This window comes from Trichomycterus rosablanca, chromosome 2 (genome assembly GCF_030014385.1).
Source record: "Trichomycterus rosablanca isolate fTriRos1 chromosome 2, fTriRos1.hap1, whole genome shotgun sequence".
NCBI classification, from domain to species: Eukaryota; Metazoa; Chordata; class Actinopteri; order Siluriformes; family Trichomycteridae; genus Trichomycterus; species Trichomycterus rosablanca.
The window spans coordinates 17912968-18128256 of record NC_085989.1 but is presented as its reverse complement, the minus strand read 5'-3'; the positions used below and the strand labels follow the sequence as shown (position 1 = coordinate 18128256).

General features: G+C 39.5%; 7 protein-coding genes across 9 annotated transcripts; 4 read left to right on the top strand and 3 right to left on the bottom strand.

Annotated features, from left to right (window-relative positions):
• The first annotated feature begins 6664 nt into the window (after positions 1–6664).
• On the top strand, positions 6665–26528 carry mgrn1b (mahogunin, ring finger 1b). 2 transcript variants are annotated; one of them, XM_062990311.1, is made up of 16 exons: positions 6665–6774; positions 10580–10698; positions 10797–10885; positions 11427–11573; positions 12441–12558; positions 14531–14597; positions 14722–14765; positions 14844–14891; positions 15019–15087; positions 16469–16628; positions 16759–16868; positions 18727–18938; positions 19688–19799; positions 19885–19930; positions 23498–23584; positions 26327–26528. In XM_062990311.1, exons 1-16 carry the CDS (start codon positions 6687–6689, stop codon positions 26425–26427), a joined length of 1617 nt encoding a protein of 538 aa, XP_062846381.1. In that variant the 5' UTR covers positions 6665–6686; the 3' UTR covers positions 26428–26528. The 2 variants fall into 2 exon arrangements, with proteins under 2 accessions (XP_062846381.1, XP_062846382.1); XM_062990312.1 differs by lacking the exon at positions 6665–6774 and adding an exon at positions 8890–8996.
• A 15337-nt stretch (positions 26529–41865) lies between these two features.
• aanat2 (arylalkylamine N-acetyltransferase 2) lies at positions 41866–46286 on the top strand. The gene is made up of 3 exons (XM_062985815.1): positions 41866–42034; positions 43737–43891; positions 45981–46286. The coding sequence occupies exons 1-3, from the start codon at positions 41866–41868 to the stop codon at positions 46284–46286; spliced, it is 630 nt and encodes a 209-aa protein (XP_062841885.1).
• A 2564-nt stretch (positions 46287–48850) lies between these two features.
• Positions 48851–143020, bottom strand: rhbdf1a (rhomboid 5 homolog 1a (Drosophila)). Its single transcript, XM_062990310.1, has 18 exons — positions 142831–143020; positions 79806–79950; positions 78592–78731; positions 67931–68144; positions 65915–66121; positions 64745–64867; positions 64511–64662; positions 63597–63848; positions 61452–61563; positions 61285–61359; positions 60957–61118; positions 60286–60383; positions 60129–60192; positions 58375–58469; positions 58174–58249; positions 53092–53192; positions 51427–51580; positions 48851–49347 (listed from the first exon to the last, which is right to left on the bottom strand). Exons 2-18 carry the CDS (start codon positions 79920–79922, stop codon positions 48928–48930), a joined length of 2562 nt encoding a protein of 853 aa, XP_062846380.1. The 5' UTR covers positions 79923–79950; positions 142831–143020; the 3' UTR covers positions 48851–48927.
• A 22871-nt stretch (positions 143021–165891) lies between these two features.
• Positions 165892–177893, top strand: mpg (N-methylpurine DNA glycosylase). Its single transcript, XM_062990309.1, has 3 exons — positions 165892–166160; positions 173014–173218; positions 176152–177893. Exons 1-3 carry the CDS (start codon positions 165897–165899, stop codon positions 176523–176525), a joined length of 843 nt encoding a protein of 280 aa, XP_062846379.1. The 5' UTR covers positions 165892–165896; the 3' UTR covers positions 176526–177893.
• A 1865-nt stretch (positions 177894–179758) lies between these two features.
• LOC134306269 (GATOR1 complex protein NPRL3-like) lies at positions 179759–203598 on the bottom strand. 2 transcript variants are annotated; one of them, XM_062990307.1, is made up of 14 exons: positions 203173–203598; positions 201410–201479; positions 197999–198037; positions 197199–197331; positions 195494–195568; positions 192904–193057; positions 190956–191037; positions 188599–188736; positions 186780–186936; positions 183851–183957; positions 183176–183305; positions 182648–182837; positions 181060–181252; positions 179759–180053 (listed from the first exon to the last, which is right to left on the bottom strand). In XM_062990307.1, exons 1-14 carry the CDS (start codon positions 203360–203362, stop codon positions 179882–179884), a joined length of 1830 nt encoding a protein of 609 aa, XP_062846377.1. In that variant the 5' UTR covers positions 203363–203598; the 3' UTR covers positions 179759–179881. The 2 variants fall into 2 exon arrangements, with proteins under 2 accessions (XP_062846377.1, XP_062846378.1); XM_062990308.1 differs by lacking the exon at positions 197999–198037 and having other exon boundaries at positions 203173–203597.
• A 7642-nt stretch (positions 203599–211240) lies between these two features.
• On the bottom strand, positions 211241–212043 carry LOC134331007 (hemoglobin subunit alpha-like). Its single transcript, XM_063012312.1, has 3 exons — positions 211895–212043; positions 211568–211775; positions 211241–211469 (listed from the first exon to the last, which is right to left on the bottom strand). The coding sequence occupies exons 1-3, from the start codon at positions 211987–211989 to the stop codon at positions 211341–211343; spliced, it is 432 nt and encodes a 143-aa protein (XP_062868382.1). The 5' UTR covers positions 211990–212043; the 3' UTR covers positions 211241–211340.
• Positions 212044–213064: 1021 nt separating this feature from the next.
• LOC134330965 (hemoglobin subunit beta-like) lies at positions 213065–213896 on the top strand. The gene is made up of 3 exons (XM_063012285.1): positions 213065–213221; positions 213308–213530; positions 213661–213896. Exons 1-3 carry the CDS (start codon positions 213130–213132, stop codon positions 213790–213792), a joined length of 447 nt encoding a protein of 148 aa, XP_062868355.1. The 5' UTR covers positions 213065–213129; the 3' UTR covers positions 213793–213896.
• Positions 213897–215289: the final 1393 nt, after the last annotated feature.

The window sequence follows — 215289 nt, the reverse complement described above, 5'->3', positions numbered from 1 at the left end:
AGAATACCAATATTTTTTTAGTTTAACACAGGGGTCCTCAAACTTTTTAACTTAAGGGCCGGATTACTGTTCTTCAGTGTTTTGGGGGGCCGGACCGCAGATGAAATAGTAAACACACCCCAAAAAAGCTATTTACTATGTATACTGGATGTATTGTCTGCTGTGTATAACTGTAGTATAATTTTACTTCATAATGATAATGCAGACATTTTATTTATTTTAATCATTTCCATTATCCCAACTCATACAGTGTTTCCCCAAAAATCAGTGTGAACTGTGAGTCTGCTTTTGCCTGACGAGACAGTCAGCATCAGGTTCCATATTTGTTACTGCCAGTCATAATAGGTAATAAGTGTTGATGAGTGAGTCTGAATCTAGTTGGAGATTTAAGGTGTTTAAACTTCGATAAAGTCTGCTCACAGGTACAGTGGTACTTCGGTATACGTCCTTAGTCCGTTCCAGATCCTTGGATTCATACCAAACAGGACGTATACCAAACGAATTCTTCCCATTAGAAATAAAGGGAAAATGATTAATCCGTTCCCATGAAAAAAAATCCTATTGTTATTGACATATTATACGTTGATGGGGTTGTATAAGATAATGTATAAAACGGATAGTTCCGGTCCTAAAATCTGATTGGCTGAGCTACGTTCAAAGCCGTTGTAAAATCCCCGATATAAGCGCACCTGTGACCACCTCACATCATTCCATATTAATACGCCACTGAAAAGAAAAAGTACAAACTTGGTTGAACACTATTTCAAGTCATGTACTATACATGGAAATGTCCAGATTAATATAAACAATAATCTTAATCATTAAGCGGGTGTTTCATCCAAGAAATAATGTAATAGTTTGCGAATGTTATGTTCGCCCTCATGTTGCTTAGCAACACGGCACACCGTTAACGCTCGTAGCTTTGTCTCGCGAGAGGTAAACAAGGGTCGCGCGCGGTGTCATGACTCATTTTGACCCGTACAAGTTCTAGCACGCGAGTTGTATTCCAAACAAAGGTCGTATACCAAGCAACATCGTTCGCGTCCAAACAGGACAATAATTCCTGAATCTGCCTGTAGTTAAGAGCATTAGTTTTAATGAAATTAACACAGGACACGACGATTTTCATAATGAAATTCCATTTAACTGCTTTGCCTCTCGCAGAACCCACCATGCTTGGAGCGCCACCCGTTGGATCGCTGCCGTATAATCTACGGAGACTCCACGTGGCCAATTTTTGTTTCCTCTGTTATTTTTTTCCGCTATAATACTGTGAGTTTAAAGATGAACAGTGGCCAGACAACATGTATTGCTGCTGTGGTTAAAGGGGCCGGTCAAATGAAAGCATCGGGCCGTAGTTTGATGACCCCTGGTTTAAGTAAGTAAGTAAGTAAAGTAAGTAAATTTTATTTATAAAGCACTCTTAAAACAACTTACGTTGACCAAAGTGCTGTACATCGAATAAGCATACATAACACAACAATATATTAAAAAAGTAAGAACCAAATAAAAAATACAGAGTAAGAGACAAAATAAAACAAATACAAATAGACTAAACAATTATAATTACCACGGCTCCTCACTGTTCAAATGCCAGCTTATAAAGGTATGTTTTTAGGAGTGATTTAAAAACAGCGGCCGAAGGTGCTTGTCGAATATTAGGAGGTAGAGTGTTCCATAGCCTCGGAGCATAAACTGCAAATGCACGATCACCTTTTAGCTTCAAACGAGCCCTAGGAACAGTCAACAAATTCTGAGTGGCTGATCTTAAAGATCGCTGTGCGGTTGCGGGAGAAAGCATACCACTGAGATAAGCCGGGGCTTGACCATTAAGCAAATAAAAGCACTTTAAAATGAATCCTGTGCTGAACAGGCAGCCAATGTAGTGAGGCAAGGACTGGTGTAATATGGTTTCTTTTCTTGGTATTAGTCAGTAACCTTGCTGCTGCATTCTGGACTACCTGCAAGCGCCGCAACAGAGACTGACTAATCCCAATATACAGAGAATTACAGTAGTCAATTCTTGCAAAAATGAATGCATGAATAACTTTTTCCAGGTCAGAATAGCAGAGAAAAGGCTTAATCTTCGCAATATTTCTGAGCTGGAAGAAGCTATTCCTTACCACAGAGTTGATTTGTTTATCAAATCGGAGGTCAGAGTCAAAGATAACACCAAGATTTCTCACAGATGTTTTGACACATGTAGACAAGTGACCAAGGTTATTGGAGACACTATTGATGTGATGAGGACCCCCAAAAACGATAACCTCTGACTTGCTTTCATTCAGCTGAAGAAAATTGTCAGCCATCCACCTCTTTATGTCCTCAAGACAACTGCTAAGAGATGTTAACGAGCCATTGTCATTCGGTCTAATGGGAAGATAAAGCTGTATGTCATCAGCATACAGGTGAAAGCTGACATTGTGCTTCCTAATTATTTGACCCAATGGCAGCATATAGAGAGAAAAAAGGAGGGGCCCTAGTATGGACCCTTGTGGAACACCACAAGAGACATCAGCAGAAGAAGAGAAATAGCTGCTAATATTCACTGAAAAGGTTCTATTCTTAAAATAAGATATGAACCAATTCAGGGCCTCTCCCTGTAACCCCACCCACTTTTCCAGGCGACCAACAAGTATGTCATGGTCAACAGTATCAAAAGCAGAACTAAGGTCCAATAAAATGAGGATGGCACAATTTCCCTCATCAACAGTAAGTAGCAAGTCATTTGTCACCTTCAGAAGAGCAGATTCAGTGCTGTGCATAGACTTAAAGCCAGATTGAAAAATCTCAAAAATACCATCTCTACTCAAAAATGGTAAAAGCTGAGAATATACAACCTTTTCCAGCAATTTAGCCAAGAATGGTAATTTAGAAATCGGCCTATAGTTACTAACCACTGTAGCATCAAGATTATGCTTTTTGAGCAGAGGTGTAACTACAGCATGTTTAAAGCATGCTGGAACAGTACCAGTGGCAAGGGAAGTATTAATGATATCCAGGACAAAAGGTCCTAATATATCAAATGTCTCCCTAACTATCTGTGGGGGCATCACATCAAGTGGGGAGGTTGTTGGCTTTGTTTTCAGCACCAAATCTGTTAATTCGGAGATTGAAACAGCCTCAAACTTTTCAAACATACCTGGGCACGGCGGTGGAAGTGGAGAATCTATACCCAAGTAAGTAATGCCAGACCTAATTGTTTCAGTTTTTTCCACAAAAAAGTTTAAAAACTCTTCACATACTCTAGAAGAAGGAACATTTCCAACTTCGGGTGATGATTTAAGTAAAGAATTTATTGTACTGAACAGTACTTTAGGTCTGTTATAATTTTTGGCAATTATGCTTGAAAAGTATGCCTCTCTAGCAGACTTAACAGCTAGCTGATAGTCTTCCAGGCAACCTTTAAAAATATCCAAACTTACTTGCAATCTGTCCTTTCTCCATTTCCGTTCCGCTCTTCTACAAGCCTGTCTAATTTCCTGTGTGGATGCATTTAACCAGGGCCCTAGCACCCTAGCACCCTAGCACCGGCCCTGATCCAAATATCACTTGTCTTCCGTCCACTCATCCTCTGTAAATAAATCCTTCTTTCTTAATTCTCTTGACACCTCACACTTCTCTTGTCAGTGACAAGTTGACACTTTTTACAAAGTTAAATCTTAATCATGGGGGAGAGGGGGGTGGACTCACCTACCAGTCAGAGAGGTATATTAATGGATCAAGGGTTCAAGGGGGATGGTCTACAACAAATTGCCATGGTAACTTCACCCATTCAGGCAGCCACAGTGGCACCAAAACAAACACTCAATAAATTACCATGGAGGTTATGATACTCCTTAAGTGGTACATTACTAAAGTAGCCTGTAAGCATTTGCATTTTAATAATAATATAACTATATTTTGTCGTTGTTTTGCTTACAAAAATATGCTGCATTACTAATCTATACCTCTACTACTGATAATAATAATAATAATAATAGCATGTGCATGAAATCAGCCACATAACGAACATCAGTGTGTTTAACTGCTTGTTTATTGGAATATTTAACTTATTCATGGACTGGAGTAAAGTCGGTTCAGCCAAATCATGCTCACTCGTTTTGTAACTCAGCAGCAGCCGGTCAGAGACTCATAGGATCCGGGTTAATTGAGATTTCGGACTCGTGATTCCTGATTCAGTACAAAGATTCGAATCATTAACCCGGGTGATTCAGGAACCGCCCAGCTCTAAAACACATCTCTGTAGGGGTGTCCAAACTTTTTACATTTAATAGAACAATAATTAATTAATAATTTCTCAAAGCCACGAATTTTAGAGCAATAAGACAACTGGGTAAACAAATGCATTTCATGCACTTAATGTGTCAGCATGAAACTCGCTATATCAGGCTGCACACGGAGCAGATGAGAGTTCATATGTCCTAATTAGATTTCGTCCATGGAAAGACCACTATTTAGAGAACACTGTAAAGAATTGTGTGCGAATTGAGACGCAGCCATCTAGTGTGCGGCTAATCCAATACACTGATCTGCCATAACATTAAAACCACCTCCTTGTTTCTACACTCACCATCCATTTTATCAGCTCCACTTACCATATAAAAGCACTTTGTAGTTCTACAATTACTGACTGTAGTCCATCTGTTTCTCTGCATGTTTTTATTGCCTGCTTTCACCTTGTTCTTCAATGGTCAGGACCCCCACAGGACCACTACAGAGCAGGTATTATTTAGGTGGTGGATGATTCTCAGCACTGCAGTGACACTGACATGGTGGTGGTGTGTTAGTGTGTGTTGTGCTGTTATGAGTGGATCAGACACAGCAACGCTGCTGGAGTTTTTAAATACCGTGTCCACTCACTGTCCACTCTGTTAGACACTCCTACCTAGTTGGTCCACCTTGTAGATGTAAAGTCAGAGCCGATCTATTGCTGCTGTTTGAGTTGGTCATCGACCTTCGTCAGTGGTCACAGGACGCTGCCCACAGGGCACTGTTGATTGGATATTTTTGGTTGGTGGACTATTCTCAGTCTAGCAGTGGTAGTGAGGTGTTTAAAAACTCTATCGGCATTGCTGATCACCCAAATAATACCTACTCTGTAGTGGTCCTGGGAGAGTCCTGACCATTGAAGAACAGCATTAAAGGGGGCTAACAAAGCATGCAGAGAAACAGATGGACTGATATAACACTCCTTTTTTTGGGAAACTTCACCACCAAAAATTGGGTAATACCACACCCACATTTCAAATTTTAATATGTTTTAAAGTGAGACATATTATTACAATTACTGAAATGATAAAACAATGATTTCTTTAAGCGTTGGTCTTCAAAAACCACATATTCCATGGGCGGTTTGGAGTCTCCCCACAAACAGACTGAAGAGGGCGCCAGACTGTTACAAGACATCATTAACCATACACCCACTCATTCACACGCGCATACACCGATCAGCCATAACATTAAAACCACCTCTTTGTTTCTACACTCACTGTCCATTTTATCAGCTCCACTTACCATATAGGAGCACTATGTAGCTCTACAATTACTGACTGTAGTCCATCTGTTTCTCTACATGCTTTGTTAGCCCCCTTTCATGCTGTTCTTCAATGGTCAGGACCACTACAGAGCAGGTATTATTTGGGTGGTGGATCATTCTCAGCACTGCAGTGACACTGACATGGTGGTGGTGTGTTAGTGTGTGTTGTGCTGGTATGAGTGGACAAGACATGCAATGCTGATGGAGTTTGTAAACACCTCACTGTCACTGCTGGACTGAGAATAAAGCACCAACCAAAAAAGATGACCAACTCAAACAGCAGCAATAGATGAGCGATTGCCTCTGACTTTACATCTACAAGGTGGACCAACTAGGTAGGAGTGTGTAATAGAGTGGACGGTGAGTGGACACGGTATTTAAAAACTCCAGCAGCGCTGCTGTGTCTGATCCACTCATACCAGCACAACACACACTAACACACCACCACCATGTCATTGTCACTGCAGCGCTGAGAATGATCCATCACCTAAATAATACCTGCTCTGTAGTGGTCCTGACCATTGAAGAACAGGGTAAAAGCAGGGTAAATAATGATGTAGAGAAACAGATAAAGTGCTTCTTTATGGTAAGTGGAGCTGCTCGGTGTATGTGGTGGATGGCACTAGCGTCAGCAGCATCTGAATACCCGATTGGCTAAAAATTCGGATCGTCACTGTGGGAAAGCCAATCAGATTCTATCTTCCAGCTAAAACTCTTACTTCCTGGTGTGTTGTTATAGTGGTGTGTATATTTTTGTTGGTACAGAGTTGTAAGCCACCGGCGTCGTTACTGAGTAAAGCGCCTTTTATTTACTTTATTGTTAATTTAGAGGATTTTAAAACATGTTTAGTAAATAGTATGTAGCGAAATATAAATTACTATCGCGTATAGCTAGCTAGCTAGTTATTGTATTAGCTAACTAGCTGTTAATGCTTAGTTAGCTTACCTTGTTAGCTAGCAGCAGTCGGTTTGTGGAAAGAATTTGATAGTGAGGATATCTGTGTAAAGTGTTACTGAACTGCAGCTCATGTTTAAATCATTAAATATTTATCACGTTCAGCATTAGAAGAACAACATTATCATCAGCCACCGTTAGCTAGCAGCTGATTATAAGATCCGTGTGTGTGAAAAGCTCAGTTAGTGAATCATGGGTTCAGTACTCGGCAGGAGGATTGCTGGCGTGGAGGACATTGATATTCAGGCCAATTCAGCCTACAGATTTCCACCAAAGTCTGGTAAGTTTCTGTGTTGTTTAACATCAGCTAGTTACCAATCAAGCTACTGTACTGTTAAAGTCAAACACATACAGGGGTTGGACAAAATAACTGAAACACCTAGTTTTAGACCACAATAATTTATTAGTATGGTGTAGGGCCTCCTTTTGCGGCCAATACAGCGTCAATTCGTCTTGGAAATGACATATACAAGTCCTGCACAGTGGTCAGAGGGATTTTAGGCCATTCTTCTTGCAGGATAGTGGCCAGGTCACTACGTGATGCTGGTGGAGGAAAACGTTTCCTGACTCGCTTCTCCAAAACACCCCAAAGTGGCTCAATAATATTTAGATCTGGTGACTGTGCAGGCCATGGGAGATGTTCAACTTCACTTTCATGTTCATCAAACCAATCTTTCACCAGTCTTGCTGTGTGTATTGGTGCATTGTCATCCTGATACACGGCACCGCCATTGGATGCACATGGTCCTCCAGAATGGTTCGGTAGTCCTTGGCAGTGACGCGCCCATCTAGCACAAGTATTGGGCCAAGGGAATGCCATGATATGGCAGCCCAAACCATCACTGATCCACCCCCATGCTTCACTCTGGGCATGCAACAGTCTGGGTGGTACGCTTCTTTGGGGCTTCTCCACACCGTAACTCTCCCGGATGTGGGGAAAACAGTAAAGGTGGACTCATCAGAGAACAATACATGTTTCACATTGTCCACAGCCCAAGATTTGCGCTCCTTGCACCATTGAAACCGACGTTTGGCATTGGCACGAGTGACCAAAGGTTTGGCTATAGCAGCCCGGCCGTGTATATCGACCCTGTGGAGCTCCCGACGGACAGTTCTGGTGGAAACAGGAGAGTTGAGGTGCACATTTAATTCTGCCATGATTTTATGTTTTTTTGGATACAATCCGGGTTAGCACCCGAACATCCCTTTCAGACAGCTTCCTCTTGCGTCCACAGTTAATCCTGTTGGATGTGGTTTGTCCTTCTTGGTGGTATGCTGACATTACCCTGGATACCGTGGCTCTTGATACATCACAAAGACTTGCTGTCTTGGTCACAGATGCGCCAGCAAGACGTGCACCAACAATTTGTCCTCTTTTGAACTCTGGTATGTCACCCATAATGTTGTGTGCATTGCAATATTTTGAGCAAAACTGTGCTCTTACCCTGCTAATTGAACCTTCACACTCTGCTCTTACTGGTGCAATGTGCAATTAATGAAGATTGGCCACCAGACTGGTCCAATTTAGCCATGAAACCTCCCACACTAAAATGACAGGTGTTTCAGTTATTTTGTCCAACCCCTGTACATATATACACTATATTGCCAAAAGTATTCACTCACCCATCCAAATCATTGAATTCAGGTGTTCCAATCACTTCCATGGCCACAGGTGTATAAAACCAAGCACCTAGGCATGCAGACTGCTTCTACACACATTAGTGAAAGGATGGGTCGCTCTCAGGAGCTCAGTGAATTCCAGCTTGGTACCGTGATAGGATGCCACCTGTGCAACAAGTCCAGTCGTGAAATTTCCTCTATACTTAATATTCCACAGTCAACTGTCAGTGATATTATAGTGGAAGCGATTGGGAACGACATAAAGTGGTAGGGCCACGTAAAATGACAGAGCGGGGTCACCAACTTAATGCAGAGTCAATCGCTACAGACCTCCAAACTTCATGAGGCCTTCAGATTAGCTCAAGAACAGTGTGTAGAGAGCTGCAGGAGTTTTTCAGGAGTTGGGCTCGGCCCCTTAGTTCCAGTGAAAGTCTTTTAGTCTATGGACTTTTTGTATTTGTTTTGTATTGTAATCAAGTTATTTTTATGCCTTATTTAACATTAACAATTAGTCTAGTTAATTGTAATTTGTGCATTTTTTCATAAGCTGACATTTATTAACATGATATGACAGAGCGGGGTCAGCGGATGCTAAGGCACATGGTGCGCAGAGGTCACCAACTTTCAATCACGACAGACCTCCAAACTTCATGTGGCCTTCAGATTAGCTGAAGAACAGTGTGTAGAGAGCTTCATGGAATGGGTTTCCATGGCCGAGCAGCTGCATCCAAATCTTACATCACCAAGCGTAATGCAAAGCGTCGGATGCAGTGGTGTAAAGCACGCCGCGACTGGACTAGAGCAGTGGAGACGTGTTCTCTGGAGTGACGAATCATGCTTATCCGATAGACGAGTCTGGGTTTGGCGGTTGCCAGGAGAACGGTACTTGTCTGACTGTTTTGTGCCAAGTGTAAAGTTTGGTGGAGGGGGTATTATGGTGTGGGGTTGTTTTTCAGGAGTTGGGCTCCAGTGAAAGGAACCAAGTCTTTTAGTCTATGGACTTTTTGTATTTGTTTTGTATTGTATTCATGTTATTTTTATGCCTTATTTAACATTAACAATTAGTCTAGTTAATTGTAATTCGTGCATTTTTTCATAAGCTGACATTTATTAACGTGATTATGCAGATATGCATGGCTGTATGTACATAACTGCATTACTATTGGGAATATGTTGTAGTATGTTGTGTGTTGTCAACTGAGAACTAGTCACAATGTGACCCTATGCACCCTAAATAAATTGCCCAGCCATTGAATGTTATCACACACTCATCCATTTACTTACCTACACCTATGAGCAATTTTAAACAGCCAAATTACACTATATTACAAAAATTAGCAGACGCCTTTATCCAAAGCAACTTGCATTACAGTTTTACAGTGTACAATTTGAGCAGTTGAGGGTTAAGGGCCTTGAACCAGTGAGCTTGTGATAACTAGTCCAGTACCCTAACCACTAGGCTACAGCTCGCCTAGTTACCTTTATATAATTGATGTATTACACATTTTTTTTATAATTGTGGTGGCTGAAACAAACAAATTAAATAATTAGACATGGTGTCCCAATACTTTTGTTCATGTAGTGTACCTTCTGCGAACCATTCAAATGTGGGGCTAGCATTACGAACTACTTTCAGGTGGTTAATGAGGGTGCGATTTGAACCATGGCTACACCACCATGCCACCCAAAACCCAATTACTTGTATGATAGGGTGGGAAGCACTGTCGCATCACAGCAAGAAGGTCCTGGGTTCGATCCCCAGGTGAAGTGGCCTTTGTTGGGTCCTTTCTGTGTGAAGTTTGCATATTCTCCCTGTGTCAGCATGGGTTTCTTCTGGTAGCTCTGGTTTCCTCCTACAGTCCAAAGACATGCAAGTGAAGTGAATTGGACAATAGGGATGCAACGATCCACCACAAGACAGTTCATGACCGATTCAAACATTCCACAATTCAAATCCATTTGACATGTAAAATAAATCGATATTCACTTTAAACAGCAGAGGGCACTGGCGCTACACACCTCACCTGGTTGACGTCACTGGCGCTATACGCCTGGTTGCCAAGTTCAGGGTTTTTCAGCCAAATTGTGAACCCAGTATCGTGAATCGCATTGCATCGTGGGTAGAGTGTACCGTTACATCCCTACTGGAGATAAAAATTGTCCATGACTGTGTTTGACATTTAACTTGTGAACTGATGAATCTTGTGTAACGAGTAACTATTGATTCTGGCATGAATGTAACCACAGTTTAAAACATGATGTTAAATTCTAATAAATAAATAAACTTGTATGATAAGTAACTAAAAAAATTAAATAAATATACATAAAATGTGTTTTTTGCATAATATTTGGGTTTTATAGGATCCCCGCTTTCATAAAGGTACCTTTGTAAAGCTATTAATTTTAGAGTTAGTTTATCTATGCCATCAGCACTGTTTAAATCTCTCCCCTCTCTTTTCTCAAAGGGAGCTATTTTGCCAGTCACTTCTTCATGGGTGGAGAGAAATTTGACACCCCTCATCCTGAAGGTTATTTGTTCGGAGAGAACATGGACCTCAATTTCTTAGGGAACCGCCCAGTGCAGGTACTGAAGGGCTATCAGTTTGAAGCAACAAAACACACCATGATATTATGTTGTCTCCTGTGTCATTTTGTGACCTGTGATGTAATGTCTATGTCTAGTTTCCCTATGTGACTCCAGCACCACACGAGCCAGTAAAGACTCTAAGAAGCCTCGTCAACATTAGAAAGGACTCTTTGCGGCTTGTCAGGTACAGGGTGGTTCCTGAATGTGTTGATATTATTCTAATACTGTTGTTTCTACTCAACTATAATTTTTTTTGTCTTGTAATATAAGGACATGAGTCAATGACTTGTGGTCAGTTGTTCAACCTAATAATCAACAATAAACACATGGTATGTTAGTCATTGAAGAGAGACAATGAATTCTACAATGTTTTGCTGTCTGCATTTTCAAGAGATCCTGAAGTTGATATTGTTTAATGTCAGAGTGTCAGAGTTCTCGCTTGTGCTTTTGGCCAATTATTACTACAGATGAATGCATTTTTTTGTCCTGCAAGTCCACTGTTATAGCCAGCTGGTGGTTACTAGTTTGGTTGATGTCGAATTTTGAGTTCTCCATGCTTTCACAAGTCTTCCATTTTTACCCCTATTTTACAAATATAAACAAGAAATAATACAAAAGAACTAAACATAACAGAATCATATGTATAAAGTGGTGTAAAACAAAAAAAAAAATGTGTTCCATTATGTGCTCCTACTTATTAATTAATAGCTGTTTACAATTTCTAGGTACAAAGATGATGATGATTCACCCACTGAGGAAGGAGCGAAAACTAAGGCTCTATATGGAGTGGAATTCACTTTTGACTCAGATGCTCGTGTAGCCATCACTATTTACTGCCAGGCCTTTGAAGAGTTTTCCAACGGAATGGCAATGTAAGAACAACTTTATATTGTTAGGAAAAAAATAAATCACTTAGCACTATGTGTTGTATATTTATTGTTGCTCTAAAGGGGGGCATTTTGTCATCAGATTTCGCTTATGTTAGAAAGTACAGTAACAGTCGGCTTAGTTGTAAAGTTATGGGACAGTGGTAGTCTAGTGGGTAGAGCTTTGGGCTATCAATTGAAAGGTTGAGAGTTCGAATCCCAGCTATGCTATGCAGCCACTGTTGGGCCCTTGAGCAAGCCCCTTAAGCCCTGTCTGCTTCAGGGTGCTGTGCAATGGCTGACCCTGCGCTCTGACCCCAGCGTCCAAAAACAAGCTGGGATACGCGAAGAAAGAAATTCGTTGTGCTGTACACATGTATATGTATATATGACAAATAAAGGCATTCTGTTTGATATTCCTTTTTCGGTTAGTCATTACAGTTCACTAAGCCTATATTCCCAGTATATTGAGAAAATCTGCACTAAGCAGTGTTGTTGTTATAAAACATGGTGTTTTTTTCCTGACTGTCTGATAAAATAATGTTTATTAGTCTGTGAATAACTGAGGAAGATCCAAAACCCTTAGCAACTGTAAGTTTCCATGGACACATGGCAAGTTTTAATAGATACCTAGATGGGGTTCTGTGCCATCATGAGTCTTACATGTTCTCATTTTCTCTACTGTTTTTTTTTATTCAGTTGCTGTTTAGAACCTTAATCCTGTCATAAACATATGATTAATAAGTCATTCAGGTGCTCTTAAGCGCATGGTTTGGTGGTGGAAGAAAATGATGCTGTACGTGTTTATATGAATTTCTGTCTGTAATTTATTTTGAGATTGCTAAACCTTTTTTCTCACATTTCTCTCTCAAGTTACAACCCCAAGAGTTCTGTGCTGGTGTCTGAAACGGTCCACTACAAGCGAGGAGTGAGCCAGCAGTTCTCCCTGCCTTCCTTCAAGATAAATTTTTCTGAATGGAAGGAGGAAGATGTGAGTACTGCTTCAGCAGCTTGATGATGTAACACTTCCAGACAGACCAGTGTTAGATTTTAAGTTGGTGCACATCATTGAGCCTGGCTCCTGCAAGGCTAAAATGAAAATAATCCGCTAACAAACAAGTAAAATGTTCATTAGATCGCTTGCCTGCCTAGTAAGTAAATGCTCCAGTAAGCAGTGCTTTCTTTAGTTGCCTAGGAGCATAATCCCCCCCCCCCCCCCCCCCCCATTCATCTTAAGTTGTCATTTTTTTTATCACTGCTTTATCCTGGTTGGGAAAGTAGTGGGTCTGGTTTCCCTAGAATCACTGAGCACAATGCAATGTTAAACTGTTGACATCTCGGGGCCTCTGATCCCCCCACTACAAAACATGTCTGTATGTAGACACTTGACCGGCCAATAACACAGCTGGGAATTCGAAGTCTTGGATCCCAGCAGTAGTGTGCTAAGAGTAATTTACTGCTGTGCCACCCAAACACCCAAAATCATAATTAAGTAGAATATAAATCCTACCTAACTCAAATATTTAACCAGCTTGCTGAGTGCATTTAATGGCTTGGGAATGAAAATCAAACTGTTGATACAATATTAAGCTGCATAACCTATCAAGAAATGAAACTTCTTGTCCATTTCAATGTCCATTTAAGAAGTAAAATCACAGTTTTTAGAGGTCAAACAATTTACTACAATCACACCAGAAAACACAACAGAATAAAAATTAACTGCTTATAGGAACCAAATGAAATTTACACAGTGAACAAAAGAGCAGTAAAAGCATACACAGGGTGCAGTGTGGGAAGTTTTTACCTTATTTAACTTTATATTGGGTTACTGTGAGCTTGTGTGGTGTAATGATAAGAGCCACTCTGCTGGTAAAAGTAGTGTCTGAGTTTTGGGGGTTCGAATCCCAGGCTAAAGGTGCATGGCATAACATAAACCTAGCCATTATAGGGACAGTGCACTCTTAGTGCAGGTCCCAAGCCTGGATAAATAAGAGGTTTTGTCAGAAAGAAAATCCCGTTTAAAAACTGCCAAATTAAATATTTGGTCCACATGATCCACAAAAATTCAGTAATTAGAAGTGGTGTCCCAATACTTTTAAACATATAGTGAATGTTAGTATGTATGCCTGATAAAGATATAAAATGTAAGATTGGACTGAGCAATTACTGCTTGGGAGTCATAGTTAAAAAACATGTAATAATATTTGCTGTACAAGTGTACTGTACACCGATCAGCCATAACATAAATCCACCTCCTTGTTTCTACACTCACTGTCCATTTTATCAGCTCCACTTACCATATAGAAGCACTTTGTAGTTCTATAATTACTGTCTAGTCCATCTATTTCTCTACATACCTTTTTAAGCCTGATTTCACCCTGTTCTTCAATGGTCAGGACCCCCACAGGACCACCACAGAGCAGGTATTATTTAGGTGGTGGATCATTCTCAGCACTGCAGTGACACTGACATGGTGGTGGTGTGTCAGAGTGTGTTGGTATGAGTGGATCAGACACAGCAGCGCTGCTGGAGTTTTTAAACACCTCACCGTCACTGCTGGACTGAGAATAGCCCACCAACCAAAAATATCCAGCCAACAGCGCCCCGTGGGCAGCGTCCTGTGACCACTGATGAAGGTCCAGCGCTGAGAATGATCCATCACCTAAATAATACCTACTCTGTAGTGGTCCTGACCATTGAAGAACAGCATGAAAGGGGGTAACAAAGTATGCAGAGAAACAGCTGGATTACAGTCAGTACTTGTAGAACTACAAAGTGCTTCTATATGGTAAGTGGCGCTGATAAAATGGACAGTGAGTGTAGAAACAAGGAGGTGGATTTATGTTATGGCTGATCGGTGTATACTATATAGACACTAAATAGACATTATAGTAACAGATGGCATAATAATTATTTTATATATACGTTACTAATGTGTGTTTGCCTTTGCAATGCTATTTTAGCTAAACTTTGATTTGGACAGAGGTGTTTTCCCTATGGTCATCCAGGCTGTAGTGGATGAAGGAGATGGTGAGTACCTGTTTAATATTTAATGCTAATTCTTTATCTATACGTAGATTTTTTTTTGCTAGAAATATTTCTAATGTTTGATCTTCTCTCACCCTGAATATTAATCAAAATCATTTTTTTATAGATTGCTTGGGTCATGCCCATGTCCTGCTGGCTACATTTGAAAGGGTATGTAAATCTAAACAAAGCTTTATGATTTTGAATGTTACGTTGAATGAATTAATTTCCATTGTCTCTGTTTTACAGCATGTTGATGGCAGTTTCTCTGTTAAGCCCTTGAAGCAAAAGCAAATTGTGAGTAATGTTTTTCCTCCAAAGAATCGTAAATTCATTAATATTTTAGTGATAAGATTATGTTTCATCAGTAACCATTATAAAGTTTTAATTGGTTTTGACACCTGATATTGTTGCTTGGTTGTAGGTGGATCGGGTTAGTTACCTGCTTCAGGAGATCTATGGCATTGAAAACAAAAACAACCAAGAGACCAAGGTAAACGTCCATGAGTTTTGAGTGTCCATGAACAAGTTCATGAGTTAAATTAACTCAAAAAAGCATAAATTAGTGTTGTGTTTTGTAATGCTCAAGAAATCATTTAAATAGCCTCGAATCTGATCTAATTCTTACTTTCATTAAACATACCACTGGTTCCCGAAGATTCAAATCCCGTGCTGAAGGCGCATGGCATTATGTAAACCTAGCTATTACGGGGACACATATTTGTCGACCCTTAGTGCTGGCCCCAGGCTTAAAAAAATAGAAGGATTGCATCAAGAAGTATATCCTGCTTAAAACTGTGTCAAATCTAATATGCAGACAATGATCTGAACTGACGACCCCTTAATACATTCGCTTTCATTAAAAGTACCAGGATCGGCCGCTCAGGTGGCGCAGCAGTAAAATACGCTAGCACACCAGAGCTGGGATTTCGAATACATCGTATCGAATCTCAGCTCTGCCATCCGGCTGGGCTGGCCGGCTATACGAACAATGTTTGGCTGTTGTTCATCCAAGGAGGGAGCCGGATAGGGAGCTCATAAATGATGCAATTACGACCTCTGCTGGCTGATTGATGGCGTCTGCACAGAGTAGAGGAATAATGCTGATCAGGGTGCGTCTCTCAGTGCACAAGGCTGATCGCATATGAACTCGCCTCGCGCAGGTGAAAGGATGCAGTCGGCTACTGCTGACGTGTCGGAGGGGGCGTGTGTCAGTTTGTGCTTCTCAGGGGGAGAAATTGCATAAAAAAAGTGCCAGGACCTATAAATGTTTATTAATATGCTATATGGAAATGCCAGTGAGAGCTCATGCCATCTCATAAAAGATTGGGGGGGTCTTCCATATTAATGTCCTTTGTTTTGTAATGCAATGTTCAACAAGCTCATGGTCGGGTGTGCACTTACTTTTGGCGATACAGTGTTAGTGGTGAAAAGTGACTTCAGCACTGTAATGACCAATTTGACACGAAGAACCACTCAAGGGTGGGGTGGGTCCGGTTCCACCCTGGTTTTGAAGACAATGGGCACAAGCAGTAGCACCCTGGACAGGGTGCCAAATTATCACAGGGTTTCGGCCATCTCCCTCAACGCCCACATCCCCCCAGACATTATGTCTGTGTAGACAGCCAGCCGGCCGATAGCACCGCTAAGCTTTGAACCCTGATCTCAGTGGTTGTGGGCTAGCATAATAGACCTTTGTTATTCATTTGTTCAGGGGCACATCAGGTTTTCTACTAAGCTATACATATGCAGGCAGTGACATTTTTCATGAATTATTTGCCTTTTATTATTCCATATGACCTGACAACACATGTTCAAACAGAATCGACTCTAAATCTTACAGCTTCTACTTTTGTCTGATTTTTACCCTCCAGCCATCTGACGACGAGAACAGTGACAACAGTAACGAGTGCGTGGTGTGTCTGTCAGATCTGCGTGACACGCTCATCCTGCCCTGTAGACACCTGTGTCTGTGTAACTCGTGTGCAGACACGCTGCGCTACCAGGCTAACAACTGCCCCATCTGCAGACTGCGTATGTACAAGCTACATCGTTGTGTTCTGCTCATGCTCAGTATAAGCATTTGCTTAATAAAACTAAACGGTCATTCTAGTTGTTCTGTGAGACTGTACATTGATATGTGTGTCTGTGTGTTTGTGTATAGCTTTTCGTGCCCTGCTGCAGATCAGAGCAGTGAGGAAGAAGCCAGGCACTCTTTCCCCGGTCTCCTTCAGCCCTGTGCTGGCTCAGAGTATGGACCATGATGAGCACTCGGTAGTTCCCTTACTCTAATACACTGTACCTCTACTCTATCTATATACGCAGCTAGTATAAACAGCACTTACCCCAACTTCATATGTGTAGAAACACAGCTTGCACAGGAACAATATCATCATACCTCTGTGAAGCAGCTTACCAAAATAAAACAAATGAACGAAACAATGTGTTTATCAGCACCATTGCACAGTGGTCACTAAGACCATTTCATTTAAGATAAACATTTACCCGGCTGGGCTGAGTGGCCACATGAACAACGATTGGCCTGTTGTTCAGATAGGGGTGGGATATTAAAAAGCCGGATAGGGACGCTGTCATAACTAATGCAATTACGACCTCTGCTGGCCGATTGATGCCGCCTGCACAGAGATGGGAAAAGAGTGCTCTCTGTACATAGTGCTGATCCGCATTGCACTCGTCAAAGTGTAGGTGACAAAATGCGTACGGCTGCTCCCCACGTGTCGGAGGGGGCGTGGGTTAGCTTTGTTGTCCTCAATCAGAGCGGGGATCGGCATTGGTGGAGGGGAAGCATGACGCAATCGGGCAGTTGGATGTGCTCCTACTTAGAAAGTTCTCCTACTTAGAAAGATGAGAGAGGTCTGTAATTTTCATCATAGGTACACTTCAACTATGAGAGACAAAATGAGAAAAAAAATCCAGGAAATCACATTGTAGGATTTTTAAAGAATTTATTTGTAAATTATGGTGGAAAATAAGTATTTGGTCACCCACAAACAAGCAAGATTTCTGGCTCTCACAGACCTGTAACTTCTTCTTTAAGAAGCTCTTCTGTCCTCCACTCGTTACCTGTATTAATGGCACCTGTTTGACCTCGTTATCTGTATAAAAGACACCTGTCCACAGCCTCAAACAGTCAGACTCCAAACTCAACCATGGCCAAGACCAAAGAGCTGTCGAAGGACACCAGGAAGAAAATTGTAGACCTGCACCAGGCTGGGAAGAGTGAATCTACAATAGGCAAGCAGGTTGGTGTGAATAAATCAACTATGGGAGCAATTGTAAGAAAATGGAAGACATACAAGACCATTGATAATCTCCCTCGATCTGGGGCCCCACGCAAGATCTCATCCCGTGGGGTCAAAATGATCATGAGAACGGTGAGCAAAAATCCCAGAACTACACGGAGGGACCTGATGAATGACCTGCAGAGAGCTGGGACCAAAGTAACAAAGGCTACCATCAGTAACACACTACGCCGAGAGGGACTCAAATCCTGCAGTGCCAGGCGTGTCCCCCTGCTTAAGCCAGTACATGTCCAGGCCCGTCTGAAGTTTGCCAGAGAGCATATGGATGATCCAGAAGAGGATTGGGAGAGTATCATGTGGTCAGATGAAACCAAAATGGCTCTTTTTGGTAAGAACTCAACTCGTCGTGTTTGGAGGAAGAAGAATGCTGAGTTGCATCCCAAGAACACCATACCTACTGGGAAGCATGGGGGTGGAAACATCATGCTTTGGGGCTGTTTTTCTGCAAAGGGGACAGGACGACTGATCCGTGTTAAGGGAAGAATGAACGGGGCCATGTATCGTGAGATTTTAAGCCAAAACTTCCTTCCATCAGTGAGAGCATTGAAGATGGAACGTGGCTGGGTCTTCCAGCATGACAATGATCCCAAACACACCGCTCGGGCAACGAAGGAGTGGCTCCGTAAAAAGCATTTCAAGGTCCTGGAGTGGCCTAGCCAGTCTCCAGACCTCAACCCCATAGAAAATTTGTGGAGGGAGTTGAAAGTGAAATTTGTGTGGCTAACTACTGTCAGTACACAGAATGCATGAGGTATTTGCAGGTCTATGTGTGTTGCCTTGTTCAGTTTTTCTCCCTCTTTGTTCCACAGAGCTCTGACTCAGTTCCCCCTGGCTTTGAGCCCATTTCTCTTTTGGAGGCTCTTAATGGTCTGACCGTGTCTCCCGGTGTCCCATCAGCCCCTCTGTATGATGAGATCAACTTTTCAGGCAGTCTAAGTGGGGACAGCAGGCAGCTAAGCTCTCCTGAGCACTCGGGAGAAAGCGTCCTGCAAAAGAGCAAAGTCAACAAGTCACCCGACAGGTACAAAGCAGCTTGTGTGTTCTTCAGAATGCTAACGATTCTGGTAAACGCGTATTGCAATAAGTATCTGGTATTTTGATAGAAGGAGCACTGGCATGCATACATTCTGTATATTTGATGAATACCAAGAGATATCTGCTAGAGTTTAGCCTGAACTCTCCTCCTTAATGTCAAGAGGAGTCGTCAGTCTGTGTTTTGACATACCACTCTAAAAATATCAAAATTCAATGTTGGAATTAAAATTTAGGACAGCTCTTTGGAGACAAAAAGGACAAAAGTCGAGAGTCGAGATGGTGCTGAAATTGTGCAGCAGTGTAATGCACTAATCCAATGCTGAGCTCTCAAGCTCAGGATTTCAGTGCTGTTGACCTGGCTAGACGTCCAACATGCACAACTGGCTTTGCCTAAGGAAGGGATGAAAGTTGATGAGGTTCCTCATTGCTGCTGCAAATGTAACCTCTGTTAGTTGGTCTAGGCTCTGCCCAAGGGGTGGATGGTTTACAAAAGGGCATAGTGTGACTCTCTGTTAGCCCCCACCTCTGGCAGGTGAAAAGAAGCAACCAATTCTGTGCAAAGCCTTAATGACAAGCATTTTTTAGGAGGTCTGTTTGTATACCAGTCTTTAATTGATGTTGGGATGCTTTGTATGGTTGCAGTATATAACTGTATCAATGTCATAAGTCTTCAAAGGCATGCGTGATCTGCATGTGTGAGCTGTTTCTCCAAGCTGTTGTCTAATCTCTCCACAGCACGCTGCGGTCACCTTCATCGCCCATTCAGGAGGAGGACGAGGAAAAGCTGTCAGAGATGTCTGATGCTCAGGCTCACACCCTGCTGTCCAGCAGCCCAGCTCCTACCGAGGTCAGCCTCTGTGTCCACACGATGCCTTTCATTCTGGTTTATGATTTCCCACATGCACTCACTGAGTTGTATGCTTTCATTGTAGGGCACTGCAGCAGATGATGCTCCGGACTCTCTGTCCCCTGAAGATGGTTAGTAAAGCCTTTATGGAATTCAATATTTTACTAACCATTTTATTTTGGTCTGGTCCTAGAAACACTAAGAGAGTAAAGAATACACCCTGGACAGGGCACCAATTCACTGTAGGCCAACACACACTTACAGTTAGGACACCCCATGAAAACCTTTGTCATCACGGGACCTACAGGTAGCTCTTGCCACAGTTGATCACAAGGTACATGCATCTACCATCTACCACCACAAGTTTGATTTTCATGGGAGGTGTGTAAGGAGGAAATCCTTGCTGTCAAAAAAAAAAAAAACATCAGGGCAGGACTAAAGTTTACTATAGAACACCTAGACAAAGACCAGGACTTCTGGAACAATGTGCTTTGGACAGTAACAGAAGACATATTTGGTGCAAACCAAACACAGCATTTGAGCACAAGAACCTCATACCAACTGTAAAACATGGAGGTGGAAATGTCATAGTTTGGGGCTGCTTTGCAGCAGCAGGGCCTGGCAAGCTCTCCATCATAGAATCCACAATTTATTCTTCACTGTATCAGAGTGTGCTTGAGGAAAATGTAAGACCACCTGTCCAAAAACTAAAGCGGAAGTGGAGGTTGACCAAGCGGCATGACAACGACCCAAAACATTCCAGTAAATCCACCAAGGAATGGCTCAAAATAAAGACATAAAGAGTTCTGGAATGGCCAAGTCAAAGCCCGGATCTTAATCCTATTAAGATGCTGTGGGGTGATTTGAAATGGGCTGTGCATGCAACAAACCCCTCAAACGTCACACAGCTGAAGAAATTCTGCATGGAGTGGGAAAAACATTCTCCCAGTCGAGGTCAGAGACTGGTAGATGGTTATAGGAAACGGGGGAAATACCAGTTATTAGGGCATAGGGAGTCCTAACTTTTTCCTCACAATAAATTTCCATTTTTGTTCATTACAACTTCATTCACTACATTTTACAATTTGAGTTTATAAGTAATTTTTTCAGTTTTGTTTACAGGGTGTCCGCGGATCCTTAAAAAGTCTTCAATTCGTTTATCTTAAAAAAGGCCTTAATTTGTCTTAAAAAGTCTTAAATTCATCTGCCACTGGTCTTAAAAATGCCACAGAGTGTAAATATAATTTAGGTTTTATTTTCGCGGATTGTATCTCGTAATTTCCAGATTTCGTATGCAAATTGTTTAATTGTTTAAACGGCGGACTGAACTAAGCGGAACCAACGGCAGTCTTAATGGTTCCGAGTGGCGCTAATTTGAGGTAACCTTACGCTCATTACTTGCTAAACACCACTGCTGGCATGGGGAAGTGTACATTTAATAACAGGGTTCGTACGGGTGCTTGAAATCCTTGAATTTTCATGTCGTATTTTCCAGGTTTGAAAAGTGCTGGAATTTTGGGTAAAGTGCTTGAAAATGCTTGAAATCGTAACAGTATTTCTTTCACTACAAATAGCTATCTGACCGAATAGTTCGTTTATTAGAGAATTAAAAAAGTCGCAGAGCCTGAAATGAAAACTGCTCCGCCTGCACCTTGCTTGCGCCTGTGTTTAAGAGTGATGCGAATTCCGGCTCTTTTTGGTGAGCCATTTGGCTCAGCTCACCGAGAAGAGTCGGCTCTTTCTGCTCCAAAACGGCTCTTCAATTTGACCACTTCTGCCTGTGGAGTGCCTGCCATGCCGCGGAGATCACCACCCTAACATTCTGCCTTGTTTTAAGTTATAAAAGGAAATAAAGAAAGTAACGGCCCTTGGATGGGAGTCTGCTCCCATTGTTCACGTAAAATATAGTTGGCTCAAGGAGCTTGTTCGCGACAGACAGCTAGTGTGTGTGACTGCGATCTGCCAGTCTGTTTTCATGTGTGACCCGTCCCCCGAAGAGACAGTGGTGATGGGTCGTTCGCGAACGATTCGATTCTATTGAACGGCTCTTTAAAATGAACGAAATGAACCGAGTCGCGCCTCTGGGAGCCGCTATGTGTATTTTTTAGTTTTGCGCAGTTCTTATCGACTGTAATCCACCCATTCAGCTTCACAACAGTAGAGGGAATCAATCAGTCATAATGAGAGTCATAATAAAGAGTGAGCGAGAGACACGCACACACACACACACACACACACACACAGAGAGAGAGAGAGAGAGAGAGAGAGAGAGAGCCGTAACAGAGCTACAGATAGAACATGCAAAAAATAAGCAGTGCTCTTAGTATAATGACAAATAATTAAGAAATAAACTTGTTTAATTATGCTAACATGTAACAGGACAGATTATTCCCGAGCGGAGAAATCGAGTGAAGTCAGAGAACGTGTTTTTAAAAATGCAAACTTATGTTTGCAATTTAAATGCCCTAAATGCTGCAATTTAATTATTTTTGTGTTTCTAATTGGATTTTTTAAGCTTGAAATGTAAGCCCAGTTTGGCTACAAGTTATACAGCAGAGCGTTCGAGACTTTTATGCAGTCGCCTCAGCACTTGGCGACCCCGCTCTGTAACTTTACGTGGTCTACCACTTCGGGGCCCAAGTTGCTGTCGTTCCCAATCCCACTTTGTTATACCACTGACAGCTGACTGTGGAATATTTAGTAGTGAGGAAATGTCATGACTGGACTTGTTGCACAGGTGGCATCCTATCACGGTACCGCGCTGGAATTCACCGAGCTCCTGAGAGCGACCCATTCTTTCACAAATGTTTGTAAAAGCAGTCTGCATGCCCAGGTGCTTGGAGTGAATACTTTTGGCAATGTAGTGTATGTATTTGAAAAATTAGAGAAAATAGAGACCCCGTTTTCAGTGTACAGACGGTTCTGGTTTATACAAAATATAAGTATAAATGGTTTTGGTTTATACAAAACTGTTCATTTCAGTTTAAATAATTAAATATTGGTTAAACAGAAAATACAGCACTCGCATGCTTACAATAAAGCCTGTAAACATAATGTTGGTGTGCTTTTTGCTGCTTTGTTACTGCGACTGTGGGCTTAATTTTTGTCTCAGAGTGGTATTAAAAAGTCTTAAGTCTTAAATTTAATTTCCCAATACCTGCAGATACCCTGTGTTTAGTTATATAAGCTCCATCTCTCAATACTGTTCAAATGAAGCTCAAATGTTCATATGTTTAAATATGTTAAAAAAGACAAAGGTTCTCATGGGATGTCCTAACTTTTTCACATGACATCTAAGGACCATTTAGAAGTAGACACTTTACCTGCAGCATTATCTCACAGACAGTGTAAACAGTTTGGAATAGTTATGGACTTGAATGTGTACTGTATTGTACTGTAGGGGACTGTAATAGAGAAGCAGGCTATAAGGATCTGTAATATTTAGAACTTGCACATTGGAATCGGATTAACAATGCGAAAAATGGGATTGGAGCATCCCCTACAAATTACAACACACACATTGTAGCTTCAGCTCGAACTCGCTTCTTGCTGTACTAAATAATATGTACTTTTCACTATCAATAAAGTATCCATCTGTCTATTCATCTTGCATCACTTGGTGATGCTATAAAGGTATGCCATCATGCCAAGTAGTGATAACTAATCAAATGGGTGTTGTGGTGTGTGTGTCTATCCAGAAGACAGATTAAACTCTGAGAGTGAGATGGTGCCTGACTGTAGCAGTGAGCGCAGCAGCCTGACCAAAGCTGACAGTGAGCCGCCTGGTAAGTAGCTTCAAAGCTTTAAAAAGACATAATCAATGCTTTCTACCTGATGCTTTATATTGTAGTATCGCCGTCTCTGTGCTTGGTGTTTTTAGCAGCTACTCTAAATCTGAATCTCCTGCTTTTAGAAGATATCCTTTATTTGTCATATATACATATACAGATGTACAGTACAATGAAATTCTTTCTTCGCATATCCCAGCTGGTGTTGGAAGCTGGGGTCAGAGCGCAGGGTCAGCCAACTTACGGCGCCCCTGGAGCAGACAGGGTTAAGGGCCTTGCTCAAGGACCCAACAGTGGCTACATAGCAGAGCCTGGATTTGAACCGCCAATCTTCCGGTTGATAGCCCAAAGCCCTACCCACTAGGCTTTAGTCAGCCTTGCAACCAAACTTGTGTGCTGTCTTCTCTCTTTTACCACTTCTGTTTGCTTATTGTTTCCTTCCCCTCTTGGTCTTGCTCTGGGCAGCTCTAGGTCCTGATTCCTGCTCTATTGGTATGGAAGAGTAAATCTGGTATGTCGGCTGCTCTTTCTCTTGCTTGCTTTCTGTTCAGACGTTTTAAATGGGTGCGGGAAGGTCTGCAAAAGTAAATGAAAATGAATTTAGTTCACTTTGATAAACAGGTGCCTAAAGAGTAATGGCTCATACATCTTGGTTAATTAAGAAAAAATTTAGCACTTTTGTGTCGCAATGTGTCTTTACAGACCGACCGACAGGTGGCAGGCTTTGGCTGGTCAGGGGTTCCTGACTGGCTCCAGCAGTACCACTGTGTTAATTCCAACGTGCTGCCTAAAGGCATGCTTGTTTGAGACACATCCAAAATACGCAGTGTTTTTTCAGATGAGACAAAGTGGCATTTCAGACTCCGTGTTGTGGCTTTATTGTAGTGGTTAATTTTACAGTGATTGTTTTGGGGAGGCAAGCCTTTGACCCAAATGTAAATAAGCAAGACTAATATACCGATCAGCCATGACATTAAAACCACCCCCTTGTTTCTACACTTGCTGTCCATTTTATCAGCTCCACTTTGTAGTTCTACAATTACTGACTGTAGTCCATTTGTTTCTCTGCATTCTTTGTTAGCCCCCTTTCATGCTGTTCTTCAGTGACACTGACATGGTGGTGGTGTGTTAGTGTGTGTTGTGCTGGTATGAGTGGATAAGATACAGCAATGCTGCTGGAGTTTTACACACCTTACTGTCACTGCTGGACTGAGAATAGTCCACCAACCAAAAATATCCAGCCAACAGCACCCCATGGGCAGCGTCCTGTGATCACTGATGAAGGTCTAGAAGATGAGCAACTCAAACAGCAGCAATAGATGTGCGATCGTCTCTGACTTTACATCTACAAGGTGGACCAACTAGGTAGGAGTGTCTAATAGAGTGGACAGTGAGTGGACATGGTATTCAAAAACTCCAGCGCTGCTGTGTCTGATCCACTCATACCAGCACAACACACACTAACACACCACCACCATGTCATTGTCACTGCAGTGCTGAGAATCATCCACCACCTAAATAATAGCTGTTCTGTGGGGGTCCTGACTATTGAAGAACAGGGTGAAAGCAGCTTAAAAAGGTATGTAGAGAATTAGATGGACTACAGTCAGTAATTGTAGAACTACAAAGTGCTTCTATATGGTAAGTGGAGCTGATAAAATGGACAGTGAGTGTAGAAACAAGGAGGTGGTTTTAATGTTATGGCTGATCGGTACATGTCCATATATACAAATTAACAGTAGCAGAAAAATGCTATTTTGCTTAGGATATTTAGACATATCCTTTCAGGATTTGGAGTGTATACAGTTTGCCTGAAGAGTGTGGATAGCTTTTTCCCTTTTCTCTCTAGTCAAATTCACTTACCCAGTTGTATCTCTACTGCTGCAGACCTCTATTATGACTGAGAAGGGCCTAATACACACCACCTCCCATGTGTGTGTGTGTGTGTGTAGTGTAACCAACTGCTTTTTTTCACCTGAATGAGACAGGTTCACACAGAGAGTAGTATCATGTATGCACACTGATCCTGCAGGCGACTTTTTTTTAGCCATCAGAGGCCGCAATTGCAGCAGCAATGGGAAAACCCTAGCCAATCATGTCAGTGTAAGCGCTTGGCTGACTGATAGCAGAGCTAAGATTTGAATCCGAATGCTTGAGATCTCAGCAGTGGTGTGCGAGTGCCCGGTAAAATTTTGTTTATGCATTTTCTCCCTTTTTTCAGCGCGTCCAATTGCCCGATTGCGTCACGCTTCCTCTCCACCAAAGCAGATCCCCGCTCTGATCGAGGAGAACAAAGCTAACCCACGCCCCCTCCGACACATGGGCAGCAGCCGTATGCATTTTGTCACCTACGCTTTGACGAGTGCAATGCGGATCAGCACTGTGTATGGAGGGACACACCCTGACAGCACTCTTTTCCCGTTTCTGTGCAGGCGCCATCAGTCAGCCAGCAGAGGTCGCAATTGCATCAGTTTTGAGAGAGTCCCTATCTGGTTTTTTTAATATCCCACCCCTATCTGAACAACAGGCCAATCGTTGTTCATGTGTTCTCGATACGATGTATTTGAGATCCCAGCTCTGGTGTTCAGCAAGTGTTTTTACCGCTGCACCACCTGAGCGGGTGTAAAATTCTATTTTTAATCTGTTTTCATTCTCAGGCTAGGTATATCAGTTGGGTTTTGTGTCTACATGTTTGTTTATGTATTAATGAAATATCTATTTGCCCCCTTTGCCTCGCAGGTTTATCAGACTCAACGGAGAGTCTGATCACTCGGAGCACAAACTGCTCTAGTCAGCCTCTTCTGTCTCCCACGAGCACATTGCACATGGAGGATGAATAACCGGACCATAAACCCTCTTCGTTGCAAAACCTCCTTTTATGATTCGTCCTTCCCAGCAGCCCTATTCACCCAGCCTGGTTATTAACATCATTTCCATCTCCTATCCAAGGTGTAGTGGCTTTTAATGGTGAATAATGGTTGTGTAGTTCTGTCCTTTTGCTTTCTCTCTCCCGGACTGTATTTTATAAGTCCATATTTATGTAGAAATGTCGTTACATGTATTATAGTGTAAAAGGCTGTAGGCTAGGCTTAATATAGTAGCTTCAAGATTGCAGCAGGACAAATGGTCAACTAGAAGTATTACTTAGTTACGATGAAACACTAACTTTAACCTTGTGTGGTTCAAGTTTAAAGCACACGTCCTTAATCAACATTTCTTAATATTAGTCTTCATATTAATCAGAGCAGTGTTGATATAAATAGAGCGCTAAGATACTTATTTATGGAAAATCTACAGCTACACTAGAATTCTAGAATTTAATAGGACTAAAATTTTCTAGCAAGAGAACTGGACCTTCTTTTTGCTGTGTATTTGTACCACACACCACACAGATAGTTGCTTTCATATCCGTTATATGACCAAATCTACTGCTTCCTGTACATTTGCACCTCCTGCACACATTTCACAGAAATAAGCTTTCGGATTTTTTGATAGGTTGGTCAGTTATGAAGTTTTGGCTGATGATTAATTGTTATGAGTTTTTAATTACATTTAATATGTTTTTTTTTCCTCCCCTAATCTAGTCGTGTCCTATTACCCTGACTGCGTCCTCTATACTGATTCGACCCTTCACTGCTGACTGAGGATGCCTCTCAACTGACATACGCCCCCTCCGGCACGTACAGTCGGTACAGACTGCGTTATTCGCCTGCACGAGTCGAGTTCATACACTTGACGGGCACTGTGTATGGAGGGCCACACCCCCATCAGCATTATTCCTCAGCCCTGTGCAGGCGCCATCAGTCAGCCAGCAGGGGCCGCAGTCGCACCAGTTATGAGGACCTATGATCCGACTTTCTTACCCTCTAACCCTGAACAACGGCCAATCGTTGTTCATGCAGCCGCCAAGCCTAGTCAGAAAGGCAGAGCTGAGATTCGATACGATGTATTCGAAACCCCAACTCTGGTGCGCTAGCGTACTTTTACCGCTGTGCCACCTGAGTGGCGACTTTAATATGTTTAATAATTTGTTGTTTTTGCTTATTTGTCACACTAATTGTTTACTCTAAATTTACATAACACAAGGAGAACTAAACACAGTTTAAATGATCATTTACTCTATTACAGAAAAAATTGAATCCACTACCAACTAGCCTTGTGTGGGGGGAAAATGTTAATGCTACCTTACTTACATTACATTTTCGGCATTTAGCAGACGCAAAACTTGGCTTGAACCGGCAACCTTCTGATTACTAGTCCAGTACCTTAACCACTGAGCTGTCACTGCTCACTGCTTACTTACTCAACCAATTGATAGTTTAAACCTAACAGACCTAGATACACCAAGGCTGGATTACTTGCAACCCTGTCAAGTCTGAAATGCGTCAATAGAACATTTACAGCAATGTCAAACGGGCTGAAGGTCTCCACAAGCAACACAATATCCAAAGATCTAGGGTTGCAGTAAACCACAGTGACATTCATTTTTGGACAAACAGAAAAAGTGGTCGACATCTTGGCAGAAGACCTTGACCTACCAAAAATTCCTCCAAGAGCACAACAATGACTTCTCTATGAAGTCACATAAACCCCAAACGCACATTATGCAAACCAAGACAAACATCTGACACATCAATTCCTTAACATATGGGTTGGACTGGGTACTGATGGATGGAAAGTAGAAGTCTTGTTACATCTGGCATAGAGTAAACACAGCATTCTCGAATTTCCCCCATGGGGATCAATAAAGGAATCTTATCTTATTTCGTCATCTTGGAGGAGGTCTGGTCTGTGAGCTAAATTTAAAGTGCAATCGATGTATACATCAAGAAACACAAGAGCAAGTCCACCTCCGAATGGCTTTAAATAAAGAAAATAAAGGTTTTGAAATGGCTTTGGCTTTTTGGGAATTTTAAATAGGCAGTTTATACTCGAAACTGTCCAAAGTATGGCCGCTCAGGTTGCACAGCGGTAAAACACACTAGCACACCAGAGCTGACATTTCAAACTCATCGGTTCGAAACTCAGCTCTGGGGGCAGCACGGTGGCTAAGTGGGTAGCATTGTCGCCTCACAGCAAGAGGTTCGATCCCCAGGTGGGGTGGTCTGGGTCCTTTCTGTGTGGAGTGTGCATGTTCTCCCTGTGTCTGCGTGGGTTTCCTCCCACAGTCCAAAGACATGCAAGTGAGGTGAATTGGAGACACTAAATTGTCCATGACTGTGTTCAATATAACCTTGTGTGAACTGAACCTTGTGTAATGAGTAACTACCGTTCCTGTCATGAATGTAACCAAAGTGTAAAACATGACGTTAAAATCCTAATAAACAAACAAACAAACAAACAAACTCAGCTCTGGCATCTGGCTGGGCTTGGTGGCTATATGAACAACGATTGGGTCGTTGTTCATACAGGGTGGGTAAGTCGGAACGGGGACCTCATAACTGATGCAATTACGACCTCTGCTGGCTGATTGATGGCGCCTGCACAGAGTTGAGGAATAATGTGAAACAGGGTGTGGCTCTCTGTACACAAAGCTGATTCACATATAAACACGCCTCGTGCAGGTGAAAAGATGCAGTCGGATACTGCACGTGTGTCAGAGGGGGCGTGTTTCAGTCTCGCTCACTTTAATCAGAAGTGGGGATCTGCATCAGTAGAGAGGAAGCATAATGGGGAGGAAGATTGGGGAAAAAATCAATAAAAACTGTCCAAAGCACTCAGATTCAAGCTGTTCTGCCAAGACAACTGCTCTTTATTTTCTCCTCACTCATGTTAAACACTGATCTCCAGTTATCAGAAGTGCTCAGTTAAACCTGCTTACTAGACAGTGATTTTTTCTCACGAGGTTGTAGGTTGCATAACATTTTTTCTGTGAAAGATTTACTGTGACATATAAAACTATATGGCCACTTCAGATTTTTTCTGTTTTTTAAAGTCACTGTATATTCATAATGTAGTTATAACAGTAGTGTAATAAATGCCATACAAAAAAAAATATTGTATGTATGTAAGTGGAAATAGTTCATAGAATGATATCTTTTACTGAGAATAATGATGAAGCCATGATGTTGAAGTAATGTCTATAAAGGAACTAATAGAAAATGAACATCGTTTACCAGTTTTATATATGTTTTTTTATAAACGTATTAATCCATTATTGCTGTCCAATTTACAACCCCAAATCAGAAAAAGTTGGGACAGTATGGAAAATGCAAATAATAAAAAAAAACACAGAGTTTCTTACATTTACTTTTTTTACATTGCAGACAGGATGAACCTGAGATATTTCATGTTTTATCTGCTCAACTTCATTTCATGTATTAATAAACATCCATTCCTGCATTTCAGGCCTGCAACACATTCCAAAAAAAGTTGGGACAGTAAAGCATTTACCACTTTGTAATGTTGCCATTTCTTTTCACCACACTTAAAAGATGTTTTGGCACCGAGGAGACCAAGTGATTTAGTGTTTCAGCTTTTATTTTGTCCCATTCTTCCTGCAAACACGTCTTAAGATGTGCAACAGTACGGGGTCGTCGTTATCACATTTTTCGTTTCAGAATTCACTATTGGGGACAGGTCAGGACTGCAGGCAGGCCAGTCCAGTACCCGTACCCTCTTCTTTCTCAGCCATGCCTTTGTAATGTGTGCAGCATGTGGTTTAGCATTGTCTTGTTGAAGAATGCATGGACGTCCCTGGAAAAGATGACGTCTTGAAGGCAGCACATGTTGCTCTAAGATCTCAATGTACTTTTCTGCATTAATGCTGCATCACAGAAGTGTAAATGACCTTTGCCAAGGGCACTGACACATCCCCATACCATGACAGACCCTGGCTTTTGGACTTGTTGCTGATAAGTCTGGATGGTCCTTTTGGTCTTTGGTCTGAAGCACACGGCGTCCATTTTTTTTCCAAAAAAGGAAATGCTGGAATGCTGATTCATCTGACCACAATACACGTTTCTACTGTGTGATGGTCCATCCTAGATGCCTCAGAGCCCAGAGAAGTCGACACCGCTTCTGGACATGGTTAACATAAGGCATTTTTTTTGCACAGTAAAGTTTTAAGTGGCATTTGTGCATGTAACTCTGTATTGTAGTGCTTGACAAAGGTTTGCCAAAGTAATCCCTCACCCATGTAGTTATATCAGCTATTGTTGAGTGGCGGTTCTTGATGCAGTGCTATCTGAGGGATCGAAGATCACGGGCGTTCAGCTTAAGCTTACGCCCTTGACCTTCCCGATTCTTTGAATCCTTTAATGTTATTATGCAATGTAGAGGGAGAAATATGCAAATACCTTCCAATCTTTCTTTGAGCTACATTGTTTTTAAACATTTTAATAATTTTCTCACACATTTTTTGATAAACTGGAGATCTTCTGATCAAAGACTCAGCCTTTCCTGGATGCTGCTAATGTACCAAACCATGATTACAATCACCTGTTGACATCACCTGTTCAGAATCACATCATTATTTTGTTTTTCACCTCATTACTAGCCCTAAATTGCCTCCGTCCCAACTTTTTTTGGAATGTGTTGCAGGCCTGAAATGTAGGAATGGAGGTATATTAACAAATTAAATAAAGTTGAGTAGAAAAAACATGAAATATCTCAGGTTCATCCTGCCTGCAATCAAATAAAAGTCAAAGCAAATGTAAGGAGCACTGCATTTTTATTTTATTTGCATTTTCCATACTGTCCCAACTTTTTCTGATTTGGGGTTGTAATTACATTTTAAATTATTATAATTAGTGGCAGGCCTTAACAACATGAGAAGTGTGTATAGTCATGCCGTTAACAGACCTTGTTTTATTATGTTTTTTCCTTGTGTTTACTTGGTTGGAGTAATGTTAGTAGGTAGAGGCATGGTGTAACATATCTTTAATCATACACAACATTTGCAGCATATTGTTCTTTATTTCACAAGAGACAGCACAACTAGATTTTTCTAATCTACCACAAAGTACCATGATTTGCCAGTGATATATGAATGTACACTGCATGGTCAAAAGTAAGTGGACACCCCTCCTAATTTTTGAGTTCTGCTTTAGTTACATGATTTGCAATCAGTTATATGAAATAGATTACACAATTCCAAGCTCATGGCAACAGTTTGGGAAAGGCCTTTTTCTTGCTTTATCATGACCATCCTCCAGTGTACACAAGCAAGGTCTGTAACGTCATGGTTTGACGTGTTTGGTGTGGAGGAACTCGCACCAAGTCCCTACCTCAGCCCCACTGGACACCTTCGGAATGAATTGGAGCATGGAAGTCAGGACATCTTGTGCAGTATTAATGCCTGACTAAATTAGCACAAATTCCCACAGATAGCTGACGTTTCTCTAAAATAAGGTTTTTGCATAAATTTATATACAGATACCAGGTGTCCACATACTATTGACCATATAGTTTATCATTATGCATAGGGCTCCATGTGCCTTTAAACAAGTGTTGCTACTTAATTATGCTTTGAGCTGTTCTGTTCTTGTGATTGAAGAACATGTTTTCAGGCTATTAGCATATGACCGTGCACTAAAAAGCTTCATACTGGTGTTATTACTTGTATTGTATAATTCAAAGCAAGTATTCTACAGTGATATACCAGTGATCTTAATTGAACAGCCATCATGTTGGATAATCATGCTAGTGTTTAATTTGGTGTGTGTGTGTAACGTGTGTGTTTAAGACTGCACCGTATGCATTATTATTATATTTATATTATAATAATTAGTGATTGCTGTGTAAATGCTTTTAAAAGTTTAGTAATATTTATTATGCAATGTTGATTTGTGGCTTCATACAAATGATCAGGCTGTTCTCTGCATGACGTGTAGATAACGATAATCTACATCATAATGTGTCTCAGCTCTGGAAAAAATGCTTCTGTACCCCTCAGATAATGTGCCATTTCAACCTGATGATCCACTGTGCCTTCTTTGTAATCCTATCAGCCTGGTATCCAGGATGCTAACATTGGGTCAGCTATGGTTCTTAAGCTCAACATTAACAATGTTATGTGCAAGAGTGTAGTGTACTGATGCATGTGAATACCAATAAAATTCACTCTTCAATATTTAACATTGTGTTTGTGTTTATATTTTACGTGTGTATACAGTGATCAGCCATAACATTAAAAACCATCTCCTTGTTTCTACACTCACTGTCCATGTTATCAGCTCCACTTACCATATAGAAGCACTTTGTAGTTCTACAATTACTGACTGTAGTCCATCTGTTTCCCTGCTTGCTTTTTTAGCCTGCTGTTCTTTAATGGTCAGCCCCCTTAAAGGACCCTCACGGAGTAGGTATTATTTAGGTGGTGGATCATTCTCAGCACTGCAGTGACACTGACGTGGTGGTGTGTTAGTGTGCATTGTTGCGTTGTGTGTTGTTTTTAAATACCGTGTCCACTCTATTAGACACTCCTACCTAGTTGGTCCACCTTGTAGATGTAAAGTCAGAGATGATCGCTCATCTATTGCTGCTGTTTGAGTTTGTCATCTTCTAGACCTTCATCAGTGGTCACAGGACGCTGCCCATGGGCCGCTGTTGTTGTCACATGTGTAACTTGCACATCTGTGAAAGCGCCATTAATGCTAAACAATATCCACGCATCTTAAAGCAACATATGCTGCTTCTGGACAACATTTTTTCAGGCACACATGCCAATTTCAACATCAACAACATGGCTGCAAGGGCAAGTGGTGGCACGGTGGTTAGCCTCACAGCAAGATGGTCCTGGGTTCAATTCCCAGGTGGAGCGGTCTGGGTCCTTTCTGTGTGGAGTTACATGTTTTCCTGGTGTCTGTGTGGCTTTTTTTCCGGGAGCTTCAGTTTTCTCCCACATTTCAAAGACAGACATGCAATCAAGTGATGAATCTTGTGTAACCAGTAGTATATACAGTAGTGTTCAAAATAATAGCAGTCCAAACACCATTAACCTGATAAATCACTGTTTTTAGTACAAATGCTATTTCTACATAGCAAATAATTGACTTGAAAGTGTAGTAGAGTAATGAAAACAAAACAAACCCAACAATTAGGACATGCATCCCACTCATTCTGAGTAATCGAAGCATTGATTGAAAGGGGGTTGTTCAAAATAATAGCAGTGAGGAGTTCAATTGGTGAAGTCATTCATTCTGCAGAAGAACGGGTGTCAGTTTTGGCCCTTATTTAATGTAGGAGGGTGGCAAATGTTGCACAGGTTGGTCATAGCACATTTCCTTTTGAAATACTGGGGAAAATGAGTTGTTCCAGACATTGTTCTGATGAACAGCGTACTTTGATTAAAAAGTTGATTGTAGAGAGAAAAAACATACAGAGAAGTGCAGCAAATTATAGCCTGCTCAGCTAAAATGATCTCAAATGCCTTGAAGTGACAACCAAAACCTGAAAGATACGGAAGGAAGCGTGGAACTACTGTTCAAATGGATCGAAGATTAGCCAAAATAGCAAATACTCAGTCAATGATCACCTCCAGAAAGATCAAGGAACATCTAAATTTACCAGTGAGTACAGAAGATGATTAAATGAAGCCAATTTACCAGCAAGAACTCCTTGCAAAGTCCCGTTGTTAAGAAAAAGACGTGTCCTGAATGGGTTAACATTTGCCAAGGAACACATTAACTGGTCCAAAGAGAAATGGCTGAACATTTTGTGGACTGGTGAAAGCAAAATTGTTCTATTTGGGTCTAGTGGCCGTAGACAGTATGTCAGACGACCCCCAAGCACTGAATTCAAGCCAAAGTTCACTGTGAAGACAGTAAAGCACGGTGGTACAAAACTATGATATGGGATGTTTATCATACCATGGTGTTACGTCTATTTATCACATACGAGGGATCATGGATCAGTTTAAATATATCAGAATACTTGAGCAGATCATGTTGCCCTATGTCGAAGAAGAAATGTCCTTAAAATGGGTGTTTCAACATGACAATGACCCAAAACATCTTGGTTACAGACAAACAAGATTGAGGTAATAGAGTGACCAGCTCAATCCCCTGACTTCAGTCCCAGAGAGAACTTGTGGGCTGACGTCTGAAACGTGTTTTTTTGAGGCAAAACCCAAAATTGCAGAAGAACTGTGGAATGTAGTGTAATCATCCTGGACTGGAATACCTGTTCAGAGGTGCCAGAAGTTGATCGACTCCATGCAACACAGATCTCGGAAACAATTGTTCTGCCACTAAATATTAGTTCAGTAATTTAAAGTAAAGTGAAACCTCAAACATTTTTTCATGTTATAGATACATTTTTTGAGTTTTTAAAGATAAATGCTGGCACTGCTATTATTTTGAACAGCCTAATATTAATTTTTCTTAACTTTCTGTAAAGGATTAACACAAACTGACTAAATTTTGTTAATGTTTTGATTTAGAATTGAAAGTGTAGTATTTTCAGTGCATTTGCATTTATGGAAATAAAAGTTATTATAATGATTTTGTGCTTTATTCGCTTTTTTAAAATCCCTGCTATTTTTTTGAACACCACTGTACAGTGGTGTTAAAAAAAATAGCAGTCCAACACCATTAACCTGATAAATTACTGTTTTTAGTAGAAGGGATATTTCTACATAGCAAATAATTTACTTAAAAGTGTAGTAGAGTAATGAAAACAAAACAAACCCAACAATTAGGACATGCATGTTGCTCATTCTGAGTTATTGAAGCATTGATTGAAAGGGGGTTGTTCAAAATAATAGCAGTGAGGAGTTCAAATGGTGAAGTCATTCATTCTGCAGAAGAACGGGTGTCAATTTTGGCCCTTATTTAAGGTAGGAGGGTGGCAAATGTTGCAGATGTTGGTCATAGCGCATTTTCTTCTGAAATACTGGGTAAAATGAGTTGTTCCAGACATTGTTCTGATGAACAGCGTACTTTGATTAAAAAGTTGATTGTAGAGGGAAAAACATACAGAGAAGTGCAGCAAATGATAGGCTGCTCAGCTAAAATGATCTCAAATGCCTTGAAGTGACAACCAAAACCTGAAAGATACGGAAGGAAGCGTGGAACTACTGTTCGAATGGATTAAAGAATAGCCAAAATGGCAAATACTCAGCCAATGATCACCTCCAGAAAGATTACGGAACATCTGAAGTTACCAGTAAGTACAGAAGATGATTAAGTGAAGCCAATTTACCAGCAAGAACTCCTTGTAAAGTTTCGTTGTTAAGAAAAAGACCCGTCCTGAAAGGGTTCAAATAACACATTGACTGGCCCAATGAGAAATGGCTCAACATTTTGTGGACTGGTGAAAGCAAAATTGTTCTATTTTGGTCTAGCCATTGTGAACCTTTCTCTTAGTTCGGGCATTGTACCAACCTGTTTTAAAGTGGCAAGTGTACAGCCTCTTTTGAAGAAACCAGGCCTTGACCCAAATGATTGTGCTAGCTTTAGACCCATTTCAAAACTTCCTTTTCTATCAAAAATCTTGGAGAAGGTTGTGTCTGATCAACTTCTGCACGCACTGGAAGAAAATAATGTGTTTGAAAAATTTCAGTCTGGTTTTCGAAAAAAGCACAGCACAGAAACTGCACTGGTGAGAATCTTAAATGATATTTTAATGCACTCAGATTCAGGGGAAATAACAGTGTTGGTTTTACTTGATCTTAGTGCAGCCTTTGATACAGTAGATCATGATATCCTAATAAACAGGCTCAGTGAATGGGTTGGCATATCAGGATCAGCACTGGATTGGTTTCGGTCATTTTTATCCAATAGGAAATTTTCTGTTTCCATTGGAGATAAGATGTCCTTGAAGGCTGATTTTACCTGTGGGGTACCTCAGGGTTCTATTCTTGGCCCTGTTTTATTCTTATTATATATGCTCCCCCTGGGTAATTTAATTAGACGTTTTAATATTTCTTTTCATTTTTATGCAGACGATATGCAACTGTACCTCTCTGTTAAACGAAATGAATTCAGTGGATTAGGCAATCTAACTGAGTGCATTGCAGCTATCAAGAATTGGATGAATTATAATTTTCTTAAATTAAATGAGGACAAAACCGAAGTTCTAGTTGTTGGTCTAGACAACATACCCAGAGATTTGGAGATGGCCCTTGGTTCTCTCGGTTCAAGAATTAACACTTCCCCAAGAAATTTGGGTGTTGTGTTTGATTCTCACTTGCAATTTTCTGGCCATATAAATAAGCTTGTTCAGTCTTGCTTCCTTCAGCTAAGAAATATTGCAAAGCTTAGACAGGTTTTGTCTTTTCAAGACTTGGAGAAAATCATCCATGCTTTTATTTCATCTCGACTGGATTACTGCAATGCTTTGTATACTTGCCTCAGTCAAGGAGCTGTGTCAAGACTCCAGATGGTTCAGAATGCAGCTGCTCGGCTTTTAACAAAAACTAGACGTAGAGACCACATCAGTCCAGTGCTGGCCTCACTTCATTGGTTGCCAGTAAAATTTAGGATAGATTTTAAAATTTTAGTTCTTACCTTTAAGGCTCTACATGGGGAAGCACCTGATTATATTTGTGAATTGCTGGTTCCTCACAAAAGTTGTAGGTCTTTGAGGTCATCTAATAAAGAGCTTCTGGTTGTGCCCCGTACCAAACAGAGGCGGAAAGGGGACTGTGCTTTTTCTGTCCAGGCTCCTAAATTATGGAATAGTCTCCCACTCGATATCAGACTCTCTGAGTCTACATTAACCTTCAAGAAATGTCTTAAGACACATTTTTATTCATTAGCATTTCAGAGTAGTGATCTTAAGCAATGGGGCTGACGTTCTTTGGTAAAGTGTATGTGTATGTTTGTGTATGTATATGTGTGTATATATATGTATGTATGTGTAGTTAAAGTGCATTTAAAATTTTTATTTGTGCTATTGTATTAATGTTTTTATGTCACTGTGTAGCTTTTATGATTATTAATTTTTGTGTTTTTATTGTATTATACTTGACCGCATTGTAAAGCACTTTGTGGCTTGGTCCTAGAAAAGCGCTATATAAATAAACTTTACTTACTTACTTACTTACTAGTGGCCGTAGGCAGTATGTCAGACGACCCTCGAGCACTGAATTCAAGCCAAAGTTCACTGTGAAGACAATAAAGCATGGTGGTGCAAAATGATATTTGGATGTTTTTCGTACCATGGTGTTACGCCTATTTATCACATACGAGGGATCATGGATCAGTTTAAATATATCAGAATACTTGAGCAGATCATGTTGCCCTATGTTGAAGAAGAAATGTCCTTAAAATGGGTGTTTCAACATGACAATGACCCAAAACATCTTGGTTACAGACAAACAAGATTGAGGTAATAGAGTGACCAGCCCAATCCCCTGACCTCAATCCCATAGAGAACTTGTGGGCTGACGTCTGAAACGTGTTTTTTTTAGGCAAAACCCAAAATTGCAGAAGAACTGTGGAATGTAGTGTAATCATCCTGGACTGGAATACCTGTTCAGAGGTGCCAGAAGTTGGTCGACTCCATGCAACACAGATCTCGGAAACAATTGTTCTGCCACTAAATATTAGTTCAGTAATTTAAAGTAAAGTGAAACCTCAAACATTTTTTCATGTTATAGATACATTTTTAAAAGAATGTTTTTTAAAGAAAAATGCTGGCACTGCTATTTTTTTGAACAGCCTAATATTCATTTTTCTTAACTCTCTGTAAAGGATGAACACAAACTGGCTACATTTTGTTATTGTTTTGATTTAGAATTGAAAGTGTAGTATTTTCAGTGCACTTGCATTTATGGAAATAAAAGTTATTATAATGATTTTGTGCTTTACTCACTTTTTTTAAATCACTGCTACTTTTTTGAACACTACTGTACATAAAGGGCAAGTCTTTAGTTGCACAACTGTAGCGTACTTTTCTGGTCATAGTTTGCAAGTTGAAATTTTGACTTCATCTTCAACACTTCATCTGCTCAAAAGTATGTGATCACTATTGTGAGAGTCATCCCTTGATGTTTTTCAATACGAGGCAGATTTGTCCTGTTGTTGTGTATGCATATTGACACCTTACATTGTCTCGCTGAAAAAACCATGGACTTTCTGGGATAAGACTTCACCTCGATGTCAAGGGTACCTTTACGTATGGAACCCATGCCATTGATTCACTCATAACAATGATAACAGTCTGGATGTTTTTTTTTTGTCTTTGAAACTTGGACCAATCTAATGACAGCAGTTTCCATGGTCTTTCAGTTCATCTGAGATGTGCACAGGCCTAGAGAACTTGGCAGGGTTTCTGCATAGAAGCGATGTTTGTCATGACCCTCGCTGTTACCAGGTCACTTGCTTATTGTATATTGTTTGAGAAAAAAAAAATTTAGCTTAAATATTTATAAACTTATAAACAATTCACCACCTCCAGCTCCCTCTCCTGTCTATGCCACCACCTCTTAGCCATATTGTGTAAACTTTCACTTTCATCACCTTAACTCTCTTGTAAATGAACTTTTCTGCTGCCCTCCTTCTCATTTACAAACTGTCACACCGTCCTCATACATATCTTGCTCCACCCTCACATACTTCCCAGCCACTTCCAATTTCCTTATACACACAGTGCAACTCCTTCTGGCCATCCCTACACGTCTTCATCAACATTCCCAAAGCAAACATTACATCTGTGGTGTACTTTGCTGGCATCAACCCATATTGCTGCTCATATGTCCTTACCTCTTCCTTCAACCTAACTTCCACTACTCTTTCCTAGATCTTCATGCAGGCTGATCAACATTAGTTACTGCAGCTCTGCACATCAACCTTATTCTTAAAAAAATCAAAACCATTACACATCTCCTCCACTCCTTATGCTTCTACTGATATGTCTTCTGGCCTTTCTGCCTTTCCACTCTTCATTCTATTTATAGCTGCCCTCACTTCCTCCTTGCTAATCCGAGGCACTACCTGGCTCACTATCTCTATACTCTTTCCACCTTCTCAGCAACTCTCCTCATTTGTCAGCACATTCCCATCTGCATTCTTTATCCATTCTAACCTGCTGTATATCCATCCCAACTTTGTTCCTCTGCCTGACCAATCACCTTTTCATCTTCTTTAAAGTCCAGCTTTTTATACAGCTTGGCATACGCCCTTTCCTTAGCCTTCGCCACTTCTCTTTTACTTCTGTTTACTCTCTTCATCTCTCTAGAGATCCCAGTTCTTTTTTACGAACCTCTTCCTTCTTAAACTCCTTTGTTCCTTCACACAACTCACTTGTGGGATATATGTACTAATGACTTTCAACAGCACTCCATTAATTTCAAGCTTCACACTCATCACCCTGAAAGTAACTCCATCCTTGTGCACTGAACCACTTCAACCTTTGATGGGTCTGGTTTTAGACCATCTGCTGTTATGAAATGTCCCACTTATAATACTGACAGTTGATAAATGTGACACCTGCTGAAGTTAAGCTTCAGATTGTAGCTTCTGGCTTGCTCAACCACATAACTGAGTATTTTGTCATGCTGCTCCACTGTGAGTGCAGCTATAAGAATACCGTCCATAATTCCTATAGCTCTGACTTTTGCACTCAGGATAGTGGAGGCTACTTCTTGTACGGTGTGCATGGGATAAAGCTACATCTTGATGGTTTTTGCTTTTCTTTCCAATTTTCCTCCCAATCTAGTCTAATCCAATTACCTGAATGCATTATGTTTCTTCTCTACTGATGTTTATCTCCACCCTGGTTGAGGAGAGCCGAGGTTGACACCTGTCCCTCCAACACGTGCACAGTAGCCAACTGCATTTTGTCATCTGCAAGGCGAGTTCATATATGGATCAGCTTTGTTTACGGAGATCCACACCCTGATCAATGCATTATCAACAGCCAATCGTTGTTTGTGTAGGTGCCCAGCCTGATGATTTTATTTAAGTCCTATGGGTCAATGCAAATCCTGATGTTGCCATTGTGCAGAACTGTCTCCATGGAACTGATCCATTCTGTATGCTGATCCACTTTAGTAATGTAGTTGCCTTCTACCATCTCATGTAGGTTTTGTACTTTTTGTTTTAAGCGCTGCAGGCTGGTGGCGGATGCAATAAACCACTTTTTTTTGCATCTGAATAAATTTTAATTGTGTACTTGGCAGTGTTCCAATATTATTGCTTTTTTTATCAGCTCCACTTACCATATAGAAGTTCTTTGTAGTTCTACAATTACTGACTGTAGTCCATCTATTTCTCTGCATGCTTTGTTAGCCCCCTTTCATGCTGTTCTTCAGTGGTCAGGACTCTCCCAGGACCACTACAGAGTAGGTATTATTTGGGTGGTGGATTATTCTCAGCACTGCAGTGACACTGACATGGTGGTGGTGTGTTAGTTTGTGTTGTGCTGGAATGAGTGGATAAGACACAGCAGCGCTGCTGGAATTTTTAAACACCTCACTGTCACTTCTGGACTGAGAATAGTCCACCAACCAAAAATATATCCAGCCAACAGCACCCCATGGGCAGCGTCAAACAGCAGCAATAGATGAGCGATCGTCTCTGACTTTACATCTACAAGGTGGACCAACTAAGTAGAAGTGTCTAATAGAGTGGACAGTAAGTGGACACAGTATTTAAAAATTCCAGCAGTGCTGCTGTGTCTGATCCACTCGCACCAGCACAACACACACTAACACACCTCCACCATATCAGTGTCACTGCAGTGCTGAGAATGATCCATTACCTAAATTAAATCTGCTCTGTTGTGGTCCTGGGAGAGTCCTGACCATTGAAGAACAGGGTGAAAGCAGGCTAAAAATGTATGTAGAGAAACAGATGGACTTCAGTCAGTAATTGTAGAACTACAAAGTGCTCCTATATGGTGGAGTTGATAAAATGGACAGTGAGTGTAGAAACAAGGAGGTGGTTTTATTGTGGCTTTCATTACTAAGACCCAAGAAGAGCTTTTCCAGTCACGAGGCAAAGTTCATTTGGCTGAGAATCCACTGTTTTGGGGTTTAGCATTAGCACAGGCTGTGCAGCAATATACGCAGCAGGGGATACAGCTTGCCTGACACCTGTAAAGTCTAAGCCTCACGAGCAGTCACATATATCTTCTTCTTATTAGAGGACATCATTTTATGAGATTAACAGAAAAGGGCATGCTGAGAGGAGGACAGGGTGGTGTTAGAGAGAGACATGGGAGGTACTAGAGAAGAGGTAAGTAAATGTGAGAGCACACAGATAGAGGGATTGAGGTGAATGCAGGTAGGTGAATTACTGAGGCAGAGAGCTGAGACAGAAGAAGAGCAGGCAGGTGAAGGGTTGATCAGAAGTAATAATAATATAGTGGTATAGAAGGTGTATATAATAATGATGACCCAGCCGGTGAGCTCCTCTCCATTTCTAAAAGCCTTTTACCTAAAGATGCCACTGAGCGTGTCTCATCCTCTTCGCCAGCGTCGCCACACACTTCCTGCCAGTGAGTTTCGCAACCTCACACCACAGGATGCCATCAGTGTGTTTGAGATTGAGAGAGAAGGTAAGATTCATTCATTACAGAGGGACAATTTAAACATCAGACTGTACTGTGCATAATAAGATAACTTATGTTTGTATGTTTTTATGCTTGCTTATTAATCTACTTGCTAAAATAATTATAATTCTTACTTACTGTATCTCTGTTTTACATTCACATAAACAAACAATTCTTTAAATACTTCATTTAAACTCAATTAAAAACTACTGGAACTGTTTGAAAATGTTGAATAAATTTTTGTGTTCTTTGAGAGTTCATTCAAACCTACTGGTTTATGTGTCACCTCTTATTTATTGCATATTTACCCTACTTAATTATTTTAGATCATTAAACAAAACATATTATGCAAACAAATTTTGTAATTGTCCAACTCATAATGTTACTTAGTAGTGTGTATGGCCCCCTAGTGCCTGTATATACTCCCAGTAACGTCTGGGCATACTCCTGATGAGATGGCTGGGATGTCCTCTCAGACCTGGATCAGTGAGCTCCTGTGGTGCGGCTTGGCAGCGTCGGATGCACTGATACATAAAGTCCCAGAGGTTCTCAATTGGATTCAGGTACGGGGAATGTGAGGGCCAGTCAATGGCATCAATGCCTTTATTGTCCAGGAACTGCCTACACACTCTGGCCGGGCATTGTTCTGCACCAGGAGGAACCCAGGGCTCACTGCACCAGCGTAAGGTCTGATAATGACTCTGAGGATTTCATCTCGGTACCTACAGCATTCAGGGTACCGTTGGCTATCACGTGGAGGTTTGTGCGACCCTCCAAGGATATACCTCCCCAAACCATCAGTGACCCACCACCAAACCGATCATGCTGGATGATGTTGCATGTTGTTGCATGTTGTTTAATAGCCTCAAATTATTCATTGTGACGAATATGCAATAACAGACTATATGGCCAAAACTATGTGGACGCCCTTCTTATTATTCTATAATAATAGCATGTTTGTCTATGTACAGTTTATTTCTTACTTTATAAAGTCAGCAAACTCTAAAGACGCTTGGTTACATTAGCAATTGGTTAGACAAATGTCCAAGATGTCGAAGTCTAAAGCAGCTAAAAACACTACTTGTATAGCTAAGTTTGGAAAACTCCCAACCGATTTTGTGGACGCAGAGGCGGGGATGTCAAAACACGGACAGGTTTTTACGTTTCTGTTAAGGTAAACTGTGCTGGTAATTGTAGCTTCCACTTATTCTATCATTCAGTGTATAAGTGTTATTTAATGACTTTCATGAAATATGGCACTTTTCTTTTTAAAAAATAAGGTTCGAGAAATTAAGCACATTTTCCCATGGATTTAGTAGGGCCCTACTATAGCTGCACAATGTACTGACCATAATGTTGGAATGTTGGTTGAATGCTTTTCATCCAACATCATTGCCTGATCTGACACAGGTTTTTTTTAATAAATGGGCATAACACTCCAGAGAAATGTTATAACAACTTCATAATAACAGTTAATAATAGTAAAAATTATAATAATAATTAGATGTCCGAGATTAGTATAGTGTAGTTGATCCTCAATAACTTTAGCCCAATAACTAAGTCTTTGACACTTAAGACCAGATGTTTTATTTTTAAAAGATGAATCCACTTGGCTCATCAGACAATCAGTTACTGCTTGTTTAAGCATTTGAAATCAAGAGCATCTTCAATACAGAATTTCCCTATTTATGTTGTGTTCCTGTTTCAGCTTTCATCTCAGTGTCCGGAGAGTGTCCACTTACTCTGGATGAGGTGCTGAGCTTCATAAGCCAGTGTCCTGAGCTCTCTATGGGCTGGTTTGAGGAAGGACAACTGATGGCCTTTATCATTGGATCTGGGTGGGACAAGGAAAGACTGGCACAGGTGAAGAACATACTCATACACACACACCAGTAAACAGCAACGTTATCTCAAGTTCTGTATGTCAGTGGTTCAACTGATCATTTAAGTCATTTAACTGATACATTTAGATTAAAAGCTCACATATTAAAAAAGAAAACTTATGTGAATTGATTTTCATCTAAATCAGTGGCTGAGTATGTGATAACCTTTAGATCCCAGATTAAAACTTACCTCATATTCATTCATAACTTACAACTCATTTCTAACTTTTAAATATGCATAAAATACCTTAGACTTTGGAAAACCTGTATCAAGTCTATTGCAATTAAAAACAGGTGTCTGATATTAAGCAGTATGACCTGATTTATTAATGCCATTTTAATTAATCTTAAATGTGTTGAATAAAGTTAGAGTTTCTAAGGGTTGGGGTTCTGTGTGGGCCAATCAAGCTTGTCTACAATGTAAATGTAATCAACTGTTTGTTTATGGAACTCGCTTTGGAAAACTGTCATGCTAAAACCAGAATTACAAACTGTTACCTTAAAATTCCCTTTAAAGAACTAAGGGTGTGTTCGAAAACCTAGTGAGCTGCCTTGCTGTCTTACTGTCTACATAGGCAGCTGCCTAAGTAGAGAGGATTCTAATAGGTCATCGACTCATAAGGCAAGTTATTCAAACGCACTACTTAGACAGCAATAACATCAGGTTTCGCTTACTAAAGCTAACACAGTTAGCATCATGCCATTCAAACCAATGGGATGAGGTGGCACAACGCGCTAGCATGTCAAATAACATCTCCCTCTGTGTACCGAAAACGGTTAAACTGTCCCTGACAAGCCCAAACTTGCAAATAAATACACTTATACATGTTTATACAAATTAAAAATCAATGATAATTTATTTACGTTTGAAAATAAGTTCGTTCTTTGCTTCACATCGTCCGCCATGTTTTTATTTTTCTGTGAGAAAAGTGCCGCACTGAATGCTGGGATTGCCTTCGCCGCTAAGGCAGCTCACTCGTTCTTGAGTCAAAATAGCGTTGAAATTTTAAGATGCCTTACTAGTGAGGATATTAAGGCATCTAGGATTTCGAACAGCCTACTTCTCGGGATCGCCGAGCGTAGGATGATGTTATATGTTGTCTATGTAGAGAGCACACTAGGTTTTCGAACACATCCTAAGAGACCTATTTCAATCCACCAAAACCAGCATATGATCATTATTCCAAGCATTACAGTTAGCATTATTCATTTGGGCACATAGTATTTATTTGGTAGATAATAGAATAAAATGCCTTTATTTGTCATATATACATATACAGGTGTACAGTACAACATAATTCTTTCTTCACATATCCCAGCTTGTTTGGAAGCTGGGGTCAGATATTGTATGGCGCCCCTGGAGCAGAGAGGGATAAGAGCCTTGCTCAAGGGCCCAACAGTGGCTGCATGGCAGAGCTGGGATTCGAACTCTCAACCTTTCAATTGATAGTCCAAAGCTCTACCCACTAGGCTACCACTGTCTCAATGAAACATGACTCGTTAATTCTAAGAACATGTTTCCACTGTTCTAGAGTCTACTAGCTGTTGTGCTTTACTACAGCACTTGTTTATCATTGGCTTGTCAGAGTTTGGTAGTGAATGTTGCAAACACGAATTTAAACAAGTTTGTGCACCTCAGCAGTCCGCCGTTCTGTTCTGTGAGCGTGCATAGCTTAGAAGTTTGCAACGGAGCTGTTGCTGCTACAAAAACAGCACTTAAAGCTGGTCAGGCAGGTCTAGCAGGGCATTTTACAAACTGAAAGTCTGTACAGCATGACCATTTCTACTACCAATTTTTGTCAATGGAGGCATAATTTTTTTTGGTTGCTTCAATAGTTATGGCAAAATTATCCCAATCTACAAGTTATAATGGATGTCTACATTGGCCACAAAGTGTGCATTAATTTCCAGTATGCCACATACATTTTTATTTATTAAGTATCAGAGATATTGAAACGTAAACCACCATAATTGCAAAGTTATTCATTTATAAATGTTTTACAAATTTGTCTAGTATTTGTAAGCTTTGTAATTGACTTTAGCTCTGTTGAATTGTTCTGTCTGAACAGGACGCTCTGACGCTGCATGTGCCTGACACTTCGACTGTGCACATCCATGTGCTTTCTGTACATCAGCACTGCCGTCAGCAGGGGAAAGGCTCCATTCTTCTGTGGCGTTACCTGCAGTACCTCTGCTGCTTACCACGTTTGCGCCGAACCCTGCTTGTGTGTGAGAAGTTCCTGGTGCCCTTCTATGAAAAGGCTGGCTTCAAAGACAAAGGGCCCTCAGCTATCTCAGTGGGATCTCTCCGCTTTAGAGAGATGGAGTATACGCTTGGAGGGCTGGCCTATGCACGACGCAAGAGCAACTTCTAAGTATGGTATTTTTTAATGGACTTGTAATGGACTTCATGCTCAGATTCTGGGCAAGAAAAGGATCCGCTACGAAAACATCTTTGGATTACCAACAACCAGATGAACACTGTTTAAACTGGGTTGAAAGACTGAGATTATATTAATCTGTACTAAGTATTATGTCTGCCACAAAGCAAAATACATCAAGGTTAGATATTCAAATTTAGAATCTGTATGAAATGTAAATATACTGTTTTTAAGAATTCTGAGAGTGCATGGCATGTAAACATTTGAATAAAGCACATTAAATGTAATAGTGTCCAAGTCAACAAGGCAACTACTGAACTGAGTGATGACCATTTTGCAAACACATTAAACACACTAGCATATATCCAGCACTAACAGTTTCAACAAAATTATATATGTTTAAAAATGTAGATTATGTAAAAAAAAAAAAAAGTCAAATAAAATGCTAAATTGAAAGTATGATGCTTCCATGTGGACGACTTTTTATTGCAGACATATTCAGACTACAATATTAATATATTTATAAACTTGGGATTGGGTTTGTCAGGTTCACTTCTGAAGGCCAAAGTGTTCTGCAATGTTTTCAACATTCCCTGCACCAATATAGCTGATTCAGCTGATTTAAGGCTGGATAATCAGCAGGGAATTTCTAGGAGTGAGGTTGAAAAATGTAATACAGACAAATGTAGGCACTTCTGTGTTAGACAATTGGGCAGTGACTGTTAAGAAACCTACATATGAGTGTTTTCTTAAAATTCTAGTACTGTACAGTGTAAATTTTCTATTTATTTGTTTATTTGTGGAACTTACCATATTGGGAAAATAATATTAAATGTTCCCAATTGTTTGCACATGCCACATTTTATGTTTAATTCCCACAAGACATGTTAGATTCAGCAAATAAACAATAATTATCCATTAAAATGAGCAAAAGTTTATTTAGAGCATGGTGTCCAACCTTCTATAAAAGGCCGAGAAGCTACAGGGTTTAAACTAATATTACCCCTCAGGGTAAAATACGCTAACACACCAGAGCTGGGATTTCTAATACATCGTATCGAATCTCAGCTCTGCCATCCGGCTGTGCTGGGCGGCCACATGAACAACGTTTGGCTGTTGTTCATCCAGGCAGGGAGCCGGATAGGGACCTCATCTCTTCTGGCTGATTAATGGTGTCTGCACAGAGTAGAGGAATAATGCTGATCAAGGAGTGGCTCTCCGTGCACAAGACTGATTGGCATGAGAACTTGGCATGGGGAAAAAGGGAGAAAATGCATTTAAAAAAAAATCCATGCATATTTCAATGACAATGCAAACGCAAATTCTACTTGGATTATACAACTGCATGTCTGCATGATTAGAGCGCAAGTGCAAGGTATGTCTGCCTTCAGTCCAGACCTGTTTATTTGTGTATTTTTATATATATTTTATGCATTTTTCTCCCATTTTCTCCCATATTAGCGTAGTCAATTTGTCTTCCGCTGCTGTTTTTTGCAGTTGAGGTGGATATATTGCTGCTCACGCCTCCTCCGACCAGAACCCTTTTCCACTCATGCACTCTGCACAGGTGCCTCTATCCGCCAATCAGGGTCCTTACACAGCGTTTGAAGACTTTGCCCACATATTCAGGTCATCTCGCCCTGCAGGCACTGACAATTATGCCCGCCAGATGGCACCCAGCTGACTGGTTGCAACGCCGAGTTTTGAGGAGTTCAGAATCTCAGCACTGGTGTGTTAGTGGAATATCCCGCTGTGCCACCTGGGCACCTATTTTTTTTATATAAAATTAAATACAAATTAAAAACAAAAAGCACATTATAAATTGGTGTCCTTTAACTGGCACATAATTTAATTAGTGTCCTTAGTCCCTAAATAATTTGTACTTTATTAGATGGAACACACTGTTTTTTGATTTTCACACACTTTTTTGTTTTTCATTTGCATTCTGTATGACTTTTCTAACTACACTGGAATTGCATTTTTTTTTAGATCAAAAACAATGTGATGCCACTTAATCCTTGTCAATAAGAAACAGACAAACAACCATTTGAAGTGCAGATTTTTAATGCTGTATTTTGTAACAAGTGATTGAATGGGTAGCTAAAACACTACCCTTACTATTTTATCATTACTCCATTTGAAGCAGTACACAAATAAAAGAATAACTTTTGAGTGCTTGACAAGTAACCAAAATATGGCAGCATTTACCAAGGCACCAATGGTACAGATTGTTTTCTTCTATGTCCCTGGAATTCTAAAGTTATCTGAACAATGGTAAAACCTGCCTGAATTTGTGGCATGCTAAAATATGAAAAGTATAAAATGATATGCTTTTTTATTTTCCGTTTGTTGTACCAGTGCTTACTCTCCCACAGCATCCACAGAAACTATACTATACGTAAGAGATAAATTGGGGCAGACGATAGACAAAATAAAACTCTTTGGGGTAAACATAAAAAAAGACTAGGTTCATCATATCAGTCAAACCTGGTGTTCCAACTTACAGTGACGACATAACACAGGCATCATATAAATTCTCAAAGAAACAGCATCCGGGGAACAAGACATCGTTGTTTAGAGCTAATTAATATCCCTTCTGTCCTTCAAAACACTGTTCCACCTTCCTGTAGCTCCATCAGTGGAGATGGGCGTTCAGGTCGTACTTCTCACAAAACTTGTCCGTAAGGGGAATGCAGGTGAGCAGCTCACACCACTCACACTTGATGGGGTAAACATAGAAGAGCACCACAAAGCCAGAGAAGATGCCTAGGAAGAGTGTGAGTGAGACGAGGATCTGACAGCGTTTGCGATACATGTCCATGCGGCCGAAGCTTATATATGGCAGGAAGGCAAATGAAAGGAAGAAGCCTGACACAAAGCCGCAGATGTGGGCAAAGTTGTCAATCCAGGGCAGTAGCCCAAATGCAAAGAGGAACAAGACCACACACAGCAGCTTAGCAAATGCCCGCCATGGCTGAGCCAGGATCTGCCAGCTCTGAAAGAGCTCCACAAACAGGCATGCCAGGATGCCAAACTGAGAGCCAGCAGGACCCACCTGGGCAGAGAGAGAGAGAGACTGGGTCAGTACAATGACATAAAAGACTTAAGAAACATCCAACAAGACATGTAGTGTACCTATAAATGTAAACAAAAAATATGCATTTAATAGCATAAGCAAAAATACAAAATTAATAGTAAAAATACTGCCTATATTAAAATCTATATATTTAAAAACTCCATAAGACAAACTGCAATACTTGTTATTCGAAGTGCACCTGGATAAATTATAGTAGATGCTGCTCATGGTTGTGAAGTAGCAATCAAAGTAAAGGTAAATGTGTCAGGGCAAAAATAATTAACACTTCAGTCAGAAAAGCTACACAGCAAACACCTTAAACATCTCTGTTTCAACCGTTTCAATGATCCACAAGTAGAAAATTCCTAAAACCACAAATCATCACATCATGCACCCACACTAATGATAATGTAGGTGAGAGAAAAGCAAGCAGCTACTTAAGGGAGTTCTGTGACAACATGATAGATCAGGTAGACATACACTGATCAGCCATAACATTAAAACCACCTCCTTGTTTCTACACTCACTGTCCATTTTATCAGCTCCACTTACCATATAGAAGCACTTTGTAGTTCTACAATTACTGACTGTAGTCCATCTGTTTCTCTACATACTGTTTTAGCCTGCTTTCACCCTGTTCTTCAAGGGTCAGAACCCCTACAGGACCACCACAGAGCAGGTATTATTTAGGTGGTGGATCATTCTCAGCACTGCAGTGACACTGACATTGTGGTGGTGTGTTAGGGTGTGTTGTGCTGGTATGAGTGGATCAGACAGAGCAGCGCTGCTGGAGGTTTTAAACAACGTGTCCACTCACTGTCCACTCTATTAGACACTCCTACCTAGTTGGTCCACCTTGTAGATGTAAAGTCAGAGATGATTGCTGCTGTTTGAGTTGGTCATCTTCTAGACCTTCATCAGTGGTGCCCACGGGGCGCTGTTGGCTGGATATATTTTTGGTTGGTGGACTATTCTCAGTCCAGCAGTGACAGTGAGGTGTTTAAAAACTCCATCAGCGCTGCTGTGTCTGATCCACTCATACCAGCACAACACACACTAACACACCACCACCATGTCAGTGTCACTACAGTGCTGAGAATGATCCACCACCCAAATAATACCTACTCTGTAGTGGTCCTGGGAGTCCTGACCATTGAAGAACGACACAAAGGCAGGCTAACAAAGCATGCAGAGAAATAGATGGACTACAGTCAGTAATTGTAGAGCTACAAAGTGCTTCTATATGGTAAGTGGAGCTGATAAAATGGACAGTGAGTGTAGAAACAAGGAGGTGGTTTTAATGTTATGGCTGATCGGTATACAGTATATACAGTATATTATATTTTATATATATATTATATATATAGTATTTATACCCCTGACCATCAGCTTGTTGGACATCCCATTTCAAGTTCAAATGGTATTAAAATGAAGTGACTCCATGTGATCTTTTCAGCTATAACAACAGCCACAATTCTAAGAAGGTTTCTCACAACACTTTTAAGTCTGAGGGAATTATATACCTTGATGTGTGCACAAGGGGCACAGTCATGCTGAAACAGGACAATGGTCTTACCTAAACTGTTGCTGCAAAGTTGGAAGCATATAATTTTCATTATTTTATTCATTTTTTTACACCTGTTACCAATTGTTGTGGCTGAAAACACATGAATTCAATCATTAGAAGGGGGATTCAATACTTGTGTCCATATAGTGTATTTGTAGGATCCCAGTGATGTAATTGTAGGTACACATGGTTGAGTACATATTTCCCTTCACTGATCATCTCTCTAAATGCGGTGTAAAGCTGCACTAACACTAGAAACTTGTCGATCACATTGGTTTGCAAAATGTGCATGGTCAAGCTGAGAATTCTAGGACCAAACTTAGTACCTTTCCACATATTTGTTAGAGACTGTGATAGAATATCTCTAGCCAAACATACTGCACCAAGTCAAGAAACCAGTGTGATGTGCCTGCATAAACTGACCAAACACATGGCAGGGCATACTGTAATATGGTCAAAGCCTGAAAGAAAATATTGCTTATTGTGGGTACCTCTGCTCTGTAGGGCAGGAAGATGGCACTGGCTAGGTTCCCCGTGATGCCACTCAGGATGTATATAATGGAGATGCGCAGCCAGCCAGCCAGCTTCTCCAGATCTCTCAAGATTGTCATCTGAAATAGCACTGAAACCAGGCAGTGCAGAATCCTGTGTATACACAAAAGGAAAAACAAGACAAATGAATTAAAATTATTGTTACAAAAAACGTTGGGTAAGTTTGTTGTGTTTGTGTGGACTCTTTAATGCATACTTTTCCTTTTTATAAGAATTATAAGTGAAATAAATAGCATTATAATGAAATCATGTCTTATTATAAATGAAATGAGTAAAATGTTTATTGTTCTTGATTTTGACTCATCTATTATAGTAGGATTTAAAACCAAATAGTAGCATTTTCAGTAAAGTCACTATATTAAACATTCATACTAAACATCGCAACACAGGAGCACACCAACAGTCCGAGACAGCTTTGTAAGAAACGTGTCTGGCCCCGGCACGTGCGTCTGGCCCCGGCACGTGCAGGACAAGTTAATCTACAGTATAAAGCATGCTTAGGGAAAGAAAACATCCAAGGCTGAGGGCTCTGACCCAGCAGGTGAGCACTTTCTTTAATTACTGACCAGACTTAGAACAGCACAGCTCTTCAAAACAGTAGAGTAAGCAGTTTCTCAAAACAGATTAGCTCCCATGTGTCAGCCTTTTCGATATCACGGTCCATCACTGCCTAACACAAATCCCTAATGACAGAGTGAGATTTGACTGAAAAACACAATGTGTATACCCTCATGTTATTACATTTGGAAAAAAAGAAGGCAGCAACAATTTTTCAAGAATAAAGTGAGAGAGAGCCACCCCTATGTGTACTTTCACTGCTTAAGTCTGTGCCTATACCAGAAAACAGTGGTCACTATAGCAGCAGCGATATGGGAATCAAATCCCTCAGACAAGAGCCAATTGTGCTTGTTGAGCGCAGGTGGCAGCACTATGTAAAAAAAACTTGATAGCTCATATTCCTGCTGTAGTGGGCAAGCATATCAGGCTGCATTCACATGATATGCTTTGCTGTGACCGTGCCATTATTTCCTAAGGAGTGAGGACGTGCCACTCACCTTCAATAACCGCCAATGAGACTTACTGTTTTCATGACACAGTCAAAAGCAAAGCATATTAATTACAGTAGCGTGTCATTTTTTATAAGCACTGCTGTCTGAAAATTAAAAATCACAGGCTTAAAGTACAGTATTAGCTCTTGCCCTTAGATTTTTTTTAATCTTTCAATCTAGCTCTGGCCTGCAAATGGGGAAATCCCCAAATTCCTTGCTTGTTTTTTCGCAAAGTGAACCTTGACCCATAATGTATGCAAACCACTAAGCCTTTTGTTAATGCCCTTTTATACCCAATTCTGATAGCATAATCTGTTTTATAATTGGATTTCACAACTATTTTGGTATGTGTTGCAGCCATCAATCCAGAAATTGATGTATAATTATAAAAGTCAATAAAGCTGAGACAACAAGCTAATATAAACATTTAGTTTATATTAGTTTCCAACCTTATGGACATTTTCAAAATTGGGTTTGTAAATGCCCCTTATAAGTTTTACATTTTACAGTTTTGCATGGTTTGTATATAGTCTACTAAACAGTAGGAAAACTCACCCAGCATGTAAAAAGAGAGAGAGCCATAGCCGGTAGAACTGGTCAGGTTTCTCTGGATTCAGAAATGGTAGAAGGCCACACACATCATCCATACAGTGTACCTGGTGTAGAAAACAGAGAGCAAGAGAGAAAGAAATTGTAATAAAAAATGCTTTTCATGGCAGTTAATGCCACCAAAGGGTAACCTAAGGTCATGGTGGAACATGGTGGTAAATTTTTTGACTGGTTACACAGTAGCTAGATTAATAGTCTCAAATTCTGCGACTTGGCTCAATTGAAGGGCTTATTTTTAGATTTCTACCAGTCAATTAAAAGATAAAAGCATATACTTATTGACTGTTTTTATGGCTCAACACAGTTTGCACTGGTATTATTAATTTTATTGTCCTTTATATAGTTATTATAAAATTTCATGAGGAAAGTCAGCTGTGTGGAACACTACAAAGCCCATTTTTTATGTCAGTAAATCCATGTAATAACAGTCTAAATAACACATATGTCATGTCCAGCTCAATGTGCCCTCTCAGACAAAAAGGGGATTTACCTAAACCCAGACAAGATTAGCATTGCAACCTTGACAGGAATAACTCAGAGACTGAGTAGCATAACTGTTCTCATTAGTCTAATAGTGTGGGGTGCAATGAGGACAGGAGACAAGGATTCAGATCACTTGGGGGGGAGGGGTGTGTGTGCGGGGGTAATGAGTCTAGTACTGGCTAGTGTCATTTTCTATGGTCTGCTATGACTGATGTCAATACCAGCTTCAGGTCCTCAACATAAACATGTCATTCAAAATGTGATTAGGTTTTTAATTACAAGAATTGGACACATCACTTACACCGATTAGGCATAACATTATGACCACCTCCTTGTTTCTACACACATTGTCAATTTTATCAGCTCCACTTACCATATACAGTGGGGGAAATAAGTATTTGATCCCCTGCTGATTTTGTAAGTTTACCCCCTTACAAAGACTTGAACAGTCTATAATTTTTATGGAAGGTTTATTTTAACAGAGAGAGACAGAATATCAACAAAAAATCCAGAAAAAAAACATTAAATAAAAGTTATAAATTAATTTGTATTTAATTAAGGGAAATAAGTATTTGATCCCCTACCAACCAGCAAGAATTCTGACCCCCACAGACCGTTTATGTGCCCATGAGGCACACATATTAGTCCTGTCACCGTGTAAAAGACTCCTGTCACAGAATCAGTTTCTTCCGTTCAAATCTCTCGACCACCATGGGCAAGACCAAAGAGCTATCAAAGGATGTCAGGTTCAAGATTGTAGACCTGCACAAGGCTGGAATGGGCTACAAGACCATCAGCAAGAAGCTTGGTGAGAAAGAGACCACTGTTGGTGCGATAATTCGAAAATGGAAGAAATACAAGATCACAGTCAATCACCCTCACTCTGGAGCTCCATGCAAGATCTCACCTGGTGGGGTAAGAATGATTCTGAGAAAGGTGAGGTCAGTCCAGAATTACACGGGAAGAGCTTGTCAATGATCTCAAGGGAGTCAGAATTGTGGGGGTCAGAATTCTTGCTGGTTGGTAGGGGATCAAATACTTATTTCCATTAATTAAATACAAATTAATTTATAACTTTTATTGAATGTTTTTTTTCTGGATTTTTGTTGATATTCTGTCTCTCTCTGTTAAAATAAACCTTCCATAAAAATTATAGACTGTTCAAGTCTTTGTAAGGGGGTAAACTTACAAAATCAGCAGGGGATCAAATACTTATTTCCCCCACTGTAGAAGCACTTTACTGACTGTAGTCCATCTATTTCTCTACAAACTTTTTTAGCCTGCTTTCACCCTGTTCTTCAATGGTCAGGACCCCCAGCTCTGTCTGATCCACTCATATCAGCACAACACACACTAACACACCACCACCATGTCAGTGTCACTGCAGTGCTGAGAATGATACACCACCTAAATAATACCTGCTCTGTGGTGGTCCTGGCATTGAAGAACAGGGTGAAAGCAGGCTAAACAGGTATGTAGAGAAACAGATGAACTACAGTCAGTAATTGTAGAACTACAAAGTGCTCTCATATGGTAAGTGGAGCTGATAAAATGGACAGTGAGTGTAGAAACAAGGAGGTGGTTTTAATGATGTGGCTGATCAATATATACAGTGTATCACAAAAGTGAGTACACCCCTCACATTTCTGCAAATATTTTATTATATCTTTTCATGGGACAACACTATAGAAATAAAACTTGGATATAACTAAGAGTAGTCAGTGTACAACTTGTATAGCAGTGTAAATTTACTGTCTTCTGAAAATAACTCAACACACAGCCATTAATGTCTAAATGGCTGGCAACATAAGTGAGTACACCCCACAGTGAACATGTCCAAATTGTGCCCAAAGTGTCAATATTTTGTGTGACTAGGGTTGGGCGGTATGACGATATTACCGTATACCGCGGTATTAAAAAATGGTGACGGTATTCAAAAATGGTGACGGTATTTTTTAAGTGTGAAGCGCCGAATTTCTGCTTCAGGTTTACCTTGAAAACTGAGACTTTAGGACATGCGCGCATCCACAGTGAGGGAGGGGTGGGAGGGGTAGGCGGTTGGAGCTCACTGATTGGCTGTGGGGTGCTCACACAGAGAGACGAGTGAAGAGCCACACTGGCTAGCATTAGCTGTGAGCTAACAAGCAGAAACGGAATAACGGCTCGTCTTTAAATTTTTCAAAATCAACATTTTTTATCAGTTCAACCGGAAATGAACACAAGCGCGTGCATGCGCGGACATGTGCTCGATTTACACTGAAGATATATTTAGTAAATAAGTACAAGTGTTGAGAAAAAGGAGCAAACAGTAATAATAACGTTACGCCCAATCCGCTGTTCTGACTCTTGTCTGCCATAGATTTTCCTGCCTATGTAAGAACTATTTTTTCCTAAATAAAAGCGCTATGTTAAGAAAAAAGAACGTCTCACCTGTCGTGTAATGTGAATTATAAAATATATTGTCTGGCCCTTTAAGAAAGTTAAGCGCACTATAGGGCGTAGGGAGCGAGTGTGTAGGGAATAGATCGGATTTGTACCGTTTCCGTGCTCGAGTTGTTTTGCACTGAGCTTGTGTGACATTTAAAGTAGCGTTCTCGTTAACCACTCAAATATTTGGACTTTGAATTATTTTAACTTTACTTTACATCACCGTCATCGCAACATGAACATTTACATTCATATTTTTTGTTACGGTATAGAACTTAATTCTGGATTACAGGCATAACTAATCGTACACGTTCATACACTTTTAAAAAATATCTGTAACTATAAACTAAGCAGTTACCTTTTGAAATATATTGCAGTGTGTAGCCTGCTGTTATTCTGTTTTGTGTGGGCAGAGAGAGATTACAATGCCAAAATGTTATGTGTTAATGTTTGTGTTAAAGTGTAATTGATACACATGCATTTATACTTATGTGTATTTATTATAGATCAGATAAGATAAGCAATGTTTGACGTTCAGATTGTTAAATCTTTTTATAATAAAACATTGAAATATTGTAATTACACTCAAGTGTGTACACTGTACAGTTTGTCCGCGACACAACCCCCCCCAATCCCCCCCCCCCAATCCCCCCCCCCCGCCGCGGTAATACCGTATACCGCGGTATTTCCTGAAGACGGTATGAAGGTATGAAAATCGGCAATATCGCCCAACCCTATGTGTGACCACCATTATTATCCAGCACTGCCTTAACCCTCCTGGGCATGGAATTCACCAGAGCTGCACAGGTTGCTACTGGAATCCTCTTCCACTCCTCCATGATGACATCACGGAGCTGGTGGATGTTAGACACCTTGAACTCCTCCACCTTCCACTTGAGGATGCGCCACAGGTGCTCAATTGGGTTTAGTCCATCACCTTTACCTTCAGCTTCCTCAGCAAGGCTGTTGTCATCTTGGAGGTTGTGTTTGGGGTCGTTATCCTGTTGGAAAACTGCCATGAGGCCCAGTTTTCGAAGGGAGGGGATCATGCTCTGTTTCAGAATGTCACAGTAAATGTTGGAATTCATGTTTCCCTCAATGAACTGCAGCTCCCCAGTGCCAGCAACACTCATGCAGCCCAAGACCATGATGCTACCACCACCATGCTTGACTGTAGGCAAGATACAGTTGTCTTGGTACTTCTCACCAGGGCGCCGCCACACATGCTGGACACCATCTGAGCCAAACAAGTTTATCTTGGTCTCGTCAGACCACAGGGCATTCCAGTAATCCATGTTCTTGGACTGCTTGTCTTCAGCAAACTGTTTGCGGGCTTTCTTGTGCATCAGCTTCCTTCTGGGATGACGACCATGCAGACCGAGTTGATGCAGTGTGCGGCGTATGGTCTGAGCACTGACAGGCTGACCTCCCACGTCTTCAACCTCTGCAGCAATGCTGGCAGCACTCATGTGTCTATTTTTTAAAGCCAACCTCTGAATATGACGCCGAACACGTGGACTCAACTTCTTTGGTCGACCCTGGCGAAGCCTGTTCCGAGTGGAACCTGTCCTGGAAAACCGCTGTATGACCTTGGCCACCATGCTGTAGCTCAGTTTCAGGGTGTTAGCAATCTTCTTATAGCCCAGGCCATCTTTGTGGAGAGCAACAATTCTATTTCTCACATCCTCAGAGAGTTTTTTGCCATGAGGTGCCATGTTGAATATCCAGTGGCCAGTATGAGAGAATTGTACCCAAAACACCAAATTTAACAGCCCTGCTCCCCATTTACACCTGGGACCTTGACACATGACTCCAGGGAGGGACAACGAAACATTTGGGCACAATTTGGACATGTTCACTGTGGGGTGTACTCACTTATGTTGCCAGCTATTTAGACATTAATGGCTGTGTGTTGAGTTATTTTCAGAAGACAGTAAATCTACACTGCTATACAAGCTGTACACTGACTACTCTAAGTTATATCCAAGTTTCATGTCTATAGTGTTGTCCCATGAAAAGATATAATGAAATATTTGCAGAAATGTGAGGGGTGTACTCACTTTTGTGATACACTGTATATATATATTAGTACTGTTTAATAAATTGCTTGTTGCTTACTTGAGAACAAAGTGTTGCTTCCTCATGGAAATAACCCTTCATAAAATCACAGTACTCTCTCGATGTGATCTCACACCTGCACCAGAGAAACAGAATAGAAGAACATAACAATAAAACTACACCTTACTTTTATTTTTTGTGTGTTAAGGCCACTCAGTGATAAGAGTGCATTCATGTTTGTATTTGTGTGAGGGCACCCACCTTCCTTTAGTTCCAATACAGCAAGGTCGGCCAGTGATTGTACAGTCGATATGAGGCAGGTTAGTGTGATTTCCCGTGTTATACCTAGTGCAGATCTACAACAAACATCACAGAGCTTTACATTCAACTGACACAAAAGTACTTTAGAGCTACAACAATCTGGCCCATAACAAAACAACTCCTAAGATAGGGGTTTTTACCCCACCCCAAAAAAAATAAAAAGAGTGAAGATAATGATGTTTTCATTTCAAGTTCTTTACATCATTACATTTTGTTTTGTCTATTTTTTTTATTTAATATCTACATGTGACTTGCATCTTTTATTGTTTTTGTTTAGAAAAGAGACCTTGCTTAGAGAATATACACCAACCAGGCATAACACTATGAGCACTGACAGGTGAAGTGAATAACACTGATTATCTCTTCATCACGGCACCTGTTAGTGGGTGGGATATATTAGGCAGCAAGTGAACATTTTATCCTCAAAGTTGATGTGTTAAAAGCAGGAAAAATGGACAAGCGTAAGGATTTGAGCCAGTTTGACAAGGGCCAAATTGTGATGGCTAGACGACTGGGTCAGAGCATCTCCAAAACTGCAGCTCCTGTGGGGTGTTCCCGGTCTGCAGTGGTCAGTATCTATCAAAAGTGGTCCAAGGAAGGAAAAGTGGTAAACCGGCGACAGGGTCATGGGCGGCCAAGGCTTATTGATGCACGTAGGGAGTGAAGGCTGGCCCGTGTGGTCCGATCCAACAGACGAGCTACTGTAGCTCAAATTGCTGAAGAAGTTAATGCTGGTTCTGATAGAAAGGTGTCAGAATACACAGTGCATCACAGTTTGTTGTGTATGGGGCTGCATGTGCGTCGCTTACCTGGGGAACACATGGCACCAGGACGCACTATGGGAAGAAAGCAAGCCAGCGGAGGCAGTGTGATGCTTTGGTTATGTTCTGATGGGAAACATTGGGTCCTGCCATCCATGTGGATGTTACTTTGACATGTACCACCTACCTAAGCATTGTTGCAGACCATGTACACCCTTTTATGGAAACGGTATTCCCTGATGGCTGTGGCCTCTTTCAGCAGGATAATGCGCCCTGCCACAAAGCAAAAATGCTTCAGGAATGGTTTGAGGAGCACAACAACGGGTTTGAGGTGTTGACTTGGCCTACAGATTCCCCAGATTTCATCTGTGGGATGTGCTGGACAAACAAGTCCAATCCATGGAGGCCCCACCTCAATGCAGTCATCATGTTATGCCTGATCGGTGTATGTTAATGCACACATTGCACATAAAAGCCAGAAGGCTTGTTTTTATAGCTTTAATATTAATTTCCGAGCTGTAAGTTAATATTAGAGCTATAAGTCTTTCTTCGAGGTGCCATGATGGATTGGCGTCTTGTAAATAGTGTGTTACTGCATTGCGGGCAGTAAAACTGGATTATCCACGACCCTGATTAGGATATAAAGCTCATGACAATTCATATGTTAGACATGGCTATATTGGCCCAACTCATTGTGCAATATTTGTCACATGTCACTTTACTATTTAATAAATTAATTACTATTAAGTCCAACTTTATACTGATACTATATTATACAATACTATAACCATACTTGCATAGTCATTACAGTTATCAGTTATCCATTATAAGTTCTAGTTTTTCTGTTTGCTTTTGTTTGTACTGTATTGTTAATTCTTTAATCTACATTAAAAACCCTACATGTCTGTACATCAGCTCTATTGTAACACTTACCGGCCATTTAGTGATGTCATCAGGCCATTCATGAGGTGCTACAGAGGCTGGCTCTAGACAGGTCCTGCACAAAGCCCAGAACACACCTTTAGTACATCAAAACCACAAAGGTACATTACAGAGTGGTAATCCTTTTTAGGAATGACGCATAGTTTACCTGGGATCCTGATGGCAGACGGATCCATACTGACGAGGTCTGCCATTCAGCTGTGGTGGGTCTTGCTGTGGCCACTTCACCCACTCAGCCAGTGTACTCTACAGAAGAAAGAATGAAGAAAACGTAGGCTTAAATCACCAAATAGCTAATTAGAATCCATGAACAGTCTTTAGGTGCTGCTTATGACCTCTGCATATACGTCTTAGCTAGGTTTAGATGGGTGGCCTGACCTAGACAACAGTGCCCAAGGTTCATATTGTCGCCCTTCTTAATAGACTAAATGTAGCTGTGAGGTAACTTTAGTGTTTAGATCCTTCTTTACATCTGGGCTTATGCTTGTTTGACATCATCTTCATTAGTCCTATGGACAGTCTTTACTATACATGTAGACCTAAGACAGAGATGTGTTTCTTTTAAGTATGATGAAAAGGAATGGCAACATTACAAAGTGGTAAATGCTTTACTGTCCCAACTTTTTTTGGAATGTGTTGCAGGCCTGAAATGCAGGAATGGATGTTTATTAATAAATGAAATGAAGTTGACCAGACAAAACATGAAATATTTCAGGTTCTATATAAAGCTATAAGGAATAAATCATTTTCAGGACAGCGTATATCCAATTTATTTATAATGCAATCCCTAGGAGTTCATTGAAAGAAGCAAGAGCTCACTGAGCACTCCTCCTCAGATGTTTGCAGACACCCTGAGCGGTCGTTTCGCACACAGCAGGCTGAGTTGCGTTCAGTGTCACGCTTTTTCTGGATCTGCTTGTGAACCTCCTGGTCCTGCCGCATACAGGGTGAGAATTTGGCTCCAAGATGAATCAGTGCCTCCTGGTGGTGCAACAGTACACAGGAGTAAAGTCAAAATCATAAAACAACCAGACTTCAATTACTACACATACTAAAATTATATAATTATGAATGTTTTTGGAATTGGCTATAAGTATTTAAAATGCTTTATGATTAACGCTCGCCTGTGAATCGAGGAATAACATACCGAACTTGGTCCAATCCAGAAATTCTCCTGCTGCACAAACTTCACATTCTCATAGACACCTTTATTTCTTAGAACCTTAACAAAGACATTAAAACAATGTCAAATTGTGAACACTAATGCCATGATTTTAGCTGCAAATTAAAACGTTCTTACATAACTGCACTCACAGAATCAACGGTCTCATGCTGAGAAAATCCCACGGGTGCTATTCCATAAATACACACAGCCAAGATGGTGATGAGGAGGTGGACAAATGTGATCCAGTAGGTAAAGAACGGCCTGTGAAAAAATATATTTGCAGATATGTAAATCTTATATTTGGCCTAATATGTACCTGCCTATAAACTACAGTATGTACATACCCAGTTACAAAAGAGTTGGGACACTATGGAAAATACTAATGAAAACAGAAAGTAGTAATTTGTGAAATTTAAGTATTTAAATTATAACAGCCCAAAGACAAAATATTTAATGTTTTACCCAATCAACTTTTCAGATTTGTGTAAATATAAACTACCTCCTAATTCGATTCCTTTAAAAATCACCATATTCCCACATTAACTTTGAACTTATTAAAATTGACTGATGCCAGATACGCAAAATGTTCATAATGAATGACAGGTTGTTTTTGACAAGCTAAACAGACTTGGGGTTTAAAACTGAATTAAGCTGGGGTAACTCCATTTTGTTGCTTTGTACTCGTACTGAAGTTAAATCTATCTTTCTGTAAAGGCGGATCATTTTTCACCCTTAGAACACAGGAGGTATAGAGAAGGTTAGGACTACACAATGTGTAACAAATGGCTCAGATGTTTACAAGCAGGGCTGAGTTGAAATTTGCCACTTTGTGAAAAGCTATGTGAGCAAATAGTCCAATAGGGCATTTAAGCACAACTGCTTTGGAAATTTCCTATCTACTGTACAGTTCATGACATTATTAAAATACATGCATTACTGTGAATAAAGAGCAAATCCAAAACAATATTGAATGTCTGCAACCTTTGATGCTTTAAAAGATTACAATATACGCACTGATGCACCCCTATACCATGACAAATGTTGGCTTTCGCACCTTTTACTGATAACAGTCTGGATGATCCTTTTCATTTTAGGCAATAAGACAAAAAGCTGAACCATGGACCACAACTAACCAAAGCACACATCTGAGATGAGCTCTGGCACAGAGAACTTGTGGCATTTCTGAATAAAATGAATGTACTTTTTTTATGTAACAGAGTTTCATGTTGCACTGATTCAGTGGTGGACTGCGTTAAGTGACAATGATTTTCTGAAGTACTCCTGAGACCATGTGACTATATTTATAACAGTAGCATAATGGTTTCACATGCAATGCCATCTGAGAGCTCAAAGGTCACACACATTCAACAGTTGTTGACCATTTAACAGACAAAATTGGCCGTTTAAAATCTGCCGGTAGGGTAAAAGACCGGACTAATGTGGGTGGGGTCTTCGACTCTGTGTAAGGACCTTGGCTAGAAGCCCGAGGCACCCGTACAGGAAGTGAAGGAGCGTGGAGATCAGTGCATGGCTCTCCGTGAATTAATATTGGCCTCATGTGCAAATTCACCAAACGTGTGGGTAAATAAGTCAGTGTACTGCGCACACGTCAGAGGGAGTGTGAGGCAGACGAATATAAATTCCAAACTTATACTATTTCAATAAATATGTCGTACATTTTTATTATTTTGGTCCGGCATCCCCAGAATCACTGGATGCAATGCAACAGCATATCCCTGACTCAATGCCAATCCATTGCACATCCTCAGACATCACCTCCTTAGACATTAATCATGTCTGTATGTAGATGCCTGACCGGCTAATAGCAGCACTGGGGATTTAAACCCTGGATCTCAACAGTAGTGGGCTAGCATAGTCTACAGCTGCACTACCTAACTGCCTTGAAGTAAATATTAAATAATAAAATTGGTACACTTCATGCTCAATGTGTGATCAGATGATTTATTTTCCAAGCTACAGCTTCCAGCATGTGGTTATAATTTAGGGAGAGTGCAATCTGAGCGCACATGTTAATTGTAAACCTGCTTTACTAGCAGATGTGACCAGACTCATATAGTACCATATGAATAGTCTAATGACATCCGCTGCATAGTGCGCAGAGTAAAACTTGTTTCATGATGTTCTGCAAAATTCAACAGAAAATGCCAGATTCTGTGGAAAATTCTCTGATCATAAAATCATAACATCACCACCAAATCACAGAACGAGGAGAGCAAACAAATCATAGATCAATAAAATGTTTTTTATGCTAAAGACCTGAAGAAATATCTTACCGATAAACATCCATGTCCTCTATCTGCCTCTTTACATAGCTGTCGATGCGTTTGCGGTATGTCCGATTGGTCAGTTTGCCCACCATGCCGAGTCCATAAGGCCTTTTCTCACGTGCAAACAGCTTTTTAACAGGCACAGCAATTCTCTGCCCTCGCCGCTGCCCGCTTACACTGACCACTTCCTGTTTTAGCCTGACTTTGGGTGGCGCAGGAGTTCCCTCTTTGGTTTTTCTCCAGCCTCTTTCTAGAGGTCTATCACAACAGACATACAGAATCACAATTACAAGTGTCAAAAGTGTCCATTTGTTAACAAGTATTCTAAAATGTATCAATGCTGTCTATTTGAAGAATCCGCAGCACAAGGTATAATGGTAGAAGCATTTTGTCTCTGTTTTTTGTAGTTTGATGTGTTAGAAGCAGGAAAAATGGGCAAGCGTAAGGATTTGGGTGAGTTTGACAAGAGCCAAATTGTGATGGCTAGACGACTGGGTCAGAGCATCTTCAAAACTGCAGTGGTCAGTATCTATCAAAAGTGGTCCAAGGAAGGAACAGTGGTAAACCGGCGACAAGGTCATGGGCGGCCAAGGCTCATTGATGCACGTGGGGAGCGAAGGCTGGCCCGTGTGGCCCGATCCAACAGATGAGCTACTGTAGCTCAAATTGCTGAAGAAGTTAATGCTGGTTCTGATAGAAAGATGTCAGAATACACAGTGCATCACAGTTTGTTGCGTATGGGGCAGCAAAAGAGGAACCAACACAATATTAGGAAGGTGGTCATAATGTTATGCCTGATCGATGCATAAAAGAAGGCCATGGAAAGTTTTTACTTCACTAAGAATAATAATGTTGATAAGGAGTGTTTAGGTTGTAATTTACATCAGATTGATAGTTTATGTGCTAAATCAGTGACTCACAGCATCAGATGACTCCTCTCCAGTTCGCTCTTGTCCAGCGCACTGCCCGTCAGCTCTGATTCATCCAGCTGCTTGCTCTCCACATCCTTGGTGGTGGAGTCAGGAGACTCGAACACCTCATCGTGGAACGTAGACATCTCCTCATGCACGTCCTGAGCATGGTTACAGATAGTGATTTTATTAGCATGACACAGAACAACAGACGGGTTTAGGATTTAAGAATCGTTAGCTTACTCTGGCAAAGAAGGATGTGTCCAGCTCATCGGGGAAGTCCACCACATCCTCCTCAATAAAACTGGCTGGGGTGAAACTGCGTCTGTGAGCCTGCCGCAGGGTGCTTTCTCTGAACGATCGTCCCTGCAAAAACATGACTGCGTATTCAGTGCTGCAAATTGTTAAGAATTAAGTGCACGGTTGTAGAGTTAATCCACATGTTCTGTTTGGGGTCCCTGAGACCCCAAAGTCTTTTTAACAAAATATACTTAGTCTTTTTTTAATCAGCCTGATACTTCATTACTGTTCCTAATTTTATGAAAACTGAGGATTAACAATATTTTTATATTGTTGTTGTGATCAAAACACCCCCTAATTTATACACTTCTGTTTGGGGTCTCAGATACTCCAGCTAGAATACATGGTTAAAGGCAAAACATTTTATATGTTCTTAGTTTCTGTCTTAGTTTCATAGATTATGTGACTCTGGATTGCCCCTATTTAAGGCCCTACTTAATTCACGACCGTGAAAGTCGTGTCAGGGACCGTGAAATGAGCTGTTGCCCGTGAAATATGCAATTTGTTTTAAAATTCAAAATTTAAGGTTTGTGTTTAGCGATGGGTGGCATGGTGGCTCGGTGGGTAGCACTGTCGCCTCACAGCAAGAAGGTCCTGGGTTCAATCTTTCTGTGTGGAGTTTGTATGTTCTGCTGGCTGGGCATTTACACAGACAGGATTGGCTATGTCTGAGAGGGGTTGTGGTTAAATCCCTTAAATGTATTGATGCCCTGTTTCTGCCTTGCAACCAGTTTTTTTTCCGATGGAGCCTCATCTGCCATGATGACAATGAAATTAATAAAATGATATGTCACCCAAATTATTTTACAGCATATAAATGGTCTAGTGACATCTGTTGGTAAAGTAGTCTTCAAAATGATACAATAAATTTAACTGCACTTTAACTGTAATATATGTATATAATCTCTATCTTGCACTTCTGGTTAGATGCTACTGTATTTCATTGGCTTTGTACTTGTTTACTCTGCACAATGACAATAAAGTTGAATCTAATCTAATCTAATCTAATCTAAAATATGTAGTAGTCTGCTGTTGCAGTAGATTCTGTCTTAATTTGGTGATTCTGGATTCATGGAAAAGAAACCTCACTAATTCACAAAGTACGTGGATTACCTTGACAAGTGCTGCTGCTGCCCTGAAGCTCATCTTGGCTACAGATTCACGCTTGCGTCTGCGCGGTACCCGGTTGAGACCAGATCTAGAGCTGGTGAAGGAACAGAGGGAGGCAGCACCAGGTGTGATGGGTGTATGGGGTACGCTGTAGCCGTCCACCTCTTCGACCATGCGGAAGGCCCGGCCACGCGCCAGTGGGTCCACGATCTGAGCAGAACACAACCAAGGTTTGCATGAAGTGAATTCTGTGTATGATGACATGAAACAGGTGCATGGATCCAATGTCCAACAGTGGTCATTGAGAGAGGGACAATCATTATGTAGAAATCACATTGATCTACACACATTTACACTGCTTTACACATAAATGGCATATATATATACAGTGTATCACAAAAGTGAGTACACCCCTCACATTTCTGCAAATATTTCATTATATCTTTTCATGGGACAACACTATAGACATGAAACTTGGATATAACTTAGAGTAGTCAGTGTACAGCTTGTATAGCAGTGTAGATTTACTGTCTTCTGAAAATAACTCAACACACAGCCATTAATGTCTAAATAGCTGGCAACATAAGTGAGTACACCCCACAGTGAACATGTCCAAATTGTGCCCAAATGTGTCGTTGTCCCTCCCTGGTGTCATGTGTCAAGGTCCCAGGTGTAAATGGGGAGCAGGGCTGTTAAATTTGGTGTTTTGGGTACAATTCTCTCATACTGGCCACTGGATATTCAACATGGCACCTCATGGCAAAGAACTCTCTGAGGATGTGAGAAATAGAATTGTTGCTCTCCACAAAGATGGCCTGGGCTATAAGAAGATTGCTAACACCCTGAAACTGAGCTACAGCATGGTGGCCAAGGTCATACAGCGGTTTTCCAGGACAGGTTCCACTCGGAACAGGCTTCGCCAGGGTCGACCAAAGAAGTTGAGTCCACGTGTTCGGCGTCATATCCAGAGGTTGGCTTTAAAAAATAGACACATGAGTGCTGCCAGCATTGCTGCAGAGGTTGAAGACGTGGGAGGTCAGCCTGTCAGTGCTCAGACCATACGCCGCACACTGCATCAACTCGGTCTGCATGGTCGTCATCCCAGAAGGAAGCTGACGCACAAGAAAGCCCGCAAACAGTTTGCTGAGGACAAGCAGTCCAAGAACATGGATTACTGGAATGCCCTGTGGTCTGACGAGACCAAGATAAACTTGTTTGGCTCAGATGGTGTCCAGCATGTGTGGCGGCGCCCTGGTGAGAAGTACCAAGACAACTGTATCTTGCCTACAGTCAAGCATGGTGGTGGTAGCATCATGGTCTTGGGCTGCATGAGTGTTGCTGGCACTGGGGAGCTGCAGTTCATTGAGGGAAACATGAATTCCAACATGTACTGTGACATTCTGAAACAGAGCATGATCCCCTCCCTTCGAAAACTGGGCCTCATGGCAGTTTTCCAACAGGATAACGACCCCAAACACAACCTCCAAGATGACAACAGCCTTGCTGAGGAAGCTGAAGGTAAAGGTGATGGACTAAACCCAATTGAGCACCTGTGGCGCATCCTCAAGTGGAAGGTGGAGGAGTTCAAGGTGTCTAACATCCACCAGCTCCGTGATGTCATCATGGAGGAGTGGAAGAGGATTCCAGTAGCAACCTGTGCAGCTCTGGTGAATTCCATGCCCAGGAGGGTTAAGGCAGTGCTGGATAATAATGGTGGTCACACAAAATATTGACACTTTGGGCACAATTTGGACATGTTCACTGTGGGGTGTACTCACTTATGTTGCCAGCCATTTAGACATTAATGGCTGTGTGTTGAGTTATTTTCAGAAGACAGTAAATCTACACTGCTATACAAGCTGTACACTGACTACTCTAAGTTATAACCAAGTTTTATTTCTATAGTGTTGTCCCATGAAAAGATATAATAAAATATTTGCAGAAATGTGAGGGGTGTACTCACTTTTGTGATACACTGTATATATATATATATATATATATATATATAGAAGGATATACCTTTGGTATGCCATGCTGAGATGAGGGTACGTATAGCGGTGGTGGTGTCTCTGTACTGGTCAAAGAAATGTTGTCCTGGCTGGGGAGCTCCATCTCCCGGATTACCTGAGGCTTCAGCTTGCCATAGCGCAGGCTGCAGTGACGTAGGCTCTTCCTCTGCCATTTCTGTGTAGCGTCACCATCCTTACTAACCCCAAACCAGTCTGCTGTGCCCCTAAAAGCAAACAAGCCAGTATGCTAAATCTCAGCTGACTGATGAGGAGTCAGCAGTTACTCACACGAGTTCATCGTCCTACTGTGTTCCAGGACTTTTTTGCTGGTCAATTTGAGCTTTGTGCTGCAGAAAGTAAAAGCCTGGCAGAGGTGGAGAACAATGAAAGTGTTCCCACAGTGCAGCTTTGAGAGAAAGTCTGGAAAATTCAGTGAACCAATGAAGGCATATTCCAAGAAGAGAAAAATAAAACAGTGTTGAAGAGCATCAGGTGCTTTGAAGGGAAAAGGGACTTGCCCAGACATGCCTCTGGACACAGAAGTCCCATTCCACTAGTGGGAACTGTTCAGATACAGGCACTTATGGACACAGACACACGCTTAAAGTTCGATGTTTCCGCTTCTTGCCAGTGCTGCTTGGCTGTATGCCCCGGTTTGACAAACATGTGATGCATTTATGACTCATTTTTCCCCCTGTGATATCAACACACACATACACTGATCAGCCATAACATTAAAACCACCTCCTTGTTCCTGCACTCACTGTCCATTTTATCAGCTCCACTTACCATATAGAAGCACTTTGTAGTTCTATGTACAATTACTGACTGTAGTCCATCTGTTTCTCTGCATACTTTTTTTAACCTGCTTTCACCCTGTTCTTCAATGGTCAGGACCCCCACCGGACCACCACAGAGTAGATATTATTTTGGTGATGGATCATTCTCAGCACTGCAGTGACAATGACATGGTGGTGGTGTGTTAGTATGAGTGGATCAGACACAGCAGCATTGCTGGAGTTTTTAAATACCATGTCCACTCACCGTCCACTCTATTAGACACTCCTACCTAGTTGGTCCACCTTGTAGATGTAAAGTCAGAGACGATCGCTCATCTATTGCTGCTGTTTGAGTTGGTCATCTTCTAGACCTTCATCAGTGGTCACAGGACGCTGCCCACAGGGCGCTGTTGGCTGGATATTTTTGGTTGGTGGAGTATTCTCAGTCCAGCAGTGACAGTGAGGTGTTTAAAAACTCCAGCAGCGCTGCTGTGTCTGATCCGCTCATACCAGCACAACACACACTAACACACCACCACCATGTCAGTGTCACTGCAGTGCTGAGAATGATCCACCACCCAAATAGTACCTGCTCTGTGGTGGTCCTGTGGGGGTCTTGACCATTGAAGAACACCATAAGAGCAGGCTAACAAAGCATGCAGAGAAACAGATGGACTACAGTCAGTAATTGTAGAACTACAAAGTGCTTCTATATGGTAAGTGGAGCTGATAAAATGGACAGTGAGTGTAGAAACAAGGAGGTGGTTTTAATGTTATGGCTGATCAGTGTATGTGTTGCTGATACACTATTTGGCAAAAGGTTTGTAGTCACCTGATCATGAGATTGTAGGATATAACCTCGCTAAAAGGCTTTGAGAAGACTTTCCAGAAAATTGTGGAATGTTTTTTTAAGAATGTGTGCTGGCTCACAATCAACATTCCAATTCTTCCCAAAGATGTTTAATAAATCTGAGATAAGGGCTATGTGCATGCCACTGGAGTTTCATCACTCCAAACTTGAGAAATCATGTATTAATAAACATAATGGCCATGTACTGTACTATATGTACTGTATAATTCACCTCTGACTTTCTCAGCTGATTCGTTAAGAAATAAATAAGTAACATCCCAGAAATAAACAGCCCACTTCTTAAAAGTCTCTAAGTAATAAAATACTACACTGCTTCAATCACACTGGAGTAAATTGATTGCTGTGGAGTGTTTTGTCAAGGAAACAGTAAATCCACTAAACAATATAGACAGTAAGTCCATTAAAACAAAGCAATAAAAGTCCCCTCCTAAGCCACTACACTAAAAGGGATATTTTAGCAATGTTAAAATCAGAAACAGTTAGGACAGCATGGAAAATGCAAAATTAAAAAATTAATACTTTGTTTTATTGTTTTGCAGATAGTATGAACCCAAGGTATTTTACATTTTGTCAGGTCAGCTTCAGTTCATTTGTTAATATACTGTACAACCATTCCTTCATTTCAGGCCTGCAACACATTCCAAAAAAGTTGGGACAGAGGCAATTTAGGGCTAGTAATAAGGTTAAAAAACTAAATAATGAATTATCTTGGCTTCATACTGTCTGTAATAAAATGAATGTCAAAGTAAATGTAAGAAACTCTGTGTTTTCCTCTGTGCATTTTCCATTTCATCCCAACGTTTTCAGATTTGGGATTGTATATTGAGTATGATCATGATTTTCAGCTAAGCCCATTAACTTGTCATTAGACTGAGAGACCTACAAGCCACAGTGTCTCACACCCACTGTGAAATTTGGATTTCAGCTGTTTGTACGAAATCAATCAAACACAATCAATTCAAATAGCTCAACACAACTAATATAACAAGTGGTTTCTTCAAATTCAACATTAATTGCCACTTTACATGACTGCAGAATCCCTCATAAGAGCGCACATTTGCAAATCAGGTGTTGTTTTAAGCACACATGATACAATTAATCATGATCTTTATTAGTTGCATCAGATGTGCTTGAGATGCATGAAATGCCTGGACTGGCTTGGGGTTTGTTGAATATGAGGTTTGATTGCCTGTTAGAAACGGGTCAAGAGAGCTGTCCAGATGTTAAGAGATAAATAACTGACTTGCACAAATAAGGAAACGATACAAGATGCTAGCAAAGACATTGAATACAACTGGAAGAACCATTCACAAGTTAAGGGAACACTGGCTACACTACCTGGATGTGGCAGAAAGAGGAAGCTATCACCACTTGCCACCAGAGGCAGGTGGTCAAAAATCTTGGTGGATTTGGTGGCAGCAGGCACTGAGGTTTCATTTAGCACAATAATGCGCATACTAAACATTGAATGTCTCTATGGCCGAACTCCAAGACTTCTACTGACCCGAATTTTTCATATACACGAGGGATCTTCAAAAAGTTTCAGCACTTTTATATTTTGGTTAGAAGTGGTGAGGGCGGGAGGAGTAGTAATTGGTTGTGTCTGAGAGACTGAGAGAGAACTTATAGTCCGGATTTAGTGCCAACTGATTTCCACCTTTTTTGGACCGTTCAAAGAAGATTTAAGGGGAAGAAGATTTTTATGTGATGATGATATGGAAGCAGCAGTGCATCTAGTGGCTATGCGCTCAACCAAAAACATTTTTTGCTGATGGCATTAAAAAGTTGGTACCACCAGAGGGTGACTGTAGAAAAGTGATGTAATTTGTTCTTAAAATTTCTAATAGAGTATAAAAAAGTGCAGAAACTTTTTGAATAAAACTAGTATAATGAAATTAGGAGACTACTGCAAATTCACTACAATTCACCTACTGGCTCTGCTTAAATTATGAACTATGAAGAAAACTGTGAATACAAAGGTTTATTTGTTACCATGAGTAAAGGCATCCGAGTGTGGCAGTAACATTGAATTGTTGGCATTCCTGCTTCTCCCCACAGCCTTGGCACAGGAGTGGTACACTGACACAGTCATCACGAGCAGCTATAAATATCTCAGCATTCAGAAGAACACCTGGAGCCACGCAGAAGATTATTTATTTCTTATATAAACCCTATTCATTCTGCAGTTTACTGTTTCATATTTGAAAAAATCAACAAAGCCAGCCAGTCTGGGCATGAGATTAACAGCTGGAAAAACAATGAACATCAACAAAACAAAGTATTTTAAGTTTAGTTATGAGCATGTGATATTACATGTAATTAATTGTGACTGCAAGGCAACATGAACTTTTTCAGATGTCCAATGCAGCTGAAGCATCCTGACTAAACTCATCAATATTCTCACAACCAGAGCTCCATAATAAGTAACTAATACAAGCCTGAGGTTTGGAATTATTCCAGGCATGTTAACTACTGTTCGGAGAAATGAGCGTGAATTGTCATGTTGTACAATCCCATAAAACACTGATTGAGCTCCATTCAGGCATGCACAGTAAATCCAACACTACATAATAACAACAGGAGCTGGTTAAGACAAAGTAAAGTCGTGTGTTTGTTACAACAATCTGGGCAGTTCATACATTTTCACGTTTGTGTATCTGTTGCAAGACAAAAATAGGTCTACTGGTAAGTAAATCTTAAGAACACATCTTGAAAAGCTGCCCTGCTTCACACAAAAGCAGAGTGGTGATTCCACCACACTCACCAATTTACACACTCTATCCTTCATAATTTTGGGAGGCAACTGAAAAATCTTAAATAGATTTTAAATAAATCTTTAAACAAATCTATATATAGGTGTCTATATAAATAAAGCCCCCAATTAATCATGGTTCATTTTGGCACAATTCATTTTTAAAACTACCATCAGAGAATACCTCTATGCCAACAGAGTACTTTTGCCAGTAAATTTGTCACTTTTCTTTTATTGAATCAGACAAATTATACGTCACATTAAAGGTGAAAATAAATCTAAAATTATCCATCTTATTTTTTTATACATTCCAAGACCCTAGCATTGTAACAAGGGTGTGTAGACTTTTTATATCCACTGTATGTATAGTTTATAAAAATATGCAATGTTATTTAAATAAACAAATACAGAATATATGATGTACAATGTACATTTTAGAGTTATTTCTATGATATACCATATAATGTTTTGTCATAAATCTACAATATAGTATAAAATATGCATTATATAATAATATCCTCGTGCTAGGATAACAACAACAACAACCATAATAATAATAAAAACAATGATGATGTTTTGATGTTATTAGCAGGTCAGCTTTGATACAGTGTTCTAATATGGTTCAAAATGATGGTACTACACCAAATTCAATACTGTCAAGAGTAAGAATCTGATAAATGGCACTGTAAGGCTAAAAAAACATGCAAACTGTTCTGTCTAGCATTAAAACCTAACTATAAAATAGTTTAACTAACTATAATATAGACTCCAACATAGACTCCAGTTTATAATAGTAAAAATTTATAAATAAGGAACTGTAGAGAAGTCTCTCATTTGTGTTGTATACGCTATTTTAGTATAAGCAACACTGCTGTCTAGTGGACATGCACACCTTACACAAATGAACAGTGAATAGGTCCACACACCCCTGTTAAAATGCCAAGATAGTCTCATTTTTTTTTAAATGCAATAAAAAAAGGAATATGTATTTTGCCTTTATTTAACTGTGTAAAGTACAAAGAAAAGATGTTTAAGGAGTTTAATGACCAACTTGATTGTATTTTGATGACTGGAAGACACTCAAAAAATGAAGAATATTCAAGTTACACTGTTTTGAAACATCCCACAATAAACAGTTGAATTTGTAACAGGTTACATTGGCTCACCACTTTGTGCCAAATTTTATGAGAGGATTGTCAATCAGTTAAAAAACATTTATCAGTACAAGAAATCTTAGTCCATGTAGGGCAATGCCGGAAACCACAGTTCTGAGTGTGACCTACCAGTCCTCAGACAGTGCTGCATGAGCAACTGTCATGCTACTGTGATACATATGGCTACTAGGGATGTAACGATGCACCACAAGACAGTTAAAAATCGAGTAACATGTGTAACGATTCAAATCGATTTACATGTATAATGAATCGATATTCACTTTAAACAGCAGAGGGCACTGGCGCTATTCAACTCGCCTGGTTGACGTTGCTACAGGGTTGCCAGGTTCGGAAATTTCCAGCCAAATCTATTTATGTGAGGATATGTTCTTTATTTGAATTTTCTATTTTTCCCACTTTCCCCCCATATTTTTCTCCCCTAATCTAGTCGTGTCCAATTACCCTGATTATGTCCTCTATACTGATTCGACCCTTCACCGCTGTACAGTCAGTACAGACTGCATTTTTCACCTGCACGAGTCGAGTTCATACACTGACGGGCACTGTGTACGGAGGGCCACACCCCCATCAGCATTATTCCTCAGCCCTGTGCAGGCGCCATCAGTCAGCCAACAGGGGCCGCAGTTGCACCAGTTATGAGGACCTATGGTCCAACCCTATGAACAACAGCCAATCGTTGTTCATGCAGCCGCCCAACCCAGTCGGAAAGGCAGAGCTGAGATTCGATACGATGTATTCGGAACCCCAACTGTGGTAAGCTAGCGTACTTTTACCGCTGCGCCACCTGAGCGGCCACTTTCTTTAATTGTATAATTTTATTTTATTTATTTAATGTGGGATTTGTTTTAAAAATACACAAAAAGGGGAATATGCAGCATTCTTTTGCATAATTTGTACCTACCTCAAAAATAAAAGGGCATTTATTATTTAGCTAAATAAAACATAAGCACAAATACAGTATTTTATTTTATTTTATTTTTTAAAAGAGAAATAATAAAAGGAAACTTTGTCAAAATGTGTCTTAAATTTCATTTTGTTTAAAAAAATCGGGAAAAATCGTATCGTGAACCCAGTATCGTGAATTGCATCGCCTCGTGGGTAGAGTGTATTGTTATATCCTTAATGGCTACATGTGCTCGGTAGCAATTTGGAAAACCATTGTCACCTAACACGGTCAACCGCTGCATCAAAAAAATTTAACCTGAAAAAGAAAGCCAAACATCAAATCTATGAAAAAACTCCAGCGAGATCTTTGGGCCTGAGCTCATCTCAGATTGATAGGAAGACAGTCATGGTATGGGTTGCATTCATGACCATGGCATGCGTGGCTTGCATATTTGCGAAGGTACCATTGATGCAGAGGCAAATATTGAGATTTTATAAAGACATATTCTTCCATCAAGGCAACGTATTTTCCTGTGAAGTGCATGGTGATTTCAGCGAGACAATGCCAGGCCTCATTTTGCCCATGCTACAATAGTGTGGCTTAGTAGACACAAAGCGTATGTTTCTGAAGGGGTTTATTTTTTACAAATACAATTGAGTTGGTCCGAAAAACACACAATTCTTTGTACTATTGTCCCAACTTTTCTTTAGGAATGAGATTTGTACTAGCAAGTGTAGTATTTGTGTATTACATGCATGAACATGTTCACAAACATAGGGTGAAGTCAATCCAAAGGAAGAGAAATAAATACCCCTCGGGTATGCTTGTGTACCTGATCAGGGTTCTGGAGAGGGACTGGTGTCTCCTGAAACTACGGCGTGCGGCCCGTTGACCCTTAATGGGCACTGTGTTAATCCGCTCAAAGTGGACCCTCCTGCTGCTGCTCACAGGACGCAGGGGGAGAAACGAAGTACCAGGCAAAGGAGACGGAGGCAGGGAGGAAGGGCAGAGACAAAAAGAGAAGAAGGAAAGGAGTGTGAGAACAGCTGGAAAAGAGCAAAAGAGCCAGATTTATTAGCAGTGAGGAAGAGTTAGCAGTTCCAGGGTGAGAAGGTCTGGTTATTATTAATATAGGGAAAGGGAAGAAGAATAGAAAACTCACACACATGACCATATCCACAAAATACCCTCACATGCACATACACCCAAATATGGGATCCTGAGGGACGAAAAAGGAAGCAATACCCTTTATAACAGGATTAGAAGTTCAATCATCATTTGTGGCCAGGATTCCAACAGAGCATAATTAGGAGGTATTATTATCTCTTCTATTGATGAAATGAGCTACATATAAACAGCTTAACAGGCTGTTAATTAAGGTCTGAGAGCTCAATCAGAATAAAAAACGTTCATGCATATTTCTCAACTGGATTAAAGTAATCTGATTAAGGCAAATCAATCCATTCTGAAAGAAATGTTATCTGATTAAACAAGGTTAACAACTAATTAATAAATATGTTAAATGACAGCTTGTGCACAGCCTGTGTAGGTACAAGCCGGTTTTGAAGATGCCCTGATCTTCCCGGGCAGACCACCTGCTATCATTTCCCTTCCCTTTCTCAGACCTGTAGCTATAATCTGATAGGAGAAATGCAGTTACAGCTGTAAGACAGTGTTTGTGAATTACCTTTTAACTTTTGCAATTACCTGTATCTGTTTATTGGGGGGGGCAGCACGGTGGCTCGGTGGGTAGCACTGTCACCTTAGAGCAAGAAGGTCATGGGTTCGATCCCCAGACGGGGCGGTCCGGGTCTGTTCTGTGCGGAGTTTGCATGTTCTCCTCGTGTCTGCGTGGGTTTCCTCCGGGAGCTCCGGTTTCCTCTCACAGTCCAAAAACATGCAGTCATGTTAATTGGAGACACTAAATTGCGCTATAGGTGAATGGGTGTGTGTGTGTATGTGTATGTGTGTCTGCGGACTGATGCCCTCTCCAGGGTGTTACTGTGTGCCTTGCGAAGTTGCGCCCATTGAAAAGCTGGGATAGGCTCCAACACCCCCCCCCCCCCCCCCCCCCCCCCCCACACACACACACACACACACACTAACTAAATAAGCGGTTAAGAAAGTGAGTGAGAGACTGTTTATGTGGTGGGTTTGCAGAGTTACAGAATCATGCCCTTCTGCAACAGAGGGGGCATAGAAGCAGGGAGGGTTGTTTTGGTCCTTCAGGATTCTTCCTACCTGACAGTTACCAGCACCTCGATGAGTAATAATTCAACTCCAGATGGAAACATTTCTATTTATTATGTTTTTTTTTTTCTCAAACATTTACCAGCTCCTCTGTTGGCAACCTGCTTTCTCCTGGAACTGTACTTTATTTGTGTGTTTTGAATTGTCCCATATTTTTTAAATGTCTTCATTAATTTACAATTATTGCAGCCTAGCAGCCCAAACCATTATGCTTCCTCCATCATGCTTTACAGTTATGCATTTCTGTCAAAACAATTTAAAAAATACTTAAAAACGCCGCTCAGGTGATGCAGCTGTAAAACATGCTAGCACACCAGAGCTGGGATTTTGAATACATCGTATCGAATCTCAGCTCTGACATCCGGCTTGACTGGGCGGCTACATAAACAACGATTGGATGTTGTTCAGGGTGGGATGAGCCAGACAAGGGTTCCTCATAACTGGTGCAATTACGACCTCTGTTGACTGATTGATGGTGCCTGCGCAGAGTTGGGGAATAATGCTGATCGGGGTGTGTCTCTCCGTGCACAAGGCTGATGCGCATATGAACTCGCCTCGTGCAGGTGAAAAGAGGCACACGTGTTGGAGGGGGTGTGTGTCAGTTGTGAAGCTCCTCAGTCAGCAGTGGAGGGTTGTATCGGTAGAGGCGAAGTGCAACGCAATCAGGGTAATTAGATACAACTAGATTAGGGGAGAAAATTGGTGGTAAAATGGGTAAAAACAAGCTTAATCAAGATGTTAATGTGTTCAACAAAGACAATTTATGAATGAAGAAATCCAAGTAATTCTAAAGGATTAACAAACTTTTTTGCAACTATAGTCTGAAGGAACTGGCAGTAACTAGACTGGGAGGAAATGAAGTAAAAAGCATATTCATGCACACACCTCCAGTAAGTCCCCCCCCACTCCCACACATAAACAAACACTAAAAACAAACAGCGCTGCACATAACCCATAAAAATAACTACACATCCTCAATGGAAAACTTGTTGTGTAATTTTGCATTTGCATTTTAAGTATAATTAAAATGATGCCAAGACGTGCAAAATCTGATCATGTCCACGATGAGCCATCGCATGCACATGCCCATTTCAAAACAACACTATCCTTAAAAACCTAGCAACAAGGATTCATAACCCAGGCTGCATCATCATACAGTAATATGCTTGTTAAAGAGAGCGGAGACAGAACAGGATCAACACTGGAACACATCATGCTATTAAATCAGATTAACAGAACACTGCTTATTAAACTCTTTCCATTCAGTTCTCAAGTATTCAATCACTTTTTTTTATTATACTTTCTGTAAAATTATTTATTTTAAAATGACACACACTTTTTAGGAAGCTTTGTCACTTTCTCCATATTGATGCATAAAAATTTCATTTAATTATTTATTCATTGTCTGTTTTACCACCGGGCGGCACGTCGGCTCGGTGGGTAGCACTGTCGCCTCACAGCAAGAAGGTCCTGGGTTCGATCCCCAGGCGAGGCAGTCAGGGTCCTTTCTGTGCGGAGTTTGCATGTTCTCCCCATGTCTGCGTGGGTTTCCTCCGAGAGCTCCGGTTTTCTCCCACAGTCCAAAAACATGCAGTCTGGAGACACTGAATTGCCCTATAGGTGAATGTGTGTGTGTGTGTGTGTGTATGTGTGTCTGCCCTGCGATGGACTGGCACCCCGTCCAGGGTTTTACTGTGTGCCTTGCGCCCATTGAAAAGTTGGGATAGCCTCCAGCACCCAACCCCCCCCCGCGTTGTCGCAGGCGCTCTGGGCAGCTTGCCATATTGTGACAACCAGTTTCCATTTCTGTGCCATCCCTTTTCTAGCCAATATATATACTTGCACACATTAAGTATTATTGTTAAGAATTAAGTATTTTATTATGGATGAAGTATTAAGACCTTATAGTATCAAGAATATTAAATAAACATGGCACAGGTGGAAATGCTAACTCTTACCTCTTGATGGTCTGTGTAATGGAGGTCTGGTGCTGCAGTGCCAGTCGTCGATGGTCAAAAATGTCCCTTTGCGGGGATGCAAGATGTGAGGGTTCAACAGGCATGCTCACACTGCGGAGGAACCCTTGCCTTTTCATTGGCTGTGAAAGCAATTATAACAGAAGAAAACAGTATTGTTTGTTACAAATCACTTTTAACACTTATAAAGTGTTTACTAAATCATTTTGATATGTTTATAACAAACTGACACATTAGTTTGCTCCATATGGGCAATTTATATCTGCTCAAAGTTTGACACTAACAATAGAGATCATCTCTGGGACTACTGAAAATGATCATAATGGTTGTTTTTGGATTTACAGTGGTGAATCATTTGCAGTGGAGAAGTCATTGTTTACCTGTTCTAAGACAGGATTACAAACATTATAAATATCAGGGGAAGGGTGTTGAGGATGAATCGTCCAGACAGGAGGAGGGGAGAAAAAGCAGGTTTATGGATGTGGCAAGAGAGGACATACAGGTGGCTGGGATGACAGAGGACGGTGTTTAGTATAGGGCACAAAGGAAATGAATAATCCAATGTGGTGACCCCTAACAGTTCAAGAGCGGCTTTATTGTCATTTCAGCTATATACAAGTAAGTAAGTAAGTAAGTAAGTAAGTAAGTAAAGTAATATACATATACAAGTACATATTGAAATTAAACAGCGTTCCTCCAGGACCAGGGTGCAACACAGAACAAAAAGTGCAGAACAGTACAATATACACAGTGCAGATAAAAGTAAAACAGTACAACAAATACAAAAAGGCCTACAATAAATAAAAAATACATTTTCTAATCTAAAAAGTAATTAAGGTAGACAAGACTAGAGACAAGGAACAGCCAAAAGAAGTAGAAGAAGATCACAAGCTTGTTGGACATCCCATTCCAAAACCATATAGGTATTAATTTAAAATGACCCATCCACACTTTATAAATATAACAACCTGTACTTACTAACAAGGCTTTTGCAAGATTTTTGAGTGTGTCTGTGTAAATTTGTGCCCATTCAGTCAAAAGAGCATTCGTAAAGTCTAACACTGATGTTGCCCTTACTGACAAGTGACATTTCAATTTCAAAAAGCAAAATAGAGAAGAGTAAAAGGATGATAATAAAGAAAAAGAGAGAGAGAGAGAGAGATGGACAGAGAACTAAAAAAGGGACAAGTTCATGCCTGGACAAAGGTGGGTGGTTCATCTAGAGACATCTGGGCAGAAGGAATGGTCAGTTTGAGCCATGGTGGCTTCTTTCTCTGCAGGCTGCTAGTGCGGTCTCGCCTGGGCTCAGCCATGCTGCCTGCCTCTCGACAGGCCTGCCAGCTATAAAATAAATGGAGCAGAGAAAGAAAACACAAACAGAGAAGAACATGAGTAGCATATTCGAAGGCTACATCTCAGTTTCATTACTGACCTGCAAACCAGATTAAGTGCTTAAATAAAAAGTTTTGCTTTTTCACATGATGTAATCTAAAAAACTATTTAAATTCCAAAACAATTCCTTTAAAAAAGCCAGAGAAAACGAGACCAATTACATATTTATAACTGTATTAAGCAGGGCTGTATCCTAGTTTATCATATCAATTGCTAGATTGTGCTGTTACAAGGAATCTTGGGAGTTACATTCTCATTGCATAATACATTCACAGTGGCATTACTGTTCCAGTTTTTCCCTCTACATTTACTCACTCACTCGCTCACTCACTTTCTTAGCCGCTTATCCAATTAGGGTCTACAGGGCAATTCAGTGTCTCCAATTAACCTCACTGCATATTTTTGGACTGTGGAAGGAAACCTGAGCTCCCGGAGGAAACCCACGCAGACACGGGGACAACATGCACTGAAAGGACCTTATTGGTGTGAAGCGACAGTGCTACCCACAGAGCCACCGTGCCTCCCTCTACATTCATTTTGACTGTTTTTGGACAGTGGGAGGAAACTGGAGCTCCCAGAGGAAACCCAAGCAGACACGGGGAGAACATGCAAACTCTGCACTGAAAGGACCTGGACCGCCCATCTGGGGATCGAATACAGGACTTTCTTGCTGTGAGGCGACAGTGTTACCCACCGAGCCACCCTCTACATTAATTTTGTGGGGGGAAAAAACTACTGCAGTGTCTTTTGCTGTTTTTACACTTTTTCTGCTATTAAAATGTTCCAAACTTGACAGGTTTTTACTGATTCTTGAATATTGGTAGCAGTTAAATTAATAAAAAAAATTATACATCTGCATACATAAGGCAAAAAAGTATTTCTATTTGTCTCAGACTATTAGTGTTAGTAGTCCATTGTATTCAATATATCTAACATTAATTGAAGTCAGTGTAGTTATGTTGCCAAGTCATATCCAGCTGCGTGCATGGTGGCTCAGTGGGTAGCACAGTCGCCTCACAGCAAAAAGTTCCTGGGTTCGATCCCCAGGTGGGTCGGTCCGGGTCCTTTCTGTGTAAAGTTCGCATGTTCTCCACGTGTCTGTGTGGGTTTCCTCCGGGAGCTCCGGTTTCCTCCCACAGTCCAAAGACATGCAAGTGAGGTGAATTGGAGATACAAAATTGTCCATGACTGTGTTTGGTATTAAACTTGTGAACTGATGAATCTTATGGTACGAATTACTACCGTTTCTGTCACGAATGAACCCAAAGTGTGTAAAACATGATGTTAAAATCCTAATAAATAAATAAAATAAATAAATTAATTAATTAACATATCCAGCAGGCTTAGCTAGGTAAGGAGAGGCCAAATATGATTTTCTTAATTACACGCTAGCCCACAGCTGTGCTAAAATGTGAAAGGAAATGTTTACTGTAAGATAAAAGCTTATCTTTTACAACCATTCTAAGGTGTGAATGCATTTTAGAAGAGTAATCCCACCACGCACTGTCATTTTACAAATGGGGCACCTAGCCTCATAAAGTATATATATTTTTTAAGCTGGGTTAAGTGAACAACCGTTTTACAATCTGTTCCACTCCACAAGATGGCACTCTAAAATCACAGCACCATGAAATGCATTGCTAAGCTGTTCCTCATTATTAAAGAAACTACTTAAATTTATATTAAGACCAGACCACAAATGTTTTCATTTAAATGTATAATAGGTAATAAACATTTGTTCTGTGGGAGTGGGGAGTAAAGTCTCCTGTCATCAGATGAAACCAGATGAAAGCTGTGCTTTTTCCTCTGGTTTAGCAGCTGACTGTGGGTGACCACCATACTGCAACATGCTGTGCTGCCATCAAACGATACTGCCACTACATCTTTCTTACTCAGTCAGTTGTCATTACATCTACTAGAGCTTGTAACTGCATCATGTAAGCCTATTTGCTTGTCGGAGCTGCTGCCTACACATATACCAAATTATTCCTCCTGCGGAAAGCCCAGAATGTTCAAAAGAACTGGGTGTAAAGAAAAGCTGCAATAGGATTCAGATTCAATTTCACACATAAAAAAAAATAATAATAAAAAAAAATAAAAAAAAATTAACACATTCAAATCCATCTGTTTTCATCAGTTGCTGTTTTGCCAAAATCCTTTGGAATTTCTCCAGTACATTTATATTACTGTATCTGAATTCAATCATTCTTAATGTAGTTTACATACACACCAATTCATGTACAGTAGACCCTTGACTTGCAAATTTAATTGGTTCCGAAGGGCTGTTCTTGAGTCAAAATGTTCGTTAGTTAAACCTATTTTTCCCATAAGAAATAATGTACATAGAATTAATCTGTGCCAGACCTCCCAAACCACCCCCTTACCTAACCTCTCTAATGTCTTAAATGATCTTTTTTGTTATAAATACAACTATATTTTTCCTTAAATCTTAAATTATAGAATAGACATTATTGTAATAAACAATAATAAACAACAATACACAGTAGTAGTACTGTACTGTACATAAATACATATCACATTTCAGTACAGTACGTGTGCTGTACCATACACCATAATACATTTCCTTCTTTTTATAAAATGTATCTACCAGAAACAACAACTCTCACATTTCTCCATTATTTCCTTCTTTATTTCAATAGTGTTGTATTTTGTAGGTGTAATTGCATGAAAGAAAGAATACTTTACTCAGCGATTTCCTTCTTTTCTCTCACTCACTGTCCCCTCTGTCTGATACACAGTGACAGCTACTGGAAGGAGTAATTATACAACAACAAATGTAATAGATTCATTTTCTCAAGACTACGCTCCCTCTGCACCTTCTTTGAGGCCATTTTAATATTGAATTTTACAAAATATAAAGAAAACACAGAAAAAACACTGTCCGCTGTCCGAATGTTCGCTCACTGTATATACGTGTATATATAGAGAGAGGCGGTTGGAGTCAACTTGTTCATGACGTCACGTGTTTTGCGAATTTCAGTTCGTAAAGTTAAAAAAGATCGTTCGTAACCCGAAATGTTTGTATGGTAAACCGTTCGTAACCCAAGGGTTGTGTTAATTAGTCTTAAAACAAAACCTTTGTGACTAGCCCCTAGCATTTGGTCATAAAAAAATGTAAGAATACATCCATGTTCGAAAGTCTTTTCTCCCAATTTAGCGTAGTCAATCTGTCTTCCGCTGCTGGGGATCCCTGATTGCAGTCGAGGTGGGTATATTGCTGTATATTGCTGGGTATATCCATGCATTTCGCACAGGCGCCTCTCTATCTGGTTTAAAGACCCCACCCACATAGTCTGGTCATCCCGCCCTGGCAAAGACGTGACTGCTGCCAATTATGCCTGATAGATGGCACACAGCCGACCAGTGGCAACACCGAGTTTTGAATGGAGGAGTTCAACACAACAAGTTCTTAACTTGTGTTCTTTCTTGTGTATATCAAGGTATGTTTTTTTTATTATTAATTTTTTGTATGACTGGGATTTTATATAGGTATTTGGCTTATTCTTTTTTCAATAGTACATAGAATATAAAGCATTTTCATTTCATCATGTATATAAATGGAGGTTTTGAGAACTATATAGCTTTGCAGAATGTAAGCAATTTTATTGTGCAAACTCTCTGGCCGAGTAGCCACGGTCCTTTCTGTGTGAAGTTTGCATGTACTCCTTGTGTCTACACGGGTTTCATCTGAGTGCTCCGGTGAAGGGTAGATGTGTAGAATGGTAAAACCATGGTAAAACTGAATTAATAAATGAATTAATGAATGAAGTAATTAATGAAAATGAACAGGAATAGGTGAACAGAAGAAGCAAGCTTTGGAAAAACACATCAAAGGCAAACAACCTCTGTTCTGTTTTCATCCAGTGTAGATAGATCTGCACTCAGTCAAAGCTGAGAGTCAGCACTGAGCCACAAGATCTTTCGTATAAGCTGTCCTCTCCGGGAGTGTACCACATCTGGTTTAGGTTACATTAAACACAACATGACTTTAACACAACACAGGACTCTTATTTAGCACTATTAATATGAGAGAGGTCACAAGCAATGAAAATCACAAAACCCTAAATCCCACAATGCACTGACTAATCTTAGTTACAAACAAAAATAAATCCCGAGAATAAAATCATGAGAAAAGCTGGACTTAATAACTGGAAACAAGTCTGTGGGTGGGCAAAAAAGCTTTACATGCTAAATTAAAGTTAAAATAAAGGATAAGCCCAGACGTATATGGACACCAGACCACTGTTAGATTCCATTCCAAAACCATAGACATTATTATGTAGCCACAACTTCTTCTGAAAAGGAGATTTTAAAGTATGTCCATGGAAACTTGTGACTTAAGGTCAGTCAAACTATGTATTTTTGGCCCTTTATTTGTGTAGTGTCACAGTCATACTGAAACAGAAATGACCCTTCCCCAAACTGCTGTCTTCTTGTCCTATGCTGTATGTTTATTATTATAAACTGTGGCCAAAAATGTGACCTGTCATTCCTATAAACAAAATAAAATAAATACTGTATATTAAAGCAAACTGGCAATAAGCCTGAGCCCAGAAGATGATAAACGTACTGGAGTAAAAATGTTTTTAATTAGTTTTCTCTTTATTTATGAATTTTCTCCCAATTTAGCATAGCCAATTAGTCTTCCACAGCTGGGGATTGCATTCGATTAGGGTATATTTGCCTGCTCCACACCCCTTCCGATGCGTGTGTACACTCGTGCTTTGGTGGATTTGCACATGAGGCTGATCAACTTCTGAACAGGCGCATCGGTCTGCTAACCAGTATCCTTACACAGTGTTTTTTGAAGACCCCACCCACTTAGTCCAGCTTTTTCCCACACAGCAGACTGCCAATTGTGCCCGCTAGATGGTGCCCAGCCAATCGGTAGCAGAGCCCAAATTCGTACCGGGGGGTTTTATACTCTCAGCACTGGTGTGCTAGCGGAATATCCCGCTGCACCACCTGGGCGCCAAGAACGATTTCATTTCGAAAGAGAATGTATAATTCCCGACAGGGTTCATCACAAAGCCGAAACTCAGTAAACTCCCTTTATAAGTGAATGTAACTATTTTAGCAACATGTACTGCCTACACCGATCAGCCATAACATTAAAACCACCTCCTGTCCATTTTATCAGCTCCACTTACCATATAGAAGCACTTTGTAGTTCTACAATTACAATTAAAAAATCCACCTTGTAGATGTAAAGTCAGAGACGATCGCTCATCTATTGCTGCTGTTTGAGTTGGTCATCTTCTAGACCTTCATCAGTGGTCACAGGACGCTGCCCACGGGGTGCTGTTGGCTGGATATATTTTTGGTTGGTGGACTATTCTCAGTCCAGCAGTGACAGTGAGGTGTTTAAAAACTCCAGCAGCGCTGCTGTGTTTGATCTACTCATACCAGCACAACACACACTAACACACCACCACCATGTCAGTGTCACTGCAGTGCTGAGAATGATCCACTACCTAAATAATACCTACTCTGTAGTGGTCCTGTGGGGGTACTGACCATTAAAGAACAGCATGAAAGGGGGCTAACAAAGCATGCAGAGAAACAGATGGACTACAGTCAGTAATTGTAGAACTACAAAGGGCTTCTATATGGTAAGTGGAGCTGATAAAATGGACAGTCATCTGTGTACATTGTTTCGCACATACAGTCATACAATCAGTGTGGCACTTTTATAGGATGCCACCTTCCAACAAGTCAGTTTGTCAAATATCTGCCTGCTGTGCTTTTATTGTGAATTTTAAGAATCTAGAGGCAACAGAGGGTCACTCGAGCATACAGAATGTTTGCTTCTAAATTGTCTGCAAACTTTTTGTCACATCATGTATTGGTTCTAAAAAAGACATAAACCCCAGTACTCGAAGTGCAAAATATTAAACTGAAAAATGAAGAGCAGAGCATTGTGTTGAAAACTGTGGTCAACAGTTCAAGCCATGAGAATCTGCTGGTTCAGCAGACAAGAATGCAGACTGATAATATCGTTGGCCTTGCTGTGATGACTGTGTAGGATTACTGAGGCAGCCATGAACAAAGCATAAAAAGACTGTAGGGAAAAGGCTTTCCAGTATCAGACAAGCTGTTTTAACCAAATGGATACCAGCCTCTTCCAGAATATTTTTATTGCCAGCTCTAACCTAGTAGCATGGCTGTGTGTAAGGGTGGTGGTGCGCTTGTTAAATGTTAAGAACAAGAGACATGAGAGCTGCTCAGGTGGCGCAGCGGTAAGGTACGGTAGCGGACCAGAGTTGGGGTTTCAAATACATCGTATCGAATCTCAGCTCTGCCTTTCTGACTAGGCTGGGTGGCAGCATGAACAACTATTGGCTGTTGTTCAGGGTTAGAGGGTAAGAAAGTAGGATCATAGGTCCTCATAACTGGTGCGACTGCGGCCCCTGCTGGCTGACTGATGCCGCCTGCACAGGGCTGAGGAATAATGCTGATGGGGGTGTGGCCCTCCGTACACAGTGCAGGTGAAAAATGCATCTGTACTGACTGTGCGTACATGTCAGTTGAGAGGCGTCCTCAGTCAGCGGTGAAGGGTCGAATCAGTATAGAGGACGCAATCAGGGTAATTGGACACGACTAGACTGGTGGATAAAGAGGGGAAAAAAGAGGGGAAAAAATATAAATAATAAAAAAAAGAACAAGAGACATGGTTATTACTTGGCTGTTTTGAATTAAAACAGACCGCTTGCACCGTTTGTCCACATCAGCCCTTCCCCATTACTCTAATCACGTTCCTCATTAAATTAAGGAAGGGGGATATTGCATGATTTTCCTGAGGCACAGCTTGCCGAGTAGAGATAGCAGTCTGAGATCTGAACATTGCCTTGTGGGAAGGAGGCCTTCCACAGCTGTGTCATTTGATTCCTGTCCCTACAGCAGGGGCTTCGCTTTCCCTGTTAATATTCTATCACTACGCATGCCATCTTACCTGGACTGATTTATAACCCAGCTATGGGGTTAGTTAAGTGTGGTCTCGTAGACTTGATCATGCAATGAGAATACACGTATTGGAAAAGTATTAGCAAACGTTGTAGATGAATGCTGACGAAAGCAAGTGCAAATTATTTCCAGTGGAGTCCTAAGTTACACTTCAAGAAACACTCAAGCAACCAATTTCGTTTTACAACCCCTAATCAGAAATAAAATAAAAATGCACTGTTCCTTACATTTACTTTGACTTTTTTATTCGATTGCAGACAGGATGAACCTGAGATATTTCATGTTTTATCTGCTCAACTTCATTTCATTTATTAATATACATCCATTCCTGCATTTCAGACCTGCACCACATTCCAAAAAAAGTTGGGACAGTAAATAATTTACCACTTTGTAATGTCGCCATTCCTTTTCACCACACTTAAAACATGTTTTGGCACCGAGGAGACCAAGTGATTTAGTGTTTCAACTTTTGTTTTGTCCCATTCTTCCTGCAAACACATCTTAAGATGTGCAACAGTACGGGGTCATCGTCACATTTTTCGTTTCAAAATTCTCCACACATTCTCTATTGGGGACAGGTCAGGACTGCAGACAGGCCAGTCCAGTACCCGTACCCTCTTCTTCCACAGCCATGCCTTTGTAATGTGTGCAGTATGTGGTTTTGCATTGTCTTGTTGAAAAATACATGGACGTCCCTGGAAAAGATGACGTCTTGAAGGCAGCATTTGTTGCTCTAAGATCTCAATGTACTTTTCTGCATTAATGCTGCCATCACAGAAGTGTAAATGACATTTGCCAAGAACACTGACACAACCCCATACCATGACAGACCCTGGCTTTTGGACTTGTTGCTGATAACAGTCTGGATGGTCCTTTTCATCTTTGGTCCGGAGCACACGGCGTCCATTTTTATCCAAAAAAAGACCTGGAATGCTGATTCATCTGACCACAATACACGTTTCCACTGTGTGATGGTCCATCCTAAATGCCTCCGAGCCCAGAGAAGTCGACGCCACTTCTGGACATGGTTAACATAAGGCTTCTTTTTTGCACAGTAAAGTTTTAAGTGGCATTTGTGCATGCAACTCTGTATTGTAGTGCTTGACAAAGGTTTGCCAAAGTAATTCCCCACCCATGTGGTTATATCAGCTATTGTTGAGTGGTGGTTCTTGATGCAGTGCCGTCTGAGGGATCGAAGATAACAGACGTTCAGCTTAAGCTTGTGCCCTTGGCCTTTACGCACTGAAATTCCTTCAGATTCCTTGAATGGTTTAATGATATTATGCACTGTAGAGGGAGAAATATGCTAATTCCATTCGATCTTTCTTTGAGGTAAATTGTTTTTAAACATTTCAAGAATTTTCTCACACATTTGTTTACAAAATGGAGAAAAAACATGAAATATCTCGGGTTCAAACTGTCTGCAATCAAATAAAAGTCAAAGTAAATGTAAGGAACACTGCATTATTATTTTATTTGTATTTTCCATACTGTCCCAACATTTTCTGATTTGGGGTTGTATTTGCTGCTAATTTTTCAGTGTTGTCTTTACTTTGGCTGTCTTTGGTAACCAACAGAGGCCTTACACAGCAACCAGTAATTGATGGCTCAGTTTTACATTAGAACAACCAGAGATGTCTTGTAGTACTGTCATGAAGTCTGGTTGAACTTTTTTAGCTAGGTGTGATGCATATTTTTACTGACATTTTAGCACATGCAACACCTAAGTAACAATTGGTAAATGTTAAGCCATTAAAACTTACATCCCTGGTAATAACAGGCTTGTTGGCGCCCAAGTCTACCTGACGTATTTTTTGGCAGTATCCCAAACCACAACTTACTATATAACATTATGTAATTCTAATAAATACTTTTCAAAATATTAGTCTGTGGTTTGGGTTGCAGCCTGTTTTAATCACCAGTGTTAGCATGACATCAGATTTAAGAACAGAGTGGACTGAGCTTGTTTTCACCACACCCTAAAGCGGCTTTTGCTCACACTAATCCCACCTGTATATTGTCATTACAATAATCACATCTAGTTCCAGAAAACTGGTAATATGTGATGTATCAGTCTAGCTGTTAGAAGTTACTACAACAACCCGCTGCAGCAGATCTATCCCAACAGCATCCAGTTAGACAAATACTGCTGCTGGTTGTTCTGGTGAGGACTCACACTGTCTAAGAGACCAATACTAAAAAGCCTGTTGCATTTTTTTCTTTCTGGGCAGCTGGTGTATCCCAAAGCAAGGCAGCTGGATACAACAGCTCAAGACAGTTAAAGCATAAATCATTCATCTTTGCAGTTAAAGTAGTGTTTTTCAAAGTTGTAGAATCCATCGTACTCAAATGTCAGGGGCACTATGCTGAGTCCGGAAGAGGATATCCTTGAATAGCACAGATAGCCTTGTAAAAGAATAGGAAGAATGATTTATATGCATGATACACATGCATAGTGTCTGGTTTGTTCTTACTTTGAAGGTTTTTACTTGAGATTTATGCTTGCACACAAAAAAACAGAGCCTGTTAAGTACCAGACCTAGAGGTACAGTATAATAGCTTGGAAAGGTCACTGGTACAGGTACATTGTAATAAATATAATAGATGTTCTTTAGAAATCAAAGATGAAAGTCAAGCACACAAAAAAGCTTAGTGTTGTCGAAATTTCCCCACAGAAATCAAAAAATACTCTGGATGTCTGTCTGTCTGTCTATCTATCTATATTTTTAATTTATCAGGTCAAGTAAAATTTATTTATATAGCACTTTTTACAGTGAACATTGTTTTAAAGCAACTTCCAGGACCAACAGACAAAAAACCCCTATTGAGCAAGCCGAGGGCAACAGTGGCAGGGAAAAACTCCCTTAAAATTATAGAAAGAAACCCTGAGAGGAACCAGACTCAGCAGGGACCCATCCTCTTTGGGTGGCCTTTAAATAAATAGGATATACACAAATCACACAAACACAAAATTAAATTGAACTGAAAGTTGTAACTAGCAAAAAATTATTGGAGTTCCTCATTGTTCAGTCCAGTCTGTGATAAAGTTCGTTGTAAATTCTGAACATTTTTGGTGCAAACACGCCAGGTTCCCATCCTATCTAGTAGGAGCAGCCTTGTTGGCACTGCAGTCTTGACTTGGAGTATTTAACCTCAAGAGGGTAAACGGGTTTCCATCATAAATGTAGTTACATTTATGTTCATTCCCTTTTTGGGGTGGCATGGTGGCTCAGTGGGTAGCACTGTCGCCTCACAGCAAGAAGGTCCTGGGTTTGATCCCCAGTGGCAGTGGTCCGGGTTCTTTCTGTGTGGAGTTTGCATGTTCCCCCCCTGTGTCTGTGTGGGTTTCCTCCAGTAGCTCCAATTTCCTCCCACAGTCCAAAGACATGCAAGTGAGGTGAATTGAAGATACAAAATTGTCCATGACTCTTTTAGACATTAAACTTGTGACCTGATAAATCTTGAGTAACTACATGTTCTGTCATGAATGTAACCAAAGTGTGAAAACATGAAAACATTTTAACTTAAGAACAGCCCTTTGGAACCAATTAAATTCGTAAGTCAAGGGTCCACTGTATATACATATGCAGTGGTAGCTTAGTGGTAAAGGTACCTGTCTAGTAACCAGAAGGTTGCCAGTTCAAGCCCCACAAGTACCAAGTTGCCGCTGTTTGCATATGTGCTTGATTTTACCTTAGCTCTGCGCTGTTTTACCAGCAGATTCATATTGATGTATAATAGATTTCTAGTTCAATAGATTCTTTGTTTAATTTTTAAATTTGATATCTGAAGCTCTGCTGTTAGTTAAAATATTGATTGCTGGCGGTTGGAAATTAATTTAAATGACCTTTTAACTGACAGCATTTTTCCACCAGTGACTTTTTACTGGGTTTTGGTTAATCAGTTAATCATTAACATCTCTAAACCAACCGTTTGTAGGGACATTTCAGCTATCATAAAATCTGGCAGAAACCAACATGTCCACACCCAAAAAATTTTAATGCAGAAAGATAGTTCAAATATAAGAACATAATTATAATTATGACTTAATTCAGCCAGACTGTAGGTACAGGATCTTCCTGATTCAACTGACATTTACAGGTCAGCAGGTTTAGAAAACAGCACAGGCAGCCTGGTAAGCCATAAACACAGATAACACACTGCTAAATGGGTATCAGTCATGACTGAGTGCCTATGCTGGGAAAACAGCTTTGGCAGGTGAGGCCAGCAGTAGTAAGCTGAATAACCTTTGTGTAGTGCCTCTGCACGGCTTGTTTGAAAAGACTAAGGAAGATCTGTTTAACTCTCCCCATTGTGCACGTTTCAGCGAGCCTTGTGTTTCCTTCTCTTATCTTACTGCAGTGAAGATAGACGCTCCCCACTGAGTGTGCTTAATGGAAACTTCCTGTCAGGCATTTTCCATCTTTTAGTATTTATTTATAGCACTTCTACAAGGGTGTGACATTTTTCTTGACACAGTGTAACTAAAATGGCAAACATAAGTCCAATAAGTAAAATATGTCATTATTAAATCACCATTAGGGCCAAAGAGCCTTGTATTTTATCTACCCATTATTTTGGTAGTGTATTAAACAAGATGTACTCAAACAGATTTGTGTTGGCTCTTCCTTTAATTATCACTCATCTGTACGCATATGTGGGGTGGAGGAACACACCCTGGACAGTATGTCATTTGATTGCAGTCTGGGACAATGTATAGTAGTCACTTCACCTACCAGCATGTTTTTGAGGTATGGGAGCAATGCCATTCCGAATTTCAATTTCAAATGACACAAACTACCTGGAGGTAAGGACTGGAGCTTGTTTCTTAGAGCTGTGTAAACCAACACATCCATCTGCAGATATTAACTAGCATTATGTAAATGAATCATGGAACCTCAGCTTGGCCATTGGTAGCCAAGCTATGTGTTTTTATTTTATGTCCAGTTTAATACATCAATGTCCAATTACAGTATGTCATTGTTCAATCACCATTAGGGCCAAATAGCCTGTATTTTATCTACCCATTATTTTTGGTAGTGTAATAAGATTAGTCATCGTAGGTAATGTTGGTACCACATAGCTCCAGTCACCCAGGTTCCATCTCTTCCTCCACTTTCTGCGTAACATATGCTATACCCCACCCATAGTAATTGCTGTGAGTGTGTAGTGCACTGTTGGAAAGACAGTGTTTCAGTGTTTTGTGGAAATGTGTGTGCTAAAAAAGTGTGTAAGATGTGTAAGTCATGTGACCCTGTGCGAGGTTAGTGCATTACTAAGGCTGACAGACCTTGCAGACAAATCCACAGGAGACAAGGGGGAGGGAGTGAGTTCTGGAGTCTAGCAACAGAGGGACAAGCTGCCTTATCAGGCTGTGTGTGTGTGTGTGTGTGTGTATTGTGCTGGACATTTCCTTCCTAAGCACTGCACATCCTGCTGGTGTCTTCACTACTCATTTTACTATGATTATTTTTCCCACAGTCTTATTCACTGATTGCACCATACTTTCCAGGGCTCACCAACCACCAGTGTACATCAGTGGTACTGTTTTGGGTGCTAAAGTAGCACAACCATCTAATATTCTAGTCCACCATCTACTAGACCAAGTTCGAGTCACTGGTCTGGCCAAGCGCTCAAAACACAAAGGTCTTGTGGACCCTACGGCATCAAATGTCTTCTATTGTATTAATTTCTTTTTCATGCTTTACCACTTTCCTGGCTCCCCCGGAATCACTGAGCACAATGCATTAACACACCATGGACAGGACGGTAATCAATCGCGAGACCTCCCACCTCCTCAGACATAGCCGATCATGTCCGTATGTAGATGGTCGACTGGACAATAACACAGTTGGTGTGTTAAACACTAAATCCCAGCGATAGTGGGCTAGTGTAATTTACAGGTGCACCAACTAAGCACCCTTTAGTATTAATACTTAAAAAAAGAAAAATTAGAAGACTAGCCCCAGATAGACTTTTATCAATGCAGATTGTTTTGCTAATTACTATACACCGATCAGCCATAACATTAAAACCACCTCCTTGTTTTTATCAGCTCCACTTACCATATAGAAGCACTTTGTAGTTCTACAGTTACTGACTGTAGTCCATCTGTTTCTCTACATACTGTTTTGGCCTGCTTTCACCCTGTTCTTCAATGGTCAGGACCCCCACAGGACCACCACAGAGCAGGTATTATTTAGGTGGTGGATAATACTCAGCACTGCACTGACACTGACATGGTGGTGGTGTGTTAGTGTGTGTTGCGCTGCTGGAGTTTTTAAACACCTCACTGTCACTGCTGGACTGAGAATAGTCCACCAACAAAAAATATCCAGCCAACAGCGCCCTGTGGGCAGCGTCCTGTGACCACTGATGAAGGTCTAGAAGATGACCAACTCAAACAGCAGCAATAGATAAGTGATCATCTCTGACTTTACATCTACAAGATGAAACAACTAGGTACGAGTGTCTACTAGAGTGGACAGTGAGTGGAAAACTCCAGCAGTGCTACTGTGTCTTATCCACTCATACCAGCACAACACACACTAACACACCACCACCATGTCATTGCCACTGCAGTGCTGAGAATGATCCACCACCTAAATAATACCTGCCCTGTGGTGGTCCTGTCGGGGTCCTGACCATTGAAGAACAGGGTGAAAGCAGGTTAAAAAAGCATGTAGATAAATAGATGGACTACAGTCAGTAATTGTAAAACTACAAAGTGCTTCTATAAGATAAGTGGAGCTACTGTGGAGTAGAAACAAGGAGGTGATCATAATGTTATGTCTGATCGGTGTAGGTAGAGGATGGTGGTGGAGGCAGGAGTGGCATCACTGGGGTATGTTACATTTTTGTGATTTGTTAAACAATGGTTGCAGGATGAGTCAATTTCTAAACGATCCAATCTGACATTAAAAAACATACATGTGTACCCAATTACCACAGCAGAACCTATGATCAAGTCTCTAGTGGGTGGATGTCATGAGTCTGGAGAAGCTCATATAACTGCCTGTGTTTACTTAGCTCTGCAGCTTGTCTTGGCACTGCCACTGCTTTTACAGGGCAAAGTAAACGTTTAAAAAAGTGGGTACTCTCAGACTTGAAAGTGTGCAAACATGTTTAAGTGATCTGCAAACCAGATAGTTAAACTGAGAGCTGCGGAGCGCAGGGTTTCCCACTATCTGTGACAATAGCATGCATTTATAAACACTTCAGGGAACTGAAGCATGATGGGCTGGCCAGCTGAATTCTGGCCTGATTTCATTCCCATTTTACTTCTATTGTGACAGTATCTCAATAGCAATAGAAGGTCATTTATAATAATGATGTATAACTGGTGACAATAATACTATTTAACCGTTCGGTTATAAAAACATTATGTCACAATCCTTTTATGAGCATACCTGGGCATTGTACGGCCCCAGGCCATATCCGGCCCTTTGGCTGTCCCCAACCGGCCAGCATGAGGTCAGTGGTAATTACAACCCCAAATCAAAAAAAGTTGGGACAGTATGTAAAATGCAAATAAAATAAAGCACAGTGTTACTTACATTTACTTTGACGTTTATTTGATTGCAGACAGAATGAACCTGAGATATTTCGTGTTTTACCTGCTCAACTTCAATTCATTTATTAATAAACCTTCATTCCTGCATTTCAGGCCTGCAACACATTCCAAAAAAAGTTGGGACAAGGGCAATTTAGGGCTAGTAATTAGGTGAAAACCCTAAATAATGATGTGATTCCAAACAGATGATGTCAACAGGTGATTGTAATCATGGTTTGGTACAAAAGCAGCATCCAGGAAAGGCATTGATGAGCAAAGATGATCAGAGGATCTCCAGTTTGTCAACAAATGCATGAGAAAATTAATCAAATGTTTAAAAACAATGTACCTCAAAGGAAGATTGGAAGGGATTTGCATATTTCTCCCTCTACAGTGCATAATATCATTAAATGTTTCAAGGAATCAGGAGGAATTTTAGTGCTTAAAGGCCAAGGGTGCAAGCTTAAGCTGAAAGCTCGGGACCTTCAATCCCTCAGACGGCACTGCATCAAGAACCGCCACTCAACAATAGCTGATATAACCACATGGGTGAGGGATTACTTTGGCAAACCTTTGTCAAGCACTACAATACGGAGTTACATGCACAAATGCCACTTAAAACTTTACTGTGCAAAAAGGAAGCCTTTTGTTAACCATGTCCAGAAGTGGCGTCAACTTCTCTGGGCTCGGAGGCATCTAGGATGGACCATCACACAGTGGAAACGTGTATTGTGGTCAGATGAATCAGCATTCCAGGTCTTTTTAAAAAAGAAAATGGACACTGTGTGCTCAGGACCAAAGATGAAAAGGACCATCCAGACTGTTATCTGCAACAAGTCCAAAAGCCAGGGTCTGTCATGGTATGGGGCTGTGTCAGTGCCCTTTGGTAAAGGTCATTTACACTTCTGTACATTGAGATCTTAGAGCAACATATGCTGCCTTCAAGATGTCATCTTTTCCAAGGACGTCCATGCATTTTTCAACAAGACAATGCAAAACCACATGCTGCACACATTACAAATGCATGGCTGCGGAAAAAGAGGGTACGGGTACTGGACTGGTCTGCCTGCAGTTCTGACCCAGTACTGTTGCACATCTTAAGACGTGTTTGCAGGAAGAATGGGACAAAATAAAAGCTAAAACACTAAATCACTTGGTCTCCTCGGTGCCAAAACGTCTTTTAAGTGTGGTGAAAAGGAATGGCAACATTACAAAGTGGTAAATGCTTTACTGTCCCAACTTTTTTGAAGTTGACCAGACAAAACATGAAATATCTCAGGTTCATGATGTCTGTAATGAAATACAAGTCAAAGTAAATGTAAGAAACTCTGTGTTTTTTTTATTAATTGCATTTCCCATGCTTTCCAACTTTTTTTCTGATTTGTGGTTGTATATAATGCCATCCTTTATCCAGCTGCTTGACTGATGCAGTGTTCCAAATCACATACAGTATATAAAGTAGTAAGTCAGCATAGTAAAAACACTATTTACTTTTTATACACTCAGTATTGTTCCATATGGTGTTACCTGTTAGAATGCAGTGGTGTACATGTGCATGTGTGCAAATCTAATTTTAAAAATGAGATTACCTGCACTAAAAAATTATTACTGGAATAAAATCCAGTTGGCTTAAGTGATTTATCAAAATGCGGGAACATCTGATATCATATAACTGTAGAAATATGATCATGATCAGATTATTGAAGTGCATGTAACCACACTACCTACTCTCATTAACATTAGGAACTATTCCCCCGGTGCAATGTCACGCGTGCACATGCTGTTACTAAGAAACGTACACTGTTCCACATTTACACATACATTATGCACATTCACGCATACACACATGTACACACACAGAGAAGAATACATATATGTTTGCATGCACACACAGACTTCTTTTAATTGTATTTGACCTGTTGCTGTATTAATAAAATCTTAATTGCTAAAGTGTCCTGTTTCTTCACTAAGATATTCAAAAAAAAACGTTCCAAAGTTCCTCAGTGGTTCCACATTTAATGAAATAGATGTAATTGTAACATTTCCGTCGGGGGTAAATGAACAGGAATCAGGAATGAAATGCTATAGGCTTTTGTACATTATTTATCTGACTTCACAATGAAATTGTGCATATTAACTGTAAGCTATAAGAACAATGCTGACCACAATGCTAGTTAAAATTAAAAATTGACCTAATACCATTTATTACATTAGCAGAACATTCAAATCATTAGTTAAACAACAAACCCCCTATCTGTAAAAAGATTAACTGAGGTAATGTTATATATACAGTGTATCACAAAAGTGAGTACACCCCTCACATTTCTGCAGATATTTAAGTATATCTTTTCATGGGACAACACTGACAAAATGACACTTTGACACAATGAAAAGTAGTCTGTGTGCAGCTTATATAACAGTGTAAATTTATTCTTCCCTCAAAATAACTCAATATACAGCCATTAATGTCTAAACCACCGGCAACAAAAGTGAGTACACCCCTTAGTGAAAGTTCCTGAAGTGTCAATATTTTGTGTGGCCACCATTATTTCCCAGAACTGCCTTAACTCTCCTGAGCATGGAGTTTACCAGAGCTTCACAGGTTGCCACTGGAATGCTTTTTCACTCCTCCATGACGACATCACGGAGCTGGCGGATATTCGAGACTTTGCACTCCTCCACCTTCCGCTTGAGGATGCCCCAAAGATGTTCTATTGGGTTTAGGTCTGGAGACATGCTTGGCCAGTCCATCACCTTTACCCTCAGCCTCTTCAATAAAGCAGTGGTCGTCTTAGAGGTGTGTTTGGGGTCATTATCATGCTGGAACACTGCCCTGCGACCCAGTTTCCGGAGGCAGGGGATCATGCTCTGCTTCAGTATTTCACAGTACATATTGGAGTTCATGTGTCCCTCAATGAAATGTAACTCCCCAACACCTGCTGCACTCATGCAGCCCCAGACCATGGCATTCCCACCACCATGCTTGACTGTAGGCATGACACACTTATCTTTGTACTCCTCACCTGATTGCCGCCACACATGCTTGAGACCATCTGAACCAAACAAATTAATCTTGGTCTCATCAGACCATAGGACATGGTTCCAGTAATCCATGTCCTTTGTTGACATGTCTTCAGCAAACTGTTTGCGGGCTTTCTTGTGTAGAGACTTCAGAAGAGGCTTCCTTCTGGGGTGACAGCCATGCAGACCAATTTGATGTAGTGTGCGGCGTATGGTCTGAGCACTGACAGGCTGACCCCCCACCTTTTCAATCTCTGCAGCAATGCTGACAGCACTCCTGCGCCTATCTTTCAAAGACAGCAGTTGGATGTGACGCTGAGCACGTGCACTCGGCTTCTTTGGACGACCAACGCGAGGTCTGTTCTGAGTGGACCCTGCTCTTTTAAAACGCTGGATGATCTTGGCCACTGTGCTGCAGCTCAGTTTCAGGGTGTTGGCAATCTTCTTGTAGCCTTGGCCATCTTCATGTAGCGCAACAATTCGTCTTTTAAGATCCTCAGAGAGTTCTTTGCCATGAGGTGCCATGTTGGAACTTTCAGTGACCAGTATGAGAGAGTGTGAGAGCTGTACTACTAAATTGAACACACCTGCTCCCTATGCACACCTGAGACCTAGTAACACTAACGAGTCACATGACATTTTTGAGGGAAAATGACAAGCAGTGCTCATTTAGGGGTGTAGTCTCTTAGGGGTGTACTTACTTTTGTTGCCGGTGGTTTAGACATTAATGGCTGTATATTGAGTTATTTTGAGGGAAGAATACATTTACACTGTTATATAAGCTGCACACAGACTACTTTTCATTGTGTCAAAGTGTCATTTTGTCAGTGTTGTCCCATGAAAAGATATTCTTAAATATCTGCAGAAATGTGAGGGGTGTACTCACTTTTGTGATACACTGTATATATGTATATATACACAGTGGGGGAAATAAGTATTTGATCCCCTGCTGATTTTGTAAGTTTACCCCCTTACAAAGACTTGAACAGTCTATAATTTTTATGGAAGGTTTATTTAAACAGAGAGAGACAGAATATCAACAAAAAATCCAGAAAAAAAAACATTAAATAAAAGTTATAAATTAATTTGTATTTAATTAAGGGAAATAAGTATTTGATCCCCTACCAACCAGAAAGAATTCTGACCCCCACAGACTGGTTATGTGCCCATGAGGCACACAAATTAGTCCTGTCCCTGTATAAAAGACTCCTGTCACAGAATCAGTTTCTTCCGGTCAAATCTCTCGACCACCATGGGCAAGACCAAAGAGCTATCAAAGGACGTCAGGGACAAGATTGTAGACCTGCACAAGGCTGGAATGGGCTACAAGAGCATCAGCAAGAAGCTTGGTGAGAAAGAGACCACTGTTGGTGCGATCATTCAAAAATGGAAGAAATACAAGATCACAGTCAATCACCTTCATTCTGGAGCTCCATGCAAGATCTCACCTGGTGGGGTAAGAATGATTCTGAGAAAGGTGAGGTCAGTCCAGAATTACACGGGAAGAGCTTGTCAATGATCTCAAGGGAGCTGGGAGCAGAGAAATGCTGGATATGACCCCAAGAACACCATCCCCACCGGGTATTTCTTTGCCTCCAAACACGGCGAGTGGAGTTGATGCCAAAGAGCTCAATTTTGGTCTCATCTGACCACATCACATTCTCCCAAGCTTTCTCTGAATCATTCAGGTGTTCATTGGCAAACTTCAGACGGGCCTGTACATGAGCCTTCTTGAGCAAAAGGACTTTGCGGGCACTGCAGGATCTCAATCCATTAAGGCGAAGTGTGTTACTAATGGTTTTCTTGGTGACTGTGCTCCCAGCTCCCTTGAGATCATTGACAAGCTCCTCCCGTGTAATTCTGGACTGACCTCACCTTTCTCAGAATCATTCTTACCCCACCAGGTGAGATCTTGCATGGAGCTCCAGAGTGAGGGTGATTGACTGTGATCTTGTATTTCTTCCATTTTCGAATTATCGCACCAACAGTGGTCTCTTTCTCACCAAGCTTCTTGCTGATGGTCTTGTAGCCCATTCCAGCCTTGTGCAGGTCTACAATCTTGTCCCTGACGTCCTTTGATAGCTCTTTGGTCTTGCCCATGGTGGTCGAGAGATTTGAACGGAAGAAACTGATTCTGTGACAGGAGTCTTTTATACAGGGACAGGACTAATTTGTGTGCCTCATGGGCACATAACCGGTCTGTGGGGGTCAGAATTCTTGCTGGTTGGTAGGGGATCAAATACTTATTTTCCTTATTTCCCTTAATCAGTCTGTATCTAATTCTTGAAATGATAAAGTATTGCAAAGGAATATCTTTGAAATTCTTCCTCATAATGTTAAGGTTGCTATATTTTGGTTTTTCACTTGTCAGGGAAAATTAAGAGAGAAAAAAGCTTATTATTATCATGCGTGTGATATATATCATTTACGTGATCTGCGTATCACGTTACCACTGTGTGTTGTAAGTCACTGAGCTGATATGTGTATCAGGTGACCAGCGGGTAACGGCATGTTATGTTTAAGTGTGATGCTCCAAGTTGTGGATTAAGCAATAAAGACAACTCGTTCTCCACATAACTAGTGTCATTTGTATTTCGTGGTTAAGTACAAAACATAACAATGCGGGTCTTCGTGATGTAATGGCACTCACTGCCTGTATAGGTAAATTTTTCCTGTATAGAATTTGCGTTAACGGCACTATTTTTTTTAATCGCGTTAAATTGAGATCGCGTTAATGCGTTATTATCGCGTTAACTTCGACAGCCCTAATATATATATGTATAAACACAGCTCCGGTTTTGCTTCAGTACATGCTTGTGTCACACAGACTCATTTTAACAACAATTCCTTTTGTTTTGTAGAGTATTCAGTTGGTGACTGTATGCAGACAACAAGCAGCAACTTGCTTAGCAACAGTAGTGCATGGAAAAGGAAAACAGATTAAGTAATGCCCAAATTTCTGTGTGGAGTTTGCATGATCTGCAGCCAAAGACATGCAGCCAGGTTAATTAGAGAAACTACAATTGCCCTGAACTGGTGTGTGTGTGTGTGTGTGTGTGTGTGTGTGTATTGGCCATGTGATGGACTGGCAATCTGTACGGGGTGTTTCCTACATTTTGCCCAATGAATTGGACCCACTGTGACCCTGAATAGGATAAAGCAGTGGTAAAACAGACAATGAATGAATGACTGAATGAATGAATGAATGATACAACAATAATAATAATACGATTGTGTGGTCATATGTAGGGCTGGGCAGTATATCAAAAATATCGATATATTCGACTAGTCAGAATTTATCAGAACTACAATTTTTTAAGATAACTTGGAAACAAAATAAGTTAAAATACGGGCAGTGGCCTGCCATTGTACGTTAAGTTTACATTATATCGTATCGTATATCGCCACTTCTCAAAAGCATATCGAGATATGGGTTTTTTAGTCATATCGCCCAGTCCTAGTCATATAGACTATAAAAGCATTGTAGATAACATAGTTGCATGTCTTAGAAGGCATTCGTCAATTACCTACCCCCCCCAGGCAAGTACATACACAATGCCCTGGTGAAAGCAGTTACTTCAATCCCTTTAGCCTCAACCTTCCACCCACTGTGGTTTACTGCCTGGCTTTTCCTGCCCAGCTTCTGCTTAATGTCCTTTAGCTGTTTTCAATATTATGTAGACTCCCAGCACTCACCACTCAGGTCTTCAAATAGGAACATGTATATTTAACCACCATTCTGGAGCCCTTAAGCTGAAGTTCCAGGCATAGCTTCCTTGCATAATTTTCTCTCAGCACTTTACGGCAGCTCCACCTTTCAATACTTCAGATTGATGTCATGAACCTCTTGGAATTATTGTCACAGTTCCAGAGAGAGAATTAACTGAAATATGTTCTTTTTCCATACAGGATGTAAAAAAATCTAGAATAATATATAAGAAAGTTGTTGAATGTTCTCAAGAATGAATTATCAAATTAATGAATAATTTAACTCTGTTGATGAATAATTCACGATGCATTCACAGACTGCAGGCACAAAGCCTTTTCTTAACAGTAGGCCAGGTCAGACAAGTAAGTACATTTGAATTGGCACTTCAACTGGTTATTTGAGCTAATTAAATAGGTTATTCAAACAAAATTATTATACTATCAGTACCATCAGTAATTACTAGTTAAAATAAGCATTCATTGTAGATAATTATTTATTAAGCTGATGCTCTTCATTCTATGACCAAAATGCTGCACATTTTGTGGACTTTTGCTGATGGAAACATTAATTACAGAATTATTTTCATATATTGGAGGCTGCTTGCAACATTAGACAGCAATTATCCAGTCTTCTTCAACTATGGCCATGTAATGTACCCATGTCATGGCTGTATGCTCCTTGTTATGGATATAAAATGATCCACTTTAAACCAGTGCTGCTCTCTAACAATCTAAAAGTCACTCATTTGTTTGACTGCACTCATTAGACTGTGCCTCAAGCATTACAATGATGAATTCTAGAAAGCTCTGTTCTGTATCCGTTTTGTAATGGCTAAATCAAGCTGAAATTAAGCACTTGCAATAGCCTTCCCTACTAAGACTGTGTACTGTAAATTTCTGCCATCCATACCACAAAAACAAAGAAAATTTGCCAGGTAGAGTATTTTAAAATCCAACCCCAGTTGTGCCAAGAGCTTTCTAATTGATATCAAAAGTGTCTAATCAAAATAAAAAGCTAAGGGACATACAATTAGGGACATAACATAACCAAATAGGAAACCTTGCAGTAGCAAAACTTGACTATTAAACCTTGACCCTCTAGATGTACCCCCCACCCCCCAACACCACTACCATCTGACTAGTCTGCTGTGTATGAAACAAAAATGTTACTGTGTAAAAAAACGAAATGCAACAAGCAGGCGCCCAGGTGGAGCAGCGGGATATCGCGCTAGCACACCAGCGCCGAGATTCTGAACACCTCGGCGTTGCCACCGGTTGGCTGGGTGCCATCTAGCGAGCATAATTAGCAGTGCCTGCAGCAGACACGGTTCTGCTAGGACGGGATGATCGGACTATGTGGGTGGGGTCTTCAAATACTGAGTAAGGACCCTGATTGGCAGATAAAGAGGCACCTGTGCAGAATGCATGGGTGAAAAAGTCTTCCTCAAAGGGCTGCGCACGGGTCGGAGGAGGCGTGAGCAACAATATACCCACCTCCACTGCAATCAGGGATCTCCTAGCAGTGGAAGACGAATTGACTATGCTAAATTGGAAGAAAATGGGAGAAAATGCATAAATAAAAAAGAAAAAGGAAATGCAACAAGCAAACAGCATGAAGAGGGTTAATACATCAACCTAACAGCTCATTTCTAAGCTAAATAGAGAAGCTCCGTGTGCTTTTCAGAGGAATATGGCGACAACAGGCCGGGGGTTAAACCCGCATAACAGTCACACCCTAAATTTCATAATAAGCCTTTACATCATGACAGCGCACACACAGCCAACCAGCCATTAGTGACAGGCAAATTAGCATCAGATACATAACTGGTAATTCTGCATTAAGGCTATTTTACCAAATAAACCTTTTGATTACACAGTGTCAGCAGCAGGCAGAATAAAATCAGCTGACACAGCAGGCAAAACTTACCTTAAATAAAATTGGTGACAAAGCCCACCTATTTAGAGGGAAAATATGATTAGTAGATTTTTCTGTCATTTGACATTGGTCTTTCATTGAATTACTATTGCTTGGCCCTATAAAGGTACATTTATAGACGGACCAACAATCAGCAGAGGTAACAAAATTTTAATGGGCTTTTTCAATTCATCCTCTCATATTCCAACACACATTGAATAAGCAGGTATGAAGGATTTACTTGCTTAGATCTGTATTTGATTAAATGCTTATTGTTAAATCATGAGTAGATAAAATAAAATCAGAACTGCTCGCTTTTCTAGAATACAGTACCTTTGAGGGCGTAGAGGGCTATGACAGTTCCCCTCTGGTGGGTTGCATGTATTGTCAAATCAAATTTGTTATTATAAAACGGATAGTTCTGGTCCTAAAATCTGATTGGCTGAGCCGCGTTCGAAGCCGTTGTAAAATCCCAGATATACGCGCACCTATGACCACCTCACATCATTCCATATTAATACGCCACTGAAAAGAAAAAGTACAAACTTGGTTGAACACTATTTTAAGTCATGTACTATACACGGAAATGTCCAGATTAATATAAACAGTAATCCTAATCATTAAGCGGGTGTTTCGTCCAAGAAATAGTGTAATATTAGTGTTTGTGGAGGAAAGTTTATTGCGAATGTTATGTTCGCCCTCATGTTGCCTAGCAACATGGCACACTGTTAACAGACTACCTGGTGTCGCGGAAGAATGCTTTTTGTAAGTGTTTTTTGTAAATAAAAACATTTATAAATTGAACATTGTTATATTTTATTATATTTTATGTTGACCGCCGTTTTATGAAAGCAATAAGCCACTCGAGACATCCTTCCCCGTGATAAAATCGCAGTAACACACGGTCTCTCGTGGCTTATTGCTTTATTATATCACAAGATCATGACATACAAAACATGTTCCATCACCTAAATATGCACACCACTGTCAAAAGCAGCATGAAAAATTGCAGTATAAACTAGTGTTTACATACAGTAGTGTTCAAAAAAATAGCAGTGATTTTAAAAAAGTGAATAAAGCACAAAATCATTATAATAACTTTTATTTCCATAAATGAAAATGCACTGAAAATACTACACTTTCAATTCTAAATCAAAACATTAACAAAATGTTGCCAGTTTGTGTTCATCCTTTACAGAAAGTTAAGAAAAATGAATATTAGGCTGTTCAAAAAAATAGCAGTGCCAGCATTTTTCATTAAAAACTCAAAAAAATGTATCTATAACATGAAAAAAATGTTTGAGGTTTTACTTTACTTTAAATTACTGAACTAATATTTAGTGGCAAAACAATTGTTTCTGAGATCTGTGTTGCATGGAGTCGATCAACTTCTGGCACCTCTGAACAGGTATTCCAGTCCAGGATGATTACACTACATTCCACAGTTCTTCTGCAATTTTGGGTTTTGCCTCAAAAAAACGCGTTTCAGATTTCAGAACACAAGTTCTCTCTGGGATTGAAGTCAGGGGATTGAGCTGGCCACTCTATTACCTCAATCTTGTTTGTCTGTAACCAAGATGTTTTGGGTCATTGTCATGTTGAAACACCCATTTTAAGGACATTTCTTCTTCGACATAGGGCAACATGATCTCCTCAAGTATTCTGATATATTTAAACTGATCCATGATCCCTCGTATGTGATAAATAGACGTAACACGATGGTATAAAAAACATCCCCATATCATCATTTTGTACCACCATGCTTTACTGTCTTCACAGTGAACTTTGGCTTGAATTCAGTGCTCGAGGGTCATCTGACATACTGTCTATGGCCACTTGACCCAAAAAGAACAATTTTGCTTTCATCAGTCCACAAATGTTGAGCCGTTTCTCTTTGGACCAGTCAATGTGTTCTTGGCAAATGTTAACCCATTCAGGACACGTCTTTTTCTTAACAACGGGACTTTGCAAGAGTTCTTGCTGGTAACTTGGCTTCACTTAATCATCTTCTGTACTTACTGGGAACTTCAGATGTTCCTTGATCTTTCTGGAGGTGATCACTGGCTGAGTATTTGCTATTTTGGCTATTCTTCGATCCATTTGAACAGTAGTTCCACGCTTCCTTCTGCGTCTTTCAGGTGTTGGTTGTCACTTCAAGGCATTTGAGATCATTTTAGGTGAGCAGCCAATAATTTGCTGCACTTCTCTGTATGTTTTTCCCTCTACTATCAACTTTTTAATCAAAGTACGCTGTTCATCAGAACAATGTCTGGAACAACCCATTTTACCCAGTATTTCAGAAGGAAATGAGCTATGACCAACCTGTGCAACATTTGCCACCCTCCTAAATTAAATAAGGGCCAAATTTGACACCCGTTCTTCTGCAGAATGAATGATTTCACCAATTGAACTCCTCACTGCTATTATTTTGAACAAGCCCCTTTCAATCAATGCTTCAATTACTCATAATGAGCAACATGCATGTCCTAATTGTTGGGTTTGTTTTGTTTTCATTACTCTACTACACTTTCAAGTAAATGATTTGCTATGTAGAAATAGCATTTCTACTAAAAACAGTGATTTATCAGGTTAATGGTGTTGGACTGCTATTTTTTTGAACACCACTGTATGATACATCAACCTGTATATACGTTACCCTTTTAATTTTCTTAATATTTTATAGTCAACAGCATTTGTCCTGTCTTTTAGTTAATGTGTATTTGGTTGATCACATGTAACATCCCTATACAACATCTGGTCTCAAGCAGTGCATCTGAAATGACAATAACCTCAACTACAGCATTACAGTGTGATAAAGAATTCCAGAAATGTGTAGGATGGTATCATTAAGCCTGATAAGCCTGGACAAAAAAAGAAAGGGATATTATCTTTCTATGAAGGGTGTGCTGGGGTTTAAAGAGTCTGTGGGAGTTTAAAAAAACAATGACCTATTCAGTGGTCAGCAAAAAAACACGCCAGAAATGACTGTAGAGCTTTAATCACATCAGACACACTCTTAAGACCTCCAGACCCTTGTCACATATAAGTAGTGTAGAATTTACAAACTCAGTAGCTAACAGTTCAGCATTATGCCACTACACAAAACTGCAAAGAGTGTACACACCGATCAGGCATAACATTATGACCACCTTCCTAATATTTTGTTGGTCCCCCTTTCGCTGCCAAAACAGCCCTGACCCGTCAAGGCATGGATTCCACTACACCCCTGAAGGTGTGCTGTGGTATCCTCCTGTAAGTTGTGAGGTGGGGCCTCCATGGATCAGACATGTTTGTCCAGCACATCCCACAGATGCTGGGGAATTTGGAGGCTAAGTCAACAACTCAAACTTCTTGTTGTGCTCCTCAAACCATTCCTGAACCATTTTTGCTTTGTGGCAGGGCGCATCATCCTGCTGAAAGAGGCCACAGCCATCAGGGAATACCGTTTCCATGAAAGGGTGAACATGGTCTGCAACAATGCTTAGGTAGGTGGTGCGTGTCAAAGTAACATCCACATGGATGGCAGGACCCAAGGTTTCCCAGCAGAACATTGCCTAAAGCATCACACTGCCTCCGCCGGCTTGCCTTCCTCCCATAGTGCATCCTGGTGCCATGTGTTCCCCAGGTAAGCGACGCACACGCACCCGGTCATCCATGTAATGTAAAAGAAAACGTGATTCATCAGACCAGGCCACATTCCTCCATTGCTCTGTGGTCCAGTTCCGATGCTCACGTGCCCATTGTTGCCGCTTACGGCGGTGGACAGGGGTCAGCATGGGCACCCTGACTGGTCTGCGGCTATGCAGCCCCATACGCAACAAACTGTGATGCACTGTGTATTCTGACACCTTTCTATTAGAACCAGCATTCACTTCTTCAGCAATTTGAGCTACAGGAGCTCGTCTGTTGGTTCGGACCATACGGGCCAGCCTTCTCTCCCCTGTCGCAGGTTTACCACTGTTCCTTTCTTGGACCACTTTTGATAGATACTGACCACTGCAGACCGGGAACACCCCACAAGAACTGCAGTTTTGGAGATTCTCCGACCCAGTCGTCTAGCCATCACAATTTGGCCCTTGTCAAACTCGATCAAATCCTTACGCTTGCCCATATTTTCTGCTTCTAACACATCAACTTTGAGGATAAAATGTTCACTTGCTGCCTAATATATCCCACCCACTAACAGGTGCCGTGATGAAGAGATAATCAGTGTTATTCACTTCACCTGTCAGTGCTCATAATGTTATGCCTGGTCGGTGTATATGCAAATAATAAATGCATGAACATCAATGTTACCCGATCGGCAACCCAAAAGTCATTGTTCCATTAATGCTGTCAGTGAAAAAAGGTCATTTAACCCTGTAAGGCCCACTGTTGCAAAATTACAACGTCACTTTTAGCTGTACCAAAAACAAACCTGCAAATGTTTTTTTTCTTGTAAGACCATTTTTACATAGTCATTAGGTCTTATTGTTTAGCCTTGTCATTGGATGGTAAATTTGTAAATAGGTCTGACCATCAGGCCATGAAGTCATACAACTTGCGAACTTTCCTGGAAGCACATCTCCCTCTTTCAATAAAGTGGATATCTCAACACTGAAGTAAGTAAAATCCCTGAATAATTTTTTTTTGCTATTATTAGAACATGTAATTACTAAATTATTGTTGAATGCATGCACCAACTTAGATTTTCAGCTTGTTGTGTCTTTGTTGTAGTTTTACAACGTTGGGTAAGGATGGTAGTCAAAATGGCATATGCACCTTGCACAATGCATGGGGACATAGCACTTCTCAAATGTTCACATATTGTGAAATACTTACTTATTACTACTAGAAATATAATGTGTTTGATTAATTGCAATTTCTAAATGTTTTTTTATCTGTTTAGAACATATTTGAGTAATTCTGAATGAAAACATGTTTTATTGTTGTGGTATTTCAAGCCCTTCCAGTAGCAGTATTTGAAACTTTGGCTGTATTTTATCTGTAAAAATACATATACAGCTGTTTTTCTGGGCTTTGTTTGTTTAAATATCTAAAGCCAGACACTGGTTGTGTAGGATGGTTATTGTATGGGTGTGGGACAGGTGTGAATATTCTTGACTGAGTGGTTGTAAGTGGTCTGGGGAGTTGTAAGTATGGTGCATTGTTCTGATCTAAGTGGTCTGGGTGTTCCTTTTAGTATGTTGATCTAAGTGATCACACAGTATTGTGTGACTTGAGTGGAATGTATCCCATAATTAGCATTCATTTGCATTGAAATGATTCAGACTTTAGCATTCTCTAACTCTTCCCACTATTATTTCCATTCCAGAATGCTACGAGCAAGGAAATGTGTTTACACTGTGAACGATGTCATTGAAGCTGTTCAAACCGGAGAGAGTGACTTTGAAATGGAATCAGACATCAGCAAATCAAGTGACGAGGAGGTGGATGAGGATGTAGGTCCAGTGGACGAATAAAATCAGACACCCATTGATTGCCCAGCTGATGATGATGAGGACGTTGAGGCAACCAAACCAAGCCAAACAACTCATCAAACTATGCCCCGGGGCCGATATCGCTGGCTGAAAAAAGATTTCACTAGTCCATGTACTGATTTCACTGGTCCAGATGTCACCAGTGCTGTTTCCCTCCACACACCACTAGAGTACTTCCAGAGGTTTGGGTCAAAAGACATGATCCAGGCTCTGATAGACAACACAAATGAGTACAGCTTCCAAAAGAACGGCACATGACTAAATACCAATAACAAGGAAATTGAGCAAATGATTGGCATGTACCTGAAGATGGGCCTGATGCAAATGTCTGGAGTCCGTATGTATTGGGAGACAGACACACGGTACACCCCCGTTTCGGATGTGATGTCACGCAATAGATGCCAATCTCTGTTAACATCATTGCATTTTGTCGACAACCTCACAGTGTCAGAGGCACAAAAGAAAGACAAACTCTGGAAACTCAGACCATGCAGACACTGCGATAAAGGCTACACCAACACCCTCTGCAGGAAGTGTGGTGTGTGTCTGTGCTTTTCAGATGAAAGGAACTGCTTTTTGGAGTACCACTGTACATAAACACAAGTGGTTATCGCCGTCGTCTAATCCGGGTTCCGCAAGGGCGTCCTGGGTCCGCACCGAAGTTTTCATTCTGTTTTTTTTTTTTTGCCCAATAAATTTAGATTCATAAAAGTATGACTGCTGTGTGATTATTAATTATGATATTTACTGTTATAGAGCTTTGTAAGCAATCCACAGTGCAAACCAACCCTTAGTTGTTCAGTATATTTGTTTTGACAGCGTGAGTGCAAATACATGAATTCTGCTCCCATCCAGGCCCAATGTTGCAATATTGCAACATTTCTGTAAAAACTTACTAAAACATAAAAAATTAGGAAACCCTTCAATTTCTGCATCAGATGCCTCCTTTAACATCATAACAGAGGTGAAAAAAATTTTTTTGCTCTTTTTTCTATTTTTGGGTCTTACAGGGTTAAATTTCTTTCCAACAGCTGATGCTCGATACCAAGTGCAGCTACAGATCTCTCAGAGAGTAAGACTGCTGATTTGAAACACATCAGATTCACCCTCAATGCGCATGTGCCAGCTCTTCTTACAGCTGCATTTATATCATTTAAATATTGAACAAAACCATCATGCATTAAAACCACAAACGGAGAAACTGCTTCACATCGGCATAGAGTCTTAATTCTGCACATGCAGATCTATGTGTAACTTCCCTTTTCTCCAGAAATACATGCTAAATAAAACTATGATATGTTTTTTTATTTATTTGTTTTTGTTATATTACTGTTTTATGCTTGCTGGTTATCAGGTTAACTGTGACTAATGACAAATGGTTATAAGTTAAATGAATCACAAATGTACACCGAACAGCCATAACATAAAAACCACCTCCTTGTTTCTACACTCACTTTCCATTTATTAGCTCCACTTACCATATAGAAGCACTTTGTAGTTCTGTTTCTCTGCATGCTTTGTTAGCTCCCTTTCATGCTGTTCTTCAATGGTCAGGACTCTCCCGGGACCACTACGGAACAGGTATTATTTAGGTGGTGGATCATTCTCAGCACTGCAGAGACACTGACATGGTGGTGGTGTGTTAGTGTGTGTTGGTATGGTATGAGTGGATAAGACACAGCAGCATTGCTGGAGTTTTTAAACACCTCACTGTCACTGCTGGACTGAGAATAGTCCACCAACCAAAAACATCCAGCCAACAGCGTCCTGTGGGCAGCGTCCTGTGACCACTGATGAAGGTCTAGAAGATGACCAACACAAACAGCAGCATTTGTAGATTTTACGTCTACCAGGTGGACCAACTAGGTAGGAGTGTCTAATAGAGTGGACAGTGAGTGTGTCTGATCCACTCATACCAGCACAACACACACTAACACACCATCACCATGGAGCTAATAAAATGGACAGTGAGTGTAGGTTTTAATGTTATGGCTGATCGGTGTATAACATTATTATTAATAAGGTGATTAATTAATAATACACACAGTAATAATGTAAACAAGTTTTGATACGTTGCAGAAAGAGCTTAAGAAAACAAAAAGCCAAATAATGGTTGTGACCAACATAATCTACTTTTCATTAACCAAAATACATTGTCTGGTTTCCCATTAACCACTATGCAAGTGATGACTGCATGTAGAAATAGCCATGTGCAACACTAAAAGAATTCATGACACAGTCTTTGACAAAACAAGATCAGCACAACTTTCTTTCTTCAGCTTCAGAAAAACGGAAGTGTGCCGTTTCTCAACAGGAAACCCAACAGAAAACCTTCCAGATGCATCCCAAAACTGTTGAACAAGCGCCGTATTGTCTTGCCGAGGTTAAACACTGTTCCTGTTAAGTGAGCTAAGAGACTCAGAGGCGCAGCAAGTCCAAACAACATGTGATCCCCACCAGAATTTCCAGCATGATATCAGCCTGAATCATACCACAAAGGGCCCTTTTGTACGGAGTGTATTAACTCCATGCATGTGAATCCCAATAGGACGTGAGCATTCACTGACCAATCTGACCCACCTCTGCTGCTGAGACTCAATGGAACGGCAGCCAAGTTTAAGCCTCCGGGGCAGCAGAATTACAGTGTCACTAGCAGCAGTGTAACACTGAAACTCATTCATTCAATAACTGATTTTAAGGAAAGAATGCGAATTTATAAATTTAGCAGATGCTTTTATTCAGTCACTTAAAATTGGGACTGAATACAATTCAAGCAACTGAGGATAAATAGCCCTGCTTAGGGGCTCAACACTGGCAGTATTAAACATAAGGGTCCAGCAACATATCCGCTGAGCTACCATTTGGTAATTGCCACAAACTATTGTAACTTTTAGGGACGCAAATTTCCAGTTTCTTTTAACTAATAACTAGGGCTGGCTCGATACCACTTTTTTATGTCCGATACTGATACTGCAAATTGAGCATCTGCCGATACCAATCCGAAATCCGATTTCTCCTCTCAAACAACTAAGTAGTAATAATACATGTCTTAATGCACCATGGTTAAACTATCTATCTAAATAACAATGCTCAGACTGTGAAACAAATATTCTAAAGGAATAAATACAGAACCTACAACATTTAGCAGCATTTTTGTCTTGTTTAACAGCACCGTACAAACATTTAAAAGAAAATTTTAAGTGCAACTTTTAAATTTAATTAAATTTTTAAAACAATTAAATAATAAAAAATAAACAAATGTATCTATCTTGTCCCGGCTTGGAGATCTCTCACGTCCTCAATGAAATTGAATCCATTAGTGTTATGAAATAAAACAAACTAACACAGTTTCCCGTTTAGCCACAGATGTCCTCTTCAAAATCCAGCAGGGTTTTTTAATAGGCGCGCTTTGGTTTTTAATCATCTAAAAACGTGACAGAGCTTTAACGGAAAATCTCAACCAAACTCTGCGTCAATTCTAATTGGTCCATCGCGTTTGATTGACATCCACATCTTTCAATTGTAGACTCTTTACACGACACACCGTAAAACAGTGTTTTAGATGTGGCGGTAATAGATGATTTTTTAAAATGCTAAAAGTTTAAGTAGATCAGTGTGTTTTAATTTCTGAATGGCCTCATTTACATTAAGTGTTATTTACATTAAGCAACAGTATCGGATTGGATTACACGGTTTTTTCCAATATCGGACGATATCGATACAAAATATCGGATAGGTGCCAGCCCTACTAATAACCAAACATTAACAGTCAACAGGTGACAAGTGACCACCAAGCTTATATTATCCCACCAACATCTAAAAACATAATTTATTCATGTCAAACAGGCAAGATAAGCAGAACCAGTTCAACAGTCAGAATGTAGATTTTATACCAATTCTGCATCAAAGTTTATTGGAAATAAATTTAAAAGAAATTTTAACAAACAGCATCAATGAAAAATGACTTCTATGCTGAATTTTAGTTAACCGGTTAATCATTGACATCCACACTTAACCTTATATATATATATATATATATATATATATAATGCATTTTCTCTCCTTTTCCTCCCTTTTAGCACGTCCAATTGCCAGATTGCGTCATGCTTCCTCTCCACCAATGCCAATCCCCACTCTGATTGAGGAGAACAAAGCTAACCCACGCCCCCCCCCCCCCCCCCCCCCCCGACACGTGGGCAGCAGCCGTATGCATTTTGTCTCCTGTGTACGGAGAGACACACACTTGACATCACTCTTTTCCCGTCTCTGTGCAGCCGCCATCAATCAGCCAGCAGAGGTCGTCATTGCATTAGTAATTAGAGAAAGTCCCTATCCGGCTTAATATCCCACCCCATCTGAACAACAGGCCAATCGTTGTTCATGTGGCTGCTCAGCCCAGCCAGCAGGCAGAGCTGAGACTCGATACGATGTATTCGAGATCCCAGCTCTGGTTCCAGCATGTGTGTTTTTACCACTGCACCACCTGAGCAGCCACAATTACGTTTACTTAATTACTTTTAGTTACACAATGTACAAGAGATGTTAAAAACATAATCTTGTTTTTATTGCATTTTACAAAGGTCCCAAGGTATCCACACATTGGAATGTCAATCTAGAATTCAAATGAAATCTGAGAAAAATCACTGGGCTTTTTACTGCTCTAAAAATAACTCTATCCATCTGGGAAGACTAGAGCCCTGGCATTCTGAAATGTATTCTATCCAAAAAAGAGAGAGAAAAAACAAACAGTGTCCCAGAAATACTGACTGCTAAATCATGTCATGTTCATCGTCAGTGAACAGGAAGCCTTAGGGTTGGTGACTAGCTTATTTAGGGAGAAGAAAGGAAGGAAGTGGTGAGCAGAGGACCTAATGAGATTCAAATGTTGGAAGAAAACACACTAATGTCTGGAAGCCCTCTAAATGTCAGTCAGAGCTTGGAAATATATGATGCACCTTTGACATGATAGTTGTTTGCATTAACAAACCAGAGCATATTAGCTACAGCAGTGCTACATCTTTAAAATGTAGGGGCTATATATTTATAGGCCTGATTTACAAAGGGAATGTAAAAAATTAGAAGTGTGAGGATATGAATGCCACATGCTACGTGAACTAAATCCTACCACTGAGGAACAAAAAAAAAACATTGAGCTTTACACAACTTCCTGTTAAGAGCTGGGGATTACAGCACTTCCTGTCCTTTTGAAGGCCGTAATTTATGTCTAAAAACCACACAAACACATGATTATCCTGGATAAACAACACTAAACAATAGTTTGATTGAACAGCTTGAGAGAACTAAACCAAATGCAGTCTTTAGTACTAGTTTAATATAATGTAGCTGAAGATTGATAAACTTGAGAAAAACATGAAAAACATTTTTACCATATACACTGATCAGCCATAACATTAAAACCACCTCCTTGTTTCTACACTCACTGTCCATTTCATCAGCTCCACTTATCATATAGAAGCACTTTGTAGTTCTACAATTACTGACTGTAGTCCATCTGTTTCTCTACATAAATTTTTAGCCTGCTTTCACCCTGTTCTTCAATGGTCAGGACCCACACAGGACCACCACAGAGCAGGTATTATTTAGGTGGTGAATCATTCTCAGCACTGCAGTGACAATGACATGGTGGTGGTGTGTTAGTGTGTGTTGTGCTGGTGTGAGTGGATCAGACACAGCAGCGCTGCTGGAGTTTTTAAATACCGTTTCCACTCACTGTCCACTCTATTAGACACCCCATAGTTAAAGATGAGTTGGTCATCTTCTAGACCTTCATCAAGGGTCACAGGACACTGCCTACAGGCCGCTGTTGGCTGGATATATTTTTGGTGGGTGGACTATTCTCAGTCCAGCAGTGACAACGAGGTGTTTAAAAACTCCATCAGCGCTGCTGTGTCTTGTCCACTCATACCAGCACAACACACACTAACACACCACCACCATGTCAGTGTCACTGCAGTGCTGAGAATGGCCCACCACCCAAATAATACCTACTCTGTAGTGATCCTGGGAGAGTCCTGACCATTGAAGAACAGGGTGAAAGGGGGCTAACAAAGCATTCAGAGAAACAGATGGACTACAGTCAGTAATTGTAGAACTACAAAGTGCTTTTATATGGTAAGTGGAGCTGATAAAATGGACAATGTGTGCAGAAACAAGGAGGTGGTTTTAATGTTATGGCTGATCGGTGTAGCTTAATCTAACAGCAATTTAGCTGGGATTTAACAGTTCACCTTTGTGTAAATTATTATTTGTGAATAAAGGTGCCCTCAAGTTTTGGTCTTGTTTGGGTGGCATGTTCAGGTCCACTTGTCTGCACTTGGCAGGGTCACTGCAAATCAATATGAGATTAATCTAACCCAGGGCACTTGGGTGTTACAACAGTCTAATGTGCTAGCTCATCCATGCCCTGCAGGGAGCTCAAGCTCTCGAGCTTGAATTTCAGAAATGTCATTGGCCTGGCCCAGTGTCAAACAGACACAATTGTCAATGCTTGAGGGATGGCTTTCTCTTCTTTACCATAGCAGAAATGCAACTTCTGCTGTCTGCTCGAGAATTTGGAATATAATGTGGCCACTAGTAAACAGCCCTGCATATGTGGATATGTGTGAGATGTTATTTCTCAAGAAAATGTATAGATACATTTTGCATTATACTCCAATATAAAGTTAGGAATCTGTATTAAACATATATTAACTGCTGCCAGGAGTAACTTTAAGATACAAGCTAACTTTAAGATCTGCTGGCTACAGATACTCTATGGCATGTGTCGAACTCAATCTCATTTTATGTGGCCCGCGAGAGCTTAAAAGACGTATGATTGTCTTAAAATACATTGGAAAATCACACATAAACTTCATCTCCCACAATGCATGCCGATTTAGTGACCCGCAAAGTGACCACATCCCGCCACTAGATGGAAGTGTTTCCACATCAGTGTTTAACTGAGGCAGTTTTCCAACAAGTGATGTTGAGAAATATTTACAAATAATCCTAAAATGTACAAGATGAGAAAATTGAAGCAGAAGGAGGAAATTTAATGAAAGATTGGAAAGTGAATACAAGCTTGTGCTTCAAAAGGAAAAAAACGGTACGACTCTTGTGTTATGAGGCCGTGTCTGTGGTAAAGGAGTACAATATAAATGTAGATATACGTTATAAATATACAGTATAAATTTGGAATTGTGACACCAAACACAGAATTTAGCCTCCAAGAAAAACAACAAATTGTCCAAGACTTAAAAGGCAGACTGCAATCACAGCAGGATACGTTACAATCAGCCCTTTGAGGGCCACCATAATGCAGATGTGGCCCTCGGTGAAAATGAGACACCCCTGATCTATGGCCAAATGTATGTGGAGTTCTGGAGTTTCAGCCACAGTCTGAGCTACGTCTGTGGTAAGGCTGAAGCCCCTAGATGAACTGAAACCCATTCCAGGATATTCCTGCCTTGCACTAAGTGCATCCCAGTGGAACTGGACATGCTGCATTCCTAATCAGGATAAAGCAGCTACTCAAAATGAAATTAAAAATGAATGTTGAACAAGCTCATGGTCAAATGTACACATACTTTAGGCCAAATAGTGTACATTTAGTTGTGTTTACGTTAAACTGTTATTTCTTTCTTATTTAAAAATGGATGAAGCCTTGTTGACATGACACAAATTTTTTAGTGTAACTCTTACCTGTCGACTAATGCTGGTTGGTTATTGGATAAAAGAAACCCTTGTAGTCTGCACTTTAAATGATTAATACAGAGCTACACTATAGCAATTCATTACGCCAAACTATAAGAGAATACGCTACAGTCTGACAACTATCTGAGTATCACACTTCATGACAACTGAAACCTGACCTTGACTTCAGCAGTAAGGAAAAAGGAAATACCCAGACTCTTTATTGACTGCTGTGTGAATGCGTGTTGAGAGATAAGAGAATGAAGTCTGATTAGAAGAGGCCCATCTGTCAGGTAAAACTTTAACACTTGCACAGGAGAACTGTGCAAGATGTGACTCCAATATATGTGTTTAAGACAGGTATTCTCATTAAAGGGTGTAAATCGTGTGCTAATTAACACATCCTTTTACAAGTAGAAGAACGTAAACAAAAAATCATATGTGGTAGGTTCAAATAAAAAAGCACTATGCACAAAACCAGATTTGGGATGATAATCTTCATGACTTTCTAACCCATATGGGCTACATCAGACACATCTAAACACCATGACTAAACACACACCATTATTTTGCCTTGGAATTTTTCCAGCCCTTATATGAACTGGTCTACTGCTTTAAGTCCTGTGTTTATGAACTGTATCAGATAGAGCTAAATGAAACGGGCTGTTTTGACTATTGATCCTAAAGGGACTATTATCTCAGTCAAGCATTGACCATGTGACACTTCCACTTTTCAAGCTGTGTTTTTTTTAAGATAGAGCCCTATAAAATCTCTCATGTTTCCCTGAATTCAGCTTAACATTTGCCAAATGTCAATTTTGGGTTTGTTTTTATGTGTGAATTGAATGTCAAAGCTGCAGTGGACAATGTGTAATTATAACATCGTGTCAGCCATAACATTAACACTTCCTCCTTGTTTCTACACTTACTGTCCATTTTATCAACTCCACTTACCATATAGAAGCACGTTGTAGTTCTACAATTACTGACTGTAGTCCATCTGTTGCTCTACATGCTTTGTTAGCCTGCTTTCATGCTGTTCTTCAAGGGTCAGGACCACCACAGAGCAGGTTCTATTTGGGTGTTGGATCATTCTCAGCACTGTAGTGACACTGTCATGGTGGTGGTGTGTTAGTGTGTGTTGTGCTGGTATGAGTGGATCAGACACAGCAGCGCTGCTGGAGTTTTTAAATACCGTGTCCACTCATTATCCACTCTATTAGACACTCCTACCTGGTTGGTTCACCTTGTAGATGTAAAGTCAGAGATAATCGCTCATCTATTGCAGCTGTTTGAGTTGGTCATCTTCTAGATCCTCATCAGTGGTCACAGGACGCTGCCCACAGGGCGCTGTTGGCTGGATGTTTTTGGTTGGTGGACTATTCTCAGTCCAGCAGTGACAATGAGGTGTTTAAAAACTCCATCAGAGCTGCTGTGTTTGATCTGACCATGTCAGTGTCACTGCAGTGCTGAGAATGGCCCACCACCCAAATAATACCTGCTCTGTGGTGGTCCTTTGGGGGTCCTGACCATTGAAGAACAGGGTGAAAGCAGGCTAAAAATGTATGTAGAGAAACAGATGGACTACAGTCAGTAATTGTAGAACTACAAAGTGCTTTTATATGGTAAGTGGAGCTGATAAAATGTGTAGAAACAAGGAGGTGGTTTTAATGTTATGGCTGATCGATGTATAAATGAAGTGAAAACCAATGTGTAAAGGTGAAAAATACACAAGGAAGTTTTATTCTAGTATCAAAATACTAAGAAACAGGTATTTGAAACACAGAGCCGGGGTGGTTTGTTTACATTCCTTCTGCTAGCAAGTTATAGACATGCCCACAAGAGACCTTCACTCTGCCGTCAGACTAATGATAAAAAGCAAGTAAATGAAAGGTCATCATGACAGCATTAGTATAGTTATTATAAGATAACAGGCAGAGTTCTACCTTTATATTGGAGTACGCAAAATGTTTAAATGGTTTTGAATACACAGATCCAAAAGAGTTCTACATGCAGACTTTAACCAGGCTTCACCACTGAGGATTTTAAGGAGCAATAGTTCTACTGTTCATTATTTAAACAATAGAACACTGGGGGGGGGGGGGGTAATTAGTGTTAATTACTCTGTACAGATCTGTAGCTGTGCTCTCAGTTGGAGTGAAGCATCAGTTTAACCCCTAGTTAAAGTTCACAAGTCAAACAAATGCAGACAGAGCTCAAGAGCTTCAGAGTCGTTTTTAAGACTGCACAAAGCACACAGAGACACTAATATTTTTGCAAAGAAAAGGAAACTATAAATTAGATCAATAAATAATAAATTAATTAGAAATCATCCTCACAACATATGACCAAATTACTGGAAAACATTTAAAACTAAATTTGCAATTCCAACCAAATATCCAAATACAGTATTATGCATATCTTTTTTTTAAATGCAATTTAAATAAGATACATTTCAACACATATGCAATTGTATTTCCAGTCTGAGCAGCATAGTGGAACAGTTGCTGCAGTGAGTGCCATCATAACATTATGACGACCTTTCTAACATTGTGTTGGTCCCCCTTTTGCTGCCAAAACAGCCCTGCAACTGTGATGCACTGTGTATTCTGACACCTTTCTATCAGAACCAGCATTAACTTCTTCAGCAATTTGAGCTACAGTAGCTCGTCTGTTGGACCGGACCACACGGCCATCAATGAGCCTTGGCCGCCCATGACCCTGTCGTCGGTTTACCACTGTTCTGTCCTTGGACCACTTTTGATAGATACTGACCACTGCAGACCAGGAACACCCCACAAGAGCTGCTGTTTTGGAGATGCACTGACCCAGTCGTATAGCCATCACAATTTGGCTCTTGTCAAACTCGCTTAAATCCTTACACTTGCCTATTTTTCCTGTTTCTAACACATCAACTTTGAGGATAAAATGTTCACTTGCTGCCTATTAAACAACAGTTAGTTCCGACCTTACAATCTGATTGGCTGAGAAGCGTTCTAACGTTATCACAAATATCAGCACTTTCATCTTCGCTTATTATTTTTATTCCAAACTAGCATTACTTTGTAGTGTTAGACTACATGCCTTTTTTAGCCTAATGTGTTAAGGCAGGGTAGGGAATTTTTACCGTTGCATAGCAACAACTCATTCGTTGTGGAACTACTTTCGTTGTGGAGCCTTCGGCTCGTGCCTGCGACCAAATCACAGCCGTGATGTTATTCGCGATAACGCACTCCCTCTCGTGTTCTATTGCTTAAATACAGTATATCCCACCCACTAACAGGTGTCGTGATGAAGAGATAATCAGTGTTATTCACTTGACCTGTCAGTGGTCATAATGTTATGCCTCGTCGGTGTAGATTCCCAAGGTCCTGGTTTTAATCCTTTGAATTGAAAAAAGATAAAAATCTGTTTTGCAACTTTGATCAGGATAGTAAGTATAAATTAATGAATAAATGTGTGGGTGAGTTCATGAGTATGTGTTTTCAGTTTAAAGTAAACCAAAATAGGGATATATACAAGTTTTAAACTTAAACCTAAAGAAGTTCAAACACCTACAGGTGCCTATAAACTGCAAAGCTTAACTGTGAAGGTTAACATTTATTCCTAAAGAAAAAGTTGTCAAGGACCAGACAGTGAGTTTAAGAAACAAAAGCAAAGTACATGATTGTCCTATGTGTAACCACAAGGCAGGGAGATTTCTCACAAACACCACATTCTTCCAACTATTAAAATAAAGTAAGTGTATAAACAAACCAAACAAAAAAGTTAATTATCTTTATTGACAAAACCTGTTGTGTGAGCACTCTTAAGCAATATGGACAAGTAAAGGCATGTATAAGTAACAATGATACAACCCAAAATCAGAAAAAAATTATACTGTACAGACAATGCAAATAAAACACTGTGTTTCTTACATTTACTTTGACTTAAGCTTAAGCTGAACACTCGTGGTTCCCAATTCCTTAGACGGCACTGCATCAAGAACCGTCATTCATCAATTGCTGATATAACCACATGGGTGAGGAATTACTTTGGCAAACCTTTGTCAAGCACTACAATGTAGAGTTACATGCACAAATGCTACTTAAATATTTACGGTTCATTACGTTAACCATGTCCAGAAGTGGCGTCAAGATCTCTGGGCTTTGAGGCATCTGAAATGAACCATCATACAGTGGAAACTTGTAATTTGACCAGACAAATCAGTATGTTAATCAGTATTTAATCTAAATTGCCTCTTAGATCAAAAATAATTTACAATTCTGTGATGGCAGCATTAATGCAAAAACATACACAGAGATTTTATAGCAAAATATGCTGCCTTTAGGAAGACCATTTTTACAGGAACATCCATGCTTTTTTTAACAAGACAAAGCAAAACCACATGCTGCACACATTACAAAGGCATGGTCGAGAAAGAAGAGGGTACGAGTACTAGACTGGCCTGTCTGTGACATTTTCCATACTATGTCAACTTTTTCTGATTTGGGGTTGTTATGTCATGCATTAAGCTTTAATAAAATATAATATTTAAATTTAATATTAAATATAATCATCTAAAATCAATTTTTTTACTTTCAGCAAACTCTCTATGCCTGCCTACATTTTAAATACCACTGCTCTACGGAAATGCAGAGGCATTGAGTGGGAAATGTCTCATAGCCATGCTGTTAGAATTACTCTCTTGAAACAGCCAGATCCAGACTGACTTTCATAACATTTGTTGTAAATACACAGTGATATTTAACAGCTGCACATTAAAAAAATAAAAATTGTTGGCAAAAATATATAATTGGAGACACAACAGCACAACTGAAACAGCAGACTAACAGTTATCTGCAATTTGTATGTGTGTTATTTGTAATTGCTATCTAAAAAGTCTAAGCTATTTAAGGGTTGTTTTCTTTTCTTTTTTTTGTAGCTTTTTTTTTTTTTTTAGGTTTTATAGCTTTTTATTACAGAGTTCATCAATCAGCTGTGTGTAGTTTATAACTGGGTAGTATACATTTATACAGTGGTACCTTGAAACTTGTACTCAGTTGGTTCTGGGACTGGTGTCGAGTTTAAAAGGCGTTTGGTTTCAAGGTTGTTTTTTCTCATAAGGATGTATGGGAAACATGTTAATGCGTTCCATGGTACCGTGGTATATTTGAAGTAAAGTAAATTAATGGTTGTTTTTGACACTTATTCACTAAAAATAATACAAATATAATATAAAAAACAAAAATACAATTAAAAAACAGTTAAAAATCAATATATATAATCAATATACTGTATATATATAATAAACCTGCACTTTACCTTTACTTCTTAAAACCGTATTATGGAATACGTAGGGAAGCATAGGGAAACAATTAAGAAGTAAAGGTACTTTGCAGGTTTTATTGTACTATTGTATTGTATTGATTTTTAACTGTTTTTAATTGTATTTCAGTGTTTTTTATAGACTTATTGTACTACAATATTGAGCAAGGAATTTCATTATACATTAAGCTTTATTTTTTTATGATAAGCGTTTAAAAGTCGGAAAAGGTGATTCTCAAGAATCAATTTCTCAGAACGCCCAGCAATAATGCAGATTCGAGTGCCCAGGTGGCGCAGCGGGATATTCCGCTAGCACACCAGCGCCAAGATTCTTAACTCCTCGGTTCAAAACTCAGCGTTGCCACCGGCAAAATTGGTAGTGCCTGCAAGGAGGAATATGTGGGCGGGGTCTTCAAACGTTGTGTAAGGACCCTGATTGGCGGATAGAAAGGGTTCCGTTAAGGGCTGCGCGCGGGTCGGAGGAGGCGTGAGCAGCGATATACCCACCTCAATTGCAAAAAATCGGGGATCCCCAGCAGCGGAAGACAAACTGACTACACTAAATTGGGAGAAAATGGGAGAAAAACGCATAAAAAATATATATTAAAAAAAATGCAGATTCGTCTCATATTTGCACTCTGATGATGTTTCACCGCACCGCTCAAGCTGGGCGCTGAACAATGCGGCTGTTCATTGTTCATTTTAAATTAAATAAATAATTTTTTAAGACCTTAATTTATACCCTTAATCGAGTTTAAGGGTATAGATTTCTCCACGAAGGGTGTCGAGTTTTAAATACCACTGTACTTGAGGTAACACTTTTAAACTGTTTTAATGTTTCCTGTATAGACAGACAAAAAAAAAAAAAAAAGTAAAAGAAAACAAAACAAAACATGAACACACAAAAAACCCATTTACAAATAGAATGTATTTACAGCAGCATTTAATGGCAATTTATGCCTCCATTCTTCACATCAGTTGAGTACATATTGTGTACATGTTGCATTGTTTTATTGTTTGTATATTTAGATACTGTATTTATATTGGTAGTGTTATTGTAATGTAACTATAACACTACCATAATTTGTAAAATATGTTGGCTTAGTGGCTCAGTGGGCAGCTCTGTCGCCTCACAGCGAGAAGGTCCTGGGTTCGATCCCCTGGGCAATTCCGGGTCCTTTCTGTGTGGAGTTTGCATGTTCTCCCCGTGTCTGTGTGGGTTTCCTCTGGGTGCTCCGGTTTCCTCCCACAGTCCACAAACATGCAAGTGAGGTGAATTGGAGACACAAAATTGTCCATGACTGTGTTTGACATTAAAAACTTGTAAACTGATGAATCTTGTGTAATGAGTAACTACCGTTTCTGTCATGAATGTAACTAAAGTGTAAAACATTACGCTAAAATCCTAATAAATAAATGTAAAATATGTAGCACCATTCAAAAATCTCTTAATCCTCTATTTTGTACATTTTTCTTAGCATGATGATTAACCAGTCACTTCTCTTGTTATCCAGTCACTTCTGTTGTTAACTAGTTACTTCTCTTGTTGATGCACAAAAGGATTGTAAAAACCCAGTAGTGGTCATAACACTCTTTAGTTTCTGCACAGTCCTAGGCAGCTGCTAATGAACAGGGTTAGCACTATGTGTGTGTATACAACCAGAAAGCATGATGTAATGACTCGACATGTTGCAGTGTGAATCTGGTTAGGACTTCAACAACAAGCAGTTCAACAGATCCAAATGCTTGTCTTTTTTATTATTTTAAATCTTTTTTTTTTTTAACTACCAAGATTTTGGGTCTCTCTGCCCAGCTTTCCTAAATTACTCCCTTTTTGTCCCCTGCCGGTGCATGCTGTTGTGTCTAGCTCTAAATGCAGGATATCCACCTACAGCACATTTCAAAGCATTTGCATCATTTTCACGGGCATGTTGCAATGTCAAGCAAAGGGGAAGAGCGAATGGAAAGTAGAGCTGGATGACTGCTGCACTCTGGCATTCACAGCATAGCACAGCACATCCACTAAGGTTTGCTAAGTGTACAAATCACCAGTCATTTGTACAATATCCAGCCACCATAATAGCTTTCATCATACTTGAAAGAATCTACTAAACCAATACACCCAATGTACAGATGTTTACCAAATAAGAAAACAGAAATAATACCCAAAAATTAAATTCATAACACATGGCATTCCAGTCACCACCATTTCAGCAGATGTTTATGAAGATTAAGGCATGCAGGCCAGTGTGTCTAATATCAATAACTATTTGAGACCCACCTCCTCCCAAATGGCCACTAAAGGCATGCTCCCAACAAAGCCCAATACACACACCCTTGCTTCCCGGAGAAGCCTCCTTACTCTTGAGGAAGCCAAGATCCAGATTGCAGAAGTCAAAAGACATTCTACTTTACTTGAGGCTGAGTGGTTCAGAGAGTCTCTTAAGACTGATGCCATACTCTGTTCTAAATACAGATACAGAGAATCTGGACACTCACTTCTCAGTGCTGCACATAAATATTCAAAAGGTCTTTCTGAGCTTATTAAATACAGAAGTAGGATTCAAAAATAGTTTTCAAACCGCTTGGCAAAGATGTTCACAAGTCACAAAATACGAGTTCGAGTCAAGTCATGAGTCTTTAGGCAGTCTTTAAGTCAATATAATATACAGAAAACATATATTGGAAATGTAGCGTAGAAATAAACAAATAATATGTAAGTTCAGATAAAAAACAACAACAGATTTGCAACTGTATTTTGCCGTTTTACTTAGTGACTTTACTTTCCTAGTCATTGTGCAAATAAATGTAACTTCCGTAGCAAGAAGGTACCAGTTAAAAGCTTAAACTGATACATTTTGTTTTTATTGCAAAACAAAAGCGCGCAATAAATCACGGCACAGCGGCCAAAATCCAAAACACAGCAAAAAAAATCATAACCACTGCTTACCTTAGCTTATGTTCTTTCACATGCTATTACATTTATAACCGAGTGTTGTCCCATTAGGAATATAATCCTTTATTTTGTAAATGTGCTTATAATTAAAAACCTCTTGATTGAAAATGATTAAAAATCATCTGTGTGATGCAAACTGAATAAATGCAAATAAAAGCATTTCTTACTAAAAATTACAATCAGACGGTCTGATTGGTTCAGAAAGCGGTCTTTCAACCATTAGGAGCATACTATTCACCCCAGTTGTTCCTGTGAAGTGCACTACATAGGATATTCCACCATTTTAAGTGAGATTCCAATCCAAAGGTAACGAAAACTTTCAAATGAAGTGAACTTCAAACTGTGTAGGGAGTAGACACGTAACTAATGTTAACACATGCTAGAGATAGGGACTCTTGTTGTTCACGAGTCATTTTTTTGAGAGTCATGAGACGAGTCCGAGTCATTTGAAACGAGTCCGAGTCGAGTCTGAAGTCTCGCAGACTCAACAGCCCATCTCTGCCTCTTGGGCAGCCTAAAATACTGCATCAAAAATAACATAAATCTGACTGATATCATCAAAAATATAAATAATAAAAATTAACTACAATCTTTTCGAGGTTTTAGAATTACCAGTGATGGAGATGGAAATGGGAACCGTACTTTAATCAAGTGTGTATTTGTCTCCAGAGTTTGGGCGAAAAACTAGTGGGATATCATAATATAAAATGTCCAGCTTCCAAACTGTGGACAAAAACATCTCAAGCAGAATAACTGAAGTGGTGGTATGGAAGCAGAACATTAATGTAGGAAACACACTACAGTAAAACAGAAGTACCCTTAAGGATGCCACTCCAACAAAAGTGCCACTAATGAAAAGGTACATTTGAGTACTTTTGGAACAGCTCAAATACATTATACACCAGCATCCAAAATGCACACACATTAAAATACTTAAGTGTTTGTGATTACAAAAAAATGCACATTAGTAAAAATAAGCACTTTATTAGGTGTGTAAATTCATTGGTTATTTTATAAGCTACACCATCCAAACAGATCAACTTTGTTGGTGTGATGAATCTATTGCTCTGTATATTTAGTTACTCTTTTGTAGTTTCCCATGTACCACATTTTATTTGACCCCCACTGACCAGATGATGCTTGGATGGTGAACTATTCTCAGCGCTGCAGTGACAATTAATGCAGTGGTAATAACAGGATAGTATGTGTTCTGGTATCAGGTGCAGCAGTGTTGTTAGGATTTTTGAACACCTCAGTATCGATGCTGGGAGGAGAATTGTGGTGTAAAACCAATGGCATTCTGTGATCTGAAAGTGTCCACTGATAAAAGGCTAGATAAAGACACAGTGTGCATAACTGTACACCTGCAACACGTGCTAACAGGATATGTGTACCTAAAAATATTTTACAATCTCAACAACACTACTGCACTTGATACACTCATACCACAACAACACACACTGAGATGTCAATTCCATTTTAGTGTCATTGAAGTGCTAAGAATGGTCCATTAATGCTCCTCAGGGTGAATAAAACAATATTTTTAATCAATTTCATTCGTTAACAACAATACATGTTATCATGCTACCATATAGGAAACTGCCAACAAAAGCATTGTACATATTTATTAATGTCTGGTTTGCCTTTTGTTACACTTGTCTGTATTCACATTGCCCTGCTTAATTCACATCATAATTGCACCCCATAAAAACACTCTCTGGAAGGTAATAGTCTGTGTATAACACACAGAGATACACAACTAACACACACCGACACACCACTAACACACACTAGCACACCACTAACACACACTAACACAATAAAGACTCAAGAACAGGAGAAATCTGCAAACCCAATTAGAATAAACCAAATTACACAAAGACTCAGAATGAAATATCTGAATTATTGGGAAAGTGAAACTAAAGTCCAAAGTAAAATGCAGTGTTATTTGGCCCTAAACCGACACTGCAGTGCAGCAGATTATCTGAGCACAGTATCTGACCCTAAATTAAGAAACAGCTTGACGAGGTACAGACTGAGCACACACGACCTGGCCGTAGAGACGGGGCGACACACCCGGTCCTGGCTGCCCCAGGAGGGGAGGCTGTGCCAGCACTGCACTCTCAGTACGGTAGAGACAGAGCTGCACTTCCTCACCCAGTGTACCAAGTACCATCACATCCGCTCCCAATTCTTCCCTAAATTTAATAACATCATCCCCAACTTCAACTCCCTCTCAGACCCCGACAAACTGCCCCACCGACTGGGGGAGCACAGAGAGAGCTAGACACTGGCAGCACTCTATACACACACCTGCCACCAGGTGAGGGACAGTGGGTGACCATGTCTCTCACACACACACACACTTTTGTTCTTATTACTGCTTAAATTTAGTTCATGTCACTGTTAATTTTTATTTCTTATATTATATTGTTATTACCATTTGCACTGTTTTTTCTCCTCTATTGTCTCTTACTGTTATTTATTGTTGTTTTTATTTTAATTTGACTTTTTTTTTTTTATTATATTTCCTAAATATGTAACTAAGCTTTGGCAATACGAATGCCCAAATTTTGTCATGCCAATAAAGCTACGTTTGAGTTTGAGAATACCTCAAAAGCTCTCAAGGTAAGTGTTAACAACCGTCAAACAATCCACATGGTTCTATATTTACTGAGTTTACTGATTAAGTCATTAAGCTCTGACAGTAATTAAAAACAGACCATGTGTTTAGTGCTCTAAAAAGATTTCTTGATCTGACCTGTTTAATGCCTTTTTAGAAACTGAATTTTTCATGGGGAACTCACAGCAATGTCCATTACAGTAGGAACATATATAGTACATTCTGCTTAACTCTAATGATCAAAGCATTGAAAGCCTTCCTGTGGGAACACCCACAGCATTCCTATCGGCCTCCAAATTATACCCGGCCTATTCTCAAGCAGCACTATAACCACATCGTCACCACCAATGCTTAGGCCCTACTTAACCCCACAGGATTCTGGCTTTCATATAGCCGTTACTTCCGCACAGATCAGACCTTATATATGTGAACGCTATGTTAAAAAAATCCATATTTCTTTGTACAGGACCTGCTATCTATTAACGTTGCTTGTAAATGTAGTTACAAATGTACAATGTAGTGTAAAAACATTCTTATAGCCTGTTTTTCTGATCTTTAATTTAAAATATTTAGACAAAGTTTAAGATGTTTAATGATTCAAAGAGAACCTACATCTTTCAACAAAGTTTTTTTTTCTTAAATCAATTGTTGACACCCATTTATTTGGGGCTTTGTGCAGCCTCTCTTTGCTAAAATCACAGTTTGGAGTCTTCTCCTATAATATTTAATGAAACTTGAGTATATAAAGCAAGAGATCTAAGGCCATTCCTTCATACAGAATCGCTCCACATCCTCCAGATTCTGTCCTCTTCAGCCCATCCCTCAGGTTTTCCCTGGAGTTTAGCAAACTGCAAACTGGATTGGCCGTGACAAAACCTTGATTCTGTGGTCATCCATGAACCCTTTTTATGTTGATTTTTAGGTGTGCTTTGGATTATATTCTAGCTGAAAGATCCAACCAGGCTCAGTTTCAGCTTCCTGACTGAGGCACATTAAGATTTTATATTTGCTGACATCTGATAAAGTTCATAATTCCATGTATTCACACAATTTAGCTGTTGAGCTCATGGCTTGTTGCCATTTCCTTATTTGTTCAGCTCAACATACTCTTGTGGCTCATCACTGCCGTATTCTCTGGTCATTCTCATAGCGATTGACAAGTAAATGAATTAGGCCAGTATCTTACCTTATATGTGTGTGTGTGTGTGTGTGTGTGTGTGTGTGTGTATACACACACCGATCAGGCATAACATTAAAACCACCTCTATGTTTCTACACTCACTGTCCATTTTATCAGCTCCACCTCTGTGGACCCCTTCAGGACCACTACAGAGCAGGTATTATTTGGGTGGTGGGTCATTCTCAGCACTGCAGTGACACTGACATGGTGGTGGTGTGTTAGTGTGTGTTGTGCTGGTATGAGTGGATCAAGCACAACAGCGCTGCTGGAGTTTTTAAATACCATGTCTACTCGCTGTCCACTCTACACTGTTAGCCCGGACTTTATATCTAATCAAACATTTTTTAGTACAACTTACATAAATTATTTAAGTTTTTTTGCTCTACTAAAAAATGCTGAGTACAATGTACTCATTTGAGTACACATTTAAATGTGCTAAAAGATTTAAGTTTACTAAACAAAAAAAAAAATACTTTTCTATCAGATTAACTTAAAAAAGTTAAGTTAAGGTAATAAAACAGAAAAACGCCACCATTTACATGTAAGTCAGCCTTTTTCTCAGCTTGCTGTTGGTGAATCAGGCAAAAATGATTTTCTTGTGTTGGGGTAGCCATTTGTTTTAACTTTTGTAACCTGTTGTTGCAAATTACTTTTTACTTTTCATTTAAGGCTTTTTGCACAAGTAATCTTTTTGCACAAGTAATCTTGTCTTTCTCAACTGTTTTTTGTGAAGTGGAACCTTTGTTAAACTAAATGGACAAACATTTTCTTACTCATTATGCTATTTTTGAGTAGCATGTACACCAGTCTGATGGGACTTTTTCATCTTCCCTCCAATTTTGGTAAGTGTTGTACTTTACTTAACAATTTTGTTTAAAATAAATTATCTTAATGTTGACAGTAAATAAATAATTAAACAGTGCCGCTTTATTTGCCATGTTTAGGCTACATGCTAGCATGCTAACCTTCATACGAAGCAAAGAGTGTGCTGGCCTGCTTTATTTTAATCCTTAAATGAATGGTATTAATGTTGATATTAATACTTCTGTTTCTTGTTTCTTTGTTTTGTTGTAGAGAGCTGCAGCCAAACGTTAAGAAATCAGCTTGCTGTGTGAAACTGAGTACAGGTTCATGGTTACTGTGAAGAGCTGTTTGTGTTTCATCAAAACTTTATATACAGTTTTTAAGATGTTTTCTTGACATATTGTATTTTAAGTAAATACTTCTGAAGTGAAATAAAGAAAAATAATTTTATTATTCTGTCTGTTTTTCTATAAACATTTCTAATTGATATTTAACGTAATTAACATGAAAACTAAGAAGAAATCAATATTTTTGTCCATTGAGCTCAAGATAATAAGTAGAATTATTGGGAAAAGCAGTTGGTATAACAAAAAAAATAAAGTTTAATCAACTTGCCTTTTAGGTGTAATAACTTAATGTTTTAAGTTATGCTAACTCAAGTTTTCATTATACATTACTTAACTTTTTTAAGGCAACCGGTTTCCTCACATTTTTTAAGTAGATTGAACTTATCCGGGCTTACCGTGTATTAGACACTCCTACCTAGTTGGTCCACCTTGTATATGTAAAGTCAGAGACGATCGCTCATCTATTGCTGCTGTTTGAGTTGGTCATCTTCTAGACCTTCATCAGTGGTCACAGGACGCTGCCCACGGGACGCTGTTGGCTGGATATATTTATGGTTGGTGGACTATTCTCAGTCCAGCAGTGACAGTGAGGTGTTTAAAAACCCCTTCAGCGCTGCTGTGTCTGATCCACTCATACCAGCACAACACACACTAACACACCACCACCATGTCAGTGTCACTGCAGTGCTGAGAATGACCCACCACCCAAGTAATACCTACTCTGTGGTGGTCCTGGGAAAGTCCGACCATTAAGGAACAGCATGAAAGGGGGCTAACAAAGCATGTAGAGAAACAGATAGACTAAAGTCAGTAATTGTAGATCTACAAAGTGCTTCAATATGGTAAGTGGAGCTGATAAAATGGACAGTGAGTGTAGAAACAATGATGTGGTTTTAATGTTATGGCTGATCGGTGTATGTACCCAAGTGAAATGTGTATCATTTTATTTATATTAAAGTAGAGCGGAGCTTTTTTGGTAATATTTCAAATAAAAGATCAAATGCCATTCCAACATGTGTGGAGGGGTTTGTATTAAAAGTTATTCTATCAGCGAAATTACTACAGTGTAATCACCCCTACATCAGAATACTACGAGAACAATCAGGGCGTGGTGACACAAAGTAATACCAGTCAGCTGAAACGAACTAGACACACAGAGGCGCTTCTGTGAAAGGATGATATGATCAGCGCATACATACACACACATGCATGCACACACACAGACACATACAAAGGAATCCTCTGACCATGGCTGATTCCTAACAGACATTTGCCTATTAAGCAGGAAAACGCTTACAGTCACTGGTGTATTGCACCCTTGTGTTAGTGTTACTGTTACCAAAGGAAATAAACACTAATAACATTTTGTCTGAAAACCTGAGCAAAACTGCATAAGAAAGCACTTTTACACTAAAAGTACTTTGCACTCATATGCAGCAGCTGACCTTTGGTGTGAATCCTTCCTCATATATTGAACTGTATCCTGCCATGCAATTCAAATACAACAACTGAACAATTGAAATGCGTATGAAAGGAGCCCTGAAACAAAGCAGTGTTTTAAAAACTGACCTCATCTACCTAGTTCTGGAGAAGAGTAACTGTTTCTAAAGCTGCTAAACAAGTTACAGGTTACATGTTTTGCCAAAGAGATTATGAAAAAAGCATGAAAATACGCTGAATTCTGAATTATTGTGTTTCCATCATCATATGTTTCAAAGCTGCATTTTGTTTTTGAGCAGTGGCCTGTAAGTACAAAACACATTAGTAAAAGTAAAAACACACCAGTAAATCTGAATGTACACAAAAAATCCTGCAAATCTAAAACAAAACAGAACATACTTTGTTGTAATGTGTTTCGTTAGGGCTAACTAGATAACTTGTAATAGTTCTACACTGTGTCCAGTCAGCAATGACCATGTATTGTTTATGTATTACTGCTGTTGCTTTTTTCAGATTTGCTCATATGTTCTTGGATGCGGGGTGGTGTGTTTTCAGATTTGCTGCTGTGTTTTTGGATTGGCTGGTATCCTGGTCAGGGTCGCAATGCAGTAACACAGCCCAGACAGGACACAAATCCATCTATCACAGGGCCTCAGCCACCTGACATAGGCAATTATGCCTGTATGTAGATAGCACTGCTAGGAATTAGAACCCCAGATCCCAGCGGTAATGGGTTGGCATAATTTACTGCTGTGCCACCCAAGCACAGATTATCATATTATATTATATCATTTGTGATACACCAATCAGATATCCAAAACTTTTTATGAATATACCTGTTATTAATGATATATACACCGATCAACCATAACATTAAAACCACCTCCTTGTTTCACTCACTGTTCATTTTATCAGCTCCACTTGCCATATAGAAGCACTTTGTAGTTCTACAATTCCTGATTGTAGTCCATCTGTTTCTCTGCATGTTTTGTTAGCCCCTTTCATGCTGTTCTTCAATGGTCAGGACCCCCACAGGACCACTACAGAGCAGATATTATTTGGGTGGTGGATCATTCTCAGCACTGCAGTGACACTATGGTGGTGGTGTGTTAGTGTGCGTTGTGCTGGTATAAGTGGATCAGACACAGCAGCGCTGATGGAGTTTTTAAACACCTCACTGTTACTGCTGGACTGAGAATAGTCCACCAACAAAAAATATCCAGCCAACAGCGCCTCGTGGGCAGCATCCTGTGACCACTGATGAAGGTCTAGAACAGGGGTATTCAACTAAAATTTAAAGGGGTCCAGTTAGAGAAAATTTCTTGAAGCAAAGGTCCGGAATGTTTAACTATATATATATATATATATATATATATATATATATATAATGTAAATATATTGATATTTACATTTACATTTTCAGCATTTAGCAGACGCTTTTATCCAAAGCGACTTACACAATGAGCGGAACACAATGAGCAATTGAGTGTTAAGGGCCTGGCTCAGGGACCCAACAGTGGCAACTTGGTGGTGGCGGGGCTTGAACCGGCAACCTTCTGTTTATTAGTCCAGTACCTTAACCACTATAACATATATACAATATAGTATAATGTAGCCTAGTAGTTGTATCAACATCTGCATGTTATCAATAACTGTCAAATCAGATGTCTGTTTGTTTATTAGGATTTTAACGTCATGTTTTACACTTTGGTTACATTCATGACAGGAACGGTAGTTACTCATTACACAAGATTCATCAGGTCACAAGGTTATATCAAACACAGTCATGGACAATTTAGTGTCTCCAATACACCTCACTTGCATGTTTCTGGACTGTGGGAGGAAACCGGAGCACCGAAGGAAACCCATGCGGACACGGGGAGAACATGCACACACAGAGAGGACCCGGACCACACCACCTTATAAAATCTTTCTCTTATCAAATTAAGAGAAAATAAAAATAAATTGTGCTCCAGTGGGAAGTAAGAACAGAAATGAGTCTCTCCATCACGGATTAAATGCTGTAATTTCGCTGTACACGTTTCTTTTTTGGAGAGCGTCATTTGTCTCCTGTCTCACTCGTCTTTTTCTCAACTTTCTCCTGCACAGTTGTCTGTATCTCTCCCTTCGTTTTTTCTACATTCGCTATCTTTCTTTTTCTTTCCACCGTCTTTTCACATGTAACTCGCCTCTAACTCTCTCATCTGTCAACACTGCACTGTGTTTACCGGCTGGAATGCACAGACTTGATTGGCTGAGTGGTGTCACGTGATTGGTTCTCATCCGCTAAACCGCTACCGTAAAGACTACAAAAGCTGCGCCGGTTACAATAGAAGCGCTCCGTCAGGTTTCAAATCCTAACTTTCTGTTTTGGCTGTAGGTCCGGGTCCGTATGGGACAGCTTCTGGGTCCGGACCCGGACCGCGGTCCGCCTGTTAGTGACCTCTGGTCTAGAAGATGACCAACTCAAACAGCCGCAATAGATGAGCGATCTTCTCTGACTTTACATCTACAAGGTGGACCAACTAGGTAGGAGTGTCTAATAGAGTGGACAGTGAGTGGACACGATATTTAAAAACTTCAGCAGTGCTGCTGTGTCTGATCCACTCGCACCAGCACAACACACACTAACACACCACCACCATGTCAGTGTCACTGCAGTGCTGAGAATGACCCACCACCCAAATAATACCTGCTCAGTGGTGGTCCTGTGGGGGTCCTGACCATTGAAGAACAGGGTGAAAGCAGGTTAAGTATGTAGAGAAACTGATGGACTACAGTCAGTAATTGTAGAACTACAAAGTGCTTCTATATGGTAAATGGAGCTGATAAAATGGACAGTGAGTGTAGAAACAAGGAGGTGGTTTTAATGTTATGGCTGATCGGTGTATATAATTAGGTAAAATTAATGAAGACATTGGGAACACACTGTCCCAAATTGGGATGTCAGATTATTAATACTCAGAGCTTTTATACTTAGAGCCAATACACAGAGCTTTACTGTTAGTATTTGACTACAAATGCAAAAATGTAATCTGAACACTAATACCAAAACTATAAGAAGAAATGAATAAAGCAATATGGATATAACGTATAACAAAAAGGGCAAGGCCTTATAGAAACCTGAGCTAAAATAGTTTACTGAGGTTCCTGTGTGTAGGGCAGTGGTGGCTTAGTGGTTAAGGTTGTTCACAAAGTCAAGGGTTCGTGCTCAACAACCGCCAAGCTTTCACTGTTGGGCCCTTGATCAAGTTCTTTAAATTGTTTCCTGTTTTATATGTCAGTCATTTCGGAAAACAGCCTCTGCCAAATGCTATAACTGTAAATGTCCTAGGCTGCATAAACATGAAACTATTTAAGCTTCTGCCATCCGTATATATCTCTGTACACTAATTCAGAACAGAACCAAAAGCAATTTTTAATGTGTCATTTATGTCTTGAAATTTTAACTGTTTCTCAACTGTCATGAAAATAATTGAACTTTTATTTTTTTTCTTTAAACATTTCACGTATATCTCATATTTTAATAAAGGATTCATAAATGTATTTTGCTAACAACATGCTCACACTTTTGCTCACTCACTTACTCTGTGGGGCAATCTAGAGTAGTCAAAACCTGACACATGTTTTTGGAAGGTAGGAGGAAGCCAGTGTACAGAGGGGAAATCCATGCAAACCTAAAAACATACAACCATTCTTCTCTGGCACACAGATGCAGGAGCTGTGTTGAAATCTGGCTAAACGCCCGCAGTGTTGATGAGCCAGAATAATACACTTCAAACCACAACTTTAATGTTTATTTAGACCTGTCGACTGATGAACTGTTAGCTTCTTTACATTCTGAATTCTGAACTAGTTTTGTCTTAATCTTTATGACCATCTGACTTACTGTTCCACAAAGCTGTCATGGTTACTACATTGAGCTGTTTTAAATGCAATAACGCATAAAGCATGTTGACACAGAGATGGGGACTCGAGTCTGCGACGCAAGTCGTACACACAGCGACCTCAGACTCGACTCAGACTCTTTCAAATGACTCGACTCGTGACTCGCAAAAAATGACTTTTGTACAACAAAAGTCAGCAAAATTAGTTACGTGTGACAATTATATATATATATGACCCGACATCATTCTGATCATGTCATTTTCTGCTCTCTAATAACACTCTGGCCGTCTTAACCCGCAAGTGATGAAGCGTCGCTCCCTACTTAAAATGGTGGAATACCTACATAGTGCACTTCACAGTAACAGATAATGTGAATGGAACGCTCCTACAAAATTGGCGCTAATGATTTGAAGAACCAATCTGAACCAATCAGACCTTCTGATTTTAATTTTTAGTAAGAAATGCTGTTATTTGCATTTATTTAGTTTGCAGCGTCACACAGATGATTGTCAATGAAACACTTGATTGGCTTTTTAACGAGTTCGTGTTTTACTTCACAACCGGGAAAAGTTTGGAGGTTTTTAATTATAAGCACAACTACAAAATAATTGATTTAATAGCATCTGGGACAAGGTAAGGTAAGCAGTATTATGGATTTTTTGCTGCGTTTGGGATTTTGGCTGCTGTGCTGTAATTTGCAATGAAAACAAAACGTCAGTTTAAGCTTTTAACCGGTACCTAGGAAAGTAAAGGCATGGAGTAAAACGGCAAAATACAGTCGCTAACCTGTTGTTGTTTTTTATCTGAACTTTTATATTATTTGTTTATTTTTATGCTACATTTCCAATATATGTTTTATGTACAGGGGTTGGACAAAATAACTGAAACACCTGGTTTTAGACCACAATAATCTATTAGTATGGTGTAGGGCCTCCTTTTGCGGCCAGTACAGCGTCAATTCGTCTTGGAAATGACATATACAAGTCCTGCACAGTGGTCAGAGGGATTTTAAGCCATTCTTCTTGCAGGATAGTGGCCAGGTCACTACGTGATGCTGGTGGAGGAAAACGTTTCCTGACTCGCTTCTCCAAAACACCCCAAAGTGGCTCAATAATATTTAGATCTGGTGACTGTGCAGGCCATGGGAGATGTTCAACTTCACTTTCATGTTCATCAAACCAATCTTTCACCAGTCTTGCTGTGTGTATTGGTGCATTGTCATCCTGATACACGGCACCGCCATTGGATGCACATGGTCCTCCAGAATGGTTCGGTAGTCCTTGGCAGTGACGCGCCCATCTAGCACAAGTATTGGGCCAAGGGAATGCCATGATATGGCAGCCCAAACCATCACTGATCCACCCCCATGCTTCACTCTGGGCATGCAACAGTCTGGGTGGTACGCTTCTTTGGGGCTTCTCCACACCGTAACTCTCCCGGATGTGGGGAAAACAGTAAAGGTGGACCCATCAGAGAACAATACATGTTTCACATTGTCCACAGCCCAAGATTTGCGCTCCTTGCACCATTGAAACCGACGTTTGGCATTGGCACGAGTGACCAAAGGTTTGGCTATAGCAGCCCGGCCGTGTATATTGACCCTGTGGAGCTCCCGACGGACAGTTCTGGTGGAAACAGGAGAGTTGAGGTGCACATTTAATTCTGCCGTGATTTGGGCAGCCGTGGTTTTATGTTTTTTGGATACAATCCGGGTCAGCACCCGAACATCCCTTTCAGACAGCTTCCTCTTGCGTCCACAGTTAATCCTGTTGGATGTGGTTTGTCCTTCTTGGTGGTATGCTGACATTACCCTGGATACCGTGGCTCTTGATACATCACAAAGACTTGCTGTCTTGGTCACAGATGCGCCAGCAAGACGTGCACCAACAATTTGTCCTCTTTTGAACTCTGGTATGTCACCCATAATGTTGTGTGCATTGCAATATTTTGAGCAAAACTGTGCTCTTACCCTGCTAATTGAACCTTCACACTCTGCTCTTACTGGTGCAATGTGCAATTAATGAAGATTGGCCACCAGACTGGTCCAATTTAGCCATGAATCCTCCCACACTAAAATGACAGGTGTTTCAGTTATTTTGTCCAACCCCTGTATATTATATTGACTTGTGACTTGACTCGGACTCTAGCTTAAAGACTCATGACTTGACTCGGACTTGTGTTTTGTGACTTGTGAACATCTCTGTGTTGACATAAAACTTAGTGATGTGTTTTACATTTTTATGGGACCCTGTGAGCTTGGCGGTTAATGGCTAATCACCATTAGCCATCAACTAGTGACAGTAAGTTACTGGTTAAAAAAATTTACACAATCTGCTTTCCTAGTGGATTCTTTGCAATTTTGCATATATAAAATAATTGTGACAATCAAAACCTAGTTCCATATCAGAAGTTCACTGAAATGTACAAATGCCTTATTGTGGATATTTGATGTGATGTTTACATCTCTGTATTAATAAATGAAGCAGTCCCAAACTGTTTTCATCTAGCCTTTGGTCAACTGACTGCTAGTGTTACAAAGTTAGTGTAAGTCATATTCAGATTCATTATGAGCATTTGGCATACCCATTTATAACAGATCATATGTGTGTGGTACTGTATTCACACTCACTCACACACACACACACACACACACACACACACTTTCACTCACTTAAGTCCAGCACGTTTATAGCTAGAGTGACACCCTGTAAAACCAGACTCTAATGCTGGGGACATTTTTAGCCACACAGCCTAAATCGAGGTCTAGGCCAAAGATACTTGGCCTCCCCAACAAAATTAAAAGTGATCTTCCTTTTGGCCAGACACACAGACCAATGTTGCGCCATGACTCACAGAGGCATGACTATACATACAAATACATGATATATTAATTTGTTTCTCTTTGCTTTACCACCTCATACAACACTCTCTACTCAGCTCCATGCAGGCTCATTTAGAAACACCCAAATAAATGCCCCCCGCCCACAAAGCTCTTTCCCCTCCACAACAACTAGACCCCAGCAGGGTCGCCAGGGTCATGTTTTCTGCATCATGCCACGGTTGTACTTAATCAAGTTTATTACATCAGTCTTTGGAAGCTGCAGTCTCTAAATACAGTGTATCACAAAAGTGAGTACACCCCTCACATTTCTGCAGATATTTAAGTATATCTTTTCATGGGACAACACTGACAAAATGACACTTTGACACAATGAAAAGTAGTCTGTGTGCAGCTTATATAACAGTGTCAATTTATTCTTCCCTCAAAATAACTCAATATACAGCCATTAATGTCTAAACCACCGGCAACAAAAGTGAGTACACCCCTTAGTGAAAGTTCCTGAAGTGTCAATATTTTGTGTGGCCACCATTATTTCCCAGAACTGCCTTAACTCTCCTGGGCATGGAGTTTACCAGAGCTTCACAGGTTGCCACTGGAATGCTTTTCCACTCCTCCATGACGACATCACGGAGCTGGCGGATATTCGAGACTTTGCGCTCCTCCACCTTCCGCTTGAGGATGCCCCAAAGATGTTCTATTGGGTTTAGGTCTGGAGACATGCTTGGCCAGTCCATCACCTTTACCCTCAGCCTCTTCAATAAAGCAGTGGTCGTCTTAGAGGTGTGTTTGGGGTCATTATCATGCTGGAACACTGCCCTGTGACCCAGTTTCTGGAGGGAGGGGATCATGCTCTGCTTCAGTATTTCACAGTACATATTGTAGTTCATGTGTCCCTCAATGAAATGTAACTCCCGAACACCTGCTGCACTCATGCAGCCCCAGACCATGGCATTCCCACCACCATGCTTGACTGTAGGCATGACACACTTATCTTTGTACTCCTCACCTGATTGCTGCCACACATGCTTGAGACCATCTGAACCAAACAAATTAATCTTGGTCTCATCAGACCATAGGACATGGTTCCAGTAATCCATGTCCTTTGTTGACATGTCTTCAGCAAACTGTTTGCGGGCTTTCTTGTGTAGAGACTTCAGAAGAGGCTTCCTTCTGGGTTGACAGCCATGCAGACCAATTTGATGTAGTGTGCGGCGTATGGTCTGAGCACTGACAGGCTGACCCCCCACCTTTTCAATATCTGCAGCAATGCTGACAGCACTCCTGCGCCTATCTTTCAAAGACAGCAGTTGGATGTGACGCTGAGCACGTGCACTCAGCTTCTTTGGACGACCAACGCGAGGTCTGTTCTGAGTGGACCCTGCTCTTTTAAAACGCTGGATGATCTTGGCCACTGTGCTGCAGCTCAGTTTCAGGGTGTTGGCAATCTTCTTGTAGCCTTGGCCATCTTCATGTAGCGCAACAATTCGTCTTTTAAGATCCTCAGAGAGTTCTTTGCCATGAGGTGCCATGTTGGAACTTTCAGTGACCAGTATGAGAGAGTGTGAGAGCTGTACTACTAAATTGAACACACCTGCTCCCTATGCACACCTGAGACCTAGTAACACTAACAAATCACATGACATTTTGGAGGGAAAATGACAAGCAGTGCTCAATTTGGACATTTAGGGGTGTAGTCTCTTAGGGGTGTACTCACTTTTGTTGCCGGTGGTTTAGACATTAATGGCTGTATATTGAGTTATTTTGAGGGAAGAATAAATTTACACTGTTATATAAGCTGCACACAGAGTACTTTTCATTGTGTCAAAGTGTCATTTTGTCAGTGTTGTCCCATGAAAAGATATACTTAAATATCTGCAGAAATGTGAGGGGTGTACTCACTTTTGTGATACACTGTAGGTGGAGAAACCAAATCCAGCACACCAGGGACACATTACATAATATAGTAAACATCTCAATGTTTTCATTTGATCTGATTGTTTGTGTGTAAATTATACAGTGCTGTTTAACTGTAATCCCTTATTATCACTGTTATGTTATTACGATTTTATTATGATATTATTAGCATTGGCAGCATCTTTATTATAAAAAGGTGTTCAAGTAATTGTTCTTATACAATATAATAATAATATTAAAACCATTATTTATTTAATTATGCAAAAAATACTTTTGTACATTATACTATTTAGAGTCGCATGAGGTTCGAAGCCTATCCTGAGAACAATGAATGCAGGGTAAGAATACACCTCAAACAGGGTGTCGGTCCAATGTAAGACACCACACTTTCGCATTCACACTCATTCAAAAACATCAGTCCTGTTACCGACATTTTATGGGGTTAGAAAAAGGTTAACCCCACACAAACAAGACAAGTAAGACAGTAAGGATTGACAAGGGTTGAGCCCGGATCCCTGTGAAGAACTACCTACTGTGGCACCAAGTCACAAGGTAAAAACAGCATTCTTGTTGTTACTTTTAGTCTATTAGGGGCAACTCGTAGCCTAGTGGTTAGGGTACTGGACTTGTAATCAGAAGGTCACTGCCAGGTTGCTGCTGTTGGGCCCTTGAGCAAGGCCCTTAACCCTCAATTGCTCAGACTGTATACTGTAACTGTACTGTAAGTCACTCTGGATAAAGGCGTCTGCTAAATGCTGAAAATGTAAATGTACTATTACTAATGTTTATTATTATTATTGTAGTAGTCGTAGTAGTAGTGTATTGTACCTTCGTTCTCACTGGACTTTTGTACACAAAATACTTATTTTTAATATAGCGAATGTAAATAGTTTACATCCAAAACTACACATGTTCCCTAAGGTTAAATTATGTATCATAATGAGCTTTTAAACGTACACTAACACGATACTTACTTTACCATGTGAAAATATGCGTACAATTGTAAAACAGTAATGTATTTCATCAATTTTAGGAATAAAATGCTAGTTTATTGTTAATTCGTTCATTGATTTAAAAAAATGACATCCTGATTAGGGACAGTTTAGGGCACAAACACTGGACACTATAACCAGGGCACGAATCTATTGCTGGGCATCACACATTTATCCATTTAAAATTTAGAGTAGCCATTTTACATAGGTACTCTTTCACAATTTAAGCCCGATGAATCCTGGCATTGTCATCTTGGAATATGCCCGTGCCATCAGGGAAGAAAAAAATCCATTGATGGAATAACATTGTCGTTCAGTATATTCAGCTGACCTCATTCTTTGGGCACATAACGTTGCTGAACCTAGACCTGACCAACTGCAGCAACCCCAGATCATAGCACTGCCACCACAGGCTTGTACGGTAGGCACTAGGCATGATGGGTGCATCACTTCAGCCGCCTCTCTTCTTACCCTGATGCGCCCATCACTCTGGAACAGGGTAAATCTGGACTTATCAGACCACATGACCTTCTTTCATTGCTCCAGAGTCCAATCTTTATGCTCCCTAGCAAATTGAAGCCGTTCTTGCCGGTTAGCCTCACTGACAAGTGGTTTTCTTAAGGCTACACAGCTGTTTAGTCCCAATCTCTTGAGTTCCCTTTGCATTGTGCGTGTGGAAATGCTCTTACTTTCACTATTAAACATTTCCCTGAGTCCTACTGTAGTTTTTCTACCATTTGATTTCACCAAATGTTTAAGTGATCGCCGATCACGATCATTCAAAAAGAAATTTGACCACATTCCTTCCTCGAAGATGATGTTTCCCCACTGTCCTTCCACTTTTTAATAATGCGTTGGACAGTTCTTTAGTAGTTTCAGCAATCTCCTTAAATGTTTTCTCTGCTTGATGCATGCCAATAATTTGACCCTTCTGAAACAGATTAACATCTTTTCCATGACCACAGGATGTGTCTTTCGACATGGTTGTTTAACAAATGAGAAGCTTCTTACTGCATCAGTTAGGGTTAAAAAACTTGTTGCCAGCTGAAACATAATCACCCATGCACCCATAATTATCCAATAGAAGGCTCTTACCGATTTGCTTAGTTAAATCCAGGTGGTGACCTTTTTTTTGACCAGGCAGTGTATATTGGGACTGGCAGACCTGAGATTACGGAGGAAGGCACACGCAAACGGAAAGAACATACCAAACTCCTCACAATCAGTGACTCGATTCGAGATCTGAACCCATGTTCCGACGACCCTGCTTCGTCAGCATGTCATAATGTGTTTTTGTTTTGTTATTTAAACAGTATTGAATTACATCGACCAAGCAAATGAATAAGCAAAAGTAAATACACTTGACAGACCATGTAAACAGATTAGCTGCCTATACCAGGTAAAAAGTGCTTGCTGGATTGCAATGCGGTTGGGGATGCCGGTGCTCACGATTCAGCCAGATAGAGGAGGGAACACCAGCACCTGTGATCCTCCAGTATTAAGGTACCCACGCAACAGTACCCACAATCTACTGGAGCCCCAGGTACCCACACACAGGCAATGACAATCCCTTCAATGCCTTGGTACCAAGGTTCCCACACACCAGCACCGATCGTCTAGTACCCAGGTACTGGTACACTAACCCGGCAATCCCACGGTACTAAGGTACATACACTGGCACAACCGTCATCTGGTACACTTGCCCCAGGTGCCCGCACTGGTCTTGTATCCCCATCAAAGCTCCTCTACAGATACCTTGCACCACACCGGTTCCAAACCGTCCCATGTGTCCTAAACTGAACGATGAACATCTGGCAGGCCCGGTTCATCGTGTAACAAAACCCAATTCGATCTCACAAAGGTGAATGAATGCGGACTAACCAAACATTCAAACAGAAGGTACGCGATCGCCCTGTGTGCAAATGAACACCGGTGGTGTGAAAATCAGTAGGTGTGTTTATCATTCTTGGACTAACCAGTAGCCTATAAAATACCCAGTATGTATAGGCAATACACCAGGCTGGTGATCTCACGATACTGCAAATGTAGAAATAATGGCTCTGCAATAATGTATAATAATCGTGCTTTTTAATCGTGTGTGTTAAAATGTCTATATTCGACAACCAGATGTTTACAGAACTGAAACTAAATGTCTTATTTGATTAGTTAAAATCACGGGCTCACCCTTATTCTCGAGTCACCCACGTCAAGTGGCGAAAAACCAGTTGAGCTGAAATCCTGAGATCCCAGTTGCGGCGATACGGACGCGTTGTCACTTCATCGTGCCCAACGATCCAACCGGGGGAATGACTGCTATAAGAGCGAAACACCAGCTCCCGCGATCGCTGTCAGATTGTACACAGTCGATTTAACATTCCCACGTTAAGAGGTTTTTAGCGTTCACTCGAAATCCAGTTTTCCTACGCAGTATCCGGTACATTCCCATGGACAGACGAACAGTTCGACTAAGTTTCTGTGCCGGTTATTCCGTCTCGACACCGGGTGCCCCTCCCCTCCCCGCTCAGTATCGCTGCGTCGACCGAGGGGCCTGACAAAAGCAAGAGCCAATCAGCGAAGAGGTGGGCGGGGCACCACGTGGTTCACAGATCACGGCACACGGGCGTGACTAAGCAAGGCTGTCCAGTTCAAACACTAACTGAAAGAATTAGCTCTACATTTTCATGTCTAGCATCTAACAAATCACCATTTAAAAGTAATATTATATATTTTACAACGTTATATACACGATTGGCATGTTAATATTACCAACTATTACTGGCTAACCTTAGACTTTCATTTATTGTCATGTTAATTACATACCCAGAAAACAAGCATGTTGTTACAAGACTGAATTGTAAATATAAAGTGCTATAACTGTTAACCGAAAGTGAAAATAAAACACCTTCAGGGATTGTCACAACATATTGTACAACCCCAAATCAGAAAAAGTTGGGACAGTATGGAAAATGCACATAAAATAAAAATGCAGTGTTCCTTACATTTTGGTGATACTTTATTACAAAACAAATATTTTAGGTATTAAAAAGATCATTCATTGCATCACTAAAAAAAATTACATACTAAAATAATTATGATTTCCATTTTTATGATGATTTAAACATCAATATTTTGCTACTTTGGCCTTGTCCCCAACCCAGACTTTAAAACTTCTCTGCTCTAATAAAATGCTCAATGCTCAAATGATCAATTCATTATAAAAATCACAATCTGTATTTTATAATAACTTAAAAAGAAACAAAATGTAATTTTTTTTTCATATTTGTACAACCTATGCATATTTTTGAGCAATATATTACTGTCCCCAGCATTATCGTCATTACCGCAACAGTGTATGGTTTCTGTAGGGAATCATTTGAAGGTAACACTTGTTTATGTTGTAACCATGGAAACAAAGACTCGCAAGGAAGCACATGCCAGCCATGAGAGAAGATTGACATTTTAATGTCTGGAAATGTGAGTAATTTAATCATGTATTCCTCCCGATCATAGAGTATATTTATTCAGCGTCATTACCATTTACATCAATATGGCAGTACTTTACCAAAAAAAAAAAGAAATTTACAAATTATTTATATGTATTTAAAGTGCATCTTGTACTAGCTATTGACTAGCTTTAGCAAATCCATGGTCTAGCTAGTTTTTTTCTTAAAAAAAGGAAAAATTTTCATTACCGCAACACGTCATTACCAACACATAATGACATTTTGCTATGCCACTTCGCAAATAAATATGAAATATTAAAATTCAATTGTGGCCATCATTAAGTCTTTGCTCTAAAGCATGTAAGCATTATCTTCACATAATTAAAACTAAATTATTACTAATTTTATTTTTCAAAAGTTAAGATGGTAAAAAGAGCCCGCAATTGAAGAATCACCCATTTACATTCACTTTGACTTTGATTGCAGACAGTTTGAACCTAAGATATTTTATGTTTTATCTGCTCAACTTCATTTCATTTGTTAATATACCTCCATTCCTGCATTTCCTGCAACATCTTCCAAACAAAGTTGGGATGGGGGCAATTTAGGGCTAGTAATGAGGTAAAAAAAAAATAATAATAATGATGTGATTGCAAACAGGTTATGTCAACAGGTGATTGTAATCATGGTTTGGTACAAAAGCAGCATCCAGCAAAGGTTGAGTCTTTGATGAGCAAGATGGCCAGAGGATCTTCAGTTTGTCAACAAATGCATGAGAACATTACTGAAGTGTTTTGGAGGGGATTTGCATATTTCTCCCTCTGCAGTGCATAATATCATTAAACCATTCAAGGAATCGGGGGGAATTTCAGTGCGTAAAGGGCAAGGGCGCAAGCTTAAGCTGAACGCTCGTGATCTTCGATCCCTCAGACGGCACTGCATCAAGAACCGCCACTCAACAATAGCTGATATAACCACATGGGCAAGGGATTACTTTGGCAAACCTTTGTCAAGCACTACAATACAGAGTTACATGCACAAATGCCACTTAAAACTTTACTGTGCAAAAAGAGGCCTTATGTTAACTGTGTCCAGAAGCGGCGTCAACTTCTCTGGGCTCGGAGGCATCTAGGATGGACCATCACACAGTGGAAACGTGTATTGTGGCCAGATGAATCAGTATTCCAGGTCTTTTTTGGAAAAAATAGACGCTGTGTGCTCTGGACTAAAGATGAAAAGGACCATCCAGACTGTTATCAGCAACAAGGCCAGGGTTTGTCATGGTATGGGGCTGTGTCAGTGCCCTTGGCAAAGGTCATTTACACTTCTGTGATGGCAGCATTAATGCAGAAAAGTACATTGAGATTTTAGAGCAACAAATGCTGCCTTCAAGACATCATCTTTTCCAGGGATGTCCATGCATTTTTCAACAAGACAATGCAAAACCACATGCTGCACACATTACATAGGCATGGCTGTGGAAGAAGAGGGTATGGGTACTAGACTGACCTGCCTGCAGTCCTGACCTGTCCCCAATAGAGAATGTGTGGAGAATTTTGAAAAGAGAAATGCGACAATGACGACCCCGTACTGTTGCACATCTTAAGACGTGTTTGCAGGAAGAATGGGACAAAATAACACCTGAAACACTAAATCGCTTGGTATCCTCTGTGCCAAAGGAATGGTGTGGTGAGAAGGAATAGCAACATTACAAAGTGGTAACTTTTTTTTTTTAATGTGTTGCAGGCCTGAAATGCAGGAATGGATGTTTTTTAATAAATTAAATGAAGTTGACCAGACAAACATTTCAGTGTTTTGTAAACATCAGTCAGTCACACACGTTTTGCAACTGGTTACAAATCAGCAGCTAGTTTAGTTTTTGTTGTAGTGCTAAACTGAAAACAATTTCTCCAAGCTTCAATAGTCTATTTTAAAATAAACGGCAATATCCATTTAAAAACTCAATGACGAATACACCAACAGTAAAATCAGTAATCCCAGGATTTTTGTATATTATTGCTAAATGTAGCCTTTCTGTTGCTCTGTATACTTTACTTACTGCCACCTGTACCACATTGGATTTCTCAGCTATGCAATTACATGAACATGTCAATAACATAGTAGTATGTGTTGGACTAGTAGTAAGTGTATTAGGTTCAGCAGTGTTGTTAGGATTTTTGAAAACGCTGCTCCACCCAAAACTATACAGTCAACAGCATCCTCGTATAAGCGTTCCCTGATAAAGACTAGAGAAAGATTCACATACATTGTACATAAAAAAGTAAATAGCTGTAGTCTCTATCTGTACACATACAATAAGTGCTACGAGGGTATGTGTTCCTAATAAAGAGGCCAGGAGGTGTAAACCATATTTAATATCCTAATAAGAATTTTTGATTTGATGATAAAAAGCCTCTTCAGCAATTGTCTAGTTTGTTTCTAGTAAGGAGATCTACGTGTTGAAAGATTTTGTGGCTGAGCAGTGTAGGAGAAAGGGAGTGATGACATGGACAGAAATCAGGTAGACCTCTGAGGATATTGCAACTTGGCACATGACTTTTCTCTCATATGCCCTTGACCAAGACTGAGCCTATAACCCAGGACACATGGAATGTTCTGGGTATCAGGCAACCATAAAACTCTTTTTAATACAACAAATAGGTTAATACTAAAGCAATAAGCCACGAGAGGCCGTGCATTACTGTGATTTTAGCACGGGGATGACGTTTTTGGCACGACGCGAAGCGGAGTGCCTAAAACTTCTTTCCCCGTGCTAAAATCATAACAGTAATGCACAGTCTCGAGTGGCTTATTGCTTTTATAAAACGGCGGTCAACATAAAATATAATAAATACAACAATGTTTAATTCATAAATGTATTTATTGTGTATAAACTTACAATAAAGCATTCTTGTCACTGTCACTGCTGGAGAATAGTCCACCAAACAAAAATATCCAGCCAGATGAGCGATTGTCTCTGACTTTTCATCTACAGGGTGGACCAACTAGGTAGGAGTGGACAGTGAGTGGACACGGTATTTAAAAACTCCAGCAGCGCTGCTGTGTCTTACCCACTCATACCAGCACAACACACACAAACACACCACTACCATGTCAGTGTCACTGCAGTGCTGAGGTGGTTTTAATGTTATGGCTGATCAGTGTAAATATCTAAATACACACATAAAATATATACAAATAAACATGAAGTTATGGATGACTGCTTGAAGGTGTCTAAACACTTCAAATAAAAAAGTGAGATTAGGCTAATTCACCAAAAGGTGCATTTCTTATAACCTATTTACTTATCTTTACAAGGGGTGCCAATAATTCAGGGGACAGTAACTATTCCATGGGTGACAAGTAATAATTTAGTTCTACAGTTCTCCCTCAAGACAGAACTAGATATATAAGAATTATGTCTGAGGATTGGATACAAGTTCTGACGAGACTGACGAGTGGCAAGACTCGGAGATTACTTAAGCCCCACTGAAACCCCATTAGTCAGGCAGAGATAAAAGGCTTTAGAAACCAGGCTTGTGTTTAGTAGATGTACAGACACTGTTGGCCAATAAAGTGTTTCCTCTGCAGAATGTGCAGAAATGTGCACAAGCTACTCACAGTTAACGGCTTGTCCGGAGGGACACCTTCGGATTCTTCAGACTTTTCCGCTTGGTGGATATGCCATCTGAGATGTAAAAGCAAAGCTGTGTTTTCAATCAGAATGTCATGGACTTCCTCGGACACATAAACACATGAAATCTTAGTGAAAGCAATTCTTTAACCCTCTTACCTCCAGGAAATGAACCTCAATGAGCCATTAAAATCTATCAGCTCCATGCTCCTCACTATTTAGTCACTGCCAATTTCAAACCACAACTGCTACCAACTGGGAAGCATGAGGGCTAGCAACAGCTTTCTTCCATGAATCCAGTCTCAATGAACTGCATTTTGTGCAACGTTACATGGCTACATAATTTGAGGGGGTCAGCCCTGACATACACATTATCTCACAGATACCCAGGCTTGGATAGCATTGCTCTATAATTATGCATATTTGGAATGCTGGTCAGGATGGCTGTGGCATCTTTAGGTTTGAACTTGCAGTCTTCAGATAGAGTAAATACTTTTCTGTTGCAACACTGTTTAAGAGCCTAATTATGTGTTCTAATGTTATACATAACATGGTTACACTAGTGTTTACAATCTTTCATTACTGTCCTGCCTTCTTGTCAGAATCTGTAAGTATAGATAAAAAGAGGACTAAGGAAAATAAAGAAAATCAGACTGTTCCACATGCCTCTGCTGATACACCCAGTCCATATCAATGCACTACTGAAGCCCAAAAATCATTACCACTGTGCTGCTTGCATTATGGTAATTATGTTATATCCTGAGAATTAGAACTGACAGTTCATAATGCATAATTACTGGATAAAGCCTGCAGACTATACACAAATACACATTTATAAAATGAAGTAATGGTTTAGCCCAGATGAGTACAAACATTGTCTGTTTCCTTGGGGAAAAAGCCTAAACATTACAATATGTCCTGAAACAAAGTAGTATTGCTGTTTGAATGTTTGCAGTTTTACAGATGAGCACAAACGTGTGCAAACATTGGATTAAAAATTAAGATGAGATAAGATAAGACAAGACTTTATTGAGCCCCTTGGGGAAATTATCTTGTTACAGCAGAATGAATCCAGGAAAAAAACAGAACAAAATACAACTAAGTGAAAAAATTGCACACATAGTGTGTAGTTATTTACACTAAAAAAATATCCCCTTTAAGAATAATCAAATTACTTTATTGTCACGTCACATTAACACAGGTGTGAAAGGCGAGTGAAAATCTTAGGTGCATAGTCCCTCACAGTTGCAATACACATTAATTACAAAAAATATACACATTAACTTACATAAGACTTACATAAAACTAGCACCATTTGTTCAATATGTACAGGTATTGATTAAAGACTCTTTATGTACAGATGTACAAAAATTATGAAATGTGAATTAATATAAATATATAAAATTTGGAATAATAAGTCAGAGATGTACAGTTATTGTACAAAATATGAATTTACATGGTATGTGTGCAGGTGTGGTGAATATAGTTCGAGTGAGTAAAGTGCAAAGTGCAGAATGGGTTGTATGGGGTGTGTATGGTGGGGATTCCTGTGGAGATCACTGTGTTGATTATGAGGGGTGATGAGGGGTGTGCTTGTCGTACACTTATGTATGTACATCATATATGTACATAAGTGATGTACATATATTATTGTAAAAATATAGTACGGTGGACCCCTGACTTACGAATTTAATTGGTTCCGAAGGGATGTTCTTAAGTCAAAATGTTCGTTAGTTAAACCTATTTTTCCCATAAGAAATAATGTAAATAGAATTAATCCGTGCCAGACCTCCCAAATCACCCCCTTACCTAACCTCTCTAATGTCTTAAATGATCTTTTTTGTTATAAATACAAGTGTATTTTCCCTTACATCTTAAATTATAGACCAGACATTATCGTAATAAACAATAATAAACAACAATACACAGTAGTACTGTACATAAAAAAACACACATCACATTTCAGTACAGTACGTGTGCTGTACCATACACCATAATACATTTCCTTCTTTTTTTATAAAATGTATCTACCAGAAACAACAATAACTCATATTTCTCTATTATTTCTTTCTTTATTTCAATAGTGTTGTATTTAGTAGGTGTAATTGTACGAAAGAAAGAATACTTTACTCAGCAGACTTCCTTCTTCTCTCTCACTTACTGTCCCCTCTGTCTGATCCACAGTGACAGCTACTGGCAGGAGTAATTATACAACATTTTCTCACCACTGTGCTTTCTCTGCACCTTCTTTGAAGCCATTTTAATATAGAATTTTACAAAATATAAAGAAAACACAGAAAAAAAACACCGTCCACTGTCCGAATGTTTGCTCAGTGTAAATATATATATAAAGAGAGATGGTCGGAGGGAACTTGTTTGTGATGTCACATGTTTTGAGAATTTCAGTTCGTAGTCCGAAATTTGTTCATACGTTAAGTTGAAAAAGATCGTCCGTAACCCGAAATGTTTGTATGATAAACCGTTCGTAACTCAAGGGTCTACTGTATATACAGTACATTAGAAATATGAAGAATATATTACATATTTCACTTTTTTATTGCACCATGGACATGTGAGTGTAGATATGGGTGACATATCACAGATTATTATTGTAAGCCCTGATGGCTGCTGGAATGAAGGACCTGCGGTAGCGCTTCTTCTTACACAGGGGGTGGAGGAGTCTGGACCCCTACAGACTCATGTAGTGGATGTGCGGTGTTGTCTAGGATGGATGACAGCTTGGCTATCATTCTCCTTCCTCCCACCTCCTCTACAGATTCGAGAGGACAGTTCAAGACAGTTTCTTGATCAGCTTGTTCAGTCTTTTCCTGTCTCTCTCCGAGATTGCACCTCCCCAGCACACCACTGCATAGAAGATGGCTGATGCTACCACAGTGTCGTAGAAGGATCTAAGCAGTGGTCGGCAAACTCCAAAGGACCTCAATCTCCTCAGTAGGTGACTGGAGTTATGTGGCAGGAATTATGTGTGTTAAGCAGGCTTCCTTCCACTGCCTAACTGAATATGTTGCTGACTTTGAATTGAATTATTATTGGCTGATCAATAGAGTACTAATTAATAAAAAATTCGGCGAAATCAAAGCAAAAGTCGTGTAGTGTGAACTAGGCATTATGTGCCATTAAGGCTTTTTCCAGGAAGTCAATGCTTATTTCAGCATGACAATGCCAGGCATCATTCTGCATGCGTTACAACAGTGTGGCTTTAAAGACAAAATGCATGTGATTGACTGGCTTGCCTGTAGTCCAGATATGTCTCCTGTTTAAAATGTATGGCGCATCATAAAAAGGAGAATTAGACAATAGCAACAACAGACAGCTAAAGTCTAGTGTCAGTCAGAAATGGGCAAAACTTCCACCTGCAAAACTGCAACAATTAGTACTCTCAGGTAAGAAGTTCAATAAAAAAGTGTAATTAATAGGCAAAGTGATGTAACACAGCGGTAAACATGCATCTGTCCCTACTTTTTTTTTTTTTTTTCCTTTATGCATTTTCTCCCCTTTAAGCACGTCCAATTGCCCGATTGCGTCATGCTTCCTCTCCACCAATGCCAATCCCTGCTCTGATTGAGAAGTGAACAAAGCTAACCCACGCCCCCTCCGACACGTGGGCAGCATGCCGTATGCATTTTATCACCTGCACTTTGACGAGTGCAGTGCAGCTCAGCATTGTGTATGGAGAGACACATCCTGAGAGCACTCTTTTCTCATCTCTGTGCAGGCACCATCAATCAGCCAGCAGAGTCATGAGAGAGAGAGACCCCATCCGGCTTAGTCCCGCCCCATATCTGAACAACAGGCCAATCGTTGTTCATGTGGCCGCTTAGCCTTAGCCGGTAGGCAGAGCTGAGATTCGATACAATGTATTCGAGATCCCAGCTCTGGTTCCAGCGTGTTTTTACCGTTGTGCGACCTGAGCTGCCTTACTTATTTTTTAAATAAGTTACAGGTCAAATTTTAAATTGGCTTCTATTTACAAAATAGTGTTAAGCTGGTCAAAAATACTATTAAACCATTCAGTAAAAACATTTCTTTGCACTTTTGTCTGTTAAAAATGTTCAAGAGAATTAACAAAATTTTAACAAAATGTTCAATTTGTAGATTACAGCAGAATTCTGGTATTTCAGCTGTACAGTCAAGCCGGAAAGTCTGCACACCCCTTTCACCTTCTCTACGTTTTATAATGTTACAGACTAATTCTACGTATAACGTAGTAAGTAGAATTGAGTTCCTTTTTTTTCTGTTCCAAAATTCTACATAAAATAGCCACAATGACAAAGTAAAAGCAGGTTTTCAGACATTTGTGCTAATTTATTAAAAATCAAAATGTAAAATATCATATGTACACAAGTGTGCACATATTTTGATATGACACCCAAAAGTGAGCTGATGTGCATTTTGTTTTCACTGATACTGCTTGAGATGTTTCTACAATTTAATTGGTGTTCACCTGTGGTAAATTCATTTTATTGGACTGATCGGGGATTGCCAACACCTGCCTTTATAAGGTCCAACAGTTAACAGTGCATATCAGAGCAAACTCCAAGCCATGGGGTCAAAGGAATTATCTGCAGACCTCAGAAACAGGATTGTGTCAAGGCATAGATCTGGAGAAGGTTACAGAAAAATTGCTGCACCTTTACAGGTCCCAAAGAGCACAGTGGCCACCATCATTTGGGAGGTGAGCAGGAACCCGAGGGTCAATCTGAAAGTGCTCCAGTGTATTCTTGTGGAGATGGGAGAACCTATCAGAAGATCAACCATCCAGGCAGCACTCCACAAATCATGCCTTTATGGTAGAATGGCCAGATGGAAGCCACTCCTTAGTAAAAGGCACATGACAGCCTGCTTGGAGGCACCTAGAGGACCCTCAAACCATGGCGGTGGCAGCATCATGATGTGGGGACTAGTCCTGATAGAGGGAAAGATGAATGCAGCTAAATACACCGAGATCCTTGAAGGAAACCTGCTCCAGAGTGCTCTGGATCTCAGACTAGGGTGAAGGTTTACCTTCCAACATGACAACGACCCGAAGCACACAGCCAAAAGAACAAAGGAGTGGCTTCGGAGAAAGTCTGTGAATGTCCTTGAGTGGCCCAGCCAGAGCCCAGACCTGAATCCAATCAAACATCTGTGGAAGGAGCTGAACATGGCTGTGTACCGACGCTCCCCATCCAACCTGACAGAGCTTGTAAGGATATGCCAAGAGGAATGGGCAAAAATGTCCAGAAACAAGTGTGCCAAGCTCATAGCTTCTTTGTCAAGACGCCGTGAAGCTGTCAAAGGTGCATTAACCAAGTATTAGGCTAAGTATGTGTACAGATATGTAACTCCTAAATAAACTATTTTTGTCAGTAAAATAAAATTGCATATTTTCTAAACCCTGTTCTGACTATATAATTATCGGTGATTGTGTGTAGATGTCTGAGGCAAAAAATTAACTCAATCTATTAAAGAATAAGCCTGTAATGTAATAAAATGTGGAGAAGGTGAAAGGGGTGTGCAGACTTTCTGCTTGACTGTATATCATACATACATTGATTCTGTGTGCATTGTTGCAGCTAATCAGGGTCGAGACAGAGAGGCCTTGTGGTTTGCCTGCATAAACAAATCAATGTATTCTGTAAATATGCCATTCTTTATACGCACAAATGTTCTAGGAATGTCACTGAACTTTAGTTGCTTCCTTCTAAAATACCTTAATGAATCCTGCCTCTTTCCCTCCACTTAGGACTGCCATCTCTGACAACTTCTGACAAGTTTATGCATTTTCTCTCGACTTTTTAGCATGTCCAATTGCCCGATTGCGTCATGCTTCCTCTCCACTAATGCCAACCCCCGCTCTGATTTGAGGAGAACAAATCCGCCCCCTCCGACCAGTATGCATTTTGTCACCCACTAGGAGAGTGCATATATGCGAATCAGCCTTGTGTACGGAGAGACACACCCTGATCCGCACTCTTTCCCTGTCTCTGTGCAGGTGCCATCAATCAGCCAGCAGAGGTCGTAGTGCATCAGTTATGAGAGAGTCCCTATCCGGCTAAATACCTCACCCCTATATGAACAACAGGCCAATCGTTGTTCATGTGGCCGCTCAGCCCAGCCGGATGGCAGAGCTGAGATTCAAAACGATTTACTGTTGCACATCTTAAGACGTGTTTGCAGGAAGAATGGGACAAAATAAAAGCTGAAACACTAAATCACTTGGTATCCTCGGTGCCAAAACCTCTTTTAAGTGTGGTGAAAAGGAATGGCAACATTACAAAGTGGTAAATGCTTTACTGTCCCAACTTTTTTTTTAAATGTGTTGCAGGCCTGAAATGCAGGAATGGATGTTTATTAATAAATGAAATGAAGTTGATCAGACAAAACATTAAATATTTCAGGTTCATCCTGTCTGCAATGACATAAAAGTCAAAGTAAATGTAAGAAACTTTGTGGGGTTTTTTTTATTTGCATTGTCCAAACTGTCCCGACTTTTTCTGATTTAGGGTTGTAAAAAAAATCTACATCATAAATCACAATTAATCTTTGTTGAAACTCACATAGTGCATAAAAAACTAAATTGTACACCTAAATAGGTAACCAATAGGCCAATAAGGGTGAAGTATTAAAAAACTTCATGTACACTGCTGCACCTTCTATACAAAAAACAGTGCCCTAATTACCCTAAATATCTGGCCAGTGAAGGTGACATGTGGTTCCCATTTTATTAATAAATGGGTTAGAAGGGGTGACAAAGTTTACAGAGCAGCGGTTATACTCAGTAACTGTATACCCATAAAGTAAATCTATATGAAGGATGTAGCTCATAAAATGACCAAAGAATGTATGTGGCCCGTGAGTAAGTCTTAAACTATAATTTTCTCTAACTCATTCTCTCGCTTGCTTGTACATTCTAAAAACAGAAGTGTTAGTAGAATATAAAGCTTGTGGGAGAAATCAGAGTGGAAATTTGGCCCACGCATAATGTCCTAATCTTAAAGCAAACCACAAAAATCTAACACCCACCTCATTAGCTAGCAGAACAGCTACTTAGAAAGGGAGAAAATCTCAGTAAAACAGAGTTAAATTAAATTCCAGAACCACCTAATTAACTTAGGGAGGTAAAAAGGTGTGCATAATTAAAGTGTAATGTTCTGTTGAAACTGCAGTGTGTGCTGGGTACAGAGATAGACTATATGGCCAAAAGTATTCGGACACCTGTCCAACAAATCGTATTAAGTTAGAGAGACATCTGTGTAATCTTTTCAGCTGTAACAGCAGCCAATCTTTTGAAAGGCTTCTCACAAGACATTAAAGTATGTCCCATTCAGTTAAACGTGCATTTGTATGGCTGGGCTTTGATGTTGGTCAATAAATCCTCAATTGACGTTCCAGTTCATATCAAAGCTGCTCAGTGGGACTGAGGCCAGGGCTCTGTGCAGGGCACTGACTTTCTTTAAATAGGGCTTTTCTTCATGTCTTTAAAGTCCTTGCCTTGTACACAGGGGAACAGTAATGCTGGAACAGGAATGGGCCTTTCCTAAACCATTGCTGCAAAGTTGAAAGCATGTAATTTTCTTTTATATATAATTTATTTATTACACCAGTTAGCAATTGATGTGGCTGAGACACTTGAATTAGAAAATCAGCAAGATCTGCCTCTATTCCAGTTTCCAGTGGTGTACCATACCTGGTGTACCATACCTGATGTACAAGCGGTGTCCAGAACTGCTTCAGCAGCTTTTGTTTGTTTGTTTATTAGGATTTTAACATCATGTTTTACACTACATTCATGACAGGAACGGTAGTTACTCATTACACAAGGTTCTTTAGTTCACAAGGTTATATTGAACACGGTCATGGACAATTTAGTGTCTCCAATTCACCTAACTTGCATGTCTTGGACTGTGGGAGGAAACCGGAGCTTCGGCAGCCCTGGAAGATCGTCAGAGTTATTTGGTGAATAGGAAGTTTCCAGATTTCCTTTGCACACTACCACTGTATACTGTATACCTCTGGATACCCAGGGAGGAAAACTCAAAACACTTAGAGCAGTTCTGCACCATCTCACTGCTCAGTGTAGCGGGCAAAATATAGAGGTCTTAACGCCTGACAGAGTTTAACCTCCGAAATGAGTACATCAATGTAACTGTACAGAAAGGAAGAGGTCCCAGGGGTGGCTGGTTGCTTGGAACATTCTGGAGTGGTCACCCAGTTTTTACAAGTAGAATGAGAAAGAGGAGGAAATCTGGTCATTTTGTGGTTTGACCTTACTAATGCATTACCGACTTACTAATGACAACTGTTGAGTCGCTAAAAAGGAAATCAGCAGTTACCTATGTAGATGGCTTGGTCGCTCGTCGTAAATGGCTTGGTTTTCTCTGCAGTCCTAGTAAAGCTGCACTGTATGGCAGTAGGCACATCCTACAGCTCCCACACAGTGGCCTGACTAAAAGGTTTATGGTGTCCCAAACAAGAGAGGCACTCCAAGGAACACCAGAATGTCATCAGTTGGCATTAACGTCTGAACGGGTGAAATGATAGCAGGTAAGATGCTGGAAGTACTAGCAGAGGCAGCAGGTTTAGTAGCAAATATACACTGATCAGCCATAACATTAAAACCACCTCCTTGTTTCTACACTCACTGTACATTTTATCAGCTCCACTTACCATATAGAAGCCCTTTGAAGTTCTACGATTACTGACTGTAGTCCATCTGTTAATCTGCATGCTTTGTTAGTCCCCTTTCATGCTGTTCTTCAGTGGTCAGGACTCTCCCAGGACCACTACAGAGCAGGTATTATTTGGGTGGTGGTGTGTTAGTGTGTGTTGTGCAGGTATGAGTGGATAAGACACAGCAATGCTGATGGAGTTTTTAAACACCTCACTGTCACTGCTGGACTGAGAATACTCCACCAACCAAAACTATCCAGCCAACAGCACCCTGTGGGCAGCGTCCTGTGACCACTGATGAAGGTCTAGAAAATGACCAACTCAAACAGCAGCAATAGATGAGCGATCGTCTCTAATTTAACACCATCCTGTGCTCTCAGTTTGGGAAGTGGATTATTAAAGCACATCCTTAGCAGCTGCGTGAAGGTCCTTACTGTAGGTTGTTGGTGGCATGACCAGGTGCTTAAAGCAGTTACTGAGATAGAATGCCTTTGTCATATATACATATACAGATGTACAGTACAACGAAATTCTTTCTTCGTGTATTCCAGCTTGTTATGAAATTGGGGTCAGAGCACAGGGTCAGCCATTGTACGGCGCCCCTGGAGCAGACAGGGTTAAGGACCTTGTTCAAGGGCCCAACAGTGGCTGCATGGCAGAGCTGGGATTTAAACTCTCAACCTTTCAGTTGATAGCCCAAAGCTCTACTCACTAGCCTACCACTGTCCTAGGGGCCTCAGCCAGATCGTGGCCTCAGCCATTAACATTACCACTGTCAGCAAACACCATCGGCCTGGCAATACAACTAATACTAATACTAATACTTTTGTCAAGGCTGGAGGGAAGCCGACACCACAAGCAAGAGCAACAACAGGCATTCTTGCCTCAGGCAGCTCAAAGTAGATTTTGTCTGACAGCTAAGTTCCCAGAAAACATAGCCACCACGACACTTAGTCCTGACACCAAGAAGCAGAAGATAATGTTAAAGCTGACAAAGCCCTGGGAAAAGTGCATGGAGGAGGCACATGAGAGGAAGTGCATCATGTACCAGGAGCTGCTGGCGCAAAGGTAGGCTGTCTGGGCTTTGCAGGATGATCAATCTACAAAGTCCTGGCACAGCTTTTTATAGGGGGCAAGGCTAAAAAGAGGGCCCTAACGTCCATATATGATACTGCAGAGAGAACCACAAGGTGTCTCAGGATTAAATGGGCAGGTCCGTGGTCTACTTCAGCTAGGACACAAGCCAGGGACTGATCACCCTTGGTCGGCTGGGTAAGGGGTGTCTGATCAAGTTAAAGAACCTGAAACACACAATGACCCCAAAATACATCACTGAATTTTTGTCCCAGCATGCACACATGGGATGTATCTTTAAAGTATTGATCATACAGGGGGAAATATGCTAAGCAAAAATATAAAACAGTAAAACAGACAATTAAATTATTTGTAACGGCACTACCTCCTGTCAGAGACTTTAGGTTAAATTTAGAGGAGGCTCGCTAAGGAAACAGAGCACAGAGGTTGTATTAAAACACTCCCACAGTGTCTAGAATCTGACCTCATTATGTTTCACAGCAGAATTTTTAAACATACAGACACCGGGTAAGGCAACCTTCATCAATTATAGAAGTCTATTAGCCACTGTGAATAAGGGCAGTAAAATGTTCAGAATCCATGCTACACAGAGGTAAAAAGGTTTATGATGGCAAGGTTGTATGAGCATACAGAATGGGAAGTTGTCTAAATATACAACGTACAAACTTACTCATTTAAGTTAAGGCTTAAAAATTTTTTTTTTACAATAACTTTGACTTTTATTTAATTGCAGACAGAATGAACCTGAGATATTTCATGTTTTGTCTGCTCAACTTCATTTCATTTATTAATAAACATCCATTCCTGCATTTCAGACCTGCAACACATTCCAAAAAAAGTTGGCACAGAGGATATGTGATTTAGTGTTTCTGGTTTTATTTTGTCCCATTTTTCATGCAAACACGTCTTAAGATGTGCAACAGTACGGGGTCGTCGTTGTCGCATTTTTTGTTTAAAAATTCTCCACACATTCTCTTTTAAGAACAGGTCAGGACTGCAGGCAGGCCAGTCCAGTACCCGTACCCTCTTCTTCCGCAGCCATGCCTTTGTAATGTGTGCAGCATGTGGTTTTGCATTGTCTTGTTGAAGCACATGTTGCTCTAAGATCTCAATGTACTTTTCTGCATTAATGCTGCCATCACAGAAGTGTAAATGACCTTTGCCGAGGGCACTGACACAGCCCCATACCATGACAGACCCTGGCTTTTGGACTTGTTGCTGATAACAGTCTGGATGGTCCTTTTCATCTTTGGTCCGGAGCACACGGCGTCCATTTTTTCCAAAAAAGACCTGGAATGCTGATTCATCTGACCACAATACATGTTTCCACTGTGTGATGGTCCATCCTAGATGCCTCTGAGCCCAGAGAAGTCGACGCCGCTTTTGGACATGGTTAACATAAGGCTTCTTTTATGCACAGCAAAGTTGTAAGTGGTATTTGTGCATGTAACTCTGTATTGTAGTGCTTGACAAAGGTTTGCCAAAGTAATCCCTCACCCATGTGGTTATATCAGCTATTGTTGAGTGGCGGTTGTTGGTGCAGTGCCATCTGAGGGATGGAAGATCACAGGCGTTCAGCTTAAGCTTGCACCCTTGGCCTTTATGCACTGAAATTCCTCCTGATTCCTTGAATGGTTTAATGATATTATGCACTGTAGAGGGAGAAATATGCAAATCCCTTCCAATCTTGCTTTGAGGTTCATTGTTTTTAAACATTTCAATCATTTTCTGGAGATCCTCTGATCATCTTTGTTAAAAAGACTCAGCCTTTCCTGGATGCTGCTTTTGTACCAAACCATGGATGTTGACATCACCTGTTTGCAATCACATCATTATTTAGTTTTTTCACCTCATTACTAGCCCTAAATTGCCCCCGTCCCAACTTTTTTGGAATGTGTTGCAGGCCTGAAATACAGTAATAGATGTTTATTAATAAATGAAAAGTAGTTGAGCAGAAAAAACATGAAATAACTTGGGTTCAAACTGCAATCAAATAAAAGTGAAAGTAAATGTAAGGAACACAGCATTTTTATTTTATGTGCATTTTCCATCCAACTTTTTCTGATTTGGGGTTGTATTTGTTAGGAAATGTGCCAGCCGAAGCTTTGAGGGACTAAACAAAGCAACCATGTGTAAAATTTATAATCAATTCATGCATTAATTAGAAGTTGGGAGAAGTATTCTTCTCTTCTCTGCTCTCCCCATGCTGTACAGTACTGTGCAGGTGCTGAATGGTAATTAGAGATAGCAGCCACCTGTCTGAGTAAATGATTTATTGAATAAATAATAAAATATTATGCCATTTCAAAGCCACATTTTGGAGGCTAAACATCAGACACCCATCTAAAACTAGGGGCTTTCTTCTGTTACTTTTACTAGTCATCAGATATACATATTCCCAAGAGTAAAGATCACTTTAATATTGCCTCAGTGAATGAAATAAATGCTGCAGGAGGAACCTGGACAAAAGCCATGTTCCAATACTCGTGTTGAGAAGTTTTGACTGTGCTCAAGGTTCAAAATAACAGCTCATTACACATAATAATGGTCATAATAATGGAATGCCTTTTCCATTCTGCTGACAAGCACATGAAAGCAGACCAAGGCATCACAACAATGGCTCCAGCTTGACCATCAGATATATGAGTATGTCAGTGAACAATCCCCGGCTTCTACTACCATGCTGGACGAGCTTGTATGTCTGGCTCAGGGCTTGGCCAGCTGCTGTCTTGATGCCAATTGGCAACCAGGGACACATTTATTATTGAATAGTCCATGGCTGACACTTTTCAGCATGTACTAAATAAATGTTACACTTTTATACAGTTGAATTCTAAATTTAAATATAGTTGTAGGGGACATGTGGCATGGGAGTTAAATGATTTCTGCATTTGTTCTTTTTCTTTGACTAAATGATTAGAACACATAGACACAGACATACACTATATTGCCAAAAGTATTCGCTCGTCTGCCTTCACACGCATATGAACTTGAGTGACATCCCATTCTTAATCCATAGGGTTTAATATGATGTCGGCCCACCCTTTGCAGCTATAACAGCTCCAACTCTTCTGGGAAGGCTTTCCACAAGGTTTAGGAGTGTGTTTATGGGAAGTTTTGACCATTCTTCCAGAAGCGCATTTGTGAGGTTAGACACTGATGTTGGATGAGAAGGCCTGGCTCGCAGTCTCCGCTCTAATTCATCCCAAAGGTGTTCTATCAGGCTGAGGTCAGGCCAGTCAAGTTCATCCACACCAAACTCGCTCATCCATGTCTTTATGGACCTTGCTTTGTTCACTAAAGCGCAGTCATGTTGGAACAGGTAGGGGCCATCCCCAAACTGTTCCCACTAAGTTGGGAGCATGAAATTGTCCAAAATCTCTTGGTATGCTGAAACATTAAGAGTTCCTTTCACTGGAACTAAGAGGCCGAGCCCAACTCCTGAAAAACAACCCCACACCATAATCCCCCCCTCCACCAAACTTTACACTTGGTACAATGCAGTCAGACAAGTATCGCTCTCCTGGCAACCGCCAAACCCAGACTCGTCCATCGGATTGCCAGACGAAAAAGTGTGATTCGTCACTCCAGAGAACACGCCTCCACTGCTCTAGAGTCCCGTGGTGGCGTGCCTTACACCACTGCATCCAACGCTTTGCATTGCACTTGGTGATGTAAGTACTTGAAATTGCTCGAGTGGCGCAGTGATCTATTATGCTCACTCACTATCGGCCAGCTGGGTATCTGCACACAGGCTATGTCTTGCCGAAGCCTTGTGATAGTTTAACATCCTGTCCAGGGTATTCCTGCCCTGGACTTAGTGTTTCCCAGTGGAATTTACCACAACTTCAATCAGTTTGTTAGTTCTATGTTATTCACTATACAGTATGGCTTTTAACTCCTTATTATTAATTATAATTAATGACAGCTGATTACGTCTCTGTGCCCATAATAATAGGGATAATGTGACAGCACCCATTACAAAGTAGTTAAAAAAATGACATTGTCACCTTGCTAAAAGGAAATTTGTGCAGATGGTCCACTGGACATGTCTGCTAATCATTAGCAACTATTTAAACATGGAGGACACTGCCTATAGTCAAGCAAGCTTTTCCATGATTTCATATGCTCTTTTACATTAAAAATTTGCTGCTGATACTGTGTACATATGATAAGCAACAAACTACAGCACTTGATCCATCACCCCACTCAACCAAAATATTATAAGATGCAAGCCATTTTGTAAGGAAGTCTGCCATGTTTTTATTTGTAAGCTGTAAGAATTACGGCATTGCAAAGGCTCATGTTACCATGTCTATAACACTGGCTTTCATCAGCCATAAAATTAAAACCACCTCCTTGTTTCTACACACTCTGTCCATTTTATCAGCTCCACTTACCATATAGAAGCACTTTGTAGTTCTACAATTACTGACTGTAGTCCATCTGTTTCTCTACATGCTTTGTTAGCCCTCTTTCTTGCTGTTCTTCAATGGTCAGGACTCTCCCAGGACCACCACAAGACCACTACAGAGTAGGTATTATTTGGGTGGTGGATCATTCTCAGCACTGCAGTGACACTGACATGGTGGTGGTGTGTTAGTGTGTGTTGTGCTGGTATAAGTGAATAAGACATAGCAGCACTGATGGAGTTTTTAAACACCTCACTGAGAATAGTCCACCAACCAAAAAATATCCAGCCAACAGCACCCTGTTGGCAGCGTCCTGTGACCACTGATGAAGGTCTAGAAGATGACCAACTCAAACAGCAGCAATAGATGAGCAATCGTCTCTGACTTTACATCAACTAGGTAGGAGTGTCTAATAGAGTGGACAGTGAGTGCACATGGTATTTAAAAACTCCAGCAGCGCTGCTGTGTCTGATCCACTCATACCAGCACAACACACACTAACACACCACCACCATGTCAGTGTCACTGCAGTGCTAGTAATCATCCACCGCCCAAATAATACCTGCTCTGTGGTGGTCCTGTAAGGGTCCTGACCATTGAAGAACAGGGTGAAAGCAGGTTAAAAAGGTATGCAAATAAACAGATGGGCTACAGTCAGTAATTGTAGATGTACAAAGTGCTTCTATATGGTAAGTGGAGCTGATAAAATGGACAGTGAGTGTAGAAACAAGGAGATGGTTTTAATGTTATGACTGATCTGTGTATTTGTTGCGATAATAATAATAACAAATTTAAATGAACCAGAGAACCCTAAGTCACAATAATGATAGGTTCAAAATAACGCACTGTTGTGTAATAAAAGGTATTTTATGAACAGCTGAACTACTGGACGCAATAAAAGCAAGTGACATAAATAATTAAATTTAGATTTTATGGCATCCTTGATTACTTAAACATATCATTTTACACATTGACAGCCAGTCATGTGCTCTTCGCCTATTTCTGCCATCAGGACACAGTAATCTTTGTGCATGATTGCCTATCCATGCCAGCAGCATGCCTGCTTGTAGAACCAGATCTGCAACACTTTACACATGCATTTTTGAACAGCTCACCCATATGAGTTTGTTTTAAGATTAAATCCCAAAATCTGTCCGCACACAAGCTTAATAGTCTGTAAAATTGAAAAGAATGTGATAATGTATTCTGCACGATTCATTTAACAGCAGCTTAATAAACTTTTATTGACACTTGACAACAACATATTGCCAGACACATTAAAGAGTTTACAAGGGGCCGTGGGCAGACTTTGCTGTTATTTTTTTATTTATTTATTTATTAAGTGGTGGCAGCCTTTTAAGAGTTGTGTCCCTCAGGCCACTCAGGTGGCGCAGCGGTAAAAACAGACGCTGGAACCAGAGCTGGGATCTCGAATACATCGTATCGAATCCCAGCTCTGCTTGCCGGCTAGGCTGAGCTGCCACATGAACAACGATTGGCCTGTTGTGCAGATATGGGCGGGACTAAGCCGGATGGGGTCTCTCTCTCATGACTGGTGCAATTACGACCTCTGCTGGCTGATTGACGGCACCTGCACAGAGATGAGAAAAGTGTAGGTGATAAGATGCATACAGCATGCTGCCCACGTGTCGGAGGGGGCGTGGGTTAGCTTCGTTCTCCTCAATCAGAGCCGGGATCGGCACTGGTGGAGAGGAAGCATGACGCAATCGCATAACGCCACCATCAGGCCAGTTGGGCTGAGCTCGAACACCCTAGTAGATCGGTAGCCACAGTATTAATCCACCTTGTTGATTAAATATCTTCAAATAAGTTCTATGCCCTATCTTTTAGGAGTGTTGGGGATTCCACCTCCTTCTCTCTAGCAAGGCACATCTTACCAAGTTACAGTTTTACCCCTCTGTTCTTGACTTTTGTTAATCTTTCCTGATGACGGGGTCCTCTGGGATAGGCAACAAGGGCTGGCACAGGCAACAAGCCAGGTGTATGGAAGTCACTCTTGTGCTGTTGATGACAGACTGGTGGTGCCTACTGCAGTTCTGTTTGAGCCCATGTCTGTAAGCAGTAATTTATTATGTGTCATGTCACCATGTTGTCACTAAATTATGCTTAGTGCATTTTGTTAGCAATATAAAAATGTATCTAATGTATCTTTCATATGAGCAGCACACAACATGCTTGTGGATAATTTTGTAATTTATTTAGTTAACTTTTACTCAGTTAAATCTGCACAATCAATTATTGATCTGCATAGTCACTGATCATTCTATGAGTGGTTTGAAATAAGTTTTTTAAACATATAGCATGATAATAGTGAAGGTTACAAAGTGAATTTTACTGACAAATTCATTAGGCTCTCAAAGGTATGTTGTTAGAGCATAACTGCATGAGTATAGTCAACTATATAACTTTAACTATAGTTATGTGTTTAAAAAAACACCAGTGGCAGGTGCCTGTTATGCTTCAAATGATGTTAAAGGCTTACTAGTTGGAGATGCATTTCAGTTTTTGTGATTATCAGGCAATTCTTTGGTGGTGAAATACTTCCTGTTATCTGACTGGTCGTGGCGGCTATGTTTTTTATGTCAGGAACAACCCCACTTACAGCTTACAACCCCAAATCAGAAAAAGTTGGGACAGCATCAAAAATTAAGTTTCTTACATTTACTTTGACTTTTATTTGATTGTAGACAGGATGAACCTGAGATATTTCATGTTTTGTCTGCTCAACTTCATTTCATTTATTAATAAAACTTCATTCCTGCATTTCAGACCTGCAGCACATTCCTTTTCACCACACTTAAAAGACGTTTTGGCACCAAGGACACCAAGCAAATTAGTGTTTCAGGTTTTATTTTGTCCCATTCTTCCTGCAAACATGTCTTAAGATGTGCAACAGTACAGGGTCGTTGTCACATTTTTCATTTCAAAATTCTCCACACATTCTCTGTTGGGGACAGGTCAGGACTGCAGGCAGGCCAGTCCAGTACCCGTACCCTCTTCTTCCGCAGCCATAGCCATGTCCTTTACGCACTGAAATTCCTCCCGATTCCTTGAATCATTTAATGATATTATACACTGTAGAGGGAGAAATATGCAAATCCCTTCCAATATTTCTTTGAGGTACATTGTTTTTAAACATTTTAATCATTTTCTCACGCATTTGTTGACAAACTGGAGATCCTCTGATCATCTTTGCTCATCAAAGACTCAGCCTTTCCTGGATGATGCTTTTGTACCAAACCATGATTACAATCACCTGTTGACATCACCTGTTTGAAATCACATCATTATTTAGTTTTTCACCTCATTACTAGCCCTAAATTGCCCCGGTTCCAACTTTTTTTGGAATGTGTTGCAGGCCTAAAATGCAGGAATGGATGTTTATTAACAAATAAAATGAAGTTGAGCAGATAAAACATGAAATATTTTGGGTTCACACTGTCTGTAATAAAAAAAAAGTCAAAGTAAATGTAAGGAACACTGTGTTTTTTATTTTATTTGCATTTTCCATACTGTCCCAACTTTTTTTTTGATTTGGCAATATTTGTCAATCTGACAATATTTGTTTATGTACATTATCTTGCATGTTATAGCACCATGTTATAGTTCTGTGGTACCCAGTCTACCAGCTGCATTACTCATTAGTGTAAGAAAGCTGACCATCCTGTACTGCTTCATATCCTTTTACCTCAACTACACACACACTCACGTCACTATCATAGTGAATAAGGACGCGGCTCCTTTAACAATCCCACAATTCTTTGCAAGATGAAGAAAGCAAAACTACTTGCTGGGTTTGTTGGCATTTTAAAAATCGTTACAGTTCTGGATTTAACTGAACACAGATGTTAAAAACAAACATTTAAAGATCAGAGATCAATCCAATGATTTCTAAAAGAGCAGAACACATTTCAGTCTGCAATGTGACTGTTTTTATACAATAAAACATCTAAAAACAACAGAAATTGCTGCATGTATAGTATTGTTTTAATAACACACGCAGCTAAGCGGCTACTGTGTCGTTACGGTGACATGGCGACTTGCAAGAGGAAGCTGTTGTCAAAGACTAATGATGATAAACAGATTACAAAGCGACCACAGAGACTTCCAACCTCCACAGATCACGAAGAGATCCACAGTCTGTACTTTCCTATTCAAACTACAAATGAAGCCAGACTGAAATTCGACTTCTTTAACCAACCATGTGTTGATTTAGCCAGAGCGTTTTTAGGCAAGGTAAGCGTGATGTTTACTATTGTTTACAGTCTTATCTATGTCTGGAACATCTCGGGTCCAGCTCCGTGTGCTTGTTGAATTTCTAAGTAGAAATAAGTAAGCACATTGTCTGTAAAGATAACTTAAAAATAGTATAAAAAAGTCTATATTTTATGTTTAAATTTTTCTCTAGTATGTTACTTTTAGCAAATAAACAGTAATTGTGCATTGTAATGTAAACAAGTTGTAAATGTGTTACACCTACTCACTAGTGGTGGTAAATTCGGTTCATTTTATGGACTCGGGTTAATCTGAGTCACTCACTGTAATGTGATCCGGTTCACTTGAGTCACTTGATTCACTTGAGTCCTCCCTCACTCGTCCAATAAATAAAATATTAATTTAAATTCCACACACCAAAAAACAAACAAACACAACTTAAACATAAATAACAACAAATGGAACAAAATTGAAAAATGTGCAATTCAATTATAAGTTAACCAAAATTAAAATAATTATTTCTGTGTGGAGTTTGCATGTTCTCCCCGTGTCCGCATGGGTTTCCTCCAGGTGCTCCGGGTTTTCTCCCACAGTCCAAAGACATGCAAATGAAGTGAATTGGAGACACTAAATTGTCCATGACTGTTTTCAATATAACCTTGTGAACTGATGAATCTTGTGTAATGAGTGACTACCGTTACTGTAATGAATGTAACCAAAGTGTGTAAAACATGACGTTAAAATCCTAATAAACAAACAAACAAACAAACAAACGCACATTGGATGTGCTGAGGCTGCTTCTCCTGTTAGTTATGTTTTGCCCAGTTTTAGAAAAAACACACTCAGGAGGCACAGAGGTGGCCATAATGCAGAGCCTGCTCTTCATCACTGTGGAAGTTTTTATAGACTGGTGCTCTATTCCTCCACCAGTCTATAGGGTCAGCCATATGGGGTACAAACCCTTTCATTTCAGCATAGCCTCAGTGTGAGGGTTTTGAATCCCTGGTCGTAGGCTTGTGACCCTCCCCTCAAAATCAGTTCAGGGCAGCACAGTGGCTAAGTGATTAGCACTGTCGTCTCACAGCAAGAAGGTCCTGGGTTCGATCCTCAGGTGTGGCGGTCCAGGTCCTTTCTGTGTGGAGTTTGCATGTTCTCCTTGTTTCCGCATGGGTTTCCTCCGGGTGCTCCGGGTTTTCTCCCACAGTCCAAAGACATGCAAGTGAGGTGAATTGGAGACACTAAATCGTTCATGACTGTGTTAGATATAACCTTGTGAACTGATGACTCTTGTGTAATAAAAAACTACCGTTCCTGTCATGAATGGAACCAAAGTGTAAAACATGACGTTAAAATCCTAATAAACAAACAAACATTTCGTTTATTCAAACCGTGGGTCCAAATGTGTGGCTTCTACCAGTACGTGAACCTTTTCAATCTGTCCAAACCGTTTTTTTCAATTTCTGGCGAGTCTGATCACTCGCCTTATGTACTTAGCAGCAGCCAGTCAGAGGACTCATGATTCCTGATTTAGTACAAAGATTCGAATCATTAACCCCGGGTAATTCACGAACCGCCCAGCTCTACTACTCACATTTATGGACAATGTGGAATATCTAGGCCACCTTCTGTTTGTACCTGGAAAGTGGAAAAAACCTGAGTACCCATAGGAAACCCACACAAGAAAAACATGACACAGACCCCTCATAAACAGTAAACAGGGGCAAGGTTTGACTTAGGGTGGCCCCAAGAAGGAGGACATCAGACCCCCAAAAAGGAGGGCATGACCGTGGGTAATGAGCATAGTGTCTACAGCACACAAAATTAAAGCCTAAGTTGATATAATTGTGATGCAACCGAATGAACTAGAAAATACCATCTTCAAGAATGTTCTACTCACCACATTTAGAGTCTGCTTGTAATACTTTAGTACAAAAAGAATGAAATTCATCTTTCCTACTCTTTCAAATGAAAGGGTGGTGAGCCGACCACTTAAAGCTGTACGCTGTTTTTTGTTTTGGCATGTTGACAGCATGAACAGTTATTAAAATTTAGTAATAATTAGCATTGCATTTCAGGGCTGGACACTTTGTAATAAAGTGGTGGATGTCCTCACAGAAGTGGTGGCTTTATACCAATGACATCCAAGTCATTTCTTTAGACGTTCTTATAAGCCAAAGAGAGACAAATTAATTATGATCATTACAAGAATCGTTTTTGCCTCCAAAGAAGAACAAACACATATTCGTCCATGCATTGTGCCAAATGAAAAACCGGTTCGTCTGCCCTAAAACCAGACGTATGGACAACATATGTAACATTTTAGGAATTCTAAAAAAAAATTCTAAACCCCTTGTTTTCTCAAATTCATAACAAATGCAGGAACACCGAGCTGGGAGGATAGGGGGCTGTGTGCTTCCTCTGAAACATGTGCAACCAGCAAATGTCATCATTATGAGGTGTGGCTCATGTACTGTTATTGATAGGTAATGTGCACAAGCTCACAGACACAAGGATTGACTGGTTCCTCCCAGCCAGAACGCATATTTAGGGTTCAAATTTGCTATCTCTATCTCTCATAAACCAGTTGTCTGAAACTCTATTTTGCCAGTTTACATTACTTTGTTGGTGTGACTGCAATGCTAAAACATCTGGCCAGTGGGAGGTGGAGGGTTCATATGGTCATTATGAAGGATGGGTTAGAGGGGGGTGACAAAGTACAGAGCAACAGATTGGCTACAGTCAATAATGATATACCCACAAAATTTTTATATACACTGATCAGCCATAACATTAAAACCACCTCCTTGTTTCTACACTCACTGTCCATTTTATCAGCTCCACTTACCATATAGAAGCACTTTGTAGTTCTACATTTACTGACTGTAGTCCATCTATTTCTCTATATACCTTTTCATCCTGCTTTCACCCTGTTCTTCAATGGTCAGGACCCACACAGGACCACCACAGAGCAGGTATTATTTACGTGGTGGATTATTCTTAGCACTGCAGTGACAATGACATGGTGGTGGTGTGTTAGCGTGTGTTGTGCTGGTATGAGTGGATCAGACACAGCAGCGCTGCTGGAGTTTTTAAATACCGTGTCCACTCACTGTCCACTCTATTAGACACTCCTACCTAGTTGGTCCACCTTGTAGATGTAAAGTCAGAGACGATCGCTCATCTGTTGCTGCTGTTTGAGTTGGTCATCTTCTAGACCTTCATCAGTGGTCAGGACGCTGCTCACAGGGCGCTGTTGGCTGGATATTTTGGTTGGTGGACTATTCTCAGTCCAGCAGGGACAGTGAGGTGTTTAAAAACTCCGTCAGTGCTGCTGTGTCTTATCCACTCATACCAGCACAACACACACTAACACACCACCACCATGTCAGTGTCACTGCAGTGCTGAGAATGACCCACCAAATGATACCTGCTCTGTGGTGGTCCTGGGAGAGTCCTGACCATTGAAGAACAGCATGAAAGGGGGCTAACAAAGCATGCAGAGAAACAGATGGACTACAGTCAGTAATTGTAGAACTACAAAGTGCTTCTATATAGTAAGTGGAGCTGATAAAATGGACAGTGAGTGTAGAAACAAGGAGGTGGTTTTTAATGTTATGGCTGATCAGTGTATATGGAATAGCTGATATATTCATTCTTCCAGGTTGTACGTTTTCATGGAGCCCATTCTTTAAAATGTAGCCACAAAGCAGCATGGATTAGTATTAAATCTGTTTGTAGGCAGTGTCTTTGTTTAGATTTGTATCAAAACATGAGCCATAAAACGGGAACAAAGATGCTAAAGAAAATGATTTATTTATGCAGAAAGGGAGCTTTTTAGGCAGAAATGCCAGCTGAATTAGTAATCAACTCAGTTTCCATTCTGTGGGTTTACCCTCTTTTTTGAAAGTATGCCTCTGTTTGTGTTTGTAAATTACCAGTGCCTGAAACCCCTTAAAGCACAGGGTTTTAAGAGGAATATGAAAGCAATTATCTTGTTGCAGGGCATCCGGCCAGCTGTAGAAAAAATCACACGTGTGACTGCAGGAATGCCTGCAGTCAGAGAGTATAAGGCATTCTGGCACCCTGCTGAGTTCATTAAAACACACACACACACACACACACACACACACACACACACACACACACACACACACACACACACGCACACGCACACAGAGCAAAATGGCTTGGCTTTGTTCTAATTTCCTGTTTGGGTGGATATAGTGTGAGGTGTTCCACATATAGGCAGTTACCGCCAGCTGAGTTTTATTCATACTGTGACGCATTCTCTATTTATAGCTGCACTAAAAAGGCAAGACCATGATTTTGTTAATTATTTTCAAATTCAAAGCTATAGGTTAACATTTATTTGTAATCACTGTCTCTATTATAATGTTATAATGTAGGGTTATTAGGGTGTAATTACCTAGTGCCCCCCTCATTACTCCTAAATAATTTATCCATTGTTATACACTAACGAGCCGAAATTATAGGGCCACTGGACAATAATGTGCATGGTCATGCCTATTTTGTAACAAATGTGTATGTTAAGGTCAGGGATACACTATATTGCCAAAAGTATTCACTAGTCTGTCTTTACATGCATATGAACTTGAGTGGCATCCCATTCTTAATCCATAGGGTTTAATATGATGTTGGCCCACCCTTTGCAGCTATAACAGCTTCAACTCTTCTGGGAAGGCTTTCCACAAGCTTTAGGAGTGTGTTTATGGGAATTTTTTACCATTCTTCCAGAAGCGCACTTGTGAGGTCAGGCACTGATGTTGGACGAGAAGGCCTGGCTTGCAGTCTCCGCTCTAATTCATCCCAAAGGTGTTCTATCAGGATCAGACTCGTCCATCGGATTGCCAGAGAGAGAAGCGTGATTCATAACTCCAGAGAACACGTCTTTACATCACTGCATCCGACGCGTTGCATTGCGCTTGGTGATGTAAGGCTTGGATGCAGCTGCTGGGTCATGGAAACCCATTCCATGAAGCTCTCTACACACTGTTCTTCAGCTAATCTGAAGGCCACATGAAGTTTGGAGGTCTGTAGCGATTGACTCTGCAGAAAGTTGGCGACCTCTGCGCACTATGCACATCAGCATCCGCTGACCCCGCTCTGTCATTTTATGTAGGCTACCACTTCGTGGCTGAGTTGCTGTCGTTCCCAATCGCTTCCACTGTGTTATAATACCACTGACAGTTGACTGTGGAATATTAAGTAGAGAGGAAATTTCACAACTGGACTTGTTGCACAGGTGGTATCCTATCACAGGACCATGCTGGAATTCACTGAGCTCCTGAGAGCGACCCATTCTTTCACAAATGTTTGTAGAAGCAGTCTGCATGCCTAGGTGCTTGGTTTTATACACCTATGGAAGTGATTGGAACACCTGAATTCAATGATTTGGATGGGTGAGTGAATACTTTTGGCAATATAGTGTAGGTTAAAATTTGGGTTAATGGAACTTACACATAGTTCATGTGCTGAATGCAGATATGATCAGTTATGAAGGCATGAGTGATAATGGCCAAATCATTATGGCCAGATGACTAGGTTAAATGATCTCCGAAACAGCAAGGAGTGCTTGCAGCTAGCCATTCTTAAATCCTGGTGGTAAGATGAATGTGTCTCAACACACAGTGCATCAAACCCTTCTGTATGTGGGGGTGTGCAGTCACAAGCCAGATAAAGTGCCAATGCTAACTGTCTTCCATCCAAAGCACCTTCAGTGGGCAAACACACATCAGAATTGGACAATGGTAGAAGGTACCTGGTGGTCAGGTGAATCCTGTTTCCTCCAAGATCACATGGGCAACCTGGGCAAGTGTGCATCACTTAACTAAAGAAGACATGCCAGCAGGATGCAGTGTATGGTGATCTACCTACCAGTGTACAAAAGTTGAAAGACCTACTGCTATTGTTCTGGTACTTAATACAACAGGGCTCATTTAGAGACTCTTGTGGAGTCAATGTTTACATGTGTCAGGGCAGATTTGACAGCATATTAGGGTGGTTTGATATATTTTAAGATATTTTATGACCATATAGAAGCACTTTGTAGTTCTACAATTACTGACTGTAGTCCATCTGTTTCTCTACATACTTTTTAAACCTCATTTTACTTTGTTCTTCATTGGTCAGGACCACCACAGAGCAGGTATTATTTAGGTGGTGGATGATTCCCAGCACTGCAGTGACACTGACCTGGTGTTGGTTTGTTAATGTGTGTTGTGCTGGTGTGAGTGGATCAGACACAGCAGCGCTGCTGGAGTTTTTAAATACTGTGTCCAATCACTGTCCACTCTATTAGACACTCCTACCTAGTTGGTCCACCTTGTAGATGTAAAGTCAGAGACGATCGCTCATCTATTGCTGCTGTTTGAGTTGGTCATCTTTGAGACCTTCATTAGTGGTCACCGGCCGCTGCCTATGGGGCGCTGTTGGCTGGATATATTTTAGGTTGGTGGACTATTCTCAGTCCAGCAGTGACAGTGAGGTGTTTAAAAACATAATCAGCGCTGCTGTGTCTTATCCACACATACCAGCACAACACACACTAACACACCACCACCATGTCAGTGACACTGCAGTGCTGAGAATAATCCACCAAGGAGGTTAAAAAAAGTATGTAGACAAACAGATGGACTACAGTCAGTAATTGTAGAACTTCAAAGTGCTTCTATATGATAAGTGGAGCTGATAAAATAGACAGTGAGTGTAGAAACAAGAAGGTGGTTTTAATGTTATGACTGATCGGTGTATATTACTATTGTGTGGGTTTTGACACAAATACACCATCTACTGGCAGGAATATAAACAGGAACAATTCCAATTAATCGGGGGTGTGTGTGTGTATGTGTGTTAGGTGCTGGTGTGCAGGCACTCTGATGGCACGGAGCTAAGAGGCATGGTGGTCGAGACAGAAGCCTATTTGGGAGGAGAGGACAAGGCATCACACTCGGCCGGTGGCAAACGCACAGAGAGAAATGCTGCCATGTTCATGAAGCCTGGGACAATCTATGTGTACCACATATATGGGATCTACCTGTGCATGAATGTCTCCAGCCAGGGTGAGACTTCTTGCTCTTTAGTATGAATGATAAACATGGTTTTCCTTTCTTTTATGGGTGATAGTAGATGTTATGTACACCGATCAGGCATAACATTATAACCACCTCCTTGTTTCTACTCACTGTCCATTTTAATCAGCTCCATGTACCATATAGAAACACTTTGTAGTTCTACAATTACTAACTGTAGTCTATGTGTTCATCTACATACTTTTTAGCCTGCTCTAACCCTGTTCTTCAGTGGTCAGGACCCACACAGGACCACTACGGAGTAGGTATTATTTAGGTGGTGGATCATTCTCAGCACTACAGTGACATTGACATGGTGCTGGTGTGAGTGGATAAGACACAGCAGCGCTGCTGGAGTTTTTAAACACCTCACTGTCCCTGCTGGACTGAGAATAGTCCACCAACCAAAAATATCCAGAGTGGACAGTGAGTGGACACGATATTTAAAAACTCCAGCAGCGCTGCTGTGTCTGATCCACTCATACCCACCACCATGTCAGTGTCACTGCAGTGCTGAGAATGATCCACCACCCAAATAATACCTTTTCTGTGGGGGGTCCTGACCATTGAAGAACAGGGTGAAAGCAGGCTAAAAAGGTATGTAGAGAAACAGATGGACTACAGTCAGTAATTGTAGAACTTCAAAGAGCTTCTACAGTGCCTTGCAAAAGTATTCAGCCCCCTTGAACTTTTCAACCTTTTGCCACATTTCAGGCTTTAAACATAAAGATATGAAATTGTAATTTTTTGTGAAGAATCAACAACAAGTGGGACACAATCGTGAAGTGGAACGAAATTTATTGGATATTTTAAACTTTTTTTAGAAATAAAAAACTGAAAAGTGGGGCGTGCAATATTATTCAGCCCCCTTGCGTTAATACTTTGTAGCGCCACCTTTTGCTGCGATTACAGCTGCAAGTCGCTTGGGGTATGTCTCTATCAGTTTTGCACATCGAGAGACAGAAATTTTTGCCCATTCTTCCTTGCAAAACAGCTCGAGCTCAGTGAGGTTGGATGGAGAGCGTTTGTGAACAGCAGTTTTCAGCTCTTTCCACAGATTCTCGATGGGATTCAGGTCTGGACTTTGACTTGGCCATTCTAACACCTGGATACGTTTATTTGTGAACCATTCCATTGTAGATTTTGCTTTATGTTTTGGATCATTGTCTTGTTGGAAGATAAATCTCCATCCCAGTCTCAGGTCTTTTGCAGACTGCAACAGGTTTTCTTCCAGAATGGTCCTGTATTTGGCTCCATCCATCTTCCCATCAATTTTAACCATCTTCCCTGTCCCTGCTGAAGAAAAGCAGGCCCAAACCATGATGCTGCCACCACCATGTTTGACAGTGGGGATGGTGTGTTCAGGGTGATGAGCTGTGTTGCTTTTACGCCAAACATAACGTTTTGCGGCCAAAAAGTTCGATTTTGGTTTCATCTGACCAGAGCACCTTCTTCCACATGTTTGGTGTGTCTCCCAGGTGACTTTTTATAGATATCTTTGAGAAATGGCTTTCTTCTTGCCACTCTTCCATAAAGGCCAGATTTGTGCAGTGTACGACTGATTGTGTCCTATGGACAGAGTCTCCCACCTCAGCTGTAGATCTCTGCAGTTCATTCAGAGTGATCATGGGCCTCTTGGCTGCATCTCTGATCAGTCTTCTCCTTGTTTGAGCTGAAAGTTTAGAGGGACGGCCGGGTCTTGGTAGATTTGCAGTGGTCTGATACTCCTTCCATTTCAATATGATCGCTTGCACAGTGCTTCTTGAGATGTTTAAAGCTTGGGAAATCTTTTTGTATCCAAATCCGGCTTTAAACTTCTCCACAACAGTATCTCGGACCTGCCTGGTGTGTTCCTTGGTCTTCATGATGCTCTCTGCGCTTTAAACAGAACTCTGAGACTGTCACAGAGCAGGTGCATTTATACGGAGACTTGATTACACACAGGTGGATTCTATTTATCACCATCAGTCATTTAGGTAACATTGGATCATTCAGAGATCCTCACTGAACTTCTGGAGTGAGTTTGCTGCACTGAAAGTAAAGGGGCTGAATAATATTGCACGCCCCACTTTTTAGTTTTTTATTTCTAAAAAAAGTTTAAAATATCCAATAAATTTCGTTCTACTTCACGATTGTGTCCCACTTGTTGTTGATTCTTCACAAAAAATTACAATTTCATATTGTTATGTTTGAAGCCTGAAATGTGGCAAAAGGTTGAAAAGTTCAAGGGGGCTGAATACTTTTGCAAGGCACTGTATATGGCAAGTGGAGCTGATAAAATGGACAGTGTGTGTAGAAACCAGGAGGTGGTTTTAATGTTATGGCTGATCAGTGTATAGACAGAAGACAGAAAATCCATCTTCATATTAAATATACACATCTCTGGAACAGTACTGAGTACTGACAACATTCGTTCCAATCACCTTTTTTCAACTGGTGTTTTAATGAAACTGGTCAAGATTACAACACACCTCCCACAGGGGACTAAAATCTCCCATACACTGTTTAGAGCTGGTAAAATGGCTTGCTTATGATTTTCAGGCTTTTTTTTAAGACAGTCCTATGACTCCTTATACCTTGTCATTCTGGAGAGACCACTCTTACTAATATGGAAATGTTCAAAAGTCTTCGATGCATGTTCTTGATGTATGCCACATAATTTATTGAAAATATAGTAAAAAGATGATTAATTTGATTGTTTCTTCATTTCCACGTCTTTGTAAACCGGTTTGAATGACTTCTCGCACTATGCACTGCAAATCTACCATACTACCACTAGGCCCACTGCAATAACTAGATGACCCAACGTTTTTGAATGAATTATTTTCCTAAAGGACCCAACAAACAGTAGCAGTTTTACAGATGTTCTCCCACAAACAAGTAAGAAGAATGCAAATGCTAACTGCTGTTTTTTGTGTGTTTAGGGGAGGGAGCAGCAGTGCTCTTACGTGCCCTGGAGCCCCTTCAAGGGCAGGATGTGATGAGAAGCCTGCGGGCAGCAAAACGTAAAGAGGGTGCAAGGACGATAAAGGACAGAGAACTGTGTAACGGCCCCTCTAAGCTGTGCCAGGCCCTGAATATTCAGCGCAGCTTCGACCGCAGAGACCTAGCCACAGACGATGACGTGTGGCTAGAGGCAAACACACAGGAGGGAAAACCAGGGACCAGAGATGTAGTTTCAGCCCCTAGGATTGGGGTCGAGTCCCATGGAGAATGGGCCACCAAACCACTTCGTTTTTACCTGCGCGGTCACCCTTGTGTTAGTTTGAGGGACAAAGAGGCTGAGGTCAAGCAGTGAGCAGCTACTACGTCTCACAAACTGATAGGACAGATAAAGTGTAGCTTAAAGTTTCAAGAACTCATTGCTCATTTAAAAGCTGAAGAGTTGGGTTATGTAATAAACATCTGTATTTTCCTGACTAATGATTTCAAATGTGTAGAAAGATTTGATTAGCTTAAAATTGATAGGATATTAAATGATATGAAAAATTCAAATATGATGTTGATATAGACTACATGGGCAAAAGTCCCAATTGGCAGAGCGCCAATGCTCCACTGTCTCAGTAACACTGAGTTTTCAGCACAAAAACTGCACCAGGGAGCTTTATGGCATGGATTTTTAGCCGAGCAGCTGCGTGCAAGCCTTACATCATTAAGCACAATGCCAAGCATCGTATTGGTGTAAAGCAGGTCGCCACTGGACTCTAGAGCAGTGGAAACTTTTGTGTGACAAATCATGCTTCTTTATCACTCAGTTTGATGGATGAGTCTGGGTTTGCCGAATGCCAAAAAATGTTACCTGTCTGACTGCATCATGCCAACTGTAAAGTTTGGTGGAGAGGGGATAATGCTATGGGTTTGTTTTTCAGGGGCTGGCCTAGACCCCTTAATTCCATTAAAGGGAAGTCTTACTGTTTCAGCATACCAAGACATTTTGGACAATTGTTTGCTCCCAACTTAGTGGGAACAGTTTGGGGAAGGCCTTTTTCTGTTCCAGCATGACTGCCCCAGTGCACAAAGCAAGGTCCATGAAGGCATGGTAAGAACTTCGAACACCATTGGAATGAACTACAGCGGATATCGCAAACCAGGCCCTCGCCAACATCAGTGTCTTGGCCTCACATGGTTTTCTGAATGAATGGGCAAGCATTCGCACTAGGGATGTAACGGTGCACCGGAAAACAGTTACAAATCGGTGCGCATGTGCCGCGATTTGAATCGGTTCATCATTTAAGATGAATCGATATTCTTTTTAAACAGCAGAGGGCGCTGGCGCTATATATTTTATTACAGAATAAGGGAAATGTGTAGCATTTATTTTGCATAGTTTGCACATATCTAATAAATAAAAGGACATTCATTATTTAGATATATTATTTAAATATAAGCACAAATACAGTATTTTATTTTAAATAGAAGTAATAAATTTGTCTTCAATTTCATTTAGTTTAAAAAAATCAGGGAAAAATCGTATCGTGAATCGTATCGCATCGTGGGTAGAGTGTATCGTTACATCCCTAATTCGCACAGAAACACACCAAAAATTTGTAGAAAGCTTTCCCAGAAGTATTAACTGTTATAGCTGCAAAAGGGGACCAACTCTACTGTATATTAATGCCTATGTATTTCAGAATGTGATAATAAAAGCTCCTGTGTGTGTAATTAGTAGGTGCCCCAATATTTGTGGTACATATAGTATCTGGATGTGCATTAAACAGAGTTTAGTTTTATAGAATGACTGTCGACGACCCAGCATTGAACCCATTCTGTAATTCGTGTTAAAGAGAATCTTACCTTGTAATGTTAATTTCTTCCTACGCCGACATCCACACCACCAGAAAAGCTGGGTTGTATCCAAACGACAGTGCACATAGCCGTCAGATGAGCTGTTTCCTCCCCTCAGACAGTTGCTGATTAGTTGGAATGCTTGTCAGTAGTGTGCAGATGTACAAAACATTTTACAGTTTACATTGGGGGAACCCATCACCCCCGATATTTACATATGGTCTAACCCCCCCTTCCCAATATATTTGTTTAAAAATTATAAACAAACATGTTCTACTCACTAGCTCTGCATAATGTTAGGATCTGTAAGTGTTTCCATCAGTTTGTGATATTTCATAGAAGGACAAGCAGTTCCAGTACTTAGCCACTAGATGGCAGCAGACAATGTGAGAAGACAACGTCTTCGATATCAATAAAAGATAGTACTTGTTTAAAATATGAATTACTGAATTCCAAATGTGTGTGTGTGTATACATATACACACACATACATACACCAATTAGCCATAACATTAAAACCACCTCCTTGTTTCTACACTCACTGTTTATTTTATCAGCTCCACTTACCATATAGAAGCACTTTGTACAGTAGTTCTACAATTACTGACTGTAATCTGTTTCTCTGCATTCTTTGTTAGCCTCCTTTCATGCTGTTCTTCAATGGTCAGGACTCTCCCAGGACCACTACATAGCAGGTATTATTTAGGTGTTGGATCATTCTCAGCACTGCAGTGACACTGACATGGTGGTGGTGTGTTAGTGTGTGTTGTGCTGGTATGAGTGGATCAGACACAGCAATGCCAATGGAGTTTTAAAATACCGTGTCCACTCACTGCCCACTCTATTAGACACTCCTGCCTAGTTGGTCCACCTTGTAGATGTAAAGTCAGAGATGTTCGCTCATCTATTGCTGCCGTTTAAGTTGGTCATCTTCTAGATCTTCATCAGTGGTCACAGGACGCTGCCCACGGGGCGCTGTTGGCTGGAGGACTATTCTCAGTCCAGCAGTGACAGCGAGGTGTTTAAAAACTCCATCAGCGCTGCTGTGTCTGATCCACTCATACCAGCACAACACACACTAACACACCACCACCATGTCAGTGTCACTGCAGTGCTGAGAATGATCCACCACCTAAATAATACCTGCTCTGTGGTGGTCCTGACCATTGAAGAACATGGTGAAAGCAGGTTTAAAAACTATGTAGAGTAAAAGATGGACTACAGTCAGTAATTGTAGAACTACAAAGTGCTTCTATATGGTAAGTGGAGCTGATAAAATGGACAGTGAGTCTGGAGACGAGGTGATTTTTATTTTATGGCTGATCGGTGTATATCAAAAAAATTTAAAACAAATACTCTATTATTAAATAAAGATTTACACTGCAATTAAGTCTTCAATGCTTTCTTGTTTCTCTTTATATCCACTTCTTGTTTTTTTATATAGTAAAAGCCTTGGTACTTGTAAGTATGTGAGTCTGGAATGATCATTACAAAGAATTATTTTAAGGTCATGTTTGCTTGACAGAATGATCTATGACATTAGGGATTACTTCTTATCCCATCTTGAAAATGCATGGAAGCAGCAGTAACTATAGGTTTTATGACTTTCAGGCAGCACACGACAGCACTCATTAATAATATACTGTTATTCATCTTTACAAAGGAAATGAGAGCCCTGAGACACAGGCACCATTTCTCTGTCATAATAGCTATATATTGCCCATGTCTTGTTTTATGCCTCACACTGAACAGTTCTGAATTAATTTATTCTGTTAAAACAGCAGCGAGTAAAAAATATTTAAAGCACTTTGATGATTAAGAGCAATAACAATGACATTGTTATTGACAAGTTGAATGACATGCCTAACTGTTACTGATATTCTGGGGGTGTCTGGAAGAGTGAGATAATAGGGTCCTCATGGTTGGTTACCACTAAAACACTGCGGAACTTGTCGAACAGAGTCTTTAGCTGGGAACGGCGAATGTTCTCATTGTACATGATTTCCTCCAGGTGATGATGGCCCCTGAAATAGTGCAGCAATCTGCGAGAGAGTTAATAAACACTTTAGAAACAAACAAAGAAAACAAGTCTGTCAAAGGCTAAGGGCTGTACTATACACCGATCAGCCATAACATTAAAACCACCTCCTTGTTTCTACACTCACTGTCCATTTTATCGGCTTCACTTACCATATAGAAGCACTTTGTAGTTCTATAATTACTGACTGTAGTCCCCATGTTTCTCTGCATGCTTTGTTAGCCCCCTTTCATGCTGTTCTTCAATGGTCAGGACTCCCAGGACCACCACAGAGCAGGTATTATTTAGGTGGTGGATCATTCTCAGCACTGCAGAGACACTGACATGGTGGTGGTGTGTTAGTGTGTGTTGTGCTGGTATGAGTGGATAAGACACAGCAATGCTGATGGAGTTTTTAAACACCTCACTGTCACTGCTGGACTGAGAATAGTCCACCAACCAAAAATATATCCAGCCAACAGCACCCATGGGCAGCGTCCTGTGACCACTGATGAAGGTCTAGAAGATGACCAACTCAAACAGCAGCAATAGATGAGCGATCGTCTCTGACTTTACATCTACAAGGTGAACCAACCAGGTAGGAGAGTCTAATAGAGAGGACAGCGAGTGGACACTGTATTTAAAAACTCCAGCAGTGCTGCTCTGTCTGATCCACTCATACCAGCACAACACACACTAACACACCACCACCATGTTATTGTAACTGCAGTGCTGAGAATCATCCACCACCTAAATAATACCTGCTCTGTGGTGGTCCTGACCATTGAAGAACAGGGTGAAAGAAGCTTAAAAAGGTATGTAGAGAAATAGATGGACTACAAAGTGCTTCTATATGGTAAGTGGAGCTGATAAAAGTGCAGTGCAGAAACAAGGAGGTGGTTTTAAAATTATGGCTGACCGATGTATTATGCCAAGTCTGCACATGCAAATATATTTCATATATACATTCCTTTTACAACAACATGGCCTTCCATCATAAAGTGCCCACATATTACACAGGTTATTTTTACCTGGCAAACATGCGCAGGTCATCAGGGTTCTGTGCAGCAGGCACATTAAGGATGGCATGGCGCTCATGCTCCGTCAGGCTGGCCAGCAGTGTCTCTGTCATCCTTTTATTAAGCGGAGATTCTTCACCTGGCAGCAGCTCTGCACTAGAATTGTCCATGCTGGGGCTGGTAAGTGTCATGTCATCACTGCTGGCTAGAGACAGAGGAAGACAGCTTGACTAGGCCAGTGCAGAGGAGGATGCATTTTGTAGATATAAACTAATCTAGAATGTAATGCCTACAAATTACTCAGAAAAAAGGCCAGAACAAAATAAGGCAAAGTAAGAGGGAAATGTTTAGAATATTCAAGTTACAACACTTGAACATTCCACAATAAAGAAGTGAATTAGTAACAGGTGAGCGTATCTTGATTGGGTCACAAAAGACTTAAGCAAAGATGGGTTGTGGCTCACCACTGTGAGAGAATGCTCAAACAGTTAAAAAAAACATTTCTTAATGCAAGACTGCAAAGAATGTAGATCTTTTACCATATTTCATACATAATACTGAGATTTAGGGAATCTGGAGAAACCCTTTACTTTGAAAAACTTCTGTCGCCGTCATTAACACAGTCCACCGATGCAACCTGAAATGCTGTGGTTAGTCCACATACAACCCAAGACCATTACTAGCCCTAATTTGCCTTCGTCCCAACTGTTTTTGGAATGTGTTGCAGGCTTGAAATGCAGGAATAGATGTATATCAACAAATAAAATGAAACTGACCAGACAAAACATTCCACATTCCAAAATAAAGGTCTAGTAAAGAAGTAAAAAGATAAAACAAATAATGGTGTGATTCAAACAGTTGATGTCAACAGGTGAATGTAGTCCCATTGACATCCCCTGTCAACAGCTGTCCCGACTTGCGAGCTCGACATCTCAGCACTGGTGGGCTAGCATGTTTTACTGCTGTGCCAAGCGAGCGCCTGATTCAAAAGCGTAATAATAAATGGTGATGTAAGCATGCCTCTGTTCCAACTTTTGAAGGTGCCACATTCTAAATTTGTTTTACATCACAAAATACAATGAAGTTGGTCAGTAAAAACATTGGAAATCTTTCTAGTTTTCGGTTACATAAAGGTTCCGGAGAATTACCAATATTTTTGTTTTTATTGCAGTTTACAATGTGCCCCAACAGTTTCAGAAATGCGGAACAAAACTTCTTTTTATTGCATTAGGATTTTGCAATGGTCTGAAAATCTCAGGTTGTACTGGCCGAACATAAATGCAAATAAACTGAAGAATAAACTAAACTAAACTAAAGAATCATATAAAATTTGCCATATGGTATGATCTTTTTGCTTTCAAATGTGGCAAATTTGACAAATACAGGATATTTTGGTATATGCTTCAAAAAACAGTGGGTATGACATTATAAACAAGACCCTAAATGGCATTCTGGTGCTGCGAGAAGGTCAGGAACACTTGCAACAAGAACATCTTACGAACCACTACATCATGAGCACAGAGGCACTCAGGTTTCACTAGTGTAAACTATCCAAAAAAACTTTAGGTACATGAACTGAGGCTGAACAAAGTATACATACTTGGAGAGCCAAAACTGTGGGCAGAGGGTGTACTGAGGCTTCGGCCAGGCAAGCGATTCACCGTTGGCAGTTCATTATCCGGAGGGCACGGCTGCTCCACGCTGGGTGGCACAAGTAAGCAAACGTAAGTGTGCAGCTGGATCAGCAGCCGTCTCTGTAGCATCCACACCACCATCTGGATCAACTGTGCCTGTGCCAAAAGATGCACATTTTAAAAAGTCACTTTATTCTGGTCAAATATTAGATACAAACATCTAGTCAGTTAACATAAAAAACCACACTGGTGTGTAATTTACTGTTTAAGTAGGGTAGTGTTATCTTTAGGGTCAAATGTGGTACCTAGCCAAAGTCACTTAGAGTTACACTATTTTTGTAGCAGCTTTTGTTTAATAAGCTCAGCTCTAGTTGAGAGAAAACACTGTCATCTACAGCAATATATAAACCTTCAAGCTGATGAATGCTTTTGTTAATAGCAGTAATTAATCACAAAGATTGCATAAACAGTTTAGAGTCTTGAACAATACTAACCTCCTGCACAGGAGCATCCAGTGGGTTCCTAAACTCAGAAAGAGATACGGGTAAAGAGAACTTGGCTAACATGGATGGCAGGTCATGACCCGGAAACTCCTGGGCAAAGTTTTTTGCCAGTGGTGAGTACCTAAAATGAGACATGAGACAAAAAGTTTTCTGGCCTCAAAGCCATCTGGGATGGATCATCACATAGTGGAAACATGTATTGTGGTCAGACAAATCAGCATTTCAGATCTTTTTGGAGGATCAAAGATGATAAGGACCATCCAGACTGTTATCAGCAACAAGGCCAAAAAGCCAGGGTCTATCATGGCCCTTGCAGTTCTGACCTGTCCCCAACAAAGAAGTCATTGCTTGGTATCCTCAGTGCTAAAACGTCTTTTAAGTGTAGTGAAAATAAATGGCAACCACAGAAGTTGTAAATGCTTTACCATCCCAACTTTTTTTGAAATGTGTTGCAGGCCAGAGATGCAGAAATGGAGTTTTATTAACAAATGAAATGAAATTGACCAAACAAAACAAGAAATATCTTTGGTTCATACTGTCTGCAATGAAATACAAGGGGCTTGTGAAATATAATAGATGTGGATGGGATTTCCGAATATTAACAAAAAAAATTGGCACAAAATTCTAACAATGGTCAGTTTTTTTAGAAGCGGTAGGTAAACTTACAGAAAGATGTTGGCATGTGGAGACAGCATGTAGACATTGTTCTCACAAAGTGGATACACAATGATGGCTTTCCCCCAGTATACTAAGTGAGCAGCAATTTGAAAGATCTGTGGGGGAAGCAAAGAGCTCATTAGAACACCATATTTGGGCGTAATGCCTTAAAACCATGTCCATCTTCATAAAGGAGATCAGATATCAACCCTGACAAAGGGCGGTTACAGTTTAGCTTGTTTGAACTATACTTTTCACACAATGCTGTCTAAATTATAAAAAAATATATATATGAAAATAATTGGAATTATTTGCCAGTTATTTGCCAGTAATAATATAGTTTTGTATTATTTTATTACCTTCTATGATATCCTGATGAATTCATGACACTTATTGCCCTGTTTATAACAACTTGCATTACATAACGGTACTGTAACAAAACACACACACCTCACGGATAAAACACACCTTACAAACATAAATAATATCATACCAAGTTACTAAAGTACATATAAGTTTTATAGAAATGTCAGCAAATACAACTTTGTTAAGCAAAAAAACAGTTACATTTTGTCCATTGTTTAAAAGAAGAATTGAACAAGAATCTTAAAATATGATGGGATGGCACAATACCTTTTAAAGTTAACATTAATAAGTGTGGTGATTACTGCTGTGTGAAGAAGTAAACCTGACGATTAAACACAGTAAGTAAAAAATATGACAAGCCACATTTCAATTGGACTAATTGTATAAATGAGTGAGGCTGAGACTGATTATCACTGTCTGGCCTACAGGCATGTGACATTAAAAGAAAAAAAAACATGACCATCCCTTGTTTTTACACTCACTGTCCATTTTATCAGCCCCACTTACCATATAGAAGCACTTTGTAGTTCTACAATTACTGACTGTAGTCCATCTGTTTTTCTACATATCTTTTTAGCCTGCTTTCACCCTGTTCTTTAATGGTCAGGACCCCCACAGGACCACCACAGAGCAGATATTATTTAGGTGGTGGATGATTCTCAGCACTGCAGTGACACTGACATGGTGGTGGTGTGTTAGTGTGTGTTGGGCTGCTATGAGTGGATCAGACACAGCAATGCTGATGGAGTTTTTAAACACCTCACTGTCACTGCTGGACTGAGAATAGTCCACCAACCAAAAATATATCCAGCCAACAGCGCCCCGTGGGCAGCATCCTGTGACCACTGATGAAGGTCTAGAAGATGACCAACTCAAACAGCAGCAATAGATGAGTAGATTGAAGATAGATGAATGATAGATGAATAGATGCAGTGCTGAGAATGATCCACCACCCAAATAATACCTGCTCTGTGGTGGTCCTGTGTGGGTCCTGACCATTAAAGAACAGGGTGAAAGCAGGCTAAAAAGGTATGTAGAGAAATAGATGGACTACAGTCAGTAATTGTAGAACTACAAAGTGCTTCTATATGGTAAGTGGAGCTGATAAAATGGACAAGGAGGTGGTTTTAATGTTATGGCTGATCAGTGTATATGCTTCCAGATTGTTGCAATGCTCTGTGGCACCCACAAAATTCTATGCATGACTAGTTGCCCTCGGTTTTGGATCATGACGGAAAGATGAAAAGATAGTTATTATTTATATGCACCAAAATCCCAAACAACGTCTGTATTGAAATATCATTCTGTATAATAATAAATAGCACATTATTGTATCACACTGCTTAAAGTTTTTGTTTACCCTAACCACTAGATGGCAGTATCAGATTTAAGTAAGAGCTTAGTTGGTTGATGAAAAGTTGTTAGACGTTTAAATATACCAGATGTTTTTTTACGTGCATTATTCTTTATTGCCAACACTTTATTTTACACTTGATCTTTTGTCCAGATGTTGGGGTTTACACTTCCTGCCTTAACTTATAAACACGCCGTTCAATAATACAATGTCTAATAATGTCTACGTGTAAATACGTAACACATTCAAACTTATACTATTTATGGTGTTTGCTTGCACATTTTAGTGCATAATAACTAAATTAATACTGAAGTAAACATATTAAGTGGAACATACAATATTACATGTGCCATAACCTCTGCACAATCATTCATTGTCTGTTTTACCACTGCTTTATCCTATTTAGGGTCACGGTTGGTACAATTCACTGGCCTTAAGGCAGGAAACACCCTGGACAGGCTGCTAGTCTATTACAGGCCACATACACACACACCTAAGGATCCAAACTGCTCCACCTGGAAATCAAACCCAGGACCTTCTTGCTGAGAAGTGACAGTGCTACCCACTGGGCCGACCAATGCCAGATTTAATGAATTCTTTTCCGATATGGTAAATTTTGAAAATAAAAGTAACTGTGCACTAAATGTGTATGTTTTTTTTCTGTATGTAAGTTATTATTTACTAAGTAAATCAATAAACAACAGATTTTATCTGGGGAGGGGTCATAAAAGTAAACAAAAGCACCAACAATGAATTGGTGACTAGGACAGTGGTTAACTGACCTGTGTGTGTAACGGGTTGGCCACTTCGCCCCTTTTTCACTGCCCAGTACCCTACAATACAATACAGTACACACCCAAATCCACAACCTTCCGTGCTATACTGTATCTAATGTGCTATTGTTCACAGGGGTCCTGGTGAAAGTAAAATGAGTTCTCTGAAGGTAAAGCTGTGACATCAAACCTACTTTTAAGTTAAAGTAAGGAAAACATCTGTGGGACTGATGTGGTTGACAAAGTTTTGCAAAAATAATCCCATTACACAACAAAAGTGGGCACAGAATACCTACTCTTTGATCTCCATATACACTCTCTTTTTTCAAATGAATCATCTAAGTTGTTTGCATTTGCCTTGACATGACAGCAAATGTTTTAGCTTTACAAAATGTAAAAACCACTTACATGTTCTAAAATAAGTAACATGTATTGAACAATTCACCTGCAAAAGGGCCAAATCAGCATCCTGTGCCAACTGCTGCAGGTTTTTCATGGCTGAACAGATCTTGATAAGCCGCACCAGTGCAGGAGAGCAGTCAAGAGGAAGCTCAGCCAGCAGGGCCTTTTCATTGTCCAGCAGCAGCAGCGCATGATATGGCCTGCATGAAAAACATATCTGTAAATACATGACCTTGCCTGTATTAATAACAAGCCCACATTTATACAACATATGATCATGAGTAAATGTGCACTAGGGTACAGATATACATGTATAGGTACAGTGTTTCTTAAGACACTTCTAGTTATAAATTGTGATTCAGGTCATTATTTGTGATTTTTAATGAATTTCATCTATGACACGCCTTTGTTCACTCTGTAAAAATAACAATAACAATAACAGCAGTATATTTTACTGTGGTTTGTCACTTCTTACCACATTATATTACTCTGCATTATATTATAAGTTTGCAACATTAATAAAGAAAATGTATCTCCACCACAGCTGGCACAACAGCATTATGTGGTTTGTTCCCAAACTTGTTATCTGCAGAGTAAAGCAATCATAATCTTGTCGTTTAAGTTCTTTTGTAATTATTTTACCAAATTTAGCATATTTAAGATCTTCTAGGCTGTAGCAGTCTTGAAGCGTATACTCAAATTGTTTTCAAGATCTTTTTTTCACCTACATTTATGACATATTGTGTATATTCCTATTTTACCTTACGAAAATATTCAGATGTATTTCTTTTTTTTTTTTTTAATATATTTTTGTTTATGCATTTTCTCCCCTTTTTCTCCCTTTTAGCGCATCCAATTGCCCGATTGCGTGATGCTTCCTCTAACCCACACCCCCTCCGACACGTGGGCAGCATGCCCTATGCATCTAATCACCTGCACTTTGACCAGTGCAGTGGAGCTCAGCGTTGTGTACACACCCTGAAAGCTGATGACCCTGAATAATGTAAAAAAAAAATCAGTAATCAACTACCAAAAATCGTACATTTAGTATTTTAAAAAAGTAACGCTGTTCATCTGTGATGTCCTAGCTTAAAGTATGTCTTAATGTTTGTGAATAAATAAAACGACCTTCACTTTTATTACAAAAATAGGTGACACAAGCTGTAGTTCTCAGCCTCAGTCCTTAGTAGTCCCATTGTTATAGACCTTATATGGCCAAATGTATTTAAAAACCTGAGCATGTTGAACATCCAATAAAAAACAAATGGTAATAGAATAGGGTAACCTCTCTGTGATCTTTTCAGCTATTATAACAGTCACTCCTCACAAGACTTTGAAGTATGTATAAGGGAATTTGTGCACATTCAGTCAAATGAGCTTTGGATGGCTGGACACTGATATGGTCAAGATGTTCTGGTTCATCCCAAAGCTGTTTAGTGAGGCTCTGTGCAGGCCACTGGAGTTTCTTTAAACCAAGCTTTTCTTCATGACATTATTACACCTGTTAGCAACTGTTGTGGTTGAAACAGATCAATTCCAAATTGAGAAGGCATGTCCCTTTCTATCGCAAGGTTTGGGTCATCTGACCCCTTAGACACAGTCAATCACATCTGTGTAGATGCTTAGCTGGCTGACAGCACCACTGAGGTTCAACCCCAGATCTCAGACGTAATGGGCTAGGGTAATAGCCGTTGTACCACCCAAGCATCTCCAAAGAAACATGTTTGACATAATTGATGTTAAATCCACTGCTACCAGTGAACAGTATATGATACCTCTGACTAATATAAAAAGCTGAAACAGGCTCTGACTACTAGATGTGCTTTGTATACCTGTACACAGTACTAAGCTTACTGTCTTACCGTATTGCCTTAAGGCTGCACTCCAGAGCCTCTGGGGGAATGTAGTTCCCACTAACCCGATGAATCTTGTGGGGCAAACAGAAGCTGACCTCCAACCAGTTGTTGATGTGAAGTCGGACGACACCAGTTGTGCAGAGGCTACGGGAAAGTGCTTAAGAATTACTTTTATAAATACCACACAGAGTTGGTTTAAATGCAGTGAAAATCATGCACACAGCAGGGGAAATAAGTATTGAACGCATCAACATTTTTCTCAGTAAATATATTTCTGATGGGACTATTGACATGAAATTTTCACCAGATGTTGGTAACAACCCAAGTAATCCACACATATAAAGCAGTCAAAACAAATAAGTCCAAAAATTAAGATGTGTAAACAGGGAAAAAGTATTGAACACGCTTACTGAAATTTATTTAATATTTAGTAGAAAAGCCTTTGTTGGTAATGACAGCTTCAAGACGCCTTCTGTATGGAGAAACTAGTCGCATGTATTGTTCAGGTGTGATTTTGGCCCATTCTTCAACACAAACTGTCTTCAGATCATGAAGGTTCCGGGGGCCTCTTCTATGAACTAGATTTTCAATTGGATTCAAGTCAGGTGATTGACTCCATTCTAGCAACTTTATTTTCTTTCTCTGAAACCACTTGAGTTTCCTTGGCTGTGTGTTTGGGATCATTGTCTTGCTGAAATGTCCACCCTCGTTTCATCTTCAGCATCCTGGTAGATGGCAGCAGATTCTTATCAAGAATGTCTCGGTACATTTCTCCATTCATCCTTTCTTCAATTACATGAAGTCTACCAGTACCATATGCTGAGAAACAGACCCATACCATGATGTTCCCACCTCCAAACTTCACTGTTGGTATGGTGTTTTTGGGGTGATGTGCAGTGCCTTTTCTCCTCCAAACATGGTGTGTGCTATGACATCCAAAGAGTTCGATTTTGGTCTCATCTGACCAGACTATATTCTCCCAGTAATTTATAGGCTTGTCCAAATGTTGTGCAGCAAACTTTAAATGAGCTTTAACATGCTTTTTCTTCAGAAATGGAGTCGTGCACGGTGAGCGTGCATAAAGGCCATGGCGGTTGAGTGCATTACTTATACTTTTCTTTGAAACAACTGTACCTGCTAATTCCAGGTCTTTCTGAAGCTCTCCGCGAGTGGTCCTTGGCTCTTGGACAACTCTTCTGATTATTCTTTTGACTCCTCTGTCAGAAATCTTGCGAGGAGCACCTGGCCGTGGCCGGTTTATGGTGAAATTATGTTCTTTCCACTTCCGGATAATGGCCCCAACAGTGCTCACTGGAACATTCAGAAGTTTAGAAATACGTCTGTAACCAATACCATCAATATGTTTTGCAACAATAAGGTTGCGAAGGTCTTGAGAGAGCTCTTTGCTTTTACCCATCACGAGATGCTTCTTGTGTGACACCTTGGTAATAAGAAACCTTTCTGTACGCCATCAATTAGGACTAAACCAGCTGATATTAATTTGCACTAATAGGGGCAGGATTGCTTTCTAAATACTGACAGATTTCAGCTGGTGTTCTGGCTTTCCATGCCTTTTTCCCTTTCCCTTTCCTTCATGTCTTCAATACTTTTTCCCTGTGTCATTTCACTTTATTACACATAACTTAATTTTTGGACTTATTTGTTTTGACTGCTTTATATGTGTGGATTACTGGGTTGTTACCAACATCTGGTGAAAATTTCATGTCAATAGTCCCATTAGAAATACATTTATTGAGAAAAATGTTGATGCGTTCAATACTTATTTCCCCCGCTGTATGTTGTAAGCCATGGATGTCAAACTCATTTTTACCAAGGGCCACATCTGCATTATGGTGGCCCCCAAAGGGCCAATTGTAACGTATCCTGCTGTGATTGCAGTCTGCCTTTTAAGTCTTGGACAATTTGTTGTTTTTCTTTGTGTTTGATGTCAAAATGCCAAATTTATACCGTATATTTATAATGTATATCTACATTTATATTGTACTCCTTTACCACAGACACGGCCTCATAACACTGCTTTAATTTTCTAACATTTTGGGATTATTTGTAAATATTTCTCAACATCATTTGTTGGAAAACTGCTTAAGTTAAACGCTGATGTGGAAACACTGCCATCTAGTAGTGGGATGCGGCCACTTTACGGGTCACAAACTCGACATGCATTGTCGGAGATGCAGTTTGTACAATTTACAGTGTATTTTAAGACAATCATACATCTTTTAAAGCTCTCGCGAGCCACATACCATGATGTGGCAGGCCGGGTTTGGCCTGCAGGCCTTGAGTTTGACACGTGTTGTAAGCTGTAACATTAATATAACATGACCAACTAGATGAATTCATACCTGTCATAGGCTTCTTTTAGGTCTCTTGCCAGTTTACACTTAGGGAGGATGTGTCGAAAGGGTGACTGCAATGTTCCATCCGCTGTAATCATAATTTGGCATGAGTATTTCAGAATGATTTTCACTTTTTTGTGTTATCTAAACAAGTAATTAAAATTAATTTATTAAGAACGATAAAAATGTATAGTGTGTCCTTGACCCAAAATCATCTACACCTTTATCATAGTTAAAAATGCTACTAATGTCCTTTTGTCATCCCAAAAATGCGAACAATGTTGTTTTTTCATCATTCCATTATAACTATTCATATCATTTAATGGTATTATTTATTTTATAGATGTAATTTACATTATGTATATTACATTATAGATGTAATTTTACAAAGATATTGTTAGCACATATCTAGCAGACGGGCTTAATAACCATCACTATATAATTCTCCCATTTCCTGGGATATTGGTATCCTTTATTAATCAGAATATCGATTGTAATTATAAGGGATGTAAGTTATTGATGTCAATTAAGCAAAACATTCATGCTCCCTGCATCTTTTTTTTCTTTTGTAAGTACTGGGCTTGTTTTTTAACTGTGAAAAGTTATTGTATATTGCATGTCTCCAAGCACTCAGCAACAGTCCTAGTTCTCTCATGAGTCCTTATTAAAAAGTGGAAGAAAATTTATAAAAGGCTAACAACAGGAAACCATTGCTATTTAAACTAATATACGTGCGCTGCCAAAGAAGTAGCTGGATGATTCCCAAATCTTTGAGGATAACGTTCTATGAATAGAAATGTAGTTTAAACTATGAAATGGAGTATTGACCCTTTGAGCCCACCTTAAACATGTCTCATTTAAAACTGTTTTACAAAAAAGTGTGGACTAAAATTATTCCACATCAATGTAAAAGACTAATATCAGATTATATGTAGTGTTTGACTGCAGTCATTGCTGCTAACAATTGTGCAAACAGGTGTTAAGAAAAGGGGGCAATTACTTTTTCACAAGAGTAATAAAGGTGTTGGGATAACTTATTTCCTTAAGTAAATGAGGATGTTTTTGTTTGTGTTGTTTTACTTAAGTTCCCATGGTAAAATACAATGTTTTGTTTAGTAATTATGCAAGGGCCGAGAGGAAAAAAAGAGATCATGAATTGTAAGTCACTATAAATAAGCAAGCCATTTAAAATCAAGTTTTTAAGTTTAAGTTTTTAAGGACCCGATGAATCTTGTGGGGCTGTGGGAAAGGACTTAACAATTACTTTTACAAATACCACACAGATCTGGTTTAAATGCAGTGAAAATCATGCATATGTTGTTAGCCAGAGGTGTCAAACACATTTTCAGCGAGGGCCACATCTGCATTACGGTGGCCCTTAAAGGGCTGATTTTAACGTATCCTGCTGTGATTGATTCTTGGAGGCAAATTATGTGTTTGATGTCAAAATGCCAAATTTATACTGTATATTTATAATGTATGTCTACATTTAAATTGTACTCCTTTACCACAGACACGGCCTCATAACACAAAAGACGTACCGGTTGTATTCACTTTCCAATCTTTCATTAAATTATCTTCTGTCTGCTTCAATTTTCTCTTCTTGTACATTTTGGGATTATTTGTAAATATTTCTCAACATCACTTGTTGGAAAACTGCCCAGTGAAACGCTGATGTGGAAACACTGCCATCGAGTGGCAGAATGCGGTCACTTTGCGGGTCACAAAATCGGCATGCATTGGTGGTGCAGTTCATGTACGATTTTACAATGCATTTTAAGACAAGTTTTTAAGTTCATGCGTATAAAATCATAAAAATCATCAGGCATTATCTAAATCATCACACATGACCAATAGAATAAAGACAGTAGGAAGAACCAGTAGGTGAAGGACTGGAAGATGTCTGAATATTAGAGAGGTTAAGTAGTGCAATGTGTATGCTGTGCAGTCTTACTCTCAGTCATGGTGGTGAGCTCATCCTGTACAGCCAGCATCAGTTTGGCCTCTCTAGTGAGGTACTGGCAACGGCGTTCCTCATGCTGCAGGGCAATGGCGAGACGTCTTGACAAGTTGTGCATGCAACTGATCACGGATGGGTCTGCATTGGCCTGCATTGGGGGGTGGGGTTAGAAAAGGCTAAAATTATTGGTTACAATTACAATCATGCTCACGATTCATTGTCTGAATACTGTATCAGGTGAAATATTGTAATACAACCTTTATTATGACCTAAACGCTATACACCGATCAGCCATAACAATAAAACCACCTCCTTGTTTCTACACTCACTGTCCATTTTATCAGCTCCACTTACCATATAGAAGCTCTTTGAAGTTCTACAATTACTGACTGTAGTCCATTTTATGTCTCTACATACCTTTTTAGCCTGCTTTCACCCTGTTCTTCAATGGTCAGGACCCCCACAGGACCACCACAGAGTAGGTGTTATTTAGGTTGTGGATGATTCTCAGCACTGCAGTGACACTGACATGGTGGTGGTGTGTTAGTGTGTGTTGTGCTGGCATGAGTGGATCAGACACAGCAGCGCTGTGTTTTTAAACTGGAGTTTTTAAACACCTCACTGTCACTGCTGGACTAAGAATAGTCCACCAACCAAAAATATCCAGCCAACAGTGCCCCGTGGGCAGCATCCTGTGGCCACTGATGAAGATCTCAAAGATGCCCAACTCAAACAGCAGCAATAGATGAGTGATCGCCTCTGACTTTACATCTACAAGGTGAACCAAATAGGTAGGAGTGTCTAATAGAGTGGACAGTGAGTGGACACAGTATTTAAAAACTCCAGCAGCGCTGCTGTGTCTGATCCACTCATACCAGCACAACACACACTAACACACCACCACCATGTCATTGTCACTACAGTACTGAGAATGATCCACCACCTAAATAATACCTGTTCTGTGGGGGTCCTGATCATTGAAGAACAGGGTGAAAGCAGGCTAAAAAAGTATGTAACGAAACAGATGGACTACAGTCAGTAATTGTAGAACTACAAAGTGTTTCTATATGGTAAGTGGAGCTGATAAAATGAACAATGAGTGTAGAAACAAGGAGGTGGTTTTAATGTTATGGCTGATCGGTGCATATACACTATATGGCCAAAAGTATTCGGACATCTGACTATGAGTTTCTTGGACATTTCATTTTAAAAATGAATATTATTAGTGATCTTTTCAGCTCCAACAACAGCCACTTCTCTGACAAGGCTTTCCACGACACTCTGAAGTATGTCTGAGAAAATTCATGCCCATTCAGTCAAAAGAGCATTAGTATGGCTGAGCACTGATGTAGAAAGCCTCAATTAATGTTCCAGTTCATTCCAAAGCTGTACAGTAAAGCTGAGATCAGGGCTCTGTACAGACACTGGAGTGTCTTTAAACCAAGCTTTTCTTCATGTCTTTACAGACTTTGCTTTGTGCATGGGGGCACATGTATGGTGGAACAGGAAAGACACTCCCCTAAACTGTTGCTAAAAAGTTGGAAACATACAGTAATTTATTTTATATAATTGCTTTATTACACCTGTGAGTAATTGTTGTGGCTGAAACATTAACTCAACGATTAGAAGATATAGTGTGCATATGAAACAAATATGACTAGCTCTGTAAAAGCCTTTTAACAGTATTAAATTACATTCTAGTTTTGACTGTCTTGCAGAACAGCTGCAGACTATTTAAAAAATGACTAAGCATATAACGTTTTTTTATACACACACTAATATTACATAAATATGGTTACATAAACATGAATTTATTTTTTAAGATATGTATTCCCATATAGTTAGTCCAGTTATCATGTTTTATAATAAATAGTAATAATAATGTAAAAAAAAAAAATTACACAATTTAAGTCCATTAATGTTATTATTTACTGTAGTAATAATAATTATTATACTATATCATTATTTTATGCAAATTTATTATGCGATTACTGCACAAAATGGCATATATTTTATTTTAAATAATTATCAAGAATTTTATTTAAAATACTAAAATATTAATATCTAAAATATAAATTTAAAAACACAATTTAATTGAACAGGCTTGCAGTTATGGGGTGTTTTTGCTGAGTCACTGTTGGCGTGGTACATAAGGGTGTGGTATGAGGCAGGGGACGAGGGCATGCAGGCCTTAGATATGGGCATGGCTGAAAGTTTTGCACAGTTGTCCAAGTTGAGTAAGCACTATATTCTGCTGAGTCAAGGTGGCACAGTTGGCATGAATGAAAACAGGTCAGCATGACTGAGCAGGGAATGCAGTTCTGATAGAAGTCTGCTGGGGGCTTATCAAAATCCACTCCCTTTCTTGGAACAGACTTCTGATCCCAGAAGTAACTTGAGTAAAAAAAAAAAAAAGCTGATAATTTTAAGTCAAAAGGCGCAATTAAAGTTGTATCAAAAATATGCACATACATTGAATTCTAAACATATACATGAATAAAACTGGGCTGATCTAAACAAGTTACATCAATCTTTTGAAATGTATTATTACCATTTAACAATGTGTCATAATGAAATTTCTTACCCTTAATGCGAACACAACACTAAACAAGATCATGGTAGGCATTTCTCTTTTTGGCGAAGGGTCTGTTTTGGAAACCTAAAAAACGAGAATGCAATAACAGTTTTGTAATTAAAAATGATTCCAGGGCTATATAATTCTGTCAGATTAAAATGTAGTAGTTTTTTTTACTGTCCAAAACTATTCAGAGCTAAGTACAAATACACTGTCCTAAATATATTTAATAACATATTACTTAACAGTACATAAAAACATTTAAAAGTAATGTAATGACATTTAAAAATAGTGCATTCATGCTACTGGCAGGCTTTGGGTGGGTGTTGATATTTGGGTGGGTGTTGATACATTTCTCGTTAACACAGCATGCATAAAGGTTGAGATAAACAAAATAAAAAAAGTGCAGTGCATTGCTGTTAAAATACAATTATCTTTAAACAGATGTTAAAACAGCATCCAAAACAATGACTATGCCACTGTGTTAATTACATTTCGAACTGTCATTTCTAGGGGCAGTTATCTCTAACCACCTTTCAGTTTTTAAATTCCTGTAGGTGGAGCTCTTATGCTGAACATTCTTTTGCCTCTCCAACAGAGGGTTGAGGGTAAAAGACTATTAAAATATAATAATATTAATATAAATTCTTTTAACCCTTGTGTGTTGTTCGGATCAAACTGACCCGTTTCAAATTTTTACAAAAAGAAAAATGGTACAAGTATACATCCTTTCTACCTGAAACTCAATTGCCTTTGCCTATTTTCTGTGATAAACATGTACAAAAATAATTTACCACACATGCTACTGTACCCCACACATTTACATCCTTCATATGGTCTTCGGGTCAATTTGACCCACATACACAGAGACAGACAGAAACATGCCAGAGACACACAGAAACATGCCCACAGACACAATCATGTTTTACATTCATGACATGACAGGTCGTTACTCATTGCACAAGGTTCATCAGTTCACAAGGTTATATCAAACACTCTTGTACAATTTAGTGTCTCCAATTCACCTCACTTGCAAGTCTTTGGACTGTGGGAGGAAACCAGAGCACCCAAAGGAAACCCACGCAGACACGGGGAGAACATGCAAACTCCACACAGAAAGGACCCGGACCGCCCCACCTGGGGATCGAACCCAGGACCTTTTTGCTGTGAGACAACATAATTTTACATTTTATGATAATCTATGCACAGAGAAGCTGCTTGCTCTCACTTTACCGTCTGTAATGTGTCCACCTGCAAACCACATCAAATATTTTCTCGCACTATATGCCTAACACCTGCACCTCAAGGGGGTGGGACAAAAGAGATAAATACCTCTGCATTATAGTACTGTCTTTTTCCCAAGCACCGCCCCTGTTGCAAGGACTATGCCTCAGTTGTTCATTTGCATTTCATAAGATAAAAGTGAAAAAGTTCAAAATAATAAATGTTAATGAAAACATTGACCCACTTCATTTTTTCCAGGATAAGCATGATTTATGACACCCAAGTCTTGAGTATAGTGGATTTATAACATTAATTATAAACTTATAATTCAAACTTATGACAAAAAATAATCAACACTTCCATTGTTAATTGTGTTCTAGTAGAGATCAAAAAATCAAAATGTCCCGGGTCAATTTGACCCGAGGGATACCAGAGGGTCCCAAAAGTAAAGACCGCACAAGGGTTAAAAAGGCTATGTCTTTTCTCTAACCTGAATGGAGTGTGGGGGCTGCAGGAGCGTTGGGTGCCCCACAAATCTCACATTGTCGATCTTCAGTTCAAACTTTTTTCCACACATATCTGACTTAGTGGCCAATATGGTTGCAAGAATAATGTCTGAAAATCTGTGGGAAGGAACAAATAAAAGCATTAAGACAACAGCAAACAACATCACAGGTGTAAACCTGAAATCCATTTATCAAACAGGAAATTAAGCCCATTATTTAGACCTTGAAAAATATTCATTCTGGCAATGAGAGAAGTCTAAAAAACACTGAGCAGAGAAGAACCGTGCATGCTCTGCTCATGCTCTGTGCATTAAAGATATTTAATTAAGAAGTGATTTAAACCCCAGAAAGACTCAAGGGTGCAAAAAGACAACAGCCCCATGTATACCTTAATTGTCAGACTGTGCATGGTAAAATTGAGAGATGATCTTTAATAGATTTTTTTTTATTGATTGTTTTTATTAATTAGTGGAATATTCAAGTACAAAATGTTTAATCAACATAAATTACATAGACATACACCTACATTCAAACAATTTGGAAAATTCATTTTCATTCATCTGTTTTATTAATTAGTTTAAAATTATCAGCAGTCACTATTAAACACCATGATTTCTGGAATTGTATTTGACTGGGTTTTGTCTGTAACACCCTCAATTAGACATGTGTACTGTGTACAAAACTGTATATGCACAACTAGATGACAACAGAGATGAAGGGTAAATTAATAAAGACAGGGTGTTCTAGGAAAAAGAAAAAGTGGTTTAGAATAGTTTTATCTTACCCTGCTACCAACTGTTCATCAGTTAGTGAAGTTTGTTCTCTGAAATTGGAATATGGCCATAAAAAATAAAGACAACAAAAAGGAAAAAAAACAGTTGACAGTATGCACAAAAAAGAATGAGAAAGGTGCATTTGGGTACAATTTAGTTGTTACAACTACTGTGTAAACTACTGAGACAATTAAAATAATTTGTTAACTTATGCACCCCACGACACTGGCCATTTAATTAGAATATCCAACATGTTTGTATTTGATGAATACAGGGTCTTTGGGGGACTGTGATTACTGACTGAAGGGATGTAAACACAACAAGGACTTCAGCCAGTTTCTGTGTTTGTGATGTCTCAGGCAAACAATAAACTTGCTTTAATTTAATTGTTTTACCAGTTTAATGTTTATCATTTTTAGACATGTTTACATTATTTGTAATAAAAAAACAGCACAATTGATAACCAAATTCATTAAAATTGACTTACAAGGACATGTAATTAAGTAATCACTTTTCCAGTTTGTTTTTTGGTCCTCTCTTCCTGTAGCTGCTATTTAGTACTACTATTACTACTACTATTATTATTATTAATAATACAGTAGCATAGTAAAATCCTGCTGATATTTATCTTTAACAATAACTACCTGTTGCATTTTTGAGGTTTGTATCAGTTATGCAATACTGACATTACAATAATTAAAATACACCAAATTGCCAAGTACATGTCATGGACATCTGACCATTTACATTTTCTGCATTTAGCAGACGCTCTTATCCAGAGCGACTTACAGAAGTGCTTCCATAGTAAACATTTCATTTCTCAAGTTTAAGTAAACAACAGTCGAAGAACACAAATCTGCTGAAACCTGTTAGAACCAAAGTGGGGTTTTTTTTCTTTTTTTTTTTGTCTGGAAATGGAGAAATGTTAGTAAATAAGTACAAGTCAGCTCAAGTGCTTAGTAAAAAGGTGGGTTTTTAATCGTTTTTTAAAGACAGCAAGAGACTCAGATGTTCGGACAGAGACATGACCATTTCAAAACAAATTCAAAGTTGGCCCCCATTTCTGAGGCTATAGTCCTTACTGTTCTGGAATGTATTTTGGAATGTACGTCAGGCAATGCTGTTAAATGAGAAGGCCTGGCTCACAATCAAGGTTTGGGTTCAAAGGTGTTAAGATCAAAGCTCTCTATTTGAGCCAATGGAGTTTTACCATATCAGACTCGTCATACCATGTCTTTAATGTCATTGCGCTTAATGACAGTCACATAAGTAAAAAGCTTAGACACAAATACAGGCACGAGAAAAAAGCACAACTTGCTTCAATTCTGTTTTTACAATTGGCCTTAGCAAGGGCTACAAACAAATAATCTCAAAAGACAACTATAAGAAAACAATACATTTCAATATGAAGTAGTTTTCTTTACACAGAGTAAACCAACATTGAGAATCTGGGTGGGGAAAAAATAATTACACCCTATAACTCAGTGACATTAAAAACCTCCTTTTAGTAACAATAACTTGAAGTAAACTAGCGGTAAAGTGTAACAGTTTCTCTTATAATTTAGGATACATTTTCCATTTAAAATGAGAAAGCCTTAAATCACTTTTCTTTACAATATTGCTTTACAGTTCATTGATGTTTATGGGCATTTGTTTATGCACCGCTCTCATAAGATGCAGTCACAACATCTAATGAGATTGATGCTTGTGTACTGGGAATAATTGTACTGTTTCAGAACCCAATTTTGACTAATCTTAGACTGCTGCTTTAATAGTATTCTGGAATAAAGTGCAAAACAACTCCAAATCACTGCCCCCTCCACCACTGTGCTTGACAGTTGATTTCACAGGCATGGAAAATCTACTGACTAGAGACTAGAGAAACATTGTGCAAAATTGAAAATTGATTTAAATAGATAAATATGGTACAGGGTGATAAAGTACACAAAGCAACAAATGAGCCATAATCAGTAATTGCATAAATCACAAGTTTTGTTGATTTTCTGATTGATAATAAGCTCCCTGCAGGGAGCACATACACATTACACCAATCAGCCATAACATTAAAACCACCTCCTTCTTTCTACACTCACTGTCCATTTTATCAGCTCCACTTACCATATAGGAGCACTTTGTAGTTCTACAATTACTGACTGTAGTCCATTTGTTTCTCTGCATGCTTTGTTAGCTCCTTTCCTGCTGTTCTTCAATGGTCAGGACTCTACAAAGACCATTACAGAGTAGGTATTATTTAGGTGGTGGGTCATTCTCAGCACTGCAGTGACACTGACATGGTGGTGGTGTGTTAGTGTGTGTTGTGCTGGTATGAGTGGATCAGACACAGCAATGCTGATGCAGTTTTTAAACACCTCACTGTCACTGCTGGAATAAGAATAGTCCACCAACCAAAAATATCCAGCCAACAGCACCCCGTGGGCAGCACCCTGTGACCACTGATAAAGGTCTAGAAGATGACCAACTCAAACAGCAGCAATAGATGAGCGATCGTCTCTGACTTTACATCTACAAGGTGGACCAACTAGGTAGGAGTGTCTAATAGAGTGGACAGTGAGTGGACACAGTATTTAAAAACTCCAGCAGCGCTGCTGTGTCTGATCCACTCATACAGCACAACACACACTAACACACCACCACCATGTTTGTTTGTTTGTTTATTAGGATTTTAATGTCATGTTTTACAATTTGGTTACATTCATGACAGAAACGGTAGTTACTTATTACACAAGGTTCATCAGTTCATAAGGTTATATCGAACACAGTCATGGACAATTTTGTATCTCCAATTCACCTCACTTGCATGTCTTTGGACTGTGGGAGGAAACCGGAGCTCCCGGAGGAAACCCACGCAGACACGAGGAGAACATGCAAACTCCACACAGAAAGAACCCAGGACCTTCTTGCTGTGAGGCGACAGTGCTACCCACTTAGCCACCTTGCTGCCTCACCACCATGTCATTGTCACTGCAGTGCTGAAAATGATCCACCACCTAAATAATACCTGCTCTGTGGTGGTCCTGTGTGGGTCCTGACCATTGAAGAACAGGGTGAAAGCAGGCTAAAAAAGTATGTAGAGAAATAGATGGACTACAGACAATAATTGTAGAACTACAAAGTGCTTCTATATGGTAAGTGGAGCTGATGAAATGGACAGTGAGTGTAGAAACAAGGAGGTGGTTTTAATGTTATGGCTGATCAGTGTGTTTATACAGCATAAGAGAGTGTAAATCTTCTAATCATTTTATAAAATGTAATACCAAAATCCCTTATATAGTATGTATGAACATGAACATAGTTGGTACTAATTTAAACACATTTTTGTTACTCTGCTACAAATTTTAATTAGTTTTTTTTTTTATGTATAAAAAAAGAAAACAAAAAGCAGTCAGTTTAGGGTGCACTACCTTGAGTCTCCATCTTGGTCCTCTGTAGCATCACTTGTGGTCCTTAATGCATATGCACTTCTCTGTTTCGCTTTAAAGATCAACAAAAAACAATAATCAGGTTTTAGTTGTTAATGTTACAGTCACTGTGACCAATGTTCTGCTATGTTCAATGGTAATACACAGTCATTTAACATTTAATAATACTTAAATTATAATACCTAGAAACCCAAATCCCAAAAAACACTTCTTTTGTAAACTAATATACTTCTGTAAGAAACATAACATTAACCCAAAAATAGGTCTACTTTGGAAAACCTTTGTCAAAAAACGCACTTTATCTACACTTTTAAGTTAAATTAAGGCTTTACTATGCGTGGTGAAAGCCATATATTAACAACATCCAGGACCACTGACAGCTTTTCTGGGCTTAATCTCATTTGAGATTAATTAATGTAAAGTCGAAGTGTATGCTAGGTCCTTCTTCCTTCTTTTTTTTGGAAATAAGTGACACTGTGTTCTCTGGTCCAAGAGAAAAGCACCATTCTAATTGTAACCAATAAAACCAAAAGTCAGCATCTGTCATGGTATGGAAGAGGGTTAAGTACCAGTAACATTTGTCACTTGCACATCTTTGCGGGTACAATTAAAGCTGAGGGGCACGTACACATTTTGGAACAAGATATGCAGCTGTCTAGATGCCTGTTTAAGCTGGACAATGCCATATTCTGTAAAGTGATAGGTTGTGTCCACAATCGCATATTAAACGGTACGTACTAGATTCGAGGCAGTATGCACTGTTCGGCAGGTAAAGCAGTAAGCTCTTTCAGTATGCAAGTGTGCAGTATGCACACAACCTTGTACATACTGCGTCCGCCATCTTACCAACGTAACGTGATGCATGACGTCTCATCGCCACAGTTATAACAATTTTAAAATCAAAATTAATTTTGTCGTTCTCCACAAAGCTACTAATAACGGTATTCAGGGTTGTACTAAATCACAACACTTTTAATGTTTGTCTTACTCTGCTTTTCCACCTCCTTGTTTCTACACTCACTGTCCATTTTATCAGCTCCACTTACCATATAGAAGCACTTTGTAGTTCTACAATTACTGACTGTAGTCCATCTGTTTCTCTGCGTGCTTTGTTAGCCCCCATTCATGCTGTTCTTCAAGGGTCAGGACCCCCACACAATCACCACAGAGCAGGTATTATTTATGTGGTGGATCATTCTCAGCACTGCAGTGACACTGACATGGTGGTGGTGTGTTAGTGTGTGTTGTGCTGGTATGAGTTTTTAAATACTGTGTCCACTCACTGTCCACTCTATTAGACACTCCTACCTAGTTGGTCCACCTTGTAGATCTAAAGTCAGAGATGATCGCTCATCTATTGCTGCTGTTTGAGTTGGTCATCTTCTAGACCTTCATCAGTGGTCACAGGACGCTGCCGGCTGGATATTTTTGGTTGGTCGACTATTCTCATTGCTGTGTCTTATCCACTCATACCAGCACAACACACACTAACACACCACCACCATGTCAGTGTCACTGTAGTGCTGAGAATGATCCACCACCCAAATAATGCCTGCTCTGTGGTGGTCCTGACCATTGAAGAACAGCATGAAAGGGGGCTAACGAAGCATGCAGAGAAACAGATGGACTACAGTCAGTAATTGTAGAACTACAAAGTGCTTCTATATGGTAAGTGGAGCTAATAAATTAGTAAGTGAGTGTAGAAACAAGGAGGTGGTTTTGTCAGTGTGTATGGTTGAACTTACTTGCAGCTGATGAAGTGTTTTCAGACACTTTTAGAAATGGATATCTGAAGAGCAACTTGTTACCGCGGCTCCCTGAACTAACCAAAATCACGCTTATTGGACTGTTTTTCTCTCCATTTTTATGAAAAGTAACGTCTGGTGGCTTGCACATTGTCTTGGGATCCAAGTCTATTGAGGACTGTTTGTACATTTTGTTATAGAACCGTAAGGTCTAAATCAAGCATACAAATCCCCGTTAGTAAAAACAGTCTTGCCATCAGAACAATCCACCGGTAACCTCCTGGCTAGTGCAGACTCGTCATTTAGGAATCGTAATTTCTAAAGACTAAATGCCTACAGCATGCGAATATACATGATATGAAAATAAAAGCCAATGAAAGACAGCAGACTGTCTTATATATGCTAAGAAAAATAATTTACAGGACGAACATTTTGATCTCCGTTAAGCACGTTTCACGAGCTGTATTCTGACTACACTTAGCACTAGCGTTCCATGCTAAATGTTGTGAGTAACACTTTAGCGTGATGTTGGAGTCACAAGCATCAAACATTAGTTCCACTAATAACGTTCCGCAGCTTAAATTCACATTTTTTGTAAATACAGTACTGACGTACTAAGATAATTTCGAAACATTAATTTCAATAAAATCACCCTATTAGACATATTTAGTTACATTAATTTAATACTTATGCAAGTCTATGAAACTGCAACTCTATTAAAAACTCGTGTCCTTGTTCTCAGTGTATCACAAAAGTGAGTACACCCCTCACATTTCTGCAGATATTTAAGTATATCTTTTCATGGGACAACACTGACAAAATGACACTTTGACACAATGAAAAGTAGTCTGTGTGCAGCTTATATAACAGTGTAAATTTATTCTTCCCTCAAAATAACTCAATATACAGCCATTAATGTCTAAACCACCGGTAACAAAAGTGAGTACACCCCTTAGTGAAGGTCCCTGAAGTGTCAATATTTTGTGTGGCCACCATTATTTCCCAGAACTGCCTTAACTCTCCTGGGCATGGAGTTTACCAGAGCTTCACAGGTTGCCACTGGAATGCTTTTCCACTCCTCCATGACGACATCACGGAGCTGGCGGATATTCGAGACTTTGCGCTCCTCCACCTTTAAAGATTTAAAGTAAGATCAGTCAAATGGTTGAGCATACCATTAAGGCGTTAAACAACTGTAAAGCTTTCTATGTTGTATCTTCTGAAGACATTGAAATCATTAACACCTCTTTTTCATGCGCCTAGAAATAAACACATTTACACATAAAACATATACATTTAAAGGGTAAATTAGAGGTTGCCTTTTTTCATACTCTGTTTAGTCCATTTACCTCTGGTTGAGTCATTAAGCAATGTTGAGCAATGCATTCTGCAGGCCAAGAAACACCTCACCAATTAATAGAAAATATGTTTGGCCCATAACCCCAACCCACCCTCTCACACACCTTTTTTTAATTAAACCACAGTCTATTCCTTCACTATCTTTTATACTTTCACATATCATTATTTTACATTAATTATTTAATTCATTCATTCATCTATTTATTTAATTCATTAATTTATCCATTAACCATTTATTTTATTAATTCACTCATTCCTTTATTAATCCATTATGTACAGATGATTATTTCTACCAGATAGCACAGTCACAAATGGGAAAACATAATCCTTTCCCATACATTAAAATACATAGGGTAAGACGATAAGGTTAGTTCTGAATAAGAAGAACATGCGCTCACTCTGTAAACCTTAATGTCTTACCATATGTATTAATATCTTATATTCTTAATTCGACAAATGCAACTACATTCACATAAATACATTAAAAAGTCCATTAAGAACTACATGTTTAAAGCACTTGACATTTTGAATGTTCGTTTAACAAGATTAATGTAAACTGTCTGCTTACATGGCGTTATGACCATCCTTTAACTGCGTAGTCACCAACTGTGTAGTCACCAAAAACTTCACTTCTACCACACGTCTAAAGGTGTAGTTGGAACTACACAGTTGCAAACGATCGGTGGAACTATGGTTTTGAGAAATAACGCATAACGATGTTTTGAACTATTAAAGTTACCAACGTAGTTACCACAGTAGTTCGAACTATGGTTTTGGGAAACACTTGCATCGCAACTGCATCGTTCCAACTATGTAAATTGCTAACGTAAAATGCTTTTTGGAAACGCACCCCTGTTATGCCTAGTTCACACACTGCGGTAAAGTTAGTTTTATATTCGACATTCGTTTAACATTCGCCATTCCGATCTATATAAATGGTTCAAAAAACACCTAACACCTACTTATTTTACGATTTCTTGCACAGATTTAAGTGTACTACATACTACAAAAATTATTTTATAGTAATTTTGAGGTTAATTGTATTTATTTAAAGAAAGATTAAAATGAAACCGCTGATTAAGCGTCAACTTCAGCTAAAGCGTTAGGGAGCGTCATCAAACTAACAGAAAAACGTAGGAAACATTTACTCTGCACTTATTACAGAGAAAAAAATCCATTAAAGTCTTGTAATGTATTCATGGATTCATGTCAATCGATTTTTTATGAACACAAAATAATGTATCTCACAACCTACAAACCTTGTTTTATAGATGATACCTTTTATTTTATTTTAATTTATACTTAAGATCAATGAATACGTAATACTTTTATATTGGAACTAAAGAAATCTATTAAACTCTTACATGATTTAATATAGTAAACCCAAACTATTTTTAATATACACATATTAATGTCCCTCACATCCTACAAAACTTGTTTTTTAAATAATACTTTTATTTTTAATTCATTTTATTTTATAGGTAAAATTAGTAAACCCATAATACTTTTATATTGGAACTAAAAAATCTATTAAACTCTTACCTGATTTAATTTAATAAACCCAATTTATTTTTAATCTACACATATTAATGTCCCTCACATCCTACAAACATTGTTTTTTAAATAATACTTTTATTTTTATTTTATTTTTATTTATAGTTAGGATCAATGAATCTATAATACTTTTATATTGGAACTAAAGAAATCTATTAAACTCTGATATAATTTTATATAATAAACCCAAACTATTTTTAATATACACATATTAATGTCCCTCACATCCTACAAAACTTGTTTTGTAGATACTGCTTTTATTTTAATTTTATTTTAATTTATAGTTAAGATCAATTGATCCATAATATGTGTATATCAGAGATAAATCTATTAAACTCTAAAATGATTTAATATAATAAAGGCAAGCTTTTTTTGATAAACACATATTAATGTCCCTCACATTCTAAAAACATTGGTTTATAGATACTGCTTTTATTTTTTTTATTATTTTAATTTATACTTTAGACCACTGAATCCTCAACACTTTTACATTGGACACAAATAAATCTATTAAACTCTAATATAATTTAATATAATGAAGTCAAACTATTTTTAATATAAACATATTAATGTTCCTCACAACCTACAAACCTTGTTTTATAATTACTGCTTTAATTTTAATTTTATTTTAATTTATAGTTAAAATTAGTACATTCATAATACCTTTATATTGGAACTAAATACATTTATTAAACTCTGATAAGATTTAATATAATAAAACCAAACTATTTTTATATACACACATTATTGTCCCTCACATCCTACAAACATTGTTTTATAGATACTGCTTTAATTTTTTTTATTTTAATTTATAGTTAAGATCATTAAATCCAAAATAAGTGTGTACAAGAGATAAATCTATTAAGTTCTGATATAATTAAATATAATTAACCCACACTATTTTTTATATACACATATTGATGTCCATAACATCCAACAGTTGTTTTGTAGATACTTCTTTTATTTAGATTTTATTTTATTTTATGGTTCAAATCCATAATAAAAAAAAACATAATAAGTGTGTATCATAGATAAATCTATTAAACTCAGATTTGATTTAATATAATAAAATACAACTATTTTTTAAAAACACATATTAATGTCCCTTATATCCTACAAACCTTGTTTTGTAATTACTGCTTTTATTTTTAATTTATTTTAAATTAAAGTTAATATCTGTAAATACATAATAATTGTATATCAGAGATAAATCTATTAAACTCTGAAATAATCTACTATAATAAAGTAAAACTATTTTTTATATACACATATTAATGTCCTTCACATCCTACAAACATTGTTCATAACATTTATTTATTTCCAGTATAAAAGTATTATGGATATTTTGATCATGATTATAAATTAAAATAAAATAACAATAAAAACAGTATCTATAAAACAAGGTTTGTAGGATGTGAGAGACATTAATATGTAATTAATAAAAATAGTTTGACTTTATTATTTTAAATTATATCAGAGTTTAATAAATTTAACTCTTATACACACTGATTATGGATTTATTATTATGGATTTTAACTATAAATTAAAATAAAATAAAAATATGAGCATTATCTATAAAACAAGGTTTGTAGGTTGTGGGGGACATTAATATGTGTATTTAAAAAATAGTTTGGGTTTATTATATTACATCATATCAGAGTTCAATAGATTTATTTAGTTCCAGTATAAAAGTATTATGTATATAACAATTTTATCTATAAATTAAAAAAAATAAATAAAAGCATTTTCTATAAAACAGGGTTTGTAGGATGTGAGGGACATTAATATGCATATATTAAAAATAGTTTGGGTTTATTATATTAAATCATGTAAGAGTTAAATAGATTTATCTCTTATACACACTTATTATGTATGCATTGATATAAACTATAAATTAAAATAAATGTAAAATAAAAGTATTATTTAAAAAAGAAGGTTTGTAGGATGTGAGGGACATTAATATGTGTATATTAAAAATAGTTTGGGTTTCTTTTATTAAATCATGTAAGAGTTTAAAAGATTTCTTTAGTTCCAATATAAAAGTATTATGGATTCATTGATCCTAATTATAAATTAAAATAAATTAAAAATAAAAGTAGTATCTATAAAACAACTTTTGTAGGATGTGAGGGACATTAATATGTGTATGTTAAAAATAGTTTGGTTTTATTATATTAAATCATATAAGAGTTAAATAGATTTATCTCTTATACACACCTATTACGTATGCATTGATATAAACTATAAATTAAAATAAATTTAAAATAAAAGTATTATTTAAAAAAGGTTTGTAGGATGTGAGGGACATTAATATGTGTATATTAAAAATAGTTTGGGTTTCTTTTATTAAATCATGTAAGAGTTTAAAAGATTTCTTTAGTTCCAATATAAAAGTATTATGGATTCATTGATCCTAATTATAAATTAAAATAAATTAAAAATAAAAGTAGTATCTATAAAACAACTTTTGTAGGATGTGAGGGACATTAATATGTGTATGTTAAAAATAGTTTGGTTTTATTATATTAAATCATATAAGAGTTAAATAGATTTATCTCTTATACACACCTATTACGTATGCATTGATATAAACTATAAATTAAAATAAATTTAAAATAAAAGTATTATTTAAAAAAGGTTTGTAGGATGTGAGGGACATTAATATGTGTATATTAAAAATAGTTTGGATTTCTTTTATTAAATCATGTAAGAGTTTAATAGATGTATCTCTTATAAACACTTATTACGTATTCATTGATATAAACTATAAATTTAAATAAATTTAAAATAAAAGTATTATTTAAAAAACAAGGTTTGTAGGATGTGAGGGACATTAATATGTGTATATTAAAAATAGTTTGCGTTTATTATATTAAATCATATCATAGTTGAATAGATTTATTTGTCTCCAATATCAAAATATCATGGATTTTTTTATCTTAATTTTAAATTAAAAAAACTGACATATAAAAACAGTATCTATAAAACAAGGTTTGTAGGTTGTGAGATACAATAATTTGTGTTTATAAAAAATAGATTGACATGAATCCATGAATACATTACAAGACTTTAATGGATTTTTTTCTCTGTAATAAGTGCATAGTAAATGTTTCCTACGTTTTTCTGTTAGTTTGATGACGCTCCCTAACGCTTTAGCTGAAGTTGACGCTTAATCAGCGGTTTCATTTTAATCTTTCTTTAAATAAATACATTTAACCTTAAAATTATTATAAAATAGCTTTTGTAGTATGTTGCCCACTTAAATCTGTGCAAGAATTCGTAAAATAAGTAGGTGTTAAGTGTTTTTTGAACCATTTATATAGATCGGAATGGCGAATGTTAAACGAATGTCGAATATAAAACTAACTTTACCGCAGTGGAGAACTGCTAATTCTGATCTAGCTGGTGGTGGGTTAATTGCGGCCTGATCATTTATCTCGCGGTTTGTATCTTCAAGAAATTCAAGTCTTTTTTCCACGTCCGTTATCCTGGTTATTAGAGCTGATAATTTTCCCTCAATCGAAACAGTAGTCTTTTTAACCGCTGCCAAACCTTCAAGTGCACTCGCCATTTGTTTCAGAGTGTCATATATTTTGGCGATATCCTGGGCCATATCGGTCTGTTCATCCTCATATTCGCTCTCGCCATCTTGATTAGTTTTTGCTTCGGGGCCTTGCGCGAGCGTAATTGCCTCTTACATTCACCAAATGTATTAATCTTCGGTTGTTTTGACATCTTTAAATTATAATTCACTGTTGTGTGCAAAAAAAAATTACTTCTGACAGTTTTCGGATAGTTTCAAAAGGATAAAAATAATGACGCGTCACGGAGCTCCCCGCTACGCAGCGTTCACCTTCATCGCGTCACGTGACTCCGTTTGGTGTCCTTTTTAACTTTATTGACATTGTCCCATTTAACCTACCATCCATCCCATTTTACTTGAACTTGAAATCGGAATGTGTTTGAAAGTCCAAAGTTTTTAAAGTATTTTACTTGGCACTTCACTTTTTTATAAATGGCAGAGATCTATAACAAATTTTGAAAGTAACACTTAAGGTACTCCACAGATTTTTAGGTGGGTTGTAATGGTAGTCTATCAAAAAGTATTATATCAAAATTACCGGACTTCACCCTATTTACTTTTTTTATTATAAAATTATTATAAAACAAATACAAAGTTATATTCAAAATACGGATTGTATAGGTGAGGAACACTGAAGTGTGAATATAGAAGTTAGTTTTACATCAGTAAAAAAATCATGCAAGAATACAAAATACGTTAGGTTTATGACGGTCCTGTACTCGATAGCTGCAGAGGGAGCTTGAAGAGTCTTTAGTTCTTTTTTTTCTTAATCAGAATTAACGTAATCTTGAGTTTAACTTAAAGTTGTAATTGCAGTGTGTTGCAAATTTTTTATTTGCCTATAAAATAGTAAAATGAGTAGTAAGTATTACGTGTTACTTCTACTGTAATGACTAATGGTCGAACGAATGCCAGTGATAGCTCGGTTGTTAAGGTACTGGACTAGTAAGCAGAAGGTTGCCGGTTCAAGCCCCGCCACCACCAAGTTGCCACTGTTGGGTCCCTAAGCATGGCCCTTAACCCTCAGTTGCTCATCGTGTTCCGCTCATTGTGTAAATCGCTTTGGATAAAAGCGTATGCTAAAAATGAATGCTGTTTATTTAACTTTATAGTGGTCAAGTGTTTGCAGATAACACACGGACACGGTAAGATGGTTTGGGTTTCTGATTTAAAGTTTTTAACATAAATTTCTTTACTTTACAGTTCCATAAACTGTTTGATATTGTAGTAAAGTATAACTGGTAATGTGTTAATCTCTTTTAGGCTTTTCAGCAGCGTCTTCTTCCCAAAGGCATTTTAAAGCAAACAACATACACGCAGATTAAAGCTAAAGCTCTCTAATGACCTTGTCCTTGCTGCTTAGCTTGCAGTTTAGTGTTGTGGCAAAATTTCATGACATAACGATGTACAACTGCACTTAAGCCCCTGCATTTAATTCTTTTTATTTTTTATCACGCACCCCGTTTATGCATGGTGTATGCAACATGAATGCAGCATTAGGGTTACTATAAAAGTTAGGTGTGTTACACATTTAGTTTTTGATGCAATGAGTAAATATAAAAAGCAACAACATTTTGTTAATATTTTATTGTGTTTATTATTATCAGTATTTATTTTTAAAAAACTGACGTGTCATATTTTTTTTCGAATTTTTATGTAGTTGCTTCTTCATTTAGCGGTATTTCTCAGCCAGGGCCAGGGCCAGGTTCTGAAAAAACTTGTCAACAGACACATGAACCTCGGGGGTAAAATCAGCAGGAAAGTACATTCCAATGCTCACGATGACGGTGTGGGCCAGGAGCTATTATAAAGAAAAGCAAATAACAGATTTAGTAACTTAATTATTACTGTTCATTATTACACGGTTGGTTTAAAAATAGTGCCATGAAAGTCTTTTACCTTGAAATTAGAAGGGTCTACTCGAAGCTTAAAAGCGTGCAAGTCGCTGAGAGGGCTCAGAAATCCCTTAAGATCGTCAATATGGCCAACAGCCTCTCCAACTTTCCTCATAATTACGCTTCCATGCTTTTTCACATTAGGTGATCCGGGATGAAGATCCGACCAGTGGGCAAAGTATGTCTTTGTTGGGGGGTAGACGACAAACAGTCTGCATAAAAGTGCATGAATCAAACAAAAAAGTTAAAAAAGCGTCAGATGAGATATATAACTTCTAAAAGGTGTAAGATGCACTACACTGGTTGCTTAAAAATGTAGCCTTTAGCTCACCTGGCAAGTGCTTCGTGTCCGATGTCATCGGCTTTAGTAGCGACCTTGGTCCAAATATCCTTAACGGCAGCTTTGTCTTTAGACGAGAGACTCATTTCTGCACTGATCCGTTTTTCCACCCAATAAACAATGTCAGAGATATAACTTGATGCGTGTTCGAAGTGCCAGTTTTTATTTAGCCTGATATGAGGCACACCCTGCCATATCAAACCTAAACCCCACCCTGTATTTGGACTGGTCGGACAGTTTTGGATCTTTTCCCAACTGGTGTTAATAAAGACACATTTAATTATAATGTAGTTTCATAGTTTCTTTGTTGTTACATGTAGGTTAAAAATATATAATTTTTAAATATGTGTGTGTGTGTGTGTGTGTGTGTGTGTGTGTGTGTGTGTCTCCTAAGATGCACACTGTAATTTTAATCGTTCATTTATTTATTTAAATGTTTGGTTTTGGCTAATTGTCATTCATTCATATATATGAATTATTGTTATTTTATTATTAATTTAGTTTCATAGTTACTTCGTTGTTACATTTAGGTTTTATATATATATATATATATATATATATATATATATATATACAGTATATATATATATATATTTTATATATATATTTTTATAGGTTATATATATTTAAATATATGTATGTATATATAAAATATGTATAATATATATATATATATATATATATATATATATGTATATATAAAATATATTTACATTTATGTAAATGTATGTATGTGTATGTGTGTGTCTCGAAGGTGCAAACTGTAAATGTAATAGTTCATTTAATTATTTAAATGGTTAGTTTTGGCACATTTTGGTCATTCAAATATATGAATTATTATTATTTTATTATTAATATAGTTTTTTCGTTTCTTCGTTGTTACATTTAGGTTTATATATATATATATATATATATATATATATAGATCTCAGATGTGCACATCGTAAATATAATCGTTCATTTAATTATTTAATTGTTTGTCTTGGCAAATTTTTTAGTCATTACTGCAGTTGAAAAACGCCCAATTGACCATGTTTCAAAAAAAAAGTTTGGATGTTTGGCACGGCGCCTATCTTTTTAGAGCTGCCCTACGTTCGGATCTAATCCAGTTTTTTTGTTTAGGGCGTGGATTGCCAGTGTTAATAAATTAAGCTTCGTTGCGCAAAATAAGTCAAAATTTTATAGGAGAGTTTTCTTGCGCTTGGTAAAATCAGTAAGATTCCACGATGGTTGAATGGACAGATGCCGAACGCCACATTATCAGTGATGTGTGGGGAAAGCTCAGCGTTGACGAAATTGGACCACAGGCACTAGCAAGGTAGGCAAACATCATATTTATAAACATCAGATAAATGTGCATTGACTTTTTTGTTCACTGTAAACATAACGGATGTCTTTGTCTAGGGTTTTGATTGTGTTTCCATGGACCCAGAGGTACTTCGCTTCCTTTGGTAATCTGTCTAATGCCGCAGCCATTACAGGAAACGCCAAGGTAGCTGCCCACGGCAAGGTGGTCATGCATGGTTTGGAGAAAGCTGTGAAGAACCTGGATAATATTAAACAAAGCTACGCACAGTTGAGTGTTATTCACTCGGAAAAACTGCACGTGGATCCCGACAATTTCAAAGTACGTCTAATTACACTTAAATTACAATAAAAAATGTAACGACATTTTAACGCTAGAGTTGAATTTTAGCATATGTTGATAGATCATGCTACTTGTGCTTAAAATAATTAAAACCGATTTTTATTCACAGCTTCTTGCAGAGTGCATCACTGTATGTGTAGCCATGAAGCTTGGACCTTCCGTCTTCACTCCTGAGGTTCAGGAAGCTTGGCAGAAACTCTTAGACTGCGTTGTGTCAGCTCTGGGCAGGCAATACCACTAAGAAATTATTAAAATACAAAGATGTTTACAGCGAATACAAAGATCCAGTACATGATGTTTTCGGTGCAAAAATAAATAAATAAATAAAATTGCCAAGAAATTCCATCTTCAGTTTATTCTGTTTTCCTTTCTAAAACATATGCACATGACATAAGATAAGATAGCCTTTTATTATCCCACGGGGGGGAATTTGCAGTGTTACAGCAGCTTTCAAGAATATAAAATATAAAAAATACAAAGTGTTTACACATATGTACACATATATGAAAAAGTAGAAAGTAAGTAAAAATTACAAAAATATAAACAGTATTTTTAAAGAAAGTTAACCAAATATTGCACAATTATTAACATGTATTGCACATGGACTGCTGTCAAATAAGAAAGTATTAATGATTTGTAATAGGAAAGGTGCAAACAACAGCAAATACTGTTCAGCTCTTTTGTCAATCAGCTGTTTCATACATTTACCATCAATGGTACCGCGCAAATACAGTACACGCTTTCTTACACCAACAAATTCTAATATCCAGAGTATTTACATTCAACATTTAACTATTAATATGTTTAAAAAACGACTTCTTCAATTTTTACTTTTTTGAGGTACAATTATGTGAACGTTTCTATCGAACAACTGCGGTATACTCTTGCATTTGTAATATCCCCAACACATTTGTACATTAATAAAATATACATAATAAAAACACATTCATAATATATGTTGACAAATACGACAAGTACTATAGTTCTCCAATATAAGACCAAAATACGTGGCACTGTAAGTTTATTTCAGTAGGGTAGTCGATGAACGAAACAACAATAATTTTAATATGTAGTGGCATTTAATAGTCTTCATATACACATACATACATACATACATACATACATACATACATACATACATACACACAAGTAACAGAAACAAACTTAATATAATATTCTTGTGGTAGGCATTTTTGTAAATATTTATATAAAATCTTGTGGAAGTGAGCAGCACTGGAACAGAAAAGATTGCGCCTATTACACAGATTGCAATTAAATTAATAAAATGTTCCCCTTCTTATTGTACTTATGACATTTTGTTGTAAATCCAAAAACTATTAAATACTACTACGTATTAACATTTTTGTTGTTTCGTTCATCGACTACCCTACTAAAATAAACTTACAGTAGCACGTATTTTGGTATAATATTGGAGACACATAGTACTCGTTGTCGTATTTGTCAACATTGCTTTTTGTACAGTTTCTTTTTACGTTTATATCAACACAACTGGCATATATAATAGCACTGAAACTTCTCAGGAAATAGTTCCAATTAAAAAATTTTTTTTTGCTTTTTTGTTGAAACGTGTTGACACGGCATAACTAAAATGAAAATATATTTGGTACAAATAAAAACAATACTTTTAATTGGCATTTTTGTAAGAATTTTTTTTTTAGGTAATCAATTTTTTGTATTGAGGAAAATTAAATGAGCCATCATTTCAGTCAAGCAGATT

Bases quoted from the DNA above. Each gene is read 5' to 3' on its own strand.
- mgrn1b (XM_062990311.1), top strand. From the start codon at position 6,687: ATGGGTTCAGTACTCGGCAGGAGGATTGCTGGCGTGGAGGACATTGAT. The intron at 11,574-12,440 runs GTAAGAACAACT...TTCTCTCTCAAG, and splicing joins TTTTCCAACGGAATGGCAAT to TTACAACCCCAAGAGTTCTG. The intron at 19,931-23,497 runs GTTAGTAAAGCC...GTGTCTATCCAG, and splicing joins CTCTCTGTCCCCTGAAGATG to AAGACAGATTAAACTCTGAG.
- aanat2 (XM_062985815.1), top strand. From the start codon at position 41,866: ATGATGACCCAGCCGGTGAGCTCCTCTCCATTTCTAAAAGCCTTTTAC. The intron at 42,035-43,736 runs GTAAGATTCATT...TTCCTGTTTCAG, and splicing joins GTTTGAGATTGAGAGAGAAG to CTTTCATCTCAGTGTCCGGA. The intron at 43,892-45,980 runs GTGAAGAACATA...CTGTCTGAACAG, and splicing joins ACAAGGAAAGACTGGCACAG to GACGCTCTGACGCTGCATGT.
- rhbdf1a (XM_062990310.1), bottom strand. From the start codon at position 79,922: ATGGCTGAGCCCAGGCGAGACCGCACTAGCAGCCTGCAGAGAAAGAAG. The intron at 58,470-60,128 runs GTAAGTGTTACA...TGTTTGTTGTAG, and splicing joins ATGACATCACTAAATGGCCG to ATCTGCACTAGGTATAACAC. The intron at 58,250-58,374 runs GTGGGTGCCCTC...TCTCTGGTGCAG, and splicing joins TGTATTGGAACTAAAGGAAG to GTGTGAGATCACATCGAGAG.
- mpg (XM_062990309.1), top strand. From the start codon at position 165,897: ATGTATAGTATTGTTTTAATAACACACGCAGCTAAGCGGCTACTGTGT. The intron at 166,161-173,013 runs GTAAGCGTGATG...TATGTGTGTTAG, and splicing joins CCAGAGCGTTTTTAGGCAAG to GTGCTGGTGTGCAGGCACTC. The intron at 173,219-176,151 runs GTGAGACTTCTT...TTGTGTGTTTAG, and splicing joins CATGAATGTCTCCAGCCAGG to GGGAGGGAGCAGCAGTGCTC.
- LOC134306269 (XM_062990307.1), bottom strand. From the start codon at position 203,362: ATGTACAAACAGTCCTCAATAGACTTGGATCCCAAGACAATGTGCAAG. The intron at 201,480-203,172 runs GTAAGTTCAACC...TGATCTTTAAAG, and splicing joins AAACACTTCATCAGCTGCAA to CGAAACAGAGAAGTGCATAT. The intron at 193,058-195,493 runs GTAAGAAATTTC...CCCCCAATGCAG, and splicing joins GTGTTGTGTTCGCATTAAGG to GCCAATGCAGACCCATCCGT.
- LOC134331007 (XM_063012312.1), bottom strand. From the start codon at position 211,989: ATGAGTCTCTCGTCTAAAGACAAAGCTGCCGTTAAGGATATTTGGACC. The intron at 211,776-211,894 runs GTGAGCTAAAGG...ACTTTTATGCAG, and splicing joins GGACACGAAGCACTTGCCAG to ACTGTTTGTCGTCTACCCCC. The intron at 211,470-211,567 runs GTAAAAGACTTT...TCTTTATAATAG, and splicing joins TAGACCCTTCTAATTTCAAG to CTCCTGGCCCACACCGTCAT.
- LOC134330965 (XM_063012285.1), top strand. From the start codon at position 213,130: ATGGTTGAATGGACAGATGCCGAACGCCACATTATCAGTGATGTGTGG. The intron at 213,222-213,307 runs GTAGGCAAACAT...GTCTTTGTCTAG, and splicing joins GGACCACAGGCACTAGCAAG to GGTTTTGATTGTGTTTCCAT. The intron at 213,531-213,660 runs GTACGTCTAATT...TTTTATTCACAG, and splicing joins TGGATCCCGACAATTTCAAA to CTTCTTGCAGAGTGCATCAC.